This window comes from Pseudophryne corroboree, chromosome 4, assembly GCF_028390025.1.
Source record: "Pseudophryne corroboree isolate aPseCor3 chromosome 4, aPseCor3.hap2, whole genome shotgun sequence".
Lineage (NCBI taxonomy): Eukaryota > Metazoa > Chordata > Amphibia > Anura > Myobatrachidae > Pseudophryne > Pseudophryne corroboree.
The window spans coordinates 91,023,719-91,227,825 of NC_086447.1; the positions used below are offsets into that span (position 1 = coordinate 91,023,719).

A 204,107-nucleotide genomic window follows, 5' to 3' on the forward strand; every position below is an offset into this window, starting at 1 on the left:
AGTGAGTACTGTTTGTTTAATTGGTCCTGCTCAGCATCTTAATTTGGCTGATTGGACATACTAATTAATTACTCTCATTACCAAGATTACAGATTCTGCTGCTTCACTATAAAATATAAACGGCCCACATGTCTTTCACTCCTCTAATGCAATGCATTCCGCACTCCGGACAGTCATTGTAACACTTCCCAAATCAAAGGAAAAAATCTGAAATTGTCTATTTGCATCTAATGAAAATGACATTTGTTCAGGCTGTTATTCTGCATGTATACTGTTACAATGCGCAAAATACTCAAATATTGTGTTATCAATAATACCATTCAAGAAGTGACTGCAGTATAACATCACAAATCTGCAGGTCAAATGCTTTGTACAGGTTCCAGGCCTGCAAGGAGACTTATTGTTTCTTTTCTTTTTAAATCTTACAATAACAACAAGTAACAATTTTAAATCTTACAATAATAAGTAACAATTTTAAACAAAAAAAAACAAATGTATGAGGCGTTCCTCATTGTCAGATGTGTTGTATGAAGCATTCCTCATTTTCAGATGTGTTGTATGAGGCGTTCCTCATTGTCAGATGTGTTGTATGAGGCGTTCCTCATTGTCAGATGTGTTGTATGAAGCGTTCCTCATTGTCAGATGTTTTGTATGAGGCGTTCCTCATTGTCAGGTGTGTTGTATGAGGCGTTCATCATTGTCAGATGTTTTGTATGAGGCGTTCCTCATTGTCAGATGTGTTGTATGAGGCGTTCCTCATTGTCAGATGTGTTGTATGAAGCGTTCCTCATTGTCAGATGTGTTGTATGAGGCGTTCCTCATTGTCAGATGTGTTGTATGAAGCGTTCCTCAATGTCAGATGTTTTGTATGAGGCGTTCCTCATTGTCAGGTGTGTTGTATGAGGCGTTCATCATTGTCAGATGTTTTGTATGAAGTGTTCCTCATTATCAGATGTTTTATATGAGGCATTCCTCATTGTCAGATGTGTTGTATGAGGAGTTCCTCATTGTCAGATGTTTTGTATGAGGTGTTCCTCATTGTCAGATGTGTTGTATGAGGCGTTCTTCATTATCAGATGTGTTGTATGAGGCGTTCCTCATTATCAGATGTGTTGTATGAGGCGTTCCTCATTATCAGATGTATTGTATGAAGTGTTCCTCATTGTCAGATGTGTTGTATGAGGCGTTCCTCATTATCAGATGTGTTGTATGAGGCGTTCCTCATTATCAGATGTGTTGTATGAGGCGTTCCTCATTGTCAGATGTGTTGTATGAGGTGTTCCTCGTTGTCAGATGTGTTGTATGAGGCGTTCCTCATTATCAGATGTGTTGTATGAGGTGTTCCTCATTATCAGATGTGTTGTATGAGGTGTTCATCATTATCAGATGTGTTGTATGAGGTGTTCCTCATGATCATATGTGTTGTATGTACCCATATAGTCGAAATGCATTAGGTCGACACTGACAAAAAGGTTGACATGGACAAAAGGTTGTTCCAAGAAAGGTCGACACTAAAAGATCGACAGGTCACACTGGTAGGACATTGCAATGGTCGACACAACTTTTAAAGGTTTTTTTGCATTTTTCAATGCCTTTTTCATACTTTACCATCCACGTGGACTAAGATTGGGAATATCAACCTGCCCGCAACATGGCGAGTGAAGCGTGCAAATGCAAGGGCATGTTAATTGGGGTTCCCTGTGCTCTGACGGAGAAAATGTCACCAAAAAGTAAAAAAAGCTATGTTGATCTTTTTTGTGTCGACCGTGACTCATATCGACCTTTTCATGTGTTGATCTTTTCGAACTTTCATAGGTTGTCCGTTTGTACATGTCGACCTATTGTCAGTTTCGACCTAATGCATGTTGACCACATGGGGTCGACCTACTGACTGTCGACCTAGACATTGTAGATCTTCTATACCACACCCATTCAGGATGAGACAGAGAGAAAAAAAAATCACTGGTCATTTCAAATGCTCTAAACCACTTGGGTCTTTATTATCTGCACTATCCAGCCAGTCTCTGTACTCTGCTTTGTTTTCTGCATTGTTTATTGCGATGTCTAGCACGTCCAGTCCTAGTACAGCAGCATTGGAGCCCTGTAAGCAAAAGGATTAGAGACCCAGCCAAAGACTTTAGAAGATGACTGACTCTGAACAGGTTTGTTTTTTTTGCAATTTGATTGATCCCCCAAATATGTCACTGACAGCAGAAAGATTAAAACAGAACAAAGCATTTTATAACTGCTGCTCTATCACTGTGGGGATGATTCTGATTCGGCTTACATCCATTAAATCGGATGCTTCTTCCAATTTCAAACTGATTGCGCGTGCGTCTGTAGCAGAATACATGATGTTCTCATGCGATGCAGGATGCATGTGAAGTAGCAAGTAGGTGTGCACATGTTGGATCTAGTGCAGGGGTTAAAGTGGGGGGGGGGGAACGAGGTGGAACTGAGTTCCACCACCTGTAATGGTAGGGGGAACTAGTTCCACCATCTCCATTACCCTGCACAGTAATTCCAACAGAAAAGCCCACCCCATCATCTGCGTTAATCGATGATACAGGCGGCACTAGTGTTACTGATGAGCTGCAGCCACCTACTCCTTCCTCAGGTCCTGGTGCCTCCATGGTCGTCCTCCATGAGTTCCACCACCTCACCAGGATCACTTTAAGTCCTGATCTAGTGCATACAGAGATTAGCGTCAAGTAGGCGTTTATGGGAGGCAACTGGGCGGAGAGTTTCAAGCTGCAGGGAGTAGCTGCCTCTGATGGGAGTGTCATGGGAATCCGGGCCTGATCAACCAATAGACTGATTAGACTGCAGCCTGGAGCACTGGGTCCTGAGGGGATGCAGCGCCGGCACCAGGGCCGGATTTCCACCACGGCAACCTCTCTGATTTATTAAGATTTATTATGATAAAATTAGATTTACTAAACTTTGAGCACTGCTACAGTCACATTTACGTAGTTAGCTGTAAACGCTGACATCTGAGCTGAGTACAATGCAGCGTGTCACGCTGCGTTCCAATGCCTCGTGCACACCCGGAAGTGGTAACGCTGGAACTAGAGATGACGGAAGCGCCTTGCGGTTCACCCGTGGCGTGCGTTCCACAGGTTTGTGCATGTGGAACGGGGAGTGAGGTAAGCGCAACTATACTACACTGGCTAAAAGGTTTAGATGTGATGCTTATAACGAGCTGGATTGCTCTAATAAGGAGGTGAAATGTGCTGTACGTGTTTGTTAATTACATGACCTTACTGATGAGTTATTTCTGGATTGTGATTGGGTGATGTAATAACGGGTGGACCCCCGGGGGGGTACTTGTAGTTCCACACTGGTGGTCATTTGGTTTGTGATTCTGACGATTGTACACTCTAGTCTTGAAAAAGGTCCGGTTTGGGACCGAAACGTCGACCAACCATGATTAAGCTGCTGATGTGAGGTTTGATAAATAGACTTTTTTGCATATTCATTACAAGTCTGGTGAGTGCCTTCTTTATATCAAAGTGACTATATATATATATATATATATCGTGATTTCTTATTTTATTTACAGTAAGTATGTTTTACATATGTGTCTAATTTCTTGGTTCTTACTGGGTAAAATGTAGAGATGAGCGCCTGAAATTTTTCGGGTTTTGTGTTTTGGTTTTGGGTTCGGTTCCGCGGCCGTGTTTTGGGTTCGAACGCGTTTTGGCAAAACCTCACCGAATTTTTTTTGTCGGATTCGGGTGTGTTTTGGATTCGGGTGTTTTTTTCAAAAAACACTAAAAAACAGCTTAAATCATAGAATTTGGGGGTCATTTTGATCCCAAAGTATTATTAACCTCAAAAACCATAATTTACACTCATTTTCAGTCTATTCTGAATACCTCACACCTCACAATATTATTTTTAGTCCTAAAATTTGCACCGAGGTCGCTGTGTGAGTAAGATAAGCGACCCTAGTGGCCGACACAAACACCGGGCCCATCTAGGAGTGGCACTGCAGTGTCACGCAGGATGTCCCTTCCAAAAAACCCTCCCCAAACAGCACATGACGCAAAGAAAAAAAGAGGCGCAATGAGGTAGCTGTGTGAGTAAGATTAGCGACCCTAGTGGCCGACACAAACACCGGGCCCATCTAGGAGTGGCACTGCAGTGTCACGCAGGATGGCCCTTCCAAAAAAACCCTCCCCAAACAGCACATGACGCAAAGAAAAAAAGAGGCGCAATGAGGTAGCTGTGTGAGTAAGATTAGCGACCCTAGTGGCCGACACAAACACCGGGCCCATCTAGGAGTGGCACTGCAGTGTCACGCAGGATGGCCCTTCCAAAAAACCCTCCCCAAACAGCACATGACGCAAAGAAAAAAAGAGGCGCAATGAGGTAGCTGTGTGAGTAAGATTAGCGACCCTAGTGGCCGACACAAACACCGGGCCCATCTAGGAGTGGCACTGCAGTGTCACGCAGGATGTCCCTTCCAAAAAACCCTCCCCAAACAGCACATGACGCAAAGAAAAAAAGAGGCGCAATGAGGTAGCTGTGTGAGTAAGATTAGCGACCCTAGTGGCCGACACAAACACCGGGCCCATCTAGGAGTGGCACTGCAGTGTCACGCAGGATGTCCCTTCCAAAAAACCCTCCCCAAACAGCACATGACGCAAAGAAAAAAAGAGGCGCAATGAGGTAGCTGACTGTGTGAGTAAGATTAGCGACCCTAGTGGCCGACACAAACACCGGGCCCATCTAGGAGTGGCACTGCAGTGTCACGCAGGATGTCCCTTCCAAAAAACCCTCCCCAATCAGCACATGATGCAAAGAAAAAGAAAAGAAAAAAGAGGTGCAAGATGGAATTGTCCTTGGGCCCTCCCACCCACCCTTATGTTGTATAAACAAAACAGGACATGCACACTTTAACCAACCCATCATTTCAGTGACAGGGTCTGCCACACGACTGTGACTGATATGACGGGTTGGTTTGGACCCCCCCAAAAAAAGAAGCAATTAATCTCTCCTTGCACAAACTGGCTCTACAGAGGCAAGATGTCCACCTCATCTTCACCCTCCGATATATCACCGTGTACATCCCCCTCCTCACAGATTATCAATTCGTCCCCACTGGAATCCACCATCTCAGCTCCCTGTGTACTTTGTGGAGGCAATTGCTGCTGGTCAATGTCTCCGCGGAGGAATTGATTATAATTCATTTTAATGAACATCATCTTCTCCACATTTTCTGGATGTAACCTCGTACGCCGATTGCTGACAAGGTGAGCGGCGGCACTAAACACTCTTTCGGAGTACACACTTGTGGGAGGGCAACTTAGGTAGAATAAAGCCAGTTTGTGCAAGGGCCTCCAAATTGCCTCTTTTTCCTGCCAGTATAAGTACGGACTGTGTGACGTGCCTACTTGGATGCGGTCACTCATATAATCCTCCACCATTCTATCAATGTTGAGAGAATCATATGCAGTGACAGTAGACGACATGTCCGTAATCGTTGTCAGGTCCTTCAGTCCGGACCAGATGTCAGCATCAGCAGTCGCTCCAGACTGCCCTGCATCACCGCCAGCGGGTGGGCTCGGAATTCTGAGCCTTTTCCTCGCACCCCCAGTTGCGGGAGAATGTGAAGGAGGAGATGTTGACAGGTCGCGTTCCGCTTGACTTGACAATTTTGTCACCAGCAGGTCTTTCAACCCCAGCAGACTTGTGTCTGCCGGAAAGAGAGATCCAAGGTAGGCTTTAAATCTAGGATCGAGCACGGTGGCCAAAATGTAGTGCTCTGATTTCAACAGATTGACCACCCGTGAATCCTTGTTAAGCGAATTAAGGGCTGCATCCACAAGTCCCACATGCCTAGCGGAATCGCTCCCTTTTAGCTCCTTCTTCAATGCCTCCAGCTTCTTCTGCAAAAGCCTGATGAGGGGAATGACCTGACTCAGGCTGGCAGTGTCTGAACTGACTTCACGTGTGGCAAGTTCAAAGGGCATCAGAACCTTGCACAACGTTGAAATCATTCTCCACTGCACTTGAGACAGGTGCATTCCACCTCCTATATCGTGCTCAATTGTATAGGCTTGAATGGCCTTTTGCTGCTCCTCCAACCTCTGAAGCATATAGAGGGTTGAATTCCACCTCGTTACCACTTCTTGCTTCAGATGATGGCAGGGCAGGTTCAGTAGTTTTTGGTGGTGCTCCAGTCTTCTGTACGTGGTGCCTGTACGCCGAAAGTGTCCCACAATTTTTCTGGCCACCGACAGCATCTCTTGCACGCCCCTGTTGTTTTTAAAAAAATTCTGCACCACCAAATTCAAGGTATGTGCAAAACATGGGACGTGCTGGAATTTGCCCATATTTAATGCACACACAATATTGCTGGCGTTGTCCGATGCCACAAATCCACAGGAGAGTCCAATTGGGGTAAGCAATTCCGCGATGATCTTCCTCAGTTGCCGTAAGAGGTTTTCAGCTGTGTGCGTATTCTGGAAAGCGGTGATACAAAGCGTAGCCTGCCTAGGAAAGAGTTGGCGTTTGCGAGATGCTGCTACTGGTGCCGCCACTGCTGTTCTTGCGGCGGGAGTCCATACATCTACCCAGTGGGCTGTCACAGTCATATAGTCCTGACCCTGCCCTGCTCCACTTGTCCACATGTCCGTGGTTAAGTGGACATTGGGTACAACTGCATTTTTTAGGACACTGGTGAGTCTTTTTCTGACGACGGTGACCGTGAACTACCGTACTGTACTGTGTCTGCAGCTAATATAGACTGGTTGATAAAGAGAAGATGTCTATGTAACTATGTATGTATAAAGAAGAATGAAAAAAATCCACGGTTAGGTGGTATACAATTATGGACGGACTGCCTGCCGAGTGCAGACACAGAGGTAGCCACAGCCGTGAACTACCGTACTGTACTGTGTCTGCAGCTAATATAGACTGGTTGATAAAGAGAAGATGTCTATGTAACTATGTATGTATAAAGAAGAATGAAAAAAATCCACGGTTAGGTGGTATTACAATTATGGACGGACTGCCTGCCGAGTGCAGAGACACAGAGGTAGCCACAGCCGTGAACTACCGTACTGTGTCTGCTGCGACTGGATGATAAATGATATAAAAAATATATATATATCACTACTGCAGCCGGACAGGTATATATTATATATTATATAATGACGGACCTGCTGGACACTGTCTGTCAGCAGAATGAGTTTTATTTTTATAGAATAAAAAAAAAAAAAACACACAAGTGAAGTCACACGACGAGTGTTTAACTTTTTCAGGCAATCACAATATAAGTATACTACTAACTATACTGGTGGTCAGTGTGGTCAGGTCACTGGTCAGTCACACTGGCAGTGGCACTCCTGCAGCAAAAGTGTGCACTGTTTAATTTTAATATAATATGTACTCCTGGCTCCTGCTATAACCTATAACTGGCACTGCAGTAGTGCTCCCCAGTCTCCCCCACAATTATAAGCTGTGTGAGCTGAGCAGTCAGACAGATATATAATATATATAGATGATGCAGCACACTGGCCTGAGCCTGAGCAGTGCACACAGATATGGTATGTGACTGACTGAGTCACTGTGTGTATCGCTTTTTTCAGGCAGAGAACGGATATATTAAATAAACTGCACTGTGTGTCTGGTGGTCTCTCACTATATAATATATTATGTACTCCTGGCTCCTGCTATAACCTATAACTGGCACTGCAGTAGTGCTCCCCAGTCTCCCCCACAATTATAAGCTGTGTGAGCTGAGCAGTCAGACAGATATATATAATATTATATATAGATAATAGATGATGCAGCACACTGGCCTGAGCCTGAGCAGTGCACACAGATATGGTATGTGACTGACTGAGTCACTGTGTGTATCGCTTTTTTCAGGCAGAGAACGGATATATTAAATAAACTGCACTGTGTGTCTGGTGGTCACTCACTATATAATATATTATGTACTCCTGGCTCCTACTATAACCTATAACTGGCACTGCAGTAGTGCTCCCCAGTCTCCCCCACAATTATAAGCTGTGTGAGCTGAGCAGTCAGACAGATATATATAATATTATATATAGATAATAGATGATGCAGCACACTGGCCTGAGCCTGAGCAGTGCACACAGATATGGTATGTGACTGACTGAGTCACTGTGTGTATCGCTTTTTTCAGGCAGAGAACGGATATATTAAATAAACTGCACTGTGTGTCTGGTGGTCACTCACTATATAATATATTATGTACTCCTGGCTCCTGCTATAACCTATAACTGGCACTGCAGTAGTGCTCCCCAGTCTCCCCCACAATTATAAGCTGTGTGAGCTGAGCAGTCAGACAGATATATATAATATTATATATAGATAATAGATGATGCAGCACACTGGCCTGAGCCTGAGCAGTGCACACAGATATGGTATGTGACTGACTGAGTCACTGTGTGTATCGCTTTTTTCAGGCAGAGAACGGATATATTAAATAAACTGCACTGTGTGTCTGGTGGTCACTCACTATATAATATATTATGTACTCCTGGCTCCTGCTATAACCTATAACTGGCACTGCAGTAGTGCTCCCCAGTCTCCCCCACAATTATAAGCTGTGTGAGCTGAGCAGTCAGACAGATATATATAATATTATATATAGATAATAGATGATGCAGCACACTGGCCTGAGCCTGAGCAGTGCACACAGATATGGTATGTGACTGAGTCACTGTGTGCTGTGTATCGCTTTTTTCAGGCAGAGAACGGATTATAAAGTAAACTGCACTGTCCTCACTAGTAAACTCTCTCCACTCAGTCTCTACACTTCTACAGTAACAGTACTCCTCCTAGTCAGCTCCAGTAAATCTCTCTCAGTCTCTTATAATCTAAATGGAGAGGACGCCAGCCACGTCCTCTCCCTATCAATCTCAATGCACGTGTGAAAATGGCGGCGACGCGCGGCTCCTTATATAGAATCCGAGTCTCGCGATAGAATCCGAGCCTCGCGAGAATCCGACAGCGTCATGATGACGTTCGGGCGCGCTCGGGTTAACCGAGCAAGGCGGGAAGATCCGAGTCGCTCGGACCCGTGAAAAAAAACATGAAGTTCTGGCGGGTTCGGATTCAGAGAAACCGAACCCGCTCATCTCTAGTAAAATGTTGGCTATTTTGGGCTCTACAATTTGTGGCCATATATTTCTCTTTAAAAATTTTTATTTTTTTTGCATATGTGTCTTGTTTAGTTTATATGTGCTTATTGGTAGTGTTATTTTTATCAAGCTTTCTCGTTCCACATAGCAAACCGAAGACAAATTCCTAGTATATGCAAGTATACCTGACCAATAAAGCTGATTCTGATTCTTATTCACATGTCCTAATTGCAGTATTAACAATTTTCTTGGAAGGGATATATTTACGTGGGTGTTCTAAGTAACTTCCTATTTTTTTTTAACTATGCCCACCTCTTTATTTCATGTGATGTTGGGATTAGCACCTCTCCCAGTCACCCTCTGCTTCTCTCTATCACCCACTGCTTCTCCCTGTCAATTACTGCCTCTCCCACATGCCCCCACATCCACTGACCAATCACAGCGGCAGCAGCTGCGGGAGGTCCAAGCACTGTACGCAGGAACAAGCCCACCAGCCAGTAGAGATGAGCGCCTGAAATTTTTCGGGTTTTGTGTTTTGGTTTTGGGTTCGGTTCCGCGGCCGTGTTTTGGGTTCGAACGCGTTTTGGCAAAACCTCACCGAATTTTTTTTGTCGGATTCGGGTGTGTTTTGGATTCGGGTGTTTTTTTCAAAAAACACTAAAAAACAGCTTAAATCATAGAATTTGGGGGTCATTTTGATCCCAAAGTATTATTAACCTCAAAAACCATAATTTACACTCATTTTCAGTCTATTCTGAATACCTCACACCTCACAATATTATTTTTAGTCCTAAAATTTGCACCGAGGTCGCTGTGTGAGTAAGATAAGCGACCCTAGTGGCCGACACAAACACCGGGCCCATCTAGGAGTGGCACTGCAGTGTCACGCAGGATGTCCCTTCCAAAAAACCCTCCCCAAACAGCACATGACGCAAAGAAAAAAAGAGGCGCAATGAGGTAGCTGTGTGAGTAAGATTAGCGACCCTAGTGGCCGACACAAACACCGGGCCCATCTAGGAGTGGCACTGCAGTGTCACGCAGGATGTCCCTTCCAAAAAACCCTCCCCAAACAGCACATGACGCAAAGAAAAAAAGAGGCGCAATGAGGTAGCTGTGTGAGTAAGATTAGCGACCCTAGTGGCCGACACAAACACCGGGCCCATCTAGGAGTGGCACTGCAGTGTCACGCAGGATGTCCCTTCCAAAAAATCCTCCCCAAACAGCACATGACGCAATGAAAAAAAGAGGCGCAATGAGGTAGCTGTGTGAGTAAGATTAGCGACCCTAGTGGCCGACACAAACACCGGGCCCATCTAGGAGTGGCACTGCAGTGTCACGCAGGATGTCCCTTCCAAAAAACCCTCCCCAAACAGCACATGACGCAAAGAAAAAAAGAGGCGCAATGAGGTAGCTGACTGTGTGAGTAAGATTAGCGACCCTAGTGGCCGACACAAACACCGGGCCCATCTAGGAGTGGCACTGCAGTGTCACGCAGGATGTCCCTTCCAAAAAACCCTCCCCAATCAGCACATGATGCAAAGAAAAAGAAAAGAAGAAAGAGGTGCAAGATGGAATTGTCCTTGGGCCCTCCCACCCACCCTTATGTTGTATAAACAAAACAGGACATGCACACTTTAACCAACCCATCATTTCAGTGACAGGGTCTGCCACACGACTGTGACTGATATGACGGGTTGGTTTGGACCCCCCCCAAAAAAGAAGCAATTAATCTCTCCTTGCACAAACTGGCTCTACAGAGGCAAGATGTCCACCTCATCTTCACCCTCCGATATATCACCGTGTACATCCCCCTCCTCACAGATTATCAATTCGTCCCCACTGGAATCCACCATCTCAGCTCCCTGTGTACTTTGTGGAGGCAATTGCTGCTGGTCAATGTCTCCGCGGAGGAATTGATTATAATTCATTTTAATGAACATCATCTTCTCCACATTTTCTGGATGTAACCTCGTACGCCGATTGCTGACAAGGTGAGCGGCGGCACTAAACACTCTTTCGGAGTACACACTTGTGGGAGGGCAACTTAGGTAGAATAAAGCCAGTTTGTGCAAGGGCCACTGGCAGTGTCTGAACTGACTTCACGTGTGGCAAGTTCAAAGGGCATCAGAACCTTGCACAACGTTGAAATCATTCTCCACTGCACTTGAGACAGGTGCATTCCACCTACTATATCGTGCTCAATTGTATAGGCTTGAATGGCCTTTTGCTGCTCCTCCAACCTCTGAAGCATATAGAGGGTTGAATTCCACCTCGTTACCACTTCTTGCTTCAGATGATGGCAGGGCAGGTTCAGTAGTTTTTGGTGGTGCTCCAGTCTTCTGTACGTGGTGCCTGTACGCCGAAAGTGTCCCGCAATTTTTCTGGCCACCGACAGCATCTCTTGCACGCCCCTGTCGTTTTTTAAAAAATTCTGCACCACCAAATTCAAGGTATGTGCAAAACATGGGACGTGCTGGAATTTGCCCATATTTAATGCACACACAATATTGCTGGCGTTGTCCGATGCCACAAATCCACAGGAGAGTCCAATTGGGGTAAGCCATTCCGCGATGATCTTCCTCAGTTGCCGTAAGAGGTTTTCAGCTGTGTGCGTATTCTGGAAAGCGGTGATACAAAGCGTAGCCTGCCTAGGAAAGAGTTGGCGTTTGCGAGATGCTGCTACTGGTGCCGCCGCTGCTGTTCTTGCGGCGGGAGTCCATACATCTACCCAGTGGGCTGTCACAGTCATATAGTCCTGACCCTGCCCTGCTCCACTTGTCCACATGTCCGTGGTTAAGTGGACATTTGGTACAACTGCATTTTTTAGGACACTGGTGAGTCTTTTTCTGACGTCCGTGTACATTCTCGGTATCGCCTGCCTAGAGAAGTGGAACCTAGATGGTATTTGGTAACGGGGGCACACTGCCTCAATAAATTGTCTAGTTCCCTGTGAACTAACGGCGGATACCGGACGCACGTCTAACACCAACATAGTTGTCAAGGACTCAGTTATCCGCTTTGCAGTAGGATGACTGCTGTGATATTTCATCTTCCTCGCAAAGGACTGTTGAACAGTCAATTGCTTACTGGAAGTAGTACAAGTGGGCTTACGACTTCCCCTCTGGGATGACCATCGACTCCCAGCGGCAACAACAGCAGCGCCAGCAGCAGTAGGCGTTACACGCAAGGATGCATCGGAGGAATCCCAGGCAGGAGAGGACTCGTCAGAATTGCCAGTGACATGGCCTGCAGGACTATTGGCATTCCTGGGGAAGGAGGAAATTGACACTGAGGGAGTTGGTGGGGTGGTTTGCGTGAGCTTGGTTACAAGAGGAAGGGATTTACTGGTCAGTGGACTGCTTCCGCTGTCACCCAAAGTTTTTGAACTTGTCACTGACTTATTATGAATGCGCTGCAGGTGACGTATAAGGGAGGATGTTCCGAGGTGGTTAACGTCCTTACCCCTACTTATTACAGCTTGACAAAGGGAACACACGGCTTGACACCTGTTGTCCGCATTTCTGGTGAAATACCTCCACACCGAAGAGCTGATTTTTTTGGTATTTTCACCTGGCATGTCAACGGCCATATTCCTCCCACGGACAACAGGTGTCTCCCCGGGTGCCTGACTTAAACAAACCACCTCACCATCAGAATCCTCCTGGTCAATTTCCTCCCCAGCGCCAGCAACACCCATATCCTCCTCATCCTGGTGTACTTCAACACTGACATCTTCAATCTGACTATCAGAAACTGGACTGCGGGTGCTCCTTCCAGCACTTGCAGGGGGCGTGCAAATGGTGGAAGGCGCATGCTCTTCACGTCCAGTGTTGGGAAGGTCAGGCATCGCAACCGACACAATTGGACTCTCCTTGTGGATTTGGGATTTCAAAGAACGCACAGTTCTTTGCGGTGCTTTTGCCAGCTTGAGTCTTTTCAGTTTTCTAGCGAGAGGCTGAGTGCTTCCATCCTCATGTGAAGCTGAACCACTAGCCATGAACATAGGCCAGGGCCTCAGCCGTTTCTTGCCACTCCGTGTGGTAAATGGCATATTGGCAAGTTTACGCTTCTCCTCCGACAATTTTATTTTAGGTTTTGGAGTCCTTTTTTTACTGATATTTGGTGTTTTGGTTTTGACATGCTCTGTACTATGCCATTGGGCATCGGCCTTGGCAGACGACGTTGCTGGCATTTCATCGTCTCGGCCATGACTAGTGGCAGCAGCTTCAGCACGAGGTGGAAGTGGATCTTGATCTTTCCCTAATTTTGGAACCTCAACATTTTTGTTCTCCATATTTTAATAGGCACAACTAAAAGGCACCTCAGGTAAACAATGGAGATGGATGGATTGGATACTAGTATACAATTATGGACGGGCTGCCGAGTGCCGACACAGAGGTAGCCACAGCCGTGAACTACCGCACTGTACTGTGTCTGCTGCTAATATATAGACTGGTTGATAAAGAGATAGTATACTCGTAACTAGTATGTATGTATAAAGAAAGAAAAAAAAAACACGGTTAGGTGGTATATACAATTATGGACGGGCTGCCGAGTGCCGACACAGAGGTAGCCACAGCCGTGAACTACCGCACTGTACTGTGTCTGCTGCTAATATATAGACTGGTTGATAAAGAGATAGTATACTCGTAACTAGTATGTATGTATAAAGAAAGAAAAAAAAAACACGGTTAGGTGGTATATACAATTATGGACGGGCTGCCGAGTGCCGACACAGAGGTAGCCACAGCCGTGAACTACCGCACTGTACTGTGTCTGCTGCTAATATATAGACTGGTTGATAAAGAGATAGTATACTCGTAACTAGTATGTATGTATAAAGAAAGAAAAAAAAACCACGGTTAGGTGGTATATACAATTATGGACGGGCTGCCGAGTGCCGACACAGAGGTAGCCACAGCCGTGAACTACCGCACTGTACTGTGTCTGCTGCTAATATATAGACTGGTTGATAAAGAGATAGTATACTCGTAACTAGTATGTATGTATAAAGAAAGAAAAAAAAAACACGGTTAGGTGGTATATACAATTATGGACGGGCTGCCGAGTGCCGACACAGAGGTAGCCACAGCCGTGAACTACCGCACTGTACTGTGTCTGCTGCTAATATATAGACTGGTTGATAAAGAGATAGTATACTCGTAACTAGTATGTATGTATAAAGAAAGAAAAAAAAACCACGGTTAGGTGGTATATACAATTATGGACGGGCTGCCGAGTGCCGACACAGAGGTAGCCACAGCCGTGAACTACCGCACTGTACTGTGTCTGCTGCTAATATATAGACTGGTTGATAAAGAGATAGTATACTCGTAACTAGTATGTATGTATAAAGAAAGAAAAAAAAACCACGGTTAGGTGGTATATACAATTATGGACGGGCTGCCGAGTGCCGACACAGAGGTAGCCACAGCCGTGAACTACCGCACTGTACTGTGTCTGCTGCTAATATATAGACTGGTTGATAAAGAGATAGTATACTCGTAACTAGTATGTATGTATAAAGAAAGAAAAAAAAACCACGGTTAGGTGGTATATACAATTATGGACGGGCTGCCGAGTGCCGACACAGAGGTAGCCACAGCCGTGAACTACCGCACTGTACTGTGTCTGCTGCTAATATATAGACTGGTTGATAAAGAGATAGTATACTCGTAACTAGTATGTATGTATAAAGAAAGAAAAAAAAACCACGGTTAGGTGGTATATACAATTATGGACGGGCTGCCGAGTGCCGACACAGAGGTAGCCACAGCCGTGAACTACCGCACTGTACTGTGTCTGCTGCTAATATATAGACTGGTTGATAAAGAGATAGTATACTCGTAACTAGTATGTATGTATAAAGAAAGAAAAAAAAACCACGGTTAGGTGGTATATACAATTATGGACGGGCTGCCGAGTGCCGACACAGAGGTAGCCACAGCCGTGAACTACCGCACTGTACTGTGTCTGCTGCTAATATATAGACTGGTTGATAAAGAGATAGTATACTCGTAACTAGTATGTATGTATAAAGAAAGAAAAAAAAACCACGGTTAGGTGGTATATACAATTATGGACGGGCTGCCGAGTGCCGACACAGAGGTAGCCACAGCCGTGAACTACCGCACTGTACTGTGTCTGCTGCTAATATAGACTGGTTGATAAAGAGATAGTATACTACTAATATTATATATACTGGTGGTCAGGTCACTGGTCACTAGTCACACTGGCAGTGGCACTCCTGCAGCAAAAGTGTGCACTGTTTTAATATAATATTATGTACTCCTGGCTCCTGCTATAACCTATAACTGGCACTGCAGTAGTGCTCCCCAGTCTCCCCCACAATTATAAGCTGTGTGAGCTGAGCAGTCAGACAGATATATAATATATATTATATAGATGATGCAGCACACTGGCCTGAGCCTGAGCAGTGCACACAGATATGGTATGTGACTGACTGAGTCACTGTGTGTATCGCTTTTTTCAGGCAGAGAACGGATATATTAAATAAACTGCACTGTGTGTCTGGTGGTCACTCACTATATAATATATTATGTACTCCTGGCTCCTGCTATAACCTATAACTGGCACTGCAGTAGTGCTCCCCAGTCTCCCCCACAATTATAAGCTGTGTGAGCTGAGCAGTCAGACAGATATATATAATATTATATATAGATAATAGATGATGCAGCACACTGGCCTGAGCCTGAGCAGTGCACACAGATATGGTATGTGACTGAGTCACTGTGTGCTGTGTATCGCTTTTTTCAGGCAGAGAACGGATTATAAATAAAACTGGTGGTCACTATCAGCAAAACTCTGCACTGTACTGAGTACTCCTAATGCTCCCCAAAATTAGTAAATCAAGTGTCTCTCTAATTTATTCTAAACGGAGAGGACGCCAGCCACGTCCTCTCCCTATCAATCTCAATGCACGTGTGAAAATGGCGGCGACGCGCGGCTCCTTATATAGAATCCGAGTCTCGCGATAGAATCCGAGCCTCGCGAGAATCCGACAGCGTCATGATGACGTTCGGGCGCGCTCGGGTTAACCGAGCAAGGCGGGAAGATCCGAGTCGCTCGGACCCGTGAAAAAAAACATGAAGTTCTGGCGGGTTCGGATTCAGAGAAACCGAACCCGCTCATCTCTACCAGCCAGCCAATCACAGGTTACTGCACAGTGCCAGCATGCTGAGGTGGAGCTGAACCATGACACAGATTTATGATCTCCACACTTTTTCACCTAAGGATGGGGTGTGTGTGGGGAAGAGGGGCGGTGCAGCACACATTATTTTTGCCTAGGGTGCTAAATTACCTTGCACCAGCCCTTGTCTCAGTTGCAATTGCCAGAGCATTAACAAGGCAGCCCAACACCCTGTGCCAGCCGTGCCACCTGACCAATCAGGACACAGAGGAGGTTGGGCCATTGGGCTATGACATAACGGAGGGGCAGGACCCCTGGTGCCGGTATGTGCAGCATTGCCCCGAGTATCCTCAGGATGCTCTGGTGGGCTGCAGAGACTACAGGGTGCCGGCCTGGAGCTTGCAGTGCACCAGTGTTCCTGACAGCACCCTGCATCAGTGTTCATGATGGCCATGGCAAACGCAGAATTTCTGGGTGGGGGGCAGTTTCCAAATGTTTGATTTTAGAGCGATTGTCGCCAGCCCATAAAGGATGCATAATCAGCATGTAGCTAGCTCCCAGCAAAGCGCAGTTTATGTAAAACATCAGACATATGCCAACCTAATTACCCCGCCAATGCCATCAGAATTGCTTGCGCCCGCCCGCTGAACTCACCAGCCACCTCCCCCTGGCCGCCTCTTGCCTGCAGCCCACACCCCTCCCTTCTCCGCTACTTCACGGTGGGAGGAAGTGAGGTAAAAAAGCTGGGAGACCTACTGGATTAGTCTATTTTCCCTTTGCGGACAGGACCCGGCGCTGGATGGTGTGTGATGGGGACACGGGCAGTGAGGAGAATGGCACACACATGCACACACACACACACACACACACACACACACACGCACACACACACACTCTCTCTCTCTCGCTATAGATAGATAGATAGATAGATAGATAGATAGAGAGGGGCTCTACTTTGCACAATGTGTATAAGAGGCTCTACCTGGTGCAATGTATATAAGGGGCTACCTGGCACAATGTGTATAAGAGGCTACCTGGCACATTGTGTATAAGGCTCTACCTGGTGGAATGTGTATAAGAGGCTCTACCTGAAGCAATGTGTATAAGGGGCTCTAGCTGGTGCAATGTGTATAAGGAGATCTACCTTGCGCAGTGTGTATAAGGGGCTCTACCTGGTATAACGTGTACAGTGCCATTTCTGGGGCTGAGAAAGCCGTGCAATTGCACGAGCGCTGCAGCCATTGCAACTGCATGTTGCAGTATTCCATCTGGAATACTCTTGAAAATGTCCCTCCCAAAATGACCTCATAGAAGACAGTTATTAAGGATGCTAGAGGAGGTGGCGCCCATTTTGAGAAGGTCATTTTCAATATTTTGAACTAGGGGAGGAGCAAACAGAGAGTCCCTACTGCATAGACCTGCTGCAGCACGTCCCTACTGCACAGATCCTTCCCTATGGCACAGACTTGCGATGGGGGCCGGGGGTATTCCCTGACAATAAGCATAACCCCTTGACAACGAGCAGAACCCTTTGACAATGAGTAAGTAATTACAGTAGGGGCATAATATGGTGACAGGGGCATGTGGGGGCATATTACGGTGTTAGGCATTACAGTGGGGGCATAAAATGGTGACAGGGGCATAACTGTGGGTGCTTAATATGGCGATAGGGGCATTACTGTGTGTGGCATAATATGGTGTCACGGGCATTACTGTGGCTGCTTAATATGGTGATGGGGAATTACTGTGTGGGGCATAATATGGTGTAAGGGCATTACTGTGGTAGCTACTGTGGCTTAATATGGTGCAGGGGGCATTACCGTGTGGGGCATAATATGGTGTAAGGGACACCATGTGGGTGAAAAGTAGCCTTTTCCTTCAAGGCCACACCCATTGCAGCAAAGCCACGTCCATTACTTCTAGGCCACTCCCCCTTTTGCGCGGTGCGCACAAATATACATTTTTATATGTATATGGGGGGGGTGCATTTTTTTAGTGTTCGCACTGGGAGCCAAATTGTCTAGAAACAGCCCTGAACATGTATAAGGGGCTCTACCTGGCGCAGTGTGCATAAGGTGCTGTACCTGGCATATTGTGTATAAAAGGGGCTCTACCTGGTGTAACATGTGTATAAGGGGCTCTACCTGACACAATGAGTATAAGAGGCTTTACCTGGCCTGTATAAGGGGTACTATTGTGTGTGTAATGTGAGTGACGGACAATAATGTGCAGTGTAATGTGAATTGGTACTATTCTGTGGCCACACCCATTCCCCATGAAGCCATGCCCCTATAGTTTTGATGCACGCCTTCGACACACACTCTCCCTGTTTTGAACAGGAAAAGGGGATGCCAAATGAAAACATTCGCCATGGGCGCCACAAGGTCTAGATCCAGCCCTGCTCTGTGCTGCCGCACATGTTGCACAAGCCTATTTATGGCCCTGGCAATTGCACCTCTATGCGTACACACCGTTAGACACATTCACTGTGTGACTCTTCAGTGACTGAGACAGTCAGCTGGGCACAGTTGCAAAAAATTGCTCAACTCTATGAACATGAGCATTCGGTGCAGCTCAGAATCAGATCCTATGTTTTAGTAGAAATATATTTTCAATACATCATATGCTCTTGTGTACACACAGTTGTGTCTTTGATTTGCTAATATCTATTAGAAATGTTCTGCCTTTTATGTAATCACTGCGTCTTTGGTTTACAATCACCGTATATATCTAAGAACCCCCTAGTTCCATTTCCTATCAGTGTCAGCTATATACTTTAATTAGCTGAGCCCCATGTGTCATATCATAGTCTCTGCTTCCCAGCATGTAACTCAGACAATGATTCACACACAGCAGATGGTACAGATACAAATAAATAGATGTCATGGGTATGGATGGTGCCAAGCTAAATTCAGCAATTAACTTGATCTCTATTAAATTATGTCAATTCAAAAGTGATACTTTTATTATTGCATTTTTTCTAATGAATAGGAGTTTGTCATTATTCTTCCATCTAATATGATCAATTGTTATTATATATTGCAGGTATATGATTTGAAAAGTCACATATTATTTAGTGATGAGCGGGTTCGGTTCCTTGGAAACCGAACCCCCCCGAACTTCACCCATTTTACACGGGTCCGAGGCATACTCGGATTCTCCCGTATGGATCGGTTAATCCGAGCGTGCCCGAACGTCATCATCCCGCTGTCGGATTCTCGCGAGATTCGGATTCTATATAAGCAGCCGCGCGTCGCCGCCATTTTCACTCGTGCATTGGAAATGTTAGGGAGAGGACGTGGCTGGCGTCCTCTCCGTTTATTAATCTTGAATTCTTGATGCAAAAATATTTGTGCTTATTGCTTAATTGTGGGGACTGGGGAGCAGCTGTATTATATAGGAGGAGTACAGTGCAGAGTTTTGCTGACCAGTGACCACCAGTATACGTTGTCTGCCTGAAAAACGCTCCATATCTGTGCTCAGTGTGCTGCATATATCTGTGCTCACACTGCTTTATTGTGGGGACTGGGGACCAGCAGTATTATATAGGAGGAGTACAGTGCAGAGTTTTGCTGACCACTGACCACCAGTATACGTTGTCTGCCTGAAAAACACCCCATATCTGTGCTCAGTGTGCTGCATATATCTGTGCTCACACTGCTTAATTGTGGGGACTGGGGAGCAGCTGTATTATATAGGAGGAGTACAGTGCAGAGTTTTGCTGACAGTGACCACCAGTATACGTTGTCTGCCTGAAAAACACTCCATATCTGTGCTCAGTGTGCTGCATATATCTGTGCTCACACTGCTTTATTGTGGGAACTGGGGACCACCAGTATATTATATAGGAGGAGTACAGTGCAGAGTTTTGCTGACCAGTGACCACCAGTATACGTTGTCTGCCTGAAAAACACTCCATATCTATGCTCAGTGTGCTGCATATATCTGTGCTCACACTGCTTTATTGTGGGGACTGGGGACCACCAGTACATTATATAGGAGGAGTACAGTGCAGAGTTTTGCTGACCAGTGACCACCAGTATACGTTGTCTGCCTGAAAAACACTCCATATATGTGCTCAGTGTGCTGCATATATCTGTGCTCACACTGCTTAATTGTGGGGACTGGGGAGCAGCTGTATTATATAGGAGGAGTACAGTGCAGAGTTTTGCTGACAATGACCACCAGTATACGTTGTCTGCCTGAAAAACACTCCATATCTGTGCTCAGTGTGCTGCATATATCTGTGCTCACACTGCTTAATTGTGGGGACTGGGGAGCAGCTGTATTATATAGGAGGAGTACAGTGCAGAGTTTTGCTGACAGTGACCACCAGTATACGTTGTCTGCCTGAAAAACACTCCATATCTATGCTCAGTGTGCTGCATAAATCTGTGCTCACACTGCTTTATTGTGGGGACTGGGGACCACCAGTATATTATATAGGAGGAGTACAGTGCAGAGTTTTGCTGACCAGTGACCACCAGTATACATTGTCTGCCTGAAAAACACTCCATATATGTGCTCAGTGTGCTGCATATATCTGTGCTCACACTGCTTTATTGTGGGGACTGGGGACCACCAGTATATTATATAGGAGGAGTACAGTGCAGAGTTTTGCTGACCAGTGACCACCAGTATACGTTGTCTGCCTGAAAAACACTCCATATCTGTGCTCAGTGTGCTGCATATATCTGTGCTCACACTGCTTTATTGTGGGGACTGGGGACCACCAATATATTATATAGGGGGAGTACAGTGCAGAGTTTTGCTGACCAGTGACCACCAGTATACGTTGTCTGCCTGAAATACACTCCATATCTGTGCTCAGTGTGCTGCATATATCTGTGCTCACACTGCTTTATTGTGGGGACTGGGGACCACCAATATATTATATAGGAGGAGTACAGTGCAGAATTTTGCTGACCAGTGACCACCAGTATATATAGCAGTACGGTACAGAAGGCCACTGTTCAACCTACCTCTGTGTCGACAAGTATACTATCCATCTAGATTCTATACCTGTGGTGCATTTTAGTTTTGCAGTTTGCAGACAGTGACCACCAGTATATATAGCAGTACGGTACGGAAGGCCACTGCTCTACCTACCTCTGTGTCGTCAAGTATACAATCCATCCATACCTGTGGTGCATTTAAGTTGTGCGCAGTATATATAGTAGTAGGCCATTGCTATTGATACTGGCATATAATTCCACACATTAAAAAATGGAGAACAAAAATGTGAAGGGTAAAATAGGGAAAGATCAAGATCCACTTCCACCTCGTGCTGAAGCTGCTGCCACTAGTCATGGCAGAGACAATGAAATGCCATCAACATCGTCTGCCAAGGCCGATGCCCAATGTCATAGTAGAGAGCATGTAAAATCCAAAAAACAAAAGTTCAGTAAAATGACCCAAAAATCAAAATTAAAAGCGTCTGAGGAGAAGCGTAAACTTGCCAATATGCCATTTACGACACGGAGTGGCAAGGAACGGCTGAGGCCCTGGCCTATGTTCATGGCTAGTGGTTCAGCTTCACATGAGGATGGAAGCACTCATCCTCTCGCTAGAAAACTGCAGTGCCACTCCTAGATGGGCCAGGTGTTTGTGTCTGCCACTTGTGTCGCTTAGCTTAGTCACACAGCGACCTTGGTGCACCTCTTTTTTTATTTGCATCATGTGCTGTTTGGGGACTATTTTTTTGAAGTGCCATCCTGTCTGACACTGCAGTGCCACTTCTAGATGGGCCAGGTGTTTGTGTCGGCCACTTGTGTCGCTTAGCTTAGTCACACAGCGACCTTGGTGCGCCTCTTTTTTTCTTTGCATCATGTGCTGTTTGGGGACTATTTTTTTGAAGTGCTATCCTGCCTGACACTGCAGTGCCACTCCTAGATGGGCCAGGTGTTTGTGTCGGCCACTGGGTCGCTTAGCTTAGTCACACAGCGACCTTGGTGCGCCTCTTTTTTTCTTTGCATCATGTGCTGTTTGGGGACTATTTTTTTAAAGTGCCATCCTGTCTGACACTGCAGTGCCTCTCCTAGATGGGCCAGGTGTTTGTGTCGGCCACTTGGGTCTTTGTGTCGGCCACTTGGGTCGCTTAGCAAAGTCACACAGCTACCTCATAGCGCCTCTTTTTTTCTTTGCATCATGTGCTGTTTGGGGACTATTTTTTGAAGTGCCATCCTGTCTGACACTGCAGTGCCACTCCTAGATGGGCCAGGTGTTTGTGTCGGCCACTTGGGTCGCTTAGCTTAGTCACACAGCTACCTCATTGCGCCTCTTTTTTTCTTTGCATCATGTGCTGTTTGGGGACTATTTTTTTGAAGTGCCATCCTGTCTGACACTGCAGTGCCACTCATAGATGGGCCAGGTGTTTGTGTCGGCCACTTGGGTCGCTTAGCTTAGTCATCCAGCGACCTCTGTGCAAATTTTAGGACTAAAAATAATATTGTGAGGTGTGAGGTGTTCAGAATAGACTGGAAATGAGTGTAAATTATGGTTATTGAGGTTAATAATACTATGGGATCAAAATGACCCCCAAATTCTATGATTTAAGCTGTTTTTGAGGGTTTTTTTTTAAAAAAAAAACGAATCCAAAACACACCCGAATCCGACAAAAAATTTTCAGGGAGGTTTTGCCAAAACGCGTCCGAATCCAAAACACGGGCGCGGAACCGAATCCAAAACCAAAACACAAAACCCGAAAAATTTCCGGTGCACATCACTAATATTATTATATCTAACTAGGACAATATAATTCTAGTGATTAGGAACTCCGAGAGGTGGGGAATACTACTCACCTGGGCATGGGTAAGTAGTGCATAGGGCAGATGAGAGAGGAGCAATCTCTACACTGCAAGTGTTACGTGTGTGTGTGTGTGGGGGGGGGGGGGGGCAAGGCAAGCAAACTGATCTTGTCCCCCCCTTCCCACAATTTCCTGGATCTGTCCTCTGACCAAAGGGGGCAGCAGGGTTCCCACGAAGAGCATAGAGAATACTGGGACCACAGCAGGGATGGAACTCCCAGAGGCAAATGGAGACACCAGCCAGAGCTGGCCCTAACCAAAATGATGCCCTAGGCAAGATTTTGGCTGGTGCCCCCTAGCACCACTGCTAGTTCCACCTCTGACCCTGCACCCCTTTCCCAGCACCATCACCCCTCACCCATAGCAGTCCTTATTTTGGTGTTTCCACCCCCTATATTTTAAACATGAACATTGTGCACATCTGGCGCACAACCCAAAAAGGTGTGTGTTTTTGCTGGCAAGGGGCATGGCCACACAATAGTGCCCCCAGTTCAAATTCTGCCACACAGTAGTGCAACTTTATTCACAATTTATCATGTGAGTGTCCCTAATTCATGTTACATCACATAGTAGTATCGCTTTACCTTGTATACGTTACTCCTCACAGTAGTGTCCCTTATTCACATTACATCCCACTGAATTGCTCCTTATGCACATTACACCACATTGCTCTTTATTCACATTAGACCACACAGTAGTGCCCTTTATATACATTATGCCACACAGTAGAGCATCTTATACACATAATGCCACACATTAGTAATGCATTTATGCACATAATACTACACAGTAATGCCCCTTACATATAGGACACACATTATTAATGTCCTTATAAGCATAATGCGCCTTACACATTATGCCAACCTTTATTTATGCCCTTATACACATAATGTCCTTTACACATATGCCACACATTATTAATGCCCTTATACACATAAAGACACACATAATGTCCCTTACACATAAGCCGCACATTATTAATGCATTTATACACATGACACACTTATTGCCCCTTACACATATGCCGAACACTATTAAACAACCAACCCACTCACACAAACACAGCACTCACATGGCCACTAACACTGTGACCTCTGCCTCTGCTTGGATACAGATGTGGCCTCATAAATCTTGCCTCAGTGCGCCATGCAGTAGGAGATGCCTGACGTGAGTCAGCTGGCAGCTCTGCTAACGTTGGGTGCCTATTTTTGATGGAAATGCACCTTATTTGCATTGCTATATTGCTAGGATGCACAAGCAGCTTCTGCTGATTAAAATTATATGCTGCATGCCTATATACTGTGTGCGACTGTGGCTGTATCTGCATATGAAATGCTACACACAGAATATAGGCATTCCGCATATCATTTTAATCAGCAGAAGCTGCTGGTGCCCCTAGGCATGCCAAGTGTCCTAGGCAGTTGCCTAGTTTGCCTATGCCTAGGGCCGGCTCTGACACCAGCTGCTGCCGCTGTTCCAGGAACACTGCTAATACCTGCAATAGGGGACAGGATGGCTCTTGCCTGGTACCGCTAAGCCTGCGCTGCAAAGTGTTTCACTCGCTATAGGCCCCAAAGTTTTTCTTAGAACGTTTAAAGTAATTTTCATAATTTTGTGAAAATTGGCACGGACATATCTTGATCTATGAGAAACTTGAGAAAGTCATAGCAAGTGTTGAAAGTGTTCGCCATTAGCATTTATCTCTTGCCATCCCACTTTATCTCTCTCCGGAGTTTGATACATCTCCCCCAGATGAGACAAATGCTGTAGTTTATAAGTATTTCAGTTTGAGCTGTACCGTATCTGGTACAAGTGATGTTAAATATTTTCTTTTTGTTTACTTTCTGTATTAAAGTATTTATATTAGTCAGTTCTACAAGACACAAACCCTGCAGAGGCAACGGAGTCGGCTGCCACTGGGCTCCTGCTTTTTAGGGCAGAGGTTCCCAAACGTGGCCCTCAAGGCACCCCAATGGTCCAGGTTTTAAATGTATCCATGCATTGCCACAGGTGACTTAATTAGCACCTCAGTCAATTTGATTTAACCATCTGTGCTGAGCCATGGACATACTGTACCTAAATCCTGAACTGTTGGGGTGCCTTGAGGACCGTGTTCGGGAAACTATGCTTTAGGGGGTTACACCCCCCCTAGTCCCCGCACCTTACAAGTCACATTCTTTTTATTATAGATGCACATTTTAAAAGTGTCATACCCAGGATTAGAACCCTAGACCTATTACACTGGAAGCAGGCACATTAATGATGGAGCTATTTGCTCCTGTCGAGGAAGCATGAGAATTCTCACTACTGTATATGAAGTTACTTCTCTGACAATTACATGTAACTTTATATAGTTAGAATTCTCAGCCTTCCTATACAGGAGCAAATAAAGATGTCTGCTTTCTGTGTAACAGGTCATTGGTTCTAATCCTTTGTATGACTGCTAAGAAAAGTGTGATTGAAATGTATATTTTTCAGAACACTCTATGGGGGTCATTCCGAGTTGTTCGCTCGTTATTTTTTTGTCGCAATGGAGCGAATAGTCGCTAATGCGCATGCGCAATGTCCGCAGTGCGACTGCGCCAAGTAAATTTGCTATGCAGTTAGGAATTTTACTCACGGCATTACGAGGTTTTTTCTTCGTTCTGGTGATCGTAATGTGATTGACAGGAAGTGGGTGTTTCTGGGCGGAAACTGGCCGTTTTATGGGAGTGTGTGAAAAAACGCTACCGTTTCTGGGAAAAACGCGGGAGTGGCTGGAGAAACGGAGGAGTGTCTGGGCGAACGCTGGGTGTGTTTGTGACGTCAAACCAGGAACGACAAGCACTGAACTGATCGCAGATGCCGAGTAAGTCTGGAGCTACTCAGAAACTGCTAAGAAGTGTCTATTCGCAATTCTGCTAATCTTTCGTTCGCAATTTTAATATGCTAAGATTCACTCCCAGTAGGCGGCGGCTTAGCGTGTGCAAAGCTGCTAAAAGCAGCTTGCGAGCGAACAACTCGGAATGACCCCCTATATCAGTGATGGCTAACCTTGACACTCCAGCTGTTGTTGAACTACACATCCCAGCATGCCCTGCTACAGTATTGCTATTCGGCCATGCTAAAACTGATGCAGGGCATGCTGGGATGTGTAGTTCAACAACAGCTGGAGTGTCAAGGTTAGCCATCACTGCTCTATATACACACATCTATCTATCTATCTATACATACATATATTTATCTATATATATAGAGGGGGGGGGGGGGCGCACCAATATTTATCTTTCCTCTGGGCAACTGGGACAAACTTATGCCACTGAACCCCTAGCACATATTAATATTAAACCGTGTCTTTATTTATTCTTAATGATAATCATCTTCTTGTCCTTGTCTCCTACAAGGCAACCAATGACTGGATAAAGATACGGTACTGTATATGCAATAAAATATACTTTTAAGTAAAAACAAAGGGTACTCATCTGTGTGATAAGAAAATAAAAGATTCAGTACACTCCGCTGTAATTCCATAGCAAGCGGCTTTCATGGCTGTCATTAAATTCTAGTGTCTGCCGGCTTGCAGAGCTTCGACTCACCTGTAATAAAGCAGCAACGGGGAGGAATATTGAATTCATGTTCATCTCACACAGGGAAAGTGAGATGTTTTCCACCCTTAAGGCAGCAATATGGCATATAAATGTTTCTAGCAATCTTCATTAAAATCACTTATCTCTGACACCACCATCTACAATAAGGGAAATTATGGATATTCTCACTTCATCCCGGAAAACGTTTACCTGCAACAGATTTATTACAAAAGTAATTATTCTTTTAGAAAAAGTTTAGATAACCTCAGGTAGTTCTGCAGAACTTAGAAAAAAAAAGAGAAAATACTTATAAGAAGTTTATGAAACAAACATGCCCTGAAGATGCGGTATACTGTTCAGATGGGAGATGATGGCTGAACCAGCTTCCGCATAATATCCTAATTTATGAGCTACAAGTTTTTATTGTGCACAGAAGAAAAAACACCAGCAATGCACTGATGCAAAACAGATTTTGTGATGGTGCTTCAAATATTTTAAATTGCACCTGTCACTGGTAATTGACATTGTAATATGTAATAAAATGGTGCCTTCATTCAGAGCCACAAGCAGGGGCGGATTGGGAAGAAAAAGCGGCCCTGGAAAAAATTGTACTAGTGGCCCCACATGGGCAGCACCAGAGGTGTAAGGTCTAGCCATGGGCCATGGCAGCAGCACCCTCCCCTCAAGACTTTCCAGATAGTGGGCATGTCCAGCATCAAGGGGAAAGTTAAAAAGAAATAAAATTAAATATTATGAGCACATTATATGATACACCTTCAGAATTTAGGAAACTATATAATTCTTTAGAAAGATATATTTTCTTGCTTATTACACTAACCGTATCCCAATCACTATTCACTCAATCTTATATGTCAGCCAAGCAGGCAGACAGAGCATACACTAGATCATCTGCAATCACAGGCTAAGTGGCAAAGTAATTTTCATATATGCAAATTATTTTGAATCTTATTCATTATGTCTATAAAAAGGACCACATGTCCTCAAACAAAACAGGCCCCACAGGGGCGTCGGCCCACCGGGGATATTCCCTGTAAACCCTATGGCCAATCCGCCTTTGGCCACAAATGTCCAGTTGTGTGTTGCGCGCTTCAGATGCCAAATTTGAGGGGACACCAAGATGTTCAGAGACAGAAGGCGGGAAACCTATGATGAGTCGGAGGAATGCCACGGTGGGGGTAGGTTTCACAGGGTAGGCCAAGACCGGATTAAGGTCGGGGGGGGGGCAAGTACTATCAGGCTCCCCTCTCTCAGGGAGCCCCCAGGCTAGAACTCCATAGGCCCATCTTTAGCTGATGTCTGGTGATTGTGACTGGGCTCCTTGCCTGAGCCGCTGGACTAATCAGCAGGGCGCAGGCATAGAGGGATCGGGATCACCTGGCACAATAATGTTTTTCATTTTCCTGTCTGAATGCATGACACCATGACGTGACGTGCTGTGAAGAACAGTGTGTGAGGAGCCTGCTGCCTTAAGTAGGGGGAAGGAGACGATCTAGGCAAGCGGTGGCGGAGGGAGAGGTAACACAAGTACAAGCTGCTTCTGCTGCCGAGATATAGGGGGAGAGACACAGGCTGCTGTAGTGACACGGAAGGGAAAGGAGGGTGGGTGGCACAGAGTGTTGCAGAGATTACAAATTACTGCCTTGCCCCAGATGACAAAAATCCTCGTTTCATCCCTGCTTTAGTATTCAGTGTGCTGGGGAAACATGCTTCCATATTGACAGAGAGATTGGGGACTAGGCTGAATTTTTCAATGTATTTGGTTCTAAACCCCAGCTCCAGAACCATAGACAGATGATCCATTAGGCAACTGAGATTCCTGCCTAGGACTCAGTGGGAACTGCGAATCACATATTACCCAATCCCATCTTTATGTTGTATTTTGTGTACAAGCTGAAGTGGGAAGCAAGCTCACAGCAGTATATTGCCTATGGCCACGAGGACTTAGGGGGAGATGAATCAATCCTTTGAGAGAAATAAAGTGGAGAAGTTGACCATAGCAACTAATCAGCTTCTGTAATTTTATAGATGGCTAGATAAATGGCATGATCACTTTATCTCTCTTGAAGGTTTGATACATCTCCCCTTTAGGGGTAATTCCAAGTTGATCGCAGCAGGAAATTTTTTAGCAGTTGGGCAAAACCATGTGCACTGCAGGGGAGGCAAATATAACCTGTGCAGAAAGAGATAGATTTGGGTGTGACGTGTTCAATCTGCAATCTAAATTGCAGTTTAAAAATAAAGCAGCCAGTATTTACCCTGCACAGAAACAAAATAACCCACCCAAATCTTACTCTCTCTGCACATGTTATATGTGCCTCCCCTGCAGTGCACATGGTTTTGCCCAACTGCTAAAAAATGTCCTGCTGCGATCAACTTGAAATTACCCTCCATATTCTGACTCCATCCAAAGCCGATGGCAAGTGAGCATTACTGGACATGCTGGAAATGGCACCAGGTAACCTTTTGGCCTGTGAATGAGGCCATCTTCCAACCAAATGACACTGGGTGAAATTTAGGGCTCTATTCATGAAGCAGTGAAAAGAGTGGAGAAGTGAGCCTGTGGAGAAGTTGCCCATGGCAACCAATCAGCTGCTCCATACAATTGTATAGTATGCAAATTATAAATGTTACTTCAATGCTGATTGGTTGCCATGGGCAACTTCTCCACTGGCTCACTTCTCCGCACTTTTCACTGCTTCCTGAATAGACCTGTTGGAAACTTGACTAAAACAACGAATGATGGGATCCAATGTGGTCACAACGGATGGGCCAAACTGAACCCTGACCCTGTTGTTCTGGCCAAGCTTCAGGATGATATTAGTGTCCTACTTTATACAAAAGACAAGTACATTTTACAGGACAAATATTGTAAAAGTGTAGGGTAACGCCATGCCTTTATACATGAAATGAAATATGAAATAATTATTATAAGAATAAAGATCAACAGTTAGTTAAATAATGTGTGATTTCTCAAGGCCTTGTTTCACTAGTTGAATACTGATGGTCATCTAACTAGCATATAAAATAGGTGGGAGATGCATTAAACAACAGTGATTATTTAATGGGTTAGGTTGGGTACACACTGAGGCTCATGGTCGCAAATCGGCTATTGTACACACATTGGTCGATGTTTTCTTACTGCACATACTGTGCGTATGAGCTGCAGTGTGCATGTGCATCAATTATATTGCGATTGTGGTTGCACTAAGAAATAAAATACCAAAGACAGCATTTGGGGGTAGGAACGGAGAGTGGTTGGGTAAACCTTGGCGTGTCATGGCCGTTCAGACGCCATTTTGTGGGTGTGCATACATTAGCAGTTGCAATCTTACTTGCTACTTCACTTCTCACTACTTTACTGTACCTCTCACTACTTTATTTCTCACCTCGTTACCTCTCACTAATTTACCCCTGCTGTTTTCAGCAGCCTTTCTCACTAATCTATCTTCACTTTTTTCACTATATATTTTTCACTTTAGTGTTGCCCTGGTGTCACTCAGCTGCTTTATTTTGGGGTGTCCCGCGCCCTACATTTTTACCCCCCCAAAATGGTAGGGACTTGCCCGACTAATGAGGTCACCTGTATTGCAGTGATTATTATTAATACATTTGTAGTGTTTGAATTGTGCAACCTTTGTCAGTTTGTATGCAGTTCTACTGAAAGGTCTCCACAGGGTCGCACCTCTCATTACCGGTGTGCACCCCAGGACCCCTCCCCTGTATTGCTACTAGAGAGTCCTCAGCATCCTGGGAGAGAAGCTCATCCTGCATGTCTTCAGTAGTACTCAGATTCTGCGTCATGACCCGATTTGCGATGGAAATGATGCGGCAACAGTGGGTGTCCCTATGCTCAAGTTAGCTTCTGCACATAGTAGCATATCATCGCAATTGCTAACGGCAAAAGATAGCAATGACATCAGCAAGAACAACCACACCTGAATGAGCTTGACTATGCCAACAGATCCATCGATCACCAGATCCGCCGACAGAGTAGCCCGTTTGGTAAATAAACACATTTACGAATCAACCGCTCAATATGTCTGGCCAGACAACAGAACAGGCATTTGGATTTGCCCAACCAGCTGGGATGTTCTTGTAGGTGGTTCCTGTTGCATATAGTATGGTCGGACATACACACAGCCAGAAATGGTGATATATCTGCAAGACAGTGGTGTATCTATAATGGGTGCAGTGTTTGCGGTGCACACGGGCCCCTGGGTTCAGAGGGGCCCACACTACACACCCTGCCCCCATTTTTTTCAATACTTACCTCTTGGGAGTCCCACGGTAGTAGCAGTGACAGTGACTCTGAGCACTAAGTAGAGCTCAGGTCTCCCAGTGTTTTGTGCATGCACAGTAGGGAAATATCGTCAGGAAAATGGCCGATGCGCCCCCAAGTGTTCAGAGTCTCTGTCAATGCCGCTGCCTGCTGCAAGATATATGGGCAATGACTGTGCCGCAGGGCTGACCTGACATATCCGGTATACACACCCACCGATGATTTACCGATATATAATTCAAGTGTGTACCCAGCTTAAACATCACCTAGACAACACAGAGGCAGCCATTTTGTGTGTTAAACTAATATTATAATGCATACTATGATGAATTAACAGAACCAATGAGGCATGAGGTTCTGTGTCCACTTTAGTCACCCATACACAAAACAAATGAGATATCTTATAGATGATTTGTGTATTGTGCTGAACAATTGCGAGTGACTAGTAATCATTAGTATGTGTAATGGCAATGCACACTGCTAACAATAATTTTCGCATTACAACTGTACTTACAATGAATTATATATAAAATGTCTCCATTTTACTTATTGAATAATAAATGCAGATTGTAATCATATGGGTGATATTAAGTTGGGAGAGAGAAGTAAAAACAGTAAGCTGTGTGACAATGTGCATTTAAACTATTGCTTTGCCGGTGTGTCTTGATCTGGTTTTATTTTCCCATTTCCAGGTGGATCAAAGAGAAATGATCTCTGAGCCGGTTTCCATGTGTTGAGTTCTTCAACGTCTCTTTTTTCTTCTTCCAGATTTTGCCTCCTGAGCTTTACTCTAAATGGAACGCTGTGGACAAAAGGCAGAAGAGAAAACAGACTGAACGTCAGATGCTTTATTTCAGATGACCTACTATTCAAAATAGGTGTGACTCTGGCAGAGCTTGCTGTAACTTGAAGTTCCGCTACATCTGGAATCTCACTTCTTGCATACGGGTGTAGTATGGTATGCCGGCGGTCGTGCCCCCAGCGACTAGCATACCGGTGCCGGAATCCCCACCGCTGGCATAGCGACCGCTGGGCGAGCGCAAATGAGCCCCTTTCGGGCTCGCTACGCGCACCACTCTATCTATTCTCCCTCCAGGGGGGTTGTGGGCCCCCAAGAGGGAGAAAAGATGTTGGTATGCCGGCGGTCGGGATTCCGGCGCCGGTATGGTGGTCGCCGGGAGCCCGGCCGCCGGCAACCAGAAGACCACCCCTTGCATACAGTAAGTCTTATCTTTACTATATGTATAGCCACAAACAGGATACATATCTTATTGCCACCTAAGTTCAAAACTAGTTATACACCATATTAAAAAGCACAGTAAAGATGATCCCAATGTTTCAGGCTCACCACCGCTATCATCAGGGACTTTATCATGCTTTTACTGCAGATGTAGAAACTGTCACTTGCAAGGAGACTAATCCTTCTTTGCCTTTTAAACTTCCAAGACCCAATGAGAACACACAGTACCCGCCCAGGAGTGTTCAGCCGAGCAATCGGCAAATCGGTAGTGGCTAGGACTAACCCTCGGGTGGTGGCTATGACTAACCATCAACCTTGTGCGTAACCTAAACCTCCCCACCCCCTCATCCACACACACACACACACAGTTCCTAACCCTAAACATCCCACGCTGGGCCCTAACCCTATCCCTGATACTCACCTTTGGCATTATGGTGGTCGGTGTTCGAGCACCAGTCTACCAAGTGGTGTCGGGATTTCAGCATCGGTCACATGACCGCCGGCATCCAGTCTGCCGGGATGCTAAATGCATCCCGCTAGGAAGTTATGGGAAAAAACTATTGACAGACCTTAGAGCAAAGAGCAAGCAGGGAAAATATTACTGGTGGTAACAACTGCTTGATAAATACTGTTAAAATATCTTCACATTAGTGTAAATGGTTACGTGCAGGACTGGATTACGGTTTGTGGGGGCCCCAGGGTAACAAACTTGTGGTTCCCCCTATCAATAAAATTGTAAAAATGATAAACTGATACACTGTGGCACTTGTCACAGAAAGTAGCCCTTTTTTGTGCGCCATGTCCAAGTCATTTCAACCGCACTAAGCATCTTTTTTGCACAAAACGTGCATCTTATTGCATAAAGGAAACTAGTGATGAGCGGATTCGGTTTTTCTCGGTTTTACTCGGTTCTCAAAACGGCATCTTATTGGCTCACGGATGTCACGTGTTTTGGATAGCCAATAAGATGGCGTTTTGAGAACCGAGTAAAACCGAGTAAAACCGAATCCGCTCATCACTAGAAATAACTGGGAGTGCCAAAACTGCATTGCTAGCTTGCACGGACCAGTTTGTTGTGCGACATTTGTACATCTGTGTACGACTGTGTGTAAATCTGTATACAAAGTTCTACGATGCAGCAACTACGGCTTTTTCTCGTATCAAGTTCCCTAGTGCTTCATCTGTAACTTTGTACATGTTTAAAACTAATTCTGGTGTGGCTACAGTGGCAGCCAGTGTGTGTAGTATACTTTGGTGTTTCACTGAATGTGCCGCGTAAATAGGACACAAAATGTAGAAAAATATGGCACAGCTCAGTCAACATTGGGCATCTGGTGCTTTATGGTGTAAGGATGCTGGGTATATATAAGCACTACTGGCGTTTCTATAATGTGTGCAGTGTGTGCCATGCACACGGGCCCCTGGGTCCAGAGGGGGCCCACCGCACACACACTCACCCATTTCTTCTATACTCACCTATCCGGCGTCCAACGGTGACCGTGTGTGGGCCCCCTCCTCTCCCGTAGCCGGCACCGCCGCTGCTAGCGCACTGAGCACTAGAGACTCTGGCACAGTGCCAGAGTCTACAGCACATGCCATTTTTTCGGAGTCCTGCACATGCGCTGTAGACTCTGGAACTGTGCCAGAGTCTCAGTGCTCAGAGCACTAACAGGGGTGCTGCTGGCTACGGGAGAGGAGGGGGCCCACACACAAACACAGCACATGGGTCCCCTCCTCTCTAGATAGGCCTCTGATAAGGACACATCTGTAATGGTGATGTTATTAAAAAGTAGAACATATAAATACTCCCAGCACCGCAAATGTGTTGAGCACACTGTAGTGCTTCCGGTTCCCATTATGCCACAGAACCCCCACTTCCCATAATGCCACAGGGTCACCCATATTGCTGATGTAGCAATGTGCTGGGGCCGGCGACCGCATCAGATGCCCTGTTATCAATCCAGCACTGGTAACGCTGCTTTAATAAAGTCATACTTTGTATTTTGCAATTTCTAAAACTTTTATTGGCCGATGAAAGAACCATAAGAAGAACCTACAATAGCAGCTTTTAGCAGTGAAAGACTTTAGTAGACAACCTCCACTGTTATGTCCTACCGTGCATGAAAAAAACTGTACTTGCGCTTACCGGGGTTCTTTGGGCAGTTTCTGAAGAGGAATAAATGTGTCCGCTTTAATCCTATAGGATCCCCTGTAAAATACAAGACAAAAAATTAACAAATGTGCTCAAAAAAGTTCTTAAATTTCTGACATTTTAATTTACATTTTGGAGCCTGCAAACGTAGTCTTATGTATGTATGTTAGCTGCAAATATTGTTTCATATTTGATACTTACAAGGAAATATATTAGGCAGTGCATGATTATATTGCAGAAAAACGTTCCTACTCTACGATGAAATACCTGTTCTTTTGGACACTTGCCCGAATGTTTAAGCACATAACACTTATGCACCGCTAGCACTTCTGTGATAACTCGGCAGCTCTCCTGAAATCCGTAGCTGGCCAAAATGTTCTTTGCAACAGTACTTTAGTGGCGGTACAGGTGAATAGCTTCTAATTTACATTGTGTACCAGCTGCATGTTGCAGAATGTGTGAGCCAGCAACTTACGCAACAATGGCGAAATTTTCATCAAATTGTATATATGTATACTGTATGTATCTCTACACAACCGCTGTGGCCACTCTTGATTCGTTGCCGGTCCACGAATTCCAATTGATTCACAGCCGGCGCTTGATATGAAATGCCCCCGCTGTCACCACTTAATTCGTGCCTGGTGCTGAAGCTTTCCACGGTGCGCGCAGTGTACCTAGTCACCTGCACAGCAAGCTCATTCCTCTGCCACCTTTTCTGTATTATGAATGCCGGGCCTGGACAAGGTGAAGGTGTGTGTGTGTGTGTGTGTGTGTGTGTGTGTGTGTGTGTGTGTATAGCAGGGACGTGCAGTCAGGGGAGGCAGGGGAGGCAGTGCCTCCCCTGTGATTATTAAAATAATATAAAGAAGATACTTATGACACATATTCTGTGTCATAAGTACGTTCTTTATTTAATTCTAATAATTTCCTGTGCTTAAATGTGTTTGGGAGGCACTGATAGCAGTGCCTCCCAAACACAATGCAGACGGGACAGAGCGGGGGGCGGGGCCAAGCACTGGGCTTTAAAAGCCCATTCAAAAAACTCCTAAAAGCGGCACTGAAAAAAGTGCCTCGCTGACAGGGACACCACCCCCATGTCAGCGAGGCACTTGTGATTGGACAGCGGATCCAGTGCTGGATCCGCTTGTCCAATCACCCAGACGCGGCGGGTCCCGGCGGTGAGTGTCGTAGGAGGTAGCCGGGATGGCCCTGCAGTGTGTCCGGCTCTCCCCCCCCCCCGTCCTCCTCCCTCAGACAGCAGCCTCGGTGTGTGGCTCCACCCCCCCCCTCCTCCTCTGCCCTCCGCTGAGCGCTGACAGCAGCAGCGTGTGCGGCTCTCCCCTCGTCCTCCTCCCGCTGACAGCAGCCGCGGTGTGCGGCTCTCCCCCCGTCCTCCTCCCGCTGCGCAGTGTGCGGCTCTCCCCCCGTCCTCCTCCCGCTGCGCAGTGTGCGGCTCTCCCCCCGTCCTCCTCCCGCTGCATAGTGTGCGGCTCTCCCCCCCGTCCTCCTCCCGCTGACAGCACCCGCGGTGTGCGGCTCTCCCATCCCACTGACAGGAGCATCGGTTTGCGGCTGTCCCCCGACCACCTCCCGCTCACAGCCAGCAGCAGGTTAGTCAGAGAGTCTCTCACTCTCTCTCTTCCCCCCCACCTGTGGATTGCTCTCTCTCTCGCTCTCTCTCTCTCCTTCCCCCCACCTGTGGATTGCTCTCTCTCTCTCTCTCTCTCTCTTTCCTCTCCCCCCCCACCTGTGGATTGCTCTCTCTTTCTCTCTCTCTCTCTTTCCTCCCCCCCACCTGTGGATTGCTCTCTCTCTCGCTCTCTCTCTCCTCCCCCCCCCACATCTGTGGATTGCACTCTCTCTCTCTCTCTCCCCCCCCCCCCACCTGTGGATTGAAGTTTAATGTTCATGTTTACAGGTACCGGCCCTATTGGATTCTACTGGACAAGTGGACGTGACCGGCGTGGGATGTAGGTAAGTAATCTGTCTCTCATTTTTACAGGTATCAGCCCTATTGGATTCTACTGGACAAGTGGACGTGACCGGCGTGGGATGTAGGTAAGTATGTGTGAGTGTGTCAGTGTGATATAATAAATTTTTACTGTTACGGTGTGTGAGTTGTGTTTTTATTTGGGTATTTTTTTGTTGTAGAACTGCAGGTACCAGCGGGCCCATTATTTCCCCGCATGCTGGTACTTGAGGTTCTCCAAGTACCAGCAAGCGGGGGAGGCTTGCTGGGCCTTGTAGTTCCACAACAACAAACAATATTCTTTTTTTAACACTCTTATGGCTATCAGCCCGGCACCCACCGCTCAGGGGTGCTGGGGACAGCCTCGGGCTTCACCTCTGGCCCTTGGGTGCCTGGAGGGGGGACCCCTTCATCTAAGGGGTCCCTACTTCTCTAGGGAACCCCGGCCAGGGGTGACTAGTTGAGGGGGAGGTAATGCCACTGCCGCAGGGACCTACATAAATGTGTCCCCCAGCTGTGCCATTATGTCCCTGGCTAGTGGAGCCCGGTGCTGGTTTTAAAAATACGGGGGACCCCTACGTCTTTTGTCCCTCATATTTTTGGAACCAGGACCGGACTAAGAGCCCGGTGCTGGTTGTCTAAATACGGGGAACCCCTCTTCAATTTTCCACCCCAGTATTTAAACAACCAGGACCGGCTCAAAGAGCCTGAGGCTGATTATACTTAGGAGGGGGGACCTCACGCAATTTTTTTAACATTTTTTAACCCATTCATACCCTTCTCCATTAACTTAATGGTAGCCCTGGACAACAGAATTGCATTCATGTCCTCCTCCCACTCCCTTCCCAGTCCCAAACACTATTTTTTTTCCAATAAAAATGTACAATATATCACAAGTATGATGAGCAGGCAGGCAGCGGGCATTGTCGGCATCGGAGTGAGATGCAAATTAGTGGCGGAGGGCTGGGTCAGTTGATTGTGGGCGAGTTTGTAAGCCGGCTCGGGCAGTAGCGGGCATTGGCTCGGCGGCAGTAGGGGTCATCGGTAGGATTCGGCGGGCATTATGGCTGTAGTGCCTCACCAGCCACTAACCTCACCCAACGCCACTGGTGTATAGATGGTATGTGTAGATGTGTGTGTGTCAGTGACGTGCGGTGGGGTGAGGCAGGTGAGGCAGAGCCTTTCCTGTCATACTTACGTTTAAACCAGAGTTTTGCCTGAATAAAGTATATGGAAAATACTAATAATTTGTTAGAAATATCTTCTTTGCATTATTCTAATCATTTTTATAGCCCAAACTCTGGAGTAAAAAGTCTATGGCAGGGGAGGCAGTGCCTCACCTGTGTATCCTTTCCACACATCTCTAATCAAAACTCACCAAATTTTCAGGAGTTTAAAATGCTGCACCTGTGTATAATGACCAGATGCACCCTTTAGCTCATATATTGCAAGTAAATTTGCCAGTGCCTTCTGAGCCATTTAGCTCACCGCACGTCCCTGGTGTGTGTGTGTGTTTATGGTGTGTGTGTGTGTGTGTGTGTGTGTGTGTGTGTGTGTGTGTGTGTGTGTGTGTAGATTAGAGATGAGCGGGTTCGGTTTCTCTGAATCCGAACCCGCCAGAACTTCATGTTTTTTTTCACGGGTCCGAGCGACTCGGATCTTCCCGCCTTGCTCGGTTAACCCGAGCGCGCCCGAACGTCATCATGACGCTGTCGGATTCTCGCGAGGCTCGGATTCTATCGCGAGACTCGGATTCTATATAAGGAGCCCGCGTCGCCGCCATTTTCACACGTGCATTGAGATTGATAGGGAGAGGACGTGGCTGGCGTCCTCTCCGTTTAGAATTAGAATAGATTAGAGAGACACTTGATTTACTAATTTTGGGGAGCATTAGGAGTACTCAGTAGTGTACAGTGCAGAGTTTTGCTGAAAGTGACCAGTGACCACCACTTTTATTTATAATCCGTTCTCTGCCTGAAAAAAGCGATACACAGCACACAGTGACTCAGTCACATACCATATCTGTGTGCACTGCTCAGGCTCAGGCCAGTGTGCTGCATCATCTATTATCTATATATAATATTATATATATCTGTCTGACTGCTCAGCTCACACAGCTTATAATTGTGGGGGAGACTGGGGAGCACTACTGCAGTGCCAGTTATAGGTTATAGCAGGAGCCAGGAGTACATAATATATTATATAGTGAGTGACCACCAGACACACAGTGCAGTTTATTTAATATATCCGTTCTCTGCCTGAAAAAAGCGATACACACAGTGACTCAGTCAGTCACATACCATATCTGTGTGCACTGCTCAGGCTCAGGCCAGTGTGCTGCATCATCTATATATATATTATATATCTGTCTGACTGCTCAGCTCACACAGCTTATAATTGTGGGGGAGACTGGGGAGCACTACTGCAGTGCCAGTTATAGGTTATAGCAGGAGCCAGGAGTACATAATATTATATTAAAATTAAACAGTGCACACTTTTGCTGCAGGAGTGCCACTGCCAGTGTGACTAGTGACCAGTGACCTGACCACCAGTATATAATATTAGTAGTATACTATCTCTTTATCAACCAGTCTATATTAGCAGCAGACACAGTACAGTGCGGTAGTTCACGGCTGTGGCTACCTCTGTGTCGGCACTCGGCAGCCCGTCCATAATTGTATATACCACCTAACCGTGGTTTTTTTTTCTTTCTTTATACATACATACTAGTTACGAGTATACTATCTCTTTATCAACCAGTCTATATATTAGCAGCAGACACAGTACAGTGCGGTAGTTCACGGCTGTGGCTACCTCTGTGTCGGCACTCGGCAGCCCGTCCATAATTGTATATACCACCTAACCGTGGTTTTTTTTTCTTTCTTTATACATACATACTAGTTACGAGTATACTATCTCTTTATCAACCAGTCTATATATTAGCAGCAGACACAGTACAGTGCGGTAGTTCACGGCTGTGGCTACCTCTGTGTCGGCACTCGGCAGCCCGTCCATAATTGTATATACCACCTAACCGTGGTTTTTTTTTCTTTCTTTATACATACATACTAGTTACGAGTATACTATCTCTTTATCAACCAGTCTATATATTAGCAGCAGACACAGTACAGTGCGGTAGTTCACGGCTGTGGCTACCTCTGTGTCGGCACTCGGCAGCCCGTCCATAATTGTATATACCACCTAACCGTGGTTTTTTTTTCTTTCTTTATACATACATACTAGTTACGAGTATACTATCTCTTTATCAACCAGTCTATATATTAGCAGCAGACACAGTACAGTGCGGTAGTTCACGGCTGTGGCTACCTCTGTGTCGGCACTCGGCAGCCCGTCCATAATTGTATATACCACCTAACCGTGGTTTTTTTTTCTTTCTTTATACATACATACTAGTTACGAGTATACTATCTCTTTATCAACCAGTCTATATATTAGCAGCAGACACAGTACAGTGCGGTAGTTCACGGCTGTGGCTACCTCTGTGTCGGCACTCGGCAGCCCGTCCATAATTGTATATACCACCTAACCGTGGTTTTTTTTTCTTTCTTTATACATACATACTAGTTACGAGTATACTATCTCTTTATCAACCAGTCTATATATTAGCAGCAGACACAGTACAGTGCGGTAGTTCACGGCTGTGGCTACCTCTGTGTCGGCACTCGGCAGCCCGTCCATAATTGTATATACCACCTAACCGTGGTTTTTTTTTCTTTCTTTATACATACATACTAGTTACGAGTATACTATCTCTTTATCAACCAGTCTATATATTAGCAGCAGACACAGTACAGTGCGGTAGTTCACGGCTGTGGCTACCTCTGTGTCGGCACTCGGCAGCCCGTCCATAATTGTATATACCACCTAACCGTGGTTTTTTTTCTTTCTTTATACATACATACTAGTTACGAGTATACTATCTCTTTATCAACCAGTCTATATATTAGCAGCAGACACAGTACAGTGCGGTAGTTCACGGCTGTGGCTACCTCTGTGTCGGCACTCGGCAGCCCGTCCATAATTGTATATACCACCTAACCGTGGTTTTTTTTTCTTTCTTTATACATACATACTAGTTACGAGTATACTATCTCTTTATCAACCAGTCTATATATTAGCAGCAGACACAGTACAGTGCGGTAGTTCACGGCTGTGGCTACCTCTGTGTCGGCACTCGGCAGCCCGTCCATAATTGTATATACCACCTAACCGTGGTTTTTTTTTCTTTCTTTATACATACATACTAGTTACGAGTATACTATCTCTTTATCAACCAGTCTATATATTAGCAGCAGACACAGTACAGTGCGGTAGTTCACGGCTGTGGCTACCTCTGTGTCGGCACTCGGCAGCCCGTCCATAATTGTATATACCACCTAACCGTGGTTTTTTTTTCTTTCTTTATACATACATACTAGTTACGAGTATACTATCTCTTTATCAACCAGTCTATATATTAGCAGCAGACACAGTACAGTGCGGTAGTTCACGGCTGTGGCTACCTCTGTGTCGGCACTCGGCAGCCCGTCCATAATTGTATATACCACCTAACCGTGGTTTTTTTTTCTTTCTTTATACATACATACTAGTTACGAGTATACTATCTCTTTATCAACCAGTCTATATATTAGCAGCAGACACAGTACAGTGCGGTAGTTCACGGCTGTGGCTACCTCTGTGTCGGCACTCGGCAGCCCGTCCATAATTGTATATACCACCTAACCGTGGTTTTTTTTTCTTTCTTTATACATACATACTAGTTACGAGTATACTATCTCTTTATCAACCAGTCTATATATTAGCAGCAGACACAGTACAGTGCGGTAGTTCACGGCTGTGGCTACCTCTGTGTCGGCACTCGGCAGCCCGTCCATAATTGTATATACCACCTAACCGTGGTTTTTTTTTCTTTCTTTATACATACATACTAGTTACGAGTATACTATCTCTTTATCAACCAGTCTATATATTAGCAGCAGACACAGTACAGTGCGGTAGTTCACGGCTGTGGCTACCTCTGTGTCGGCACTCGGCAGCCCGTCCATAATTGTATATACCACCTAACCGTGGTTTTTTTTCTTTCTTTATACATACATACTAGTTACGAGTATACTATCTCTTTATCAACCAGTCTATATATTAGCAGCAGACACAGTACAGTGCGGTAGTTCACGGCTGTGGCTACCTCTGTGTCGGCACTCGGCAGCCCGTCCATAATTGTATATACCACCTAACCGTGGTTTTTTTTTCTTTCTTTATACATACATACTAGTTACGAGTATACTATCTCTTTATCAACCAGTCTATATATTAGCAGCAGACACAGTACAGTGCGGTAGTTCACGGCTGTGGCTACCTCTGTGTCGGCACTCGGCAGCCCGTCCATAATTGTATATACCACCTAACCGTGGTTTTTTTTTCTTTCTTTATACATACATACTAGTTACGAGTATACTATCTCTTTATCAACCAGTCTATATATTAGCAGCAGACACAGTACAGTGCGGTAGTTCACGGCTGTGGCTACCTCTGTGTCGGCACTCGGCAGCCCGTCCATAATTGTATATACCACCTAACCGTGGTTTTTTTTTCTTTCTTTATACATACATACTAGTTACGAGTATACTATCTCTTTATCAACCAGTCTATATATTAGCAGCAGACACAGTACAGTGCGGTAGTTCACGGCTGTGGCTACCTCTGTGTCGGCACTCGGCAGCCCGTCCATAATTGTATATACCACCTAACCGTGGTTTTTTTTTCTTTCTTTATACATACATACTAGTTACGAGTATACTATCTCTTTATCAACCAGTCTATATATTAGCAGCAGACACAGTACAGTGCGGTAGTTCACGGCTGTGGCTACCTCTGTGTCGGCACTCGGCAGCCCGTCCATAATTGTATATACCACCTAACCGTGGTTTTTTTTTCTTTCTTTATACATACATACTAGTTACGAGTATACTATCTCTTTATCAACCAGTCTATATATTAGCAGCAGACACAGTACAGTGCGGTAGTTCACGGCTGTGGCTACCTCTGTGTCGGCACTCGGCAGCCCGTCCATAATTGTATACTAGTATCCAATCCATCCATCTCCATTGTTTACCTGAGGTGCCTTTTAGTTGTGCCTATTAAAATATGGAGAACAAAAATGTTGAGGTTCCAAAATTAGGGAAAGCTCAAGATCCACTTCCACCTCGTGCTGAAGCTGCTGCCACTAGTCATGGCCGAGACGATGAAATGCCAGCAACGTCGTCTGCCAAGGCCGATGCCCAATGTCATAGTACAGAGCATGTCAAATCCAAAACACCAAATATCAGTAAAAAAAGGACTCCAAAACCTAAAATAAAATTGTCGGAGGAGAAGCGTAAACTTGCCAATATGCCATTTACCACACGGAGTGGCAAGGAACGGCTGAGGCCCTGGCCTATGTTCATGGCTAGTGGTTCAGCTTCACATGAGGATGGAAGCACTCAGCCTCTCGCTAGAAAAATGAAAAGACTCAAGCTGGCAAAAGCAGCACAGCAAAGAACTGTGCATTCTTCGAAATCCCAAATCCACAAGGAGAGTCCAATTGTGTCGGTTGCGATGCCTGACCTTCCCAACACTGGACGTGAAGAGCATGCGCCTTCCACCATTTGCACGCCCCCTGCAAGTGCTGGAAGGAGCACCCGCAGTCCAGTTCCTGATAGTCAGATTGAAGATGTCAGTGTTGAAGTACACCAGGATGAGGAGGATATGGGTGTTGCTGGCGCTGGGGAGGAAATTGACCAGGAGGATTCTGATGGTGAGGTGGTTTGTTTAAGTCAGGCACCCGGGGAGACACCTGTTGTCCGTGGGAGGAATATGGCCGTTGACATGCCAGGTGAAAATACCAAAAAAATCAGCTCTTCGGTGTGGAGGTATTTCACCAGAAATGCGGACAACAGGTGTCAAGCCGTGTGTTCCCTTTGTCAAGCTGTAATAAGTAGGGGTAAGGACGTTAACCACCTCGGAACATCCTCCCTTATACGTCACCTGCAGCGCATTCATAATAAGTCAGTGACAAGTTCAAAAACTTTGGGTGACAGCGGAAGCAGTCCACTGACCAGTAAATCCCTTCCTCTTGTAACCAAGCTCACGCAAACCACCCCACCAACTCCCTCAGTGTCAATTTCCTCCTTCCCCAGGAATGCCAATAGTCCTGCAGGCCATGTCACTGGCAATTCTGACGAGTCCTCTCCTGCCTGGGATTCCTCCGATGCATCCTTGCGTGTAACGCCTACTGCTGCTGGCGCTGCTGTTGTTGCCGCTGGGAGTCGATGGTCATCCCAGAGGGGAAGTCGTAAGCCCACTTGTCCTACTTCCAGTAAGCAATTGACTGTTCAACAGTCCTTTGCGAGGAAGATGAAATATCACAGCAGTCATCCTACTGCAAAGCGGATAACTGAGTCCTTGACAACTATGTTGGTGTTAGACGTGCGTCCGGTATCCGCCGTTAGTTCACAGGGAACTAGACAATTTATTGAGGCAGTGTGCCCCCGTTACCAAATACCATCTAGGTTCCACTTCTCTAGGCAGGCGATACCGAGAATGTACACGGACGTCAGAAAAAGACTCACCAGTGTCCTAAAAAATGCAGTTGTACCCAATGTCCACTTAACCACGGACATGTGGACAAGTGGAGCAGGGCAGGGTCAGGACTATATGACTGTGACAGCCCACTGGGTAGATGTATGGACTCCCGCCGCAAGAACAGCAGCGGCGGCACCAGTAGCAGCATCTCGCAAACGCCAACTCTTTCCTAGGCAGGCTACGCTTTGTATCACCGCTTTCCAGAATACGCACACAGCTGAAAACCTCTTACGGCAACTGAGGAAGATCATCGCAGAATGGCTTACCCCAATTGGACTCTCCTGTGGATTTGTGGCATCGGACAACGCCAGCAATATTGTGTGTGCATTAAATCTGAGCTAAAAGGGAGCGATTCCGCTAGGCATGTGGGACTTGTGGATGCAGCCCTTAATTCGCTTAACAAGGATTCACGGGTGGTCAATCTGTTGAAATCAGAGCACTACATTTTGGCCACCGTGCTCGATCCTAGATTTAAAGCCTACCTTGGATCTCTCTTTCCGGCAGACACAGGTCTGCTGGGGTTGAAAGACCTGCTGGTGACAAAATTGTCAAGTCAAGCGGAACGCGACCTGTCAACATCTCCTCCTTCACATTCTCCCGCAACTGGGGGTGCGAGGAAAAGGCTCAGAATTCCGAGCCCACCCGCTGGCGGTGATGCAGGGCAGTCTGGAGCGACTGCTGATGCTGACATCTGGTCCGGACTGAAGGACCTGACAACGATTACGGACATGTCGTCTACTGTCACTGCATATGATTCTCTCAACATTGATAGAATGGTGGAGGATTATATGAGTGACCGCATCCAAGTAGGCACGTCACACAGTCCGTACTTATACTGGCAGGAAAAAGAGGCAATTTGGAGGCCCTTGCACAAACTGGCTTTATTCTACCTAAGTTGCCCTCCCACAAGTGTGTACTCCGAAAGAGTGTTTAGTGCCGCCGCTCACCTTGTCAGCAATCGGCGTACGAGGTTACATCCAGAAAATGTGGAGAAGATGATGTTCATTAAAATGAATTATAATCAATTCCTCCGCGGAGACATTGACCAGCAGCAATTGCCTCCACAAAGTACACAGGGAGCTGAGATGGTGGATTCCAGTGGGGACGAATTGATAATCTGTGAGGAGGGGGATGTACACGGTGATATATCGGAGGGTGAAGATGAGGTGGACATCTTGCCTCTGTAGAGCCAGTTTGTGCAAGGAGAGATTAATTGCTTCTTTTTTGGGGGGGGTCCAAACCAACCCGTCATATCAGTCACAGTCGTGTGGCAGACCCTGTCACTGAAATGATGGGTTGGTTAAAGTGTGCATGTCCTGTTTTGTTTATACAACATAAGGGTGGGTGGGAGGGCCCAAGGACAATTCCATCTTGCACCTCTTTTTTCTTTTCTTTTTCTTTGCATCATGTGCTGATTGGGGAGGTTTTTTTTGGAAGGGACATCCTGCGTGACACTGCAGTGCCACTCCTAGATGGGCCCGGTGTTTGTGTCGGCCACTAGGGTCGCTAATCTTACTCACACAGTCAGCTACCTCATTGCACCTCTTTTTTTCTTTGCGTCATGTGCTGTTTGGGGAGGGTTTTTTGGAAGGGACATCCTGCGTCACACTGCAGTGCCACTCCTAGATGGGCCCGGTGTTTGTGTCGGCCACTAGGGTCGCTAATCTTACTCACACAGCTACCTCATTGCGCCTCTTTTTTTCTTTGCGTCATGTGCTGTTTGGGGAGGGTTTTTTGGAAGGGACATCCTGCGTGACACTGCAGTGCCACTCCTAGATGGGCCCGGTGTTTGTGTCGGCCACTAGGGTCGCTAATCTTACTCACACAGCTACCTCATTGCGCCTCTTTTTTTCTTTGCGTCATGTGCTGTTTGGGGAGGGTTTTTTGGAAGGGACATCCTGCGTGACACTGCAGTGCCACTCCTAGATGGGCCCGGTGTTTGTGTCGGCCACTAGGGTCGCTAATCTTACTCACACAGCTACCTCATTGCGCCTCTTTTTTTCTTTGCGTCATGTGCTGTTTGGGGAGGGTTTTTTGGAAGGGACATCCTGCGTGACACTGCAGTGCCACTCCTAGATGGGCCCGGTGTTTGTGTCGGCCACTAGGGTCGCTAATCTTACTCACACAGCTACCTCATTGCGCCTCTTTTTTTCTTTGCGTCATGTGCTGTTTGGGGAGGGTTTTTTGGAAGGGACATCCTGCGTGACACTGCAGTGCCACTCCTAGATGGGCCCGGTGTTTGTGTCTGCCACTAGGGTCGCTTATCTTACTCACACAGCGACCTCGGTGCAAATTTTAGGACTAAAAATAATATTGTGAGGTGTGAGGTATTCAGAATAGACTGAAAATGAGTGTAAATTATGGTTTTTGAGGTTAATAATACTTTGGGATCAAAATGACCCCCAAATTCTATGATTTAAGCTGTTTTTTAGTGTTTTTTGAAAAAAACACCCGAATCCAAAACACACCCGAATCCGACAAAAAAAATTCGGTGAGGTTTTGCCAAAACGCGGTCGAACCCAAAACACGGCTGCGGAACCGAACCCAAAACCAAAACACAAAACCCGAAAAATTTCAGGCGCTCATCTCTAGTGTAGATGAGTGTGTGCAGATGGTACATGTGTGTGCATGCAGATGGTATGTATGTGTAGATGTGTGCGTGTAGATGGTGTATGTAGATGGTATGTGTGTGTAGATGGTGTGTGTATGTAGATGGTATGTATGTGTAGATTTGTGTGAGTGTGTGTGTGTGTGTGTGTGTGTGTGTGTGTGTGTGTGTTTTTGTGTGTGTGTGTGTGTGTATGTAGATGGTATGTATGTGTAGATTTGTGTGTAGATGGTATGTGTGTGTGTATGTGTGTGTGTGTGTGTGTGTGTGTGTGTGTAGGTGGTGTGTGTATGTAGATGGTATGTATGTGTAGGTGTGTGTGTGTGTGTGTGTGTGTGTGTGTGTGTGTGTGTGTGTGTGTAGATGGTATGCATGTGTAGATTTGTGTGTAGATGGTATATGTGTGTATGTGTGTGTAGAGCCTTCATACAGGTACAGGCAGGACACACATGGGTTATGCAGTGAGCAGCAGTGCTGCAAGTATGGCAGTACGGGGTGGTACGGCGTACCGGTAAGACATTCCCAGCCGGCACGCCGTACCGCCGGGCCATCCACCATACCTGCATCCTGTGTGGCAATGTACATCTGGCACAGTGGGGGCAATGTACAGCTGGCACAGTGGGGGCAATGTATATCTGGCACAGTGGGGGCAATGTATATCTGGCACAGTGGGGGCAATGTATATCTGGCACAGTGGGGCAATGTATATCTGGCACAGTGGGGGCAATGTACATCTGGCACAGTGGGGCAATGTACATCTGGCACAGTGGGGGCATTTGTGTATCTGGCGCGGTGGGAGCATTTGTGTATCTGGCACAGTGGGGGCATTTGTGTATCTGGCACAGTGGGGGCATTTGTGTATCTGGCACAGTGGGGGCATTTGTGTATCTGGCACTGTGGGGGCAATGTATATCTGGCACAGTGGGGCAATGTATATCTGGCACTGTGGTGGCAATGTATATCTGGCACATGGGGGCAATGTATGCCTGGCACAGTGGGGGCAATGTATGCCTGGCACAGTGGGGTCAATGTATGCCTGGCACAGTGGGGGCAATGTATATCTGGCACAGTGGGGGCAATGTATATCTGGCACTATTGGGGTCATATGTGTATCTGGCACTATTGGGGTCATATGTGTATCTGGCACTATTGGGGTCATATGTGTATCTGGGCCCCCATATGTGTATCACGCCCACATTTTCATTGGTCATGCCCCATGTGGCATTTGGCCACAAAGACATTTTTTCTGCTTGCACCACTGGTGACCAGGGACATAATGTTATGGTAATACATTAAGTAGATGTTGTAATAAAGTAAAAAGAAAGGTGATAGTGACCTGTCACCCTCTGCCTTTTACTCTCTATTCATCATGGTCTGCATCTCCCCATCACTGTTCACCTGTCATTCTCTGCCCATCGCCCTGTGCCTCTGCTCATCACCTTCTGCCTTTAGCCATCATCCAGTGTCTCTCCCTATCACTCTCTGTTCATTACCATCTGCCTCTCAATATCATTATTCATCCATCCAGTGACCACACTCATTGAGCTTGCTCATTTTGAGAGCTTGCATTCTAAAGTGAGAGCTTGGCTTTTTAAGTGAATTGTGAGTTTGAAACAGCAGCAGGTGAGTTAGAATACAGAAAAAGGTGAGTTTTATAATACGCAAACAGGAACACAAATATTTGCAATCCCATTAACATCTGATACAATGTTTGGGCTAAGCAGTGCAATGGATGTAATGCATTTGTTTTGAAAAAGGAATTGGGGAGACTCAGCTGCTGTCCAATCTGTGAGCAATTTTATCTGCTGAAGGAGGAGATAGCTAAACTGCATGCTGAGATTTGTATGATGTCTGTGTCTTTGAGGCTTCCACTGCCTCAGAGAGCCACCAGAAGACATTCTGCCTGGACTACTGTGGGCTCTCAAGGCCAGAGATTTCCAGAGGGAAACAGACATCTCCCGCAAGCTGTGACACTGCAAAACTCATATGCTACTCTTGCAGGGCTGGAAGATACAACAAATAGAGGCACTACAGAACAGGAGGATATGGGGACATCTACTAACTATAGGAACAGGAGATGGGTCAGGAAAATTGCATCTCCAAAATGACTGCACTTCTCTTGGGAGATTCCATTATTAGAGGAATGCATCTGGGAAATGCAAATGAAGTAGAGAAATAAGTAAGGTGCTTACCTGGAGCCACAGCTCCAAGGGATAAAGAGTGCATGCTAAGAATTGTGAAGGCGGCAAGAAGAGATGGGGAGGCGGATGTCATTGTCCACCTAGGGACAATTAGGAACCTTAGGAAGTTAGGGATTGCTCTGAAGCAGGTGGCAACCACTGTAACTTTTTCAGAAGTATTGCCAGTACACAGAGGGGAAGACAGAATTCATCGCATCAGAAACTTCAATGTTTGGCTAAGGACATGGTGCAATGAGGAGAGATTTGGACTTATAGGCCATAGTCACACCATCTGGCAAGATAGGAGCGTATACAAAAGTGCACCCATCTTCAAGGGGAACGAGAATACTAACTGAACAGTTTGGAAGTTTAATCAAGAACTATTTAAACTAAAAGAGGGGGGCAGTGAACCAAATAGGAATACAGCAATCTGCTCCCCCAACACAGAGGTATTGTTTCTGCAGGCAAAGGGAATAGGAAGCATATCCACAGCAACAGAAGATAATTCGGATCACACCCAAATAAACATAGGCAGAGAGAACATACAGTAGCTAGGAACAGGATAAGCACAAACAAAACTCTAAAAGCTATGTGTGCAAATGCTAGGAGCTTAGGAAATAAAATCTCAGAACTAACTGCAATAATGACAAGGGATGATCTAGATATTGTGGCAATTACAGAGTCATGGTGCAATGAAAATCATGACTGGGACATAGCTATACCGGGATATACTTTATTTAGGAAGGACAGAATGGGAAAAATCGGAGGAGGGGTAGCAATGTATGTTAAAAAAAGCATAAATACTACATTAATACAAAGTATTGAAGAAAAAACTGAGGCCCTTTGGGTGACCATAGAAATAGGGGAGAAGTTGATTATTCGTATTGCGTGATATACAGCCACCAGGACAGGAAGAAGAACTGGACAAGAACCTATTGCAGTACATAACTAAAATGGCATTAAAAGGAGAGGTAATAATCATGGGAGACTTTAATCTTCCTGATGCAAACTGGGAGGTGTCTGTTGCTAGTTCCACTAGAAGTAGAGACATTTTAAATTCCCTTCATGGAGCATCCATCCACCAATTGGTGAGGGAGATCACTCGGAAAATGCAATATCAGACTTAATACTTACAAATGGAGACAGAATATCGGATGTAAAAGTGGGTGAAAACCTGGGATCCAGTGATCATCAAGCAGTATGGTTCAGCATAAAGACAGAGACTGACTCATCCCATACAAAATCAAAGGTGTTGGATTTTAGGAAGGCTGATTTTGTAGGGTTGGGAAATTCTTTGGCAGAGTGGAGGAACTTGAAAACAGTGCAGGAGAGGTAGGAAACATTAAAAAGTGCAATATTAAAGGTAACAGACCTTTGTATCAAAAGTGTTAGGAAAAACACAAGGAATAGGAAGCCAGTGTGGTTTGCGAAAGAAGTAGCAAATATTGTGAAAGAAAAAAAGATGGCTTTTAGGAAATATAAGCAGGCACAAAAAAATGAAGACAAAGAGATATATCTTGTTAGACAGAAGGAGACTAAGAAGGTAATCAGATGTGCAAAGGCACAAGCTGAGGAGAAAATGGCCCAGTGGGTAAAGGAGGCAAAACTTTTTTTAGGTATATAAGCGAAAGGAGAAAAACAAAAGGCGGAATTATAAAACTAAAGACAGAGACTGGGAGTCTTGTTGAGGGAGACAATGTAAAAGCAGATCATCTTAATAATTATTTTTGCTCAGTATTCACTGCTGAAAGAGAGGGGAAGGGGCACCAGTAAAGTTGCAGGGATATTCAAGAAAATGAAACAAGTACATTTACAGAAGAGAAGGTCCTAACAGAACTCTCAAAGCTGAAAGTGGACAAATCTATGGGGCCAGATGGGATACATCCAAGGATACTAAAAGAATTTAGGGGGTCATTCTGACCCATTCACTCGCTGCTTTTTGTCGCAGTGACATGCAGGGCAGGCTAGCCCTGTGCTGGGCGTCCCACTGCATGTCAGTGTGAATGATCGTAGCTGTGCTAAATTTAGCACAGCTACGATAACTCGGAATGACCCCCTTAAAGAGGTGCTGGTAGCATTGACAGTATTATTCAACCAGTCATTAGCTACAGGAGTAATTCCAGAGGACTGGAAAAGAGTGAACATAGTCCCACTGCACAAAAGTGGAAGCGAGGAAGAGGCAAACAACTACAGACCAGTGAGTCTTACATCAGTAGTAGGGAAATTGATGGAAACACTCTTGAAAGAAAGAGTTGTAGATTATCTCAAATCCAGCAATTTACAGGATCCCAAACAGCATGGATTCACTGGGGGGAGATCATGTCAAACAAATCTTATTGACTTTTTTGACTGTGACTAAAGTGATGGATAAAGGTGGAGGCGTGGATATAGCTTATCTAGACTTTAGTAAGGCTTTTGACACTGTTCCACATCGCAGACTGCTAAATAAACTTGGAAGTTTGGGATTGGATACTAGGATTATTGAATGGATAAGATCTTGGTTGCAGGATAGAAAACAGAGAGTTGTGGTAAATGGAGTGCATTCACAGGAGGGAAATGTTACCAGTGGAGTACCCCAGGGATCTGTACTTGGACCAGTGCTTTTTAATATCTTTATTGGTGACATTGCAAATGGCATTAATGGGAAAGTATGCCTTTTTGCCGATGACACAAAGGTATGCAACAGGGTAGACACACCGGGTGGGGTAAAACAAATGACTGAGGATCTAGGTAGAGTAGAGGAATGGTCAAGAGTGTGGAAATTACAGTTTAATGCCCAAAAAATGCAAAATCATGCACTTGGGTCTCAATAATCCAAAGGCTAAATATAGTATTAATGGCCTGATACTGAAAAAACTACTGAGGAGGAAAGGGATCTAGGAGTCACTATTTCAGGTGATGTAAAGGCAGGTAAGCAATGTAACAAAGCAATGAGGAAGGCTAGTCAGATGCTTGGCTGCATTGGGAGAGGAATCAGCAGCAGAAAGAAAGAAGTAATAATTAGTGATGAGCGGGTTCGGTTTCTCGGAAACCGAACCCCCCCGAACTTCACGCTTTTTACTCGGGTCCGAGGCAGACTCGGATCTTCCCGCCTTGCTCGGTTAACCCGAGCGCGCCCGAATGTCATCATCCCGCTGTCGGATTCTCGCGAGGCTCGGATTCTATCGCGGGACTCGGATTCTATATAAGGAGCCGCGCGTCGCCGCCATTTTCACACGTGCATTGAGATTGATAGGGAGAGGACGTGGCTGGCGTCCTCTCCGTTTAGAGTAGACTAGAGAGTAGTAGAGACACTTGATTTACTAATTTTGGGGAGCATATTAGGAGTACTACTTGCTGATAGTGTGACCAGTGACCACCAGTTTAATTAATCCGTTCTCTGCCTGAAAAAAAACGATACACAGTGTGACACAGTCACATACCATATCTGTGCTCAGCCTCAGTGTGCTGCATCATCTATGTAATACTGTATATCTGACTGTGCTGAGTGCTCACTGCTCACACAGCTTAATTGTGGGGGAGACTGGGGAGCAGTTATAGCAGGAGTACATATTTTAACAGAGTACACTTTTGCTGCCAGAGTACCACTGCCAGTGCCAGTGTGACTGACCAGTGACCACTGACCACCAGTATATTGTGATTGTCTGCCTGAAAAAGTTAAACACTCGTCGTGTGGTGTTTTTATTCTATAAACGCATTCTGCTGACAGTGTCCAGCAGGTCCGTCATTATATAATATATACCTGTCCGGCTGCAGTAGTGATATATATATATTTTTTATATCATTATCATCCAGTCTATATTAGCACTGCAGCAGACGCAGTACGGTAGTCCACGGCTGTAGCTACCTCTGTGTCGGCAGTCGCTCGTCCATCCATAATTGTATACCACCTACCCGTGGTGTTTTTTTTTTTTTCTATCTTCTTGATACTAGTAGCTTACTTTAGGAGTCTGCAGTGCTGAGCTGACAGTGTCCAGCAGGTCCGTCATTATATAATATATACCTGTCCGGCTGCAGTAGTGATATATATATATATTTTTTATATCATTATCATCCAGTCTATATTAGCAGCAGACGCAGTACGGTAGTCCACGGCTGTAGCTATCTCTGTGTCGGCAGTCGCTCGTCCATCCATAATTGTATATCACCTACCCGTGGTGTTTTTTTTTTTTTCTATCTTCTTGATACTAGTAGCTTACTTTAGGAGTCTGCAGTGCTGAGCTGACAGTGTCCAGCAGGTCCGTCATTATATAATATATACCTGTCCGGCTGCAGTAGTGATATATATATATTTTATATCTCATTATCATCCAGTCTATATTAGCAGCAGACGCAGTACGGTAGTCCACGGCTGTAGCTACCTCTGTGTCGGCAGTCGCTCGTCCATCCATAATTGTATACCACCTACCTGTGGTGTTTTTTTTTCTTTCTATCTTCTAGATACTACTAGTAGCTTACTTTAGGAGTCTGCAGTGCTGAGCTGACAGTGTCCAGCAGGTCCGTCATTATATAATATATACCTGTCCGGCTGCAGTAGTGATATATATATATTTTTTTTATATCATTATCATCCAGTCTATATTAGCAGCAGACGCAGTACGGTAGTCCACGGCTGTAGCTACCTCTGTGTCGGCAGTCGCTCGTCCATCCATAATTGTATACCACCTACCTGTGGTGTTTTTTTTTTCTATCTTCTTGATACTACTAGTAGCTTACTTTAGGAGTCTGCAGTGCTGAGCTGACAGTGTCCAGCAGGTCCGTCATTATGTAATATATACCTGTCCGGCTGCAGTAGTGATATATATATATATTTTTTATATCATTATCATCCAGTCTATATTAGCAGCAGACGCAGTACGGTAGTCCACGGCTGTAGCTACCTCTGTGTCGGCAGTCGCTCGTCCATCCATAATTGTATACCACCTACCTGTGGTGTTTTTTTTTTTTCTATCTTCTTGATACTAGTAGCTTACTTTAGGAGTCTGCAGTGCTGAGCTGACAGTGTCCAGCAGGTCCGTCATTATATAATATATACCTGTCCGGCTGCAGTAGTGATATATATATATTTTATATCTCATTATCATCCAGTCTATATTAGCAGCAGACGCAGTACGGTAGTCCACGGCTGTAGCTACCTCTGTGTCGGCAGTCGCTCGTCAATCCATAAGTATACTAGTATCCATCCATCTCCATTGTTTACCTGAGGTGCCTTTTAGTTGTGCCTATTAAAATATGGAGAACAAAAATGTTGAGGTTCCAAAAATAGGGAAAGATCAAGATCAACTTCCACCTCGTGCTGAAGCTGCTGCCACTAGTTATGGCCGAGACGATGAAATGCCAGCAACGTCGTCTGCCAAGGCCGATGCCCAATGTCATAGTACAGAGCATGTAAAATCCAAAACACCAAATATCAGTAAAAAAAGGACTCAAAAATCTAAAATAAAATTGTCGGAGGAGAAGCGTAAACTTGCCAATATGCCATTTACCACACGGAGTGGCAAGGAACAGCTGAGGCCCTGGCCAATGTTCATGGCTAGTGGTTCAGATTCACATGAGGATGGAAGCACTCAGCCTCTCGCTAGAAAAATGAAAAGACTCAAGCTAGCAAAAGCACAGCAAAGAACTGTGCGTTCTTCGAAATCACAAATCCACAAGGAGAGTCCAATTGTGTCGTTTGCGATGCCTGACCTTCCCAACACTGGACATGAAGAGCATGCGCCTTCCACCATTTGCACGCCCCCTGCAAGTGCTGGAAGGAGCACCCGCAGTCCAGTTCCTGATAGTCAGATTGAAGATGTCAGTGTTGAAGTACACCAGGATGAGGAGGATATGGGTGTTGCTGGCGCTGGGGAGGAAATTGACCAGGAGGATTCTGATGGTGAGGTGGTTTGTTTAAGTCAGGCACCCGGGGAGACACCTGTTGTCCGTGGGAGGAATAGGGCCATTGACATGCCTGGTGAAAATACCAAAAAAATCAGCTCTTCGGTGTGGAAGTATTTCAACAGAAATGCGGACAACATTTGTCAAGCCGTGTGTTGCCTTTGTCAAGCTGTAATAAGTAGGGGTAAGGACGTTAACCACCTCGGAACATCCTCCCTTATACGTCACCTGCAGCGCATTCATCATAAGTCAGTGACAAGTTCAAAAACTTTGGGAGACAGCGGAAGCAGTCCACTGACCAGTAAATCCCTTCCTCTTGTAACCAAGCTCACGCAAACCACCCCACCAACTCCATCAGTGTCAATTTCCTCCTTCCCCAGGAATGCCAATAGTCCTGCAGGCCATGTCACTGGCAATTCTGACGAGTCCTCTCCTGCCTGGGATTCCTCCGATGCATCCTTGCGTGTAACGCCTACTGCTGCTGGCACTGCTGTTGTTGCTGCTGGGAGTCGATGGTCATCCCAGAGGGGAAGTCGTACTCGTAAGACCACTTTTACTACTTCCACCAAGCAATTGACTGTCCAACAGTCCTTTGCGAGGAAGATGAAATATCACAGCAGTCATCCTGCTGCAAAGCGGATAACTGAGGCCTTGGCATCCTGGGCGGTGAGAAACGTGGTTCCGGTATCCATCATTACTGCAGAGGCAACTAGAGACTTGTTGGAGGTACTGTGTCCCCGGTACCAAATACCATCTAGGTTCCATTTCTCTAGGCAGGCGATACCGAAAATGTACACAGACCTCAGAAAAAGACTCACCAGTGTCCTAAAAAATGCAGTTGTACCCAATGTCCACTTAACCACGGACATGTGGACAAGTGGAGCAGGGCAGGCTCAGGACTATATGACTGTGACAGCCCACTGGGTAGATGTATGGACTCCCGCCGCAAGAACAGCAGCGGCGGCACCAGTAGCAGCATCTCGCAAACGCCAACTCTTTCCTAGGCAGGCTACGCTTTGTATCACCGCTTTCCAGAATACGCACACAGCTAAAAACCTCTTACGGCAACTGAGGAAGATCATCGCAGAATGGCTTACCCCAATTGGACTCTCCTGTGGATTTGTGGCATCGGACAACGCCAGCAATATTGTGTGTGCATTAAATATGGGCAAATTCCAGCACGTCCCATGTTTTGCACATACCTTGAATTTGGTGGTGCAGAATTATTTAAAAAACGAGAGGGGCGTGCAAGAGATGCTGTCGGTGGCCAGAAGAATTGCGGGACACTTTCGGCGTACAGGCACCACGTACAGAAGACTGGAGCACCACCAAAAACGCCTGAACCTGCCCTGCCATCATCTGAAGCAAGAAGTGGTAACGAGGTGGAATTCAACCCTCTATATGCTTCAGAGGTTGGAGGAGCAGCAAAAAGGCCATTCAAGCCTATACAACTGAGCACGATATAGGAGGTGGAATGCACCTGTCTCAAGCGCAGTGGAGAATGATTTCAACGTTGTGCAAGGTTCTGCAACCTTTTGAACTTGCCACACGTGAAGTCAGTTCAGACACTGCCAGCCTGAGTCAGGTCATTCCCCTCATCAGGCTTTTGCAGAAGAAGCTGGAGACATTGAAGGAGGAGCTAACACAGAGCGATTCCGCTAGGCATGTGGGACTTGTGGATGGAGCCCTTAATTCGCTTAACAAGGATTCACGTGTGGTCAATCTGTTGAAATCAGAGCACTACATTTTGGCCACCGTGCTCGATCCTAGATTTAAAACCTACCTTGGATCTCTCTTTCCAGCAGACACAAGTCTGCTGGGGTTCAAAGAACTGCTGGTGACAAAATTGTCAAGTCAAGCGGAACGCGACCTGTCAACATCTCCTCCTTCACATTCTCCCGCAACTGGGGGTGCGAGGAAAAGGCTCATAATTCCGAGCCCACCCGCTGGCGGTGATGCAGGGCAGTCTGGAGCGACTGCTGATGCTGACATCTGGTCCGGACTGAAGGACCTGACAACGATTACGGACATGTCGTCTACTGTCACTGCATATGCTTCTCTCACCATTGAAAGAATGGTGGAGGATTATATGAGTGACCGCATCCAAGTAGGCACGTCAGACAGTCCGTACTTATACTGGCAGGAAAAAGAGGCAATTTGGAGGCCCTTGCACAAGCTGGCTTTATTCTACCTAAGTTGCCCTCCCACAAGTGTGTACTCCGAAAGAGTGTTTAGTGCCGCCGCTCACCTTGTCAGCAATCGGCGTACGAGGTTACATCCAGAAAATGTGGAGAAGATGATGTTCATTAAAATAAATTATAATCAATTCCTCCGTGGAGACATTGACCAGCAGCAATTGCCTCCACAAAGTACACAGGGAGCTGAGATGGTGGATTCCAGTGGGGACGAATTGATAATCTGTGAGGAGGGGGATGTACATGGTGATATATCGGAGGATGATGATGAGGTGGACATCTTGCCTCTGTAGAGCCAGTTTGTGCAAGGAGAGATTAATTGCTTCTTTTTTGGTGGGGGTCCAAACCAACCCGTCATTTCAGTCACAGTCGTGTGGCAGACCCTGTCACTGAAATGATGGGTTGGTTAAAGTGTGCATGTCCTGTTTATACAACATAAGGGTGGGTGGGAGGGCCCAAGGACAATTCCATCTTGCACCTCTTTTTTCTTTCATTTTTCTTTGCGTCATGTGCTGTTTGGGGGGTGTTTTTTGGAAGGGCCATCCTGCGTGACACTGCAGTGCCACTCCTAGATGGGCCAGGTGTTTGTGTCGGTCACTAGGGTCGCTTTGCTTACTCACACAGCTACCTCATTGCGCCTCTTTTTTTCTTTGCGTCATGTGCTGTTTGGGGAGTGTTTTTTGGAAGGGCCATCCTGCGTGACACTGCAGCGCCACTCCTAGATGGGCCAGGTGTTTGTGTCGGCCACTAGGGTCGCTTAGCTTACTCACACAGCTACCTCATTGCGCCTCTTTTTTTCTTTGCGTCATGTGCTGTTTGGGGAGTGTTTTTTGGAAGGGCCATCCTGCGTGACACTGCAGTGCCACTCCTAGATGGGCCAGGTGTTTGTGTCGGCCACTAGGGTCGCTTAGCTTACTCACACAGCTACCTCATTGCGCCTCTTTTTTTCTTTGCGTCATGTGCTGTTTGGGGAGTGTTTTTTGGAAGGGCCATCCTGCGTGACACTGCAGTGCCACTCCTAGATGGGCCAGGTGTTTGTGTCGGCCACTAGGGTCGCTTAGCTTACTCACACAGCTACCTCATTGCGCCTCTTTTTTTCTTTGCGTCATGTGCTGTTTGGGGAGTGTTTTTTGGAAGGGCCATCCTGCGTGACACTGCAGTGCCACTCCTAGATGGGCCAGGTGTTTGTGTCGGCCACTAGGGTCGCTTAGCTTACTCACACAGCTACCTCATTGCGCCTCTTTTTTTCTTTGCGTCATGTGCTGTTTGGGGAGTGTTTTTTTGGAAGGGCCATCCTGCGTGACACTGCAGTGCCACTCCTAGATGGGCCAGGTGTTTGTGTCGACCACTAGGGTCGCTTAGCTTACTCACACAGCTACCTCATTGCACCTCTTTTTTTCTTTGCGTCATGTGCTGTTTGGGGAGTGTTTTTTGGAAGGGCCATCCTGCGTGACACTGCAGTGCCACTCCTAGATGGGCCAGGTGTTTGTGTCGGCCACTTGGGTCGCTTAGCTTAGCCATCCAGCGACCTCGGTGCAAATTTTAGGACTAAAAATAATATTGTGAGGTGTTCAGAATAGACTGAAAATGAGTGGAAATTATGGTTATTGAGGTTAATAATACTTTGGGATCAAAATGACCCCCAAATTCTATGATTTAAGCTGTTTTTTAGGGTTTTTTGAAAAAAACACCCGAATCCAAAACACACCCGAATCCGACAAAAAAAATTCGGTGAGGTTTTGCCAAAACGCGTTCGAACCCAAAACACGGCCGCGGAACCGAACACAAAACCAAAACACAAAACCCGAAAAATTTACGGTGCTCATCACTAGTAATAATGCCACTGTATAGGTCATTGGTATGGCCTCATCTAGAATACTGTGTTCCATTCTGGAGGCCATCTCTTCAAAAGGATATTAATACATTAGAGACTGTACAAAGAATGGCAACTAAAATGGTGCATGGCCTACATCACAAAACATACCTAGAAAGACTAAAAAAATCTCAATATGTATAGTTTGGAGCAGAGAAGGGAAAGGGAGGACATGATAGAAACTTTCAAATATATCAAGGGTTTTAACAAAGTTCAGGAGGGAAACATTCTCCATATGAAGAGAAGCAATAGGACACGAGGACATGCACTGAGACTGGAGGGGGGGAGGTTCAGGAGAAATATGAGGAAAAATTAATTCTCAGAAAGGGTAGTGGACAAGTGGAATAGCCTCCCATCAGAGGTGGTAGAGGCTAAGACAGTAGAGCAATTTAAACATGAATGGGATAGACATAAGTATATCCTTACGAAGAAATAAGGATCAAATAAGTTTTGAGATAAAAATATGGTTAAAAAAAAAAGGGCAGACTAGATGGGCCAAGTGCTTCTTATCCGCCGTCAAATTATATATTTCTATGGGGGTCATTCCGAGTTGATCGTAGCTGTGCTAAATTTAGCACAGCTACGATCATGAACTCAGACATGCGGGGGGACACCCAGCACAGGGCTAGTCCGCCCGCATGTCAGTGCTGCCCCCCCCCCCCCCCGCAGAAGTGCAAAGGCATCGCACAGCGGCGATGCCTTTGCACTTCAAGAGTAGCTCCCGGCCAGCGCAACTTTAACGTGCTGGCCGGGAGCTACTCTTCGCTCCCCGGCCCGTAGCAGCTGCGTGTGACATCATGCAGCTGCTGCGGGATACTCCCTGCACGGTCCGGCCACGCCTGCGTTGGCTGGACCGCTCCCACGAAACGGCGGCCAACCGCCGCCGTTTTGCCCCCTCCCGCCCATCGACCACCTCTGCCTGTCAATCAGGCAGAGGCGATCGTAGCGCAGCGACGGGCGGCCATGCGCTGGCGCATGTGCGGTTCTGACCTGATCGCTATGCTGCAAAAAACTGCAGCGTGCGATCGGGTCAGAATGACTCCCTATGTTTCTACTCTCTGCTCATCACCCTCTGTCTCTGCTTGTCACCCTCTGTCCGTCACCCTCTTTCTCTCCCTGTCACCCATTGCCTCTCCTCACGGGGGAGGGGACAAAACATATTTTTTCACCTGAGCCTACTACTATTTCAATGTTTGTTTGTTTCTGTGGATCTGGCTTTTTCAGTATATTTATATTTAAATGTGGCTTTATCAATGTATTTTCTGTGGATCTGACTTTTCTTTTAAATAGTGTGTGTGTGTGTGTGTGTGTGTGTGTGTGTGTGTGTGTGTGTGTATATATATATATATATATATATATTGTGTGTGTAGAATTGGTGTGGCTTTCCCTATATAGTTTCATATGTTATTGACAGGTTACAAAAACATCCAAACCCACATCCCAAAATTTGACAATTTTTTTTTAAACTGGCTTACGCACCAATTGATACCCCACCACTGATGTAGCTCCACCCACATTATCCACGGCTCCTACCCCTCCCAGACGGGGGCCCTGCCTATTTTATCAATTCCGGGCCCCACAATTTCTGATGGCAGCCCTGCCAGAAATGCTTTGGTATCTGCACAGGGGCCCCTGGGTCCAGGGGAGGCCACACAGGCACAAAGGGGCAGTGTCAGTGCTTTACAAATCACCGGAAAAATGGCCAGCAGACATTTTCCTGCTGCAGTCGGAAAATCACCTGAAAAATGGCCACCGCACCATTTCCCTGGAGACCTATGCATATACAGTAGGCTATTATAAAGCGTCGGAGTCTACTAGTGCTCAGCACTGCTGGCTATAGAGTGGGGGCCCGGACAAAGCTTGCACATGCCCCCCCCCCCCACTCTCAATATGACCCTGATTTCCACCCCTTGCATTAAACATGGTTTGTCCAGGTGCAAAGTTACTTGCTTTTTTTGACTAGCTTCCAATTCCGAATCTGCCCCACAATGAGTGGCTTAAGCAATTGGTGAACTCGTAAAAATAATGATTCGGCCACATAACTGCTCCCTCCCCTCCGTGTAGGCAATGGGTGCACTTTAATACATACCTAAAATTAACCATTGGTAATGTAGATCCAAATTTGTAAAAGCTGGGGCTGTATTCCACTGTACGGAAAGGTTTATCACCCGGCTGGGCAGCAGAGATCCCGTTCCTGGGATCAGGCACTAGGAGGTAAAGGAGAAATGCACAGAGACATTATATCTGCATTGTATCAGGTGATAGGAGGAGTTATGTATGGTCTGTGCAATGAATCACCACAGATACACCATAAAATCAGCTTAATTTATAGTAAGCCTTTCTGTTCTATTAAGGATTTATTGAGCAGCCAGCTACAGTATATGAATAATTAATGTAGACACAAATACTGCAACTTTCCATTCTTTATGGGAACAGCAATGAGCTTTCCGTATACCAAATGAGCACATCAGGGTCAGTACATCTCATCACTAGGAGGGAGTGCGGGCATCCATCCGCAGAAGGTGACTGTGACACAACAGACAACTAACCATATATGAATGCTAGACATCAGGCATGCCATTACCTTAGATTATGATGGATTGTTACACGATTGATTTAATTAAGAAAAATGTGCTATCATTTATTATTTACGTGAGACTGAATTTATATGTTACATTCGGAAACAGTCACTGTGTCGATAATAGCAATGCTGATAGGCTTAGTGTTGATACCACAATGCCGACAGGGGCTGTAGTCAAAAGGTCAACAATGAAGACACCACAATGTCGATATTGTTATAATTTTGACGGGAAATGTGTCAACATTCTCAGAATGGCAATAGGTGAAGTCGACATTTTCTGAATGTTGACACTAGGGTTATGCTGCAGGCAGGTTAGGGCAGGGTTGGACTGGCTCACAAAGGTACAGGGGAAACCACCGGTGGGCCCCACTGCCCGGGGGCCCTCCTCTTCCTCTAGTGATCAGGTTCCAGACTGTGTTCTTTAATTATACATTATACATATGTTATCTTATACTGTACAGGACTATGTTGTATTCTCTACAGTGCATTGCCAATATTTATCTTGTACATTATCATGCACGCACTAGCAGTATTTATATATTTGTCAAGGGGCCCATCCCATGCACTCACTAATGGTTAGGCAAACCAATGTAGCAGCTTGCCCCACCCCCACTGGAGACTGACCACACCCCTAAACATGGGCCCCTACCACTGCATTCCCCGGTGGGCCCTTCAGACCCTAGTCCGACACTGGGTTTGGGTCAGGCAATAGGGGGTAATAAGGGTTAGACAGCCGGTGGGGGAGTTGGGTTAGGCACTAAATGACGGTCGGAGGTCATAGTCACATGGCCACTGGACCTGATAGGTGCTGCTGGAGCAGCTACAGCCATCGGGAGGAGATAAGTCACCGATGGGCCACCAGGGACGATGAACCACTGTCAGACACCAATATGCAGCAAACATTGGTGACAGTCCTTTTAGTTTCTGGTGGTGTGTGGTGCTATTGGAATGATTAGAGACAGTGGAAGAGTGAATAGGCTCAAATCTGCCATGTTTTCTTTCTCAAACTAGTTAGTTGAATCAGTACGTAGATCCCCCAAAAAAGTTGCAGGAATGTCTAAGATTTTTGATGAATTAAAAAATTGAGTTGTATTTGAGAAAGTGGATATTCTATTCTATTCTATTAAATTCAGATGGTTCTCACAATGGTAAGCATACCAGCTTCAGCTTCAATTGATACATGTTAACAATTTTAGTAGTGAGCCTTGAATGGTGAACATTGGGCCCGATTCAGGTTGGATCGCAATACGGGATCCAACCGCAAAAAATGCTAAAAGGATGCAGAGGCATTCGGGTGGCAGAAGGGGGTGGGCGGCAATACTCCGTTTCCAAGGCAAAGACGGAGCGTTGCAGGGGCATGGCATTAAAATGGGGTGTATGTTGGGGGTTTGATCAGGGCGGCTGCGTGATGTCATGCGCGGCCGCTGTGATCACTAAAATGGCGGCGACCCTTCTATGGGCAGGAGGCTACCTCATTTTTAGTGATCACGCTGAACTTGCAGTCGGACCACAACCTCAGTGTGGTCAAGGGGGGGGGGGGGGGAAGGGCTGTTAGTATGCTGGATGGCCTTGCCCTGCGATGGGCGCCCCAGCATGCGATCCCAAGAATTGCAAATTCTGCTACTATGCAGAATTTTCAATCCTTACTGAATCAGGTCCGTTGACCACAATAGTGTTTGTCTTTTTAATAAAATATATACTTTTTTGTATTTAGAAATACTATTTCTATAACATTTTTGCACAAAGAAATGTAAAAACATTTATTGTAACATGAACTATGAATGCAAATGGGGTGATCACCAACAGCCAGCAGTAAATGTGAAATTGCAAACTATTATTATTATCCTTTATTTATATTGCGCCACAAGGGATCCGCAGCGCCCAATTACAGAGTACATAAATGAAAAATCAAAACGGGACAATAGTGACTTATAGTTAAAGACAATATAGGACAAGTACAGGGTAAATAAACATAAGTGCATAAGCAGATGACACTGAAAGAAGTATCAGGTGGCAGAAACCGTGGAATTAGGTGCCGTCGAGGATGTTTAAGAAAGAAAAGGATAAGCACATGAGGGTTGAGGGCCCTGCTCGTGAGAGCTTACATTCTAAAGGAGAGGGGCAGACAGACAGGGGTGGCACAGATGGGGTAGACAGTAAGCGTGGAACAAAGCGTTAGGAAGAGATTATGCTGGGTTTGGTGAAGAAGTGGGTCTTGACAGCCTGTTTGAAGTTTTGTAGAGAGGTGGAGAGTCTGAGGGGGAGAGGTAGGGAAATCCAGAGAAAGAGAGCAGCACGTGAGAAATCTTGAAGGTAGGAGTGGGAGGAAGTAGGTGGCGTGCATTAGCAGAGTGAAGAGAACGGGAGATAAGGTCAGAGCTGTAACTGGAGAGGAGTGGGTGAGGACTTTGTAAGTGAGTGTGAGAAGCTTGAATTGGATTCTGAAAGGGAAGGGAAGCCAGTGAAGGGCTAGTAGGAGAGGGGAGGTGGACGTAGTGCGTTGGTCAAGAAGATAAGCCAGGCTGTAACTACATATTTGAATCAAATAAATTTAGACACTGCTCAACAATTTTGTAGATCACTAACAACCTCCAAGGATCTCTCAGTGATCTGCACATTACAGCTCCCAGAAAAAGGGAGACAGTGCCACCCCTGCATGGTTTGGGGCTCTAGCAATTCTACTAAGTGGTGTGCCACAAGGGTCTGTACTTGGACCACTTTTGTTCAACATTTTCATCAACGACCTAACAGTAGGTCTAGAGAGCATGGTGTCAATTTTTGCAGACAATACCAAATTGTGTAAGGTTATAAATACGGAGGGGGATGCGGAGTCTCTTCAGAATGACTTAACTAAACTGGAAGCATGGGCAGCAAAATGGAGAATGAGATTCAACACAGACAAGTGTAAGGTAATGCACTGTGGGGGCAAGACCAAAAATAACACCTACATACTAAATGGGGTAATATTAGGGGGTTCTGTACTGGAAAAAGACTTAGGGGTTCACATAGATAACAAATTAAGCAGCAGTACCCAAAGTAGGAGTGCAGCAAAGAAGGCTAATAAGACGGGGAATTGATGCAAAGGACGAGAGTGTTATACTCCCATTATATAAATCACTAGTGAGACCACATCATCAATACGGTGTGCAATTTTGGGCACCATATTACAAAAAGGGTATCCTGGAGCTAGAAAAGGTTAAGAGGCAGCGACCAAACTAATCAAGGGCATGGAGACGCTGGAATACGAGGAAAGGCTTGCGAGGCTAGGCATGTTTACATTGGAAAAGAGGAGACTAAGAGGGGACATGATCAACATTTACAAATATATAAGGGGTCAATACACAGAGCTTGGGAGGGACCTGTTTTCTATAAGATCAGCACAGAGGACACGTGGTCACTTGCTTAGGTTAGAAGAGAGGAGTTTCCGCACATTTCTCACTGTCCTCAGTGTCCGTGTATCCTTGTGCTGCATCTGTCCAGTCACAGTGGTTGTGTCCTCTGCTGCCATATGTCTAGTGCTGCTGTAAAAGTCCCTTGCAGTGTTGCTGTGTTGTGCATCAGTCCAGTGGTGGTGTGCTGTGCTGCATCAGTCCAGTCACAGTGGTGGTGTCTTCTGCTGCCATATGTCCAGTGCTGATGTATAAGTCCAGTCCAGTAGTGCTGTGTTGTGCTGCATCAGTCCAGTCACAGTGGTGGTGTCCTCTGCTGCCATATGTCCAGTGCTGCTGTATAATTCCAGTCCATTGCAGTGGTGCTGTGTGGTTCTGCATCAGTCCAGTGGTGGTGTCCCTGTGCTGCCGTATATGTCCAGCGGTACTGCCGTAAAAATCCAGTGAATCTGCCGTATAATTCCAGTGATCCTGCCGTATATGTCCAGCGCTACTGCCGTATATGTCCAGCGGTACTGCCGTATATGTCCAGCGGAACTGCTGTATATGTCCAGCGGAACTGCCGTATAATTCCAGTGATCCTGCTGTATAATTCCAGTGATCTTGCCGTATAATTCCAGTGGTACTGGTGTGTAAGTCCAGTGATCCTGCCATATAATTCCAGTGATCCTGCAGTATAATTCCAGTGATCCTGCCGTATAAGGCCAGTGATCCTGTTGTATAATTCCAGTAATCCTGCCGTATAATCCAGTGGTACTGGCGTATATCCTGCCGTATAATTACAGTGGTACTGGTGTATAAGTCCAGTCCAGTGATACTGCCGTATATGTCCATTGATACTGCCGTATATGTCCAGCGCTACTGCCATATATGTCCAGTGATCCTGACCATTTAATTCCAGTGATCCTGCCGTATAATTCCAGTGATCCTGCCATATAAATCCATATAATTCCGTATAAATCCAGTCCAGTCCAGTGGTGCTGCCATATAAAAGAAGGTCCAATAGGGTGCGCTAGTGTATAACTGAAATAGGTAGAAATTAAATTCCCTCAATACATCACTTGATAATTTGCGAATGTGTCTCAAGTCTATTCTCGTCAGAGTGGACAGCGGGAGCTGGCAAACTGTGAGTTTCTGCAGGCAGATGAAACTGCTTTAAAGTAGTGCTGCACAAATATATTGAGGTAGCCCAGTGTTAGGGTCTCCTGCCCTGTGCTGCCACGTCGTCATGGCAACCGGGAGACAAGTGCTAGTGGAGTAACCTGAGCGCAGCTGATACTCCGGTTCGGGTCTTTTGCTGTGCAGTGGTTATAGGCTCTGTGCACGGCAGGGGATCCGGTGCTGGTTTTTGTGCTCACAGTCTGTGAGGTCTGAGTGGGGCGTGGACAGCACCTGCTTTATAAGGCCTCTTTTCAGGGTAAGCAGATGCTGCTGAATCTTTGTTGGTTAGTCAGTTCATGAAAGTTAGCCAGTACTGTGTAGCTTTGTATTTGTTTGTTGCTTACTGCAAATAGGCCTGGGGATTTGGTATTACACTCTGCCAATCCAGACCTAGCAGTAAGACTGGAGTCAGTCGTTTAGCTTGCTGGGGTTCTGTTACTACTCTGTGAAGTTAGCAAGTTTGCGGCTGTATTCTAAGACTTGCCTGTCTAATCCTGTCTCACTGTGCTAGGTGTCAGGGGTCAGTTTAGTGGCAGTAAGCTAAAACCTGTGCACTGCAAGTGAGAAATAGGATTGTGGAGACTCTCCTTGTGTCTATCATTCCATCTCTGACCAAGGAGTTTACTGCCACACCCGTTGGTAACCCTTTAGGGTTTTGCTGTTGCCCTTAGCAACAGCATTTCGGGTTCTCTACGTATTAAAACACAACATCTTGCTTTTTCCATCTGTGCAGTTCTAATACAAGGGAGATACCCAGTTCCTTAGCCTCTGGGCTTCTCTGTTCACTTTGTGTGTATTTTGTTACCCTATTACCTTCTGTGTACGTTATGTCATATTCCCCAGTTTGTCTGTGAGTCCATTTGTTTTGCATAACAGTTCAAACACCAGTACATTCCTGCAGACACTGGAGTGCATAACAGTTCTGACACCAGTACTTTCCTGCAGGCACTGGTGTGCATAACATATTCAGCAGCCTAATACTCCTGTTGAAATTTTGTGGGAATATGGAGCATACCCCTCAAAATACGTTGCAACAGGTGGTCGATCAGGTGCAGGTCCTGACTCGACAATTTCATGATTTGTCCATTAAAATGCACACCTCCCAGGCTGCTGGCGGAGCTCCCGCAGCAGCAGCACCTGCAGGGGTTAAGGAGCCGAAAGTAAATCTCCCGGATCGTTTTTCTGGAGATCGCTCGCAGTTCTTTTGTTTCAAGGAGAGCTGCAAGCTATGCTTCCGGCTTAGGCCTCAGTCTTCTGGGTCGGAGATTCAGCGGGTGGGCATAGTGATTTCCTTGCTACAAGGAGACCCACAGGTCTGGGCATATGGGTTGCAGCCTGACTGTCCGTCGCTTAAAAGTGTTGATGCTTTTTTTACGGCACTGGGCATGTTGTATGATGACCCTGACAAGACGGCCTCAGCCGAGGCTCAGATTTCGATCCTTAAGCAAGGGCGAAGGCCAGTTGAGGTTTACTGTACGGAGTTTCGGAGGTTGGCCCATGATACCCAGTGGAATGACCCAGCCCTGAGACACCAGTACCGAAGAGGTCTTTCTAACCAGATAAAGGACCAACTGGTACAATATCCCTTGCCCGATAGCTTGGATCAGCTCATGCAGTTATCCATCCGGGTGGATAGACGGCTGAGAGAGCGTAGGCTTGAAAGGGAGACTGAGATTTCCTTCCTTCCCAAGGGAACCTCAGACTCTGAGGAATTTTCTGAGGAGCCTATGCAGATTGGGGCTACCCGCCTCTCCTCACGTGAGAAGACGCGGAGGAGACAGCAGGGGTTGTGTTTGTACTGTGGGAATAAAGGTCATGTGGTAGTATCATGCCCAGAAAAGCCGGAAAACTTCAGGGCCTGAGGGTGATGGGAAATATCCTGTCAGGCCAGAAGTCAGAATTTCCCAAGAAGACTTTTATCATTCCGGTGACCTTGAAGATCCTCGGTCAAACTGTCAAGACTGAGGCCTTTGTGGACAGTGGGGCCGACGGGGTTTTTATGGACCGCCAATTCGCCCTGAAACACTCTGTTCCCTTAGTACCCTTGGCATCGGAAATTGAGATTTGTGGGTTAAACGGGGAACCATTATCCCAAGGTAAAATTACCTCTTGCACTAGCCAGATTTCTTTGTTTATTGGAGCCACACACTCTGAAAAATTGTCCTTTTATGTGACTGTCTGTACTTTTGCCCCATTGGTGTTGGGGTTACCCTGGTTAAGGGCCCACAATCCTCAATTTGACTGGGTCTCTGGGGAGATTCTTAGTTGGGGTACTGATTGTTTCAGGAGTTGCTTGAGCCTTCCAGTCAGGCTCTCGCAGCTAAGTTTGCCAGGATTGCCAGGGTGTTATGCAGATTTTGCGGACGTGTTCTCCAAAAAAGTTGCAGAGGTACTACCTCCCCATCGCCCCTATGACTGTGCCATTGATTTGTTGCCAAATGCTAAGCTTCCCAAGAGCAGGTTGTACTCCCTGTCACGTCCTGAGACTCAGGCTATGGCAGAGTACATTCAGGAGAACTTGGCTAAGGGATTTATCAGACCTTCACAGTCTCCAGTTGGGTCGGGGTTCTTCTTCGTGGGTAAAAAGGACGGTTCGTTGCGACCCTGCATCGACTTCAGGGAATTGAACCGTATCACGATTAAAAACTCATACCCACTGCCTCTCATTTCGGTCTTGTTTGACCAGCTTCGTACTGCCACCATTTTTTCTAAGATTGACCTACGCGGTGCGTACAATCTAATCCGAATAAGAGAGGGGGATGAATGGAAGACTGCCTTTAATACCCACTCAGGGCATTATGAATATTTGGTGATGCCTTTTGGGCTCTGTAATGCCCCGGCAGTCTTCCAGGATTTCATGAATGATGTGCTCAGGGAATATTTGGATAGATTCTTAGTTGTATACTTAGATGACATCCTAATCTTCTCCCATTCCCTGGAGGAACATCAGAAGCATGTACGCTTAGTCCTCCAGAAACTCAGAGACCACCAGCTTGGGGCGAAGCTGGAGAAGTGCGAATTTGAAGTTCAGCAAATCGCATTTCTAGGATATATTATCTCCCCAGAAGGTTTCCAAATGGAGGGTTCCAAGGTACAGGCAGTCCTGGATTGGGTGCAGCCCACTAGTTTGAAGGCGCTTCAGCGTTTCCTGGGCTTTGCGAATTTTTATAGACGATTTATCGCTGGATTTTCGTCTATAGTGGCGCCCTTGGTGGCACTCACTAAGAAAGGGGCGGATGTTGCTCACTGGTCTTGTGAGGCTAAAGCGGCTTTTGCCCGTCTCAAAAGGGCATTTGTTTCGGCCAAGGTGCTGCGACACCCAGATCCAGAGCGTCCTTTTGTGGTGGAGGTGGATGCCTCTGAGATGGGTATTGGGGCAGTGCTTTCTCAGATGGGAGTGTCTGATAATCGCCTTCATCCCTGTGCTTACTTTTCCCGTAAATTTTCGCCTGCCGAGATGAATTATGACGTGGGTAACCGGGAATTGTTGGCTATTAAGGATGCACTCGAGGAGTGGAGACACTGGCTTGAGGGGGCTAAGTTTGTGGTCTCAATTCTCACTGACCATAAGAATCTGGCATATTTAGAGTCAGCGAAGCGTCTCAATGCCAGGCAGGCACGATGGGCTTTGTTTTTTGCTCGCTTTAATTTTTTGATAACATATCGCCCTGGGTCAAAAAACATCAAGGCTGATGCGCTCTCGCGGAGTTTTGCTCCAATCCAGGAGACCACCGAGGAGCCGTTGCCCATTGTTTCCCCATCATGTATTAAAGTGGGCATTACCCAGGACCTCTTATCATTAGTCCTTAGAGCACAGGAGCAGGCTCCTCCAGACCTTCCGGTAGGTCTTTTGTTTGTGCCTCCTAGGTTAAGACAGCGAGTGTTCCTGGAATTCCATGCCAAGAAGTCGGCAGGTCACCCGGGTATTGCCAGAACTCGGGAGTTGCTATCTAGGGCGGTGTGGTGGCCCTCGGTGGCTAAGGATGTGGATCAGTGGGTTCGGGCATGTGACATCTGTGCCCGAAATAAGACTCCTAGAGGGGTTCCTGTTGGCCCATTACATCCACTCTCTATCCCATCTAAGCCATGGACCCACATTTCAATGGATTTTGTGGTGGACTTGCCCAAATCCTCGGGGATGACAGCCATCTGGGTTGTCGTTGACAGGTTTTCGAAGATGGCGCACTTCGTTCCACTGGTTGGGCTGCCATCAGCCAGACGCCTGTCTGAATTATTTATGCTGCATGTTGTGCGTCTCCACGGGTTGCCACTTGATGTGGTCTCTGACCGCGGATCCCAGTTTGTGGCCAAATTCTGGAGGGCATTTTGTTCCGATCTCCAGATTTCTGTCAGCTTGTCGTCAGGCTACCATCCGCAGTCTAATGGGCAGACTGAAAGGGTGAACCAGTCCTTGGAGCAGTTCCTCAGGTGTTATGTCTCCAAGTGTCAGACTGACTGGGTTGCTCATCTGTCCATGGCGGAGTTTGCCTATAACAATGCGGCTCACTCTGCTACAGGGATCTCTCCCTTCCTTTGTGTGTATGGGCATCATCCTAAGGCCAATTCTTTTGACCCCCTGGACTCCACGCCTGGTGGTTCCTCTGTGGTTTCGGTCCTTAGAGGTATTTGGCGGAAAGTGAAGAAAGCCCTTGTGTCTGTGTCATTAGTGACCAAAAGGGTTTTTGATAAGCGGAAAAGACCCTGCAGCTTCAAATTAGGAGACTTCGTCTGGTTGTCTACCAAGAATTTGAAGTTGAGACAGCCATCTCATAAGTTAGGCCCCCGGTTCATCGGCCCTTATAAGATCACCAGGGTTATCAATCCGGTGGCATTTCAGTTAGATCTGCCCCGTTCTTTGGGTATCAATAAAACATTTCATTGTTCCCTTTTAAAACGGGCGATTAGTAATCCTTCTTCCAGTGGAAGACCTTCCCCTCTTCTGATACGTGGCCAGAGGGAGTTTGTTGTTGAAAGGATTCTTGACTCCAAGGTGGTTCGGGGTCGGCTGTCATTTTTGGTGCACTGGAAGGGGTATGGCCCGGAGGAGCGGTCGTGGGTGCGCAGTTGTGATCTTCATGCCCCCAGACTGATACGCTCTTTCTTCTCGCAGTTCCCCGATAAACCCGGTGGTAGGGGTTCTTTGACCCCTCGTCAGAGGGGGGGTACTGTTAGGGTCTCCTGCCCTGTGCTGCCACGTCGTCATGGCAACCGGGAGACAAGTGCTAGTGGAGTAACCTGAGCGCAGCTGATACTCCGGTTCGGGTCTTTTGCTGTGCAGTGGTTATAGGCTCTGTGCACGGCAGGGGATCCGGTGCTGGTTTTTGTGCTCACAGTCTGTGAGGTCTGAGTGGGGCGTGGACAGCACCTGCTTTATAAGGCCTCTTTTCAGGGTAAGCAGATGCTGCTGAATCTTTGTTGGTTAGTCAGTTCATGAAAGTTAGCCAGTACTGTGTAGCTTTGTATTTGTTTGTTGCTTACTGCAAATAGGCCTGGGGATTTGGTATTACACTCTGCCAATCCAGACCTAGCAGTAAGACTGGAGTCAGTCGTTTAGCTTGCTGGGGTTCTGTTACTACTCTGTGAAGTTAGCAAGTTTGCGGCTGTATTCTAAGACTTGCCTGTCTAATCCTGTCTCACTGTGCTAGGTGTCAGGGGTCAGTTTAGTGGCAGTAAGCTAAAACCTGTGCACTGCAAGTGAGAAATAGGATTGTGGAGACTCTCCTTGTGTCTATCATTCCATCTCTGACCAAGGAGTTTACTGCCACACCCGTTGGTAACCCTTTAGGGTTTTGCTGTTGCCCTTAGCAACAGCATTTCGGGTTCTCTACGTATTAAAACACAACATCTTGCTTTTTCCATCTGTGCAGTTCTAATACAAGGGAGATACCCAGTTCCTTAGCCTCTGGGCTTCTCTGTTCACTTTGTGTGTATTTTGTTACCCTATTACCTTCTGTGTACGTTATGTCATATTCCCCAGTTTGTCTGTGAGTCCATTTGTTTTGCATAACAGTTCAAACACCAGTACATTCCTGCAGACACTGGAGTGCATAACAGTTCTGACACCAGTACTTTCCTGCAGGCACTGGTGTGCATAACACCCAGCAGCTTCCTCCATATATGGGCTACCTCCATATATTTGTGCAGCACTACTTTAAGCAGTTTTGATGGTGATGTGGTTTGTTTATATTAGGCACCTGGGGAGACACCTGTTGTCCATGGGATGAATAGGCCCATTGTGATGCCTGGACAAAATATCAAAAAAGCCACCTCTTCGTTGTGGAATTATTCCTCCACAAATCCGGACAACAGGTATCAAGCTTTGTGTTGCCTCTGTCAATCTGTAATAAGTAGGGGTAAGGACGTTAACCACCTAGAAACATCCTCCCTTATACGTCACCTACAGCGCAGGGACGTGCAGTCAGGGGAGGCAGGGGAGGCAGTGCCTCCCCTGTCATAATTATTAAAATAATACAAAGAAGATACTTATGACACAGATTTTGAGTCATAGGTATCTTCTTTGTATTATACTGATAAAGATGGAAGCCATATTTGTTCATAAGACTCCATTTTATCTGACAAGTGGTTTCAAATTGTTTTTCAGCTTAGAATTGAAACAGGAAAAAGTACAGACACTGCATTTTGTTTGAACCCACATTGTGAAGTTATGACCTTTATCTAAGATATATTTTACGGTAATTTCCTAGCAGAAATATAATGTCAGCAGCTAGACATGTGAGCTTCAAAGGGTATTTGTCAGTTTGCGGTATAGCAGGTGTAAAAATATAACCAGACATATGTAGGTTTCGAGGTTAGCAAAACCCCCTAGTTATTCCACTTAAGAGCACATATAAAAAATATAGACGTTGGCAAAATACATTACGTATAAGATAGAAGTTTTATTAGCCAATAGGATTAAGCTTCGTGTCAGGAAACGACGACACGATATGTTAATTGGTATCACTTTATAATGTACTGCTGGTAGGAAATAAAGCTCTCTCTCTGCTCTATTACTTTCCACTATATACACGTGTGGCTAGTTATTACAAAGGTTATTTTGTTGACTGGTCACTGGCTGCAGCCGTGTATGAACCTGATGCTGACTGACTGAATGCGTGCTTGAACTTGGTTAAGCAAAAGGTGCCCTTTCCTGGGGATCCCTTTATCAATATGGAGGTCCCACCGAGATTCCACATCACCTGTTGAACAGCGGACGACTGGGCGGACGGTTCCTGGACTGAGACTCAAAACACATGCATGGTACGTAGAGATATTTCTCTGTAGACTCTCATTCCTGTTAACTATCCACTATGTTCTGCTGGGAGACAGGCATCGGGATCGCACGCACAAAGTTCACTCAGTAAACAGGTTTTCTCATTTTCATTCTATCTCTTGCTTATATGTGCTTATATATGTGTTATAAAGGCGTAACAATGAATGAATGTGGAAGTAAATTAATTCTGAGTATTTAGAGTGTGTCTGCATATAACCAACTGATGGGTTGTTACACTAAACGTTACTGCGACCACTGTCTTGTTTTGTCTTATATTGAGAATTAAAACGTAGGTTAAGTTTGTGTTACTGCAGTCTATATGTGTAGAATATTGTAGAAAGACTTTAAAAAAAAAAGTCGGAGTTATGAAACAGACATTTGTAAGTGTGTAGTACTCTTAGTAAAGGCACACCACGATCAGACATTTTATTTACATTATATTTGTAGTCCAGGAGAATCACCCTTATTCTCTGAACCGTGGGAAGAGGGGTTTAACATTTTTGTACCAATAGGTTGTCATTTTATTCTTAAAGTAAGAAATATTGGAAAGGATTGGTCAGATATACTGTCTGAATTGGAAGGTTCAGAACAATATATTGTACATAATATAAAAGTCTAAGTTGTACTCACAGTAGAATATCATTGCATCTGACTTTCATACCTTGTTAGTACCATAAAACCACGTCCTGTCGCTTTAAAAATTATAGCGTACAGAGTTAAGAAAAAAAAATCAGAAACGGAAGCTGTTTAAAATTTCTTTTTTTTTTCTCTCTCTTCCGTGAGCTGTAACCACAGACTGCTGCAAGCAATGAATGCAAGTTGAATGTCCTGTCAGAATTGTGTCTGCATAGCTATTATACATAGGTTAGGAGAGGGACATCCATTTGTTTTAAAAGCAGTAGTGTACTTTGCAGAAGAAGGGGTTTGGGAAAATAGAAAAAACCCAGATGATGTGTTCATATTAATGGGATGTCATTTCATTCCAAAAGATAGTGACATCGGTAAAAATTGGTTAAAGATCACCTCTGTTTCAGGCAATTTTCCTCACAGTTATATCTCTGAGGATCCGTTAGATCCAGGTTACAGATATTTCCCGGATTTTATTGAATACTTACTGGCCATAAGTATTGGGAAATACAAATACTTATCCTTCAGATGAAGCACCTTGGAGTGCCATGGACATTATGAAGAATGTACATGGGCCCTCATTCCGAGTCGTTCGCTCGTTCTTTTTTTTCGCATCGCAGTGAAAATCAGCTTAGAGCGCATGCGCAATGTTCGCACTGCGACTGCGCTAAGTAATTCTGCTATGAAGAAAGGATTTTTACTCACGGCTTTTTGTTCGCACCGGCGAACGTAGTGTGATTGACAGGAAATGGGTGTTACTGGGCGGAAACACGGCGTTTTATGGGCGTGTGGAGGAAAACGCTACCGTTTCTGGAAAAAACGCAGGAGTGGCCGGAGAAACGGGGGAGTGTCTGGGCGAACGCTGGGAGTGTTTGTGACATCAAACCAGGAACGACAAGCACTGAACTGATCGCACAGGCAGAGTAAGTCTGGAGCTACTCTAAAACTGCTAAGTTTTTTTTGTTCGCAATATTGCGTAAACTTCGTTCGCACTTTTAAGATGCTAAGATACACTCCCAGTAGGCGTAGACTAAGCGTGTGTAACTCTGCTAAATTCGCCTTGCGAACGATCAACTCGGAATGAGGGCCATGGTGAGCAATGCTTGAAGGGTATGAGACGATTGTTTCAATGGGCAAAAGTGACTACTAATGGCACTAGACCCGGATAGGTTGAAACAAATTAGAGTAACCTATGGGAGATATGTGAAGGATAACAATCTGGAACAGAGTCTTGATTTGTGGATTAAAACAGGTAAATTACTTCGGTATAAGAAAAAGTTAGAAGAGTTAGGACAAACTCAAGAACAAATGGCTCTAATTAATATGGATGATTTTAAAGATGCAGACATATCTGGACAGGAAACAATGATACATAGAGGTCCCAAGAAAACCAAAGGGTATCCGTACTGGGCATGTCCAAATTGTAGACATTGTAACCCACCAGATGATACACTATGTCCAATTAGTCAAACACCTTGGTCCTATAAATGTAAGCCCTGTAAAGAATCAAATGTTAGGAAATCTGTTAAATCTAAAAAGTTAATCAGTAAATGGTTGCCAGTGTTAAAAAAATAAAAGACCTACTAATTATACCTGAAGATGTGCATGCCACAGACTAATATATTGGTAGACTAAAAATTGTACAGCATGTAATGTCAAGAGACCAAGAATGTCTCCTAAAAAAATTTATGTATGGTCTCAAGCTTGGCATCTGCACCTCCAGTGTATAATTTACTTAAGAATTTGGTCCCTGCAAACTATATCCGGTGTACACATAAGATGCTGTCACACCTGGTGTAGCTGCTGACGGACCTAATCCAGTGCACCAAAAGTTGCGCTGAACCACTGCATGATATAAAAAATTCAGAACTGTTAACATAACAGTTACAGAACTCCCTGATGTTAAACAACAATTTATGAAGTTCATTAAACATGTAAAAAAAATTAAAATAATTTAAACCTAGAAATAAAATCCAAAAAGGGTTATAAGTTTTCTGGATCCTGCTTAGTGATGGACAATTGGACTCAGGTGGCATGGAAATGCAAACATAAAACCAGCTGGTGGTAATCTATTCTTTACTCTTTTTTGCCTTCCCATGTGGGCTGGTCTGGTCCGTCATTAAGTAAAACTGGGGTCCAAAAGTCTCAGTTTCAGGCTGCTTTTGTCTCTGAAACTGCATGCTTATCAAATGGTGTAAAGAAATTATTCATAAATTGTAATCAGTGTGTTTGCACTTTTCTGTCAATTTGTGCCACAGAATAGCAAAATATATAGTCTGTAAATTACATTGGTAAATATGTATTTAATCAGTGGCTACAAATGACTTGTAGACTTCAATGGAAGTGTGTAATATAATGTATTATGTAAGTTCTAATGGTTTATCATTAAACTCCAGCTAACCCCTGTTCGGAGTTGGGAGAGTGCTGGCTCACTCTCAGTGTTTTATTTGTGTGTGTAAAATAGTATTCTCTTAATATAAAGTTTTGGATAAGTATAATGAAATGTGTTGTGGCCAAATGAATATTGCCCCAGCCAATAGCAAAGGGCTGTCATAAAACTAAAAATATAACATGTATTTGTATTAAAAAGATCTCCACAGTAAAATTAATATCTCTGTGTCTAAAACAGTAACAGTTCATAGGTAAATAATTAGGAACATGTTACAGATGTAAGAAAATATTTTCTTTAATGTACAGCTCGTTACTGTTCCAGTTACAGTGTGTAATGAAATGTCAGAGAATCAGGAAGTGTTTGGGTAACTATTACAAGGGGTGGGGCCGAGTGATAAAGTAAACTAGGTATGAGAAGTGGGCAGAACTGTAGTTATAGTCCATACCCCTAAGATAAAAGTCTGCCCTCATGATACAATTACATTTACATGGTATAAAATCAAGATTGTAACTGTAAACTGTAACAATGCATAAATAATACCTCTAAAAGATGTTAGGTGAACATACATTAACATTGCATCACTGTTGATGCGTGGCATATAACAGTAAAGGAGGGAGGTTTATTTTAGAAATATCTCTATGACGCACCTTACAACAGCTTAAGTCATTTCTAAAATTAATCACCTATTGTACAAAATACATTCCAAGGGCATCACAGAAAACTAAGTTTTATATGATGCCATCAAAAGAACAACAAGTGTAAGGTATTTTTAAATAAAACCCAAATGTCAAGACTTATTGCTATTCATATATTAAAAAAAGAGATGTCGGGTACATAGAAATAAGTTACAATATGCACCAGAAAAAGTACAATTTCTGGTACACTGCATTTCTGCTTATAGTAAGCATATCACTACAAAAAGGAGGAAAATTATTTCAAAAGTTAAACCTCCTCAAACTTATATCCTTTTAGGACTGATCACTTATTGCAAAGAGTGAATTGTAGGCGCATCACAAAAACTACTAGTGTTGTATGATGCCCAAAAGGGACAAAATGCACAAGGTGCATTACTCATAACACAAGAACAGCTAAATGCTTTTTGTCAGCTAAAAACAAACATAATATCAGCACCAGCACTGGGACTTCCTGATTATGCAAGGCCTTTCAATTTGTTTTGTTGTGAAATTTCAGGCCATAAAAAAAATATATATATATTAACGCAGGTACATGGTGACAAACAGCGACCCCTAGCGTATTACTCAGTACAGTTAGACCCAGTCATACGGGCAGCACCAACATGTGTCAAGTCAGTAGCAGCAGCAGCGTTATTGTTAAACAAAGCTGCTGATATTGTTCTGGGTCATCCCTTAACTGTACAGGTGCCTCACTCAGTGACTGAAATTCTGAACCAAGCGCAGACTAAACATTTATCTGCTGCTAGACTAACCAAATATGAAGTAGCATTGCTTACACCATCCAATGTCACCATCAAACATTGTACTTCTTTGAACCAAGCTACATTATTGCCGCTGGTTTCAAAAGAGGGGAATGGTGCGAGTGATGATGAAATGACAGGCACAGAAAACCAATCAAATTTTTCAATTTCTACACACGCTCAAGAACATGATTGTATAGAGTTAATGACCCTTGAAGCCGCAAGTACACCAGAAATACAGGAACATCCTCTATTAAATGCAGATTTACATTTATTTGTGGATGGCTCCAGGTACTATGTGGATGGGGAACCTCATACAGGTTTTGCAGTTACCACAGAGACAGACATCTTAATACAAGAACCCTTGCCATCAGGTAGTTCAGCACATGAGGCAGAGCTTAGGGCACTGATGGCAGCCTGTATTTATGCTAAAGGTCAAACAGTTAACGTTTATACAGACTTAAGGTACTGCTTTGGTATTGCCCATGACTATGCAGTTATCTGGAAGAGCGGAAATTTTATAGGCTCTTCGGGAAAACCAATAAAACATGCAAACTGTATTAGAGCATTATTTGCTGCCTTTCAATTGCCAAAGAAATTAGCAGTTATAAAGGTCAAAGCGCACACTAAAGAGGATACTGCAGAGGTCAGAGGAAACGCTCTAGCTGATCAGGCTGCAAAAGCTGCAGCAGTCCAGCCTCTGCCAGACACTCAGGTGATGTTAACTGTCACACCAGAGTCATTAGACTTACAGTTATTGTGCAAATTACAAGCACAGGCCTTAGGCAAGGAGAAAAAGGATTGGGAAAAATTAGGTGGGCGAATACATGGTGACAGGTGGATGGTGGAGAACCGTATCTGTTTACCACGCTCACTTTACCCAGTCTTAGCACAAATATTGCATAAAAAAACTCACCAATCAAGAGATGCAATGGTGAGGATTCTGAACCAGCATTGGGTGGCACCAGGTTTCACACAGGCAGCACAAGCTTATGTTGCAGGGTGTGTAACTTGTGCTTTACATAACCCAGGAAAGGTTGTGAAGGTACCAGCAAAAAGTACCCCACAAACTTGCTACCCCTTTCAGAGATTACAAATAGACTTTATCCAGTTACCCAAATGTTCTGGGTATGAAAATGTACTTGTGTGCAAAGACCTATTCTCAAATTGGGTTAAAGCTTGGCCTTGTAGAGCAGCAAACGCCAAAAACAGTTGCAAAGAAGATAATGCAAGAAGTAATATGTAGATATGGAGTACCTTAAGTTATTGAAAGCAACAGAGGTACCCATTTCACAGGAGAAGTATTAGGCAAAATTCTGATTTAGGTGTTACTCAAGCCTTTTACACTCCCTATAGGCAGAGTAGTAAACATGTAGAAAAACTTATTACCTTAAAACTAAAGCTATAAAAATAAGTTACAGAAACAGGCAAAACATGGCTAGAAGGTTTACCCATTGCTCTGTTCTCACAAATACTTCAAGTGAAAAGCATGGGTTAATACCATATGAAATCTTATTTTGGTATTGTTGCTAGAACAGTATGTTATTTTCCCCAGCAGCTTCTACATGAGCATGGTAACTTAACTTATTATGTAATGCATATATAACAGCAACTAACCAAATTGCACGGCAAAGTTTTTGATTCTATTCCAGACACCAACTGTTCCCAAGACTCACATGAACTAAAGCAAGGTGATTGGGTGGTCACTAAGAAAAAGAAAGTCTCTTGAACCCAAATTCAAAGGACCGTTTTAAGTTCTGTTGACTACCGCCACTTCAGTCACGTTAAGTGAAAAAGACTCGTGAATAGACGCATTTCATTGCAAGAAAGTGACAAAGGAAGTATTATCCAATCACGATACATAATCAAAATATATAAATACAATTTAAGAGGCCCCATGCCATATAAGGGTCTGGGGGATGTATAATGTGTTACTCAGTTCTTCTTGTTAGCATGGTTATTCTTATATAAACAGTAATGATTGATCCTTACTTATATGAGGAGTCAAGTGATAGTGCAATAATCAGTAACTATGCCAAAAATAACAGAACAAAAAGAAATATATATACACAACTAACTACCCTTACTCCACCTGAAATGTCTACACATAGGATGTCAACAATTACCCAGGTAAAGACATATAGGCATAAAAGATGCTGGTCATTAAAAGTAAAACAGGACCAATATAAACAGTTGTCACCAATTGTTTACTGTATCTGCAGGCTAGTATGTCACTTTGCAGACCATCTATGAAGTAAAATGTTGTACTTATTTAATAAATTATACTAGCCCAGAAGATATTATTGATGAAAAGATGAATGAAGTAATACAGTCGAAAAATCAGTTCGCTACTAATCATAATTATACCAGTGTATTTCCAGATTCTTTCTTCTCTTGGTTTTATAAAAACTATACAACCAATTGCTTTTCAAAAATATTATCTATTGTTGCTAAGGGACTTGTTTTGCTATTAATTGCATATTTTAAGGCTTATTATGTGAATACTGACACTAAAATGTTTTTCTATCTAAGGCATTGCTGAAACTGCTAAACCGCAACCAATTTATATGAAACTTATTGGAAGAGCTATAATATATAACTCCACATCACACTACTGTGAAAGCTGCCATACAAGATACTCAAAAGCTGTCCCTGCTGTTATGATGATGTGATCTAAAGAAACATTGCTGTCACAATATTGAGTCAAAAAGACTTTCAAAAACTATTGAGCAAGGACTATGAACATTATCACAATCTCATCTTCAGAAAACGCTTCTCCTTTATGAACTTTCTTTTGTGGTTAGGGATAAGAAAATAGGGAACATTGGTTCTGCCCAAGCATAGGGATGTTGAATGGACTAGCCCATGCCTGGAGTGCCCTTATGGTTCACCAGTCGTGAAAGTAGGTGTCCCTATAGAATCAATGACCAGGTAAAGGAAGGGTAAATTAAAATTAGAAACAAAGAGGGGAAGTTGATAAAGATGGAAGCCATATTTGTTCATAAGACTCCATTTTATCTGACAAGTTGTTTCAAATTGTTTTTCAGCTTAGAATTGAAACAGGAAAAAGTACAGACACTGCATTTTGTTTGAACCCACATTGTGAAGTTATGACCTTTATCTAAGATATATTTTACGGTAATTTCCTAGCAGAAATATAATGTCAGCAGCTAGACATGTGAGCTTCAAAGGGTATTTGTCAGTTTGCGGTATAGCAGGTGTAAAAATATAACCAGACATATGTAGGTTTCGAGGTTAGTAAAACCCCCTAGTTATTCCACTTAAGAGCACATATAAAAAATATAGACATTGGCAAAATATATTACGTATAAGATAGAAGTTTTATTAGCCAATAGGATTAAGCTTCGTGTCAGGAAACGACGACACGATATGTTAATTGGTATCACTTTATAATGTACTGCTGGTAGGAAATAAAGCTCTCTCTCTGCTCTATTACTTTCCACTATATACACGTGTGGCTAGTTATTACAAAGGTTATTTTGTTGACTGGTCACTGGCTGCAGCCGTGTATGAACCTGATGCTGACTGACTGAATGCGTGCTTGAACTTGATTAAGCAAAAGGTGCCCTTTCCTGGGGATCCCTTTATCAATACTAATAATTTCCCCTGTGCTGATGCATGTATAGCAGGGTGGGAGGCAGCGAGAGCGGTGCCTCTCGCTGACCATAGTGAAGGAGCTGATGCGGGCAGGAGGCGGGGCCAAGGCATGGGCTGCAAAAGCCCATTGAAAAATTATACAGAAGCGGCACTAATATAAGTGCCTCAGTGACAGGAGCGTGCCTCCAGCCTACATGACAGCACGCCCCTGTCACTAAGGCAGTTGTGATTGGACAGCCAGATCCAGCACTGACTGTGACTGTATCCGGCTGTCAGTGCTGTGATGACTGATCACTCCCCCCGCACTGCAGAAGTCGGTACTGTGGCGGCGCGCGGTAGCGGTATTGGCAGGGCAAGCAATATCCCAGAAATCGAGGGCATAATGTGGGAGGAGCAGGAGCTCTTGGTTCCCTGATGTCAGTGCTTTACAAAATGCTGGATGCACGCTGTTCAGTCAGAAGGCAATGTGCACTCGTCCAGTTAGTCTTTAAGATACAGAGCACTGAGAGCAGCCACAACATAGCTACACAACAAACACAACACAACAAAAATACCCAAATAAAAACAGGACACACACACCTTGAAAGTACAACTTTCTTATATACATTTCGACACACACATACTTACCTATGTTCAGATGCCGACTCGGCCCACGTCTCGACGTCGATTCCAGGGTACCTGAAAATAAAATTATACTCACCTAAATCCAGTGTGTCGTGTCCTTTTTTTATAATCCACGTACTTGGCAAAAAAACAAACCGCATACTTGATCCACGCACTGACGTGGGCCGAGTCGGCATCTGAACATAGGTAAGTATGTGTGTGTCGGAATATATGTAATAAAGTTATACTTTCAAGGTATGTGTTTTTATTTGGGTATTTTTTTTCAGAAGAACTATAGGTACCAGCGGGCCTGTTTAACCCCCGCATGCTGGTTCTTGTGGTTCTCCAAGTACCAGCTTGCGGGGGAGGCTTGCAGGGACTTGTAGTTCTTGTGCAAAAAACAATATTCTTTTATTTTACACTTGGCTATCAGCCCCCCATCCGCAGCCCATGGATGGGGGGGGGGAGACAGCCTCGGGCTTCACCCCTGGCCCTTTGGTGGCTGGAGGGGGGGGACCACTTGATTTAAGGGGACCCCACTCCTCCAGGGTACCCCGGCCAGGGGTGACTAGTTAGTGATTTAATGCCAGGGCCGCAGGGACCTATATAAAAGTGTCCCCCGGCTGTGGCATTATCTCTCTGACTAGTGGAGCCCGTTGCTGGTTCAAAAATACGGGGGACCCCTACGCTTTTTGTCCCCCGTATTTTTGGCACCAGGACCAGGCGCAGAGCCCGGTGCTGGTTGTTCAAATATGGGGGAACCCCTGTCAATTTTTTTCCCATATTTTTTCAACCAGGACCGGCTCAAAGAGCCCGAGGCTGGTTATGCTTAGGAGGGGGGACCCCACGCAATTTTCCCCCCCAGTTTTTACAGTAAACAGACCCTTTCCATAGATAACCATGCACAGATCTCACTGATCCGTGCATGGTTATCCAAACTCGACTGGAAAAAGCAGGTCTATTTTTTTTTTTTTTTTAGCGATTCGCAAAAAAATACACCCGCACTTGAGCACTCAGAGACTAACACCCAAATACGAATGAATAGTGAATACCCGTGTTGTATGAAATAACAGCCGCGTTTGACCGATGGTCTATTCATTCGTATTTCTGAACTTTCCAAATCAAACCATTACGAATAGCCCAAACACTGCCGAGATTTGTGTTTAGTGAATTCCCGTGTTGGGACTTAGAAAAAAAAACACAAATCGGACAAACTCGTATTTTTAGTAAATATTGGCCCTGGTATCAAGTCGTGTGTTGCCTTTGTCAAGCTGTAATAGGGGTAAGGACGTTAACCACGTAGGAACATCCTCCCTTATACGTCACCTGGAGCACATTCATCAGAGGTCATTGACAAGTTCAAAAACTTTGGGTGACAGCGGAAGCAGTCCACTGACAACTAAATCCCTTCTTCCTCTTGTACCCAAGCTCCTGCAAACCACACCACCAATTCCCTCAGTGTCAATTTCCTCCTTAGACAGAAAAACCAATAGTCCTGCAGGCCATGTCACTGGCAAGTCAGACGAGTCCTCTCCTGACTGGGATTCCTCCGATGGATCCTTGAGTGTAACGCCTACTGCTGCTGGCGCTGCTGTTGTTGCTGCTGGGAGTCAATCATCATCCGAGAGGGGAAGTCAGAAGACCACTTGTACTACTTCCAGTAAGCAATTGACTGTCCAACAGTCCTTTGCGAGGAAGATGAAATATCACAGCAGTCATCCTGTTGCAAAGAGGATAACTCAGGCCTTGGCATCTGTGTTGGTGTTAGACGTGCGTCCGGTATCCGGCGTTAGTTCACAGGGACTTAGAGAATTTCTTGAGGTAGTGTGTCCCCGGTACCAAATACCATCTAGGTTCCATTTCTCTAGGCAGGCGATACCGAGAATGTACACAGACGTCAGAAAAAGAGTCACCAGTGTCCTAAAAAATGCAGTTGTACCCAATGTCCACTTAACCACGGACATGTGGACAAGTGGAGCAGGGCAGACTAAGGACTATATCACTGTGACAGCTCACTGGGTAGATGTATTGCCTCCCGCAGCAACAACAATAGCGGCAGCACCAGTAGCAGCATCTCGCAAACGCCAACTCGTCCCTAGACAGGCTACGCTTTGTATCACCGCTTTCCATAAGAGGCACACAGCTGACAACCTCTTATGGAAACTGAGGAACATCATCGCAGATTGGCTTACCCCAATTGGTCTCTCCTGGGGATTTGTGACATCGGACAACGCCACCAATATTATGCGTGCATTACATGTGGGCAAATTCCAGCACGTCCAACACATACAATTCATTTGGTGGTGCATAATTTTTTTTAAAACACCAGGGGCGTGCAAGAGATGCTGTCGGTGGCCCGCAGAATTGTGGGCCACTTTTGGCATTCAGCCATCGCGTGCCGAAGACTGGAGCACCAGCAAACACTCCTGAACCTGCCCCACCATCAGCTGAAGCAAGAGGTGGTAACGAGGTGGAATTCAACCCTCTATATGCTTCAGAGGATGGAGGAGCAGCAAAAGGCCATTCAAGCCTATACATCCACCTACAATATAGGCAAAGGAGGGGGAATGCACCTGACTCAAGCACAGTGGAGAATGATTTCAACATTGTGCAAGGTTCTGCAACCCTTTGAACTTGCCACACGTGAAGTCAGTTCAGACACTGCCAGCCTGAGTCAGGTCATTCCCCTCATCAGGCTTTTGCAGAAGCAGCTGGAGAGATTGAAGGAGGAGCTAAAACGGAGCGATTCCGCTAGGCATGTGGGTGGTCTGTTGAAATCAGAGCACTGCATTTTGGCCACCGTGCTCGATCTTAGGTTTAAAGCCTACGCTGTATCTCTCTTTCCGGCAGACACAAGTCTGCAGATGTTCAAAGACCTGCTGGTGATACAATTGTCAAGTCAAGTGGAACATGACCCGCCCACAGATCCTCCTTCATTTTCTACCGCCACTGGAGCTGCCAGGAAAAGGAATACATTTCTAAAACCACCCGCTGGCGGTGATGCAGGGCAGTCAGGAGCGAAAACTGACATCTGGTCCGGACTGAAGGACCTGCCAACGATTACTGACATGTCGTCTACTGTCACTGCATATGATTCTGTCACCATTGAAAGAATGGTGGAGGATTATATGAGTGACAGCATCCAAGTAGGCACATCAGACGTGTACGTATACTGGCAGGGAAACGAGGCAATTTGGAGGCCCTTGCACAAACTGGCTTTATTTTACCTAAGTTGCCCCCCCTCCAGCGTGTACTCCAAAAGAGTGTTTAGTGCAGCCGGTCACCTTGTCAGTGATCGGCGTAGGTTACTTCCACAAAATGTGGAGAAGATGATGTTCATCAAAATGAATTATAATCAATTCCTCCGTGGAGATATTTACCAGCAATTGCCTCCAGAAAGTACACAAGGACCCGTGATGGTGGATTCCAGTGGGGACGAATTAATACTGTGTGAGGAGAGGGATGTACACAGTGAAAGGGGTGAGGAATCAGAGGATAGTGATGAGGTGGACATCTTGCCTCTGTAGAGCCAGTTTGTGCAAGGAGAGATTGATTGCTTCCTTTTTGGTGGGGGCCCAAACCAACCAGTCATTTCATCCACAGTCGTGTGGCAGACCCTGTCGCTGAAATTATGGGTTTGTTAAAGTGTGCATGTCCTGTTTATACAACATAAGGGTGAGTGGGAGGGCCCAAGGACAATTCCATCTTGCACCTCTTTTTTTAAATTTTATTTATCTTTGCATCGTGTGATGTTTGGGTTCCATCCTGTCTGACACTGCAGTGCCACTCCTAGATGGGCCAGGTGTTTGTGCCGGCCACTTGGGTCGCTTAGCTTAGTTATCCAGCGACCTCGGTGCAAATTTTAGGACTAAAAATAATATTGTGCAGTGTGAGGTGTTCAGAATACACTGGAAATTAGTGGAAATTATGGTTATTGAGGTTAATAATACTATGGGATCAAAATTACCTCCATATTCTATGATTTAAGCTGTTTTTGAGGGTTTTTTGAAAAAAACACCCAAATCCAAAACACACCCGAATCCGACAAAAAATTTTAAGGCAGGTTTTGCCAAACCGCTTCCAAATCCAAAACACGGCTGCGGAACTGAATCCAAAACCAAAACACGAAACCCGAAAAATTTCCGGTGCACATCACTAATATATACACATATATATATATATATAGATATATAGATATATATATATATATATATATACACACACACATATATATAAATATATATATATATACACACACACATACACACACATATACATATATATGTATATATAGACACACACACACATACACATATATATATATATATATATATATATATATACACATACACACACATATATATATATATATATATATATAAACAAACATATACGGGAGCATGCAAAGGATCTCTAATTTGGAGTTGGGGGGAGGAGGGTAGACTCAAATGGGATGAAAGGGGGGGAGGCATTTTGTTGCACCTGGGCCCACCGCTCGCTAGTTCCGCCACTGGGCACAGGAGAGCTTACTCCTAAACCACACACACACACACACACACACACACACACACACACACACACACGGGAAAGCCTGTAAAAATTATTTAGATAATAACCCTTTTATTTGGAGTTATTATAATAATATGCAGCACAGGAGAGTGTACCCCTAAACCACACAGGGCAAACCCTGTAAAAATTATTTGGATTAAATATTAATAACCCCTTTATTTGGAGTAAATAATATACAGCACAGGGCAGCACCACTGGACTTATACGGCAGTACAGCTGGAGTAATACGGCAGCACCACTGGACTTATGGCAGCACAGGACACCATCACTGGATTTATGGCAGCACAGGAAACCACCACTGGACTAATGCAGCACAAGACAGCACCACTGGACTGGACTTATACAGCAGCACCACTGGACTTATGGCAGCACAGGACACCACCACTGGACTGATGAAGCACAAGACAGCACCACTGGACTGGACTTATACAGCAGCACCACTGGACTTATGGCAGCACAGGACACCACCACTGGAGTGACTGGACTGATGCAGCACAAGACACCACCACTGGACTGATGTAGCACAAGACAGCACTGGAATGACACATAAGAGCAGGTCGCCACCCCACGCCACTTTCCCGCACAGACACTGAGGAGACACATCCTCTCGCTACACTCTCCAGGACTGGAGTGAAGATGGCGGCGACGCACGGCTGTTTATATGGAATCCAAAACCTGCGAGAATCCGACAGCGGGATGATGTCGTTTTGCCTCGTTCTGGTTTCAGAGTCTTGCGGGATGTCCCGAGCAGGGCTCGGATCCTGACTCGTATTGTGACGTCCGGGGGGGTTCGGGTCTCTGAGAGCCGAACCCGCTCATCCCTAGTATAGGCTGCAGCAAACATATTTAACTAATATAAATAACAACTGGCCAGGAAAAGGTTTAACATCCCATAATAGATAAATGCATAAACATCAGAGGCGTAACTAGGGTTTTTGGAGCCCAGGGCAAGATGTAAAATGGCGCCCCCCCCCCTCCTAAAAAAAACATAGCAAAAGAAGTATGTGCGCGCGCCAAAGGTGCGCGCGGTGAAAAAATGGGCGTCGCCACACACCAGAAGGGGTGTGGTCATGCACCAGAAGGGGTGTGGCCACTGAAAATGGCCCACGGTGCCAGTTACATTGCCCCACAGTGGCGGATACAATGCCCCACAGTGCCAGATACATGCCCCACAGTGCCAGTTACATTGCCCCACAGTGCCAGTTACATTGCCCCACAGTGCCAGTTACATTGCCCCACAGTGCCGGATACATGCCCCACAGTGCCAATTGCATTGCCCCCCAGTGCCAGATACAATGCCCCACAGTGCCGGATACATGCCCCACAGTGCCAGTTTCATTGCCCCCACAGTGCCAGATACAATGCCCCACAGTGCCAGTTACATTGCCCCACAGTGCCAGTTACATTTCCCCAGAGTGCCAGTTACATTTCCCCACAGTGCCAGATACATGCCCCACAGTTCCAGTTACATTGCCCCACAGTGCCAGTTACATGCCCCACAGTGCCAGTTACATTGCCCCAAAGTGCCAGTTACATTGCCCCACAGTGCCAGATACAGGCCCCACAATGCCAGTTACATTGCCCCACAGTGCCAGTTACATTGCCCCACAGTGCCAGTTACATTGCCCCACAGTGCCAGTTACATGCCCCACAGTGCCAGTTACATGCCCCACAATGCCAGTTACATTGCCCCACAGTGCCAGTTACATGCCCCACAGTGCCAGTTACATGCCTCACAATGCCAGTTACATTGCCCCACAGTGCCAGATACATGCCCCACAATGCCAGTTACATTGCCCCACAGTGCCAGTTACATTGCCCCACAGTGCCAGTTACATTGCCCCACAGTGCCAGTTACATGCCCTACAGTGCCAGTTACATGCCCCACAGTGCCAGGCCCCACTCAGTACCAGTTACATATGCAGTGGCGTAAGTTCGTCCTAGACGCCCGGAGGCAATATAAATACAGGTGCCCCCCTATATAGAGGCAAAAAAAATTTTTTTATATATATATATATATATATATATATATATATATATATATATATACATACACACACACCACACCAATATTGATCCTGCAGGCTATATATATATTTATATATATATATATATCCTGCCATTCTTTGCAAGCATAATGGCGTATGCATGAAGAAATTTCCAAAGGACAGCTCTTGCGGTGAGAGCTATTCTTTGCCATGATACAGTAGAACTTCCCGGTGTATGATCCGGAGTCCTATCTGTGCATGCGTGGGCTGATGCGCCCCACTAGGGGGTGCTGGGAGGGGTCCAATGGGTAATGTGATAGAAGCCCATCTAAAGATGGTGTTGCCCACCGCATCCAAGCCCTGGGGTCTAGGCTTGGTGGATAAGTAGTAAGCCGCCAAACCTCTGAAAACTGCATTTTTGGAGGTTTGGCTGCATTTTTAACCTTGTGCCAATGATACATCCCTGCAGACCAGTGCCAGTTTGGGGTCCACATGGGCCTGGAGCTGAAAGTGAGTCTATTATGTGACCGATACTGCGGGAGGGGAGGCAATCATTTTGCTGGCTGTCGGGATTCCTAGCGGTCAGGATACCGACACCAGAATACCGTCTCACAGGTCTTATTCCCATTCGTGGGTGTCCACAACACCAATAGAGTGGGATGGGAACCACCGAGACCACTGCGTTGCGAGCGCAACAAGCAAGGGCCTTCATTGCGCACGCCCCCTGCCAGAATTCTGACGGACGGGATGCTGCTGTCAGGATGCTGACAGACGGCATCCCGTCTGTCGGTAAAACATATGTATTCCCTGCGGGAGGACAATTAATTATGGGAGGAAGATGGGGAGGGATGGTCGCGGGCGGGCAGAAGGACTTGGCAAATGGGGGGGGGGGGGGGGGCAGATGGAGTAACAGAGGTCTGGAGGACGGGATGAGGCAGAATGGGGGTCATTGTATATATGACAAAAATGCAGATTCATTAAACGGGCATTGAAACGTTGCACTACTTCAATTGGTGTCAGTGTGCAAATCATTGGAGTGCCGCACCACCTCTATTTTGCTAAACTACTTTGCTGTGAGGGCACCCAATGTATTAGTCTATTATGTGGCTGTGCCAGACCCCTACCTCAATCTATATATACAAACATACATACAGTATACTGGCAGTGCACTTATGCAGGGAGAAAGGGAGCATAGATGGATACCTTGTGTAGTGAAAGAAGGCTCTTCTCTCCTCCCCAATTACCAGAGGCAGAGCGCAATAAGAAGTGTAATCCAAGGCAAGCGTGGTACCAGCTCTTAAACACCGCCTCGCACGTGTGTCCATCCGTCCCGTCCCCCCCTTCCCCACAGCAGCGGGGCAACGGTAGCAGCAGCTCCTCTCCTACCTCCCACAGCAGGCGCGCACCAGCGTACTCTCCTGGGGTTTGCGCTGTAGTGGCGGCTTACAGGAATGAGTCAGTTCAGTGACGTAACTAGAAATTTTTCTCCCCCAAGCCAAAAAATTATTCGCCCCCCCCCCCCTCCATAATTGGCAGTATAGAGTGTGTGGCTTCATTGGGATGGGCGTGGCTTACCATAAAGGGGCGTGACATTGCAGGAAAAGACTGCGTTATACCCCAGTTTTCCAACCTGCACGCCCAGGCGGGAAAGAAAATTAATCCTGATTCATGCCCCTTACATTATTTGTAATTTTTCCTCCTTATAGTAATGCCCAGTATACATTATGCCACATACTGCAGTGGCCCTTAGACATTATGCCACACACAATAATGCACATGACACAATATGAACACACCATAATGCCCCCGACACATTATGCCACACACCGTAATGCCCCCGACACATTATGACAGGAATCGTAATGCCCGTTATACATTATGCTACACACTGCAATGCCCCTGATACATTATACCACACACCGTAATGCCTGTGACACATTATGACAGGAATCACAATGCCCGTTATACATTATGCTACACACTGCAATGCCCTTGATACATTATAGCACATACAATGTCTTTGACACAGTATAACACACACCACAATGAGCCTGAGACATTATACCACATATCACAATGCCCGCGATATAGTATACCATACACCGTAATGCCCGACACATTATGACACACACCGCAATGTCCGTGATACATTATGCCACACACCGTAATGCCCATTATACATTAAGTTCTACAGTAAGGCTTCTAATTACTTTTAAATTACCTGCTCGTTGCCAGGGGTTTCATGCTCTTGGTTCCATGCACGGTGCCAGGGGTTTTCATGCTCAGGTTGTCATGCTCGTTGCCAGGGGTTTCATGCACTGGGTGTCATGTTCGTTGCCAGCGGTTTCATGCTCTTGGTTCCATGCACGGTGCCAGGGGTTTTCATGCTCAGGGTGTCATGCTCGTTGCCAGGGGTTTCATGCACGGTGCCAGGGGTTTCATGCTCAGGGTGTCATGCTCGTTGCCAGGGGGTTCATGCACTGGGTGTCATGCTCATTGCTAGGGGGTAGTGCGTGTTGCTAGGGCCGTGCTCCCAGTGCCACATATGCCCCCAGTGCCAGATATTCCCCCACAGTGTCAGGTATATGCCTCCAGTGCCAGGTACATGCCCCCAGTGCCAAATATACCCCCCCAGTGCCACATATGCCCCCTCAGTGCCTGCTCCCCCCCGTGCCAAATATTCCACCACAGTGCCACATATGCCCCCTCAGTGCCTACTCCCCCACAGTGCCACCTATGCCCCCTCAGTGCCAGCTATATGCCCCCAGTGCCAGATATTTCTCCACAGTGCCAGGCATATGCCCCCAATGCCAGATATTCCCCCACAGTGCCAGGTGTATGCCCCCAGTGCCAGATATTCCCCCCACAGTGCCGGGTATATGCCCCCAGTGCCAGATATTCCCCCACAGGGCCAGGTATATGCGCCCAGTGCCAGGTATATGCCCCCAGTGCCAGATATTCCCCCACAGGGCCAGGTATATGCCCCCAGTGCCAGATATTCCCCCACAGGGCCAGGTATATGCGCCCAGTGCCAGGTATATGCCCCCAGTGCCAGATCTTCCCCCATATGCCCCCAGTGCCAGATCTTCCCCCACTGTGCCAGGTATATGCCCCCAGTGCCAAATATACCCCCCTCCCCAGTGCCACATATGCCCCCCGCCCCAGTGCCAGGTCTCCTCCCCCAGTGCCAGGTATATGCCCCCCAGTGCCAGGTCTTCCCCCACAGTGCCAGGTATATGCCCCCAGTGCCAAATATACCCCCCTCCCCAGTGCCACATATGCCCCCCGTCCCAGTGCCAGGTCTTCCCCCCCAGTGCCAGGTATATGCCCCCCAGTGCCAGGTATATGCCCCACAGTGCCAGGTATATGCCCCCCAGTGCCAGGTCTTCCCCCCCAGTGCCAGGTCTTCCCCCACAGTGCCATGTATATGCCCCCCAGTGCCAGGTCTCCCCCCCCCAGTGCCAGGTATATGCCCCCCAGTGCCAGGTATATGCCCCCCAATGCCAGGTATATGCCCCCCAGTGCCAGGTCTTCCCCCCCCAGTGCCAGGTATATGCCCCACAGTGCCAGGTATATACCCCACAGTGCCAGGTATATGCCCCCCAGTGCCAGGTCTTCCCCCCCAGTGCCAGGTATATGCCCCCAAGTGCCATGTATATGCCCCCCAGTGCCAGGTCTCCTCCCCCCCCAGTGCCAGGTATATGCCCCCCAGTACCAGGTATATGCCCCCAGTGCCTGCTCCCACCTTGTGTTGGAGGGACATGGAGCGCATCGCGCGTCTCCTGTGTCCCTCCCTGGCTCTCTCCCCCGACCGGTCTAATACAGGAAGTGCCGGTTCGTGAGCCAATCAGAGCTCACGAATGGCACTTCCTTAGACCGGCCGGGAGAGAGCCAGGGAGGGACACAGGAGACGCGCGATGCGCTCCATGTCCCTCCAACACAGCAGGGAGGGAGACATCAGATTGACATGCGGGCGCTCGTCCGCACGTCAATCTGTGTAATGTCAGAGGCGCCACTGCGAGGCGCCCTCTGCGGGTCAGGAGCCCGGCGGCAGCCGACTCCGCTGCCTCCCGGACTTCCGCCCCTGTACATATGCCCCATTTGGGGCCAGATACATGCCCCACTGTGCCGCCAAGCCCGCCCCCCCCCCCCCCCCCGGTCGCTCACCGCTTGCTCTATGTGAGGGGAGGAGAGCGCAGCGCCTCTCCTTCCCCTCACCGCTCCAGGTCTCCGGCGGCTGTCTGGCGCCAGTTCGCTAGCCAATCAGAGCTCGCGGAGCGGCAGCCAATCAGGAGCCGGTCCACAAGCTCTGATTGGCTAGCGCCGGAGACCGGACACAGCAGCGCTGCTAGTGCTGGCAGCGGCGGTGAGGGGAGGGAGAGACGCTGCGCTCTCCTCCCCTCACATTTAGGGTTGACAGGGGCGAGTGGGGCATGATGCCCTGGTCGCCGGCGGCGCACCCCTCTCCTGGGCCTGCCAAGGTGCCCAGGGCATGAGCCCCACTCGCCCTACCCTAGATACGCCTCTGATAAACATACAGTAATAGACTCAGTAGGAGACAGAACTGCACTTTCTAAGCACCCAATCTTCTACGCAATAGTAAGGTACCTGTCTTTTTTTGGGGGGGAGGGGGCAGCTAATCTCTGGTCCAGTGCACTGATTGAGTGCTCAGACCCACACATACAGCAAACTCTGTAGGAGAAGCTCTGCTCCATCACTTACACTGCATGTTGTGGTAGCAGCTCTAGTAATCGTATTATATACTATTGCTATTGTGGTCATTATATGAGCCACTGGCCAAGATGAGGGGTATTTCCGGGCAACCAGAACCCCCCTGCATTTGCCTATACACACAGATAAGGAGAATGTGCCTTATAATCACACATTTATTGGAAGGTAATGTAAAAACAACGACAGCAGCCTCCTAGCTAACATCACACAATCACCAAAGCGCTTTTAACAACATCTCATGATTATTAGATTAAACACCAGTCTCTGCAAAAGTACCAGCAGAGTCCCCAAAACTCATCAGATGCAGTTACCCCAGTTTAATACAGTTCCTACCAGGATCTCAGGCAAGCAACGCCAGCAGACTCTTCAGGGTCCTGGCTGCATGGCTACTGTGCTTTACCAACATGGCGGAGTCACAGCAACTTTACCCTTTCATCTGCAGCTTACAGGGATATGCAGGCAGACCTCCCAGCGCATTCAGAATTCTTGCTGCCTCTCATTTCTCTGAAGTTGCTAAAAAAAAAAAACACACACCTTTGGCAGCTTCCAGCAACACAGGATTTGGAATGACTGACAGACCCCTCCACCAGCATCTGTGTCCTTTTCAAACCACATTCAAACATGAGTAGGGGCGTGTTCACTGCACAGGGCCAGCAAAACAGGAAATATCAGGTGAGCATGCTGGAAAATGTTGTCCTACTGATTAGTAATTCTAAAGATACAGGAAATCACAAAGGAGCATGCCAGGACATTTAGTCAAACTAGACAGTAACTACTGAGGAGATAGAAAGTCACAGTACAATCTTTAATTAGAGGAGGGACCACCCAGACTGCCGGGATCCATTTTAGAACAATCAGGTTAGTAAACAAAAAGACACCCTCCACAAAAGTCTAAACCATCACACCATACCTCACAATATCTAAAGTTGGGAGGAGGGACACAGACCGAAATCAGGTGGCGTGACTTCGCAGGCCCTAATTTCGCCATTGTGCGGGGCATGCTGAGTGCTCTATGAGCTGCTGGCATACCCCAGTCCCTCTCTCCTGGTGAATAGATTCTGTGCGTATGCAGTGGGTTAGAGAGGGTCTCCCAACTGCTCCCCCCCACCGTGGGACACTGCGTCCCACAGTCCCAAAAAAGTTACTTTCCCGCCAAAATCGGGACAGTTGTGTGGTATGCTCACACTAGTAATATAGGAGTAATGCATATCTAGAATGAACCATTTAACGGACGATTTTTTTGCCAAAAAAAAAAATGCTCAGAAATTGTCGGGGTTTCTATGAGTGAATTAGGTGAAGAACATTTTTTTTACCCTTATCCAAAATGATTTTAGTTTAAAAAATAATTAAAAAAAATTAAAAAAAAAATGTTAGTTTCCCCTCAAACATCGGCACATCGGCTGGGAAGATCGGTAACAACAGAACATCGACCATGCCAGGCAAGTGGTTAAGAGGTCTCTTAATTGTCAAATTTAACGTCCACTAAACATGGAACTTCTACATCAAGACGCAATGGAACTTTTTTATTGGATCCCAATTCATTTGTAGATGAAGTTATCACATGGTAAAGTATTTCAGATAATGCTAACTTGTTGGCTCTTGTCTCACACGACAGTTGTCTTATTTGCAAGTCATTATTTGCAAGTCAGTTTTCTTCTATTTCCGCTGGCTCGTTACATTTTTTCAGTTATAAAAAGAAGCATGAAACATTCATCTCTGGAAGAATTGCAAAGGATTCTTGCAGAAAGGTTATTGGATTTTTATTGTAAAATAGACTTATAACTGTGATGCACAGGGTCCCCCTGTTGGATGACACTTGGAACTGCATGCAGAGATTGTCTACATACTTAAAGGAAATAACGGGGATAAACAACCATTGGACAAAGTTTTATTTTTTATGTGAATAGGACTTAAATACCTTTAGCTGCTAAAAGTAGATTTTCGGAATATAAATATTAGCTTTTTTGCAACAATTGTATAAAAAGCAATGCGATTATGGGTAATTCAGAACTAAGCTCTGAATATGTCAAGCTAAAGTAGGCATTAGTCATACATGTGAAATAAGTGCTGAGGAATTTGGAACCCCCCATGCAGCTCAGAAACATTTTAGTTACTGAATTGTGATCACAGCGCTAACAGCAAATGTGAACTTGTTTAAACCCAACTTTTCCATTGGCTTATTAAATAAGTTTGTGAATATCTTTTTTTTTTTTAAGTATTATACAGTATGTTTCATATTAATAACATCACGTTTAGGTAATCTATTATATAAAATTGAAAGGTGATAGAAAAAACATAAATTGCTGTTTGCGTATATGCAGGGCCGTATCTAGGGCTGGGCGAGCTGTGCAATCGCATGGGGTACCGCAGCCAGTGCCTACAGCAGTATTCTATGCGGTCTATCCAACCGCAGAGAATACTGATGAAAATGTCCAACCCAAAATGGATGCCACCTTAAAGGAGACAGATGCTAGAGATCCTACTGGACCTCTTGCATCTGTCAGGGAAAAGGATAGGACACCAGTAGCCGGAAGTGCCGGGAGACGCCATGAAGATGGTGGGGAGCATAACTGTGTGGGGCATAATATGGTGTCATTTTTTCTTTCCTGTGGTGGCCGAGGTCTAGGGGTGCGGGTCAAAAACTGGGGTGCAAGGTATTCTTTTCCTGCAAGGCCAGCCCAATTTTAGCAAAACCATACCCCCTCTTTGGGGGTGTACATAAAAAAAATTACATTTTAGAATAACTATGGGGGGGTGGGGCATCTTTTTACTGTTCACACTGGGAGCCAAATTGTGTAGAAACGACCCTGCCTATGTGTACATGTCACACCGAACGTCAGAGCACACCCTGACCAATTTGGTGCGCTAGGCAAGATTTTGTCTGGTGCCATGACAAAGGGGCAGGGCCTCGTAAGAAGGGGCGGACACTCCTTTCCCCATTGTGATATGCTACCCGTTCACACATCCTCACCCCCTTTGTATCTCTCCAGTCCACACAAGTGTCTCCAGCCCCTGAACGTTGTAAAACAGTGCATACTAACATAGATATAGATATATATATATATACACATATATATATATATATATATATACACATATACATACACACACACACGGGCGGATTGGGGTGGAAAACCAGCCCGGGAAATTTAAGGAAGCAGCCCTAATGGGGGTGGGGTCTGCATACCCTCCAACAATTTACACATACAAATCGGTACAAATTGGAAAAGGGGGCTTGGCCACGGGTACAGTGGCGTGGTCACGCCCCTTTCCCTATACTTTCAATGGAAGCTTGGAGAGCCAAAAATCAGTACAGACCATTAAAAAAAAAGAAAAAAAAGGGACTGTACCTACCAAAAAGGTAAAGTTGGAGGGTATGCGTCTGTTGAGGGAATCATTATCCCACCTCATAGGGCCTGATTCTGAGCTGGACGCAGTCGCGGTATCCATCTTTTGCTGCAGTTGCATCTGTGACTTTATGCTAATGATGCTACAATGCCCTTCAATGGTGTACATCTGCTTACCAAATGTGCAAGGACTGAGATGCCCCCTGTCAGTGTGTACAGATGCTGCAATCATGCTTTGTGCGTCTTTAGACACCACCATCGGTCGCACCACTGAAACTTGTACCAGCCCTATGCTCGGTGCAGATCATCGGTCTGAGTATGGCCTCCAATGTGAGCGATTCAGTGTCTCTGTACGCAAACACTTTCAGCAACACGCCTGACCTATGATACATCTGTGCGTTATTATCCAAGCTGTAACCGCCTAGGAATGCCCACACGTTTCTAATACAATTCTTGGTGCATGCATCTCAATCTGTACTGAACAAAATGTATATTACACCGATTAAATACATAGTGCCGCAGTGTTGTCCACCAGTACCTGCCTCACGAGGTTACAGTCCATGTTTCTTAATGAATGGGCACACATACAGAGGCCCCAATTACCCAGGCCAGTGTGGCGAGAGCCTGAGCAGACAGGAGGTGAACATGTAGACCCCACACAGATGATACCGCCGCAACCAAACTCATCACGCCCAGCACTGTAAAAGGCAGCAAATGGGGATGCAGTCAAACTGCCGCCGGCGGCCAAAATACAGACGCCGGAATCCCGACTAGAAATACTGACACCGCTGGGATTCCTGTCATCAAAATACTAATGCCAAGAAACCCGATCAAGGCTAGTTATACCAAGGAAGGGGGTCTGTATGCATTTTGTGGGCCTTGTGCCAACTGGCTGTCGAGATTTTAATGACCGGGATACCGATGTTAGTATTCTGACCATCGGTATCCCATCCTTCGGCATTACATACTGAACCCAAACACAATTATAGTACTCACAGTTATAGTACTCGATATACATCTCCAATTCATCTAGAGTTACAGGTATGTAATAACACACTAGCAGACAAAGTAGGAAACTAACCCTATTTTATAGTGTGGTGATAGCTGTGAGAACAGGAACCCAGATGACTGTCACATAGAAGACATGCTTAGCAATGTAGTGCCACTAGTCCTGTGTAACCTCTCTAGTGTCCCTCTCCCCAGTGCATCCTGTCTGATTTCAGGGTATAATAGTGACCCAGACCCCACCCGCCACCGGTTCCTCCCAACACACATGAACAGTCCCCGGCTTTGAGCACTGTCCGCCATGTTCCCTCAGCAGCAGCATCAATGAGTACACATAAATCCCCTGTGTTGGTACTGCAGCATGGTGGCAGAGGAGCAAGCGCCTGACCCTGGTGGCTTGGTTCTTCATTCAGGAATGCTTGACAGTATGCCGTTGCTGTTCTTCAGTCCTCCGTATTGCGCAAGACTTCTGGGTCCCGAAGCCTCGCAGGACAGCAGGCGGCCGTGACATTGTCCATCTCCAATTGCAGCTGTCGGCCTGGCATTGGGGTGACTGGTAGCCACTGAGGGGACCTCGGGGACGTCAAAGCAGGGAACGACCCGGCATCCTGTATATATATATATATATATATATATATACACACACATATATATACACACACACACACACACACACATATACATACATACATACACACACACACACACATACAGTACATACACAGTAAACAAAAATAACTATTGCACCGGCCACCACCAGTTCAATAAAGCTGCAGCCCATATTTTCTAATTAGAATTTAAATGTACACCATGCTACAAATATCCCTCAGTCAGCGGATAGCTGCAAATCCATTCGCACCTCACTCACCATAAACAGTCCTATACTGGCTCAACTAGGACTCTAAATTTTAGCAAAGCAAATTTTGTAAAGATGAGGGTATTTTTCAGGGATATTGAATGGGAAGGTTTGTTTTTAGGAAAAAATACTACAGAGAAATGGGAGGTACTAAAATTCTTGCTAGCTAAAAATACACTCAAATTTATTCCTACAAGCAGCAAAAAAAGGAATAAAAATCATAAACCGATGTGGCTAAACAAAAAGAAAAAGGAACTTATGGGCAAGAAAAGGCGAGCATTTAAAAAATACAAATCTGACGGGGAAGCAGAGTCATTCCAGCACTATAAGGAATGTAACAAAATATGCAAAAAGGAAATAAGAGCGGCTAAAGTAGAAACTGAAAAACAAGTAGCAAAGGAAAGCAAAGCGAATCCCAAAAAATTCTTTAAATACATTATTAGCCTGAGATTAAAGAAGGAGAGTATAGGCCCTTTAAAAGACAAGTTGGGAGTCTTAAGCAAAAATGATAATGACATAGCGGACACACTAAATGAGTTTTTTTCAACAGTATTTACTAGAGAGGACCCAATACAGGGACTAACACATAATCTCAATAATGAGAATATCCCACTGATAGGTAATTATTTAAGCGAGGAAGTAGTCTGTGACCGATTAAAACATTTAAAGATTAATTAGTCACCAGGTCCCGATGGTATTATTCACCCAAGGGTTCTAATGGAGCTTCACTCTGAACTTGCAAAACCGCTATTTTTGATCTTTAAGGATTCAGTAATATCAGGTATGGGCCCTCATTCCGAGTCGTTCGCTCGGTAATTTTCATCGCATCGCAGTGAAATTTCGCTTAGTACGCATGCGCAATATTCGCACTGCGACTGCGCCAAGTAATTTTACAATGAAGATAGTATTTTTACTCACGGCTTTTTCTTCGCTCCGGCGAACGTAGTGTGATTGACAGGAAATGGGTGTTACTGGGCGGAAACACGGCGTTTTAGGGGCGTGTGGATAAAAACGCTACCGTTTCCGGAAAAAACGCAGGAGTGGCCGGAGAAACGGGGGAGTGTCTGGGCGAACGCTGGGTGTGTTTATGACGTCAAACCAGGAACGACAAGCACTGAACTGATCGCAGATGCCGAGTAAGTCTGAAGCTACTCTGAAACTGCTAAGTAGTTTGTAATCGCAATATTGCGAATACATCGGTCGCAATTTTAAGAAGCTAAGATACACTCCCAGTAGGCGTAGGCTTAGCGTGAGCAACTCTGCTAAATTCGCCTTGCGAGCGATCAACTCGGAATGAGGGCCATGGTTCCCAAAGACTGGCGTAAAGCGGAAGTAGTGCCTATATTCAAAAAGGGAAGTAAAGCTGAACCAAGTAATTATAGACCAGTTAGTCTTACATCTATAGTGGGGAAAGTATTGGAAGGTATTCTAAGAGATAGTATTCAGAAGTTCCTTGAAGTCAATAAGGTCATTAAAAGGAATCAACATGGGTTTATGAAGGACAGATCCGGTCAAACCAACTTACTTGGCTTTTATGAAACAGTAAGCGCAAACCTCGATCAGGGTAAAGAGGTGGATGTAATCTTTTTAGATTTTGCCAAAGCATTCAACACTGTACCACACATGAGACTTATCTACAAGCTACAAGAATCAGGGCTAGGAAGCACAATATGCACTTGGGTCAAAAACTGGTTAGATAATAGGGAGCAGCGCATTGTGGTTAATGGATCTTTTTCAACTTGGACTGAAGTACTAAGTGGTGTGCCGCAAGGCTCAGTATTAGGACTGCTATTGTTCAATATTTTCATTAACGACCTAACAGTAGGTCTAGAGAGCATGGTGTCAATTTTTGCAGATGATACCAAATTGTGTAAAGTTATAAATGCGGATGGGGATGCTGAGTCGCTTCAGAATGACTTAGTTAAATTAGAAGCTTGGGCGGTGAAATGGAGAATGCGCTTCAATACAGACAAGTGTAAGGTAATGCACTGTGGTAACAAGAACAAAAATAACACCTACCTACTAAATGGGGTAAAATTAGGGGATTCTGTATTGGAAAAGGACTTAGGTGTCCTCATAGATAGCAAACTAAGCAGTAGTACCCAAAGTAGGACTGCAGCAAAGAAGGATAATAAGATATTAGCATGCATAAAACGGGGAATTGATGCTAGGGACGAGAGTATTATACTCCCATTATATAAATCACTTGTGAGGCCACACCTTGAATACTGTGTACAATTCTGGGCACCTTACTACAAAAAGTAAATCCTGTAGCTAGAAAAGGTTCAAAGGCGGGCGACCAAACTAATTAAGGGTATGGAGATGCTGGAATATGAGGAAAGGTTTGCAAGACTAGGCATGTTTACACTGGAAAAGAGGAGAATAAGGGGGGACATGATCAACATTTACAAATATATAAGGGGACAATATACAGATCTTGCACAGGACTTGTTTTTGGTTAGATCAACACAGAACTTGTGGACACTCGCTCACGTTAGAGGAGAGGAGATTCCGCACAATACGGCGTAAAGGCTTTTTTACGGTAAGGACGATATGTGTTTGGAATTCCCTGCCTGAGGGAGTTGTAATGGCCGACTCAGTCAACACCTTTAAGAATGGGTTAGATAAATTCCTAATGGTTAAGGATATCCAGGGTTACTGGGCATAGTCACGCACTATGGTTATTATAAAAAAGAGGGGTAAAACATAACGGCAGTCATCAACTTCAATCAAAATTTTATACAAAATAATCGTGCATAGGAGACCACAAATAGGTTGAACTCGATGGACAATTGTCTTTTTTCAACCTTAGATACTATGTTACTATGTTACTATGTAATGTTTTTACCACTGTGTGCAGTGTGTGGGCAAGACCAGGACTTACTCCTCCAGTGCGATGAGAACAGGCTGATCGGGGCCGGAACTGGCGTCACACACCCTCCCTAAAAAATGCTTGGGAACACCTGCGTTTTCCCTGACACTCCCTGAAAATGTCCAGTTACCACCCAGGAACGGCCTCCTCCTGTCAATCAGCATGCGAATGCCTGTGTGATTGAAGTTTTCGCACCATCCAGTCGCTGTTCGCCGATGCCGGTTGTTGTTTGGTGACACGCATGCGCATAGTGATGTGCACCGGAAATTTTTCGGGTTTTGTGTTTTGGTTTTGGGTTCGGTTCCGCGGCCGTGTTTTGGGTTCGAACGCGTTTTGGCAAAACCTCACCGAATTTTTTTGTCGGATTCGGTTGTGTTTTGGATTCAGGTGTTTTTTTCAAAAAACCCTAAAAAACAGCTTAAATCATAGAATTTGGGGGTCATTTTGATCCCATAGTATTATTAACCTCAATAACCATAATTTACACTCATTTCCAGTCTATTCTGAACACTGAACACCTCACAATATTATTTTTAGTCCTAAAATTTGCACCGAGGTCGCTGGATGGCTAAGCTAAGCGACCCTAGTGGCCGACACAAACACTTGGCCCATCTAGGAGTGGCACAGCAGTGTCACGCAGGATGGCCCTTCAAAAAAATACTCCCCAAACAGCACATGACGCAAAGAAAAAAAGAGGCGCAATGAGGTAGCTGTGTGACTAAGCTAAGCGACCCAAGTGGCCGACACAAACACCTGGCCCATCTAGGAGTGGCACTGCAGTGTCACGCAGGATGGCTCTTCAAAAAAATACTCCCCAAACAGCACATGACGCAAAGAAAAAAAGAGGCGCAATGAGGTAGCTGTGTGACTAAGCTAAGCGACCCAAGTGGCCGACACAAACACCTGGCCCATCTAGGAGTGGCACTGCAGTGTCACGCAGGATGGCCCTTCAAAAAAATACTCCCCAAACAGCACATGACGCAAAGAAAAAAAGAGGCGCAATGAGGTAGCTGTGTGACTAAGCTAAGCGACCCTAGTGGCCGACACAAACACCTGGCCCATCTAGGAGTGGCACTGCAGTGTCACGCAGGATGGCCCTTCAAAAAAATACTCCCCAAACAGCACATGACGCAAAGAAAAAAAGAGGCGCAATGAGGTAGCTGTGTGACTAAGCTAAGCGACCCTAGTGGCCGACACAAACACCTGGCCCATCTAGGAGTGGCACTTCAGTGTCACGCAGGATGGCCCTTCAAAAAAATACTCCCCAAACAGCACATGACGCAAAGAAAAAAAGAAGCGCAATGAGGTAGCTGTGTGACTAAGCTAAGCGACCCTAGTGGCCGACACAAACACCTGGCCCATCTAGGAGTGGCACTGCAGTGTCACGCAGGATGGCCCTTCAAAAAAATTCTCCCCAAACAGCACATGACGCAAAGAATAAAAGAGGCGCAATGAGGTAGCTGTGTGACTAAGCTAAGCGACCCTAGTGGCCGACACAAACACCTGGCCCATCTAGGAGTGGCACTGCAGTGTCACGCAGGATGGCCCTTCAAAAAAATACTCCCCAAACAGCACATGACGCAAAGAAAAAAATAGGCGCAATGAGGTAGCTGTGTGACTAAGCTCAGCGACCCAAGTGGCCGACACAAACACCTGGCCCATCTAGGAGTGGCACTGCAGTGTCAGGCAGGATGGCTCTTCAAAAAAATACTCCCCAAACAGCACATGACGCAAAGAAAAAAAGAGGCGCAATGAGGTAGCTGTGTGACTAAGCTAAGCGACCCAAGTGGCCGACACAAACACCTGGCCCATCTAGGAGTGGCACTGCAGTGTCACGCAGGATGGCCCTTCAAAAAAATACTCCCCAAACAGCACATGACGCAAAGAAAAAAAGAGGCGCAATGAGGTAGCTGTGTGACTAAGCTAAGCGACCCTAGTGGCCGACACAAACACCTGGCCCATCTAGGAGTGGCACTGCAGTGTCACGCAGGATGGCCCTTCAAAAAAATACTCCCCAAACAGCACATGACGCAAAGAAAAAAAGAGGCGCAATGAGGTAGCTGTGTGACTAAGCTAAGCGACCCTAGTGGCCGACACAAACACCTGGCCCATCTAGGAGTGGCACTGCAGTGTCACGCAGGATGGCCCTTCAAAAAAATACTCCCCAAACAGCACATGACGCAAAGAATAAAAGAGGCGCAATGAGGTAGCTGTGTGACTAAGCTAAGCGACCCAAGTGGCCGACACATACACCTGGCCCATCTAGGAGTGGCACTGCAGTGTCATGCAGGATGGCCCTTCAAAAAAATACTCCCCAAACAGCACATGACGCAAAGAAAAAAAGAGGCGCAATGAGGTAGCTGTGTGACTAAGCTAAGCGACCCAAGTGGCCGAAACAAACACCTGGCCCATCTAGGAGTGGCACTGCAATATCACGCAGGATGGCCCTTCAAAAAAATACTCCCCAAACAGCACATGACGCAAAGAAAAATGAAAGAAAAAAGAGGTGCAAGATGGAATTGTCCTTGGGCCCTCCCACCCACCCTTATGTTGTATAAACAGGACATGCACACTTTAACGAACCCATAATTTCAGCGACAGGGTCTGCCACACGACTGTGACTGAAATGACTGGTTGGTTTGGGCCCCCACCAAAAAAGAAGCAATCAATCTCTATTTGCACAAACTGGCTCTACAGAGGCAAGATGTCCACCTCATCATCATCGTCCGATTCATCACCCCTTTCACTGTGTACATCCCCCTCCTCACAGATTATTAATTCGTCCCCACTGGAATCCACCATCTCAGGTCCCCGTGTACTTTCTGGAGGCAATTGCTGCTGGTGAATGTCTCCATGGAGGAATTGATTATAATTCATTTTAATGAACATCATCTTCTCCACATTTTCTGGAAGTAACCTCGTACGCCGATTGCTGACAAGGTGAGCGGCGGCACTAAACACTCTTTCGGAGTACACACTGGAGGGAGGGCAACTTAGGTAGAATAAAGCCAGTTTGTGCAAGGGCCTCCAAATTGCCTCTTTTTCCTGCCAGTATACGTACGGACTGTCTGACGTGCCTACTTGGATGCGGTCACTCATATAATCCTCCACCATTCTTTCAATGGTGAGAGAATCATATGCAGTGACAGTAGACGACATGTCAGTAATCGTTGGCAGGTTCTTCAGTCCGGACCAGATGTCAGCATCAGCAGTCACTCCAGACTGCCCTTCATCACCGCCAGCGGGTGGGCTCGGAATTCGTAGCCTTTTCCTCGCACCCCCAGTTGCGGGAGAATGTGAAGGAGGAGATGTTGACGGGTCGCGTTCCGCTTGACTTGACAATTTTCTCACCAGCAGGTCTTTGAACCTCAGCAGACTTGTGTCTGCCGGAAAGAGAGATCCAATGTAGGTTTCAAATCTAGGATTGAGCACGGTGGCCAAAATGTAGTGCTCTGATTTCAACAGATTGACCATACGTGAATCCTGGTTAAGCGAATGAAGGGCTCCATCCACAAGTCCCACATGCCTAGCGGAATCGCTCTGTTTTAGCTCCTCCTTCAATGCCTCCAGCTTCTTCTGCAAAAGCCTGATGAGGGGAATGACCTGACTCAGGCTGGCAGTGTCTGAACTGACTTCACGTTAGAGATGAGCGCCGGAAATTTTTCGGGTTTTGTGTTTTGGTTTTGGGTTCGGTTCCGCGGCCGTGTTTTGGGTTCGACCGCGTTTTGGCAAAACCTCACCGAATTTTTTTTGTCGGATTCGGGTGTGTTTTGGATTCGGGTGTTTTTTTCCAAAAAACCTAAAAAACAGCTTAAATCATAGAATTTGGCGGTCATTTTGATCCCAAAGTATTATTAACCTCAAAAACCATAATTTCCACTCATTTTCAGTCTATTCTGAATACCTCACACCTCACAATATTATTTTTAGTCCTAAAATTTGCACCGAGGTCGCTGTGTGAGTAAGATAAGCGACCCTAGTGGCCGACACAAACACCGGGCCCATCTAGGAGTGGCACTGCAGTGTCACGCAGGATGGCCCTTCCAAAAAACCCTCCCCAAACAGCACATGACGCAAAGAAAAAAAGAGGCGCAATGAGGTAGCTGTGTGAGTAAGATTAGCGACCCTAGTGGCCGACACAAACACCGGGCCCATCTAGGAGTGGCACTGCAGTGTCACGCAGGATGTCCCTTCCAAAAAACCCTCCCCAAACAGCACATGACGCAAAGAAAAAAAGAGGCGCAATGAGGTAGCTGTGTGAGTAAGATAAGCGACCCTAGTGGCCGACACAAACACCGGGCCCATCTAGGAGTGTCACTGCAGTGTCACGCAGGATGTCCCTTCCAAAAAACCCTCCCCAAACAGCACATGACGCAAAGAAAAAAAGAGGCGCAATGAGGTAGCTGTGTGAGTAAGATAAGCGACCCTAGTGGCCGACACAAACACCGGGCCCATCTAGGAGTGGCACTGCAGTGTCACGCAGGATGTCCCTTCCAAAAAACCCTCCCCAAACAGCACATGACGCAAAGAAAAAGAAAAGAAAAAAGAGGTGCAAGATGGAATTGTCCTTGGGCCCTCCCACCCACCCTTATGTTGTATAAACAAAACAGGACATGCACACTTTAACCAACCCATCATTTCAGTGACAGGGTCTGCCACACGACTGTGACTGATATGACGGGTTGGTTTGGACCCCCCCCCAAAAAAGAAGCAATTAATCTCTCCTTGCACAAACTGGCTCTACAGAGGCAAGATGTGCACCTCATCATCACCCTCCGATATATCACCGTGTACATCCCCCTCCTCACAGATTATCAATTCGTCCCCACTGGAATCCACCATCTCAGCTCCCTGTGTACTTTGTGGAGGCAATTGCTGCTGGTCAATGTCTCCGCGGAGGAATTGATTATAATTCATTTTAATGAACATCATCTTCTCCACATTTTCTGGATGTAACCTCGTACGCCGATTGCTGACAAGGTGAGCGGCGGCACTAAACACTCTTTCGGAGTACACACTTGTGGGAGGGCAACTTAGGTAGAATAAAGCCAGTTTGTGCAAGGGCCTCCAAATTGCCTCTTTTTCCTGCCAGTATAAGTACGGACTGTGTGACGTGCCTACTGGGATGCGGTCACTCATATAATCCTCCACCATTCTATCAATGTTGAGAGAATCATATGCAGTGACAGTAGACGACATGTCCGTAATCGTTGTCAGGTCCTTCAGTCCGGACCAGATGTCAGCATCAGCAGTCGCTCCAGACTGCCCTGCATCACCGCCAGCGGGTGGGCTCGGAATTCTGAGCCTTTTCCTCGCACCCCCAGTTGCGGGAGAATGTGAAGGAGGAGATGTTGACAGGTCGCGTTCCGCTTGACTTGACAATTTTGTCACCAGCAGGTCTTTCAACCCCAGCAGACTTGTGTCTGCCGGAAAGAGAGATCCAAGGTAGGCTTTAAATCTAGGATCGAGCACGGTGGCCAAAATGTAGTGCTCTGATTTCAACAGATTGACCACCCGTGAATCCTTGTTAAGCGAATTAAGGGCTCCATCCACAAGTCCCACATGCCTAGCGGAATCGCTCCGTGTTAGCTCCTCCTTCAATGTCTCCAGCTTCTTCTGCAAAAGCCTGATGAGGGGAATGACCTGACTCAGGCTGGCAGTGTCTGAACTGACTTCACGTGTGGCAAGTTCAAAGGGCATCAGAACCTTGCACAATGTTGAAATCATTCTCCACTGCGCTTGAGACAGGTGCATTCCACCTACTATATCGTGCTCAATTCTATAGGCTTGAATGGCCTTTTGCTGCTCCTCCAACCTCTGAAGCATATAGAGGGTTGAATTCCACCTCGTTACCACTTCTTGCTTCAGATGATGGCAGGGCAGGTTCAGTAGTTTTTGGTGGTGCTCCAGTCTTCTGTACGTGGTGCCTGTACGCCGAAAGTGTCCCGCAATTCTTCTGGCCACCGACAGCATCTCTTGCACGCCCCTGTCGTTTTTTAAAAAAATCTGCACCACCAAATTCAAGGTATGTGCAAAACATGGGACGTGCTGGAATTTGCCCATATTTAATGCACACACAATATTGCTGGCGTTGTCCGATGCCAAAAATCCACAGGAGAGTCCAATTGGGGTAAGCCATTCCGCGATGATCTTCCTCAGTTGCCGTAAGAGGTTTTCAGCTGTGTGCGTATTCTGGAAAGCGGTGATACAAAGCGTAGCCTGCCTAGGAAAGAGTTGGCGTTTGCGAGATGCTGCTACTGGTGCCGCCGCTGCTGTTCTTGCGGCGGGAGTCCATACATCTACCCAGTGGGCTGTCACAGTCATATAGTCCTGACCCTGCCCTGCTCCACTTGTCCACATGTCCGTGGTTAAGTGGACATTGGGTACAACTGCATTTTTTAGGACACTGGTGAGTCTTTTTCTGACGTCCGTGTACATTCTCGGTATCGCCTGCCTAGAGAAGTGGAACCTAGATGGTATTTGGTAACGGGGGCACACTGCCTCAATAAATTGTCTAGTTCCCTGTGAACTAACGGCGGATACCGGACGCACGTCTAACACCAACATAGTTGTCAAGGCCTCAGTTATCCGCTTTGCAGCAGGATGACTGCTGTGATATTTCATCTTCCTCGCAAAGGACTGTTGAACAGTCAATTGCTTACTGGAAGTAGTACAAGTGGGCTTACGACTTCCCCTCTGGGATGACCATCGACTCCCAGCAGCAACAACAGCAGCGCCAGCAGCAGTAGGCGTTACACGCAAGGATGCATCGGAGGAATCCCAGGCAGGAGAGGGCTCATCAGAATTGCCAGTGACATTGCCTGCAGGACTATTGGCATTCCTGGGGAAGGAGGAAATTGACACTGAGGGAGTTGGTGGGGTGGTTTGCGTGAGCTTGGTTACAAGAGGAAGGGATTTACTGGTCAGTGGACTGCTTCCGCTGTCACCCAAAGTTTTTGAACTTGTCACTGACTTATTATGAATGCGCTGCAGGTGACGTATAAGGGAGGATGTTCCGAGGTGGTTAACGTCCTTACCCCTACTTATTACAGCTTGACAAAGGGAACACACGGCTTGACACCTGTTGTCCGCATTTCTGGTGAAATACTTCCACACCGAAGAGCTGATTTTTTTGGTATTTTCACCAGGCATGTCAACGGCCATATTCCTACCACGGACAACAGGTGTCTCCCCGGGTGCCTGACTTAAACAAACCACCTCACCATCAGAATCCTCCTGGTCAATTTCCTCCCCAGCGCCAGCAACACCCATATCCTCCTCATCCTGGTGTACTTCAACACTGACATCTTCAATCTGACTATCAGGAACTGGACTGCGGGTGCTCCTTCCATCACTTGCAGGGGGCGTGCAAATGTTGGAATGCGCATGCTCTTCACGTCCAGTGTTGGGAAGGTCAGGCATCGCAACCGACACAATTGGAGTCGGACTCTCCTTGTGGATTTGGGATTTCGAAGAACGCACAGTTCTTTGCTGTGCTACTGCTTTTGCCAGCTTTAGTCTTTTCATTTTTCTAGCGAGAGGCTGAGTGCTTCCATCCTCATGTGAAGCTGAACCACTAGCCATGAACATAGGCCAGGGCCTCAGCCGTTCCTTGCCACTCCGTGTGGTAAATGGCATATTGGCAAGTTTACGCTTCTCCTCCGACAATTTTATTTTAGGTTTTGGAGTCCTTTTTTTACTGATATTTGGTGTTTTGGATTTGACATGCTCTGTACTATGACATTGGGCATCGGCCTTGGCAGACGACGTTGCTGGCATTTCATCGTCTCGGCCATGACTAGTGGCAGCAGCTTCAGCACGAGGTGGAAGTGGATCTTGATCTTTCCCTAATTTTGGAACCTCAACATTTTTGTTCTCCATATTTTAATAGGCACAACTAAAAGGCACCTCAGGTAAACAATGGAGATGGATGGATTGGATACTAGTATACAATTATGGACGGGCTGCCGAGTGCCGACACAGAGGTAGCCACAGCCGTGAACTACCGCACTGTACTGTGTCTGCTGCTAATATAGACTGGTTGATAAAGAGATAGTATACTCGTAACTAGTATGACTATAAAGAAAGAAAAAAAAACCACGGTTAGGTGGTATATACAATTATGGACGGGCTGCCGAGTGCCGACACAGAGGTAGCCACAGCCGTGAACTACCGCACTGTACTGTGTCTGCTGCTAATATATAGACTGGTTGATAAAGAGATAGTATACTCGTAACTAGTATGTATGTATAAAGAAAGAAAAAAAAACCACGGTTAGGTGGTATATACAATTATGGACGGGCTGCCGAGTGCCGACACAGAGGTAGCCACAGCCGTGAACTACCGCACTGTACTGTGTCTGCTGCTAATATATAGACTGGTTGATAAAGAGATAGTATACTCGTAACTAGTATGTATGTATAAAGAAAGAAAAAAAAAACACGGTTAGGTGGTATATACAATTATGGACGGGCTGCCGAGTGCCGACACAGAGGTAGCCACAGCCGTGAACTACCGCACTGTACTGTGTCTGCTGCTAATATATAGACTGGTTGATAAAGAGATAGTATACTCGTAACTAGTATGTATGTATAAAGAAAGAAAAAAAAACCACGGTTAGGTGGTATATACAATTATGGACGGGCTGCCGAGTGCCGACACAGAGGTAGCCACAGCCGTGAACTACCGCACTGTACTGTGTCTGCTGCTAATATAGACTGGTTGATAAAGAGATAGTATACTCGTAACTAGTATGACTATAAAGAAAGAAAAAAAAACCACGGTTAGGTGGTATATACAATTATGGACGGGCTGCCGAGTGCCGACACAGAGGTAGCCACAGCCGTGAACTACCGCACTGTACTGTGTCTGCTGCTAATATATAGACTGGTTGATAAAGAGATAGTATACTCGTAACTAGTATGTATGTATAAAGAAAGAAAAAAAAACCACGGTTAGGTGGTATATACAATTATGGACGGGCTGCCGAGTGCCGACACAGAGGTAGCCACAGCCGTGAACTACCGCACTGTACTGTGTCTGCTGCTAATATATAGACTGGTTGATAAAGAGATAGTATACTCGTAACTAGTATGTATGTATAAAGAAAGAAAAAAAAAACACGGTTAGGTGGTATATACAATTATGGACGGGCTGCCGAGTGCCGACACAGAGGTAGCCACAGCCGTGAACTACCGCACTGTACTGTGTCTGCTGCTAATATATAGACTGGTTGATAAAGAGATAGTATACTCGTAACTAGTATGTATGTATAAAGAAAGAAAAAAAAACCACGGTTAGGTGGTATATACAATTATGGACGGGCTGCCGAGTGCCGACACAGAGGTAGCCACAGCCGTGAACTACCGCACTGTACTGTGTCTGCTGCTAATATAGACTGGTTGATAAATAGATAGTATACTCGTAACTAGTATGACTATAAAGAAAGAAAAAAAAACCACGGTTAGGTGGTATATACAATTATGGACGGGCTGCCGAGTGCCGACACAGAGGTAGCCACAGCCGTGAACTACCGCACTGTACTGTGTCTGCTGCTAATATATAGACTGGTTGATAAAGAGATAGTATACTCGTAACTAGTATGTATGTATAAAGAAAGAAAAAAAAACCACGGTTAGGTGGTATATACAATTATGGACGGGCTGCCGAGTGCCGACACAGAGGTAGCCACAGCCGTGAACTACCGCACTGTACTGTGTCTGCTGCTAATATAGACTGGTTGATAAAGAGATAGTATACTCGTAACTAGTATGTATGTATAAAGAAAGAAAAAAAAACCACGGTTAGGTGGTACTGTATATACAATTATGGACGGGCTGCCGAGTGCTGACACAGAGGTAGCCACAGCCGTGAACTACCGCACTGTACTGTGTCTGCTGCTAATATATAGACTGGTTGATAAAGAGATAGTATACTCGTAACTAGTATGTATGTATAAAGAAAGAAAAAAAAACCACGGTTAGGTGGTATATACAATTATGGACGGGCTGCCGAGTGCCGACACAGAGGTAGCCACAGCCGTGAACTACCGCACTGTACTGTGTCTGCTGCTAATATATAGACTGGTTGATAAAGAGATAGTATACTCGTAACTAGTATGTATGTATAAAGAAAGAAAAAAAAACCACGGTTAGGTGGTATATACAATTATGGACGGGCTGCCGAGTGCCGACACAGAGGTAGCCACAGCCGTGAACTACCGCACTGTACTGTGTCTGCTGCTAATATAGACTGGTTGATAAAGAGATAGTATACTCGTAACTAGTATGTATGTATAAAGAAAGAAAAAAAAACCACGGTTAGGTGGTATATACAATTATGGACGGGCTGCCGAGTGCCGACACAGAGGTAGCCACAGCCGTGAACTACCGCACTGTACTGTGTCTGCTGCTAATATAGACTGGTTGATAAAGAGATAGTATACTCGTAACTAGTATGACTATAAAGAAAGAAAAAAAAACCACGGTTAGGTGGTATATACAATTATGGACGGGCTGCCGAGTGCCGACACAGAGGTAGCCACAGCCGTGAACTACCGCACTGTACTGTGTCTGCTGCTAATATATAGACTGGTTGATAAAGAGATAGTATACTCGTAACTAGTATGTATGTATAAAGAAAGAAAAAAAAACCACGGTTAGGTGGTATATACAATTATGGACGGGCTGCCGAGTGCCGACACAGAGGTAGCCACAGCCGTGAACTACCGCACTGTACTGTGTCTGCTGCTAATATAGACTGGTTGATAAAGAGATAGTATACTCGTAACTAGTATGTATGTATAAAGAAAGAAAAAAAAACCACGGTTAGGTGGTATATACAATTATGGACGGGCTGCCGAGTGCCGACACAGAGGTAGCCACAGCCGTGAACTACCGCACTGTACTGTGTCTGCTGCTAATATATAGACTGGTTGATAAAGAGATAGTATACTCGTAACTAGTATGTATGTATAAAGAAAGAAAAAAAAACCACGGTTAGGTGGTATATACAATTATGGACGGGCTGCCGAGTGCCGACACAGAGGTAGCCACAGCCGTGAACTACCGCACTGTACTGTGTCTGCTGCTAATATATAGACTGGTTGATAAAGAGATAGTATACTCGTAACTAGTATGTATGTATAAAGAAAGAAAAAAAAACCACGGTTAGGTGGTATATACAATTATGGACGGGCTGCCGAGTGCCGACACAGAGGTAGCCACAGCCGTGAACTACCGCACTGTACTGTGTCTGCTGCTAATATAGACTGGTTGATAAAGAGATAGTATACTCGTAACTAGTATGTATGTATAAAGAAAGAAAAAAAAACCACGGTTAGGTGGTATATACAATTATGGACGGGCTGCCGAGTGCCGACACAGAGGTAGCCACAGCCGTGAACTACCGCACTGTACTGTGTCTGCTGCTAATATAGACTGGTTGATAAAGAGATAGTATACTCGTAACTAGTATGACTGTAAAGAAAGAAAAAAAAAACACGGTTAGGTGGTATATACAATTATGGACGGGCTGCCGAGTGCCGACACAGAGGTAGCCACAGCCGTGAACTACCGCACTGTACTGTGTCTGCTGCTAATATAGACTGGTTGATAAAGAGATAGTATACTACTAATATTATATATACTGGTGGTCAGGTCACTGGTCACTAGTCACACTGGCAGTGGCACTCCTGCAGCAAAAGTGTGCACTGTTTAATTTTAATATAATATTATGTACTCCTGGCTCCTGCTATAACCTATAACTGGCACTGCAGTGCTCCCCAGTCTCCCCCACAATTATAAGCTGTGTGAGCTGAGCACAGTCAGATATATATATATACATTGATGCAGCACACTGGGCTGAGCAGTGCACACAGATATGGTATGTGACTGAGTCACTGTGTGTATCGTTTTTTTCAGGCAGAGAACGGATATATTAAATAAAACAAACAACTGCACTGTCTGGTGGTCACTGTGGTCGTCAGTCACTAAACTCTGCACTCTCTTCTACAGTATCACAGCCTCAGGTCAATCTCTCTCTCTCTCTCTCAACCCTAATCTAAATGGAGAGGACGCCTGCCACGTCCTCTCCCTATCAATCTCAATGCACGTGTGAAAATGGCGGCGACGCGCGGCTCCTTATATAGAATCCGAGTCTCGCGATAGAATCCGAGCCTCGCGAGAATCCGACAGCGTCATGATGACGTTCGGGCGCGCTCGGGTTAACCGAGCAAGGCGGGAAGATCCGAGTCGCTCGGACCCGTGAAAAAAAACATGAAGTTCGGGCGGGTTCGGATTCAGAGAAACCGAACCCGCTCATCTCTACTTCACATGTGGCAAGTTCAAAAGGTTGCAGAACCTTGCACAACGTTGAAATCATTCTCCACTGTGCTTGAGACAGGTGCATTCCACCTCCTTTGCCTATATCGTGGTCAGATGTATAGGCTTGAATGGCCTTTTGCTGCTCCACCATCCTCTGAAGCATATAGAGGGTTGAATTCCACCTCGTTACCACCTCTTGCTTCAGATGATGGCAGGGCAGGTTCAGGCGTTTTTGGTGGTGCTCCAGTCTTCTGTACGCGGTGCCTGTATGCCGAAAGTGGCCCGCAATTCTTCTGGCCACCGACAGCATCTCTTGCACGCCCCTGTCGTTTTTTAAATAATTCTGCACCACCAAATTCAAGGTATGTGCAAAACATGGGACGTGCTGGAATTTGCCCAGATGTAATGCACGCACAATATTGCTGGCGTTGTCTGATGCCACAAATCCCCAGGAGAGTCCAACTGGGGTAAGCCATTCTGCGATGATCTTCCTCAGTTGCCGTAAGAGGTTTTCAGCTGTGTGCGTATTCTGGAAAGTGGTGATACAAAGCGTAGCCTGCCTAGGAACGAGTTGGCGTTTGCGAGATGCTGCTACTGGTGCCGCCGCTGCTGTTCTTGCAGCGGGAGGCAATACATCTACCCAGTGGGCTGTCACAGTCATGTAGTCCTGAGTCTGCCCTGCTCCACTTGTCCACATGTCCGTGGTTAAGTGGACATTGGGTACAACTGCATTTTTTAGGACACTGGTGACTCTTTTTCTGACGTTCGTGTACATTCTCGGTATCGCCTGCCTAGAGAAGTGGAACCTAGATGGTATTTGGTAACGGGGGCACACTACCTCAAGCAATTGTCTAGTTCCCCGTGAACTAACGGCGGATACCGGACGCACGTCTAACACCAACATAGTTGTCAAGGCCTCAGTTATCCGCTTTGCAACAGGATGACTGCTGTGATATTTCATCTTCCTCGCAAAGGACTGTTGGACATTCAATTGCTTACTGGAAGTAGTACAAGTGGTCTTCCGACTTCCCCTCTGGGATGACGATCGACTCCCAGCAGCAACAACAGCAGCGCCAGCAGCAGTAGGCGTTACACTCAAGGATGCATCGGAGGAATCCCAGGCAGGAGAGGACTCGTCAGACTTGCCAGTGACATCGCCTGCAGGACTATTGGCTTTCCTGGGTAAGGAGGAAATTGACACTGAGGGAGTTGGTGGTGTGGTTTGCGCGAGCTTGGTTACAAGAGGAAGGGATTTACTGGTCAGTGGACTGCTTCCGCTGTCGCCCAAAGTTTTTGAACTTGTCACTGACTTATTATAAATGCGCTGCAGGTGACGTATAAGGGAGGATGTTCCGAGGTGGTTAACGTCCTTACCCCTACTTATTACAGCTTGACAAAGGCAACACACGGCTTGACACCAGTTGTCCGCATTTCTGTTGAAATAATTCCACACTGAAGAGCTGATTTTTTTGGTATTTTGACCAGGCATGTCAATGGCCATATTCCTCCCACGGACAACAGGTGTCTCCCCGGGTGCCTGACTTAAACAAACCACCTCACCATCAGAATCCTCCTTGTCAATTTCCTTTCCAGCACCAGCAACACCCATATCCTCATCCTGGTGTACTTCAACACTGACATCTTCAATTTAACTATCAGGAACTGGACTGCGGGTGCTCCTTCCAGCACTTGCAGGGGGCGTGCAAATGGTGGAAGGCGCAAGCTCTTCCCGTCCAGTGTTGGGAAGGTCAGGCATCGCAACCGACACAATTGGACTCTCCTTTGGGATTTGGGATTTCGAAGAACGCACAGTTCTTTGCTGTGCTTTTGCCAGCTTAAGTCTTTTTTTTCTAGCGAGAGGATGAGTGCTTCCATCCTCATGTGAAGCTGAACCACTAGCCATGAACATAGGCCAGGGCCTCAGCCGTTCCTTGCCACTCCGTGTCATAAATGGCATATTGGCAAGTTTACGCTTCTCCTCAGACGCTTTTAATTTTGATTTTTTGGTCATTTTACTGATCTTTTGTGTTTTGGATTTTACATGCTCTGTACTATGACATTGGGCATCGGCCTTGGCAGACGACGTTGATGGCATTTCATCGTCTCGGCCATGACTAGTGGCAGCAGCTTCAGCACGAGGTGGAAGTGGATCTTGATCTTTCCCTATTTTTTTAACCTCCACATTTTTGTTCTCCATATTTTAATGCGCACAACTAAAAGCCACCACAGGTATACAATGTAGATGGATGGATAGTATAGTATTATATTACTTATGGACGACGAGTGCACTGACGACACAGAGGTAGGTACAGCCGTGGCCTACCGTACTGCTTATATATATAATATACTGTATAACGGACCTGGTGGACACTGTCAGTAGACTGCTAAACTAGTATGAAGAAAAAAAAAGCCACCACAGGTATACAATGTAGATGGATGGATAGTATAGTATTATATTACTTATGGACGACGAGTGCACTGACGACACAGAGGTAGGTACAGCCGTGGCCTACCGTACTGCTTATATATATATATATATATATATAATATACTGTATAATATAATAACGGACCTGGTGGACACTGTCAGCAGACTGCTAAACTAGTATGAAGAAAAAAAAAGCCACCACAGGTATACAATGTAGATGGATGGATAGTATAGTACTATATTACTTATGGACGACGAGTGCACTGACGACACAGAGGTAGGTACAGCCGTGGCCTACCGTACTGCTTATATATATAATATACTGTATAACGGACCTGGTGGACACTGTCAGCAGACTGCTAAACTAGTATGAAGGAAAAAAAAGCCACCACAGGTATACAATGTAGATGGATGGATAGTATAGTATTATATTACTTATGGACGACGAGTGCACTGACGACACAGAGGTAGGTACAGCCGTGGCCTACCGTACTGCTTATATATATAATATACTGTATAACGGACCTGGTGGACACTGTCAGCAGACTGCTAAACTAGTATGAAGAAAAAAAAAGCCACCACAGGTATACAATGTAGATGGATGGATAGTATAGTATTATATTACTTATGGACGACGAGTGCACTGACGACACAGAGGTAGGTACAGCCGTGGCCTACCGTACTGCTTATATATATATAATATACTGTAGAATATAATAACGGACCTGGTGGACACTGTCAGCAGACTGCTAAACTAGTATGAAGAAAAAAAAAGCCACCACAGGTATACAATGTAGATGGATGGATAGTATAGTATTATATTACTTATGGACGACGAGTGCACTGACGACACAGAGGTAGGTACAGCCGTGGCCTACTGTACTGCTTATATATATATAATATACTGTAGAATATAATAACGGACCTGGTGGACACTGTCAGCAGACTGCTAAACTAGTATGAAGAAAAAAAAAGCAACCACAGGTATACAATGTAGATGGATGGATAGTATAGTATTATATTACTTATGGACGACGAGTGCACTGATGACACAGAGGTAGGTACAGCCGTGGCCTACCGTACTGCTTATATATATATAATATACTGTATAATATAATAACGGACCTGGTGGACACTGTCAGCAGACTGCTAAACTAGTATGAAGAAAAAAAAAGCCACCACAGGTATACAATGTAGATGGATGGATAGTATAGTATTATATTACTTATGGACGACGAGTGCACTGACGACACAGAGGTAGGTACAGCCGTGGCCTACCGTACTGCTAGATATATATAAAATAAATATAATATACTGTATAATAAATAATAACGGACCTGGTGGACACTGTCAGCAGACTGCTAAACTAGTATGAAGGAAAAAAAAGCCACCACAGACAGGAGTGTTTTTCAGGCAGACAAACGTATACTGGACTGGTGGTCACTGTCAGCAAAACTGTGCACTGTACTCTTGCTATAACTGCTCCCCAGTCCCCACAATTAGGCAGTGTGAGCAGTGCACTCAGCACAGATATATCATGCAGCAGTGCAGCACACTGAGTGAGCACAGATATGGTGGAGCGTTTTTTTCAGGCAGAGAAACAAACAAAGGATTAAACTCACTGGTGGTATAATCAAAACCCTGCACTGTACTCCCTAACAGCTGCTCCCCGTCCCCAATCCTCCCCACAATTATAAGTAAGTCACTCAGTCTTTATACTCAGTCTTTTTCTACTATAACGGAGAGGACGCCAGCCACGTCCTCTCCCTATCAATCTCAATGCACATGTGAAAATGGCGGCGACGCGCGGCTCCTTATATAGAATCCGAATCTCGCGAGAATCCGACAGCGGGATGATGACGTTCGGGCGCGCTCGGGTTAACCGAGCAAGGCGGGAGGATCCGAATCGCTCGGACCCGTGAAAAAAAAGGTGAAGTTCGGGCGGGTTCGGATCCCGAGGATCCGAACCCGCTCATCACTACATGCGCATTGCGGATAATCGTCCGCTGTGCGAAAACGATCAGGTCTGAATCAGGTCCATTCACTAGTAATAGAACCAATAGATACGCAGTGCTTGGCACACAAAATTCACTTTAATTTTGCTCAACAGACTTTTACTATCTAATGTTAGTACTTTGGGAGACTAAGGGGTATATTCAATTAAGGTCGAAACTGCCGTCTTGTCGAAAAGACGGCAGTTTTCGACTTATTCAGGTCGGAAGGGGTTACGACCTATTCAGTCCAGAGCATTTTTATTTGACAAGTCGGGGGATTCGACTTGTCGAATAGTACGTGAATCGGCGGTATAGCTGCTGATTCGCATACTTCTGCGGGAAACGGGGCCAAAAAAAAGTTGTACTGAGATGTGGGACCTGAGAGGGGGAGAGCAGCGGGGAGACAGGGGACAGCAGCGCTACAGCACAGCGCAGAAGGAGGATGTGTAATAACCGCCGCTCACGGCAGCGCCCACCCGTCTCCAGCAAGTGAGGTCCCGCTTGCTGGAGCTGGGTGGATGCTGCCGTGAGGTCTGGCGGCTGTGCCACATCCTCCTGCAGCGCTGCTGTCACCCGTCTGCCCGCGGCTCTCCCCCCTCTCCCTCCCCTCAAGTCGACATTTTTAAAGTCGAATTGAGATGGGCTTTGAATAGTCCTTGTCGGATCCATTCCGACAAATGCATGTCGGAATGGATCCGACCCTAATTGAATATACCCCTTAGTGAAGGTACGCTATAAAAATCACAGTCTAAAGAATGATGTCATATTCTATTAATAATAAATTAGTATAAGAGATTTCAGTTAGGTGATATGTGATTCCATTTTAATAACAAAATCTATGTCAAATGTAATAAAAATTAGAGATGAGCGCCGGAAATTTTTCGGGTTTTGTGTTTTGGTTTTGGGTTCGGTTCCGCGGCCGTGTTTTGGGTTCGACCGCGTTTTGGCAAAACCTCACCGAATTTTTTTTGTCGGATTCGGGTGTGTTTTGGATTCGGGTGTTTCTTTCAAAAAACCCTAAAAAACAGCTTAAATCATAGAATTTGGGGGTCATTTTGATCCCAAAGTATTATTAACCTCAAAAACCATAATTTACACTCATTTTCAGTCTATTCTGAATACCTCACACCTCACAATATTATTTTTAGTCCTAAAATTTGCACCGAGGTCGCTGTGTGAGTAAGATAAGCGACCCTAGTGGCCGACACAAACACCGGGCCCATCTAGGAGTGGCACTGCAGTGTCACGCAGGATGTCCCTTCCAAAAAACCCTCCCCAAACAGCACATGACGCAAAGAAAAAAAGAGGCGCAATGAGGTAGCTGTGTGAGTAAGATAAGCGACCCTAGTGGCCGACACAAACACCGGGCCCATCTAGGAGTGGCACTGCAGTGTCACGCAGGATGTCCCTTCCAAAAAACCCTCCCCAAACAGCACATGACGCAAAGAAAAAAAGAGGCGCAATGAGGTAGCTGACTGTGTGAGTAAGATAAGCGACCCTAGTGGCCGACACAAACACCGGGCCCATCTAGGAGTGGCACTGCAGTGAGATGTAGTATGTATAAAGAAGAAAGAAAAAAAAACCACGGGTAGGTGGTATACAATTATGGATGGACTGCCGAGTGCCGACACAGAGGTAGCTACAGCCGTGGACTACCGTACTGTGTCTGCTGCTAATATAGACTGGATGATAATGAGATGTAGTATGTATAAAGAAGAAAGAAAAAAAAAACACGGGTAGGTGGTATACAATTATGGACGGACTGCCGAGAGCCGACACAGAGGTAGCTACAGCCGCGGACTACCGTACTGTACTGTGTCTGCTGCTAATATAGACTGGTTGATAAAGAGATGTAGTATGTATGTATAAAGAAGAAAAAAAAAACCACGGGTAGGTGGTATACAATTATGGATGGACTGCCGAGTGCCGACACAGAGGTAGCTACAGCCGTGGACTACTGTACTGTGTCTGCTGCTAATATAGACTGGTTGATAAAGAGATGTAGTATGTATGTATAAAGAAGAAAGAAAAAAAAACCACGGGTAGGTGGTATACAATTATGGACGGACTGCCGAGTGCCGACACAGAGGTAGCTACAGCCGTGGACTACCGTACTGTACTGTGTCTGCTGCTAATATAGACTGGTTGATAAAGAGATGTAGTATGTATGTATAAAGAAGAAAGAAAAAAAAACCACGGGTAGGTGGTATACAATTATGGATGGACTGCCGAGTGCCGACACAGAGGTAGCTACAGCCGTGGACTACTGTACTGTGTCTGCTGCTAATATAGACTGGTTGATAAAGAGATGTAGTATGTATGTATAAAGAAGAAAGAAAAAAAAACCACGGGTAGGTGGTATACAATTATGGACGGACTGCCGAGTGCCGACACAGAGGTAGCTACAGCCGTGGACTACCGTACTGTACTGTGTCTGCTGCTAATATAGACTGGTTGATAAAGAGATGTAGTATGTATGTATAAAGAAGAAAGAAAAAAAAACCACGGGTAGGTGGTATACAATTATGGATGGACTGCCGAGTGCCGACACAGAGGTAGCTACAGCCGTGGACTACTGTACTGTGTCTGCTGCTAATATAGACTGGTTGATAAAGAGATGTAGTATGTATGTATAAAGAAGAAAGAAAAAAAAACCACGGGTAGGTGGTATACAATTATGGATGGACTGCCGAGTGCCGACACAGAGGTAGCTACAGCCGTGAACTACCGTACTGTGTCTGCTGCGACTGGATGATAAATAATGATATAAAAAATATATATATATCACTACTGCAGCCGGACAGGTATATATTATATAATGACGGACCTGCTGGACACTGTCTGTCAGCAGAATGAGTTTTTTATAGAATTAAAAAAAAAACACCACACAAGTCACACGACGAGTGTTTAACTTTTTCAGGCAATCACAATATAGTATACTACTAACTATACTGGTGGTCAGTGTGGTCAGGTCACTGGTCAGTCACACTGGCAGTGGCACTCCTGCAGCAAAAGTGTGCACTGTTTAATTTTAATAATATGTTCTCCTGGCTCCTGCTATAACCTATAACTGGCACTGCTCCCCAGTCTCCCCCACAATTATAAGCTGTGTGAGCACAGTCAGATATATACATAGATGATGCAGCACACTGGGCTGAGCAGTGCACACTGATATGGTATGTGACTGAGTCACTGTGTATCGTTTTTTTCAGGCAGAGAACGGATTATATTAAATAAAACTGCACTGTCTGGTGGTCACTGTGGTCAGTCACTACTAAACTCTGCACTCTCTACAGTACTCCTAAGCTCCAGTAAATCAAGTGTCTCTGTCTCAAATCAATCTCACTCTCTCTCTCTTCTAATCTAAATGGAGAGGACGCCAGCCACGTCCTCTCCCTATCAATCTCAATGCACGTGTGAAAATGGCGGCGACGCGCGGCTCCTTATATAGAATCCGAGTCTCGCGAGAATCCGACAGCGTCATGATGACGTTTGGGCGCGCTCGGGTTAACCGAGCAAGGCGGGAAGATCCGAGTCGCTCGGACCCGTGAAAAAAAACATGAAGTTCGGGCGGGTTCGGATTCCGAGGAACCGAACCTGCTCATCTCTAATAAAAATTAAAATTGATTATAGAACAGTTCATTTTTATTGATTTGTTTTTTTAGTCAGGAGAAAACAGGAAAAAAAAAGACTTTTGTGTGCAAAATAACTATTTTTTAAACAGTACTAAAAAAAAGATTAGTTGTATAATTACCAAGTAATATGCTTGCCAATAAGAACATTGGGGCTAATTCAGACCTGATCGGTGCTGTGCATTTTCGCACAGCAGCCGATCAGGTCTGAACTGCGCATGCGCTAAGGCTTGGATGGAGATAAAGTATCAGCCAATCAGCCATGTCACAGGCTGGGTTTGAAAAAATGACAGCTAGGAGCTGGTCGGCTGGTACTTGATCTCCATTCACTTTATTTCCTAAGGTGTAGTACCCAGCGCAATACTGCCGGTTTGACTGCCAAGAGAGGAAGAGAAAATGTACCAGTAAAGTGTGTTGCCCACATGGACAGTGAGCGTAAGGGAGTCATTCCGACTCGTTCGCAGCAGTTCTTCGCTGCAATGCGAACGAGTCGGAACTGCGCATTGCGCACGCGTGACGTCGCCAGGCAATGGAGCGCCCAGCAGAAAAAAAAAAGACGCAGTGCTGGACGGAAGAATATTGACAGCGGAGAGGCGTTTCGGGGTGGATACTCACCGTTGGAGGCCGTTTTCGGGGAGTGGTAAGAAAAACGCAGGCGTGTCCAGGCGAACGGAGGGCGGATGTCTGACGTCAGGACCGGGACCTTCATCGCTGGATGCGTCGCACAGGGTAAGTAGCTGCAGGGCTGGTCTTGATTTGCAGGAAACTTTTTAAACACAGCAGGGCTGCACAAGCGATCGCAGCCCTGCTATGCTAAAATACACTCCCCCATAGGCGGGGATTAGTTGATCGCAGCAGCAGCAAAAAGTTGCTGGCTGCGATCAACTCGGAATGACCCCATAAACGCGAGAGAGAAGAGCTATTATTTATACAGGTTACACATATTTCGCAGCGCAGAGAATATTGGGTCATTCTCACCAGTCCTTGTCCTAATGAAGCTTATAATCAGTATGAATAGTATACTGGTTAGTGTTACTACCTCACATCACTGAGGTCATGGGTTCAACTCCCACCATGGCCCCAACTGTGTGGAGTTTGTATATTGTCTCCGAGCTTGCGTGGGTTTCCTCCCACAAGCCAAAAATATATTGGCAAGTTAATTGGCTCCCGACAAAAATTAACCCTAGCGTGAATGTGTACATGTGGTAGGGAAGATAGATTGTAAACTCCGCTGGGGCAGAAACTGAGGTGAATGGGCAAATATTCTCTGTAATTTGTGTGCGCTACATAAATAACTGGTAATAAATAATAATCTGTATACCCTACGACATATACACTCTAAGGTTAATTCTAGTCAGAGTCCTTTTAACTAACCGGGTTTAGTCAGAGTCCTTTTAAACTACCAGTATGTTTATGGAATGTGGGAGGTAACAGGAAGAAACCCATGCAGACATAGGGAGAACATACAAACTCCACAGAGTGATAATTGAAGCCAGTACCTCAGTGCTTTGGGGCAGTAATGCTAGCCACTACACCAACCATGCTGCACTAGATAGAAGGGACAATTTCCAAGGATAGTGAGTGTGAGCTCTGATGTACATATGTGAATTGCATTAAAAAACATATACACTACCTGTATTGTACGGGTGGTATTCATGTGACCGCCGGTCAGCTGACCGACAGTCACATGACCTCCTCCACCAGCCCGACAGGTCACTATCCCGATGGTCGGCATGCCGACCAACAGTGACTATTTCCACTCGTGGGTGTCCACGACACCCATAGAGTGGGAATAGAACCCGTGGCGACAGCAGGTCGCCACCGAGCCCGCAGCGAGCCCGCAAGGGGCTTGCTGCACTCGCCCCTCCCCGCCGGGATCCCGGCGTCGGTATGCTGCCGGGATCCCGGCGTCGGTAAGCTGACCGGCAGTCAGGAGACCGCCGGTCAGCAGTACTACACCCGTATTGTACCTACCATATGTAAAATGCTAAAAGTATGAATAAAGGAGTGTGATTTTATTGTGAGGTGGTCTAGAGACTATTTTTTATGGGGGGCTTTCCACTGTGCTACTACACCTAGTACTGAGCTGGCTATGGAAATTTTAATTACAGTATCCTGTTTACACTTACCTCAAAGCCTGACTTAAATGGAGAGAGGACTGAGCTACCTTTAGACAACCCATTTCTACAGGTAGGTGTCTGTGACAAAAGTACCTGTACCATACCACACCAGTGTAAAAAACTACCCCAAACACTTACTGAGTATCACTAGCTGATTACATCCTTAGGATAACGGGACGAACAAGGAACAATAACAAATTCCCTAATTTCCCCCCAAAATCCTGCAGTTTACCTTTCTTTTTCCTTCCTAAGCCCATTGGTAATGTCTGTGCAGGCGTGGACGTTTGGCTGCTCTGGTGAATCCCGTCAATAAAACATCGCTTTCCAACGTGGTAAATGAGGGGAAAGCCACAGTTGGGATAAAAACTCCATTCAGCTCCCATATCTAGGTTGCTTCCTAGAAGATATAAATACATTAGTTATACTGTGTAGTTTTTGGCAGATCCTTCTGGGATGCCCAAAATCCACCATATGTTTTGGTATCCACCCATAGTCTTTAGACTACATCTATATGGACATCTGGCCTGATGGCCATACTTACACTTCTACACTCCGATAAACCACCAGAGAAAAACATTTGATATTACCACAGGAACTGTACAGCAAGATTTGGGATTGTTTCTTTGAGTACTTCACATTTTGCCAGCTAAACCCAAATTCTGAATAAACTTAAATTGGGATGCAGTTATTATCCCGACGGTCAGGATACCGGCCCACAAGATACCAGTGCCGGGATCCCGAAACACTATTGAATATCCTGAAAGGGTCCAGAACACCGACAATTGAATCCCGACCGTCGAGATCTTGATCGTCAACACAGCACCCGGATAAGTACTATACCGGGGTTGGGGGGTTAGGTTTCGGCGATCCCATGGGGACTTAGGGTTTTGGGTGCGGTGGGGAGGGGGGGGAGGGTTAGGTTTAGGGTGCAGAAAGTGGGGGTTAGGGTTAGGCACCACCAGGTGCCTAGGGTTAAGCTGCGTGTGGGAGATGAATTTCTCACCATGCATGGGTAATGCAGTATATAAAATACATAGAGTAGGCCTATACTGCAAGTGCTGGGTGCTTTATGATATGTGGATAGACATAGGAGGTTTTACAAATCTGGAGGTGTAGTGCGCAACTCTTTTATTGCTTTGCAGTCTTATCATGGATCGCCACAGATGAATGCTGCTGATTGGGAGTGAAGTACAGTTTTTGGGGCTTATGTAATAGCCTTTGTGATGGAATTCTGGCGAGTATGCCTGCATTTTTAAAGCGAAATTCATTTACAGGGCAAACCAGGTTATCTTTGCCTTGTAAATGATTGCTGCTTTAAAAATACAGACATACTCGCTGGAATTCCCACACAGCCTCCATCGCGGAGGCTATTACATAAGCCCCTTTATCTTTGGGATGAGTATAACTTGTCAGTCATGGGTGAATTTATTATTTTTTGCAAAACTACATATATATATATATTAGTGATGTGCACCGGAAATTTTTCGGGTTTTGTGTTTTGGTTTTGGGTTCGGTTCCGCGGCCGTGTTTTGGGTTCGAACGCGTTTTGGCAAAACCTCACCGAAATTTTTTTTGTCGGATTCGGGTGTGTTTTAGATTCGGGTGTTTTTTTCAAAAAACCCTAAAAAACAGCTTAAATCATAGAATTTGGGGGTCATTTTGATCCCATAGTATTATTAACCTCAATAACCATAATTTCCACTCATTTTCAGTCTATTCTGAACACCTCACACCTCACAATATTATTTTTAGTCCTAAAATTTGCACCGAGGTAGCTGTGTGACTAAGCTAAGCGACCCAAGTGGCCGACACAAACACCTGGCCCATCTAGGAGTGGCACTGCAGTGTCACGCAGGATGGCCCTTCAAAAAAATACTCCCCAAACAGCACATGACGCAAAGAAAAAAAGAGGCGCAATGAGGTAGCTGTGTGACTAAGATAAGCGACCCAAGTGGCCGACACAAACACCTGGCCCATCTAGGAGTGGCACTGCAGTGTCACGCAGGATGGCCCTTCAAAAAAATACTCCCCAAACAGCACATGACGCAAAGAAAAAAAGAGGCGCAATGAGGTAGCTGTGTGACTAAGATAAGCGACCCAAGTGGCCGACACAAACACCTGGCCCATCTAGGAGTGGCACTGCAGTGTCACGCAGGATGGCCCTTCAAAAAAATACTCCCCAAACAGCACATGACGCAAAGAAAAAAAGAGGCGCAATGAGGTAGCTGTGTGACTAAGATAAGCGACCCAAGTGGCCGACACAAACACCTGGCCCATCTAGGAGTGGCACTGCAGTGTCACGCAGGATGGCACTTGAAAAAAATACTCCCCAAACAGCACATGACGCAAAGAAAAAAAGAGGCGCAATGAGGTAGCTGTGTGACTAAGATAAGCGACCCAAGTGGCCGACACAAACACCTGGCCCATCTAGGAGTGGCACTGCAGTGTCACGCAGGATGGCCCTTCAAAAAAATACTCCCCAAACAGCACATGACGCAAAGAAAAATGAAAGAAAAAAGAGGTGCAAGATGGAATTGTCCTTGGGCCCTCCCACCCACCCTTATGTTGTATAAACAGGACATGCACACTTTAACGAACCCAACATTTCAGCGACAGGGTCTGCCACACGACTGTGACTGAAATGACTGGTTGGTTTGGGCCCCCACCAAAAAAGAAGCAATCAATCTCTCCTTGCACAAACTGGCTCTACAAAGGCAAGATGTCCACCTCATCATCATCGTCCGATTCATCACCCCTTTCACTGTGTACATCCCCCTCCTCACAGATTATTAATTCGTCCCCACTGGAATCCACCATCTCAGGTCCCCGTGTACTTTCTGGAGGCAATTGCTGCTGGTGAATGTCTCCACGGAGGAATTGATTATAATTCATTTTAATGAACATCATCTTCTCCACATTTTCTGGAAGTAACCTCGTACGCCGATTGCTGACAAGGTGAGCGGCGGCACTAAACACTCTTTTGGAGTACACACTGGAGGGAGGGCAACTTAGGTAGAATAAAGCCAGTTTGTGCAAGGGCCTCCAAATTGCCTCTTTTTCCTGCCAGTATACGTACGGACTGTCTGACGTGCCTACTTGGATGCGGTCACTCATATAATTCTCCACCATTCTTTCAATGGTGAGAGAATCATATGCAGTGACAGTAGACAGTAGGTTGCAGACCTTGCACAACGTTGAAATCATTCTCCACTGCGCTTGAGTCAGGTGCATTCCACCTCCTTTGCCTATATCGTGGCCAGATGTATAGGCTTGAATGGCCTTTTGCTGCTCCTCCATCATCTGAAGCATATAGAGGGTTGAATTCCACCTCGTTACCACCTCTTGCTTCAGATGATGGCAGGGCAGGTTCAGGTGTTTTTGGTGGTGCTCCAGTCTTCTGTACGCGGTGCCTGTACGCCGAAAGTGGCCCGCAATTCTTCTGGCCACCGACAGCATCTCTTGCACGCCCCTGTCGTTTTTTAAATAATTCTGCACCACCATATTCAAGGTATGTGCAAAACATGGGACGTGCTGGAATTTGCCCAGATGTAATGCACGCACAATATTGCTGGCGTTGTCCGATGCCACAAATCCCCAGGAGAGTCCAATTGGGGTAAGCCATTCTGCTATGATCTTCCTCAGTTGCCGTAAGAGGTTTTCAGCTGTGTGCGTATTCTGGAAAGCGGTGATACAAAGCGTAGCCTGCCTAGGAACGAGTTGGCGTTTGCGAGATGCTGCTACTGGTGCCACCGCTGCTGTTCTTGCAGTGGGAGGCAATACATCTACCCAGTGGGCTGTCACAGTCATGTAGTCCTGAGTCTGCCCTGCTCCACTTGTCCACATGTCCGTGGTTAAGTGGACATTGGGTACAACTGCATTTTTTAGGACACTGGTGACTCTTTTTCTGAGGTCTGTGTACATTTTCGGTATCGCCTGCCTAGAGAAATGGAACCTAGATGGTATTTGGTACCAGGGACACAGTACCTCAATCAAGTCTCTAGTTGGCTCTGAATTAACGATGGATACCGGAACCACGTTTCTCACCGCCCAGGCTGCCAAGGCCTCAGTTATCCGCTTTGCAGCAGGATGACTGCTGTGATATTTCATCTTCCTCGCAAAGGACTGTTGGACAGTCAATTGCTTACTGGAAGTAGTACAAGTGGTCTTCCGACTTCCCCCCTGGGATGACGATCGACTCCCAGCAGCAACAACAGCAGCGCCAGCAGCAGTAGGCGTTACACTCAAGGATGCATCGGAGGAATCCCAGGCAGGAGAGGACTCGTCAGATATGCCAGTGACATGGCCTGCAGGACTATTGGCTTTCCTGGGTAAGGAGGAAATTGACACTGAGGGAGTTGGTGGTGTGGTTTGCAGGAGCTTGGTTACAAGAGGAAGGGATTTAGTGGTCAGTGGACTGCTTCCGCTTTCACCCAAAGTTTTTGAACTTGTCACTGACTTATGATGAATGCGCTGCAGGTGACGTATAAGGGAGGATGTTCCGAGGTGGTTAACATCCTTACCCCTACTTATTACAGCTTGACAAAGGCAACACACGGCTTGACACCTGTTGTCCGCATTTCTGTTGAAATAATTCCACACTGAAGAGCTGATTTTTTTGGTATTTTGACCAGGCATGTCAATGGCCATATTCGTCCCACGGACAACAGGTGTCTCCCCGGGTGCCTGACTTAAACAAACCACCTCACCATCAGAATCCTCCTTGTCATTTTCCTCCTCAGCGCCAGCAACACCCATATCCTCATCCTGGTGTACTTCAACAGTGACATCTTCAATTTGGCTATCAGGAACTGGACTGCGGGTGCTCCTTCCAGCACTTGCAGGGGGCGTGCAAATGGTGGAAGGTGCAAGCTCTTCCCGTCCAGTGTTGGGAAGGTCAGGCATCGCAACCGACACAATTGGACTCTCCTTTGGGATTTGTGATTTCGAAGAGCGCACAGTTCTTTGCTGTGCTTTTGCCAGCTTAAGTCTTTTCTTTTTTCTAGCGAGAGGATGAGTGCTTCCATCCTCATGTGAAGCTGAACCACTAGCCATGAACATAGGCCAGGGCCTCAGCCGTTCCTTGCCACTCCGTGTCGTAAATGGCATATTGGCAAGTTTACGCTTCTCCTCAGACGCTTTTAATTTTGATTTTTGGGTCATTTTACTGATCTTTTGTGTTTTGGATTTTACATGCTCTGTACTATGACATTGGGCATCGGCCTTGGCAGACGACGTTGATGGCATTTCATCGTCTCGGCCATGACTAGTGGCAGCAGCTTCAGCACGAGGTGGAAGTGGATCTTGATCTTTCCCTATTTTTTTAACCTCCACATTTTTGTTCTCCATATTTTAATGCGCACAACTAAAAGGCACCACAGGTATACAATGTAGATGGATGGATAGTATACTTTATGTATGATGTCAAAGTCAGAAAAATATCACGCTACACATTGCCATATTTGCACCTCATGCGTGTCCCCGCTGCGAGTGCATGGGCTCTCCCGTGCGTGCGCATACTCGCTGTTGCGTGCACCCGCAGGCGCACGGTATGCGCATTTACGGTAAAGTTTATGTGCGTCTAGCGGGCGACTCAACCGTTACATATTTTAACCATATAATGTATTTTGTAGATTATGGTCCCTTTGATAGAATCTGAAAGTTTAGTTAATGTAGCATGTTCATAGACAAAGAGATCCCTCTTTGTTTGATACGAAGGGTCAGACAGGGGTTATACAGTGGTGTTTAGTATCCATCGGAAGAGTATTTAATTAGCAATATTCCGGTGTTGGTTTGAAGCGGATTAATCGCTTGTGCGAATAGTTATGGACATAAGAAGTTTATGGACATTTACTATTATTTGCACTTTATTATCCATGCGGCGGGAAACCTAGTTTCCCACCCACCTGAGCAGTTGGAAATAGTCACAGCCCACCTGTATGAATCAACCTATGACCTTTTGTTATAATGCGAAGACGAATTCCTGTGTCCAATGAACAATAAGAATATAGGGACCATTGTACTGTATTGTGTGTAGGGTATAAAAGGACAAGCCGATCTGATCCAGTTCTCTATTCTCTTCAACGGTTCTCATTGCTGATAATCGGGAGCTGGATATCCAGAGGCGCATGCGATTGTTTCCCTTGTGCGTAAGTTTCTCCGCAACCATATTGCCTTTATTGTTATTGTGAGCTATATCTCTCTCTCTCTCTCTCTTCTCCCCTTTCTCTCTCTTTTCCTCTCAAAGTGTTATTGTACTGTTATTGTATTTTATGTGTAGTTATTCGGTTAGGTGATCTATGTTATTTTGGTAGTGTATAACTTGTATTGTATTATTCTTTTTGCAAATAGAACGTTCATATAAGGTGTTAGAACCTAATACCGGTATCTGTGTATTTATTATATTTCTAAGTATTCTCAGAGCGTCGGAGACGCTCGTACAGCTTTCAAGTTAACAAGGTTACACTGTGTTGCATTTACACCCTATCATTGCACGAAGGTTTACTGTATAGATACATTGTTCAAGGTATAGTTGTTAAGGTTTAACTCTGTGAGCGTCTGCGCCGCTGGTGATCTCCTCGTGGTCTCAAGCGTCCGCTACGCTGATAGCATACCATTACGTTAGTCGGCAGCCTATAGCGTGCTTGCCTGTGCTCTCTTAGCCGTGAGCGAACGTGACGCTCGTGCGTCTCGACCACGGCTAAGCGATTGTTACGCAACGTGCGTACACTTATGGTATTCCTTACGCCAATAGCGTACTGTGTTCTTTTACCTTTTAAAGGGTTTTACGTAAGATAAATATTAGGCTTTATCAATTGGCGGCTCGTCCGTCCTTCACATATCTGCACTAGGTAATTTCAGCAGACATTATCCATCAGCAAAGGGCGGGAGGTAATATTCCTCGTCGTGCTGACCGGATAAGCGTCTGCTTCGCTTAGTAAAGGGTGCTGAAGGAATCCGGAACCGGAGGTAAGAACAACACGCTAGTTTCTATAAAAACTGTTTATTTCTGTCTTGCGTACGCACGCACGCATACATCTGCATTTCTTTTCATTCGTGTATTTTCACATATCACTCTCTTGGTTGCCATTTCACAATTGATAACGTGCTAAGAAAGATTTGTTGCTATTAGTAGCTAAAGAGTAAAGGTAATACATTAAGGGGTAATTTGTAAAGCACGCACACAGCTTTGCCTAAGATACAAGGAGAGACTTGTGTGGTGCTCGGTAGATGAATACAATTAAAGATAATCTACATTGATAAACGTGTTAACTGTATTTCTGTGGACATATCTGGCTGGCATACACGTGTCTCTAACAAAAGGTTGAGACTCGCGTACGCAACCCAAAGGCCGACGCACGTGGCGTGTATTACGCAACGGAGCGTCTGGGTACGCCCACATGAAACAAATCACACGATAGTATTATTTTCACAGGCGAAAAAGGAGGAAAAGCGATAAATAGCGCAAGTCAATTTTAGTGTCCAAAATTTTAAGCTAATAGATCCTTCTCCAATTTGCGACTCATCTGGTCTAGACTTTTACTGAATGAAAGGAATTTCTGCGCAGAAATAAAATTAAAGTGTACATGTGGTGAGTGTTTGCATATATAAGTTTTTACAATTTTTGGGTTGAACCACAAGAAGTCGAGTTCTCGTGAGGTACATACATGTAAGTGACGTGCATGGTGGCTGGGGAGGCATCCCCTGTTAAACATAAAATTGAGCATTAGAGTATAGCAGACCAGGAGGTCTACTGTAGCACAGACCAGGAGGTCCGGAACAGACCAGGAGGTCTAGGTACAGCAGACTAAGAAGTCCGCTACAGAGAAAAGTAGCACAACACCAGGAAGGGTTGGTGCGGAACCCATATAGGCCATTGAAGCTCAGGCTGAAGGAATTCGCAGCCGCAATTTTCGATTCCACTGGTCGCTCCGCACATAAGATTAGTTGCTTATGTGCCGAACGATTGTACCGCACGTAATTGTGTGCATTAGTTAGTAACCTGACCAGTACCATTTGCGTCATAAACGCTATTTGTACACTTGTGTAATTTTTTTTATTTTAAGGGAGGTTCGCTGGTCACTCGGGAACTATCCAACAACCGATACTTGCTGGGGACTGGTAGGTCCAACACGCCCCAGTAAGTAAAGGTTCATAGGGGCCCTAGGTTGGGTACAGCAGCTCTGAATCAGTGATTGCAGTACTGGCCAACGTGGGCGAGGAGTGAGTGGAGTACTCGGTAAACTTCGCCGCCGGCCTGCCCCGGACATCTTGGTTTTTGTAAGGGTTCGCTGAAGACCCTGATTTGAAGGTCAGAGCTAGTGAAAGCAACACCTGCAAGTTATGGGGGCCAGTTGTTCAGGTAGGGGGCGATCAACCTCGGTTCGGGTTGACTCAGCACACACACAGGTTTTATGTGATGAATGGGAAAGAATGACTGTGCATGACGGGGAGAAGTTTCCCCGGGTAGGTAGCTTTAGCCCAGATGTGTTACTAAATCTAAGGAGAAGGATAGGTCTCATTAAATCAGCAAAGAGACGGATCAAACATTATGACCATTTAAAATTGTGGCAACAGGAAAGTGAAATGCAAAGAAGTTTAACTGACATATCAAACTCTCATCTTGGGAAGAGAGACATGACAATGGAGAGGATTATGGTTGCAGAGGATGGCACAATGTTGTACGATAAAAATGCACTTAGTAACTGTATTAAGAATGAAAGTAACAAATGTAATAATGTTTATAAAAATGAAAGTGTAAAAATTACAAATGTTAACCTGTGCAAGTCGCACCCCATGTCAAACTTCCCTCAGGACTACAAGCAAGAAAGTGAGCCCAACACGATGTCGGCACCTTTTCCAGCAGCCATCACACAAGACATCCAGGTGGACATGACCAAATTGGTAAAGGCAATAATCAAACCCCCTAACGGAGGGTCAGGTGAGGTCGTGTCCACAGGTACGTACAATGTTTTATATCACGCACAAACAAATGTACCCCATATTGCAAGACCAACACAAGGTGATGTAATTGAGTTTAGTCCTGTCAGGGTGATCACAGTCCCCAATGGGAAGACTGACGATCAGGGAATCATTCCCGTCAAGGACAGTGCAATGCGCCGTCCCTGGTCCCGGACCGAATTGAGATCCTGCGAAATGTATTACTGATTGTCAATTAGACACAGAAGTACCTCAAACGGAGGAACACAATCAGGAATGTATTAAGCAGATTAACCGACAGTTAGAAGTATATTTCCCTGCCGTTGTCAAGTGGAATGAAATTTTCTCCATAAGACAAAACGAAGGGGAAAGTATTTCTAATTATTTCAATCGAGCACTGCAAGTAATGGCTAGAAACACTGGGATCACAGACATCAAAACTAATGCACAGCATAGAGAAATGGCGGTTAAGGTATTAATGAATGGTTTAAAGGAGGTATTGAGAACTAGGATACAGACCACCAACCCAAACTGGAGAAATATCTCGGTGGCCGCATTAAGAGAGGCCGCTATTGATCATGATCAGAATATCACCAGATACAGGGAGTCACAAAGTGATAAGTTAATGGCCGCAAGTATACAGGCCCTAACCACAAGACCACTCCAGCATAAGCCCCCCACCACTGCGAGAAATTCAAATGTGGAAGTCTGTTACAATTGTCATAAAGAGGGACACTTTGCAAGAGATTGTAGATCAAGAAAAATACAAAAATCATATCAACCCCCTAGACAACAACATAACCATGATATCCAAGGAATCAGGGAGGTACAGGGAAAGCGGTTGATGGTGATGAGCATCCAAGCGTTTGAGGAGGCATCAAATCAACCAAAACCTCAGGTCACTGACACTTGGAAGAAGCCCAGGGTTTGTTATCTTTGTAAAAGAGAAGGGCATTATGCCAGTAACTGTAACAGCCCACATAAAGCCAGACCCCCTAGACCACGACATGAAAAATAAAATCGTAATGGTACCACATATGTAAAATTTTGAGTTACACCTATAAGTTGCAATCAGGAAAGGTGATCATTAAGACTGATGGTAAGCCTGAGGATATAGTTAATAAACTGGGAGGTCATTCCCTGAAGACACAGGAATGACCGGGTGAAACGTTGTAAATGTATCTGTGAAATGTTTTTTTTCTCTCCCCATCTCTGACGATTATTGGTAGGACTCAAACATTGCATATCTACTTGGTCTTTGCTGAAGTCTACCAAACCCCAGCATGACCTACCCACATCAATGTATCCTGGCCAGATACAAAGGGTGGAGTATGGAGGTGCTGGTGGGAGGGACTGCGCAAGGATACCATTGGACATGTAGATATGACAGCCTGATGAACAATGTTTTAAAATGTTTGAAAAATGTTTTTTTTTCTGTTATTGTTTATTGTTGGTTTATGTAATATATATGTATATGAATTGTTCTCTCTCTCTTTTGGTTTTTTTTCTTGTTCTCTCTCTTCTCACTCATGTTTTCATGTTTTTAAAGATGGTATGTCACCCATCAGTTAGACAAATGGTAATGCAAGATTTTTGCTCCGTACAGAGAGATCGCTGGTTTGGAAGGAATATTGCATCACCGGAATGTTCGTTTGGAAGACTGAGAGACAGCACCTTTGAGATGACAGCAGAACAAGAAGAACAACAAGACTAGAGAACTAATTATCGTAACAAGTTTCTCTCCCCCCCTCAAACTGTTTTCCTGTACCCCCATTACAAATTTCTCCTTTCTCCTCCTGTAAGATGGACTCGCCTCGAGAGACTGTGAGCCGTGTTTTCATGTTGACCCTGATGTTGACCAGAGCAGTCTGTTTCGGTGAGAGTACCAGTGAGGTCGAGAAAGGATCCAGAATGGATTTCTGATGACTAAGACGGAGGTGTAAATTTCCAATAGCAACACAATCACCGAGCAAAGGCGAGTACCGGAAACGATCTAGCAGCCATGTTATTTGTAAACATTTTGAAGGATTGTTAGCTGAGAAAAGAACTGTATCTGTAGACACTGTGATAGTTGAGGATGGGTGCATCAAGAAATGTCAGTCCAGTTTTAATATCCACATGGACCGGCATCCATTGAGTGACTATCACTCCTTAGTGGGTAAAGTGTTAAATCAGACAGATTGTTGGGTATGCTCTCAAGTACCTCAAGGCCATAGCAAATCAGGAGTAGTGCCCTTCCCTTTAACTATAGGGGAGGTACTTGAGCTAAGTGGTGGGAGGCCGGTGGACAGGAGGTTTAATATCTCCAGTCCTCCTAGTTTGAAGCTCCACCAATATCATGTGGATAGATCCCTAGTATGTTTTAACATTTCCAATCCCCGAAAGCCGGGAAATTGGGAAGTGTCATGGAATAACCAAACCATGACCTTTTCATACAGAGCCGATAGAATGCCAACAGATACAGAACTTATACGCCACATAGCCGGTAGTGAAAAATATTTCCGATATAGGTATACCCTAGGAAGTAGGACCATGAGAGTTGGAGAGGTATCACCAGGATACTGTGCACACATCGTACAAACCGATACGTGTACTAAACAGATGGGAGAATTAGGGTTAGGAAATTTCATATGGAAAATGTGTAATATGGTTATGTCCTACTCCGTCCCATATGTTCTCCCCGATGATGCATATTTCATATGCGGGAGGAAGGCGTATAAGTGGCTTGCCCCAAATTCAGAAGGGTTATGTTATATTGGAAAAGTACTGCCTGAGGTAATGACCGTATCCCACACTAAAATGAAGGATATTCACCGCAGTGCCCAAGCTCCTTATACTCACACTCATTACGAGCACATCGTTAAACGGCACCTGATAGAGAGAACAGAGCATCTGGCCTCTGACCTGATCAGTGAATCCACCGGGATTCAATTCCTAATCGCGTTAGATATCACTCGTACCGCCAGAGGAGTGATAAATTATAAATATATATCTGCGCTTGCAAATTTATTAGACAACATCACTGAAATGTATGATGACACATTCAGGTATACTGGAAGGGAGCTCCAAGCTTATAAAACAGAACTGGTTCAGCATAGGATGATTCTCAATTATCTCACAGCTGTGACGGGTGGGTATTGTGTCACCCTAGCAACTCAGTATGGAATCAAGTGCTGCACGTATATCACAAACAGCACCGAGGACCCGGTCGAGGTCATAGACCAAAAGATGGACGACATTCTCCAATTAAAATGGGAGTTCCGAAGGAAACACAATCTCACCCTTGCCGCTGTGGGTAATGAGCTGACCAGTTGGGTGTCATGGTTGAACCCGCGAAATTGGTTCTCTGGTTTAGGAGAATGGACCCAAGGTATTATCATGGATGTAGGGAAATTCCTTTTGTGTGTTCTGGGTGTCATCATATTGGTCGGTCTGATATTTAGATGCGTTCGGGTTTTAACAAAGTGTAAACGTAGCGCCCGAGTGATGAGTTTAAGGAGTGAAGATACTGTAATAACAACGACTGATGTGATTTATGACCCAACGATAGAGACAATGTTGTGATGAAAATGTGATTCCACGGTCCGTTTCTTTCACCCGTTTCTCCTTTGTTTTTCTCCAAGGTAAAAAGACCCACTTGGAAGAGGAATTTGACGACCTTGTATGCAGACAACAGATGAATTAAAGAAGAAGTTTGACAACCTTTTACACAGACAACTGATGGACTATGCCATAGACCCCCCATGTCCCTAGTACTTTTAATTTTACGCTAGCCCAACACTTTTTGTAAGTCTATGGACATTGATAAAGCTTTGCTTGCGTTTATTGGCAAAAGCACAAAGAGACTACAGTCAACATGTGCATCGAGACAAGACAAGACAAGACACAAGACAAGACCTCAATCGGCAAATGTATATTAAACTCACATAGTTTATCACTGCATTTACCATAATTGTTCTTTATCTTCATCACTACAACCTTCAGGTTATAACACACATAGTCGATAGGGAATATAGGCACAGATATCAGCATTCACATATTCCCCCATTCATGTATCATCAACTAAAATGTGCTCCCCCATTTTGTTGCAACCAAAAGCCGAAGAGAGCTCGGTAAAGTTTGACAGCCCATCCACAGACCCGTACCACGGGATAAGAAGGAATTCAAATGTATACTTCGCAATACCGCGAAGCTTGATTTAAGACACGTACGGCACGATGATACATGACCCCCCAAACATGGATTCATACACACATGCTTCTGCTATCTCACTAGGTCATACCCGTTTCCTACCTTCTCCTCTCCTCCCCTACCCAATCATAGAAATGTATTTACACATGACATATATTTTTCTCTTTTTGAAATGTTTTAGAAAGTGGCAGTTATTGGTGACTGCCAAAGGGTGGACTGTCAAAGTCAGAAAAATATCACGCTACACATTGCCATATTTGCACCTCATGCGTGTCCCCGCTGCGAGTGCATGGGCTCTCCCGTGCGTGCGCATACTCGCTGTTGCGTGCACCCGCAGGCGCACGGTATGCGCATTTACGGTAAAGTTTATGTGCGTCTAGCGGGCGACTCAACCGTTACATATTTTAACCATATACTGTATTTTGTAGATTATGGTCCCTTTGATAGAATCTGAAAGTTTAGTTAATGTAGCATGTTCATAGACAAAGAGATCCCTCTTTGTTTGATACGAAGGGTCAGACAGGGGTTATACAGTGGTGTTTAGTATCCATCTGAAGAGTATTTAATTAGCAATATTCCGGTGTTGGTTTGAAGCGGATTAATCGCTCGTGCGAATAGTTATGGACATAAGAAGTTTATGGACATTTACTATTATTTGCACTTTATTATCCATGCGGCGGGAAACCTAGTTTCCCACCCACCTGAGCAGTTGGAAATAGTCACAGCCCACCTGTATGAATCAACCTATGACCTTTTGTTATAATGCGAAGACGAATTCCTGTGTCCAATGAACAATAAGAATATAGGGACCAGGGGCGTGGCCTGGCCTGTGAGCTGTGAAGAGGTGATCTCGAGGAGCTCCTGCCGGCCCTGATCTTATTACTAAAATAAAACTGTTTTAGGGAATCCTTAACCCCTCTAACATATCCTACTGCACACCTCTACCATCCGGGACCGGAGGGTCTGGGTTGCGGAGCCGAGGAGCCCTTTTAAGGGTCCCTGCAGGTTGCGGCCCTCCCCTCTATAGAGAACCGGGGACTACAGTCTGAGCTCCCCCCGGCCGGAAGTGCGGGCCGAGCGGCGACGGAGCTCGGGAGGGACGACTTCTCCCGAGCATATCAGTGACTGCCCTGTGCCTGGCTGGCCTGCCGCGAGACCCCCCCCCCCCTGCTGTCTACGCTGCACGGAGCGGGGACTCGGCGCACGGAGCAGGGACCCGCTGCTCGGCGCGGACGCGTCTCCCGCCCGCCGCCCGCTGGGAGCCCACACACAAAGCTCCAGTCCCCCCCCCCCTGGCTGTGAGCCGTCTTCTTGCCGGCAGCTTCACTCACCCTCCCCACCAACGATTCGGCTTGCTCCTGGTGCCTCTGGTGTGGAGGCCTGGCTCAGGGGACTGGCGGCGCCATTTTGGTTGTGGGCAATCTGCCCACACTGCGGAAAATAAAAATAAAAATAAACGGGCTGTGGGGATTCGGGGCCCCGATCCCTTACACACGCCCCCCCCACACTGCCTTGGGGGCGTGGCCTGGTGACCGACTTGACGGGTGGCGCTTCCCGCTTGCTCCCGGGGACCTGGGAGTTCTTGATTTGCTCCGCCTGCACTGCGGACGCTAGCTGAACAGGGAGACCCTGCCAAAACCGGGCCAGGAGCCTCAGAACCCAGGCGGTGACCATCTTGGACCGCGAGTGTCCGAAAAATAAATAAATAAAGTATTAAAAAAAAAAAAAAAGCAACGGTGCTCCGGAAGTGGGGTCCCTCGGGACTCAGGTGAGCCTCACCCGCCGCCCCGACCTGCATGACCAGAGAGCCTACGTCCGCTGCCTTCCATCATACTCTCCGCGGTTGCAGAGACCCTCTAACCTCTATATTTTCTCTACTTGCTGTCTGGCGCATAAACACCGCCATGCACTGCCCTGGACTTTTGTTCTCTACTACTCTACCAAGGGGCACTTGATGGCAATCTGATACCAGGCCACGGGGGGATGGTCGCCTCCTAAGAGCCATGTTGCCAAACGTATCCTGCTGATCCTGACACATCTTGAGCTACTTGCAAACACCTTCCACACTGTTCCTCTCTAGAATATGAGACGTGCCTCGAAATCCTCTAGACGGAGCAAAAACAACCAACCTCGGAAAGTCACGAGGTCTCAAGCAGACCTGAGGCCGTTCCTCCATCCCACGATTTCCCCACAGATGGAGAACCGCTCCTCTCCCCGCTCCCAGACCTCCCCCTCTGCTTCTCCGACTTCGAATCCAGCTGGGGAGATGGCTGACCCCTCGGTAGCTAGTAGTCAAGAACTTCGGGATATCCTAACCTTCATGAGGTCCCTTCCCACAAAACAAGACCTACAGGACACTATCAGGAACGAGCTCGCTTCCATCAAAAGCGACATTTCCCACCTATCCGACCGAGTGGTTACTCTAGAGGAAGACCAAGTAGCCAGTGCTTCCTGTATGTCCCAGCTGAGGGATTCTGTCCTCGCTCAATCCAAAGAAATCCGGGCTTTGCAGTCCAGAATGACGGATATCGACAACAGGGGCAGACGGAACAACATCAGAGTCCGTGGTCTCCCGGAGGAGGTTTCCCAGTCTGGTCTAGTAGATGCCCTATCCAAGATATTTAACAAACTCTTGGGAGCAAATTCGGATAATGTCATCACCTTCGACAGAGCCCACAGAGCCCTTAGACCGAGGGGCCTAGCCACTGACCAACCTCGTGACGTCATATGCCGACTCCATTACTTCGCCCAAAAGGAGGAGATCATGTTCAAAGCCAGGCAACTTGATAATATCGACTTCAATGGCTGCACTATAAGCCTCTTCCAAGACCTTTCCTGGTACACACTACAGCAGCGGAAATCCCTGAAACCCCTGACAGACGAGCTGCGGAAACGTCAACTTCGCTACCGTTGGGGATTTCCATTTCACATTCAAGTCTGCTCCTCCGGGAAATGGTACACCCTATCTTCCCACACAGGCCTGACTCCGTTTTGCACCTCCCTAGGCCTTCCTCCATTGTCCATTCCGGACTGGGAGTTTCCTCTTCCGGATATACCCCCTCATAACCGGGCTTCCAACGAGCGACCATGGCAAGAGGTTCGAGGTACTGGGAAGAGACCCCAGTCTAATACATCTCCTTCCAAAACCGATTAGCTATAATGGACCCATCTGACTGATATTGTTTTTCCCCTCCTACAGACTTTCTTGCTGTTAATGCATTGTTAGAGGGTAAATTTTTCCTCTCATAGGGTCCACAACCAAGTTACATATCGTTCCCTAGTTATTTACAGAGGTTTTTGATAGATGGTTAATATTCGTGATTGGGCTGGCCGGCGAGGGGAGGGGGCGGAGGCTTTGGCTGCTGCCCTTGCCCCCCCCCCCCCCCCCTCTGGCCATCTCCCTTCTTATTTCTTTCTCTTCCCCCCTTTTCACTGTGTCAGTTTAAATATGTTATTGCTGTTATCATGGTTCGGGTTGCGACCCATCCCCCATTCCCCCATACAACACCCGCCTCTGGCTACATGCCGGCAGGGAGACTGATGAGATTACGGTTCGGTCTCTCTCCTGCGGGTTTTTTGCTGATGTTATTACATTGTTTTTGTATTTCTTTCTCTTTTATCTCTTTTTCCATGCTTGCTCTTCCTTCTCTCTTTTCCCCCTCCTTCCACTTCAAGGTTTCTAGGAAAATGTTCTACTTAAACCCACCATGAGTTCCCCAGGGAAGATTAAAGTGCTGTCCCTTAATGCACGAGGTCTCAACTCACCGGAGAAGAGATCTAGCCTTTTACGTCTGTTAAGATCTGAGAGAACAGATGTTGCACGAGTGCAGGAGACCCATTTCAAGGTTGGAATCCGTAATCCTTCCATCACCAATCGCTATTTCCCAGTAGCGTTTTATAGCAACACCCCAGGCAGCAAATCCAAAGGGGTGGCTATTGTTTTCTCCAGAGACGTACGTATCTCAGACGTTGTTATACACAGAGTAGTACCGGGAAGGTTCCTTGTTTTGACCTGTAAGATCTCTGAGCAAATATTTACTTTTGCGGTGATCTACGCCCCAAACCAGGCCCAGCTATCCTTCTTTAACTCCTACCTCCCGAAACTAGATTCTCTGTTACAAGGTATTGCGGTTGTAGGTGGTGACTTTAACTGGACATTAGACCCCAATACCGACACCTCAACTCAAGCCTCCAGATTTGTGGCATCTAAATACCGCCGTGTTAAACACCTACTTCACACACGGCAACTAGCCGACTCTTGGAGAACCCTTAATCCTTCAGGACGCGATTACTCCTTTTATTCACACCCCCATAAGGTTTATTCCCGCATTGACTACTTATTCCTTAGCCATAGACACCTCCCACTTCTTATAGATGCCACCATTGGCTCTATCACATGGTCTGACCATGCCCCGGTGACTTTGACCTTGACCCTCCATCACGGCTCTCATAAACAATGGACCTGGAGACTCAATGAGTCTCTTCTATATGACACACTCTGTAAAGAAACCTTAGACAAGACTCTAGACGACTATATTGCCACAAACGTCACGGATGATGTCTCCCACCTGACCGTGTGGGAGGCGCATAAATGTGTCCTTCGCGGGAAGCTGATACAACTGGGCACCCACAAAAAGAAACAGAGGCAGACTCTGATCTTAGGCCTTTTACATAAAATCCACACCCTTGAGACAGCCCACAAAGTATCACTGTCAGATGTGACCCTAGTAGAGCTATCAGAAGCTCGCGCCCAGCTGAATAAACTTCTCTCTAACAATATAATTCACTCCATCCGTAAATGTAAACAGAAGTATTACCAGTGGGGCAATAAACCTGGTCGAGTCCTGGCTCATGCTATACAAGCCCAACACTCAGCTTCATTTATTAGCTCGGTGAAAGACGCCAGAGGGACCCCCAAATTTAAATCACCTGAGATTGGGGCATGCTTCGCACAATTCTACACCTTGCTCTACAATCTAGAGAACGCTTCCCCTGCTGTAGATCCCCTCCTCTTCCACCAAAAAATAAGAGACTATCTAAAGTCCATCGATTACCCTGTTCTCCCAACCTCGGAGCTAAATATACTTGAAGCTCCTTTCACCACCCAAGAGTTAAACCGGGCCATCTCCTCTATGAAGTCGGGGAAAAGTCCTGGCCCTGACGGCTTCACTATAGCATACTACAAGGTGTTTAAAGATAAATTATTCCCTCTCCTTCTCCGTGCATTCAACTCAATTACATCTGGCTCCCACTTCTCCCGTGACTCATTGGAGGCCCACGTGTCGGTTATACCGAAACAGGGCAAAGATCCTTTGGCCTGCTCCAGCTACAGACCCATCTCCCTTCTCAACGTAGATCTTAAAATTTACGCAAAGATTCTGGCGAACAGACTTAACGTGCTGATCCCTCTCCTAGTCCATAGTGACCAGGTGGGTTTTGTCTTGGGCCGAGAGGCCAAAGACAACACTACCAAAATTCTCAACCTCATTCACCTAGCTTCCCACAGTACTACCCCTACCATCCTACTCTCCACTGACGCCGAAAAGGCATTTGATAGGGTCAGTTGGAAATTTATGGAAACCATCTTGGAGCACATAGGCTTGGGTCATAATGCACTCGCCTGGATAATGGCCCTATATGACTCCCCGACGGCAAGGGTTCGCGTAAACGGTACCCTATCAGACCCATTCCCCATAAGCAACGGCACCAGACAGGGCTGCCCACTATCTCCTTTGATCTTCGTGCTATGTATTGAGGCATTAGCCAGGTCTATTCGGGCAAATCAGGCTATCAAAGGTTTCACCGTAGGTGATAGTGAATATAAGCTCGCCTTGTTTGCCGACGACCTCCTGGCCATAATTTCACATCCCACTGACTCCCTCCCACACCTAATGAAAGAACTTGATCTATTTGGACATCTTTCCAACTTTAAAATTAACTATAATAAATCTAGTGCCCTTAACATTTCTGCTCCTATAGACTCCGTCGCAGCCCTTAAACGCTCTTTTCCTTTCGCGTGGCAATCTTCCCACATAACATACCTTGGTGTTAAATTGAGCGCCAATGAATCCCAATTGTTCCCTTTAAATTACTTACCCCTACTACACACGATTCGGAATGACTACTCCAGATGGAACGTGAAACTTTTATCCTGGTTCGGAAGAATAAATGTAGTTAAGATGAACACCCTCCCTAAATTATTATATTTGATGCAGACCCTTCCAATCCGCATCCCGGAGACCTGGTTTCGATCAATCTCACTCTTGATTCGACAATTTGTCTGGCAACGTAGGAGACCTAGGATTCGTAGCTCCCAATTGACAAAGCCGATTGTAGGTGGCGGCCTTAAGCTTCCTGACATAAAAAATTATTACCATGCCATCCTTTTGAATAGAATCATAGATTGGACAAGATACCGCGAACTTAAACAATGGGTGAAGTTGGAGGGCCTATACATACAACAATTCCCAGAAATATTTCCCTGGCTCCCCGCCCTCCCAAAACTGCTCCTCCCCCACCCCACCATTACTCCTACACTTACTACGTGGAAATCATTGCGCACATTACCTTACATCTCTTCTAAATTCAGCCCCCTGACGTCCTTTCTGGCCAGCCCTGAATTTGCACCAGGAATCAACCCAGCCCACTTTTCACATTGGGCTTCAGCAGGTTTGTTCAGGGTCGGCCAGATGGTGTCATCAACTGGAGTCAAGCAATTCTCAGAACTCAAGGCAAAGTGGGACATCCCCCAACAGGACTTTTGGAAATTCCTGCAAATAAGACATTTCCTAATATCCAACTCTAGACTCCAAAACGCCGCCAGAGAGATGACCCTTTTTGAGAAACTTTGCGTTGCCGTACATGACCCAACCCACACTATTTCCGCGCTTTACAAAATTGCCTGCCACTCCCAACCTACAGACACTCCATCCTTTGCTGTGACATGGGAGAGAGACCTGGGCATCTCTCTGTCGTGTAGAGACTGGGAAAAAATATGCTTAAAAACCCATACAAGCTCTGTTTGTGTCCAAATAAGAGAGACTCAATATAAAGTCATGACGAGATGGTACAGACACCCCTCTCTCCTCCATGCTATGTACCCATCCTCGTCAGCTCTGTGTTGGCGATGCTCCTCTTCATATGGCACTCTTTTACATATCTGGTGGACATGCTCACTAATCCAACCCTTTTGGCAGGAAGTTATACGCATCTCTCAGATCATTCTCAAGACCCAAACCCCTCATGACCCAGCTTTCTGGCTTATCAACCACTCTACAATCCCAATATCTCAACACAAACACTCCCTGCTACGACACTTAAGCAATGCAGCACGTGCGGCTATCCCGGCCAGGTGGAGATCCCACAACCCTCCTACGTGTCGTACATGGTTCACTAAATTGAATTATTTTATGAGAATGGAAGACTTGTTCCTCACATCGATAGGCAAATCTCGTGAATTCGAATCCACATGGTCCCCCTGGTTGGAATACAAAGCCTCCCAGGCTTACTTAGCCACTCCCCTGGATGATAACTGAAATCTTAATTTTTTACATTCCATTGACTTGTTAAGTGGTAACCCCCCCCCCCCCCTACCCCAACTTCTACAACCCCATCTTTCCTTTTCTCACCCTCTCCTACTTCTCACTTCTCTCTATTTCTATCTTATTGCCATCGGGCGCTCCTATTCTTCTACTCTCTTTTTCAATTAATCTATATAAGCATTACATATGAAAACACTTTTACCTAAGGTAGAACAACCCCATTTTTTTTTTAAATATTACTTGGTATATTCTACCCCTATTGCATCCATCCATCTCTGGAGCTGAATACCCTCCCTTTGACATCTGTACGACTAGACTTGTAATTATTATTATACACTGTTGATATGGATGTTTTTCTACCTGTATATATATGGGTGTTTTCCCCTTCTTCTGTTTATACATTGAAAATCCTTAATAAAAACCTGATTAAACAAAAAAAAAGAATATAGGGACCATTGTACTGTATTGTGTGTAGGGTATAAAAGGACAAGCCGATCTGATCCAGTTCTCTATTCTCTTCAACGGTTCTCATTGCTGATAATCGGGAGCTGGATATCCAGAGGCGCATGCGATTGTTTCCCTTGTGTGTAAGTTTCTCCGCAACCATATTGCCTTTATTGTTATTGTGAGCCATATCTCTCTCTCTTTCTCTCTCTCTCTTCTCCCCTTTCTCTCTCTTTTCCTCTCAAAGTGTTATTGTACTGTTATTGTATTTTATGTGTAGTTATTCGGTTAGGTGATCTATGTTATTTTGGTAGTGTATAACTTGTATTGTATTATTCTTTTTGCAAATAGAACGTTCATATAAGGTGTTAGAACCTAATACCGGTATCTGTGTATTTATTATATTTCTAAGTATTCTCAGAGCGTCGGAGACGCTCGTACAGCTTTCAAGTTAACAAGGTTACACTGTGTTGCATTTACACCCTATCATTGCACGAAGGTTTACTGTATAGATACATTGTTCAAGGTATAGTTGTTAAGGTTTAACTCTGTGAGCGTCTGCGCCGCTGGTGATCTCCTCGTGGTCTCAAGCGTCCGCTACGCTGATAGCATACCATTACGTTAGTCGGCAGCCTATAGCGTGCTTGCCTGTGCTCTCTTAGCCGTGAGCGAACGTGACGCTCGTGCGTCTCGACCACGGCTAAGCGATTGTTACGCAACGTGCGTACACTTACGGTATTCCTTACGCCAATAGCGTACTGTGTTCTTTTACCTTTTAAAGGGTTTTACGTAAGATAAATATTAGGCTTTATCAATGACGACGAGTGACTGAAGACACAGAGGTAGGTACAGCAGTGGCCTACCGTACTGCTATATACAGTATAATGGACCTGGTGGACACTGTCAGCAGACTGCGTTTATAGTATAAAGAAAAAAAGACACCACAGGTATACAATGTAGATGGATGGATAGTATACTTTATGTATGACGACGAGTGACTGAAGACACAGAGGTAGGTACAGCAGTGGCCTACTGTACTGCTATATACAGTATAATGGACCTGGTGGACACTGCCAGCAGACTGCGTTTATAGTATAAAGAAAAAAAGACACCACAGGTATACAATGTAGATGGATGGATAGTATACTTTATGTATGACGACGAGTGACTGAAGACACAGAGGTAGGTACAGCAGTGGCCTACCGTACTGCTATATACAGTATAATGGACCTGGTGGACACTGTCAGCAGACTGCGTTTATAGTATAAAGAAAAAAAGACACCACAGGTATACAATGTAGATGGATGGATGGATAGTATACTTTATGGATGACGACGAGTGACTGAAGACACAGAGGTAGGTACAGCAGTGGCCTACCGTACTGCTATATACAGTATAATGGACCTGGTGGACACTGTCAGCAGATTGCGTTTATAGTATAAAGAAAAAAAGACACCTCAGGTATACAATGTAGATGGATGGATAGTATACTTTATGTATGACGACGAGTGACTGAAGACACAGAGGTAGGTACAGCAGTGGCCTACCGTACTGCTATATACAGTATAATGGACCTGAGGGACACTGTCAGCAGACTGCGTTTATAGTATAAAGAAAAAAAGACACCACAGGTATACAATGTAGATGGATGGATAGTATACTTTATGTATGACGACGAGTGACTGAAGACACAGAGGTAGGTACAGCAGTGACCTACCGTACTGCTATATACAGTATAATGGACCTGGTGGACACTGTCAGCAGACTGCGTTTATAGTATAAAGAAAAAAAGACACCACAGGTATACAATGTAGATGGATGGATAGTATACTTTATGTATGACGACGAGTGACTGAAGACACAGAGGCAGGTACAGCAGTGGCCTACCGTACTGCTATATACAGTATAATGGACCTGGTGGACACTGTCAGCAGACTGCGTTTATAGTATAAAGAAAAAAAGACACCACAGGTATACAATGTAGATGGATGGATAGTATACTTTATGTATGATGACGAGTGACTGAAGACACAGAGGTAGGTACAGCAGTGGCCTACCGTACTGCTATATACAGTATAATGGACCTGGTGGACACTGTCAGCAGACTGCGTTTATAGTATAAAGAAAAAAAGACACCACAGGTATACAATGTAGACGGATGGATAGTATACTTTATGTATGACGACGAGTGACTGAAGACACAGAGGTAGGTACAGCAGTGGCCTACCGTACTGCTATATACAGTATAATGGACCTGGTGGACGCTGTCAGCAGACTGCGTTTATAGTATAAAGAAAAAAAGACACCACAGGTATACAATGTAGATGGATGGATAGTATACTTTATGTATGACGCCGAGTGACTGAAGACACTGAGGTAGGTACAGCAGTGGCCTACCGTACTGCTATATACAGTATAATGGACCTGGTGGACACTGTTAGCAGACTGCGTTTATACTTATAGTATAAAGAAAAAAAGACACCACAGGAGTATTTTTCAGGCAGACAAACGTATACTGGTGGTCACTGTCAGCAAAACTGTGCACTGTACTCCTGCTATAGCTGCTCCCCAGTCTCCCCCACAATTAAGCAGTGTGAGCACTCAGCACAGTCAGATATATCATGCAGCACACTGAGGCTGAGCACAGATATGGTATGGAGCGTTTCTTTCAGGCAGAGAACGGATTAAAAAAAACTAGCAAAACTCTGCACTGTACTCCTCCTAACAGCTGCTCCCCAATCCTCCCCACAATAAGCTAAGCAGTAGCAATCAGATCAACTAACTATAACTATATAAACGGAGAGGACGCCAGCCACGTCCTCTCCCTATCAATCTCAATGCACGTGTGAAAATGGCGGCGACGCGCGGCTGCTTATATAGAATCCGAATCTCGCGAGAATCCGACAGCGGGATGATGATGTTCGGGCGCGCTCGGGTTAGCCGAGCCATACGGGAGAATCCGAGTATGGCTCGGACCCGTGTAAAAAGGGTAAAGTTCGGGGGGTTCGGTTTCTCGGAAACCGAACCCGCTCATCACTAATATATATATATATATATATATATATACATATACATATACATACAGGTATATATTGTATATTAGCTATTATCCTTATAATTAACACAACCTCCTTACTGTCATATGTTAACAATGATTAACATATGATTAACAACATATGAAAATGATAGGAGCCTCAGTTCTGAACCAAATCCTGTTGGCATCTCTGTTTTCTTGCAGTTAATGACCCTCATAGTCCTGACTGAAGTTCCCTAAATAATGTGCAGTTTTATTGTGCTCACTTGGAAAAGATCGTTGAAGTTTTATTCCATCTAGGAATTTGATGTCTTTGATATGGGGCAGAGGAGCATTCGAGTACCGAGGAGATGGCAGCCACCGTACACAAGGTTTCCAGTCAAGGTCACAGCTGTGGGGAGAAGTATAATTTCTGACATAAATTACGGGGAATTTATCATTCATTGTTATATATACATAGGTAAAAAGCTACAAAATTATTGTTGTTGTTGTTGTTGTTGTTGTTGTTGTTGTTATTATTATTATTATTATTATTAGTAGTAGTGCTTAAAGTGGTCCTAGAGAGGTCGTGGAACCCCCACTAACCTCCCAGGTGCCTACTAAAAAAGGGACTGTGGGCGCCACAAAAAGGGACATGGTCTCAAAAAGAAAGGGATGTGGTCATGCAATAGCATCCCCAATTCACAATACGCCGCACAGTAGCACAATCCTATTCACATTACACCACATAGTAGTGTCCCTTATTCATGTTATGACACATAGAAGTGCCCCTTTTACACAATGCCCACATTAATGCCCCTTATACGCAATGCCCACAGTAGTATTGCCACTAATACACATAATGCCCACAGCAGTAGTGCTCATTATACAATGCCAACAGCAGTAGTGCCCCTTATGCGATGCCCAATGTAGTGGTAGTGCCCCTTATGCAATGTCCACAGTGATAGTGCCCCTTATGTACTTATCCATTGTAGTGGTGCCCCTTAGGTAGTGCCCCCAGTAGTAATGCCCACTGTAGTAGTGCTCCTAGTGGCAATGACCCCTGTTGTATTGCCCCCATTAGTAGTGCCCCCTTTAGTAATGCCCCCAATGGTAATGCCCCTTGTAGTATTGCCCCCATTAGTAGCGCCTCCAGTAGTAATGCTCCCTGTAGTATTGCCCCCAGTGGTAATGCCCCTGTAGTATTGCCCCCATTAGTAGTGCCCCCTGTAATAGGGCCCCTAGTAATGCCCCTGTAGTAGTGCCCCCAGTGGTAATGCCACCCCTGTAATATTTCCCCCAGTGGTAATGCCCCCCTGTAATATTGCCCCCAGTAGTAATGCCCCATGTAGTATTGCCCCAGTATTAATGTCCCTTTGGTAGTGCCTTAGTAGTAGTGCCTCTTACACACACACACAACCCTCCCCCCACAATACTTACCTAAAAGCCCCGCTCCTGCATCCAACCGCTGACGTCCGCCTGCTCTGGCTGCTCAATCCTCTGAACTATGGGAGCGATGTCATGTCGTCTCTCCCATAGTGCCCACTGTGGGACTCGGGAGCTGGATGCTGGGTGCTGGAGCTAGAGCTCAGGAGTGAACTCGTGCATCCAGCTGCCACAGTGGGGAAGGAGCCGGTCACTTGCTGGTAACAAAATCTCAGTGGACACCCGACATCTCCCTGGGCGCTGGTCAGACATTCTGAGGAGGCGGAACTGGTTCCATCTCCAAATGGAATTGACGGAACGCAGTTCCGCCCCGTTCCGGCTCACTTTAACACCTGATTATTAGTGTCAACATTTATTTATACAGCACCAATATATTCCGATGCACTTTACAGTTAGAAATTTTTAAAATTTGCATTCTTAAATGACTTTGTAATTTATTTTACATGTTTTTATATAGGGACAGGACATTGTATCGCTGTGCCAAGATTTGGTTAATGACTTGTCAGTGACACTTCAGCCTCCTGGACCCTGCTTTGTTCTCAGCACCGTGGCCTTTTCTTAGCATGTGCAGGTCTGACGACTGTGCAAGATAGCACCGTATGCTCAGGAGATGCCTCCATGCTGCTCTTTAGAGAGCAGAGCAAGGGTCTCCGTAGGCCTTTGGAGGGGCTCGATATTTCCCCCACTACTCTGATTTTATATAACAATGAGGTTCTTGTATTACCTATAACAGCACACCCATTACACCTACACACAGTGGAGGCTGCTGCTGCTGCTGAAATGACCCACTGTTTGGTTGAACAGTCTACTGGAGACATCATAGAGGCATAAAGTATGAAGTGGTGGGTTGTTAGAGCAGGATTAATAGTGTGATTGATCACATGTTCTTGGTAAGAACTGTCTTGCCGAGGGGGACTAGAGAAAAAGATAGGAGTTGCAGAACATTGCACTTGCTAGCTGTGTAGACTAGGCTAACCAGAACAATAGATGAGTGAGTACTAACAGAACACAGTTTGAGGAACTGGCCAAGTCTAGATTATTATGTGATAGCTGGGGGTGGGGTATAAAATTAGAGATGAGCGGGTTCGGTTTCTCTGAATCCGAACCCGCACGAACTTCATGTTTTTTTCACGGGTCCGAGCAGACTGGGATCCTCCCGCCTTGCTCGGTTAACCCGAGCGCGCCCGAACGTCATCATGACGCTGTCGGATTCTCGCGAGACTCGGATTCTATACAAGGAGCCGCGCGTCGCCGCCATTTTCACACGTGCATTGAGATTGATAGGGAGAGGACGTGGCTGGCGTCCTCTCCATTTAGATTAGGGTTGAGAGAGAGAGAGAGAGATTGACCTGAGGCTGTGATACTGTAGAAGAGAGTGCAGAGTTTAGTGACTGACGACCACAGTGACCACCAGACAGTGCAGTTGTTTGTTTTATTTAATATATCCGTTCTCTGCCTGAAAAAAACGATACACACAGTGACTCAGTCACATACCATATCTGTGTGCACTGCTCAGCCCAGTGTGCTGCATCAATGTATATATATATCTGACTGTGCTCAGCTCACACAGCTTATAATTGTGGGGGAGACTGGGGAGCACTGCAGTGCCGGTTATAGGTTGTAGCAGGAGCCAGGAGTACATAATATTATATTAAAATTAAACAGTGCACACTTTTGCTGCAGGAGTGCCACTGCCAGTGTGACTAGTGACCAGTGACCTGACCACCAGTATATATAATATTAGTAGTATACTATCTCTTTATCAACCAGTCTATATTAGCAGCAGACACAGTACAGTGCGGTAGTTCACGGCTGTGGCTACCTCTGTGTCGGCACTCGGCAGCCCGTCCATAATTGTATATACCACCTAACCGTGGTTTTTTTTTCTTTCTTTATAGTCATACTAGTTACGAGTATACTATCTCTTTATCAACCAGTCTATATTAGCAGCAGACACAGTACAGTGCGGTAGTTCACGGCTGTGGCTACCTCTGTGTCGGCACTCGGCAGCCGTCCATAATTGTATATACAACCTAACCGTGGTTTTTTTTTCTTTCTTTATACATACATACTAGTTACGAGTATACTATCTCTTTATCAACCAGTCTATATTAGCAGCAGACACAGTACAGTGCGGTAGTTCACGGCTGTAGCTACCTCTGTGTCGGCACTCGGCAGCCCGTCCATAATTGTATATACCACCTAACCGTGGTTTTTTTTTCTTTCTTTATACATACATACTAGTTACGAGTATACTATCTCTTTATCAACCAGTCTATATATTAGCAGCAGACACAGTACAGTGCGGTAGTTCACGGCTGTGGCTACCTCTGTGTCGGCACTCGGCAGCCCGTCCATAATTGTATATACCACCTAACCGTGGTTTTTTTTTCTTTCTTTATACATACATACTAGTTACGAGTATACTATCTCTTTATCAACCAGTCTATATATTAGCAGCAGACAGTACAGTGCGGTAGTTCACGGCTGTGGCTACCTCTGTGTCGGCACTCGGCAGCCCGTCCATAATTGTATATACCACCTAACCATGTTTTTTTTTTCTTTCTTTATACATACATACTAGTTACGAGTATACTATCTCTTTATCAACCAGTCTATATTAGCAGCAGACACAGTACAGTGCGGTAGTTCACGGCTGTGGCTACCTCTGTGTCGGCACTCGGCAGCCCGTCCATAATTGTATATACCACCTAACCGTGGTTTTTTTTTCTTTCTTTATACATACATACTAGTTACGAGTATACTATCTCTTTATCAACCAGTCTATATATTAGCAGCAGACACAGTACAGTGCGGTAGTTCACGGCTGTGGCTACCTCTGTGTCGGCACTCGGCAGCCCGTCCATAATTGTATATACCACCTAACCGTGGTTTTTTTTTCTTTCTTTATACATACATACTAGTTACGAGTATACTATCTCTTTATCAACCAGTCTATATATTAGCAGCAGACACAGTACAGTGCGGTAGTTCACGGCTGTGGCTACCTCTGTGTCGGCACTCGGCAGCCCGTCCATAATTGTATATACCACCTAACCGTGGTTTTTTTTTCTTTCTTTATACATACATACTAGTTACGAGTATACTATCTCTTTATCAACCAGTCTATATTAGCAGCAGACACAGTACAGTGCGGTAGTTCACGGCTGTGGCTACCTCTGTGTCGGCACTCGGCAGCCCGTCCATAATTGTATATACCACCTAACCGTGGTTTTTTTTTCTTTCTTTATACATACATACTAGTTACGAGTATACTATCTCTTTATCAACCAGTCTATATATTAGCAGCAGACACAGTACAGTGCGGTAGTTCACGGCTGTGGCTACCTCTGTGTCGGCACTCGGCAGCCCGTCCATAATTGTATATACCACCTAACCGTGGTTTTTTTTTCTTTCTTTATAGTCATACTAGTTACGAGTATACTATCTCTTTATCAACCAGTCTATATTAGCAGCAGACACAGTACAGTGCGGTAGTTCACGGCTGTGGCTACCTCTGTGTCGGCACTCGGCAGCCCGTCCATAATTGTATATACCACCTAACCGTGGTTTTTTTTTCTTTCTTTATACATACATACTAGTTACGAGTATACTATCTCTTTATCAACCAGTCTATATTAGCAGCAGACACAGTACAGTGCGGTAGTTCACGGCTGTGGCTACCTCTGTGTCGGCACTCGGCAGCCCGTCCATAATTGTATATACCACCTAACCGTGGTTTTTTTTCCTTTCTTTATACATACATACTAGTTACGAGTATACTATCTCTTTATCAACCAGTCTATATATTAGCAGCAGACACAGTACAGTGCGGTAGTTCACGGCTGTGGCTACCTCTGTGTCGGCACTCGGCAGCCCGTCCATAATTGTATATACCACCTAACCGTGGTTTTTTTTTCTTCTTTATACATACATACTACTACGACATCTCTTTATCAACCAGTCTATATTAGCAGCAGACACAGTACAGTACGGTAGTTCACGGCTGTGGCTACCTCTGTGTCTGCACTCGGCAGGCAGTCCGTCCATAATTGTATACCACCTAACCGTGGTTTTTTTTTCTTTCTTCTTTATACATACATAGTTACATAGACATCTCTTTATCAACCAGTCTATATTAGCAGCAGACACAGTACAGTACGGTAGTTCACGGCTGTGGCTACCTCTGTGTCTGCACTCGGCAGGCAGTCCGTCCATAATTCAGCTTCACATGAGGATGGAAGCACTCAGCCTCTCGCTAGAAAAATGAAAAGACTCAAGCTGGCAAAAGCAGCACAGCAAAGAACTGTGCATTCTTCGAAATCCCAAATCAACAAGGAGAGTCCAATTGTGTCGGTTGCGATGCCTGACCTTCCCAACACTGGACGTGAAGAGCATGCGCCTTCCACCATTTGCACGCCCCCTGCAAGTGCTGGAAGGAGCACCCGCAGTCCAGTTCCTGATAGTCAGATTGAAGATGTCAGTGTTGAAGTACACCAGGATGAGGAGGATATGGGTGTTGCTGGCGCTGGGGAGGAAATTGACCAGGAGGATTCTGATGGTGAGGTGGTTTGTTTAAGTCAGGCACCCGGGGAGACACCTGTTGTCCGTGGGAGGAATATGGCCGTTGACATGCCAGGTGAAAATACCAAAAAAATCAGCTCTTCGGTGTGGAGGTATTTCACCAGAAATGCGGACAACAGGTGTCAAGCCGTGTGTTCCCTTTGTCAAGCTGTAATAAGTAGGGGTAAGGACGTTAACCACCTCGGAACATCCTCCCTTATACGTCACCTGCAGCGCATTCATAATAAGTCAGTGACAAGTTCAAAAACTTTGGGTGACAGCGGAAGCAGTCCACTGACCAGTAAATCCCTTCCTCTTGTAACCAAGCTCACGCAAACCACCCCACCAACTCCCTCAGTGTCAATTTCCTCCTTCCCCAGGAATGCCAATAGTCCTGCAGGCCATGTCACTGGCAATTCTGACGATTCCTCTCCTGCCTGGGATTCCTCCGATGCATCCTTGCGTGTAACGCCTACTGCTGCTGGCGCTGCTGTTGTTGCTGCTGGGAGTCGATGGTCATCCCAGAGGGGAAGTCGTAAGCCCACTTGTACTACTTCCAGTAAGCAATTGACTGTTCAACAGTCCTTTGCGAGGAAGATGAAATATCACAGCAGTCATCCTGCTGCAAAGCGGATAACTGAGGCCTTGACAACTATGTTGGTGTTAGACGTGCGTCCGGTATCCGTCGTTAGTTCACAGGGAACTAGACAATTTATTGAGGCAGTGTGCCCCCATTACCAAATACCATCTAGGTTCCACTTCTCTAGGCAGGCGATACCGAGAATGTACACGGACGTCAGAAAAAGACTCACCAGTGTCCTAAAAAATGCAGTTGTACCCAATGTCCACTTAACCACGGACATGTGGACAAGTGGAGCAGGGCAGGGTCAGGACTATATGACTGTGACAGCCCACTGGGTAGATGTATGGACTCCCGCCGCAAGAACAGCAGCGGCGGCACCAGTAGCAGCATCTCGCAAACGCCAACTCTTTCCTAGGCAGGCTACGCTTTGTATCACCGCTTTCCAGAATACGCACACAGCTGAAAACCTCTTACGGCAACTGAGGAAGATCATCGCGGAATGGCTTACCCCAATTGGACTCTCCTGTGGATTTGTGGCATCGGACAACGCCAGCAATATTGTGTGTGCATTAAATATGGGCAAATTCCAGCACGTCCCATGTTTTGCACATACCTTGAATTTGGTGGTGCAGAATTTTTTAAAAAATGACAGGGGCGTGCAAGAGATGCTGTCGGTGGCCAGAAGAATTGCGGGACACTTTCGGTGTACAGGCACCACGTACAGAAGACTGGAGCACCACCAAAAACTACTGAACCTGCCCTGCCATCATCTGAAGCAAGAAGTGGTAACGAGGTGGAATTCAACCCTCTATATGCTTCAGAGGTTGGAGGAGCAGCAAAAGGCCATTCAAGCCTATACAATTGAGCACGATATAGTAGGTGGAATGCACCTGTCTCAGGCGCAGTGGAGAATGATTTCAACGTTGTGCAAGGTTCTGATGCCCTTTGAACTTGCCACACGTGAAGTCAGTTCAGACACTGCCAGCCTGAGTCAGGTCATTCCCCTCATCAGGCTTTTGCAGAAGAAGCTGGAGACATTGAAGGAGGAGCTAACACGGAGCGATTCCGCTAGGCATGTGGGACTTGTGGATGGAGCCCTTAATTCGCTTAACAAGGATTCACGGGTGGTCAATCTGTTGAAATCAGAGCACTACATTTTGGCCACCGTGCTCGATCCTAGATTTAAAGCCTACCTTGGATCTCTCTTTCCGGCAGACACAAGTCTGCTGGGGTTGAAAGACCTGCTGGTGACAAAATTGTCAAGTCAAGCGGAACGCGACCTGTCAACATCTCCTCCTTCACATTCTCCCGCAACTGGGGGTGCGAGGAAAAGGCTCAGAATTCCGAGCCCACCCGCTGGCGGTGATGCAGGGCAGTCTGGAGCGACTGCTGATGCTGACATCTGGTCCGGACTGAAGGACCTGACAACGATTACGGACATGTCGTCTACTGTCACTGCATATGATTCTCTCAACATTGATAGAATGGTGGAGGATTATATGAGTGACCGCATCTAAGTAGGCACGTCACACAGTCCGTACTTATACTGGCAGGAAAAAGAGGCAATTTGGAGGCCCTTGCACAAACTGGCTTTATTCTACCTAAGTTGCCCTCCCACAAGTGTGTACTCCGAAAGAGTGTTTAGTGCCGCCGCTCACCTTGTCAGCAATCGGCGTACGAGGTTACATCCAGAAAATGTGGAGAAGATGATGTTCATTAAAATGAATTATAATCAATTCCTCCGCGGAGACATTGACCAGCAGCAATTGCCTCCACAAAGTACACAGGGAGCTGAGATGGTGGATTCCAGTGGGGACGAATTGATAATCTGTGAGGAGGGGGATGTACACGGTGATATATCGGAGGGTGATGATGAGGTGGACATCTTGCCTCTGTAGAGCCAGTTTGTGCAAGGAGAGATTAATTGCTTCTTTTTTTGGGGGGGTCCAAACCAACCCGTCATATCAGTCACAGTCGTGTGGCAGACCCTGTCACTGAAATGATGGGTTGGTTAAAGTGTGCATGTCCTGTTTTGTTTATACAACATAAGGGTGGGTGGGAGGGCCCAAGGACAATTCCATCTTGTACCTCTTTTTTCTTTTCTTTTTCTTTGCATCATGTGCTGATTGGGGAGGGTTTTTTGGAAGGGACATCCTGCGTGACACTGCAGTGCCACTCCTAAATGGGCCCGGTGTTTGTGTCGGCCACTAGGGTCGCTAATCTTACTCACACAGTCAGCTACCTCATTGCGCCTCTTTTTTTCTTTGCGTCATGTGCTGTTTGGGGAGGGTTTTTTGGAAGGGACATCCTGCGTGACACTGCAGTGCCACTCCTAGATGGGCCCGGTGTTTGTGTCGGCCACTAGGGTCGCTAATCTTACTCACACAGCTACCTCATTGCGCCTCTTTTTTTCTTTGCGTCATGTGCTGTTTGGGGAGGGTTTTTTGGAAGGGACATCCTGCGTGACACTGCAGTGCCACTCCTAGATGGGCCCGGTGTTTGTGTCGGCCACTAGGGTCGCTAATCTTACTCACACAGCTACCTCATTGCGCCTCTTTTTTTCTTTGCGTCATGTGCTGTTTGGGGAGGGTTTTTTGGAAGGGACATCCTGCGTGACACTGCAGTGCCACTCCTAGATGGGCCCGGTGTTTGTGTCGGCCACTAGGGTCGCTAATCTTACTCACACAGCTACCTCATTGCGCCTCTTTTTTTCTTTGCGTCATGTGCTGTTTGGGGAGGGTTTTTTGGAAGGGACATCCTGCGTGACACTGCAGTGCCACTCCTAGATGGGCCCGGTGTTTGTGTCGGCCACTAGGGTCGCTTATCTTACTCACACAGCGACCTCGGTGCAAATTTTAGGACTAAAAATAATATTGTGAGGTGTGAGGTATTCAGAATAGACTGAAAATGAGTGTAAATTATGGTTTTTGAGGTTAATAATACTTTGGGATCAAAATGACCCCCAAATTCTATGATTTAAGCTGTTTTTTAGTGTTTTTTGAAAAAAACACCCGAATCCAAAACACACCCGAATCCGACAAAAAAAATTCGGTGAGGTTTTGCCAAAACGCGTTCGAACCCAAAACACGGCCGCGGAACCGAACCCAAAACCAAAACACAAAACCCGAAAAATTTCAGGCGCTCATCTCTATATAAAATGGGATTGGACCTTTTATCAGTGGCTTCACATTGGGACATCATGATCAGATGCTATGGTTATTGTACTGAAGCTGTGCAAGCTCATGAGACATGTACTAAGCAGTGATAAAAGTGGAGAAGTTGCCCATTGCAACCAATCAGCATTGATGTAACATTTATAATTTGCATACTATAAAAGTGTACAGAGCAGCTGATTGGTTGCCAAGGGACACTTGTCCACTGGCTCACTTCTCCACTTTTATCACTGCTTAGTACATGTTCCCCTAAGAGCAGACCAGACATTATCTATTATCACTGTACCCAAGACCCACTTCTTTACCAAACCCAGTCAAATCTCATCCTAACCCTCTCTTCCATGCTCGGTCTACCCCATCTGTGTCACCCCTGTTTGTCTGCCCCTCCGCTTTATAATGTTAGCTCTCACGAGTAGGGCCCTCTTCCCTCATGTGATTATCCTTCTCTTTCTGTAATAATCCTCAAATGCCCCAAATCCTGTGGATACTTATCTCTGTGTTATTTGCTGATGTAGCTGTGTTTAGTTACCCTGTACTGGGCCTTTATTGTCTTCAACTGTAAGTCACTGTTTTGCTGTTTTGGTTATTTGCTTATGCACTCTGTAATTGGGCACTGCAGAACCCTTGTGGCGCCATATAAATGAAGGATAAAAACAATAATAATAATAATAGCTATCAGTTTATCCAATATACCCAATATATATACATGTGTTGCTTATTCATATCCAAGATATATATCTTATTTATCCAATGCATACTGTACATGTATCCTTTTATAAAGCTGGAGCTAGCAGCCCTTCTCCTCCTCAAGCTTTGCAGACAGGTGGTGCTCCCCATTGCGTGGTGGTTGCAGTGACACCCTTCCAATAGCTACACCTGAGGTAAAGTTCTCCCTTGGTTACCTGAAGCTGCTCAATAAGAAGATTAGGAACATGTGCAGACAGACAACCATAATCATTTGATAGATTGGTGAAACATTTCAGAGAAGTCTAACTACTTACTTAGGATAGGTGGGCACATCGTTGTGAATAAGTGGTAAGTAGACCCCTTTGCAGTGCTCTGCTTCATGGTCAGAAGACCACTCATGTTGCTTGTAATTGCTGTCATGATTAAGTAACTCCTTGCAATCTTCTACATCATCTGCAAATCATGCAGAATACTGTACTTTAATTTAACTGGTACTGTACAACTGGTTACATAGAACAAATTGGGGGGTCTATTCATGAAGTGTGTGAAGAAGTGAGCAAGAGGAGAAGTTGCCCATGGCAACCAATCAGTATTGAAGTAACATTTATAATTTACATACTATTGAATTGTACAGAGCAGCTGATTAGTTGACATGGGCAACTTCTCCACAGGCTCACTTCATCACTCTTTTCACTGCTTCATGAATAGACCCCTGAATTATTTAACTTTGTTTCATATAAAAGTGTACTTGCTACCACAATCTGTCACCTTTAATTTAACAGAAGCATCACATTGCTACTCTTTGTTATCCACATATTATACTGACTACATGTAGACATGGCTCCTCCCACTTATAGTGCCTGCACATGTACACTCAGGAGGTCACGCCTGAGCTGAAATAGTCTGTGCTGCCAACATTCTAATGTCCAACAGTGTAATGGTTATAGACTTCTGACAAATTGATGCCAGAAGATTGTAGTGTCGCCTGCACCTCTACATGAAATGAAGTTCTTAAATTCAACATTTCCAAGAGCAGGACCTTCATATTGATGTGTGTTCTTCAATTAAACAACCTGTAATCTGTTACACTAAGGCTGGTGGGTACACATTAGAAAGATGTACAGTATCTTCTGACTTCCTGCAGCACCAAAATAGTGGCCAATAATGTAAGGTACACACACTAACCACTTGACCGCTTGATATATTGGGCCAGGCGTTACAGCTGTGATGTCAGTGTCGGCAGTCCCTGCAGATAGTGCACGGGCGGTCAACGGATTGCCCATACTCACAAGCAGATGTACTGATATACTGTATTTTTCAGATATTTTGGAATTGACTGTGCTACAGGGCAGCCATGATATGCTTGTGTACGACGTCATCACAGATATATGTGGTGTTCACACCCACCAATGAACTACAGATATATCGTACTTCACTAGAACAAACAATATACCTTTCAAGTGTTACACAGCTTTTGGCACTAGTAAGATGTCTGTAAGCAACTTTGTGTATTTTAGAACTAGAGATGAGTGGGTTTGAGAACCGAACCCCCCAAGCTTCACATTCTGAGCTGGGAACCGAGCCTGGCTCAGGACTTCCCACCAGACTCAGAAACCAGAACGAGGCAAAACGTCATCATCACGCAGTCAGATTCTCACGAATTTTGGATTCCATATAAACAGCCGCGCATCGCCGCCATTTTCACTCCGGACTTGGAGAGTGATGGAGACAGACCTCTGTCTTTCTGTGGGTAGTGGGGTCAGGTGGGGTCAGTTTGTGCTCTTTAGGGGTGCTGTTCCTGTCACTGTGGTGTCCCTGTGCTGTTAGAGGAGCTGTCCTGGCTGTCACTGGTGTTTCATGTGCTGTTAGGGGTGCTGCAGCTGTACATGGGTGTTGCTGTCCTGGCTGTCACTGTTTTGTACAAGGGGGCATGGGGCTCTGTCCTCCTGTATGCTGTGAAAATACAGGGGTGCTGGCCCTGTATTGTAGGCCGTAAAAATTCAGGGGTGCAGTGAAAATAAATGTACACTGTCCCTGTCTTGTATGCTGTAAAATGTAGGGGTGCAGTGAAAACAAAAGTACACTGGCCCTGTATGCTGTAAAAATACAGGAGTGCTGTTAAAATAAAAGTACACTGGCCCTGTATGCTGTAAAAATACAGGGGTGCAGTTGTTAAAATAAAAGTACACTGGTCCTGTATGCTCTAAAATTACAGGGGTGCTGTTATTAAAATAAAAGTAAACTGGTCCTGTATGCTGTAAAAATACAGGGGTGCAGTTGTTAAAATAAAAGTACACTGGTCCAAATACAGGGGGGCTGTTAAAATAAAAGTACACTGGTCCTGTATGCTGTAAAAATACAAGGGTGCTGTGAAAATAAAGGGGCACTGTTCTGTGTGCTGTAAAAATTAAGGGGTGCTGTCCTGTGAAATGGAGAACAAAAATTTGTAGAAAAAAATAGTGGAAGATCAGGAACCACTTCCAGTTCCTAGGGCTGAAGCTCCTGCTGCCACCAGTCATGACACTGATGATGCAATTCCATCAACATCATCTCTTAAGGCTGATGCCCAATGTCATAGAGGCCATGTAAAATCCAAGAAACAAAATTTAATAATCAGAAAAAAAAGAAATTATCTGATGAGAAACGTAAAATTGGTAATATGCCATTCACGACACAATAAGGCAAGGAAAGGCTAAGGCCTATGTTCATGACTGGTGGTTCAGCTTCTCATTAGGATGGAAGCCCTCATCCCTTTCAAAAAATGTAAAAAATTAAGCTTGTGTTATGCACACCAGTGCCTGCAGGAATGTACTGGTGTTTGAACTGTTATGCAAAACAAATGGACTCACAGACAAACTGGGGAATATGACATAACGTACACAGAAGGTGATAGGGTAACAAAATACACACACAGTGAACAGAGAAGCCCAGAGGCTAAGGAACTGGGTATCTCCCTTGTATTAGAACTGCTCAGATGTAAAAAGCAAGATGTTGTGTTTTAATACGTAGAGAACCCGAAATGCTGTTGCTAAGGGCAACAGCAAAACCCTAAAGGGTTACCAACGGGTGTGGCAGTAAACTCCTTGGTCAGAGATGGAATGATAGACACAAGGAGAGCCTCCACAATCCTGATTCTCACTTGCAGTGCACAGGTTTAAGCTTACTGCCACTAAACTGACCCCTGACACCTAGCACAGTGAGACAGGATTAGACAGGCAAGTGTTAGAATACAGCCGCAAACTTGCTAAGTTCACAGAGTAATAACAGAACCCCAGCAAGCTAAACGACTGACTCCAGTCTTACTGCTAGGTCTGGATTGGCAGAGTGTAATACCAAATCCCCAGGCCTATTTGCAGTAAGCAACAAACAAATACAAAGCTACACAGTACTGGCTAACTTTCATGAACTGACTAACCAACAGAGATTCAGCAGCATCTGCTTACCCTGAAAAGAGGCCTTATAAAGCAGGTGCTGTCCACGCCCCACTCAGACCTCACAGACTGTGAGCACAAAAACCAGCACCGGATCCCCTGCCGTGCACAGAGCCTATAACCACTGCACAGCAAAAGACCCGAACCGGAGTATCAGCTGCGCTCAGGTTACTCCACTAGCACTTGTCTCCCGGTTGCCATGACGACGTGGCAGCACAGGGCAGGAGACCCTAACAGCTTGTTAAAGCACAGGAAAAAACAACTCTGCGTTCAGAGATATTACAAATCCTCGAGAGAGTCCAAGTGTGTCCACAGTTGTGATGTCTAGGCCTGACCTTTCCAAGAATGTATGGAAAGAGGAGGCTCCTACCACCATTTGCACGCCCCCTGCGAGTGCTGGGAGGAGCACCACTAGTTCAGTTGCTGATATTGAGATTGAGGATGTCACTGTAGAAGAACACCAGGATGAGGAGGATATTGATGTAGCTGGCGCTGAGGATGAAGTTGACGATGAGGATTCTGATGGTGATGTGGTTTGTTTGAATAAGGCACCAGCGGAGACAGTTGTTGTCCATGGGATGAGAAAGCCCATTGTCATGCCTGGGCAAAATACCAAAAAAGCCACCTCTTCGGTGTGGAATTATTTCTCCACAAATCCGGACAACAGGTGTCAAGCTGTGTGCTGCCTTTGTCAATCCATAATAAGTAGGGGTAAGGATGTTAACCACCTAGGAACATCCTCCCTTATACGTTACATTCAGCGCATTCATCATAAGTCATTGTCAGGTTCAAAAACTTTGGGTAAGAGCATAAGCAGTCCACTGACACCTAAATCCCTTCTTCCTGTTGTACCCAAACTCCTGCAAGCCACACCACTAACTCCCTCAACGTCAAGTTCCTCCTCAGTCAGGAACGTCAGTAGTCCTGCAGGTCATGTTACTGGCATGCCTGATGAGTCCTCTCCTAACCGGGATTCCTCTAGAGAATCCTTGAGTGGTACGCCTACTGCTGCTGCTGCTGCTGCTGCTGTTGTTGCTGCTGGGAGTCGATCGTCATCCCAGAGAGGAAGTCGGAAGACCACTTGTACTACTTCATCTAAGCAACTGACTGTCCAACAGTCCTTTGCGAGGAAGATGAAATATGACAGCAGTCACCTGTTGCAAAGCGGATTACTGAGGCCATAACAACTATGTTGGTGTTAGATGTGCATCCAGTATCCGCCATTAGTGCAGTGGGATTTAGACAGTTGAGGGACATACTGTGTCCCAGGTACCAAATTCCATCTAGATTCCACTTCACTAGGCAAACGATTCCCAGACTGTACAGGGACATTAAGAAAAAAGTGTCCTTGGTGTCCTGAAAAATGCGGTTGTACCCACTGTCCACTTAACCACGGACACGTGGACAAGTGGAGCAGGGCAAACTAAGGACTACATGACTGTGACAGCCCACTGGGTAGATGTATGGCCACCCGCAGCAACAACAGCAGTGGCACCAGCAGCAGCATCTCACAAACGTCAACTTTTCCTAGGCAGGCTAAGCAATGTATCACCGGTTTCCGTAAGAGCACGCCGCTGACAACCTCTTATGGAAACTGAGGGACATCATCGCACAATGGCTTACCCCACTTAGACTCTCCTGGGGATTATTGATATCTGACAGAGCCAAAAATATTGTTTGTGCATTACATTTGGGCAAATTCCAGCATGTCCCATGTTTTGCACATACAATTAATTTGGTGGTGCAGAAATTTTTGAAAAGCGACGGGAGTGCAGGAGATGCTGTTGGTGGCCTGAAAAATTTCGGGCCACTTTTGACATTCAGCGACTGCGTGACGAAGATTGGAGCGCCAGCAAGCACTCCTGAACCTGCCCTGCCATCACCTGAAGCAAGAGGTGGTAACGAGGTGGAATTCAACACTCTATGGGGGTCATTCCGAGTTGTTCGCTCATTGCCGATTTTTGCAACGGAGCGATTAAGGCAAAAATGCGCATGCGCATGGTACGCAGTGCGCATGCGCTAAGTATTTTAGCACAAAACTTAGTAGATTTACTCACGTCCAAACGAAGAATTTTCAGCGTTGATGTGATCGAGTGTGATTGACAGGAAGTGGGTGTTTCTGGGCGGAAACTGACCGTTTTCAGGGAGTGTGCGGAAAAACGCAGGCGTGCCAGGATAAAACGCGGGAGTGTCTGGAGAAACGGGGTAGTGGCTGGCTGAACGCAGGGCATGTTTGTGATGTCAAACCAGGAACGAAACGGGCTGAGCTGATCGCAGTGTAAGAGTAAGTCTCGAGCTACTCAGAAACTGCTAAGAAATTTCTATTCGCAATTCTGCTAATCTTTCGTTCGCAATTCTGCTATGCTAAGATACACTCCCAGAGGGCGGCGGCCTAGCGTGTGCAATGCTGCTAAAATCTGCTAGTAAGCTAACAACTCGGAATGACCCCTATATGCTTCAGAGGATGGAAGAGTAGCAAAAGGCCATTCAAGCCTATACACCCACCAATGATATAGGCAAAGATGGGGTAATGCACCTGACTCAAGCCCAGTAGAGAATGATTTCCGTTTTGTGCAAGGTTCTCCAACCCTTCGAACTTGCCACACATGAAGTCAGTTCAGACACTGCCAGCTTGAGTCAGGTCATTCCCCTTATCAGGGATTTGCAGAAGCAGATGGAGAATTCAAGGAGGAGCTAGGACGGCGCGATGTATATGGGACTTGTGGCTGGAGCCCTTCATTCGCTTTGCCAGGATTCAAGGGTGGTTAATCTTTTGAAATCAGAGCACTACATTTTGGCCACCGTGCTCAATCCTACATTTAAAGTCTACGTTGTATCTCTCTTTCCAGCGGACAGAAGTCTGCAGAGGCGCAAAGACCTGCTGGTGAGAAAATTGTCAACTCAAGCGGAACGTGACCCATCAACAGCTCCTCCTTCATTTTCTCCCGCAACTGTTGCTGCGAGGAAAAGAATAACATTTCCGAGCCCACCTGCTGGCGATGATGCAGGGCAGTCAGGAGCGAGTGCTGACATCTGGTCCGGACTGAAGGAGCTGCCAACTATTACTGACATGTCTACTGTCACTGCATATGATTCTATCACCACTGAAAGAATGGTGGAGGATTATATGAGTGACCGCATTGAAGTAGAAATGTCAGACACGTCCGTACGTATACTGGCAGGAAAAAGAGGCAATTTGGAGGCCCTTGCACAAATTGGCTTTATTTTACCTAAGTTGCCCCCCCTCCAGTGTGTACTCCAAAAGAGTGTTTAGTGCAGCCGGTAACCTTGTCAGCGATTGGCATAGGAGGTTACTTCCACAAAATGTGGAGAAGATGATGTTCATCAAAATGAATGATAAATTCCTCCAGGAAGACCTTTACCAGCAATTGCCTCCAGAAAGTAGAGGGACCTGTGATGGTGGAGTCCAGTGGGGACGAATTAATACTCTGTGAGAATGAGGATGTACACACTGAAAGGGGTGAGGAATCGGAGGATGAGGATGACATCTTGCCTCTGTAGAGCCAGTTTGTGCAAGGAGAGATTAATTGCTTCTATTTTGGTGGGGGGGGGGGGTTAATTGCTTCTTTTTTGTGGGGCTCAAACAAACCAATGATTTCAGCCACAGTCGTGTGGCAGACCCTGTCGCTGAAATGATTAGTTTGTTATAGTGTGCATGTCCTGTTTATACAACATAAGTGTGGGTGGGAGGGGTGGTCTTCTGTATCCCGAATGTCGGGATCCCGGCGCACAGTATACCGGCGCCGGCATCCCGACACCCGGCATACCGACAACTATTCTCCCTCGTGGGGGTCCACGACCCCCCTGGAGGGAGAATAAAATAGTGTGGCGCGCGTAGCGCGCCACCGTGCCCGCAGCGTGGCGAGTGCAGCGAGCCCGCAAGGGGCTCCTTTGCGCTCGCCACGCTGTCGGTATGCCGGCGGTCGTGCTCCCGGTGCCGGTATGCTGGTTGCCGGGAGCCCGAGCGCCGGCATACTGTACGACACCCGGTGGGAGGGCCCAAGGACAATTCCATCTTGCACCTCTTTTTTTCTTTGCATTATGTGCTGTTTGGGGCCTAATTTTTTTAATCTGCCATCCGGTCTTCCACTGTAGTGCCACTCTTAGATGGGCCAGGTGTTTGTGCCGCCCACTTGTGTCGCTTAGCTTAGTCACCCAGCTAGCTCGGTGCAACCTTTTGGCCTAAAAACAATATTGTGAGGTGTGAGGTATGAAGAATAGACTGGAAATGAATGTTATTGAGGTTAATAATACCATAGGATCAAAATGACCCACAAATTCTGTGATTTTAGCTTTTTTTTATGTTTTTTTCAACAAAAACATCCAGATCCAAAACCAAAACCCGAAAGGGTGGTTTTGGCAAAACCAATCCAGATCCAAAATCAAAACTCAAAACCCAAAACGTGTCTGCCTCACATCTCTATTTAGAACCTGTTTTTCAGCATTTTGCTCTTGACATGTTTTTCCCCGGTCTCCTACTGACTTTGTGCTATGAATTTGTACATTTACTTAGAAAATATTCCAAATGCAGACACGCCGGTATTTACAGCCTGACTGTAGCACATTCTTTTTATCCCTCGTTGTAGTTTTCCAGCACGATTCAAAAGTTTGTTACTCACTTTGGTCAGAATGATCATCTACAGTTACAGTACTTTCAAGATAACTTGGTTTGCATAAATTGTAATTCTGCTGAGTCAGCTCTAAGAAATCTCTAAAATTGCTGAATTGCAAAAAATACTGCCAGGCAAAGCAAATTTGTTAACAGTCTACCAAAACAAGTTCTTTAGGCCTATGCAAAAAAAAAAAAAATGCATTAGATGTAGGTCTACTGGCCTATTTTGTTATCTTGGGATAAGAGCTAAATGGCTGGGGTGAATGTAGGGCTCAGAAATAGTATCTCTATAAAATATATTGTAACAGATACAGCAATAAATTAAAAAATAACTGGGAAATGTTTAAATTGAAAGTGAAACCTGCACTACAATGGATACTAGCTAGAAGTGCAACAATCGAGACTTCTCTGAATAGTACCAGTGTAACAAGCCACACAGCTGAATAAACTCACAGATGTACAATGGTATTTAGTCGAGGCTGAAGATTTGAGTCTGATTCGCACACACAGTGGCTGTAGTTACAGGCAGAATCCTGACTTACCGCCTTATACTAATGCAGGTATCAGCTAAACTGATGCGGGGTATAGTGTGTGGGCAAGTAGAAAGCCGCTTGGCCCATTGATTTTATACCGGTTGCCACAACTGTCATCAACATCTGCACTTAGGGCCTAATTCAGACCTGATTGCTGCTGTGTGTTTTCGCCAGGTCTGATCAGGTCTGAACTGCGTCTGCGCCACAGTGCACCGGCGCATGCCAGACAGCCGATGGCCATCTCAGCCCAGCGTTTGCCTCTGCCTGATTGACAGGCAGAGGCGGTCACTGGGCGGGAGGGGGCAGGCCGGCGGCATTTGGCCGCCATTTTAGGGGCATGTCTGGGCAGCGCAGGTGTGCCCGGACTATGCGAGGGGCAGGCCGTGGTGGCTGCGTGACGTCACACGCTGCCACTGCGACAACTAGCTCCCTGCCAGCGCGCAGGAGCTGCGCTGGTAGGGAGCTACTTGTCAAGTACAAAAGCATTGCCGCTGTGCAATGCTTTTGTACTTGTGCGGCGGGGCAAAGCCAGACATGCGGGATGGACTAGCGCTGTGCTGGGCGTCCCCCCGCATGTCTGAGTAACTGATCGTAGCCGTGCAAAATTTTGCACAGGTACGATCAAGTCTGAATTAGGCCCTTGTACCATGCTAGGTACAGGAGAATTGTCTGTAACAGGTTTGCCTTCTCTGTACCCACGACTTAGGGGTCTGTGTACTAAGGGGGTAATTCAGAGATGAATGCAGCCAGATCTGCGTTCATCTCTGCACATGCTGAGGGCTGCCCAGCAAAGAGCAAGGCCGCCCAGCATGTGTAAGACCGCCTCCCGATGTGTCCGCAATTTAATAGTGGACACATCGGAACTAATGTGGACCCCTGACAGCATTTTTTTTAATGGAGCGGCTGCATGTGACATCACGCAGTCGCTCTTTAAAACGGTCCCGGCCCACCCCCATTTTTCTGATGCCGCCCCTGAAATGCCATAACCCTGCCCCCACAATATTGATGCCTGTCAATTACAGTACGGTTGCATCCATCGGGAATGTGACCATAATGTGTATGGCTATGCAGCTGCTGTGCGGCCGCGGCACATGAGCAGTTTGCCGCCACCGGCAAACTGCGCTGCGGGCCGCTATTGCATACAGTGTTTGAATAACCCCCTTAGCCTTTGAAAGAGATAAAGTAGATGGAGATAAAGGGGAAGAACATGGCAGTTAGGAGCTAATTAGCTGTTACTTTATCTCCATTTACTTTATCTCTCTCCAAGGCTTAAGACCCCTTAGAATCAAACAGAGCTTTTTATATATGCCCATGACACTCCCACCAGACACTCACATAACTCACCATTGGTGTCTGGTAACATAGATATATGTGATTCTCAGAATCAGCCCTGTGGTGTATTAATATGGGGTAGATGTATCAAGCCTTGGAGAAAATTAAAGTGGAGAACTTGCCCAAAGCAATAAATAAGCTTCTAACTGTTGTTTATGTAGCACAGTATTTGAAGGACAGTTAGAAGTTGATTGGGCAACCTTCCTACTTTATCTTTCTCCAAGGCTTGATGCATCTCCTCCAGGTTGTAGTAGCATCTATATGTAATCTGAGAAAACTAAGCCTGAAAGGACTGAAAGATAAAATAATGATTTGAATAAACTAAATAATAGATTAGTTGAATACACTCACTATACATTACATTAATAAGTTGTAAGAGGAAGAAATACATTAATACATACAAATAAAGGCATAATATACAATGAAATAAGGCATATCCTATTTTGCACTGTACATCAGAGAACAGGAACTCTGAGTATTTGGATGAATGGTAACACAGCCCACAAAGTGCTGCCTTCCAACCAAAACTCTAATACGGTAGATATAAAAAGTATAACTTAAATTAATAAAATGAGTCAGAAACACAAGACGACATAAAACACAATCATTAAATAAGAATGGGGTCCCTCAAGGGTTAATATAACTTTACTATTTTAGAACACTTTTCAGCACGACTTTTTTAAGCACGACTATCATATTTGTAAATAAAAACTTTTGCTTTTATGTGGCATAACTTTACATAATGGGAACTCCAAGGATTGAAACAAGGCTTGTAAAGAATAATACATAATAGAGAAAATGACTTTTAAACAAAATACTTTGTTCCCATTCAAAATCTTAATGCCTCCAAAAATCAATAATCGTTTTATTATTTTCTTGCATTGTGCACAGATTCACGGGCCCCGGAGTAAATGGCGATAGAAAATGTGAGAAATATCTAAAAAAATATATACATTTTTGTAGAAATTATGCATTATGTAATTGGGCATTCAGATGTGGGTGTTAAACTTAATACTAAAAGTGTTGCCATTTTTTCCCTCCGCAATCATGAATATATGCTAATATGGACAGAAGCTAACCTGAGCACCCACTGCTGCCTCCTTATTTCCAATCAATGGCATACAAGTGCAGAAACATTGGAACCATCATCGCATTTTGGCTCATAGCAGGGATGGCCATCATTGGGTTATTAATCGATGGCTGCCATCGATGGTACCAAAACTATCTGCTAAGGATCCATCAATGGTTTTACCCATCAATGGTTATCCCTGCTTTACTATGACGTGGACTGTGGGCCAATCAGTGACTGGGGCAGGGCTATGCTGCGTGCCCAGACACATTGTAAAGGGGAAAAAAACTATTTGGTTTGTCTTTACCATAGATGGCAGGAAATCATGTGGTTCTCCAGCTTTGATGGCTAAAGTGTTTGACATCAGCCATAAACCATAGATGATTTTGAGCCATCGATGGTCGATGGCAATCCCTGGGTCATAGCATAGATTCTAAGTGTCTCTGAGATGCTCAGGCTGAGCAGCTCTCCAAGGGCGCAGAGGAATCTCAAGTAGCAAGTGAAATCGCCACTTGTGGCTTCAGATGAATGAGGCCCATTGGTGTCAAGGTCTGCACTGAATATTATTTTGTATTTATCTGTTCATCTGTGCCTGTTTGGAGGTGGATAACCCTGATTCAAGTTGTGAACTAATATTGATGACCATCAGCCACAGCCGATTAGCTGAAGTCATCGGAACCCCCCCCCCCCCCCCACCCCCCCGCCCAATTGTGGTAATATTCTAGTAATAATGTTGATGCAATCTGTTCACAGGAACACAGTGAAATGAGTGACCACTTTGCATTGATAAAACAAATGTAATTGTTGACATGTGACATGGCAGTTGGGAGCTGATTGGTACCTTATCTCTCTCCACTTTATCTCTCTACAATGCAAACCAGAAAAGAGCACCTAGATCTCTGTGCGCATGTGCTGCTAGTGATACTGAGTTTCAAAAAAGAGGTTTTTCCAACTCTCCACCAATACTTCACATACAATAATAGAAAGACAATTACACCAGTGCTACAAGGCTGGATACATCTCGCCCCAGTCTGTCCCATCTCCATCAATGTGTTGGGAGCCATTGGGGGCATGCATTTCTGAGGCGGCAGGACTGCACATGACGGAGATGGGACTGATCGATTACTATATAGCTCACTGTGAAGCCACACTGCTGGTTATTCTGGGCACATCTGAGGATGCCCATATTGCCAGGCATGCTGAATGGGCCACATCGCGTGTTTCCGCTCAGCACATTTTATATTTACAACTAGAATTAAAAGGCAACCAACTCAGATTTAGTCCCTTTCTTGTAATTAGCATGTTGCAGAGTATCTCATCTGTACTAACAGAGCTGGGGGAAAAAATACATTCTACTCTATGCAGTTGTTTGAGCAGAACTGGCATAGGATAGGAGGACCAGTACAGCAAACAAACACAGCAGCTGAAATACATACAACTGAAACTGATTAAGAAAACCAATATTAGTATAAGTAGTGCACTGGTAAGTAACATTGGCCCTCATTCCGAGTAGAGATGAGCGGGTTCGGTTCCTCGGAATCCGAACCCGCCCGAACTTCATTTTTTTTTACACGGGGCCGAGCGACTCGGATCTTCCCGCCTTGCTCGGTTAACCCGAGCGCGCCCGAACGTCATCATCCCGCTGTCGGATTCTCGCGAGGCTCGGATTCTATCGCGAGACTCGGATTCTATATAAGGAGCCGCGCGTCGCCGCAATTTTCACACGTGCATTGAGATTCATAGGGAGAGGACGTGGCTGGCGTCCTCTCCGTTTATAGAGAAGAGAGTGAGACAGTAGAGAGAGACACAGTAGTAATTTTGGGGAGCATTAGGAGGAGTACTAGACTAGTTACTTGCTGAAGTGATAGATAGTGTGACTGTATTATCTGACTTGTGGGGGAGACACTGACAGTGGGGAGCAGTTAGAGTCTGAGAGCAGGACTCAGGAGTACATATAACGTACAGTGCACACTTTTGCTGCCAGAGTGCCACACTGCCATTGTGACCACACTGACCACCAGTATAATATATATTGTGATTGTCTGCTTAGGAGTACTACTTGCAAGTTGCTGATAGTGTGACCAGTGACCTGACCACCAGTTTAATAATCACCACCAGTTTAATATATATAATATATATATAATTGTATATAATATATATATAATATTGTATACCACCTACCCGTTTTTTTTTTTTTCTTTCTTCTTCTTTATACATACTACTATAGTAGCTTACTGTAGCAGTCTGCGGTGCTGCTGAGCTGACAGTGTCCAGCAGGTCCGTCATCAGTCATTACATAATAAATATATATACCTGTCCGGCTGCAGTACTAGTGATATTATATATATATATATATATATATATATATATTGATTTCATCTCATTATCATCCAGTCTATATTAGCAGCAGACACAGTACGGTAGTCCACGGCTGTAGCTACCTCTGTGTTGGCAGTCGCTCGTCCATCCATAATTGTATACCACCTACCCGTGGTTTTTTTTTTTTCTTTCTTCTTTATACATACTACTATAGTAGCTTACTGTAGCAGTCTGCGGTGCTGCTGAGCTGACAGTGTCCAGCAGGTCCGTCATCAGTCATTACATAATAAATATATCTACCTGTCCGGCTGCAGTACTAGTGTGATATAATATATATATTGATTTCATCTCATTATCATCCAGTCTATATTAGCAGCAGACACAGTACGGTAGTCCACGGCTGTAGCTACCTCTGTGTCGGCAGTCGCTCGTCCATCCATAATTGTATACCACCTACCCGTGGTTTTTTTTTTTTTCTTTCTTCTTTATACATACTACTATAGTAGCTTACTGTAGCAGTCTGCGGTGCTGCTGAGCTGACAGTGTCCAGCAGGTCCGTCATCAGTCATTACATAATAAATATATCTACCTGTCCGGCTGCAGTACTAGTGTGATATAATATATATTGATTTCATCTCATTATCATCCAGTCTATATTAGCAGCAGACACAGTACGGTAGTCCACGGCTGTAGCTACCTCTGTGTCGGCAGTCGCTCGTCCATCCATAATTGTATACCACCTACCCGTGTTTTTTTTTTTTTTCTTCTTTATACATACTACTATAGTAGCTTACTGTAGCAGTCTGCGGTGCTGCTGAGCTGACAGTGTCCAGCAGGTCCGTCATCAGTCATTACATAATAAATATATCTACCTGTCCGGCTGCAGTACTAGTGTGATATTATATATATATATATTGATTTCATCTCATTATCATCCAGTCTATATTAGCAGCAGACACAGTACGGTAGTCCACGGCTGTAGCTACCTCTGTGTCGGCAGTCGCTCGTCCATCCATAATTGTATACCACCTACCCGTGGTTTTTTCTTTTTTCTTTCTTCTTTATACATACTACTATAGTAGCTTACTGTAGCTGTCTGCGGTGCTGCTGAGCTGACAGTGTCCAGCAGGTCCGTCATCAGTCATTACATAATAAATATATATACCTGTCCGGCTGCAGTACTAGTGTGATATTATATATATATATATATTGATTTCATCTCATTATCATCCAGTCTATATTAGCAGCAGACACAGTACGGTAGTCCACGGCTGTAGCTACCTCTGTGTCGGCAGTCGCTCGTCCATCCATAATTGTATACCACCTACCCGTGGTTTTTTTTTTTTCTTTCTTCTTTATACATACTACTATAGTAGCTTACTGTAGCAGTCTGCGGTGCTGCTGAGCTGACAGTGTCCAGCAGGTCCGTCATCAGTCATTACATAATAAATATATCTACCTGTCCGGCTGCAGTACTAGTGTGATATAATATATATTGATTTCATCTCATTATCATCCAGTCTATATTAGCAGCAGACACAGTACGGTAGTCCACGGCTGTAGCTACCTCTGTGTCTTTTAGTTGTGCCTATTAAAATATGGAGAACAAAAATGTTGAGGTTCCAAAATTAGGGAAAGATCAAGATCCACTTCCACCTCGTGCTGAAGCTGCTGCCACTAGTCATGGCCGAGACGATGAAATGCCAGCAACGTCGTCTGCCAAGGCCGATGCCCAATGTCATAGTACAGAGCATGTCAAATCCAAAACACCAAATATCAGTAAAAAAAGGACTCCAAAATCTAAAATAAAATTGTCGGAGGAGAAGCGTAAACTTGCCAATATGCCATTTACCACACGGAGTGGCAAGGAACGGCTGAGGCCCTGGCCTATGTTCATGGCTAGTGGTTCAGCTTCACATGAGGATGGAAGCACTCAGCCTCTCGCTAGAAAACTGAAAAGACTCAAGCTGGCAAAAGCACCGCAAAGAACTGTGCGTTCTTCGAAATCCCAAATCCACAAGGAGAGTCCAATTGTGTCGGTTGCGATGCCTGACCTTCCCAACACTGGACGTGAAGAGCATGCGCCTTCCACCATTTGCACGCCCCCTGCAAGTGCTGGAAGGAGCACCCGCAGTCCAGTTCCTGATAGTCAGATTGAAGATGTCAGTGTTGAAGTACACCAGGATGAGGAGGATATGGGTGTTGCTGGCGCTGGGGAGGAAATTGACAAGGAGGATTCTGATGGTGAGGTGGTTTGTTTAAGTCAGGCACCCGGGGAGACACCTGTTGTCCGTGGGAGGAATAGGGCCGTTGACATGCCTGGTGAAAATACCAAAAAAATCAGCTCTTCGGTGTGGAAGTATTTCACCAGAAATGCGGACAACATTTGTCAAGCCGTGTGTTGCCTTTGTCAAGCTGTAATAAGTAGGGGTAAGGACGTTAACCACCTCGGAACATCCTCCCTTATACGTCACCTGCAGCGCATTCATAATAAGTCAGTGACAAGTTCAAAAACTTTGGGCGACAGCGGAAGCAGTCCACTGACCTGTAAATCCCTTCCTCTTGTAACCAAGCTCACGCAAACCACCCCACCAACTCCCTCGGTGTCAATTTCCTCCTTCCCCAGGAATGCCAATAGTCCTGCAGGCCATGTCACTGGCAATTCTGACGATTCCTCTCCTGCCTGGGATTCCTCCGATGCATCCTTGCGTGTAACGCCTACTGCTGCTGGCGCTGCTGTTGTTGCTGCTGGGAGTCGATGGTCATCCCAGAGGGGAAATCGTAAGACCACTTTTACTACTTCCACCAAGCAATTGACTGTCCAACAGTCCTTTGCGAGGAAGATGAAATATCACAGCAGTCATCCTGCTGCAAAGCGGATAACTGAGGCCTTGGCATCCTGGGTGGTGAGAAACGTGGTTCCGGTATCCATCATTACTGCAGAGCCAACTAGAGACTTGTTGGAGGTACTGTGTCCCCGGTACCAAATACCATCTAGGTTCCATTTCTCTAGGCAGGCGATACCGAAAATGTACACAGACCTCAGAAAAAGGGTCACCAGTGTCCTAAAAAATGCAGCTGTACCCAATGTCCACTTAACCACGGACATGTGGACAAGTGGAGCAGGGCAGGGTCAGGACTATATGACTGTGACAGCCCACTGGGTAGATGTATGGACTCCCGCCGCAAGAACAGCAGCGGCGGCACCAGTAGCAGCATCTCGCAAACGCCAACTCTTTCCTAGGCAGGCTACGCTTTGTATCACCGGTTTCTAGAATACGCACACAGCTGAAAACCTCTTACGGCAACTGAGGAAGATCATCGCGGAATGGCTTACCCCAATTGGACTCTCCTGTGGATTTGTGGCATCGGACAACGCCAGCAATATTGTGTGTGCATTAAATCTGGGCAAATTCCAGCACGTCCCATGTTTTGCACATACCTTGAATTTGGTGGTGCAGAATTTTTTAAAAAACGACAGGGGCGTGCAAGAGATGCTGTCGGTGGCCAGAAGAATTGCGGGACACTTTCGGCGTACAGGCACCACGTACAGAAGACTGGAGCAACACCAAAAACGCCTGAACCTGCCCTGCCATCATCTGAAGCAAGAAGTGGTAACGAGGTGGAATTCAACCCTATATATGCTTCAGAGGTTGGAGGAGCAGCAAAAGGCCATTCAAGCCTATACAATTCAGCACGATATAGGAGGTGGAATGCACCTGTCTCAAGCGCAGTGGAGAATGATTTCAAAGTTGTGCAAGGTTCTGCTGCCCTTTGAACTTGCCACACGTGAAGTCAGTTCAGACACTGCCAGCCTGAGTCAGGTCATTCCCCTCATCAGGCTTTTGCAGAAGAAGCTGGAGACATTGAAGGAGGAGCTAACACGGAGCGATTCCGCTAGGCATGTGGGACTTGTGGATGGAGCCCTTAATTCGCTTAACAAGGATTCACGGGTGGTCAATCTGTTGAAATCAGAGCACTACATTTTGGCCACCGTGCTCGATCCTAGATTTAAAACCTACCTTGGATCTCTCTTTCCGGCAGACACAAGTCTGCTGGGGTTCAAAGACCTGCTGGTGAGAAAATTGTCAAGTCAAGCGGAACGCGACCTGTCAACATCTCCTCCTTCACATTCTCCCGCAACTGGGGGTGCGAGGAAAAGGCTCAGAATTCCGAGCCCACCCGCTGGCGGTGATGCAGGGCAGTCTGGAGCGACTGCTGATGCTGACATCTGGTCCGGACTGAAGGACCTGTCAACGATTACGGACATGTCGTCTACTGTCACTGCATATGATTCTCTCCCCATTGAAAGAATGGTGGAGGATTATATGAGTGACCGCATCCAAGTAGGCACGTCACACAGTCCGTACTTATACTGGCAGGAAAAAGAGGCAATTTGGAGACCCATGCACAAACTGGCTTTATTCTACCTAAGTTGCCCTCCCACAAGTGTGTACTCCGAAAGAGTGTTTAGTGCCGCCGCTCACCTTGTCAGCAATCGGCGTACGAGGTTACTTCCAGAAAATGTGGAGAAGATGATGTTCATTAAAATGAATTATAATCAATTCTTCCGTGGAGACATTGACCAGCAGCAATTGCCTCCACAAAGTACACAGGGAGCTGAGATGGTGGATTCCAGTGGGGACGAATTGATAATCTGTGAGGAGCGGGATGTACACGGTGATATATCGGAGGATGATGATGAGGTGGACATCTTGCCTCTGTAGAGCCAGTTTGTGCAAGGAGAGATTAATTGCTTCTTTTTTGGTGGGGGTCCAAACCAACCCGTCATTTCAGTCACAGTCGTGTGGCAGACCCTGTCACTGAAATGATGGGTTGGTTAAAGTGTGCATGTCCTGTTTATACAACATAAGGGTGGGTGGGAGGGCCCAAGGACAATTCCATCTTGCACCTCTTTTTTCTTTAATTTTTCTTTGCGTCATGTGCTGTTTGGGGAGTGTTTTTTGGAAGGGCCATCCTGCGTGACACTGCAGTGCCACTCCTAGATGGGCCCGGTGTTTGTGTCGGCCACTAGGGTCGCTTATCTTACTCACACAGCTACCTCATTGCGCCTCTTTTTTTCTTTGCGTCATGTGCTGTTTGGGGAGTGTTTTTTGGAAGGGCCATCCTGCGTGACACTGCAGTGCCACTCCTAGATGGGCCAGGTGTTTGTGTCGGCCACTAGGGTCGCTTAGCTTACTCACACAGCTACCTCATTGCGCCTCTTTTTTTCTTTGCGTCATGTGCTGTTTGGGGAGTGTTTTTTGGAAGGGCCATCCTGCGTGACACTGCAGTGCCACTCCTAGATGGGCACGGTGTTTGTGTCGGCCACTAGGGTCGCTTATCTTACTCACACAGCTACCTCATTGCGCCTCTTTTTTTCTTTGCGTCATGTGCTGTTTGGGGAGTGTTTTTTGGAAGGGCCATCCTGCGTGACACTGCAGTGCCACTCCTAGATGGGCTCGGTGTTTGTGTCGGCCACTAGGGTCGCTTAGCTTACTCACACAGCTACCTCATTGCGCCTCTTTTTTTCTTTGCGTCATGTGCTGTTTGGGGAGTGTTTTTTGGAAGGGCCATCCTGCGTGACACTGCAGTGCCACTCCTAGATGGGCCCGGTGTTTGTGTCGGCCACTAGGGTCGCTTATCTTACTCACACAGCTACCTCATTGCGCCTCTTTTTTTCTTTGCGTCATGTGCTGTTTGGGGAGTGTTTTTTGGAAGGGCCATCCTGCGTGACACTGCAGTGCCACTCCTAGATGGGCCCGGTGTTTGTGTCGGCCACTAGGGTCGCTTAGCTTAGTCATCCAGCGACCTCGGTGCAAATTTTAGGACTAAAAATAATATTGTGAGGTGTGAGGTATTCAGAATAGACTGAAAATGAGTGGAAATTATGGTTTTTGAGGTTAATAATACTTTGGGATCAAAATGACCCCCAAATTCTATGATTTAAGCTGTTTTTTAGGGTTTTTTGAAAAAAACACCCAAATCCAAAACACACCCGAATCCGACAAAAAAAATTCGGTGAGGTTTTGCCAAAACGCGGTCGAACCCAAAACACGGCCGCGGAACCGAACCCAAAACCAAAACACAAAACCCGAAAAATTTCAAGTGCACATCTCTAATTCCGAGTTGTTCGCTCGCTAGCTGCTTTTAGCAGCATTGCGAACGCTAGGCCGCTGCCCTCTGGGAGTGTATCTTAGCTTAGCAGAATAGCGAACGAAAGGTTAGCAGAACTGCTCCTAAATAATTTCTTCCAGTTTCTGAGTAGCTCCAGACCTACTCCTAGATTGCGATTACCTCAGTCCGTTTAGTTCCTGCTTTGACATCACAAACACGCCCTGCGTTCGGCCAGCCACTCCCCCGTTTCTCCAGCCACTCTGCAGTTTTACCTGGCACGCCTGCGTTTTTTAGCACACTCCCTGAAAACGGCCAGTTTCCGCCCAGAAACACCCACTTTCTGTCAATCACACTACGATCACTCGAGCGATGAAAAAACGTCGCTCGAGCTTGTGTAAATCTACCAAAGTTTTGTGTTAAATTACTAAGCGCATGCGCGCTGCGTACCATGCGCATGCGCATTTTCCACCTAATCGCTGCGTTGCGAAAAACGGCAACGAGCGAACAACTCATAAAGACCACCATTGTTTTTGCCCACTGGCTACTGACTAATGGCTCCCCAGTAGCAAACACAGGATTTCTAGGGGGAGGTTTCCAAATGCAGTCCACAACCTCCCACTCTGTGGAAGATTGGAGCAAGTGTGGGAGTGACAGAAGAACCTAGTAATAACTCTGGACATTAATGTAACTAAACACTGGTCTATTTATACACTGGATACTGTATAGCATACAGTATTAATACTTAACACTATAGATGGTCTATAGTATAGGCTGTATCAAACATATTTAAATATAAATAAATAAATGGTCAGGAAAAGGTTAAACATACTATAAAAAAAATAATAATACACAAACATAATATAACCAGTAGGAGGCAGAACTGTATTTTCTAAGCACACATTCTCCCACCTCATGGTAAGGCTCCTGTCTCTTCTTCCTGGTAGCTACTCTCTGGTCCAGAGCACTGATTGAGGACTCAGATCCAAACACACAGCATGCTGGGCATATGCAGCATTTCTCTGTCCTTTAAACAGCATGATGTGGTTGCAGCTCTAGTAATCGTATTATATACCATTGCTATTATTGTCATAATTTGAGCCACTTGCCTGGAGGAGGGGTGTTTCCATGCAACTGGAAAGCCCCCTGCTTTTGACTATGCCCCCATACATCAGTTATTTATTCCAGGCGTGACCTATTCTTCCCAGGGTAATGCTATGTAGTGCCTCCAAGCTGGCTGCCTCATCTACTACCTTTTGTGAGTGGAAAATACAACCCATTGAATTTGTTACCCAAAAAGTCTGCGCCAGCCCTGCATCATGCTTATCGAGCTCTCTAGGGGGGGGGGGGGGGGTGTAATTCAGATCTGATCGCTGTCCAGCGATTTTTGCCGCCCTGCGATCAGATAGTCGCCGCATACAGGGGGAGTGTATTTTCGCTGTGCCGGTGTGTGTTCGCATGTGTAGCAGAGCTGTACAAACTGATTTTGTGCAGTCTCTGCGCAGCCGAGGACTTACTCAGCCGCTGCGATCACATCAGCCTGTCCAGGACCGGAATTGACGTCAGGAACGCTCGCTGCTAACGCTTGGACACGCCTGCGTTTTTCCAGACACTCCCTGAAAACCGTCAGTTGCCACCCACAGATGGCCTCTTCCTGTCAATCTCCTTGCGATCACCAATGTGAATGGATTTTTTGCACCATCCCGTCACAGTGGACCGATGCCCATTGCAGCCATGCGGTGTGCTGGTGCAGTGCGGTGCATAAGCATGCACAGTTCAGATCTGATTGCCCGCATGGCGAAAATGCACAGCAGCGATCAGATCTGAATTACCCCCTTGGTTTTCTCTCTCTCTCTCTCTCTCTCACCCTCTCTCACCCTCTCTCTGGTTTCTACTTGTTGTAATACTAAATCCTAGTAAAAAGTACTATATTATTATTATTATTATTATTATTTTATTATTATTATTAGTTATTTTCCCACTGTATAAACTGGTATATGTAACCTGCCAGACTTCCTGGTCTGGCCATTTTCAATCAGACTGAGCTTACTACTATACTGGCTTTGGTTAATGCTGAAGATAATTGTGCTGAAATGAGCAATGCCTGCATTGGCCTCTAAGCCACTTAACTGGCACGGTTACATGGGATGTGACAGCAGCCAGATGGGATTTCTCTGCCATGGCTGCATCCCAATATGGCTCCAATTATGTGGGCAGCATTTTAAATAGGAATCCAGTCCAGTGCAGAACTGACCTCCGGCTGCTGGCCTGGTACTCCGGCAGTGATGCAGCTGTCACGACTGTTACAATCAATGGCAATTTTCACCTCAGAATGCCATGCAGCACTCCTGGGCCCCATAGTTACACCATACCTCCCAACATGACCCTCTCCAGGAGGGACAGAATGCTCTGCTCCTGGACTTCCCTCTTAATTTAGGATTGCCATCACCTGTGCTGAAACACCTCTCTTATCCATTAACCCAGAGGTTCTCAAACTCGGTCCTCGGGGGCCCACACAGTGCATGTTTTGCAGGTCTCCTCACAGAATCGCAAGTGAAATAATTAGCTCCACCTGTGGACCTTTTAAAATGTGTCAGTGAGTAATTAATACACCTGTGCACCTGCTGGGTTACCTGCAAAACATGCACTGTGTGTGCCCCCGAGGACCGAGTTTGAGAACCTCTGCATTAACCTGTTCAAAACAGGTGCCGGCAATCATAAATTCAGAGAAAAGTCAAGAAGCAGAGCATTTTCTCCGTCCTGGAGAGGGCATACTTGCCTACCTGACCCTCTCCACGAGGGAGAGAATGCTCTGTTCCTGGACTTTCCTGGTAATGTATGATTGCCATCACCTGTGGTGAAACACCTTTCTTATCAATTAACTAGCTCACCACAGGTGATGGCAATCATACATTACCAGGAAAGTCCAGGAACAGAGCATTTTCTCCCTCATGGAGAGGGTCAGGTAGGCAAGTATGGGAGAGGGTCATGTTGGGAGGTATGGTTACGCCTCACCTGGCCCTCCTACAGAGGGCCCGGTCTTTCTCTTGGCACCCCTGAGCAAAAACACACAGGTTATAGATAGCAAATCTGTGGATCTCACACTGTGGTGGAACTACAGGTCCCAGTGTGCTGGGATCTGCAGTTACACAACAGCAGACGAGTTACAGATTGTATAAAATACTATATAGAGCTTGCAAAGTATTATAAGAATGTGAGATAGTGAAATTGTGAAAATATAAACAAAAAATATAGAAAGAATGAACACACACTAGTCTCTAATAAATTGTGTTACTGTATGCTGGATAATCCTACTCATAATAGGTCAGACCATGTAAATATGCCTGATGTTATCATTTAGTATCCATAGGACAAATCCTAAGTTTCGCAAGCTCTATATAGAATTTTATACAAGTAATATAATAAAGGTAATGTTTTATAAAAAAATTATTGGGAAGCTCCACTGTATATCCTATTTCGGATTACCAGTCCAATCAGTTTAAATGAGTGCCCCATTTTGGAATACTTTCTCTCTCTTTTGTCTATATGATCAATTTATTCCAGGGAGCACCCTCATTTAATAATAAAAGAATTAATGATAGGATAACTCTTTATGAATTTTCTTATATGGGATATGGGAGTTAACTGATTGGTACAATATTTTCATTATTCTTATGATCTGTGCGGATATTTCTCTTAAGGTGGGTACACACTAATAGATATATCTGCAAATCAATTGATCTGCAGATATATCTATGGACAGATCGGGCAGTGTGTTGAGCATACACACTGCCCGATCCGTCGGGGACTGACGTCATGAGCTGGGCGGGCGTGTACACACGCCCGCCCAGTTCAGCTGTCAATCACCGCCGGCCGCCGCAGCATGTGTACGGGCGGTCGGCCGACCGTCCCGTACACACACAGCGACACGCCAATATATCGGTAGATATATTGGACGTCGGCTGTGCTGCGCGGCCGACGCGATACATCTGTGAACGACGGAGTTCACAGACGTATATCGGCCGTACACACTGGCCGACGGTCCCGCGATATATCGGCCTTTCAAGAGAACGGCCGATATATCGACCAGTGTGTACGGGCCTTTAGAGTTACAGATTGTCAAAGCCACATTGTATAAACCTGAGACAATCTGTAACTTTGCAGGTGTTCCAGAACACAGATCTTTGTCATGTGACCTGTGGACTTGTTCTGATTTATCCAGATTCCTGTATTTCCTAATAGAAAGTGGCTATGTTACCTTTATGTGATAAGGGCTCTTGCTGCGCTGACACGGTCCCTGCGAATGACATGTTCTCAGCAGCTTATGTACAGTAGATCACACTGTATGATAACTCTTCCCCATACTGTGAGCACAGTCAGCTGCATGTTGTGGTAAACAGACTCCCCATTCATTCCTGACAACAATTCCTGTAGTATGAACAATAGCATCTCCAAGGAGACAGACAAGGCACACTCCGAGAGTCACTGTATGACGTCAGACCTCTGCTGTGTCTCTCAGGTCATTGTGAAACGACAGCTTACAAATATTGCAATAGTGAATAGCAATGTCATGTTTTATAGCGAATGTAGATATTTGTAGAAACGGGCAGTGACAGCTTTTCTTATACAATGGGGTAAATATACTAAGATGGGAGTTCTATTTAAGATGGGATGTTGCCCATAGCAACCAATCAGATCCCAGGTATTATCTTATAGAAGGTGCTAGATAAATGAGAAGTAGAATCTGATTGGTTGCTATGGGTAACATTCCATCTTAAATAGAACGCCCATTTTAGTAAATTTAATCCAAAAATACTGGGTTCCAGTCAGTGGATCGACACTTTCTAATTAGACGGTCAATATGGCCGACATGCAATAGGCTGACATGGTCAAAAAGTCAACAGGTAAAAGGTCAACTGTGTCAAAGGTTGACAGCTACAAAAGGTCGACAGGACAATGGTCAACACACAGATGGTCGACACACGTTTTTTTCTTGATTTACCGTCCACGTGGACTAAGATTGGGAATAGTAACCTGTGACGAGCGCACCTTGCCCAAAGCAAGGGTACATGTTTACACTAATTGTGGTCCCAGGAGATGAAACATACAAAATTACACCCCCAAAAAAGTCACATCCTTGTGTTGACCTTTTTGCTTTCACCATTTCCATGTCGACCTTTTGACCCTGTTGACTTTTTGTACCTGTCAATCTATTCTACTGTCTGCCTTGTCCATATTGACCTTTTGTCCCTGTCGACTTATTGCATGTCAACCATATGGGGTTGACCTATTGACTGTCTATCTAAACCTGTAGATCTTTAATACCACCCTGCCAATACTGACATGTATATATTATATAGGGGTGATTCAGAGGTGGACACTAATTGTACAGCCTCTGTGTCTTTATACAGGCTGTGCAATATTATACAAAAGCTTCAGGAGGCTTCTTAAGTAAAGAAAAAAAAAAGGCTGCTGCCGGCGTCTCTGATCCGCTGCTGCATCCAAAAATGAGGCATTGATTAACTGCATGACCATCGGACATCTGAGTAACCCTCAGGTTACTCAGGATGTAGAAAAAAAAAATCACGCTGCCGGGGCCTGTGAAGCTGCGTTCAAGGACACAGCCACTGGCTTCTACATGCCCAGAAAACGATGCCAATACACCCCCATTTTCTAGAACGCTCCCTGTCACTGCCCCCAAATGCCAGCAGCATGTAAATCATTGTGTGGCTTTTGGGGCACTGCGAGCGACATTGCAGGAACAGATCTGCATATAAGCAGTGTGGCTCCAGCGCATGTGTGAATCGTTAAACATCGGAGGTTTATGTAACTCTCTGAGGGGTCTATTCATGAAGCAGTAAAAAGTGTGGAGAAGTGAGCCAGTGGAGAAGTTGCCCATGGCAACCAATCAGCACTGAAGTAACATTTATAATTTGCATCCTAATTCTAATGTATCCTTTAAAATAAATACACAAAAATAAATACCATCCCCCATAAAAAGAAACCAGTGCTATAGCAGCTGCATCCCTGAGGCTTCTCAGGGAACCGTGGGTTATGTAGCTGTCCTGTTTCATAAAGTATTGCTAGATACACTGTGATAGTGCAAAAATGGGGGTTAAACAGGTTTGTTAGCAAACAAAAAAAGTTAGCAATTGGGCAAAACCATGTGCACTGCTGGTGGGGCAGATATAACATGTGCAGAGAGAGTTAGATTTGGATGGGTTATATTGTTTCAGGCAGAGGCGATCGCTGGGCTGAGATGGCCAGAGCCGGCCCTAACTAATATGATGCCCTAGGCAAGATTTTGGCTGGTGCCCCCTAGCACCACTGCTAGTTCCGCCTCTGACCCTGAATCCTTTTCCCAGCACCCCCCACCCATTACAGTCCTTTTTTTTTCCTACCCCCTGTAATTTAAATAAGAACAGTGTGCACATTCGGCACACAGCTCAAAAAGGTATGTGATTTTGCTGGCAAGAGGCATGGCAAACAATAGTAGCCCCAATTCAAATTATGCCTCACAGCAGTGCAACTTTATTCACAATTTATCATGCGATAGTGTCCCTTACTCACATTACATCACACAGTAGTACCACTTTACCTTATATACGTTACTCCTCACAGTAGTGCCCCTCATTCACATAACATCATACTGAATTGCTACTTATTCACATTACACCACACCATATTGCTTTTTATTCTCATTACACCACACAGTAGTGCCCTTTCTATACGTTATGCCACACAATAGAGCACCTTATAGACATAATGCCACACATTGGTAATGCATTTATAAACATAATACCACACAGTAATGCCCCTTACACATATGACACACATTATTAATGTCCTTATAAACATAATGGACCTTACACATTATGCCAACCCTTATTAATGCCCTTATACACATAATTTCCCTTACACATATGCCGCACATTTTTAATGCCCTAATACACATAATGACACACATAATGTCCCTTACACGTATGCCGCACATTATTAGTGCCCTTATATGCATAATGACACACATAGCGCCCCTTACACATATGTTACACATTTTAATGCCCTTATACACATAATGACACATATAGTTCCTGGCGTGAGTCAACTGGCAGCTCTGCTAAAGTCGAGTGCCTATTTTTTATGAAAATGCATCTTATATTGCATCTTATATTGCTATGTGGCTAGGATGCACAAGCAGCTTCTGCTAATTAAAATGATATGCGGCATTCCTATATACTGTGTGCGACTGTGGCTGTATCTGCATACGAAATGCTACACACAGAATATAGGCATGCCGCATATCATTTTAATCAGCAGAAGCTGCTTGTGCCCCTAGGCATACCAGATGCCCTAGGCAATTGCCTAGTTTGCCTATGCCTAGGGCCGGCTCTAGAGATGGCCATCGGTTGTCTGGCATGCGCCGGCGCATGCGCAGTTCAGACCTGATTGGCTGCTGTGCGAAAACACACAGCAGCGATAAGGTGTGAATTAGGCCCAGTGTTTTATCCAATTGCTAACTCTTTTGGTTTGGTAAAAACCTGAATAAGGCCCAATATCTGGTGTTTGTCCCTTCATTTCCTGAAAAAAATGAAATGCTAGATAATTATACTGACAATATCAATAATCAATCAAGAATAATGCATAAAAAAGAAATTGTTTTGCTTGCAATATATGGCTTCTCTATTAGGCATCAATGAAACTTCTCACAGCAGATACATGTATGAAAATAATGTGCCCACAAAGTACAATATATGTGCAAGCAAACAACAAAGCACCTCTCAGTATTAGTATGGCCGCCATCAGAAATTGTGTGGCCCAGTATAAATTACAAAGGCAGGGCCCCACCCCCGTCTTCACAACAGTGTGCAAACAATACTTGCCTAATGCCTACCCTCCCTGAACTGCCAGGAGGCTCCCAAAAACCACCGGGTGCCACTCCCACCCCGAAAAGGTGGAAAGGTAGAGAAGTCTCCAGCAGCACCACAACAGCCCCCCCCCTCCGGCAGCCCACTTACAGAGCACAAGTGGGTGGATCAAGGAGGCCCAATGATAAGATTTGTACTAGATCACGTCATTGTAGCCTCGCCCCCTGCTGTAAAATGCCTGTAATATCGGCATTGTATAGCAGGGACGTGGTCACTATGATGTGACTGCGAGTGCCACACCCCCTGTGCAGCCTCCTATCCTGAGCCATACTCATGCCGCATCACACCAACCCATCCCGCGCCCTGCTGCGCCAAGCTGACTGCCCTCTCCCGGAGTGGCCTGGGGCGGATACTCACCGTTTTCCGGGCATGGAGATCCGTACGCAGGCATGTCCTGGCGTTTGAAGGGCGGATGTCTGACGTCAATCCCGGGACCTCCGTTGCTGGATCCGTCGCACAGGGTAAGTAAGCCTGACACTGGACTTGTTTTGCAGGAAACTTTTTTAGCATAGCAGGGCTTCACAAGCGTTCGCAGCCCTGCTATGCAGAAATACACTCCCCCACAGGCAGCGTCAAGTTGTCGCACGAGCAGCAAACAGTTGCTACGTGCAATCAACTCGGAATGAGCCTCTGAGTGGACTATGTGGGTAATTCAGAGTTGATCGCAGCAGCAAATTTGTTAGCAGTTGGGCAAAACCATGTGCACTGTAGGTGTGGCAGATATAACATTTGCAGAGAGAGTTAGATTTGGGTGGGTTATTTTGTTTCTGTGCAGGGTACTTACTGGATGCTTTATTTTTACACTGCAATTTAGATTTCAGTTTAAACACACCCTAACCAAATCTAATCTCTATGCACATGATGGGGGTCATAAACTTCACACGTCAGATGCATACGCACGCCACTCAAGCACACTTATCTTAGTAAATAAAGACACAACAACCGTAATTGGCGTGAAAGGGGTCAGCTTTTTATTTTGACTGAGAGGGAGGCCTATTAATACTAAAACTAAAAATGCAGACTTCCCTCTCTAACTAAGGTGGCGGGGAGAAGAACGGTTAAGCATGATAACAACTTAATAAGGGTGATCCAAAATTATATGACAAAATAGAGCAATAAACATGTGTGTGTGAGGGGGCCTTCTGCCCCAGATGTTCCGGGATCGGCCTCCTGCCTCCATCCCGAGCAATAAAAACATAAGTGTGAGAGGGGGGCCTTCTGCCCCAGATGTTCCGGGATCGGCCTCCTGCCTCCATCCCAGACATCGTAAATGCAAAAATCAAAGGCCAGGGGTCGACCTTCTGCCACTACCCCTGTCCACCAACAGTTGTAGGGACAGAGGTACGCTCTGCCCCTACGGGTTAAAAAATAGGGCCACCGGCCCCGATATCCACACATGTTTATGATCTATCATATGGGCCCACCAGGTACGGTGGTGCCCATCGATTAATAATAAGACAATAAAATTACCTAAAAGTTCACCCGAATTTACTAACAATAAACTCCTTAAGTTGAACTAAAATAACCGTTCAGAAACCGGCCACCAAAAGCCGACACAAGTAACCCTATTGGAGCAGCAAAAACCAACTTCCCAGGGCGGGAGGGTGGGTCACGAAAAAACTTGAAAGAGGCAGGACTTTTTAGGTCTGAAGAGTATATGTATGTCAGACCGGCCCCTATACAGAATCCAGCCCATCACAATCCAGGCAGTTCTCCCTTGCGTTCCTCCCACAAAAACTGTAACCCCTTCCGTGCCAGAGTGATGCATTAAGAGGCGTGCTGCATGCCCAGCGGTGAGTTTATGTTGTCTCGGCCACATTCATGACCTACGCAATCTTAAACTTCACACGTCAGATGCATACGCACGCCACTCAAGCACACTTATCTTAGTAAATAAAGACACAACAACCGTAATTGGCGTGAAAGGGGTCAGCTTTTTATTTTGACTGAGAGGGAGGCCTATTAATACTAAAACTAAAAATGCAGACTTCCCTCTCTAACTAAGGTGGCGGGGAGAAGAACGGTTAAGCATGATAACAACTTAATAAGGGTGATCCAAAATTATATGACAAAATAGAGCAATAAACATGTGTGTGTGAGGGGGCCTTCTGCCCCAGATGTTCCGGGATCGGCCTCCTGCCTCCATCCCGAGCAATAAAAACATAAGTGTGAGAGGGGGGCCTTCTGCCCCAGATGTTCCGGGATCGGCCTCCTGCCTCCATCCCAGACATCGTAAATGCAAAAATCAAAGGCCAGGGGTCGACCTTCTGCCACTACCCCTGTCCACCAACAGTTGTAGGGACAGAGGTACGCTCTGCCCCTACGGGTTAAAAATAGGGCCACCGGCCCCGATATCCACACATGTTTATGATCTATCATATGGGCCCACCAGGTACGGTGGTGCCCATCGATTAATAATAAGACAATAAAATTACCTAAAAGTTCACCCGAATTTACTAACAATAAACTCCTTAAGTTGAACTAAAATAACCGTTCAGAAACCGGCCAACTGCCAGGTTACCAACCTGCCATCGCCACCTGACCCGAAAACTTGACTCAACTAAACAAAGCAGAATACGAAGAAAACACCCTAAACTCAAGCTAAAGACTCAACTAAACAAAGCAGAATACAAAGAAAAACACACTAAGCTCAAACTAAAGAAAACAGAATACGAAACTAAAAAGACCTCAAGACCCGGCGCACCAGAGAAATTGCCACCCCCGGCCGACAAGGCATATATGCGCGGATCCCGCCGCCTGCCTGCCAAAGAAGGGCGTTAGGCCCACCACTGAGGTTAAGAAACGAAATATAAGGAGAAATTGTGTAACCTAACCTACTTCCCTAACAGGAAGGAGGGGGGGGGAGGCGGGTCGCCCAATTTGACTTGAGGCAAAAACGCAAAACTTCGTCAGCCGGCAAAAGCCGTAATGAAAACCAACGATAAAACAAAAATTCCTCAAGGCCCCCGCAATCGCAAAGTGCAACTGCGACGAGCGGCTAATCCTCAAAAGGGCGCACTGGGAGGAAAAGGCCTGATATAGCGTCTGACTGCACCAGCCCTCCACCGACCCAGTGCCCGGACATCGACTTCGGACCAACCCGCCGCAGCGGCTGCCGACGCAGCGCAGATGCGGAAAGAGTAAGCCCCATAGCCGGCCGGAGATAGACCCAGGTATAAAATACAACGTCCCAAAACCAACTGGAATTGATACCTAGTCAACGGGGAACCGCCACAATGGACGAGCCACCCGGGAGGCGCTGGAGGCCGTACAGACGAATAAGACCGGGCCGCGAGAACTGGACAAATGCCCCGCACCCGAGCCCGACCCCACTCGAACCCACAGCCCCCTGCCCGCTACGTTGGTCCTGGAGCTGTTAGGCGCCAGGGTCCGCTCGTCGGTGCGGCCCGGCGCCTAGCAACCAGGGACGCCGTGCGCGTACAGCCGCCGGCTCCCTGGCAACGCTAGACGCCGGGCGCACGGAGCCGCTCTGACCTTAGCAACGGGGACGCCACGTTCAGCCGCGTTCCCCGTTGCTGGGTCTGTCCTGATTGCCTCATCGTGTGCTGGCCGTGCAGCATGCAAGCTGCACGGCATTTCAGTTGATTACCCTGTCTGGATTTTGATTGGAGGGTTCCTGAATAAAGGCACCCTCAGGACTCCTTACAGACGCCGGTGATAGCTTCCTGTTTGCCTGTGTCTGCTACAGAGAGTTTCCAGTCCTGCTCAATCCGGTTGTTCCTGTCCTCAGAGATCCTGTACTCGGAAGTTTGTCATCTGTTCCTGGAGTCTGACCGAGCACCTTTAACATCTTGTGGTGTTCGTGAGTCGCGGCTCAGCCGTGTGTTGCGGCTTGTCCGCTTACTGTTTATTATTTAGTTTACTTGTGTTCTGGAGCTTTTGCGGAGGATTCCGCTCCCACAGATCCACTCTGGTATCCAGCGGTGCTAGATAGGAGTAACGGATCAGGGGATCTTTGGTTGTCCTTTTCCCTGGCGGCTAGTCCGCACATACCTTTGGTTTAAGTTAGTTAGCTTGTAACCCCTGGCCTGGTTGCTTAGTCAGAGGGCCCCTTGTTATCACCCTGTCTCGGACTTCCCCTTGTCTCCCTTTAAGACCTGCGGGGGCATCGGGGTTGGGCAGACATAATCCGCCCTTCGAACGCGGCTGCCATGGGCTCAAGCAACCATAGTCTCGCAGGGGATTTCTGATAACACGGGCGAGACAATGGAGTTAGGGTGCCAGGGGTTACTAGGCTCTCCTGCTCCCACAACCAGCTTATTTTCCCTGTACTCAGACCTCTGCCATAAGATCTCCTCCGGTCTGGAGTACAGGAATCATAACATTATCACCGGCCAGACAAAAGAAAAAATTTTAATTAACAGGAGTTAATTTTTTCACTTATTCAGTTGGGAGATTTTGTCGGCCTCATGAATCCCGCCGGTATTGGGCCAAATCCTGGCCAGCTTCTAGTTAGTCAAATTCAAGAACTTACTCAGATGGTTCAGGATCTGTCCCTCCGGGTGAGGTCACAGGAAGATCTGTTACGGACTTCCCCGAGGGTCATCCCTGAACCAAAAATGCATCTGCCTGACCGTTTTTCTGGGGATAGAAAACAGTTTTTTAATTTTAAAGAGTCTTGTAAACTTTATTTTTGTTTAAGACCAGTCTCCTCAGGTACGGAGGCTCAGCGGGTTGGAATTATTATTTCTCTGCTTCAGGGGGACCCTCAGACCTGGGCTTTTGGTTTAAAGACAGACGATCCGGCCTTATCGTCTGTAGACGCCTTTTTAAAATCTTTAGGGCTATTGTATGACGACCCTGATAGAGAGGCGTCCGCTGAGAGTCAGTTGCGTGCTCTTAGACAGGGTAGGAATCCCGCAGAGAATTATTGTACGGAGTTTCGCCATTGGTCGAACGACTGTGGATGGAATGACCCAGCTCTGCGCAGTCAGTTTCGCCTCGGCTTATCTGAATCTATAAAAGACAGTCTCCTTCAGTATCCCGCTCCTGAGACTCTCGATAAACTCATGGAGCTCTCTATTAAGATAGATCGTCGGCTCAGAGAGCGGAGGGCTGAAAAAGGGGCATCTGTCGGGTCTACTCCTTGTGTGCTTTCCATTCCTGTAGACATGGAGGAGCCTATGCAGATAGGTCTCTCCAAACTGTCTCCTGAAGAAAGAACCAGGAGGCAAAATTCTGGTCTTTGTTTATACTGTGGAGGTAAGGGACATTTTGCCCGTAGTTGTCCGAACAAATCGGGAAACTTCCTGACCAAGTGAATTGTGAGGGGGTTCACTTTGGTCTGCAGCTCATCTCCTCAAATAACTCACTGTTAGTTCCTGCTAAAGTTTCCTTTGGCAGCCTCTGTTCCTCGGTCTCTGCTTTTGTGGACAGTGGAGCTGCAGGGAACTTTATGGATTTAACATGGGCCAAGGCCTTAGGTATTCCTCAGTTAACCTTGGGTAGGTGTGTCACCATGCATGGTTTAGATGGGAGTCCTTTGTCCAATGGGGTTATTTCTCTAGGTACACCTCCTGTTTTACTCTCGGTGGGAGCCCTGCATTCTGAAAAGATTGAGTTTTTCCTTACTCATTGTCCAGCAGTTCCTGTGGTTCTGGGTCACCCTTGGCTGGCCTTTCATAATCCCATCATTGATTGGCAGTCGGGGGAGATCTTACAATGGGGTACCATCTGTAATAAAGAATGTATTATGCTTCCTATCCGAGTAGCTGCCGCCGTTCCTGCACCCATTCCTGAGGAATATCAGGATTTTGTTGACGTGTTTTCCAAGGGCAATGCGGATATTCTGCCTCCCCATAGGCCTTACGATTGTGCCATTGAGCTAATTCCTGGTGCCACGTTGCCTAAAGGAAGGTTATATGCATTGTCTGGTCCTGAAACTGTGGCCATGAATGAGTATGTGAAAGAAAGCCTTGGGAAAGGTTTTATCAGGCCATCTAAATCCCCTTTAAGTGCAGGTTTCTTCTTCGTAGAGAAGAAGGATGGTTCACTCAGACCCTGCATTGACTTTAGAGCTTTGAATAAAATCTCAGTAAAGAATACTTACCCTCTGCCGCTGATCTCTGTCCTCTTTGATCAGCTACGTTCGGCTGTGATTTTTTCTAAGATTGACCTTAGAGGAGCATATAACCTCATCAGAATCAAGTCAGGGGATGAGTGGAAAACGGCATTCAGTACTCAATCAGGCCACTATGAGTATCTGGTTATGCCATTCGGCCTGTCAAACGCTCCGGCAGTTTTCCAGGATCTCATTAATGATGTGCTCCGTGAATTTCTTGGAAGATTCGTTGTAGTCTACTTAGACGATATTTTGATATATTCTTACTCTGTAGAACAACATGTTACCCAGGTGCGTCAGGTGCTAAAGAAATTACGTGAAAATCACCTATATGCCAAACTGGAGAAGTGTGAATTTCATGTCACGGAGGTATCCTTTTTAGGGTACATTATTTCCCCTTGGGGATTCCGTATGGAACCAAAGAAGCTCCAAGCCATCCTTAGTTGGGCGCAACCCACCAACTTAAAAGCAATTCAGCGCTTTTTAGGGTTTGCGAACTACTATAGAAGATTTATTCACTCTTTCTCTGACCTAGTTGCTCCCATTGTGGCACTTACTAAGAAGGGAGCAGATCCTACCAATTGGTCATGTGAAGCTGAGTTATCTTTTCAGGCCTTGAAACAAGCCTTTGTCTCAGCCCCTGTCCTTAGACATCCCAACCCAGAATTGCCTTTCATTGTTGAGGTTGATACCTCGGAGGTTGGAGTTGGGGCTATCCTTTCTCAGAAGGATCCAGATTCCCTTGAATTACATCCTTGTGCCTTTATGTCCAGGAAATTCTCATCTGCAGAATCCAACTACGATGTTGGTAACCGGGAATTGCTGGCTATTAAATGGGCTTTCGAGGAGTGGAGGCATTGGCTTGAAGGAGCGACCCATACCATTTCAGTTTTGACTGATCACAAAAATCTTCAATACATTGAATCTGCTAAACGACTGAATGCCCGGCAGGCTCGTTGGGCTTTATTTTTTACTCGTTTCAAATTCATTATCACCTTCAGGCCAGGTTCCAAGAATACTAAGGCAGATGCCCTGTCACGCAGTTTTCTTCCAGTTCAAGACAATAGTCCTGTTACTCCCATACTTCCGTCTTCAGTCATTCGGGCAGGCCTCACACAGGATGTATTTACCCAGTTAAAGCTGCTTCAACATCAAGCTCCTGGAAATACTCCTGCTGGTCGTCTTTTTGTCCCTGAGTTTTTGAGAGCTACTGTTTTGGCGGAGTTTCATGATAGCAAGGTTGCCGGGCATCCGGGAATCGCTAAGACTTTGGAATTAGTCTCCCGCTCAGTATGGTGGCCTGGTCTTTCCAAAGACATTAAAGAGTTTGTTTTTTCTTGTCAGGTCTGTGCACAGCATAAAGTTCCCCGTTCTTTGCCTATAGGTCAACTTATGCCCTTGAATGTTCCCCTTAGGCCATGGTCGCATATTTCCATGGATTTTGTGGTGGACCTCCCTCTGTCAGCCGGATGCCGAGTCATATGGGTGGTAGTGGACCGTTTTAGCAAAATGGCCCATTTCATTGCTCTTCCCCGATTGCCATCTGCCCAGGGATTGGCAGTCTTGTTCCTCCGCCATGTTTTCAGACTCCATGGCTTACCCACTGATATTGTTTCTGATAGGGGTCCACAATTCATTGCACAATTTTGGAAGTCTTTTTGTGCTTCGTTAAAGATGAAATTATCTTTAACGTCCGGTTATCATCCCCAATCCAATGGGCAGACTGAGCGAGTTAACCAATCTCTAAAACAATATTTGCGTTTGTACTCGGCCAAACTCCAAAATGACTGGTCTGAGTTTCTTCCTTTGGCGGAGTTTGCTTATAATAATGCCTGTCATTCCTCCACCAATGTGTCTCCATTTTTTGCAGTTTTTGGTTTTCACCCCAGAGCTAATTCATTTTTTCAACATTCCTCTGTCTCCTCTCTGGCCCTGACCTCTCATCTTAAACTTATTTGGAAAAAAGTGCACTTGGCCCTCAGAAAAGCAGCATTCCGGGAAAAAAGATTTTCTGACAGGCTCCGGCGGCCGTGCACTTTTAAAGTAGGAGACAGGGTGTGGTTGTCGACTCGCAACATTAAACTTCGACAAACCTCAGCCAGATTGGGTCCTAGATTTATTGGACCATTTCTCATTATCAAAAAAGTCAATCCAGTTGCTTTCCGGTTACGTTTACCAAAAACTTTACGGATCGGAAATACCTTCCATTGCTCATTACTGAAACCATATGTTTCGTCCAGTAGATTTCCTCGTAAAATATCTCAGGGGAGATCACCAATAAATGTACAGGGTCAGCAGGAGTTCTTGGTGGAGAAGGTTCTCGATTCCAAGTTGTCCCGGGGTCGGCTTTATTTTTTGGTACATTGGAGAGGTTATGGGCCAGAGGAAAGGTCTTGGGTCCTGGATGAGGATCTTCATGCCCCGAGGCTCAAAAGGGCATTTTTTCGAGAATTTCCTCAGAAACCCGGCTTTAGGGGTTCCTTGACCCCTCCTCAAGGGGGGGGTACTGTTAGGCGCCAGGGTCCGCTCGTCGGTGCGGCCCGGCGCCTAGCAACCAGGGACGCCGTGCGCGTACAGCCGCCGGCTCCCTGGCAACGCTAGACGCCGGGCGCACGGAGCCGCTCTGACCTTAGCAACGGGGACGCCACGTTCAGCCGCGTTCCCCGTTGCTGGGTTTGTCCTGATTGCCTCATGGTGTGCTGGCCGTGCAGCATGCAAGCTGCACGGCATTTCAGTTGATTACCCTGTCTGGATTTTGATTGGAGGGTTCCTGAATAAAGGCACCCTCAGGACTCCTTACAGACGCCGGTGATAGCTTCCTGTTTGCCTGTGTCTGCTACAGAGAGTTTCCAGTCCTGCTCAATCCGGTTGTTCCTGTCCTCAGAGATCCTGTACTCGGAAGTTTGTCATCTGTTCCTGGAGTCTGACCGAGCACCTTTAACATCTTGTGGTGTTCGTGAGTCACGGCTCAGCCGTGTGTTGCGGCTTGTCCGCTTACTGTTTATTATTTAGTTTACTTGTGTTCTGGAGCTTTTGCGGAGGATTCCGTTCCCACAGATCCACTCTGGTATCCAGCGGTGCTGGATAGGAGTAACGGATCAGGGGATCTTTGGTTGTCCTTTTCCCTGGCGGCTAGTCCGCACATACCTTTGGTTTAAGTTAGTTAGCTTGTTACCCCTGGCCTGGTTGCTTAGTCAGAGGGCCCCTTGTTATCACCCTGTCTCGGACTTCCCCTTGTCTCCCTTTAAGACCTGCGGGGGCATCGGGGTTGGGCAGACATAATCCGCCCTTCGAACGCGGCTGCCATGGGCTCAAGCAACCATAGTCTCGCAGGGGATTTCTGATAACACGGGCGAGACAACGGAGTTAGGGTGCCAGGGGTTACTAGGCTCTCCTGCTCCCACAACCAGCTTATTTTCCCTGTACTCAGACCTCTGCCATAAGATCTCCTCCGGTCTGGAGTACAGGAATCATAACAGGAGCGCTGAATCCCACACCACAAACCGTCGGGGCGTACGACGACGTGGGCCGCCAGAATGGGCGAGGCAGAGGTCCGGGAGACGGACACCAGCTCACCCACCCTGAACCCACCGTGGAAGGCCATCGTAAAGGCCACCATGAATAGGTGAACCGTATCCCCATTTCGTGAGCGCTGAATCCTACACCGCAAACCGTCGAGGCGTATGTCGACGGCTGTTATTGACGGAAAGGAAGGCCTATTAAATCAAACTTGGATGAAAAAACCCTCACTAACTGGAGGATGTTGAAATATTTATCACACATAGCAGAAAGCATACAGCACATGAAAATTAAATATCTCAAAAATATAAGTGAAATAATATCCTAAATGTTGGAGAGCCTGCTGCCCCGATGTTCCGGGATTGGCCTTCAGCCACCATCCCTGAGAGCCGGCTGCCCAGATGTGCAGGGATCGGCCTGCTGCCACCATCCCTGACATCCCGAATCCAATGCAACTATGGGCCATCTGCCTCGTGAGGGGTCTTACCACTATGGCCCCGCTCCAGAAGGTAGCGACTCCACCGCTCCCAAGCGGCCAGACAAGCCGCGAAAGTTGCAGGAGCCAAAGACCTGTGGGCTAAGTCCTCCAATCCGCACACTGAAGCAGGACAGAAGTCCCTTTGGAGTAGAGCTGCAGGAGCCAACTGCCTAAACCGCTGCCAGTCGACGCAAGAAAAAGTATCATCAATGTCGTTGCACTCGGCCGGGACATGTGCGGCTCGCAACGTAATGGTGTTCACCCAGCATAGCAAGACTATCTGTGCGAAGACCCGCAGTACCGGCAAGGATGTGGACTCCTGCCTAATGATGGCAAAAACCACGCCCCACTGGTCGCACAGAAGACCCCCTGTTTGTTATGCAGGGCATAGCGCCAGAGCTTCGATGCTCCCAGTACGGGAAAAATATCAAGCAACACAGACACCGCTGAAACGAACTAGAAATTCATCCCTTGTACGTAATTCCGACGAATTTTGAGGGACAATCTGAGAAAAGTGATGCGGGCGTCGAATCCCAACCGTCGCCCGCTCCAATCCTGCAAGCAAAATTAAACAGGCCCAATAGGGATTGAGCCCGCATGAAAGGAAGCTTGGCCGCAGCAAGTGCATAAAGGATGTCATCGTGAAGACGTAACACCGTATCCACTGGGAGCCTACAGAGCCTGGCGACCGAATCAATCGGAATTCCGAGCTAAACTGCGGATCCAGAGGGCCATAAAGCCGCTCAGGCGCCACCGGAACACCAAAGTGTGCGAAGGGGGCGAGTGCCCTCCGCAAGAAGCTGGTGCAGCGATCCGAGGCCTGTGGCACGGTCAAAAGGAAATCATCCAAGCCGTGCGAAAATTTTCCGTTCGCCCGGCCTATGCTCCAGGCACCAATGGAGGAAAGAACGGAATCCCTCGAAGTATGCGCAAGAGAGAGAAACCCATAGGGAGGCACCGATCTAAGTAATAACCATCGCCAAATACAAAAAAAACCATAAACCGAAAGGCGGAAGGGTGCAGAGGGAGAAGACGAAATACTGACTGGATGTCCAAGTTACACATCACGACCCCCCCGTTCCAAAGGACCTAATGGTGGCTATGGCCGAAGCAAAGGACAGGGAAATGAGCCCACACCGCTCATCGGGGTTAGCATCATGTACTGATGACCTCAGGGGACAGGAAGATGTTGTAGGAGCCTAAATGTGCCCGCGGACTTCTGGGGCACTATCCCGATGGGGAACAAGATCAAACCCGGTAAGGAAGGGGGGGGGTCCGAAAAAGGGGGCGGGATTATCATCCGGCCCAACGACAGCTCACCCGGAAGGTTCAGCGGAGCATGTCCGTAAACTCCCAAGCTGAACGCAGGTTCGTACCAGCCCCGGGACCCACTAGGCCAGCTATCTGCAATGGGAAAACCGGAGGTGAAACCCGAGACCAAAAATTTGGGCGGCCACCCGCCGCTGGTACCCTCGCAGCCAGGGTATGAGCGCCAGTAATCTGAATTGGGGTGGGGGGCCAAGGCCAGCGCCTGGGGCCGCGGGAATGCGCCTCTGCCGGGCCTGCGGTCCCGGATTACCCATTGTCCCAGGACTGGTGCGGTCCTTGATTCCATGGGCTCCACGATACAGGAGTGACAAAAAAAACAACAACTCCGACCACCTAACTCACAGTGGGCATTACGGAACTAGAAGCATTCACCATGCCCCGTGCGTGATGGATCCGCTCAAAGAACGGCAAAACGAGAGCCAGGCCGATTTAGCCATCGTCTCGCCGTCTTAGGTGCCTCGGGACCCTGTGTGAGCTCCGAGCCCAATTCAACATCCTTTAGTAGATCTCCCGGCCATGCTGTTTGCGTCGGAAGCCCTTACCGTAACGTCGCAGAGCCGACCCCTTGTACTCATGGTACAGTACGTGTATAAGGAATTGGTAGCGCACTAGGTTCCTGTGCTTGTCCGGACGCGTCTCTAAAGAACGCGCCATAAAGATTAACATGCACCTAACTCAAGTAGGGGGGGGGTTGCAAAGCGTCTTTGCTGCCCAGTCCTGTTCGCTATGCGAAAGCAAAGCTTTAGGAGCATCGCCAGGAAGGGCGAAGATATGGACGTATTGGCCCCCACGAATCCTGCCCCAGACCTGGGGCCTCAAACCACATTGCACCGCCGTGTTAGCGCAGTGACCGGTGTCCGACTCAACCGCCACTTACGAGTTGGAAGAGGTTGAACACCGACGCACACGCCGTTTGACCGCGTGTAAACCGCTGTCGGAGAAGGGCACCCCCTCCGAGGACGTGGAGCCAAGGGATGAGTCTATGCCCCGATGCCTACGCCTGTGTCTACAGCGCTTGCCGGAAAACCTTACGCGTACTATCACCCACGCTAGAGGAGCGGGATGAGTACTAGATTCCAACCCGCTACGTGGGGTAACCGCACTACCCCGGGACCAGTCAGGGTGCGATGAAGACTCACCTGCATGAGAAGCAACTCCGTCCGTCCTTGCGCCCACCGGATGACTTGCTGAAGCAACGGCCGACTCCATTCCAGTCCCGACGTCCATGAGAGACATTGTTCCCGTGGACCCCCATCGGTCCCGCTGCCGCCGCGAGCGTTCCGCCAGAGGACCGGAGCAGCAGAAGTGTCTGCACGATGCTATCAGCCAAAGAAGCGGAGGCCGGCCCCTGACCCCCGGGTACGGAGGATGCAAGGGGGGGCACCTCCGACACGACTGCGGCCCGAATGGCGGACAAGACGGTGGCGTCCACCAAAGGTGCGGACACCGTCGCTCTAAGCTCAGACACGGCACGCGAGTCCCGCGCCCCCACAGAAGGTTCACAAACCACCCGTAGGGAGCCAGGACCCGGGCGAACCCTCGCTGTCGGGTATAACGTCTTCGCAGTCCTGCTGCAATGAGCTCTGTCTGAACGCCTGCGCTGCGACCCCTTCCTATCTCGAGCATTGGACTCACTATAAAATACCCAAGCGCCGTAATTACTAGAAAGATGCAGCGCATCGTCTGACAGAGGGCTGTCCGCAGCAGCGTACAAGTTCTCAGTAGGGACACAATGAGGGACAGACAACCCTGTACGCGCCAGTGACCGCTGCGGCCGGGCACCTTAGCTTAGGACCGGCCAGGACCGCACGGCCACGGCTGGTGGTGTCACAGTACGGGGGTGGAGCCATGGGTCCAACCACGGCAGGAGGGGGCTGGTGGCCTCTCCCACTGTGGGCAGACGCGGAGCGTCCCCGCGTGACAGCCCCTGAAAGTTCCACGGCAGAACCGCCCCACCCGCGACGGCAGAGCGGGCGCGTCGCGCCGCCCTGCGCAACCCGTCCCTGAGCAGGGACATTACGGTCGCCACCGGGCCCAGCTAGAGGAGGTCTCCCTGGGGGTTCCCAGGTGCAGGCCTGAGATATGGCAGAACGCGCGCGCTGCACGGACCCACCGTGTCGGTAGCCGTGCGAACCCCCGCCCGTCCAGAGGAGAGGGGGCGTGGGTCATGGAGGCCGCCACCGCTGTGGTTTAGTAACTGAAATGTAGCACGTGCGCGCTGGCCGGACACACTGCGTCCGGCAGCCGCACGAACCCCCCGTCCGCCTAGTAGAGAGGGAGAGTAACTCCCATGCCACACGCGCGCGCTGGCCGGACCCGCCGAGTCCGGCAGCCGCGCGACTCCCCGCCCGCCTGTTGAATGATATATAACAAAATTAAAGAAAAGAGAAACAAAACATAAACTGGTTCTTGGAAAAGGAGGGAGGGGGGCAGCTGGGCGGGATCGGCGATCCCTCAGAGTAGAACCAGCGCGTCAGCCAGCCGCCCGACGTAATGGTAAAGCCTCAGTGGCGGGAGCAGGGACGGCACAACCCCGTCCCCTGCAGGCCGCCTAAGCCGCCTCGGACCCCCGGCGCTCCGTCCCCCAGCCACAGCCAGCAGCGGGGACGGTGACGGAGAGAGCGGAAGTAAGTAACCACGGGCGGGCGGCCGAGCCCGGCCGCGCACGCCACGAGTCTCCCGCACTGCAGGCACGGCATGCCTGCCGTGAGCCGGCCGGACCACATAAGAGTACGGCCGCGGACACCGAGGGGATCCCACGCTCTAGGCGCTGCAAGGCCGCTCTGCTCGGCCGGACCCCGAGAAGTCCAGCAGCCGAGCAGGCAGGACAGCGCTGCCCTGGGTCTGCAGCCATAAGTAAAAACAAATAGAAGTGAATGAGAAAGGAGAAGGGGGAAAGTAGGGGAGAAGGAGGTAGAACAGGAGTAGAGTTTAGTATAAGATACAGAGAGAGGTATAAATAAGGAGAGCAGAGGGAAAGATTAGATGATAAAAGAATTAATATGCAGAAATAAAACACTGTAATATCAGCAGTACTCAACAGTTCCACGAAAAAACTTGAAAGAGGCAGGATTTTTTAGGTCTGAAGAGTATATGTATGTCAGACCGGCCCCTATACAGAATCCAGCCCATCACAATCCAGGCAGTTCTCCCTTGCGTTCCTCCCACAAAAACTGTAACCCCTTCCGTGCCAGAGTGATGCATTAAGAGGCGTGCTGCATGCCCAGCGGTGAGTTTATGTTGTCTCGGCCACATTCATGACCTACGCAATCTTTCCGAGTTGTTCGCTCGTTGCCGATTTTCGCAACAGAGCGATTAAGGCAAAAATGCGCATGCGCATGGTACGCAGTGCGCATTCGCTAAGTATTTTAGCACAAAACTTAGTAGATTTACTCACCACCGAACAAATAATTTCCATCGTTGAAGTGATCGGAGTGTGATTGACAGGAAGTGGGTGTTTCTGGGCGGAAACTGACCGTTTTCTGGGAGTGTGCGGAAAAACACAGGCGTGCCAGGATAAAACGCGGGAGTGTCTGGAGAAACGGGGGAGTGGCTGGCCGAACGCAGGGTGTGTTTGTGACGTCAAACCAGGAATGAAACGGGCTGAGCTGATCGCAGTGTAGGAGTAAGTCTCGAGCTACTCAGAAACTGCTATGAATTTTCTATTCGCAATTCTGCTAATCTTTCGTTCGCAATTCTGCTAAGCTAAGATACACTCCCAGAGGGCGGCAGCCTAGCGTGTGCAATGCTGCTAAAAGCAGCTAGCGAGCGAACAACTCGGAATGACCCCCGATATATCTGCCCCCTTGCAGTGCACATGGTTTTGCCCAACTGCTAACAAATTTGCTGCTGCGATAAACTCTGCATTACCCCCCTATATTCCAACATCCCCCCTCGCTCAGGACTGTCTCTGGTCACATAAAAGAACATGACATTTTATCAAAACTTTTCAATAAAGTCATACCTGTTACCGAGATGTGCGGCAGGCACTTTTTGTGTTTTGGTTTTGGATCTGAATCCCCGCTCGTGTTTTGGATCTGGACTGGTTTTGCCAAAACCACCCTTTTGGGTTTCGGATCTGGATAATTTTTTTTTTTTTTAAACCCCACAAAAACAGCTAAAATCACAGAATTTGGGGACAATTTTGATCCTACAGTATTATTAACCTCAATAACATTCATTTCCACTCATTTCCAGTCTATTCTGAATACCTCACACCTCACAATATTGTTTTGGGCCAAAAGGTTGCACATAGGTCACTGGATGACTAAGCTAAGTGACATAAGTGGGCAGCACAAACACCTGGCCCATCTAGGAGTGGCACTGCAGTGTCAGACAGGATGGCACTTTTAAAAACTAGGCCCCAAAGAGCACATAATGTAAAGAAAAAAAAGAGATACACAGAGGTCGCTGGGTGACTAAGCTAAGCGACACAAGTGGGCGGCACAAACACCTGGCCCATCTAGGAGTGGCACTGCAGTGTCAGACAGGATGGCAGTTTTAAAAACTAGGCCCCAAACAGCATATACTTGACAATGTACTTCACTTTAATTTAATTGACACTTGACAATGACTTCTTATGAATGCACTGCAGGTGACGTACAGTATAATGGAGCATGTTCCAAGGTGGTTAACGTCTTTACCCGTACTTATTATGGATTGACAAAGGAAACAGATGGCTTGACACCTGTTGTCCGGATTTGTGGAGAAATAATTCCACACTGAAGAGGTGGCTTTTTTGTTATTTTGCCCAGGCACGACAATGGGGTTTTCATCCCATGGCCAACAACTGTCTCCACTGGTGCCTTATTCAAACAAACCACATCACCATCAGAATCCTCATTGTCAATTTCCTCCACAGCTCCAGCTATACCCATATTCTCATCCTGGTGTACTTCAACAGTGACATCTTCAATTTGAATATCAGAAACTGGACTGCAGAGGGCGGCCAAATGGTGGAAGGAGCCACCTTTTCCCATCCAGTGTTGGGAAAGTCAGGCATTGCAACCGCCGACACACTTGGACTCTCCTTAGGGATTTGTGAAACCATCTTAGAACACACAGTTCTTTGCTGTGCTTTTGCCAGCTTAACTCTTTTAATTTCTCTAGCGGGAAGATGAGGGCTTCCATCCTCATGTGAAGCTGAACCACTAGTCATGAACATAGGCCAGGGCCTTAGCCGTTCCTTGCCACTCCGTGTCGTAAATGGCATATTGGAAAGTTTTCGTTCTCCTCAGACGATTGAAATTTATTTTTTTGGGTCATTTTACTGAACTTTGGCTTTTTGGATTTTGCATGCCCTCTACTATGACATTGGGCATCGGCCTTGGCAGATGATGTTGATGGCATTTCATCGTCTATGTCATCATGACTAGTGGCAGCAGCTTCAGCACTAGGAGAAAGTGGTTCTTGGTCTTTCCCTATTTTATCCACCAAATTTTTGTTCTCCATTATTTTTCTGGAGTTATACAGCAATATGCTGCACAGTAGAGCGTACCCCTACTCCACACAGGGCAAACCCTGTAAAAATATTTGTATTAAATATTAATAACCCCTTTATTTGGAGTATATAATATACAGCACAAAATAGCATCACTGGATTTATATGGCAGTACCGCTGGACTTATACGGCAGTACCACTGGACTGGACTTATGTGGCAGCACCACTGGACTTATGGCAGCACAGGACTCCACCACTGGAGTGACTAGACTGATGCAGCACAAGAAAGCACCACTGGCCTGGCATTGTACAGCACCACTGGACTTATACGGCAGTACCGCTGGACTTATATGGAACACCACTGGACTGGACTTATATGGCAGCACCACTGGACTGGACTTATATGGCAGCACCACTGGACTTATGGCAGTACAGGACACCACCACTGGAGTAACTGGACTGATGCAGCACAAGACAGCACCACTGGACTGGACTTATACAGCACTACTGGACTTATTCAGCACAGTACCACTGGCTGGACTTATACAGCACTATTGGACTTATTCAGCACAGTACCGCTGGACTGATATGGCAGTATGGCTGAACTTATATGGCAGCACCACTAGACTGGACTTATACGGCAGCACTGCTGGAATTATGGCAGCAGAGGACACCACCACTGGACTGATGCAGCACAAGACAGCACCACTGGACTGGACTTATACAGCAGCACTGTACTTATGGCAGCACAGGACACCACCACTGGACTGATGCAGCACAAGACAGCATCACTGGACTGGACTTATACAGCAGCACTGGACTTATGGCAGCACAGGACACTACCACTGTGATTGGACTGATGCAGCACAAGACACCACCACTGGACTGATGCAGCACAAGACACCACCACTGGAATGATACAAAAGAGCAGGTCACCACCCCACATGCCACGCCACTTTCCTGCACAGACACTGAGGAGACACGTCCTCTTGCTACACTGTACAGGACTGGAGTGAAAATGGCGGCGACGCGCATCTCCTTATATGGAATCCAAAACCCGCAAGAATCCAACAGCAGGATGATGACATTTTGCCTCATTCTGGTTTCCGAGTCTGACTGGAAAACCTGAGCCGGACTCGGATCCAGACTCAGAGCGTAAAAATTCGGGGGTGGGGGTGGGGGCTCATCTCTACCAAAAACATGGTTATGAAGCAAAAAACAGTAAGAATAAATCAACATCAAATATTTTTTGCCCACGTTCTTTCAAGAACACATTTAGCAGGTGTGATGACAGTTCTTTTGATAAAACATGTCAACATTGCCCTCACTTGCCACATATTCCACATTGATGGACTTATTCTCCACTAATTCATGAATGAAGTGATGTCTTATGGCAATATGCTTAAACCGTCCATAATGCTTGGTGCTAGAAGACAAATCTATTGCTCCTTTGTTATCACACGCAATGTTGATGGTCTCACTGTGATAAAGAAGACTTAATTCACAGTCTCTTTTATCCATAGTGCTTCCTTTGATGTTTCTGTAAGTTCCATATACTCTTCTTCTGTAGTAGAAAGGGCAACTATGAGTTGCTTCCTGCTCGACCAGCCGATGGCTGCGCCTGCCAATACAAACAGATACCCTGTGTAGGGATGACAGTTGTCCTCATCTGACCCCCAGTCGGCATCACAGAAAACTTT

At 46.2% G+C, this 204,107-nt stretch overlaps 1 protein-coding gene across 2 annotated transcripts; it reads right to left on the reverse strand.

The window, feature by feature from the left end:
• Positions 1-31,346: 31,346 nt before the first annotated feature.
• Positions 31,347-182,047, reverse strand: SPATS1 (spermatogenesis associated serine rich 1). 2 transcript variants are annotated; one of them, XM_063915256.1, is made up of 6 exons: positions 181,893-181,998; positions 158,518-158,656; positions 123,858-124,022; positions 60,775-60,892; positions 34,334-34,396; positions 31,347-31,749 (listed from the first exon to the last, which is right to left on the reverse strand). In XM_063915256.1, the coding sequence occupies exons 2-6, from the start codon at positions 158,621-158,623 to the stop codon at positions 31,590-31,592; spliced, it is 612 nt and encodes a 203-aa protein (XP_063771326.1). In that variant the 5' UTR covers positions 158,624-158,656; positions 181,893-181,998; the 3' UTR covers positions 31,347-31,589. The 2 variants fall into 2 exon arrangements, with proteins under 2 accessions (XP_063771326.1, XP_063771327.1); XM_063915257.1 differs by lacking the exon at positions 158,518-158,656 and having other exon boundaries at positions 181,893-182,047.
• Between the last annotated feature and the right edge of the window lie 22,060 nt (positions 182,048-204,107).

Bases quoted from the DNA above. Each gene is read 5' to 3' on its own strand.
- SPATS1 (XM_063915256.1), bottom strand. From the start codon at position 158,623: ATGACAGCAATTACAAGCAACATGAGTGGTCTTCTGACCATGAAGCAG. The intron at 124,023-158,517 runs GTAAGTAGTTAG...TATATCTTCTAG, and splicing joins GATGTGCCCACCTATCCTAA to GAAGCAACCTAGATATGGGA. The intron at 34,397-60,774 runs GTATGTATTAAA...TGTATTTTACAG, and splicing joins TTACCAATGGTTAATTTTAG to GGGATCCTATAGGATTAAAG.